The 259,297-nt window shown below is 41.2% G+C and overlaps 3 protein-coding genes across 7 annotated transcripts; 1 reads left to right on the forward strand and 2 right to left on the reverse strand.

Annotated features, from left to right (window-relative positions):
- Positions 1-369: 369 nt before the first annotated feature.
- On the forward strand, positions 370-156,791 carry MAN1A2 (mannosidase alpha class 1A member 2). Of its 2 annotated transcripts, XR_006164933.1 has the most exons (14): positions 370-1,267; positions 28,592-28,847; positions 46,136-46,232; positions 65,766-65,884; positions 68,269-68,349; positions 95,010-95,104; positions 97,713-97,836; positions 98,276-98,369; positions 117,153-117,268; positions 124,019-124,238; positions 133,587-133,759; positions 142,949-143,064; positions 146,926-150,048; positions 156,359-156,791. XR_006164933.1 is itself a non-coding variant. In XM_032995637.2 (13 exons), exons 1-13 carry the CDS (start codon positions 960-962, stop codon positions 147,056-147,058), a joined length of 1,932 nt encoding a protein of 643 aa, XP_032851528.1. In that variant the 5' UTR covers positions 370-959; the 3' UTR covers positions 147,059-151,701. The 2 variants fall into 2 exon arrangements, 1 of the variants encoding a protein (XP_032851528.1); XM_032995637.2 differs by lacking the exon at positions 156,359-156,791 and having other exon boundaries at positions 146,926-151,701.
- Positions 156,792-169,678: 12,887 nt separating this feature from the next.
- Positions 169,679-180,970, reverse strand: LOC104357901 (3 beta-hydroxysteroid dehydrogenase/Delta 5-->4-isomerase-like). 3 transcript variants are annotated; one of them, XM_032995667.2, is made up of 4 exons: positions 180,933-180,970; positions 180,448-180,670; positions 174,618-174,782; positions 169,679-170,700 (listed from the first exon to the last, which is right to left on the reverse strand). In XM_032995667.2, the coding sequence occupies exons 2-4, from the start codon at positions 180,599-180,601 to the stop codon at positions 169,886-169,888; spliced, it is 1,134 nt and encodes a 377-aa protein (XP_032851558.1). In that variant the 5' UTR covers positions 180,602-180,670; positions 180,933-180,970; the 3' UTR covers positions 169,679-169,885. The 3 variants fall into 3 exon arrangements, with proteins under 3 accessions (XP_032851558.1, XP_032851559.1, XP_042644877.1); XM_032995668.2 differs by having other exon boundaries at positions 180,801-180,969; XM_042788943.1 differs by lacking the exon at positions 174,618-174,782 and having other exon boundaries at positions 180,801-180,969.
- An 8,601-nt stretch (positions 180,971-189,571) lies between these two features.
- On the reverse strand, positions 189,572-197,412 carry HAO2 (hydroxyacid oxidase 2). 2 transcript variants are annotated; one of them, XM_009971462.3, is made up of 7 exons: positions 197,282-197,412; positions 196,367-196,518; positions 195,256-195,539; positions 194,670-194,885; positions 192,700-192,858; positions 190,944-191,013; positions 189,572-189,667 (listed from the first exon to the last, which is right to left on the reverse strand). In XM_009971462.3, the coding sequence occupies exons 1-7, from the start codon at positions 197,410-197,412 to the stop codon at positions 189,612-189,614; spliced, it is 1,068 nt and encodes a 355-aa protein (XP_009969764.1). In that variant the 3' UTR covers positions 189,572-189,611. The 2 variants fall into 2 exon arrangements, with proteins under 2 accessions (XP_009969764.1, XP_032851575.1); XM_032995684.2 differs by lacking the exon at positions 194,670-194,885.
- Between the last annotated feature and the right edge of the window lie 61,885 nt (positions 197,413-259,297).

The raw sequence follows: 259,297 nt of genomic DNA on the forward strand, positions 1-259,297 counted from the left end.
AAAAAAAAACCCAAACCAAAACGCCTCGAGTTTTGCTGCCCGACCCGCCACCCTCACAGCCGCCGACCCGGCTGAGAGCGCGGCCAGGAACCGCACCGCGACGGTGCGGCGAGGCGCCGTTTACCCGCCAGGAGCAAGGCCGGGAAAGCCGCCGAACCCCTCGGCTCGGCTCGGCCCGGCCCGGCTCGGCTCGGCCCGGCCCGGCCCGGCCCGGCCCGGCTCGGCCCGGCCCGGCCCTGCCCTCCCGAGCCCCCGGGGGCCGGCGCGGCCAGGCCCCGCCCCCCCGCCCCGCCCCTTCGGCGAGGGGGGCGGGGCTCTCTTGGCAGCCGCTTCCCCGCGACCTCGCTTTCCCCAGTGCGCCTGCGCCGCCTGCCGCCGCGCAGGCGCCGTGGGGGCGGGGAGCGGGTCCGAAGTGGAATTGCGGCGGCCGTTCCTGGCGCCGTTCGCAGCGGGGCGGCGCGGCGGGGATGAGCCTCCGCCCGGCCCGGCCAAGGGGACGCGGGCGGGGAGACGCCGTGCGCCAGGCCGGGCCTCCAGCTGGCCGCCGCCGCCGCCCGCCGCTGCCGGTGGCGTCTCGCAGCCGAACGGCCGCGGCGCTCGGGGAGCGTCGCTGACCAGAGCCGCCCGCTCGGGCCCTGCTGGCCCCGGGGGCGAGGGAGAGGGGCGCGCAGGTAGCGGGGCGGCTGCGTCCCGGCCCGACCCCCCCGGGGGGGCGGGGGCCGTTGGGGCGGCCCGGCCCCCCCCCCCGCCTCGCCTCGCCTCCCCTCCCCTCCCGTTCTCCGCGCGGTGGTTCGGCGGGCGAGGGGGGAACGCGGCCCGGCGCCCGCGGGGAGGATGGTGAAGCCGCCCTCAGCCCCCGCGCCGGGCCGGGAGGCGGCCGAGCCGAGCCGGGCCCGGGCCGCCCTCCGCAGGGGCTGAGGGGATGAGCCGTGCCCCGCCGGGTGGTCGCTAGCGGAAGGATGACCACTCCCGCCCTGCTGCCGCTCTCCGGGCGGAGGCTGCCCCCCCTGAACCTGGGGGCCTCCGCCTTCCCGCACCACAGGGCTACCTTGAGACTCTCCGAAAAATTTATCCTGCTCCTTATTCTTAGTGCCTTCATCACCCTGTGCTTCGGGGCGTTCTTCTTCCTCCCGGACTCCTCGAAGCACAAGCGCTTTGACCTGGGCTTGGAGGATGTGCTCATTCCTCACGTCGACACCAGCAAAGGGGGCAAGAACCTCGGCGGCTTCCTCATCCACGGGCAAGGGCACGACGAGCACCGGCACAGGTAGGTGCCTTCCTCCCCGCTACGGGAGCAAGCGGGTCCCCGTGGGAGCCGGACAGGGCGAAAGGGAGATCCCTTAAAATAGGTCCTTCCCGTACTGCTGTCGCTCTTCTCTCCGACATCCTCAGGTCTTCCCATCGTGTATCAACTTCTGAGCGCTGGCTTGGTGTCCTCCAGCTGCCGTAGCGAGCTGTGGCTCCGGCTTTTGTTTTCCGCTGCGAATTTAGCCTTTTGGCTAGCGAGGGCTGGGAGGGTAAATGTGAGCACTCCTCCAGTGACTGATTGGTTTTCTCACCCTAGCTGATTCCCTGGGTCAGCTGTGGAAAGAAGGGGGTTAAGTTATGGCACTCGTGGAGGTAGTATAAGTGACTGAAAAACTGCTGCATCTTTTCTATAGATTTGATGTGCTCACTCGACAGCTGCTTGTTGCTAAATAGTGTAGCAAAAACTTTGATCTGACAAAGACTTCATGCTGTGACCCAGAGGTTGTCAGCCTACGACGTGCAGGATGCAGAATTAGCGTAGATGGCACAATCGCCTTTTCTGGCCCTTAAAATCACTTGTTATAACGTTATTCCAGGAAATTGGAGGTGTAGGTGGCTAAGTTTCCTTAATTGTGTTTGCCAGTGTAAAGAAATTGGAGACAAAATAGTAATTAAGAGTAACAAGGGTAAATGTCATGCTGTTGGTAGCTTTTTGGAGCCACCTAAAGCTTTGTGCAGTGCAAACCTCTAAATGTTCAAGACTGGGTCGTGTGAAGTTAAGCCTTCAAAATTGAGATTAAAAATTTAAATGAGGGTTGTACTGTATGTTTGCCTTCAACATAATGTAATTACTTAAACCCTACCCTAGTGCCTGCATCATAATGAAGCTGACTGATCTCCCTGTCAAAGATGTGTAAAATGTGATGATGATGTGTGGTAAAATATATGCTCCTCCATACTCAAATTAGTAATATGGAAAAATTTGAAGAAATGTTACTTATGCTGGTAGTGTTCTCTGAGGACAGTTTAAAATATATCCTATTGATATGATACAAGAATTATTTAAAGGCTATTTGTGCTAGATTAAAAAAGAGAGGGCATAATCGCCTCTTTTTATTTATCTGTTATGTATTATAAAGTCTACCTGAATGATATGGTATTTTTACTTAAGGCATCTTTGCTGTTGGATGCATTGGGGCACTTATGATGTGCTTTCTCCTGAACTGAAAGGGCATGGTTGCTTAATATTTAACAAGGGCTTCTTTTGTCTATGATGTTAATTGCTGGTGCGGTTAAATGTTGCACAAAACATAGGTTTAGATGCTTTCTAATATGCCTTTTGAAGTTCTCATCTTCCACTGTGGGTTTGGGTTGTTTTTTTTTTTTTTTTGTGATCTTATTTCTTGGCTTCCCCAGTCACTGCAGTACATGCAGTCAAAATCAGGTTCTAAAATAGAAAACAGATGAAACAGAAAGAAGAGTTCAGAAATTTTCAGAACTCCAGCTGTGACTGTTGTTGTACCATGTGTTGCCCAGTAGATGGGCCACAGAAGAGCATTTGTTGATACTGATAGTTCTGGAGTGATGCTCTTGATTAACCTACACGTGTAAGCGGGTCCTTTTCAGGTTTTCTCTTTAGGTGTAATTACTGAGGCTATAGCTTTAGTAACAAAATTCGTACCATTTTTATCTGTGTAGATAAGCAGTAACTTACAACTGTTGGAGCTAAATGTGTTTTGCTTGTTTGGTATCTGTTCTTAAATGAAGTGGTTATCCTGTCATCAGTTAACTCCCCTATTTTTTTTCCATGAATATGTGTACCTCCCCCTGCCCCCCACCCAAAATTATCTGGCAGGTACAGTTTTTTTATGGCTGCCTTTTGAGTTATTATTTGAGCAAGAATAGTTATTATTCCTATTGTAGCCATGCAAACCATCGGATTCCTCCAAGCATGTCTTAACTACTAAAAAAACCTGCCTGCTTAACCCGCTTGTAAGATATTTGTGTGAATGCCACAATATGCATTGTGAATCAAGGTTATGTGCTTTACTGTTGGAACTTACTACCACATAGTTTTATCAACAGGCTATTTGTTAGTTTGGAGCTTATGTTGTGACTTTTTCATAAAGGAAACCACCTGTTGCCGTTTTCATTGCTGAGTTCCTGCTGCTGTATTGCAGAGACATTGACAAATGATATTTTGAGAAAGTAGATCTTCAGTAGTGAATTCTAGATTACTTGTTATCTCAGTTTGGGATGGAAAACTTTGTTCAGCTTACTATCAAGGAGAAAAGTCAAGCGTCAACTACTCTAAGTGTTTGTTTTTTGGATGGCACTGAGGAGTTACGGTACAAAAGATCGAGAGCAGTTAATGTATTGGTAATACAAAGGAGGAGGTGGAGTGTGGTGATGAATTGACAAGCTGCATTTCCAAGAATTGTGGATCTTAAGAAGAAACTGGATGAAAGATCAAAGGTCATTCATGTGAAGTATACACTTGATCATGAAATGACGAGTGATTTGATTGGGTGACTGAAGGGAAGTGTTTCTTGTGTGAATCTGTCAAATTATAAAAACCACATATCATTATTATGGTGCTGCCTTGGTATATAAGCTGTAATATTTTAATTTGCATTTACCTCTACCCCTTAAATTTTGAACTTCGTAGGTTACTGGAGGATATTAATGTTTCTATCTTCTAGCAGAAGACAGCAGTGATGTAGGTAGAGGGCTGTCATGCAGCCATGCTTTAGTGTTGGATGTACAAACAGTGGTTCTCACTGGATCTTCTCTGTATTCCTCACATTCCTTTCCCATCTCTTTCCCTGGGCCCCCGTGACATTTTTGAGTGTTTTAATTATTATTACTACAGTGGTTACCCCTCAGCGACATTAACTTTACATCTTTCATTAATCTGCTTTTTTACTGCTCCTGTCCTTCTCCTCTTCTCCCCTGCCAGGCAGAAGAAGGGGGGCAAACACCACTCCCTTCCTGATGGCCTTAGGTACTTGTTCAAGAATTACAGTGTCCTTGCCTATCATCCAGAGAAAAACAACTGTATTATAAGATGATGGTTAAAATCTGAAATAAAACTGCAATTTATGTTTTGGGAAATGGATGGGCTGTAGTGCAAGTTAATACTCATTTTTAGCTGTTCATTTCACGGGTAAGCTCTTCATGTGCACTTACAGGATAATGCATGGGGAATGGGTTAGTAATGTTGGAAAGGTGTGCCACAAAATTTTGCCTCTGGGAGGAGGGAGAGTGGAAAAGACTCATCCAGGACCTGTGAAGGTATGTGCATACACTTGCTTTTAAAAAATTGATTTCATTTCCCAAAGATGAAGTTCTCTCCGTTTCAAATAAAATATCACAGAGATTCTGGAGCGAGAGCAGCACAGTTTTGAAGACGCATCTTGCCAAACAAACTTCTGTGTCACTCAAAACTTGTTATATGGTTTTAGATAACTGTCACTTCTCCCAAATCTCTGCGTCTCCTCTGCCACACAAACACTCAGAGGTATTTCTCACTACCCAGTTACTTTTCAGCTATCTTAGGCATTTTATCCTTCAGTACCAGGTCTGAAAGTTAGCTTTGGAACCAAACCAAAACATTCTTATGGTCTCTTGGCATCTAATGTAAATGAGTGAGAATGCAGATTCCCTGTAATCTCCTTGATTTATCAGATTTTTTAGAAATAAGATTATCTGTAACATGAAGTTTGAGCAAACTTGTTTCTTTAATGATGTGTCAGGCAGATGTTCTTTATATTACTTGACAAAAGTAAGATAATTTCTGTGGTAAAAGTACATTAATCTTAAGAGGCTACGAATAATGTAATTTTATGAGCTCAGAGCTGCAAAGCCACTTTGTAACAGCACTTGGGCTACTGTTGTGCCAACAATTCAGTCCTTCAGAATTTGCAGAGCTGTATCTTTAGCTGCTAAATTCCTGCGTATTGCTTAGAGTTGTAGTTTCTCCCTGTGCTTAAAAAAACCTACCAACCCTTGTGTTGTCAGATCAATAGCAGGTGCTGCAAATACAACTGACCACCGCAACTGCCTTGGCCTCTGTATGTGAGTAGGTATAGATCAGTGTTAATCATGCCTTTGACTTTGTTTCTGTGAAGCTAAGGAGTATTGATTTATAAGCTCAGCGGTCTGATATGACCAGTTGTGGGTCAGCAGCTGTATGGCAGCAGTCTAGAAGTGCTCTTCTGTTGCTCAGTATATGGTTGTCTCTATGGCAGTAGCAGCTGCTGTCTCTGCTGTTAAGAGGTGAAAGTAACAAAAACGATTCTGAAGAGCTTTCAGTCTTAATTTCTTCTTTTAAATCATGTATTTTTTTTTAAGAAACATGGCAGTCATAACATGCTTCTTTTGAATACCTTTATCTTCTCTTGTCTGTATGACTGACTTAGCCACAGTAGAAGTGGGCAGAGGAGATAATGTAACCTCTGTTTCTCAGTGGGATCAGTGTCTCCTGTCATCCTCTGCCATGTCATCAAGTGTAAAAGTGCGTAAAACTCTTTGCTTTTCCTTTCCCACCTTTGGTTGAGGCACAGCTTATTAGTGTAATTGAGAGTATTTGCTATGGTGATTCAGAGAACCTTTTTTTTTTTTACCCCTGAAAAATCAGGAGGCACTGTACTGTCTGGGTCCCAACTCCTACTCTGTCCAATCTTCTGTTGCATGAAATTGAGTCTCTCTTTAGAGTAGACTCCACAGTCTCTCTGAAATGTGGGTGCTGAGTTTAAGCTGAGGTGCTTGATCTAGAAGCAAGGGAGTTTTAGGGTGCAACACGCAGGAGGTGCAGGTCCTCATGGTGACACTTACGGAGATGAGGAGGACAGCAGAAGTATGTTCCAAGTCAGGGTTCAGAAACATCTTGTATGTCTAGGGCAGAGAAGTTGTACCTGTCTGGTGTCAGTCTTCAGCTGTTGAAGCTATTGAAAGGGCACTGCCCATCTTTACCTGGAGACTTCTCAGTTGGATTTTTTAGTAGCCATGGGTCATTCTCTGTTCTGGATTCCATTTTGAAAACAGGCTTGAAGTTACGCTGGTACTTGAAGGTTTACGGGAGTTTCTCTTGATTTCTTCCGGAGTCCTCACATTATACCTTAAAATAATTTTTAATTTCTCCTTAAGTTGTATTAGACTGTGAAAGAGGTACCCTCTTGTATTATTTTGAAGGTTCTGATGAAATTAGTCCATTATATTGTAGGCTGAGAAATGCTTTCATCTTTGAATTACAAAACGCGAATTCTAGACCATCTGTCTAGATGTCCTACCTCCTCCCCCCCATCTGCTGAACAGCCTACATCATATGTAGAGTGCTGCTTGCTTCAAGTTATCTTGCTGTACTCCAGTTTGTCAAAGTATTTCCTGTATTATGAAAGACAGGAGTTGAGAGCTGGTGTTCTCCAGTTCTTATCCTTTCCAGTTTAAACAACAAAAAAAAAGTAAGTTTTAACTTGTTGTTTTTTTGTTGTGTGGTTTTTTTTTTTTTTTTTTTTTTTTTTTTTTTGTTTTCCAGCATGTAGACAAAGTGTAGATCATGCAAAAAAAAAAAAAAAAAATCAGGTGTGGGAAAACTGCAGAAAGTCTGCTGCCTGGATTTAGGCCAGCTAGTGGGTGGGACTTTGCGAAGTGCGGTAGCACTTTGGTTCATTTGGGAGTTTTGGAAGATTAAAATCTCAAAAGAACGTTAGCATAAATGTGGGTTGCTTGATGATGGTAGCAGTGTAGGCAATAGTAAGCAGCATGGCTAACTGTGGGCATATTGCAATATAAGAGTTCTCCCATCTTCTGATCCTCTCAATTTCCTGTAGTAAATGCAAACATCTCGATCCTACTCAGCTAGTTCTGAGTTATGGGCTTTTGCTTCCTTACAACATATGTGTGTAAATCTAATTACAAGTTTGGCAGCATCACGTGTTGTATGTGTACACGTTCTCACAACAATTGAACTAAGACTGAATACGAGCAAAGAGGAAAAATTTCGTAATGCCTTTCATCTCTTCCTGTGTCCTTCCCTAAGAAGCCCATAAAGTCCAAATCATGGTCAGCACTTTTATTTCACTGTCCCATACTTTCATTACTGCAGCTCTTAATATTGAGAAAAGTCTGGCCTGATGGGTAGGCAGCTGTTTCTTCAGAGCAGTTATTCAGCTTAACAAAGTGGGAACTTGAAGGCATGTGTTTGGGTATAGCTTGTGGGATTTGTTCTTTTTCTTCCTTTCCAGGTGCAGGCTCGAGTGAGTGCTATCATCTGTCTTAATTCACTAGCTAATTATCACTTTATTACTAAAATTCAGAGTTCTGTTGCAAGTTAATTGTTTGTGGGCAATGTTCAACAGGCCAACAAGGTAGCAAGGCCAAGAAAGGAGAAAAATACTTTTCTCCTGCTGCCCCAAACCTTGAAATAAAAACTGTGAGGGCTCTAAGTGTCTTGTCTGATTGTAACTTTTCTAAAGTACCTGTGTTTACAGTGTAGTTATTTACCTTTTATTTGATCAATATGACTGCTGCCATTTGTCTTCAAATTAAACAAATAGATTTTACTTTATTAGCTTATTGTATTGAGAGTGAATACACTTATACACAGAGGGGGAGTACTGGGAAAAGCTTTGAGAACTGCTAGGTTCTTGTAATACATATTTGCTCATAAAATTTACAGGCTTTTGATTCCTTTTGTCTTTATGTTGTTGTCTGATCTAGTGTCCTGTACTGAGCAAATTATGTACCTTTATCTATTCACTCGTAAGATGTGGAATTTCAGTGTTATTTGTGTTACTTAGGATTTGAAGGTCTCAAAAAATCAGGGAGATCATTTTCCCTGGTGAACTTCCATTCTTTTGGTTTTGAGTACCCAGTCAGGTTCACTGGTGTTTATAAAATAAAGCAAATCAATAAATTGGGAAGATATGTTACAGGTTTTTTATCAACATTCTTCTCTAATCTAGAGACTGCTTTTTAAAGGTACCTTTAGCCTTGTCTCCTAAGCAAAGTTTACATAGCTGTGCTGTATGTTCACCTGTAATGCTTACTGACCCTGTTCTGGTCTCCATTCCCTCTTTCTCCCCTGTAACGTCTATTGGCAGCTCTGACTGCTCAAAATAATGTGACCTGTCAAAATAAGTACATTCTGTATCTCGTGCGTATCTCAGTGCTGGGTGAAAGAGAAAGACCTTAATCAGGGACGGTGCGGAAGGCAGAATCAGAGCCGTGAGCCCAAGTGTCATTTGTGATAACCCGGTCTGCACGAGTGTAACTGCACGAGCCACAGCACGCGTCCTCCGTGCTTCGCGGACTGGCTGGAGGAGGGTGGTTGGAGATCAGAGAGCTGGGGTCTGTGGGACGCCGGTAGCAATGGGGTGCGTTGCTGAGCTGGTGGGAAGCTGGGACAAAGCTAAAGGCTGTTGCGTGTGAAATATGAGGCTGTGTTATTTCTGTTCCTCGCAGGATTTATTCGCCCAAACTTTGAATTGTATTTATGATTCTGTCTTGCTGCCTTCATTTTTTCAAAAATACTCTTACGATGCAAACCCATGAACTGGATTACCTTGCATATGATATTCAGCATTAGTTTCATTAATGTTTTATGTGCTTTCTTACTTGGTAGTCACCTCTTAAACCACCAGTGGATTTTGTAAATGCTTCCCGAATGCCTTGCTCTAGCGCTGCCATTGAGGCTTACAATGGACAGTTAGTTATTTTCTGTTACTCTATTTGAGAGATAAAGTTTGAGGTTTTAATTTGTCTTAACGTTATGTAAACTGATGAGTAAAATTACAGCTTTAAGGGAGTGCATAGGATGAAATTATTTTCTTGCTGTATAAAGATTTAAGAGCTCTTAAATGAGATCACTTTGCGTCTGTTAACACCAGCGTGTAGAAAAGTCAGTTTTCACATCAACCGGGAAGACTTTTGCAAGATGACATTCATCTCAGCTGAGGTTTAGCTCTCCAGGGCAGCAAGGCATTTGAAGTTTGTACGGGCAAGCTGCAGAAGTAGTTTCTTCCTCTCAGTAATTTGTTACCATTTTTCTCCGGGACCTGCTGACATGGTTTAACTGCTGAAGTGTACAGTCAGGCCACTTATGAGCAGGTAGCTGTCAGTGGTAAATCAGACTAATCAGTTTTACTTTTTATTGGATCAACCTGAACGTGCTCACAGAGAGTAAGAAAGGTCTCAGCTGTGGGAGTGGCATATCCCTTAAATTCTTCAGTGGGAAGGGGAAGATCACATCTGCGGTGTTCTTGCTCTGAACATCCTGCTGGATAAGTGCACTTGTGCTCAATACACTGCCTTGTACTTGTGGTTTAGGTTTATTGGCTAGTAAGAGTAGCTTATGTGCTGTTTCCTCAGCAGATTTTGCTGGGTATCTTGCGATCTTTACAAATGTATTGCAATTTGAGTGCTATTTACTGTTTTCCCTATTCAAGTTAGGGGATCTGCTTTTGCTCCAGAGTACTTGCGTACTTTCTGTAATATATTTAAAAAAAATCATGATCCAGAGCTGACTTTCTGCTTGTTTTCATTACTTCTGTGAAATAAAATTTGCTCTGTGCTGTAAAAACAAAACTTGAAAAAACACCCACCGCACTCTGGGCTTGTTTGAGATGTCAAAAGTAGTGGGAGAGATGTTTCTTAGAGAAGGGAGTTATTTTCCTCGATAAGATACAGTATTCTTTTCTTCCACCCCTTCCTTTTTTTCACCCCAAAGAGAGAGGAAAATTTGGTCCTGAAAAATTATAGTGTGAACTAGTTTCACTGAGAATCATGTTTCTGGCGACCTTTTAAATATCTTGTTAATCAGGTTTATCTTGGAAACACTGAAGACTGTTTAATTCTAAACTTAATAATTGCAGATGATACAAGCATGTGTCTGTTTTCCCAGTGCTATAATCACACATCCTTAGTTTCCTAAAGGCATCTGTTCTGCTGTCGTTGGCTTCTATTTGAGTGGAAAGTGTTCTCCAAATTATTAAGTAACACATGTATTGAATTCTGAATTGCAATGCATAGTGTTCTGGAGAAAAAAATACTGCAGAGGGGTAAGTGGGCTCTTCTGCATCCTGGAGTTCTGATGTTATAAAGGATATTCAAGGAGTTCAAATTTCATCTTTTGTGAATAATTCCACTTCCAGAGACAGTGGAATCCACAGCAATTAAAATATTAATGGGTCTGTGAAGCAGCTGTTTTCCAGTAAATAAGAAAAGTCAAAACAAATGATAAAAGTGCTAAAAGTGAAACCAATTTTTAACTTCAGTTTTATCGCTGTATCTTGCACGTTATTTTAACCATTTGTGGTTACTCTGAACTGTTAAAAATAATGTTTTAGGTACTTAAAAACAGTCAAGTTGGAGCCATTAACTGTTGCACTTGTTAAGCTGGTCCAGATCAATGCAGTGAAAAGTTCATAGAGTATGACTGTTATGCCTATTTCTATGTGAAATGAGTTACTAATTCACATCCCAGATGGTGGAAGGGAACTTAACGGCACTGTGGTAACTGTCACCCTGATAACTGAGAATTTTTTTTTAGTTTTATATCATGTCTGGGAACTTTCCCATATTGAGGGACTGATACCTATGGAAGGGATACAAAAGTATCTGTGTATATGATATCTATAAACTGCTCAGTGAAGTAGATAATCAATTGTCACTGCTGTCATTTCAGTACTTGCACGTGAAACTTTAAAACCAATGACTAATGAGGTGACTGATATTCTACTAGAAGTTTTTATAAATAACTTCTCTTATGAACTTGATTCGGCTTATTCTTGTAGTGGTACTGGTGAACAGAACAATTGGGAATCGTTCACAGTTGTATTGGTAACCAAAGGAAGCTCTTTTATAAAACACCAAGAAAAACTCACTTAAAATGAACACAAAACCTCCTCCCATCACCCCATCATTCTTTGTGTTACTTGATGTGAAAACAACAACGCACAAACGTTGATAGAGGAGAACCTGTAGTCTTTCTGGTTGGCTTTATCGAGTCCTGTGTTGGCATTGCAGCATTTGATAGCTGCTTGCTGACCAGAGTAGGCGATGGGAGCACTTCATTGACTCATGAAGTCAGATGCCTAATGGTGACTGTTCTTGTGTATGTTTGTGAGATGACAGAATTTTTGAGGTTGTGTTACTGACACTTGTTGAACCCCAGGTCCTTGGTTTGCTCTGGCTTTTATACATCTGTAGTCTTTTGATGTGTTTATTTTGCTTTCTGTAAATCACTAGAGCACTAATTTTAATCAGATGGATATGCTGTTGCAGTTATGCATAGTCATTTGCTTGACACCCCCTCTCCCCTCTTTAAACATAATTTTCTCAGAATAGCATCTGGCTGTCACACTACAGTGGGACTAGATCATCCAGTCTACTGCCATTACAAAGAAAAATTAGGCTTGACACGTTCATGTCAATTTGGCAAGATGCCTGAATCATTATGTTCAATGAAATATGTGACGTTTCAAGTGGTAATGTAACCTGCAGGAATACTTGCAGGAGAAACTTAAGGTACTGCAAAGAAAATGCCACCTTTACTTGGTCTGGGAGGTTCAGATGCTGACACAAGTCACCTGATCAATCCCCAGCACAAGACTGCAGTTTAGTCCATTAAGGTATACAATATTATTGAAAGTTTTTTGTACTCTAGAATTTGCTGATGGTGATGCCAGGAAAATTCAAAATGCTTTTTGAGTTTAGAAGTGAAAAACCCAAGGAAATATCTATGCAGCTTCCTTTCATACAGTAATAAGTGAACAAACCAACAACCAGTCCGAACTCCAAAGCGGTGTGTGTAATTTTTGAGTAAGTTATAATTGCTGGCTGTTCTTTGGCTCCCTAGCAAGTTTGTTTTGAACCTTCATGGGTCCATACTATGGAATTTTTAGAAAAATATCAAACTGTGTAATACTGTCTAGTGTTCTAGTCACTAGAAAAAATATGTGCGAGCATAAAAAATTAAACTATTCCTTAAATTTTATACTTAGCAGATTCATTTTTCTGACTTATGTTAATAAGAAGAAATTCTGGAACCTGTGCAGATGGTAAGTAGAGTTCTTCCAAGCTGCCTTGAAAAATTGCCTTAAACTGCATCAGCCATAACCTTGCCTCACCAACTTTTGTGTGGGTTCAATAATGCTTAAAATAGAATGCCTTTTGAGATTTAGAAAGCCTTGTATTTACATCAAGCTGTTCAAATGTGGCAGACGATTTTTGGTTTTATATTTTATTTTTAGTTTCTGCTCTACTGCTCCTTTTAATGAAATTGGGTGCTTATTTTTAGCAATTTGACCCTACTGTTTTTAGTTCAGTGCTCAACAGTTGCAATAAAACAGGGCTGTGAAGGTGGCAAGTGCTATCCAATGGTGGTGTATTCTGAAACATCTAAACCAGTGTCACCATCTTCTCTTTGTGGAGATGGGAAAGCTGGGAGGAGAGAGGGAGAGGAGGAGATGGATGGAAGTGTAACTCGGCAGTTCTTCTGTCCCTTTAGGCCATGCTGGTTTTCAGATCCCAGATGGCCTTTGCCCCAACGTTGCTCCCACACAGGTTACGTGTGGTCCTGAAATGTTCTGGTGACTGGTGGCTGATACTGCCTCATCTTTTAACCCATTAAGAATGACTGAACTTTAACCTCTGAGAAGCAAGAGGAAAATAAAAGCCTCCATACAACTTAAGTAATCCTCAAGAAGGGAAGCTACATTAGGCTTTGACAGGCATCTTAAATACCTTGTTATGTGTTCTTTATTTTTTTTCTCCCATCACTTCCTTATGGAATCCAAAATGACAATGACTGAAGGTGACATAATGCTTATAGAGCAGGGAATTAAGTTTCTGTTTCCTGGTCTGGGTGATTGATTTTGCAGCATCTTTAGGGTTCAAAAGAACTTCCCACTAATGCTAGCTTCTGTGCGTGACAGTGGCTACAAGGTTATGATCTTTTGCCACAGCATTAATCTTCACAAATAGGGTCTTTCTCTAAAATTGCCATGGGTAGGTGTTCGGCATCTTCTAGCACACACAGAGGTTCTTCAGGCAGGAGATACACAGCGATTATTTGTTGGCTTGTGCAGGGAGCCTAGCCAGTTCGGCTGTGTATAGAGGGTTAATGTGCTTACCAACTCAGCGAGTCCCTGCTGGCTTGGAAGGTGGAAGGTAGGAGAATACCAACCTCCTTTGATTCTTGTAGTGGGTTGATTCTTGATCTTGCTGAATCAATGTATTCCGATTCAATTTTTTTTTTTCTCTCAGATTTTATGCCTTTTTGAGTCAATATTTTTCTCTTAAATTAGTGTCTCAGCAATTCTACACTTTTTCTTACCTTTTGTGGCTTAGAGCTGTGAGAGTATCCTCTCATAGCATCACAGTTTGGTTTTGGTGGAGCTGAGCCCAAGCTCATGCTGGAATTTGGGTCGTAAGGAGTTGAATCGCCTAGTTTGGTGATCTTGGGACTGCACGCTTGTTTACTCTGGACCGGTGGGTTTGAAACTGTTGGGTCTGAACTTGTCAAAATAAACATGGTTTTGTTGCCTACAGCCAGTGAAGGAAATAGTTGTGGGTTGTTTCCTAGTTCCAGAGTTTCCATTAGTCAAATCAACAATATTATCCTGTTTAAGTCATCTCTTTCTTAATTATGTACTGCTATATTATGGATAATATATTTGTTAGGGAAATAACCTCTTTTTCATGAAAGGGGTGAGGATGTTGCTGTAATCATTTGAGCTACTCAAACAGATCTTAATTTAATCTTAGAGGAATCAAACGTATGACTGCAGTTGTCCATGAACTGCATTTTGTTGCTGGGAATTTAGAAAATTGACTACAGTGGTGGTAGAGAAGGAAGAAATTTGACTTTTTATGCTGGATGTATATGTGATTGTATTAAGCGAATTAACAGGAAAATAACACAGTGTGTACTGTTTATAGAGCTATCTGAAATATCTGAAATTCTATCGATGAGGACAACTCAAAGATCAAATCACTGAGCCATTCTGTATCTCCTGCTCGTCTGTTTTAGATTCATGTTCTGGGTACTTCTGTGTATTTTCTGTCTTGGTCGTCTCAGGAGTATGTGTCCAGCTCCTCTGTTGTTGCATACATCTAAAGCCCATATGTGTAGTCTTTAAAACATGTTAATATTAGTGTTTCACTGATACTGAAAATAGCACCGATAGCTGTTAATTGACATTTCATTGCTTCATTTTAATCTGTTAATTTTATCATAGGTTTATGAAAAACATCCATGATAGTGCTAAATGTATATAATAGATTTACTACTGTACTAGAGTTCTGGATGTATATACTACTGAAGCATTGCTCATTTGCTGTATTTTGTTTCACTTCATGTATCCTGACAATATTTCTATTGCAGATGTATATGAAACAAAGATCTGCTTAGCAGTTTCTGAAGAATGCCAAGTCATCTTTAGCTGACTTAATTGTAATGTGTAAAAGTAGTTTATACATCACAGTTTCCTCTGTCATACTTTTTTTTTGCATTCTATTTCGTTCACCATCATGGTCTTAACATCCTTACCTTGTTTATGGGTCAGTTATTCCTTAGACTATGTGCTGGATTTTAGTAACCTGGTTATTTATCAGTTGGGAAGATAGTGCAATTGGGAAGGTGTCTTTTTCAGAGTGAAGCTTATCACTCATTCTCTGCCATTTGCTCCTATATGAGGAAACTCCACTGAATAATTTATGGTAATGATATCTACATCCTTGAAGATATTGGGAAGCTGTCTGGATATGGTCCGGGGCAACCAGCTCTAGGTGGCCACCTACAGGGTAAACAGGGGGGGTTAGACCAGAAGATCTCCAGAGGTCCCTTTCTACTTCCACCTTTCTGTGATTCTGTGGTGGGGACAGTGTTCTCTTCTGATGTACAAAAACCTGCTTTCCATATTCATAAATGTACTGAGTAGTGTGGGCCTTGTGTTGTTATATTTTTTGGGGTGGGTAGTTACTGATCCAGTGTTGCTTTTCTGGCCTTTTTTCAAAGGAAAAAAAAAAAACCAAAAAAACCCAAAAAACAAACCAACACCCAGTTACATGTCTCTTGAATCAAAATCATGTAGTTTATTACCAAGGTGGATTATTTTAATGTGGAAACTTATTAAAAGCACCTGGAAGGCTAAACAGTTTGCCACACAGTTGTCTTTCATCCTCTGCTTTATTGACAAGATTAAAGAACTTTGGGAGTAATGAGATACAGTTTTGTTATACAGAACAGTGGAGATTAGACCATACGTCATGATTTCCAGGTATTTTGTTGCTCTATCTTTAGTTAGTGTTTTGGCTAGTTTGCCAAGTAGAGAAGTATAAAGCTTTGTTGTTCTTTCTTTCTAACCAGTCCAAGTGGTGCTGTATGGGAGAAAAACTTCTATAGAGTATTTCTATTTTAATTAATCCAATATTACTGTTAAAAGTATATCCACTCTGTAGTGTGTGTCAACTTATATAAAATAATTTTGAATCACAGTATCAGTGTTATAAATATTCGTGTTTTTTTTTCCCCTGAAATAAGTAAGGACCGTGTTTAACAACAGAACATTTTCTGCATCTCCTGTCCTGTCTGTGTTTTTCTCCTGACATATCATGAAATACTACCTTCTGAAAGCTATTGATATTCTGAGACAGAGTTAAAATTAATTTATTTTTTTCTGTTGTTGCCTCATAATTCTTCCAGTTTCTGTGGATCGGGACTACATTTTAAACTGTGGCTACAGAGGGAGGGAAGGGAGTGATGGTGGCTGGTGCGATCCTGCCAGTCCTGCAGTGCAAGGAGCTGATCTCTGTCTTCCTGATAAGTCAGATGCTGCTCCCATGCCACAGCAAGACTAAGTGACTAGCACTGGTGCTGTATTAGCCAAGTGGGTTGTGCATAACTGTTTCTTGGTGAGAGGGGCAAGTCAACAGAAATTGCTGTAGACCTGTGTAAGCTGCACGCCCGTAGTAGTACTGATTCCCCCATAACGAATTGCATATATCAGTCATAGGGTAGATCCCAGGGTTTTCTTCCTCTTCTTCATGTTCTTTGCCTTACAACATTTTAGTGTGTGGCTTATGGCACCATGCATGTTGACTACTATTCTTATTTTAAATGAATTGATACACAGGCATCAATTTGCCATATAGCTATGTAATAACCATTAGAGATGGAGGAAGAAGATAAATCTGAGCAGTACAGGTGATCCTTCCAACAGGATATTTAAAGCACTGTTGAATCTGGGATGTGCAAAGCAACTCTGGCTGTGTGAGTAAAATAGCGTTATGGAAATGTGGTGGCTTGTGTCAACAGAACATCTGTGTGAGGGTAGTCATTTCCTTAGAGCTCTGTAGGACCTGCCAGAGGCTTTCCTGTGCAGAGAAGTCTACTACCATCTGCTTACCTGAAAGTTTGCCATCTCTAAGCCTACATTATACACTATTTGCTACTTTCACTTTGCAGTAGCCTTTCTCTAGGTGTATTTTTGCTGTCATTTTATATTTGAACAATTGAGAATCTTTAGACAAAGACCATACTAATATCATGGCTATTGTTTTAAATAGCTAATTTTCTCCAGCGGTTTTTTTTTTGTGAGAGACTTGGGGGTTACTGCTGGAGATCAGGCTGCTGAGACTTATGGTGTAAAAGGAGGGAGCTACCATACTTACCGTGGTACCCCCTTTTGAACACAGACATCAGGAGGAGGACATTGCTTCAGGTAATAGAATTCTCATTTTTCCCGTATAGGGAGTGGGAAAAGGGAAAGTAGTACCTGATTAGGAACAGGAATCTGGAGTGGGAGGTAGAGCCAGGGCTAGTAGAGGACCTTGGTTGTGGTGAGGAACAGCAATTAATTTATTTCTTTGGAAACTGAAGATGGGAATTGCACACGGAGCAAAATAAAAGAGGTGTGATGCGACTGTGAAATAGCATTGTTTGCTTTCATCCAGTTTTTTTCCTAGGTAGGAAAAGATCAGCGTTGTCTGAGGCATAAGGAGAGGCAGGCATTGGCTGAGTGAGATATCAATGACTAATCAGAGTGGCCTTGGGGAGAGGAGACATTTGAAACAAGCTGGTGCTCGGCAAGGCATAAATAAAATTTAGGATGGTAGGGAGTGACTCTTCCCTGATGGAGGAAGCAGTATCATTGGGATAAACTCAAGGAGAGGAAACCATATGGCCAAGTGAGGGGATAGAGGTGATGGTGGGGAAAGGAGTGACAGTGGTTAATGGTCACGTGAGTTTGTGTGCAGAAAACATGACCCTTATAGCTTGGGCTCTAATTTAACATCCCTGAACATGCAGGTTGGTAACACCTGAAGCTCATGTCATGTTCTGCTGTGTCCCCAGCCATTTAATCTTGCCTGTATCCTTGCCCCAACAGCAGTGCTTGGGCAGCCAGCCAGTTAGAAGACTTGATTTGGCCTGAAATGATCAGGGATTTTTCAGCTGGTTCAGCTCACCACTGGCTGACTGTTGCCTGGTCTTCTGAGTACCAGCATAAAGCAGTAAAGGACAGCAGAGGCCCTGAAATGTAAAGAATCACTTGCACAGAGATGGTGACCAACACAAGGAATACAGTTATAATATCCTTTATCACATAAACCAGTATTCTAGCTGTTACTGTTGATTATGTTATTAATGCTGCAGTCATACACAACCAATCTTTAACCTAATAAAACAGCAACATGTGTGGACATACAGGCATCCTTCGCATGCTAGTTGACTTGTTTACACAGAACCGCTGATTTTTCTGGCCATCAGTGACTCACTGGAGCAACAGCAGGGAAGCTGTGTTACTATTCACTGTTTATCTGACTTGTGAGCAGGAGAGGGGAGCCATGCTGATGGTGTGCAACTCTTACTCATCCAGGGATAGTCTCTTACCAGTCCACACAAGCGGACTTCTCTATCTTGGGCACGCAGTGAAGGCAATGTCATCTCTTCTCCGACTGGAAGTTGGGTCTGCAGATGGGTCCCCTCTGAGTTTGTCAGAAGAACTTCCCAAAGCTGAAGCTGCCACAGCCTGTGCTTGCACTGGTGATCTCTGCTCTAGGTGTTGTGTGGGTTGTCCAGGCAGTTCATTTATCTCCCCATGACTTTATCCAGTAGTCCTCAGTTTCCAGCAGATCCTTGCCTTATTACTGTTGGCTTTGACCGTTTACCTCAGAGCTCTACTGTTAGTTTCATTTCTTGTTATACCATTCACCTTAAAGCTTCAATTTACACATTTGCCTCTGGCAGGCTCTGTTAAGGGAAGGCTATGTGAACTCCTCCATGAGAGAAGATTGCTCCTGCTTCTTTACCCATGTTAGCTTTGGCTTTCAGTTGACCCCATCATCAGCTAATTCAGGGACCTAACCCCATGCAGAAAGCCTCAGAACAGACAAATGCCCGGGAGAGCACTGCCAAGTCCCCAGGCAGTCTGCTGTGTTAAGACCCTCAATCAGTTGACCAGCCACTGACAAGTGCCAGAGCTGGTGCAAAGTTGAGTGAGACCTTTGACTTGGCAGTAGCTAGGTATTAATCAGCTTAAATATAATGTGAAACTGTAGCTGGAGTTTCTTTTTTTTTTTTTTTTTCCTGCTGCAAGCTGATAGGTGTGAAAGTCTGTCAAGGTATTTTTCTCTTCCTCTCTTGGTGACCTACATAGTAACTGATAGCAGTAGGCTGTCATCCTGTCAGCTCAAATGGTGGAGTCCCTTATGGATGTAAAGCTACAGCCCTACCATTTTGAACCACTCTGACGTTAAAATGACTGTAATAATTTTTAGTGATTGCTGCTTCTTAATTTCCATGAAAAACACCCCTCTACACCCAAACACGATTCTATACAGCAAACGTCTTTTGGCACCCTATTTTTCTTTTTTGAGTGTCCCAAGCTCTGTTCTTAAGGTTACTTACTTTCAAAAGTCAGCCAAATACTATTGTTCACAGTTGGTGTTTTAACTTTTTTCTGATTGTTATTTGAAACTAAATAAAACTTTCAAGCCCTGTTCTTAATAAAATCAAGTTAATTATATAAAGTGGATTAATAGAGGTGCTTAACTGTGTTGCTTGAAAAGTTTTCTTTGTCTCTCTTATGGTTTACTTGGTCTTTTTTCAAAACAATGGTAGACCAGGAGTTACCTGCTTTCTACTATTGTTCATGTTTAGTGTTGTGGGGGTTTTTTTGTTGGTTTGTTTTTTTTTTTTTTTTTTTTTTTTTTAAGTGAGGGGATTCTTTTGGCAAATTTTTTTTCAAGTTACGTCCCCACTTGTTCTTTCATTTTAGAATAAGCTTATAATCTATATGTGGAATGTCATCGAAGGATTTTCCTCCCTGGCTTGTGTTGCTGGATTTGCCTCTTTGTTGTTTTTGGTTGGTTGGTTGTTTTTTTTTTGTGTGGTGGGTTGGTTGGGTGGTGGTGGGTTGGTTGGGTGGTGGTGGGTTGGTTGGGTGGTGGTGGGTTGGTTGGGTGGTGGTGGGTTGGTTGGGTGGTGGTGGGTTGGTTGGGTGGTGGTGGGTTGGTTGGGTGGTGGTGGGTTGGTTGGGTGGTGGTGGGTTGGTTGGGTGGTGGTGGGTTGGTTGGGTGGTGGTGGGTTGGTTGGGTGGTGGTGGGTTGGTTGGGTGGTGGTGGGTTGTTTTTCTTCTCCTGGAAACTTAGGTTTTGGCTGTAGTAGTAGACTGGACATAAAATAATACTGAACAGCTTGATGCTGTATAATGGGAATGCTCTGGTTCTGTTTCTTTTTGCGTGAGCATATGCCTTAGTATCTGATCTGTGCCATCAACATCAGTGGGACCGCTTTGTCCTATATGTAAATGTGCTTATTTATAAAGATGCCTCCTTTAATAGGAAGCAGAGATGACGAATTGCTTTTGCAAGAGAACCAAGTTAATCGCTTTCTCAGTATCACAGGATGAGCTATGTATTATTCTGCCTTTACCAAATGATCTTTTATATCAATAAATAATACAGTATGCAAGATGCTTGTCCATACTGTGTTAGACTTGACTGTGGTCTGTAGAGTATAAATATATTGCTGTACCCATATCTAAATTTGTACAGCAGCAGTGTTTCCAGCAACCTAGAGTGGTTTATAGTAGAAAATTCTGTGGTTTCACATCATTAATTGTAGTAGGCTTCTGCAGTTTTGAATGAAAAGTATCCTACTAGCTTTTGGTGCTGTTCAAATGCCTAATCAGAATAAGCTCTCTGTTTCCATATGTTTGTTCTTACTATCTTGCCCATTTCTAACATTTTATCCTACCCAATTCTTGTTCAGTACTGATTTCTTTTTCTGGTTCTTACTCCTATAGTCTACACATGTTTCACTCCTGCGTCTTGTAAAGTTATTCCGTCTTTATTACTTTAAAAAAAGCCCAAACAAACCTGTCTCATTGGGGTACTAGTTGGAAAGGAAGATCTGATGTTCCGGTCAGTGTGGTGTTGGGAGACGGGAAGCTATTCAGAGTCCCTTTACACAGAGTAGGTGGCAACATTGTTCCCTTTGAGGTTTCTTAATAAAACATGAAGAGACCCTAAACTTCATAAACTTTTAGTAAGACTTAGGCTTTTTGGTGTCCTTTTTTAGAAGTAAGATTGATTGCTAAAAAATATATTTTTTTTCCTGTATACTAGTGTTGTAAGTGCTTTGGCAATCAGATTTAAGACCTTGTTCTGCAGAGGCTTAATATTCTGCACAGAAGTAATTAGCTTCAGCTGTTAAATGAAGTTTCTTTAATAGTCAAAAATTCTGAAAATGCCTACTTTTGGATGTTACTGCCTTGAGACAAATGTAATTGTATTCTCTTTACATCGTATAAGCAGAAAGGATATAAATGAGATGTTTGATAGAGCTGTAGTGGTTGAAAAATCTACATTGTTGAACTTCATGCATCTATTGCTTTTCCTAATAAAGTGGTTTTGTACCTGAATGTCATTAAGATGCTAAAAACTGAATGAGCTTGCTTATATGTAGTTGAAAACTTGTGTAAAGCATTGTGTAACTTACATTTTCATTTGCTCCTCACTAGTGAAAGTTGCATTCATTGTGGTTGTAGTCTTAAAAAAAAAGTATCATGTTTCTTCCTGAAATAGTTGATAGGAATTTTCTGAAAATCTGTTTCAGCTGATACTGTAATTACAAAACTAAGAAATTTCATGTAAGCTTAAAATGCTTACGCAGTCTGCAGTGACCTTTCCTAGCGCTGACAAATGCATGCCTGCTAATATGAATGCAACTCTTGGAATCGCTGTAAAAAACATCTGCCTTTCTTCACTGGTAAAAACTTCAGCAGACTGTACCAGCTATGACAGTGCTTTCGGGTCCCAAGAAAGCCATTGACTTGAGTTTGGCACCCTTCTCCTTTTTGAGTTGATGCCTGGGATTACATGGCTGTTGTAGACTGAGGTGAGGAATAAATGCCTTTGCTAATGGTCCCAGCACTTGACAGAATCTCAAGGTAACTTTTCCCAACTCTGTTCATGTTAACATTTGTAACATAGGAAGCAAATAATTCCTGAAGGATGACCCCTTGTCTGCATGTCTTTTGTTTCCCTTCAAAAGTTATACATGTTCTACATTTGATAGTGGAATGCATGCTGCTTTGTTCTTAGCTGGAAGGTATGTTTTGTATTTTTTATTAGCATTGTGAAAGAAAACAAGAGATGTCTTATGTTAATGCACTTTATTAATAAAGTATTTAACTGGGTGTATTATGTTCTGATGATCTGTGAAGATTCTGGCTACGTTCCAAAATCTTATAAAAGATATTTAGCAATACTAAGGAATTATTTGGCTTTCAGTTTTGCAGAGGGCTTGCTCTTCATGCATAAGGGATGTACTTCAACTCTCCAATCCCTTCTACAAATTCTGTGTGCCCATTCAATCCGTGTTTTTGAAATTCTCTCTAAATATATTCCCCAAGGGTTTTGCCTGTCCTCATTCCAGAGCTGCTTCCAAAGGCCCTGCCTAAGTTACAAGACAAAGGAAAACAATTGGGTAGAGACAGACACAGGAGTAGCAAGCAGCAGTGGCCTTTAATGATCAGTATGGGTGTATGTGGATTTAACATAATGGACATCTAGAAGTGACCGTGTTTTCTGTTGTGCCTAGAAAAATATATGAATAATGAATGAAATACGTAATAATGAATTGTTTTTTGCAGAAAAAAAAAAATCAAACAGAAATGCAAGTAAAGTGGACTGTCTTCATAACAGAATTGCTAGAAGAACAGAACAAGATCAAACTCGGAGGGCTTCTAGCTGTATGGTTTGAGAAAAACTGTGTTTAAAATACGTGGAAACTAAGCAGCAAAATTTAGGTGTAGTCAAGTTCAAGCCAATGAGAAGAATGCCCAGACACTGGCAGTGTGGGCAATGGAGAAGTTTCCACTGCTGAACGGAAGATGTGGGAGAAAGATTAAAAGTTAGGTTGCAGTTCATTTGGTTAGAAAGTGACAAAGAAAAGTCAGAGACTGAGGTTTTGGTTTAGACAAGAAAGTAGATCTGAAATGGGATCTGTGAGTTTACTTATTAGAGGTGAGAGTTTTTGAGAGCAATGTTGAAGGAGGCTGAAGGCCTGAATTCTTGGTCTAAGATTTGACTGCAAAAGAGATCAGTTAGGAACATCATTTATTGCGCAGAAGTAGAAGGAAGTTTTGTTTGGAGGAGGTCTACATGGAATTTAAGAAGGGGGTATTTAGAATTAAAAGAGAGGACCTGTATCAGTGAGTTAATGATCTCTTCTCCCTTGCCTAGCTCTTAGAAGTTGAATGATGAAAGTGAGGAGGACAGGTGCAGAGTGGTGGCCATGCCTTTGCAGAAGACCAAGGAAACAAGCTAGCAGAGTCTACGTGGGTACAAATAACAGTAAAGGAAGACAGGAAATAGGAACATGGAAAGGTCAAGGGAAATTGTGACAGCAAGAGGAAGAACTTCTGAAACTGGATGGAGAGGGATAAGAGGACTTGAATAAGGACTCTCTCATATTCCTTGTTTGAGGAGCAGTACTCATGTTGTATGCAATTCTAATCACTTGCCAGAAGTAAATTCTACAGTCATCTTTGTCTAAAAGAAACCACTCCAGGAGTCTGCAGTTTGGGTTAATTTTCTGGGCAGTGAGGATCAGTGCATATGTCCAGTGTCCTTGTGTGTCATGAATGTGTTTTCTCCATATACTAGGAGAACATGATGGGGTTGTAATATGTGTGGATGTTACAATATTGTGTATGCTGCAAGATTGGAGGAAAAAACAACTTTCATAGTTAACATGCAAAATGCTTTTTAGGCACTGACTCTCAAGGATTTTTTTTTTTAATTAGTGCCTATGTTTTTGTTTCACCATGTCTCAAAGTAGCCTTTGGTTGAAGAATAAACTTGATGAAAAAGTTTAGAATCTCCATACAGGGCTTTGTTTCTGAGTGACAGACTTTCACAGATATGCATGTGCTTTAACAGTTCTTGTCTATCCATCTGTTGAAAATCCAAATGATAATGAACTGGTGGTCCTTTTGCTGTAGTGACCCAGTGCTCTGCTTTTTAGTGTGAGAGAACAGTTGCTGGTGGCCATTTTTCTTTTCTTGACTCCATTCTATTCTTTATTTTCTTTTCTGATCTTGAATCTTATGAAGAAATTTGAAAGTTTTTCATTTTTTTGCGATTCAGTTTCTAAAGAGCCTGTTGTGTCACAGACATGTTAAAAGACACTGTCTTGGCAAGTGAAGCTTTAGTAGCTGTTAAGTTCAGAAGGCTCACTACTGTGTGTATAATTAAAGCACATTAAGTTTCAGGTAGTGATTCGGTTATCAAGCGTTATAATTTGTGGTCTTCTCTGAATGACGTTTAGACAGCCCGTGGATGCTTTGAGCGCGTACAGCGTTCCTGCATAAGCAGCTGCAATAGTTAATTGCACTGATTGTTTTAAAAGAAAACTTGCACCTGTTTCTAGTTTCAGATTCTAATTATTAGGTCTATTTCTGGTTCTTGCGGGCAAAAATAGTCTAATCACAGATTCTTTTAATAATATTGCTTGTTTTCAAGTAGCTACTGCTGTAGCTTCATGGTACTTGAGCCTCTGTCTTGAGACTTTAGAATAAGTTTTGGGGTGACTAGAAGGAAGCAGCAGCTTTCCATTAGGTAAGGTTTTTGAAGATTTACTGAAAATACTCTATCCTAAGAGTTTGCTTATGTTGCCTAGAAGCGGGATGGGGTAGGTAGTTGCATAGGGAAACTGTTTAACACATTTTGGTGTATGTGTTTATGCTGGGCTTCTTGCCAATCTTTTATATTTTTAGATTGATCCTTTCTGAGGTCTCTTTAACTGAGTATTTGAATGTAGTGCTATCTACATGCATTAAACTGTTGCTGACTCTTTCTTATGTTGGATGGGGAGCTTGGTGTTTGGGTGTGACGTGGGGGGGATGGGGGTGTCAGCTGCTCACACATTTCCAATCTTCTCATTATCTTTATTCTGTATTTTCACATAGTTCTAGTTGCTTAAGAACTCAGAAGAAACATGCGGTGTTGGTATTTAGGGGTGTGATTTTTCTTTCATTAGGGTCATATACTGGAATATATGTGGTAAAATATGTCTTCAGCTGGAATGTAGAATGACAGTTCTTGTAGCTCATGCTGTCCATCATTGGTAATTGCATTGAGAATATCTGTCTGCAGAAGAAGCCCTTGTACTATCTCCTGTAAACTCCCTCAAATACCTGTTGACCTTTCTCTTCATCTTACTGTTTTCTTGTGTTTGTCTCAGTGTCATTTCCTGGAAGACTTGGAGCTGATGATACAGCTAGCAGTAGAATTTTTAATTTCTGAGTCTCTGTGTATTTTCTTCAAACACTTAAGTATTCTGCTGAGTGACTGAAGGCAAGTAGACTGTCATTTAAACCTCCTTAATGACTCTAATTGGATTACAGTGCTGTAGAAATCAACAGCTTTTGTATGTTTATATAGTGGTTCCTGCAGTGTAAACAGACGTGAGTTCAAAACTTGTTTTCCAATTTATGGTTGTTTCATGCAGTTTGAATCCAGAAATAGATGGAGTTGGTAGAGTGGTGGAGCTTTTATTATTACTGTTGTATGCAGCACCCGGGCCTGAAATTTACAGGAAAGGTAGAAGCAAGATCTTGATGGTGCAAAATCATGAAGGTGCACAAAACACATCACCAGTGACTCGTTTTAGTGAGTCAGACTCACTATAACTATTCAAATATCATAAATTTTCACACAGGGGGATCGTATTTGGGGACAGGCATGTTAACCATGGGTTTTCCCCAAAACGTGTATACTTATGAATAAAGCACACTCATTGTAAAGCATCCTCTTCAAGTTAGGTTAATGTGGATGTACCTTGTATACCTTTTTATTAAGTTCTGGGATACATTCAGGTTTTTCAGTGATGGTTGATCTTCTGGAAACAGAATTTCAGTATCTATTAACAAATTGTTAGTAGATCTAGTCAGGAGGTAAAGGCTGTCACTTGCCTCCAGAAACTGAGTTTTGAAAATGAGAAACCTGCATGAGAAACATACATTATCTCCACACTGAAGTATTTTGATTCTTAAATGTTCAGTAACACGTCCTATTTCTCATTCTCTGTAAGCCATCTCTTTGGCTCCTGTACAGCGAGCTGTCTGTTGGTGAGAACATGACTGTGGGGAATGATGTCTCGTTCTGACGACCTCATTCTCATTCTCTCTAGCTGCATCTTGCACAGAGCCCTTTGCTAGCCTTGGAAAAGCTTTCCAGACTACAGATACATGGTTTCAAATCTTTCAGTTGATAGACATTTTCAGCTGCTTTTGTTGCTGAATTGAGTGCATTGCTGCCACAATAGAACGTGAGTAACTTTTTCAGGAAAGTTATTTTCCCCCATAAATGGGTCATAGTAGAAGTAAAAGTTATCCTAAATGGTATTGTATTTTCTCTCATTAGGATTGTCTTTTGCCACTTTGAAAGTTGTTTCTTTGCTCTGCAGTTGAGGGAAAGGACTGTTCCTGTTCAACAGTGTTAATGAGCTTGGATTTGATAGTCAGTGAGGAGCTCAGACCTTCATTTTTTATGGTTTGTGAGGAATATGGATGTGATATGGATGGTATTGAAAAAAGCAGCTGAAGAACTTAAGTTTGAACACCTCTCAGTGCATCTGTTAAAACATTGCATTGCATTTCTGGTACTAAAATATCGAAAGGTAATAATGCTACTATAATTTTTTTTTTATTGCATACCTAATAGTACTTAAGAAAAAATGTAAGGGTAATGAAAACCACTTTGTGTAACCATTCATTTTGCTGAGAGCATTTATGTTACTGTATCATGATATTCCCTCTGCATGATATGCACATTGGCCTGTAAACTGCGAAGCTGTTTTCTGGATGACATCAAGTGATGTCAGACTTTGTCAAATTGAGAATAAAATGTGTGCCTAAAGTCTCCATTTGAGCTTTTGTGCCCAAGTGGAAGACTGGAGTAAAGACGTGTATAAATTTTAAGTTAAAAATATACTGGATGTTTATGAGATAGCAGTCAGGGCTAGTGCACTAGGCATTTGAACTGTGAATTTCTGGAAGTAAAAGCTTGATTTATTGTACTTTGGTTTACTGACTTAAAATCGGCCCTCCTTAGACAGAGGACTGTAACAGTCATAAGCCTTGCACAAAATGGACCAGTCTGGTGGGGTTGCTCTGATACTATTCTATCATAGCTCTGTGCGAGTTATTATTAGCTCAATTCTTTAACCTCTTTTGTAACGGTGAAGCAGTGCTCTATAATAGATATAACACAATCTTGAGCTGTGAGATTAATAAATCGGTTCTATTATACTTGCAAAGCTCAGTTAGCTTTGTCCATATCCCCAAATATTCCGATACAGCACCCCACTGAGTTACTGAAAATTTGTTTGAATCTCTGGAAGCGTTATTGGTTTATCATAGACTTTGTCAAGTAATTTTAATAACCTTCGTAGGAAAAATAATCCCAATTTAAATATGTAGATATGTTACTATTTTTGTTGTCAGTGCTTGGTTAATCTTGTGTTTATTTTTTTCTGTAAACTTTGGATTGGCTTTTAATTGCAGTTGGACTGGATGACCGCTGTAGCTCCCTTCCAACTGAACTCTTCTAATTCTCACATATCAAATGGTGGCTGCTTCTTTTCACTGGCTTTCCGGTATGCTGGAAAAAACATGTGCTATGGCACAAGTGCTTCAGTTCCTTCTAGAAGCAGTTAGTCCAAGTTTGATATTTCTTACATGGCTTGCTGCTTGCCACCTTTCCTTTTCATTATCCACTGTCTTCTTAATGCTCTTTGAGGAAAAACTATTTTTACCTGGAGGACAAAACAGGAAGGGTGTTTTGTTTTTTTTTTTTAACTGGTTTTTAAGTGTTGTGTGTGTTTGTTTTTTTTTTTTTTTTAATGGGTGCTTGGTTTAAATCCTTACACCTATTTTTGCTTACATTAGTCACTGAACAACTGCTATATTTTAAAGAAACTTGAAATGTTGTGTTATATCGAGAGTCTGATGTGTATTTTTCTAATGCCTTGAAATATTTCAGGACTGAAACTGGCTGGTTTTGTCTGTTAGAATAATCTCTTGTTTAACCCAGCACTCTTCATTTTGTGTGTGAATCTCAAAACTTTTGCTGATCATTAAAGTTCACAATGGAAGATTGTGCTTAGAACTAAGATTATGTTGGTTTTGTTGCCAGTGAGTTTCAAAATCATGCTTTACTAAAAGCTCTTATGTTCCTAAATGGCTTTATAATAAACTTCGCATTTAACTTGTGAGGTTCATGGACCATAATGGTTGGAACAATGAGTTTTGAATTTAAGACAAAACATGCTGTGATCAGGTTTGTAGCTCTTTCAGCTCACACCTCATTGTTAATAAAAGGAGGGGCTGCTTTTTTTTTTTTTTGTAGGGGTTACTGCAGATCTCGACAAGTTGTGTATGATTTTGTGTAGAAGGCGAGGAAGAGCCTTTCTAATTTTTTTTAAGTGAATGATTGCTAGATGTGCTTCTGCACTTATCCTGTAGTTGCTGTACAGGATATAGGGCTTTTCCTCTCTAAATTCTTGTGTAGACGAGCAAAGGTATAATCTAGAAAACCTCTTTGATACGATTTTCTACAGAAATATTGCTGATGTTTGTGCTGTTCTTTCAGGGTTCATGGCAAAAATAGTGTAGAATTGTGCACTAACATAATTAAGTAAACTTGTCTGAATCATTAGAATTACTTAGAATAAACCAACTTGGGATGTGGCTTCTGTTTTGAAGCTGCAGTTTGTTTATAAGCAATGTGTTTTTAGTAATGAGATGCTGACTAGCATTTGTGTCTCTAGAGAAGAAGAGGAACGTCTGAGAAATAAGATCCGAGCAGACCATGAAAAGGCTCTGGAAGAGGCTAAGGAGAAATTGAAGAAATCACGTGATGAGATTCAAGCTGAGATTCAGACAGAAAAGAACAAAGTAGTGCAAGAGTTGAAAAAGAAAGACAGCAAGCCACTGCCCCCCGTTCCTTTACCAAATCTTATAGGGATAAACAGTGGAGAACCAGCAGATGTGGATATCCGAGAGAAGAGGAACAAAATTAAAGAGGTAAAGATGATGATGTGGTCCTTACCCATTCTTGTATCTGCTAGCAGCTGTATATATGGCAATTAGTTGCTGTTATGGTTTATATTAAAAAGAAAAACAGGACAACAAATCCTTTTAATAACCAGTAAGCTAAAAGCGCACAAGTATTAATGAATATCACTGTTATTACATGTGTTTTCCTGGTGTTGGGGTATTAATATTTTACTGGATAAAAACTTAAAAATGATTTTAAGGCTTTCTTCAATTTAGTGTTATGAGTTCAAAGTGAATTTGTCATTAACAGATGGAACAGCAACAAGTGCATCTTTAAATCAGAGCCTGACTTTGTCAGGTTCCATTCAAAGAATAGGATATATTAGTGTGTCACAAGATATTTTTAAATGTTTTAAAAGTAGATTGAAAAGGTATGGATAAAAAACCCCCTGCTGCTAAAACTTGCAAATTACCAAATTATTACAGACTTTTCAAACTAAGTTTTAAATGGGTCTAAAAGGTAGGAATTCATATAAGTTATATTGTCTCATTTATCTGTAAAGCATTTAAACTAGGATGTTGGCTTTGGCTTTTGGCTCTGTGGCAGCTTATGCTGTGGGAATTGCTGATTCTGGTCTTATTTCCACTCCTGGTTGGCCTTCTTTAGCTGTGGCAATGCCTATTTCCTATTATTATTGCCAGGCTTTTTCAGAATATGTACTTCTAACTAGTATGGCAGAAACATTGTACAGCTGCCTTTTTCAAAATTGGGTTAGCAAGCAGGAATGGTTCAGGCCAGAGATGGACAAGCACTGGCTCTGTAATTAAAGAACATCCAGGACCACAGCACTTGGTAGTTACATCAGCTAAAAATCTTGTTTCATAAAACCAAACAAAAATAAGTCATTCACCTGTCCTCCTGATAGGGAGGAGTTGCAGCTGGAGTATGTGCCATGCTGTGGGTAGATCACTCAGGTTGGAATTTTACTTTGAATATTAATGATGACTAGATGAAATCCACTGTTACCAAGTGATGAGTAACTGCTTATGATACATGATTGGTACAACATGGACCTGTATCACTATTTGAATCTCTCAAGTAGCAAATCCTTATCTGGAAAGTGTTCCTGTTCTGTTAGTGACTACTGCAGAAGCACTTTTGATGAGAAGTTGTGTGTGGAATATTGGACCCCCTTGACCCTGCTTGGTTAGGGCTTTTCCCAAAGGACAGCACTGAACCGTGGATTTCAAAAGGCTCTACTGCTTTTCAAAACAGTGTCCTCAAACATTTTCAGTGAGAATATTCAGAGAATCTTGCTTTTCAAAAAGTCTTCTGTAGGGTGAAGAAGAATGGTGAATGGTATGATCATGTAGCTGTCAACACTTAATTTTAACTACAGATTACTGTGTTTAAATACCTTTGAGTTTGCCACTGATGGATTTAATGGGCGGAATTAAATGGAATTGACAGAGTAATGTGAAAGTGCTGAGCACAGCTAACAGTGAAGAACTAGCTGGAAGAAGTAGTCAACTAAAGTTCCTGTAGATCAAGCCTGGAATTGGAGGGAGGGTTGAAAATTAGTTATTTGCATTTCTTATACTGATTGGTTAGAATGTAGACTGAGAGGAGATAAGAGCTGTAGGCTTTCATCAGAATGACAATTTTCTTGGTGACATGAATAAGTAGTAAAGTTTGGACAAGTCATACTGATCTAAACCTGAAGGTATAGCAATTTATGAGTAAGGAATACAGGGTGGTTTGTGAGTAAGGATCACCAGAGTTACTACCTGGTGATCCTTAGCAGCAGTTGCCACAAATCTCATTCTGTAAAAAGCTTACTTTTTTTTTTCTGGTGATCAGTCTATGTGTGAGTCACACTGACAAGCTGGGGTTTTTTTGCATAATCTGTTGACGGTTTCTATTGTGGATTCTGAAGTGTAGCTTTTCATAGCCAAACCAAAGATTTTATGGGACTATAAGGTGGGTAAGTACTTCAGTTAGGGTAATTGTACCTTTTTACTGAGCAGTCTTCAACAGTGTGACCACTGTGCTTGAACAGTCCAGGATCATACTAGAATGACTGAAATTTCTGTCTTTGTGTGAATTGCCTTTGAGTCAGTCTTGTTAGTATTGTAGCTACCAGGTGATCTCTAAAATTTTTAAATTCTTTGATGCAAGGCAGCAGATTATCACTCCTACAGTTGGACGTGTGAAGGCATAGAATACAGGAGTAGAAAGTCTGCTAGTGAGAATGGACAAATGATAATGCTGAAGAACCTGTTGTTGGTACATTGTCATTTTTGTTTGCCCTCTGGGTCTACTTGGATTCTGGCATCTGCTATGTTGCAGTGAATATAACAAGGCTGAGATAAAGCTTATCAGCAGTGTCAGAGGAATAATATTTTGCCTGAAACTTGTTTTTGACAGCATCAGCTGTATCACAGAAGGCTACAATGATTCTAGAGATGCAAAGTGTATTTTGAAATATGCTATGATCATCACTGAGGTCTTCTCTCACTGTTTTTTGTAACCGGTGTAGACTGAAACAAATAGTCTCCATAGATGTGATACTTAGCAAAAAAAAAAAACAAAAACCAACTAGTTCCAGGAGACAAGCTCTCTAATACAGGTCTACACCTAGCATATGTAGCATTTCTGACATGCAAGACGTTATGGTTGCCTGGATTGAGACCACAATATTAGCAGAGGGAAGCTCCACCTCTTTGGAGGCTGTGTATCTGGCTTGAAAATTCCAGGTGGTACCGAGAAGGCATTTGGTTTATGCCTTCGTTTACTTTGAAGTGTCCTCATGCATATTTGAGGAGCTCGACTCTCACAGAACAGCTTTAGACTGTTTAAATTCACAAAATGGATGAATCTATACAGCCTATTTCAGCTAGTATCAAATGGTGAAAAACTATCTAGAATTGGGCTGACTGTTGGAGACAATTTGTAACATGCACATGGGTCTTTACAGTCAGGAGAAAGACTGGAAAGTTTTCAAACTGGGATGTAGTTTCTATATTTTTTGCAGAAAATGTATTATTACTTTTTCTTTCAAAGAACAACTTGGTTAAGTATTTTTTAACAAATCTTTGTATACAAAATGGTTTTGCAGTGCTTAACTATTTTAAAAATATATTGATTTTTAAAAATTGTATATAATAGTAAAAATAATTTGCGTAATGTTCCTAAGAGAGCTTTGTAAAGCACTTGAAAGCTTTGTATGATAGGATTGTTTATTGAGCACAGAGGTAGGCTTTTTAGGGTCATGAAATAAACCGTGAGGAGAATCTGCATCTCTTGGATTTGGTTTTGTGTATCTTTTGGTTCTGATACTTTTGTTTAGTGTTGCATTGTATTCTCAGTTGTAACTAATTCCCAGAATTGTATATTTTGTTTGTATTCTTCTAACGGGCTATTAATTAATTTATTTCAATAAGGACCATTTATGACTTGGTTGATTATTTTAGATATACAGTGACAACTTTAGAAGTAAAGATTGGCCACCTGCTTACTGTGCGTGCTTTGTAGCACTTCTTTAGTATATTAGCTTGCTGTCTGGCTTTTGAAAAATGCTATGGTTTTTAATTAACTCATAATTTAAGAATAAACGTGTCTGAAAATTATTATTGCGGCCACACTTTAGTGAGTTTATTTTCATACAGTAAAGGGTGAAAAAATGGTTTCATAAGAGGGTAGATATAACTTGTATAAGTTTTCAAAAAGATTTAAATATGTGTTGTCTGATTGTGGTTAATGCAAAGAAATTAAGAACAAAACTAATCTTTTGGAAGTCATTGGTCTCTTTTCCAAGTTAAATTAGATATAAACTGCATGAGTGCTTGGAATTTTTGGCACTTAATTTCCATTATTACGTCCTTTAAATGGTGTTCAGAATAATTTTTTTTTTTTTTTTTTGCAGTTCAGGTGTAATTATTACATAGTATTCTTTTTTAAAATTAGCTTTGTTTCCTTGAAGTTAAATTTTACTCAGTCAAATAAGGAAAATTTTAGAATTCTTTTCACGCTACTCAGGGTTTAGGTTTTCTTTCATTTCAGCTTAAGAGTTCACGGTATTGTCTTACTGCCAGAGTTCATTTCAGATACTTGTTAAAATAGCATATTTCACCCCCAAATGGTACTAATCTCTGGCAGGATATCCTATATATACCCTGTTTTAAACATTGAAATGTTTGTTTTGAGTTCTTGGGTTGTTGAAGTCCATAGGTGTTTTCTCTGAGAAGTGTTGTATTTGTGGATATCCAAGTTGTATATACAAGTCAGTATGGCATTACATGCAGTATCAGTTTTACATATGTACTGACTACAGAGCTCTGGGGCCCGTTGTTAGGGACCTGGGGTAGTGCTGTCCTTGATCCTGCCAGGAAGGGGAAGGGGTATGGGGAGAGCCCTGGCAATGCACAGCAGCAGTTGGTTGTGCAGCTGGCGTTGTTTTGGGTTCTACAACCACGGGACCCTGTTTGCAGGGTCTGCCTGGGAGAGGTGGGATCCACCTTGCAAAGGCATCTTTGCCAGCAGGGTGGCTGACCTTGTAAGGAGGGTTTTGAACTAGAGATGGGGAGAGTAACTAGCAACCCTGTGAGGGAGTGACAGGGTGGATGAGCAAAAGGGCCTGCAGGGATGTGATCGAAAGGGATCGCAAAATCAGCAAAACGGGGCTTGAGCAGGGTCACCTCTAGCACTTACATATAAGCAAGGAAGTGCCTGCAAGGCACCATTATGGAGAAATCCCCCCAAACGTTCCTGGGACAGCAGCATGTTAGGGGACCTCTCTGGAGTGCGTGGAAAATCACATGTGCGGTGTGGGGAATAAACATGATGGGTCAGAACTGCGTGCTGTTGCAGGGCTGTGGTCTTGTTGAGAGATGTGGAGATGGATGGAGATGTGGTAGGCTGACTTGCGTGACTAGTGTTGCAGTGGATGGGTACAGACTCTATAAGAAGAATGGGCCAGGAAAATGGGGGGGATGAAGTTGCCTTTTACGTGAGAGAGTAGCTGGAGTGGCTGAAGCTCTGCCTGGGGATGGATGGTGAACTAACCTTATGGGTAAGGATTAAAGAGCAGACTGGTATGGGTGCCATAGTAGTGTGTGTCTGCAACAGGCAGCCTGACCAGGAATAACAAGTGAATGAGGCACTCTGCAGACAGGCTGAAGCAGCGTCACGTTTGCAGGCCACGGTCTTCACGGGTGACTTCAGCCAACTCAATATCTGCTGGAGACGCAGCACAGCAGGGCATAAGCAATTCAAGAGTGTTGATTACAGTTTACTCTTCCAACTGACAGTTTAGCCAATGAAGAAAGGTGCTCTGCTAAACCTCATACTCACAAAGGAGGAGGGGTTTGTTGGGGACATGAAGTTCAAAGGCAGCCTTGTGTAGGGGCTATGAGATAACAGAGTTTAGGATCCTGAGAGGAGGGAGAAGGGCAAAAAGCAAGCTCACAACCCTGAACTTCAGGAGAGCACACTTTGGCCTCTTCAAAGACCTGCTTGGTAGAGTCCCTTGGGATAAGACCCTGGAGGGAAGAGGGGCCCAAGAAATCTGGTTAATATTGAAGGATCACTTCCACTAAGCTCAAGAGTGGTCCATCCCAGTGAGCAGGAAGTCAGGCAAAAATGCCAGGAGCTCTTTCAAAACTCAGACACAGAAAGGAAGCATAAAGAAGGTAGAAACAAGGACAATTACCCTGGGAGGAATACAGAGATCCTGACTGATCTTGCAGAGATGGGGCTGGGAAAGCCAAAGCCCTGCTGCAAGCAAATCTGGCAAAGGATGTCAAAGGCAACAGGGAGGGCTTCTGTAAGTGCACAGGTGACAAAAGGAAGATTAAAGACTATGTGGGCCTGCTGCTGAATGAGGCAAGGGACCTGGTCACAGGGCACATGGAAGAAGTTGAAGATCTTTTTTTCCTCAGTCTGGACTGATAAGACTGAGGGAATACCAGGCCACCGAGAAAGTCTGGATCAAGAAAGATGTACCTGTGGTGGAAGAGGATCAAGTGAAGAAATACTTAAGCTGTACAGATAGAAGTCTGTGGGCTGTAATGGGATATACCCAGGAGTGCTGAGGGAGCTGGCTGATGTAATTGCAAGACCTCTTAATAATCTTGAATGATCGTTGTGATTGGGAGAAGTGCCTAAAGACTGAAAGAAAGCAAAGGAAGAAAGGGTAAGAAGCCTTACCTCTATTGCTGGGAAGGTGCTGGAGCAGCTAATCCTGCAAACTATTCCCAGGCCCATGAACAACAAGGTGATTGTGAGTAGCCAGCTTGAATTGACAAGGGGGAAGTCATGATTGACCTGCTTGAGAAACTTGTATGATGAAATGACTGGCTTAGTAGATGAGATGTGAGCAGTGGCTATTTTGTTCCTAGACTTAGGTAGGGCTTTTGGCACTGTCTCCCATAAAATCTTCACAGAGAAGCTGATGAAGTATGAGCTGAATAAGCAGTGTGGTGGCTTGAAAACTGGCTGAATGGCTGGACTCAGAGGGTGGTGATCAATTACTTGAAGTCTGTTTGGAGGCCAGTGACTACTGGTGTAACCCAGGGATCAATACTGGGGACAATCCTGTCCAACATCTTCCTTAATGATCTGAATGATGGGACAGAACATACCCTCAGCAGGTTTGCTGATGACAAAACTTGGAGGAGTGGCTAATGTGCCAGATCATTGTGCTGCCACCCAGAGGGACCTCAGCAGGCTTGAGAAGTGAATTAACAGGAATGTCATGCAGTTCAGTGACGGCAAGTGCAAAGTCCTTCACCTGGGAAAGAACAACCCTGTGTACCAATATATGCTGGAGGCCAACCATCTGGAAAGCAGCTTTGCAGGAAAGAACCTGGGGCTCCTGATGAACACCAAGTTGAACATGAACCAGCAGTGTGCCCTTGCAGCAAAGGTAGCTAATTGTATCCTGGGCTACATTAAGCAAAGTATTGCCAGCAGGTTGAGGGAGGTGATCCCTCCCCTCTACTCAGCACTGGTGAGGTCCCACCCGGAGTGCTCTGTCCAGTTCTGGGCTCCCCACTATGAGAGATGTAGACATACTGGAGAGAGTCCAACAAAGGGCCACAAAAATGGTTAAGGGACTGAAGCATCTCTCGTATGAGAAGGGGTTGAGAGAGCTGGGACTCTTTGTCCTGGACAGGAGAAGGCTCAGGGGGATCTTTCCGATGTATATAAATACCTGAAGGGAGAGTGCAAAGAGGATGAAGTCAGGCTCTTTTCGGTGGTGCCCAGTGACAGGACAAGAGGCAGTGGACATAAACTGAAACACAAGAAGCTCCATCCAAACACCAGAAACCTTTGTTTACTGGGAGGGTGACCAAGCACTGGAGCTGGTTGCCCAGATAAGTCGTGGAGTCTCCCTACTTGGAGGTGACTGGACATGGACCTGGGCAGCCTGCTCCAAATTACCATGCCTGAGCAGGGAGGTTGGACCAGATGACCTCCAGAGGTCACTTCCCCGACCTCAGCCATTCTGTGATAGGGCTAAGCCTGTCAGCTGGAAGAAAGCTTCTCCAGGATGTTACACAAGTGCATGTAGTAAATTTGAGTGAAATATTATTTATGTTCTAGGTTTCAAAGATAGACTGGAAAAATCTGAGTTCTCTGGAGCTTTTGTTCTACTATTTGTTCTGTATTTGTTGTGGTATGCAGTCATGTACTTAGGCAGTTGCTAATTGTACGTAGACTTTTCTTAATTTGGCTCATAGGAGGTGTGGTGTTCACACAAATAAGAGTTGTGAAGTGACTGAAGCCGCTGGCAGTAGCATGCTTACTGCTTGTGCAGTTTAAAAGCTGTTAGGTTTAATGAGATGGGACAGCAGGGAGATAACTTACTACTTTCTGATAAGCTGTTTTCAACACAGCAAAATTTTGTTTCTCTTCCTGCTTGTCATGGCTTTCTGGTAAAAAGTAGTGGAGAAAGTCATTTAAGCAAAAGTTGTTGTGAAATGGGTATCCAGGGAGCATAGGAGCATAAAGACCACTCGTTCCATCTGACACCTGCAAGATGAGTTGCTGTTAAGTCTGAACGCTTTGCACAAGTGTGGAACAAGGTCCTGGCTGGGAAGCTGGGGATGTTCTGACTTGCATTCTTTTGTCAGCGAGTTTACTGTGGCCTTCAGCAAGACTTTCAGTGTATCCTCTTATAAAATGTGACTTCTGATATGTTGCCCCTTAGACGGGGAGATAGGAAGGTAATTTATTTAATATTAGTGGAGGCGATTTTAGAATCATGCCAAGAGAAGTGATTAAAATGTATTTTCGTAATGGTCTCTGAATGACATTCAAGAGGCTGCTAAAAATGTTGGAAAGTAACAGGCTGTTTTATAAGTAGCAAAACTAATGGTTTCCTATTGATTTTTGACCTACATCCCCTTATACCACCCTCTGCTCTTCATGCACACATTGCTGTGAATGCTCTCTTCCCTATGCCCAGTTTAGAACTATGTGCATGCTAAATGCTGCCCCTCCTGAATGAATAAAGGGTTGGATTATAACTGCCTTCCTCTCAGTTGGGGTACTAATTTGTGTCTGTCTATCTTATATAGTCACAGATACTTTTCCTCTGGCCCTGCCTCCCCCCCCCCCCCCCCAAAAAAAAAAAAAAACAACAACCACAAAACAAAACAAAAAAAAAAAAAACCAAACCACCCCGATACTTGGGACATCTACTGGTTCTTCCAACTCTGTAAAATCAGGTTTGAAATGAGAGAATGGGCTCAAAGGCTACTGCTGATGTAGGTGACAAATGACAGATGAACAGGCAGCAAGACTGCCTAAGCCTTATTCTCTTAAGAAATAAAGTTAAAAATAGTAACTGTCCTTTTTACCTGAATTCTATTTTGTGTGCTTATTGAGAAAAGAGCTGTGCAGAAGAAAGAAATACTTAACCATGTTGAGGTCTTTTCATGCTGCATAACTCCTTTTTTCATGGTTACTATTCATACGACTTCTGCTAATCTCATTTTTGTAATTGCAGTGTTTCTGATCTAGCCAAATAGGCTGCCTTCTGTGACTGCGGGACTTTTTTCAGCATCTAAAATCAATTTAGAACAGTTTCATTGCTGCTGACACTTTACACTCCTTTTGTTTTCTTGAACAAACTGACTTGGACTTCCAGTTGGTTAGGACATCAGTTCTTAGTAATACATGCCTACTGCGTTAAGGGTTTTGCACTGTGTGTGTAGCTCACTGCTCCTGGCTTTGAACCCAATAGAAATGAAGCACAGTAAGTATTATGACCTGTGTTTTTCAGTATTTGACACTCCTTGCAGTGTGTGTGTCTGTGTTAGTATAAAATACACACACACATATATTTTATGTGTGTGTATAAAATATACACACATTTTATATGTGTGTGTGTGTATATAAAAAAGTGTGTGTATCTATACGTATGTATGCACACACATTGTTTGTTAAGTAATTTTGTTTGTGCACTATTTGGATTCTTTATGTTCTGGATTCTCAAATGTAATTTGGTGTGTTGAGCACAGCTAAGTTGCCTTTAAATTATTTTCACTGCCCTATTTTAATGCTTATCTTTTACTGAGTGAGTAAAATCTGTGTAAAGTAAGGATGGAATCTTTTTGATCAAGCCTGTTGGTAAACAGATTTTCAGTGGATATATCAGAATGAAAATTGTGAAATTAGCACGGTGCCCAGAGCAGGCAAGTTGGCAATCAATGGCCCTGCACAAAGTTTTGTCCCAGCATGTTGGGATGACTATATAAAGAACTCATTTTACATTTGTCCATCTTTTAATTTACGCCTATGAGAAGCTCTGTAGCTTGGTATATTTATTTTGCTTGGACAGAAGGATGAAAATAAAGTTCCTAGTGTGGATGGTGCAGTATTTCAGCTGCACATTCTGAATAGGTTGCTTTGGTAACTTAAAATGTACTACTAATGGGGAATGCGAGTTTGTGTTTGAGGATATTTAAAACATTAATCCATTTTTATTCAAGTTGTAGCAGTTAGGATTCTTCAGCACTTGTGCAGTATTGGAAGCATGTTAAAAATTCAAGAAGCTCTTCATTATTAAAGATATCTCTTTTCCCGACTATTGTGAGAAGAACCTGTCTTTCAACAGTGAACTAGCACATTTGCAGTATTGAAAACTCAAATGTAAAATAAAATCAAGGAAACAAGGAAATATTTCACTTCCCTGATATAATCAGCCAATTAAAAATGAGCAAAACCCTAGATACATTACTTATCTTCAGAACTGGGTAAATCAAAAGGCTCCATGATATCTGATTGATCTTGCTGATATTTTAAAATTTATTTTGTATTTTATGTGCCATTTACTCCCATACTATGGAAATATTAGTAGCAAAATCACAAATTATGGCTAGGTGGAAAAGAGCTCTATACTAAATTATTCAAGATCTATTATACAAGTGACAGTGTGTGTTTTTGCAGCTATGGAGACTTCAATTGGAAAGCAAGAGCTGCCTCTTAAATATAGTAAAATTTCTATTACTTGTTAGTTACCTTTCCATAATTTTTGTTGTAGTCCCCTGTCCTGGGTTGAGTGAGTGGTGGAGTTTTTTGGTGGCAGGGGAGGGGGCTATCGGGGTGGCCCCCTGTGATTACTTCTAATATTCCTGGAGTCGAGGATATAGAGGATCTGAAGCCCGTTATACTCCTACTGACCAAGAATCACCCTTCCCAACCACTATCCAGCCCATTCCCTGCTAGCGACCCCGAGATACCAAGATCCCACAATCTCAATCCTGGAGTAAACCCATAGAAAAGATGCTGGTATGTTCTTTACCATAGTTTTCCTGATGATGTTACATCTCAGAATTATTAATATTAATGATGTCGTTGATATACAACGTGAGCTACTTGTAGTTGATGAGTAACTTCTTGTGGTGTGTTTCATTAAGACGCAAACCATCTGCATACAATACTGTACTATCTGAAACTTGCAGTAGTTTACTCTGACTTAGTTTGCTCTGAGATTTGGATTCTTGATTTGCATCGCTGGCATCAATTCTTATTTTCTGCTTTGTTACCAGAGGACTAGAAAGCAGCTAATCAGACACCAATTTCTGAAAGGAATTCTATGGGAGATCAAAGAACTGCAGACCCCTGTGCCTGATGAACGAACTGCAGATGAACAGAAAGTAGAACAGGGAATAGAATTGCTGAGCACACAGATGCGTAAGATTTCCCAGTATATTTTTAATGATGATGTGATGCACAAAGCTATAGAAGATCCCCAAAAGAGTTAACAAGCATGTGAACAAGGGAGATATAGTTATATACATAATTTTTCAAAAAATGTTTGGCAAAGTTCATCACTAACAGCTGTTGAACTAAGCAGTGATGGCAGGGAGGATTGAATCTGTTTGCCTGGAAAAATTGGTTAGAAGGCAGAAAATGGAGACTAAATGGTGCTGTAGGCCACAGAGGGTGTGTGCTGGTGATCCATGCTTTAAATTATACAAATAAATTATTTAGAGTTTGAAAATGGATGAATAGCGATATGATCAACTTTGCTGCCAACATGGAGATTTGGAGTAGAAAACTGAGGCCAGACTGAAGAACTGCAGAAAAATGCTGTGGAACTGAGTGATTGTATTCCCTTTTATTTCTCAGCTAAATGTAAAATGATGCATATTGAGGCTGGTGGGTGAGAAATTCCAACTTCATGCTCAATATGAAAAAGTGTGAGGTGACTTATTACTGCTTGAGAATGAGAGCTTGTATTCATAATAGTTCCTTGGAAATGTGACTGTGGTGCTCAGTAGCAGACAAAAAGCAAACTCTGAGTATTTTGGGAAAGGAGAACAAAACGAGTGAGGATCTTATGGTGGCGTGTAGAGGTAAGGTGTCTCTGCATCTTGCATGCCTCATGCAGTTCTAGTCTCTGAGCTTCAAAGTGGATACACTCGAGCTGGAAGAGGTGCAGGGATAAACTGACGAAGCCGACTAGATTGGTGCCTGAAAAAGCAAGACTGGAAGAAGGGACGTGCTTTCTGCTGGCTGATGTGCAGTCCTGGCTGTTTACAAAGATGATCTGGGAGGTTCTAGTTGTCCAAACACTACAGGCCCAGTCAAGCCTGTGAATACCAGTTTATCTTGAAACCATGAGGACACAAAAAGTCAAAAATACTGATTCATTACCTTGGGAAAAAAGCATTTGTCATTCTTGTGCAAATTTGAGCAGCTGGTTCACTGCTGTAAGCTCTCCAAGTTTAGACTCTTTACTTCAGACTGGTGAGAACCAGAACAGTAGATACATTTTCCCCATAGTTCTGTGAGGCACCTGAGGCTTCAAATATTTCATGCCACCAAAAAAGGACAAGCTTCCCATTTTGTATACATTTGATAAACATTTTAGTTTTGTTTTAGTAATGGATTTGTTACCAGATTCATCAGTAAAAGAAAACCCAGCTTTCTGTCTGTTACGAACATGTTCCAAACAGACTTTTTCAGTGGCAGTGTTCAGAAACGCATGACAGAGGCACAGACTGATGCCTGAAATAATGTCTTTTTAAGGTAGAGATTTATAGCTCCCAGAAGAATAAAATAATCTGTATCAGTTTTCTAAGTTTCTTCAAAAATCTGAGTATCTATACAAGGCAAAGATCATTCTTTAACCTGCAAAAAGTATTCTCTGCAGACAGTAGGAAAGCGGTTGTTAATTTTTAAGCTGCCAATTGAACAGGAATCTTGTCTAGCAAGTCCTTGGTTAATTTTAAAACATAATTTGAAGATGGTTTATATGAATCTCTTGAAATTATACCTTTAACCAGAATATGCTCCTTTGCAAGCAAAACCTATTTGCTATCTGTTATGCATGCTCCTGATGGAATGGTAAGAAGAGGATAGGTTCCTCATTTCTAGGCACAACCAGTAAATACAGAGATTTGCCAGTAAATTTTCTTTTGCTTATTTCTCAGGGCTCTTATTTTCTGTTTGCCCTTTTTTGAGGGGTAGAAAGGGGCTTTTGAACCAGTCTGTGGTATGAATTATTTTCTAACCTGCTTTAGTGATAGAACTCCCTTACAAAAGTCTTTTTTCAATCATTGTAACCTTTTTACTGTTACAATTATGATTTTGTCAAAAGACATCATTGCCACTCTGTCTTTATAAAAACCTGATTTCCCAGTGACTGTGGAGGATCAGATCCCACGGACATGTTCTAAAGTCAGTAAAGGCATCTACATAACAGCGTACCTACAAAAGCAGTTTCGTTTGATATGCCCTGCTTCATGTTATTCTTGGCTCACTTGGCAGCAGAGTCCAAGTTAATCTTTTTGTAGAATTATCAAGCTGTACATGCAACCTCATCTTGCTGGCTGTTGAAGATGTTTATTATGGGATGCACCATATACGAGACTGGTATTCAGTGGACCTATCCAGCAAAATCTGGCATTAATAGTGTCAGTAAAAAGTCCATCACTAAAAGCATTTGTTCTCTGGTGGACAGATTGCAAGATCTTTATATGAAATGCCATCAAGCTCCAGGTACTTACTTTGACTGCTATCAGGTATGGAAACTTCAGCTATGGAAAGCTACATCTTGTCTTTTTCACAACTATTGATCCATTTTGGACCAGCTTGTTATTTTCACTCTACTGAGCTTAAGATGCCTCTTGTCATGGGTTAAGGGTTGGCTGGGGGGAGGTTTTTTGCAAGTATTTTTACCTTCTTTCTGTTATCATTAATGGTGATGTTCCAGTCAGTGTCTGAGACTTCCCTCTTCTTTTAAAGATAAGTTTTTTGAAGAAAAGCCGATCTGTACCTGCAGCTAGTCTTCAGCATTTCCAACTTTTGCTATGCAAATGCTATCTGGCATAACCGTAGAGGTAATCTTGTTTTTCAGATCAGGAGTTCATGTTGCTTGTACTTCCTGAGCCAAAGTGGCATCCTCTGTTAAATTTTTAGCTGGCAGAGGGAGGCATCTATCTTCTCCTGTCTCTCAAAAGCTTCTGTGTGCTCTCAATAGTGTGTGTGTATATATATAACCTATATCTTTATCTATAATACAGATATAGTATATCATACTACCAGTTCTAGCAGTAACACAAATCTCCATGTTGTTATAAGATCTCTTGGCATATCATCCTTACAAAACTTAATATTGTATACAAGAGCTATGGGATTTCTCACTTGCATGTAGTGTGCTGTTATCTGCTAACGTGATATCGTGAAGTCCTACTCACTTTGTGGTAGAGGGGAGTAATGACCTGTATGCCAAAGTAATGTTCAGTGTTCATCTGGAAAAAATCAGTTGACTAGTTTGTGTAATAAAGTCAAGAGATTCTCGGGGAGTTACCGTATTCTTTGTATGCTGTTTGAGAGGCAGAGGGGACAGGACAAGCATGCCTTTGTGTTTACCAAAGTAGCTTGGTCTCCTCAAAATATAACTGCCTATCTCAGAACTTCAGATGATGCAGTCAACTGTGTCTTAGCCTCTTGTGTTCGACAGAGTGTCTGGTCTCAGTAGTGTATTCTTAAGTTACTTGAGTTAATTGACGGATCTGGTAAAATCAACTCCTTTACAGTTTCTGTCTTAATGAAATTTTATCATTGGATAATTTTATCTTATGATCTTTTTGGATATAGAAACATCTTATGTTATGATGTATTTTGTTGTAATTTCTGCAATTTTCTTGTGTTTCCTCAGAGCTAATTAGTCTGTAACCAAATCTATACCTTCCTCCCAGAAGCACAGCAAATTGGGACAGTGAAATATTCCACAATTAACGTTTTTTCATGAGGAAACAAGTTGGTTGCTTTTCTTTTGGACTTTGCTAGTTTTGATCTACACTGGTATTTGCCTACACTTTGAGATTTTTACATAGCTAAAATGCCAGTGGTCATTTGATTCCCCTTCATGAAATATTTTTGATGCACCCAAAGGTCTCAGAAGCCCAATTTCCCTTATGTGGAAGCAAGTTGGCCATGTCATGGTCACTTTGCTGTTTAGATACCCGTTAGTATACTCACCTACTGCTCACTGGTCAGTAATTTTTTTATTTTCATCCTCTAGTGCCTTCTAAAACTATAGGTCTCTGTTTCACACGTAGAGTTTTAGGACTTAAAGGTGGACTGGCAGGCTGTGGGTTAAAGGGGCCTTGACTGACCCCTTCTGACTGGAGAAAGCCTTAAGTAGCCCAGTCTGATCCCATAACTGACCATACTTTGAGAAGGAGATTGAGCTAGAGACATCCTGAGATCCCTTCCTGCCTGAACAATGCTGTGATTCTTGATTCTATGATCTTGAGTTAAAGAACAATTTTATATAAAAATTTGTGGGTTGATTCTGGATAACACTAGTAAGAGATCTCAGAGGAACTTCTATACTGCCTGTGATCAGGCTTTTAATGTGTTTGTCATGCTTTAGTTTTCTTACCTGTCAAGAGAGGATATTTACCTGAGTCATCTTGAGGATCAAAAATAGCTGTTAATTGGTCAATTTGGTAAGTGCTTTGTAAACACTAAGGAATTTGTGAATGCTAACGAAATGTCTTTTCTCTCCCCTTTTAGTATAATATTTGCATGCTCTTTTTCTTACATTACAGGTTCGTGACACTAAAAGAAATGATACAGTATTATTGCCTAATCAGGTCTCAGAATCTTTTAGTGCAAATACCAAAAGCAACATGTGAACTGACTTTGAATGACAAGCAGTAGGAGTGGGAGCTCTGACATCTTGAGATGGACATCAGTGCCTAGGTTGATGTCAGTTTAATGCAGGAGTGCTTCCCAGCTTCTGGGCCTGTGCGTATACCTTTGCTGTGGTTCAAATTTATTGTCTGGGCATGAGTTAACTGAGCCATACGAAATCCGGAGGGAGTTTATGTTCAAAGGGATTACAGCTGTGTAGGTTGGTCAGGGATCTCTTGATGATTGCAGGGAGACAGGGACTTTGTTTTGCACGTTTCAGCAGGCGGGTTAGATGTAGTTTGAAAGATGTGGGATTACTGGATGCTGACTTCCACTAAATCCTCTGAGGTCAGAGAAGAGAGCTGCTCCTGTGTGAGGTAGTGCTGGTAAGGCAACTGTCTATACACACCTCACTTTTTAGCCAGCATCTGCTTGTTTCCTCCTGTTTTCTATGAGTATGGTGACTGACTGCTTAAACTAAGAAAACTACAGTCTTGTAAATTGTAGTGAAAACTTTACTTGTCCTGATACAAACGGTTTTTAAAGGGTTAGTATTGGTCTATGAGTTACATTAGCACGGTTTCTCTTCTTAGAGAACATTTCTCAAGTTTGTGGAGATCATAATTTAAGTCCTATACATTTTCTTGGGGTTTTTGTTTATAGTAACTATTTTAATACCAATTTTAAGATGCAATGTAAAAATATGTGTGATCTTGTGGATACAGCCATATAACTGCTGTTTTAGAACAGGTTTGTTAGCTGTTTCTGTGTCTGGGGTAGTGTCTTTTGGAATCTGATTTGTTCCTGTTACTTGCTTTGATCTATCTAGGTAACTAATATTTGATTGTTTTAAACTGCATTCGCTTTGCAATTTCGTAGCTGCTGAATTTCTGTTACATACCAACAAGCAAGGAATTTGAAAAGTTTTAGCAAATCCATAAAAGCAGTGCTTAGCAGCTGATGTGTACAACTAATACTTGTGGGTCAACAAGACCTTTTGTTTTTTAGATGTAAGCTGGCTTACTAGGTGGTGGAAACATCTATTCAAAATAGTTGAGAATGTTTTGTGGAGCAAATATTAATAATTTCATCATTTTTTGTTTGTTATGCTTTCTAAAGAGCAAAGCTTTTTGTGTTTCTTTTGGTAGAGGCAGTATGACAGTGTATCTTTGTCAAGTAGGTAGTGCTAATAACAAATGTAGTATGCCTTTTGCTAAATTGTTTAGTCATACTTGGAAGCACCCATGTAAATAAATCTTTTATGCTTCAGATATTGGTGTATATTTTTTCTTTTGGTATACGTCTTAGACATTAGACAGTATTTTTCAACAATGCCTTATGCTTAAATGCATTCCTTACCTTTAAATTCTTAAATGTCCATGCATATATTAAAGGAAAAGAAACAAAGTTGACAACCTAATGCAGAGCATTCACAAGGCTCTAGAGCTCAAGTCAAATAGACTTGGAAGTTGTTTCCAAATTTATTCATGCTGTATAATCTGATTTCTGTGACAAATAGAAATGAAATAGTGGCAAAATAATTATCAGTATGCTGGGCTGACTGAAAGATGAAGTCTTAAATAAGGAATAAAATATTGTATTCGTACAAAGTGGATTTATAATGTAATCAAATCCTATTTTTTCCATCTCTTAGATGATGAAGCATGCCTGGGACAATTATAGGCAGTATGGATGGGGACATAATGAGCTCAAACCAATTGCCCGGAAAGGACATTCCACCAACATATTTGGTAGGCTCTATTTTCTGGTTTGGTTTGGTTTTGTTTTGTTTTAATATTTCTGTCCATGCTATCTTCTTTGAAAGTCTACCCAAACTTCCTAGGAACTTCTGTTTTAATATAAATCTTTTGAAGCGTGAATGACAGAAGTATATCAATTACTTGATGGTATTTCAATTAAGTACTTTACTAAACTATATTTTTGTGCGTAATATGTTCTTATTGTTGCAAAAGCTAACTTGTGTCTGTGTGCACTGTTACTTTGTGTACACATATATATATGTATAAAAATAAAAGTTACAATGCTGAGATGATATTTTGTGATGCAGTGAATATATATTTTTTTTTTTTAAAAAACAACCTCATCTTGTCTAGATCTTTGTGCTTAATTCAGTGAGAATGTAATATAAGACAAAATGCACACGCAAGATGCCAAAAAACTGCTAGTAGCAAGGTGAAATGTAAAGCTGCTTTTAAAAAAAGACCTTGGTAAGGCAAAAATGATGTTGTTACTTGATGTGTGACTTGTGGATCCTGAACCCGTGGACTGGAATGAAAGAAAAAAAACAACACTCAAAATACAGAAGTTTGAGAGTGGGGGCAAATTTTGAAGATCAATCGAAGGGATGGAGTGAGAATATTTGAGCAATGTAGTGTGAATGAGTTACAAATGGCATTTATAATAGTATGAAACATGAGGAAGGTAAAGATCAAGAAATTGAATAGCTTTGCTATATTACATGTGATCAGACTAGATGGCTTTTCCTTAAAATATCAGTGATCTGCTGTACTACTCTTTTGGTGTAAACCCACTGGTATAAAATAAGTAGAATGGTGATCGGAAAGTGACAAGTGTTTTATTGGTACTTGAACCAGGAAAGAATCTATTTTTTTGTCCCCAGTTCTGCAGGTCTGATGGTTCAAAAAACCTGGTTGTAACTGTCGAGGACTGAGCCCTGGAGGTTCTCTAGGTTCATCCTCTGATATAGCAAAACACATAACCTCGATGTTAATGATTAAGGTTAAGCCAGGATTGGTCCGGAATGCACAGCACCTAAGATGACTGAGCCCCGAAGTTCATGCATTTATTTTTGAAATGTGTGTAGGAGAGCTGATCTAAGACTGGGTTGAGTTTTCTGAATTCTGTTCAGGGTTTTGTACTGTGTTCATCTACTCTGGTATCTGAAGAAGGTGCAAATGTATCATAACAGCTTTTTACATCAAGAATAAGTGTGAATATACTGTGTATACCTTAAGTGTATTAGTGCTGCTTATAGCAGTTTGCTTGAAATCAAGATTTTGGCTTTTATTGTAAGGCAGTAGGCTAATGGCTTTGTGAGGTTAGTTCCCATTGTACTTGATGTTTGTATTATTTATCTTGCTTTAAATCTTGAATTTGTTTCTTGTAGATGATAGAAATACAGATTAGGATTGTGTAATTGTCTTGTTTTCTGTGCTTAGTGCCTAAACCCAGAATAAATGATTTTGACTTAACTAAAAATGTGATTAGCTTTTTTTTTTTGTGAGAGAAAGTAAACTCCCAGAGGAAACTTACACCAAAAGAAGAGTCAAAGAACTTGTTTCAAAAGTATTGTAATACTTCAATGGATTGTTTGGTTGTTTTTTTTTTTTTTTTTTTTCCTTTGGTCCTTTTCCCCAATCTCCTTCAATTTTTTCTTGAAACCATTCTTACATCTTACCAAATAAACAAGTGATTTGATACGAACAGTTTTTCATCAAATTTAGTTGCCTGATGAACTTAAATCCTAAATGAATGCAGGACATAGAGAAAGGAGGCGAACTTTAACGGGGCACTCTGCTCCTTTCCCCCGTTCCCAGCAATGGAAGGAGAGCCTCCGAGTGACATTTTCTGCAATACTTAAACCAACCCCCAAAACACCCACAAATAAACTCTCTCCCCCCAGACCTGTAGTGCATAGAAGCCTATTTAAATCCATAGGAGAAAAATCTCAGCTGCTGTACTGGCCCTATCTGCAGTAAGGACTGTTCACCTTTACTGCAAAGCAAACCCCTTAGAGCCTGGCATTGATTGCTTTTGGTCATGCACTGGGACCTGGTTTCTTGCACTGCAGGATGGTGTGAAAGCTGGTATTGTTTTACTTCTTTGTATTCCTTTATAAAGAAAATGACAGAGTCAGGGAGAGTTGTCTGAGAGGGGAAGATGAGCAAGTTGGTGTGCTCAGGAGAAAAAAGCATCTGGTCTGGATGAGGAGCTTGAGGAGTAAAATAGAAGAGTCTAAGATGCAGCCAGTACTGAGTGTAGTGCAAGGAGAGAGTGTGAGGCTGAAGGGAAGACCAGGGCAACAGGCTTCTGCTGTGACAGACAGAAGGACAGTTCTTAAGTTCCCAGAGAGTATTGTATAATATTCCTAGATAATTTTACTTGACTACCTTGTACATTGGCACTGCTTTCATTTCTACTAGAAAAATCTCTTCTGAAGCTTCCTGTGATTTATTTGTACATTATCTCTAATTCATGGCTCTCCTTTATATTTTTTCCAGCTGATGAAGTTGGGTCTGACAGTGAAAATCTTTAATATTCACCTGTATGATCATGTAGTCTTTACTGTTGACTTTACACACAATTCTGTTGCTTAATTTGAGAAGTATAAGTTTAGATTAGCCTTGGTTTGTAACCCGGACTCTCTATGAGGTGAGGTATTTTCTTCATATGGTAGGAAAATATTTTTCTAATGTTTGTGTTTGATTTTAATGTGACTGACACAGTATTTTGAATCAATTTTGAATTATAATTTTACTCTAGTCTTTTCTTTTCTTTCCATTCTTCCCCTGCATACTTCTAACATGTCTCCTAATGAGTCTGGAGGACATATTTTATTTTTTTTTCCTTTTCAGAATGCTTATTTGGAATTTTGATATTGCTGTCTGAAAGAAATCGCAAGCTTCTTCCACATTAAAGTTTCTGATGCTCTTATTCCATCTAACTCTAGCAGCCAATTCCCTAAGTGTTTGTCCTTTTAAAATCCAGATGCTATTTTGTGCCATTTAATTTTTAGCCAAATCATGTTATGATTGCTTTGTTCAAGGCTATTTCATATGCAAAACTTTTCTGAAGTACCTAGTCTTCAGTATATACCAAGTCTAAAATAGAATCAGCTACTGTTGATTTGGTGGGTGGTTGATAAGAAGGGGGAGGAAAAATGGTCTTGTAGTGAGAACTGTCTAGGCTGTATCGTTACTGCTAGATTTCATGAGTCTGTTACCCATGATGACACCATTCCCAGAGGTATTTGCCTTTATAGAAACATTACATAATTCTTTTTGAAATCTGACGCTATTTTTAATAAAAAGCTGCTCAGCAAAATCTGATTTTGTTATTCATCTCAAAGATGATTTGACCCAAACTATTTTCTACCATTACTGCAGCCTGTTGTACTTCCATTTCAATTCATACCACATCTGTGAGGCTCAGTAAGGAGATGGTCTTGCTGGTTGACACTGCAACCCTTTGTATGAATCTTGGGGAAATCAGGTTTACTGATAATTCTCAAGTGAGGTAAGTACAACTAAATTTAGAAGGCAAATAAAGCATTAATATTCCCTGTTGGACTCTCCTTTCCCTTCAAAGCAGTGTGTACCTATTTCTATGCCAAGAGGAACATCAGCGTTCCTAATCCCAGCCAGGGTTCAGACTGGGATCACAGGAGAGAAGGTGGCCTGCTCTGCTCTCCTAAATCTCAGTTTTAAGTCATTAAAAAAATATGGAAAGGTGATAAACTTGTTAAAGCAAGGTGCTCTGTGCCTCACTGAAGGGTGCCAGCAAGACCATTCGTGGGCTGCCCCAATTATTAGTTTGACTTTTATAACTCCACCTGCTGGAGTTGCTTTAGGTGACCTTGTTTTGCCAATTGGCGGGGTTAACACAAAGGACACAGACACCAAGCTAAAGAAATGGGCTTATTTTACTTTAGTTTAAAGCAGCAGAAAGAATAAGCAAGGTAACGCACCTAGTCATTACTACATAAAGCTGGCTATAGTGATTAAGAAAGATCCATCACCAGTTGCCCTCCTACTTCACCGTCCCCCCGCCCCGTGCACCAGCTGGGGAGCCCCGTCCCAGCGAAGGGTCGCAGAGCCTGTCCCGGCAGCTGGGAAGTCCCACGCAGGGCGTCCGCTCGTAGGGGAGGTCTGCGTCTGTGCTGTGAGAGGGTCCAGCTTTTATACAGTTTAACAAACAAGTCTAAACAAAACGCACGGGAGATAGCTGGTAGATTGATATGCCTCAGTCAGGCATGTCTGGATCTGGCCAGGATCTGGGCACGTCTGAGGAGTTTCTGTTTTTCTTTACATTTGGGATTTATAGTTACTTCCTATTGTTTACTTATAGTTCCCAGGGATTGTTCCCAGGGGTGCAGCATTTTCATGCTGGTAAGATGCTGGTTGCTTCATTCTGATGATAAGATGCTGATTGCTGGTCGGGGAATTCACTCAGAAGTCAACCTTGGTTTGAGGCCTATTGTTTGGGCCTTTTTTTTTTTTTTGTTTCAGACCTGTAACTAGAAACTCTTGCCAGTCTTTTTGAGATGTCTGACCCAGTGACTGTAAATTGTAAAGGAGAGCCTGCTTAAAAATGTTGCTTATCAAACTGTGTAGTTAATCAGTAGTTAAAATCTTGAATAGTGCCTCTTCGACAGCTGTATAACAGCATGAATAGTATGGTGCTGCTTTGGGAAAATATGACTGGGAATTGGTGGGCTTTTAAAGATATTTAGATGACATGTGAAATAAACCTTTGTAGGTTCTATGTTGGTGAAACAGGGAGGTAACTTGTTCCTATTTTTTGTGAAAGTTGCCCGGTTTTGAGAGGGCTAGTAATCTTAAGATTTGTTATTTATTCCTGCCCTGTAAGGTTAAAGTATAAAAGGCATGGAGAAAGTATGGCAGAGGTATAATTTCTTTTTCCAGTTTAAATTTTTGTTTTCAACTCTGACAGTGGTTGTAGCAGCTAAGCTAAAAATAAAAAAGTTCTTTTTTGTTGGGCTGATTAAATTGCTGGAATAACTTGATGACAGCTACAGGGTGTTATGGCAGAGGTGGGCTTGTACAGGATCTAGGTCGAGTTCTCATTAAAACACAAAGGGTGAAGAGAAGAGGCTGATGGAGAAAAATGCATGTAAGATAATGAGCAAACATGACAAACGCTGAGCTTGCTTCAGAAAGTTTTATGGGTTTAAGCAAAAACCAGAGTAGTTGATGGTATTGTTGGATTCTCTTGTTGTAATGAAATCTGCTTGGATATGCTTTTGAGGATCAGTGTAACCATCTGAAACATGCTGTTTAAAAATGATTTGTCGCTGTGCTTGTTTGACGATCCCTCGGGGAACATCTTATGGAGACACCATTAAAATTACTCAGTCCAGATATGCTTCAGAGTTTTAAACTATATGTATTTGTGGCATCTTTTGCTTCAATATATTTTTAAATAAACAGCGTAGCACAAGCTTTTAGGATGTTTTATTGTGAGTTAAATTGAGCAGTTTGTACTAGTGGGTTTGTATGAGTCTCCAATCTTTTTATTTTTCTAAAACAATGTTTATCTGAGAACCCAAATTGCTTTAAGGAAAACAAAATAAGACCACAGTCCATGAGCAACTCGGAACATTGTCCTCAGCAAAACTAGAAATCTTGGGCGGTCATCTTACCTGATGCTTTCTGAAATGAGAGTTCTGAAATTTGTGGGTGTTCTTTTTTTTTTTTTTGGTAATGTTAACTATCTAAGAATAAAGTGAAGATGTGCAGTTTGTCAGGTAGTAAGTGCATGACAAAGTACTGATACAGACTCTTGCAAAATTGCAAACTTCCCATATTACTAGCAGTGCATTTCTAAACCTTGCATTTGGATGTATGCTGTCTAGAGATAAGCTAGCTGCATATGTGAAGATGACCTGATAATACATGCATACATAAACAGATATATGTCTATATATGTTTTGAAGGGTGTGAAAAGATCTTTCCGAAGTAATAATGATGTGACATTTGCATACAGACATAGCCATTCTCATGCACGAAGAATTAATGAAATTATTAGTTTGTATTTTGTCACACTAGAACTGTCTTGCACATCTGTAGTGCTTTCATGCCTCTCCTGTTCTCTCATCTCACATATGCCGTGCAAGTGACCAATTTAATCTGAGATGTCTGCCAGCTCTGTCTTGGGATATTGTCTTCTGGGAGGAAAAGAAAATTGTCAGCGAAGTCACATTGTGGTTGCATTTGTATTACCTAGTAGAGCCTCAAGGCTGCAATGCAGTGCCATATCTCTTCCCTAACACATGGCCAAATAAAGCTCTTCTCTCTTTTATGAGGGATTTTTGTCTGGCACGTTCAGTGTCATCAGTGTAATAGGCTGCTGCTTCATACCTGTGGAAAAACAACATTTTTAAGGTGAATGCTGGTTAATGAGCAAGATGTGTCTGAGGGAACAACTCAAGGATTTGTTTGGGGCAGTTAGTGAGCTGAATTGTTTTTAACTTGCTAGTGGACTACTTGGTTTCTACCACCTTGTTGAGTGTATCCTGTTGCCTGGCTTGCTGCACAGCCCATCTCAGCCTTTTGCTACCAGTGCTGCTGATAAAACCCCACGACCTGGGAGAAAGTTGCTGAGCCAGCTGCCAACTGCCCACTGCTGCAGTGTGGGAAGCTCTTGCTGCAGATTTCTGTGTTGCTAAGCAATGGAGATCTGACTGCATTTCTCTGCTGTGCTGGAGAACAGAAGCAACGATGCTCCCAAGCCCCGTGGAGAAAATGCATTTGTCATCCTGCAAGCGCACGAGGCTGTTGAGACAAGGAGCTGAGTCAGGCAAAGGAGTCTGTTTTTCCAGAACCTTTGGCAAGTACATTATAGCTTGGGAAAGTAATGAGATTTCTTTGTCCAGTTTGTGGTCTGGAAAACAAGAGGTGGAATATTTCATGTAAGCACTAGAGGAAAATGCTTTAACAGATGTGTTTTAAAATTACCCTGGGAAATATTAATTAGTTTATTAGACATTTTTGTTATCTGTTATCAAAACAGTTATTGGGCTGCCTGAGCTGCTCTGATACTATCATCTGTTGTCATCTGATTAGTTGTCATTTGCTTCTGAAGTTCACATAAATGAGTATTGAGTGTGTTGGGTTTCATGGGCCTTTTGTTTTTCTGTTTTTTTTTTTTTTTTTTTTTTTTTTTTTTAGCTGTCAAATAGCCTGAAAATTTATAAACATTATGGAGATAAACACTTTTACTGGGAAGAAATTAAGTGATATACCCTGAAGTAAAAACTGAGGAATGACCTTTTGAAAATATGGCTAAGAACTTCTGGTGTCTTCTCATTGTAAAATCCTAATGAAGAGACAGACAGGGGAAGCAACTTCTCCTCAACATCCTTTTTCTGTGTGTGTTTTCAGCCTCTGAATCTGTGTGGAAGTGTTGTGGTTTGAGCTCAGAGGGCAATTGAGCACCACGCAGCTGCTCATTCTTCCCTTCCCTCGCAGTGATGAGAAGGGAAAAAATAAGCCAGGCTTTGGATTTGAGATAGGACAGGAAGGGGCAAATCACTCATTATGGTCATGGGCAAAAGACAGACTTGTTAGGGGAAGTAAAAAACAAACAATAAGATTAATACAGGCACTAATAACAATGCTTAACCAGAGTAGGACAGTGAGAAGCATTGCCACATCTTGAGAACACCTTCCCCCACCCCTCCCTTCTTCCCGGGCTCAGCTCTGCTCCCAGTATCTCTACCTCCTCCCCCAGTGGCGCAGGGGCAGGGAATGGGGGGTGCAGTCAGTGCTGCTGCTTCTGCCATCTGTGGTGGGAAGAGCTTCTGGAACTTCTTCCCCCTGCTCCAGCGTGGTCCCCCTCTCACAGCAGACAGTCCTCCACAAACTTTCTCCGATGTGAGTCCCTCCCACGGGCTGCAGCGTTCCCCACACTGCTCCGTCATGGGTCACTAACTCCCTCTGACTGGATTCCCTCCCACGGCTGCAGCCCTTCCCGAGCTGCTCCGGCGTGGGACTCCCCTGCATGCTGCAATCCTCCCAGCACTGAATTACAGCAGCGGGGCTGCCTTTTCCCATGAGACCCCGGCCTTCTTCGGGCACAGCACCTTGATCATCCAGGCAAAAAACACAGGCCACAAATCAATGTCTGCTCCACCGTAGATCTCCATGGGTGGCGGGGGGGGGCCGCCCTGCCATCTCCCCACAGGATACCGGAGGGTCTCTGCTCCGGCACACCTCCCCCCTCCTTTCTTCCTCCGTTCCTCCACTGACCTTGGTGTTCATGCAGCTGCAGCAACTCCTCCTCACAAGTCCCACTGCCCGTCACCACATCCCCTCTTAAATACGTTATCACAGAGGCGCAGCTGACTGGCTCGGCCTTGGTGCAGAGGTGGAGCTGACTTGGAGCTGAGGGAGCTTTGAGAAGCTTCTCACAGGGGGCTGCCCTGATAGCCCCCTCCCCTGCCACCAAAAAACCCCACCACTCACTCCAACCCAGGACAAAGACTGACATTGCTAAAATAAGACTTCCCTTTACAGAATTTCTGACTTTTCTTCAGTTCATCTAATATAAAGCTGTCCTCTGATTGATGCTGCTAATTGGGCGAATAGTGTTTTGTAAACACTATTTTGCTTCGCTGCAATAGATGTCATGTTTATTCAGAATATGATTGTTCTCTAAAACTTGCAAATGTGTGCAGGCAGGATGCAATCTGGCTGTGTTCCCTCTTAACTGCTTTACAGTGCTGGTGCCATAGATAAAGACAACCGTGGTTAGCTAAGAATATTTTTTGAATGTTATTGCTGTTTCATCAAACTGTCACGAGTGTGCCTATGCATATCAGGAAAATTCACTATGAACAGCTGTTGTCTTCTGTTCTTTTTAATCATACAGTATTCCTGCTGAATTCTTCTCACACAGTTTGTATTAGTTCATGTACCAACACATTTAAGTCAGTTGTTCCCAGTGGCTTTTCTTCATATTTCAGAACTGATGATGTTAAATCCTGTGGCATTATTCAGAAGACTGAACATTCTGCCTTTAAATAAAAAAAAAAAAAAAAAAATGCACAGATGCAAAGTGGAATTAGATAAACACACCTAATTTCTGTAACCTGCCTTATTAGAATAGCAAGGTAAACATCTACACCAAATGGTAATGAAGAAATTAAGTCATATTAGAGTTCAGGGCTCAGACTCAAATTGAGGATTTTTATTTTCTCTAATACCATCCTCTCCTGTTTTTATCTTATAAACCAGATGGTTTGATCTGAGGGGGGAAAAAAAATTATTTTTCCCATTGGGAATCTTTGGCCTAATGTTTGTCTTGGTTTGGGAATTATTTAGGCTGTGAGAACGCTATTCCTGAATTTAAACTTGTTTCCTGTTGTTTGGAATTAAGAACAGAGGGTGTAATAAGGAAATTAATTTAAGGCCATAGAATCTATTTTGGACTGTGTTAAAATACTAAGTAAACAGGCGTGACAACTAAATAAGTATTAGCATACTGAGCTCTAAAACTAAATATTGTAAGGATGACTACATGGGCATGCATACAAAGTGGGAGGCAGACACGAGTATGCTTTGCTGTCATCTGAAGCCGGCAGATGCACGAGCAGCTGTAATTCAGAAACAGTTCAGCCATGTGAGTGCAGATCTGTGCTTGTGCCTAATACACTAATATTGTTCACTCAAGTTTTGCACCATTCTGGTGAAGTTTTATGGCTGCAACGCTGAAATCAGCTTCTCTTCAGCTGTCTGAAAGACAATTTAGAATGTGGTTTGGATCAGAATGCGTGGAAGCGGCCTAAGCTTTTATCTATAGATGGAAAAGCCTGTGTGACATGAGGGCTGGTAGAGGTACGTGTTTTGTGATGCTCTTCCTGCTGCCTAGCTGACAAAGTAGTTTAGCTTACAGTTATCTGTAAGAAGTTGTATCTTTATGGTTTTAGAAGATTAGCACTTGGCTTGCTTCGTACATAAGATTTCGGCACGTGGGTCACGCAGTTATGCTCAAGTCCAGATAACATCTTGCTCTGTTATTTACTGTCAGATATGAATCTTGCTTTGATTGCTCCTGGTTTTGACTGACTGCTGCCTGTATTCAGGTTCTGCATGCTTCTGAGCCGTCATTCATAGGTACTCTTCAATCTCCCACTTCCTGATTTCTCAAAATGGAGTTGTTCTAGATCTGTATTTTTGGTTAGCTTCAACTGACTGCTTCGTGTGTGTAGCTGATTTACCAGCACCATTTACCTCTTGCCTGTTATTCTTGCCTACCCTCTTCGTACTCAATTTAATGCCATCTCCTCTCCCTCATTCCTTTCCTACTCTGAAGCTCGTACTAGTCCTTCTCTCCCGACATTGTGGCCTTTCAGTTATCACTACGTCTTAACTTTCCAATAATTCAGATCATAGTTCTGACATTAATCTTAATTATGATCTGCACACAGTTCTTCTCTTATCAGTTTTGTGCTTTAAAACAAAATAACAAAAAAATGTGAAGGGGACAATCGCAAAGAAGCAGAAAATCAAAATGGTCTGATATTAATATGTTAAGCTCTTCTCAAATTTAGTTTTAAGGACATTCAGGCTTTGTACTAGAGGGGACTGCATTCAACTCTTGCTTGTAAGAATTTTGAATTAAGCTGAAGGGCCGTGTAGGATTTGGTTGGAGAGCAAAGTGAAGCAATCAAGTGAAGAGCAGAGAAGAGGAAGGTTAAGTTCTTGGAGAAAGTTTTTTATATTTGGGTCTGAAGGACGTAGCTATTCAAGCAGCAGTTTGTTGATAACATCTATCTGCAGGTCTACTTTTTTATAGATTCAAAGACTAGCTTACACTTCAGTGCTTCAGTCCCATTACTTCTTCATTTATAAAATTAAGGAAAGCATTACAACTGATTATTTAATGTTATTTATATGCTAAAATACTTTACTGTCTGGTATAATAGGACTCATTTTCATGTTGTCTATTATCAGCAATTTAACAGAACTAAGCAATCAACATGCTTAGGTTTTTTTGCTCTGCTTTAATTGGTCTGAAACGTTAAAGGCAGTTGGTTTCTTCATGGATACTTAAAGGTTTATTCACTGCGTTTTATGGCTAAGCTGAAATCATACATTGCAGTTTTGTATGAAATGTATGGTTTCATTGACTGATTTTGAGACGCTTGTTTTCACAGTGGAATTAAACTCTGTTTTTCAGAAGTTTAATTCATTTTCTTAAACATTTCTTGTTCCTTGTGAGTCATTAAGATATTTTACAAGTGGTCTGCTTCCATAGTGGCAGTTTTATTACCAGAGCCTCATTAGAGATACAGAAAACTGGGCTGATAATTGTTTGCTTTTAATTTTCATGTTATATCTTTTTCTGCCATGTCTGTAATTGTCTATCATATTAAGAAATCCTGTAGCTACAGTTTGAGAACTTGAATTATTTTGAATCTTTTTGAGTAGATATCGCTATATTTTTCTTAGATTGGTACAGTCTTGCCCAGTTTGCATTCTTCTGCCATTCTGAAGCTGCACAGGCAGGAATATAAAGAAGAATAATATTTATTTTTTTAAGAACATAATAACTCTGTGTTTAATGTCAGGCTGAGTTTATCAAGGAAGTGTTTTTACTCTGTTGCTAGGGTTTAAAACACCTGCCTATATGAAAATTAACCTTTTAGGTTCAAAGTCTGCCAGGGTATACTTCCTTGAGGAGGCGTTACATCTCTTGTTTCTAGAATCACTGCAGTGGAATAGGGAGGATCTGCTCTGTGCTTGGGCACACCCCAGTTGTTGGGTTGGTCTGGTAGTGGTGCTGGTTGGACTGCTCTGAAGCTTTAGGTCACCTGCCAGAGCAGAAATTTAATTTAGGAATCAAGTTAAATTATCCCTCAGGAGTTTGGTGCTCTTAGATTACTTTTGCAAATGGATCCTCCCCCCACCCCCAACTAAACACGCCAGTAATCCAGGGGTGTTCTGCTTCCAGTAGAAGTTGGAGGTTCTGCTTCCACTAAATGTCGGTCCAGAGTACTGAGAAAAACAAGAACTAGCTGAGTGGCTGAGACCAATACTATTTCTGGCACACAAGATCTGTTTGTATCTCACGGTTCTGTCCCTCAGTATGATCATCCCAATGGCTATGTTGTTTTGAGAGTGAAAAACATTTCCTTACACCTAGATCTTTAGTCTCTACACATAACTGACTATAGATTCTAACTTTCTAATGCTTATGAAGAGAAATTGCCTTTCTAGAATATAAAGCCCCTTATTTCCATAGCAGGGATGTCTTGACACAGAGATGTTTGCTATTTGTGTGCTGTAGAGGCGTTTGTCTTCAATAACAGCCCAAATGCTTTTACTGTATCCAAAGGCTTGTTTTTCCTCAAGCAATCGTGCCAATTCCCTCAGCTTTCTTCAAAACATAGCTGGTGGTGGTATCTGCAGGCTGTCCTTGTAAACAAGAGTAAGAGTCTCTTATTAGATTCCTGTGTGATTTTTGTCACTGATTTAGGATATATCAAAACCACACCTTGATGGTAAGCAAACTGATGAGCATCCTGCTTCTGGATCTTTCATCTGCAATCTTTTCTGCTTAATAATAAAATACTTCATTTTCACTCACTGCATAAGGTGGAGGGGTAAGAATGGTTACATGCACCTATTAGGCCTTCTGTATGTGACTTTTCCTTGGAGGCAGAGTGGCCTCATTGTAATTTTTCCTCTTAGTCTGATTTCCTTGACTTTGTAGCATGCATTTTGGTAATGAGAGATCCATTTGAATAGGCTGTATTTCCGTCAGGTTTGTTCCTCCTCTAACTGGTCTCTGGATAGTTTTTTTTCCCTCTCCTAACCATGCTAAGATCCCTAAATTTTGCCTTAAAGGACAAGAGGATAGTCTTCCTGGATTTAAACTGTGGAAGGTGTAATCTGAAAAGTAATAAAGTAACTCTAAACAGCGAGATAATAATTTAAATAACCATTTAAATAACAAAGCACACAAATGCTGTGTGCTTAAAGACACTAACACACTTGTAACACGAGCACAGACAGACAGAGGGTGGAAGGAGAAGGAAAATTCTGTCCCCAGCAAGGCAGGGGAAAGAAGAGGAAGAGCAAAAGCAAGAAAACCCATGAGTTGAGATAAAGGTGACTTAATAAGTGAAGAAAAGGGGTGAGAGGGGAGGAAGTAATGCAAAGACAATCCCTTGCCACCCTCCCACAAGCAGACTGAAGCCCAGCTGGTCCCTGAGAGATGGCTACCTGCCAGCCTAAACATACCCACACCTCCCCCAGCTTTTTCTGCAGAGTGTGACGTTATACGGTATGTAGTATCCTTTTGGTCAGTTTGGGTCAGCTGTCAAGGCTTTGTCCTGTCCCAGCCTCTTGCCCATCCCTGGCTTATTCACTGTGGTGGGACAGAAGGGAAAAAAGAGAAAGCCTTGATGCTGTGCAAGCGCTGCTCAGCGATAGCACAAACTCTGGTGTGTTATCAACACTGTTTTAGTCACAAATCGAAAACACAGTACTGTACAGGCTGCTGTGAGGTGATTAACCCAATTAGTTATCCCAGCCAGGCCCAGTACACCTGTTCAGCCCTCAGTTTGGGCTAATGAAAGCCCCCATGGAAGTGTTTTTTGGAAGAAGTAATGAGATTTGTGTGTAATGTGTAACAGTTGAAAAGAGGAGTAGGTATGGGTGATGTGTCAAAAAATCAAAGTTTCTGTGAAGCATCTATTTGATGATTACCTTTCAACTCGGAGTACATGACTTCAGTTTGCTGGTGCAGAGTTTTAATTTGTCATCTTGTTCCTTATTTGCATAATGTCTGTGGGTCAAATTTTCATAGTCTTCTCTGATCGTAATTGATTTATGCTAGTTTGTGTATTTTCTCTAGTTCCTCACTGCTCATAGTCTCTTCTGCTTCTACATATTAAATACACTAAGCAACCCTGTAGCTGGTATCAGACTTTCTAAATCGCTATATATATCCGTATGGTGTAATGAAAATGGGCTGTTTATTTTCTTCATACTCCTTTTGTCATGGAACACATGACAACGATCTGTCTCCCTGTACTTTGATAGTCTCTTGCGAGACTTTAAAATGGTATAAATAAACCAGTTCTTTGTCTAGTGTTTCAGCATACTGGAAGAACATTTTTCTTTTAATGGCCCTGCTGCTTACACTTAGTCATATGATTTGCTAGATATTTCAGACTGTAGATTTATGTGCTATCAAGTGAAGGAATTAATAGTCTTATATCAGGAAACTGACATCTACCCAAATATAAATCTGACTTACTCTTTTTGCAGTATTTTGGAATAATACTCTTGCTTAATGAGAGCATGCATGATTTTGTTAATAGTTCAGCTATTTCACTGCTAAATTCCTTCCATTAGCTCATGATGGATGTTCTGTTTTATTTAGAAGAATGAGCATTGCATTCATTAGGCAAACTTCATTAAATTTGGAGCTCAATCAACTAGAACTATAATTATATGGAGAGGAAACTTCCTAATCTGACATTTGTAAAACTAAGCCCTTTTGGAATCCATTATTATCTTACGTAACATGACCAACTGAGCTTTTGTATGGAACAGAGGCAGATCCTGAGAAGAGTGCCTTTAGCTATGAGAAGTGTTATTTTCTATTATAATTTAATTGTTTTATAGCCTTTTTCACCACAATGAGACATCTGCTCTCTCTGTATCTGGCACGATAATAGATCAGACTGGCTGAGGTGGTAGTAAGCGGTGTATACTCCTCTAAAGTATTATCTCATTGTTTAGAGTTACTTTATTACTTTTCAGATTACACCTTCTGCAGTTTAAGTCCAGGAAGACTCTCTTGTCCTTTAAGGCAAAATTTATGGATCTTAGCACGGTTAGGAAAGGAAAAAAAAACCCGTACTCTTACTACAAATGGAAAATTATTTCTCTTTGTGACTTTAGCCTGGTTTGTATCAACACCAAGAGGAGGAAGTATAGCTGCCTATCAGTTGTAGTCCATTTTTCTGATAGCACCATGTGTGATGCTAATGCAGGCCAGTGATCTTTGAATATTTGCTGTGTCTTCCTGCTTTAGATGTCAGCTGATGCCTTACTGGTAGTGCAGTGCATTTTAAGATGGAGGAAGACAGCTATGACAACATCACAGCCTCTTCTGGTTAGGTTTTGAACCTCAGCAGATATGGAAGCATTCAGTGGAAGCTGCTATTTAGTAAAAAATTAAGAATGACATCTTCTCCACATAGTCCTCCAAGAAAGAAGCTGAGAAATTAACTTTAACCCAACCTAGTGTAGCCCACACATGGTTTTAAGTTGCATCTATCTTGCAACACGGAGCAGCCAAAGTGTTACATTAAGTGTATTGTCCTCTGTGTTGCCTTATGTCCAGCTCTGCTCTCTAGTCTTGTAGGTACAAGACTTCTGGGTGTGAACTCTGCATTTTGGACTCTTCCCCCCTCAATGCCCAGGAGGATGGAATTAGCGTGCTTTGTGCTGTCTGATTGAGACTAATTGAAAAAGACTGGGTAGACAATCTGTTACAAAATATTGACTTATCTCTTGACCTTTTGGAAATGTGTTCAGCCAAAAAAGTTTCAAAGACAAAGATTGTTCTGAGTCTTCCTCAAGGAAGTGCTGGTGTGCAGTTAGGATTAGTTATCATATGTTTAAGAAGAAAAAGGAAAAATAACCAAATTTGGTTGAAATAGCCTACCTATGATTAAGAAAGAAGAAAAACTACTATTTTGTTATGGGTTGGGACAGAAATGCTATCCTTAGGAGACCATGGTGAGAAACAGTTGTTCAACTAACTCACATGGAATCTAGAAACTATAAGCATACTGATCTGCGTCTCAGGAACAGGCATCTGTCACTGCTCAGGGAAGAGGCATGTGTCAGCAGAAGGAGCTTTGCTCGGTAATGTGTTGTTGGATGTTTGTGGGCCTAGGAAAGACAGACAGATGAGAGAAAGGGGCAAAAAGGCAGTAGGAGGGAGAGCTTGAACAAATTATTCGAGTGTGGCCCAGGCAAAAGCTTAGAGTATGAACCTATGCCTCTAATTGACTCCTAGGGGCAAAAATTCCTGAGCAAATCTGTTTTTCTTTATCAGGCTGCATATATTTTTGTGGCTGCAAACACTGAAGGATTTTGTGTGAAACGAGTTGTCAGTCAATCCCTATTGCGAACTACTGGTTTAGGTGAGATTTCAGTACATGGGTTTGAAGGTTCACTTTTAACACTGTGAGGATGAAAACAAATTTCTTGTCTGTATTTGGTGAAATCGTATTGTTCAATCACTATGGGACGTGTTAGGAATCCATGGATACTTTTAGTCAGTTCTGGAAAGAGCTCTGTTCCAGCAGTTCTGGCCTTTCCACTTTCAGTCTCTGTCTGAATGCATCTGTAGGGTTTGTGAGATGGGAAAAATAATCATGGGCATTTCCGTGGCCTTTCTTTCATGGTTCTGTGCAAACAGCTCCATGAAAAAGGTTGTTTAAATTTCCATTTTTGAATATATTTTCTGGAGGGCTGGAAAGCAGATACTCGTGTGCCCAATGTACTGCTGTCTGAACATTTGAATGCACTTCTGAGATCTAGAAAACTGTGGATGATTGTAGAGTGGTGTCCTGGGTTTGAGTGAGTGGTGGGGTTTTTTGGTAGCAGGGGAGGGGGCTATAGGGGTGGCCCCCTGTGAGAAGCTTCTCAAAGCTCCGTCAGCTCCACCTCTGCACCAAGGCCGAGCCAGTCAGCTGCGCCTCTGTGATAACGTATTTAAGAGGGGATGTGGTGACGGGCAGTGGGACTTGTGAGGAGGAGTTGCTGCAGCTGCATGAACACCAAGGTCAGTGGAGGAACGGAGGAAGAAAGGAGGGGGGAGGTGTGCCGGAGCAGAGACCCCCCTGTATCCTGTGGGGAGACGGCAGGGCGGCCCCCCCCTGCCACCCATGGAGATCTACAGTGGAGCAGACATTGATTTATGGCCTGTGCTTTTTGCCTGGATGATTAAGGTGCTGTGCCCGAAGAAGGCCGGGGTCTCGTGGGAGGAGGCAGCCCCGCTGCTGTAATTCAGCACTGGGAGGATTGCAGCATGCGGGGGAGTCCCACGCCGGAGCAGCTCGGGAAGGGCTGCAGCCGTGGGAGGGAATCCAGTCGGAGGAAGTTGGTGACCCACGACAGAGCAGTGTGGGGAACGCTGCAGCCCGTGGGAGGGACTCACATCGGAGAAAGTTTGTGGAAGACTGTCTGCTGTGAGAGGGGGACCACGCTGGAGCAGGGGGAAGAAGTTCCAGAAGCTCCCCCCACCACAGATGGCAGAAGCAGCAGCACTGCCTGCACCCCCCATTCCCTGCCCCTGCGCCCCTGGGGGAGGAGGTAGAGATACTGGGAGCAGAGCGGTATTTGCCCCTTCCTGTCCTATCTCGAACGCCAAGCCTGGCTCATTTGCCCATTCTCATTGCTGGAAGAGAAGGGGGAGTGAGTGTCTGTGTGGTGTTTGGCTGCTGACCAGGCTCAAACCACGACAAGTGGTCTGAACTTTTTTTTTTTGTGGGATGGTGGACGGTGACGCAGCAGTCCATCCTCATGCAATGTATTGTCACCCCATGCCAATTGTAGAATATGAGAGCTTACTATTGTCTTTATTAATGTGTTTAAGTTAGAAGGTTTTTATTTTTTGGAACGGTTAAAAAAGGAGCTTTCAGGGTTTCCCAAGGCTATGTGTCTCTATTTGTTCAAGCACCTTGTATATTTGAAAATTTTATCAATGTAGTTTAAATAAAGGAACAGAAATTACTTTGAGTGCTGTAGCAGTGTAACGCTTTCCAACTTTATATCAAAAATACCCTGTCAGCTAATGCTGAAGTTAGTCCTTGTGTCATGGTCTGATTTGCATATTTTTGAAGTGGTAAATGAGATAACTGTCAGATTGTGTTTATGAAAAGGTGTGAAGTTTAGTGCATGTTGTAGCTCTGCTCAGAGCAACCTCTACTTCAGCACAAGCAATGGAATTTGTCGTTTGGCTGAAGGTGTTAAACCTTACAGTACTTGAGTACCACTGTGAATTGCTTTCCTGAGAGCTATAGGTATGCCTGGTGGCCAATTTGTCAAAGGATATGTGTTTTAATTAATCTTGTGAAAGGTAGTGTCCTGATCTGTGCTTGAACTTTAGGCTTCCCATATCTAGTTTAAATTAATTAAAACAGATGTGCAGCTATTTTGGAAGAAATTAGTTGGTGATTACTTTGTCATAGACACTGTTGTGCTTAATTTTTATTATTCAGGGAAAGAAATCCCTGAAAATGGAGTTAAGCTAGCATGTAACTATCAGTTGTTTAGAAGTCTGAAAGAAATACAATGGGGGTGATGACTTAATTCAGTCATTGTTATGGTTGAGGGGGGAAAAAAAAGAACATTAATTTTTTATTTTTACGTATTTAGAATAGAAACAACCAAGTAGGAACTGCAGAGAGCATATCATGGATAAAAAGCACATTAAACAACAAACAAAAACAACAATGAAACCCCCAAACCTTAATTTGTTAGGAGACTACTGTCATTAAATTGCTAATCATATAGTTATTGTACTGTTTTATAGAATACCTGAATGAACAGTGAAATTCAGCTACTATCTTAGTGCATAGAAAGTTTTATAGAATACATGAAAAGAAATAAGCCCAGGGTAAGTTTTGCTTTCCTCTAGAAACAAAGACCTCTGCCTACTAAGGGCAACAGTTTAGGTTGGGATGATTTAAGGAGGTCAAGGCTAAGGTGGTCAGTGGCTCACCACTGCTTCATCCAATCTCCCTTGTACAAACCGATGAGTCATCAATCAACTCTAAATTGCTGCTGTTTCAAGTGAATGGCATTTTAGGGTAAAGCACCATTGATTTTTATTTGGCTTTAAATGTTCCACTTTAAATGATGGCAATTGAGGAATCCATTAGCAGCTCATAGTGTGGGTCCCTGCAGGCAGTGACATCTTGGGGCTCGGGCTTTATCAGTCAAGACAAGCCTGGGCACCCCTGCTCATCAGTCCATGCTTTCCAGGTAGCTTCCATAATTGCAAAACTTTGAACATTTCAGTAGTAAATGTTGGGAAATGCAAGACATTGTTGCAAGTACCAACTGCTTTATCTTGCATATGCTTTTTAAACACTTGTCCTAGAATTCCTAATAGCTTTTTGAAGCTGAATGTCTTTCTGTTCTTTTTTTTTTTTTTTTTTTTTTTTTTTGTGTCAAAGCACAGTTGCTTATGTTCAGGCTAGAAAAGCAGATGAGAAGGGTTTTTTTTCTATTTTTATTTTTTTCTACCTAGAAGCTAAATTGTGCCAGAGGACCAATGGTTTGAAAGAGAAGTGTGGGTTTCTCATTAGCTGCTAATTCCTTGCTCATTTTGATGATTCTTTGTCCCATCATCTTTGTAGCAACTTTGCTTTGCTACTGCTTGGGTTATTTTCTCATGCTTGTGATCTTTAAGAAAAGTAATGAAATAATCACTTGCAATATAAATCCTTCTTTTTTTGTGTGTAGGAAACTCACAAATGGGTGCTACCATAGTAGATGCATTGGATACTCTTTATATCATGGGACTTCATGATGAATTCAGAGAAGGACAAGAGTGGATTGACAAAAATCTTGATTTCAGTGTGGTGAGTAGAGCTTACTCTAATGTTTCTCTCATCTTTTCACAGTGTTCCTCTTGGGGAGAGACAGAAGAGGTCTTTCATGTGGAAATTAAAAACTTTATGATTCAGAGTATCAGATACAAGCTTTAGTGAAGTTCTCTGTGCTTGTAACTTCATTTTGAAAAAAACCCAAACACCCCAACCCTTTCACACTTTAATTATAAGTGAAGATCCATATATTTATATTGTATTTTCAAAGTACAAATTATAACTGGATAATGGAAGAAAGGGAAAGTGAACAGTGAGAACCAACAGGACCTCAGAGGCAGAAAGTGAGGCTTTGCTAGCTGATAGTAATTGGAAATAACAGTGTATGAATTACTTAACAATACAATCTCTTCTGTCTCCTTAAGATGTTTTAACATGAAGAATGCCACTTGAGTTGTCTTAGTTTGCCCACAGGTTCTGAATCGATCACAGGAATCTCCCAGTTGATCGTACAGCATCTGACATCCTTTATCAGAGTTTGGAAGAGTTAAATGGAAGAAATGGCTCTATTTTTATCCTTATTCATTAGTATTCTTATTACTAATTTTGGGACTGTCACAGACTCTATGCCGGAATTTGTATTTCAATCCTTGGACTTGCCCTGTGATTCCAGAAATAGTTTTTCATTCAGTAGTGCACAAAAAGAAATGTAGGTATGCAGTCAGAATTGAGCAGATGCTTACTGTTGGTTTTATAGTGTATCCTACATTTCAGACATTATTTCTTTCAGTGTTTTCCTTTTTTTTTATACATTGACTGTCTGGCAAACATTAAAGAAATTCTACTCTGCTTTTTTCAATTAGTGCCAGATAATTATTCAGTCTAAAACTGAAGACCCTAAATATAGCAGACAGTGTAGACATAATGGTACCATTATGACGGTGAAGGAAATTATTTCCATAACTTTTGTCTCCTGTGAGGCAATTTTAATATAAATTTTCAGAATTAACGTAGCATTTTGGGTGGAAGAAATTTACATGACCCACTGAGGTTCAATTACAGCTTCCTATGTATCAAAAAACATTTCTGAAGGTTAATGAGTTGTCTTAGAAGCACACCAGACATGTGTAATTTCCTTATATGGTTTGAAGTTTATAAATAAATACATACATAAATTTGTTCCTCTTGGATTCTTTTACTGGGAAATAGAAATCATTGATTTCACTCTAGGCTGTACCATTGCTTTTGTGATTCATGACTTTAATAGATATTAAGTGGGATTGTATGCTGCATTGTTGATATTTTGCTTGTATCACCTGTATGTGAATAAAAATAAGTCTTTTACTAAAAATCTGTATTTGGGGGTATTTCAAACTTTAGACTTTTAATGGTCAGTGCTATTTGAGGAAATCTTGAAAGTATTCATACAAACTTTCTGAAGTAATTAATATGTGCAAAATGCCTTTATTTTGGATACAAGCAAAATGCATTATACATACGCAGGTGCCATAGAAATAGTGTGAAAGGAAAGATATACCTATAAATAATTTCAACTGTGTACTAGTTGGTGGATCAGTTTGTACAGTGTACATTGTAGTGGCTTTTCTGGATAAAAGGAAGAGTCTCCCTTATCTCAAAATCTTTTAATAAAACTGCATTTATGTGTCTAATGGGTTTAATGAAGAGAAGTTTATGGGGGAGACAGATGGGGGGTGTATGCAGGCAAAAGAGTGAACAGGGTGCAGAGGGAGGCAGAAAAATGTTAAAACTGTCTAGTTCCTGTTAATTTTTCAGTGAGTTAAATGAGTTGAAAGATACTGGTGAATTTAGCCCAAGGATATTAATGTGGAGGAAGGCAATACAATTATTTTTTTCTCTTGAGTTTCTCGGTGATTTTTCAGTACTTGTCATAACATTGAATACATAAAGGCTATTCCTAGGTACAGACTATGTTAAAATGGAGCTCTGAATTTGAGATTGCACACTGGTAATTCAGGTTAAGAAAGCACGTTACAGGAATTCTCTAATTGTTATTCTACGTTATCCTGTAAACCCGGAAGTTTTGGTGTTATGCTTAAATGGAAGAGAAAAGTTGATGAATTATGGAAATGTACAGTCCTTGACTTCTTTCCCACCATCTCCAAACAACATTCATTGTACTTTGTGGTGATAATATGACTAGGGAGCAGGAGAAAAACTAATTTGATTTTTAAAAATCAGTTGAAACTGTAACTAGAATTATCATTTGGTGTTGTGAAGGTGTGCACAGGAATTTCAGTATGGGTCTAGATACTGAAACAGTAGAAACCCTTGCATGCAGTTTGGTTTAGGGTGTGTACTTGCCTCTGCCTTGACGATTTTTTTTTTTTTCCTTCTTTGATTAGGGAGTTGATTAATTATTTACTGTCCTTCTGTTATAGAATTCTGAAGTGTCTGTTTTTGAGGTCAATATTCGCTTCATTGGTGGTCTTCTAGCAGCATACTACCTTTCAGGACAAGAGGTAAGGAGATTGGAAGGTGTCTGTGAAATTTAATGTATTCTAGCAAATGTTGCGTATGAAGAATTTTCTGAAATCTTGGTTTCCCAGTAGTTTGCAAGCTAATTTTGCAGCAATAAGTTGTCTAAAGTAACCAGATTCTTAGAGTAAGGAATCTTTAAAGCTTGTTTCCATGCAGGTCTTGGCCAATTTGGGACCCTTTGTTAGAGCTTTGAAATGCTTCTTTTATCAAGATGTTTTCAAAAGATAACCACTCAAGTAAACATCAGCCTGAAATGTCAAGTCACTAGATTTTCACGCCAACAATCACTTGTTTTGATATTCTGTAACTCCATGAAGGTAGAAATAATAGTGTTATCACTTTTCCTGCAAGGCTGTAGGTTTGTTTCACAAAAGTGCTACACAGTCTTTTTACCATTTTCTCAGTGATGAGGATGTGTATACCAAAAGACCTGCAGCCATGGACTTCTTTGGTCTGGCAGCAACACTGCTGTGCCCTCTTCACGTATTTTAACAAGGCTGCAGATTAAGTCATAGCTCTTCCTGTGTCTTATCAGCCTCCTGTCTTTTGATCTATTGCTTATGTCTTTCATTTGTTTGTTTTTATCCTTTATTTTTCATGGACCTGCTGTAACCCGCTACCTAAAACATCAGGCTGAGTCATACATCATGACTTAAGTTTTGATACAGTTTCAGGTGTTCATTTGCTAACAGGAAGGCCACATACCTATTAACAAGTTTTCAGGGATTTTAAGCCTGTAGCTCTAAAAATAACCAGGAGAAAGCCCCATATTTGTTGGGCCTCTAGGTTTTTGGCATCATCCCAAGATCTAAATTTTCTTTTGTAGGAGTGTCTTTTCTTTGGAAGAAGAACTTAGTGGCAATGCAAAAATCCAGTGTATACTGTGAAAGCAATGGCTAGTTTATTTTTCCTCAAGTTCTACTTGCTTCACCTTCTCCACTGTCCACACTCTCAAGAGCCCTGTGTGCAGAGGGATCAGCTGCAAACAGTCCTTTCTGATACAGTGATTCACGGGGTCTGTTACTGAAGGCCCAAAGGGAAGGAGGAGCACAAGTGCTGACCTTGTGTTTGTGTCAGTGACTCCCAGATTCCCGGACTTCAGAATCTGTCAGGCTTAGGACTTCCATCAGTTACCTCACAGCTCAGTAAGGATTCTCCCCTTTGGGAGTGATCCTATTCCCCAGTGTTACAAGTCAGCCTTTTAAATTGGTTGCTGTAGCACTTTCTCAGGAAGACAGTCTTTGTAGCAGCTATCACTTGTATTAGAGTAGCTATCACTTGTGAAATTCAAACCCTGTTAGCTTAAACTTTTGTCCTGACAAAAGGAGGCATAAAAATCACTGTATGATCAACCCAAAATATTAACTTGAAGCGGCTTCTGAATTTCATGTAGGTCAGCATTACTAACCTACCAGTTTTCTTTTGAAGGTCCCCAGAACAGAAGCTTTCTTTTGTTGTAAGATATAAGCAAGGAAAAATGCTTGTGTTTTTATTTCCATAGCAAAGAAGTTTCATGGAGAGCAGATGGACCTGCAAGTGCTTTTCAACTTGTGCCAAGGAGCAGCTGAAGTCGAAGCTGCAACTGTTAGTGTAGTAGTCATGGTAGTTCCTACTGTAGTGCAAGTGACCCTCAGCAGCATGTTGAAGGATTCGTCCTTTCCAGAAATCTGTATTTCTGTTGCTTGGAGCTCAGATCACATTAAGTACTATGTGATCACTGAAGCCTTCAAGCATTGAATAGAGCAGTCCCACATCATCTTTTCAGCTAAGAACATTGATCCTGTCTCTGGGTAACTTATTCAGGTTGGAGCATGATCCTTGCAGTCATCTGCTGTGAATATGAGAAACCTCAGAGAAAGAGCAAAGATCATGCATTGGTAGCTGGATTGTTTGTATAGATCAATACCATACCTGTGCACAAGCCCCTTAAAGAGAACTTCTTTTGCCTCAGTATGCAAATAGGTGCAGCCAAACACTGCCAAAACAAATGCTTTACCTGCTTTTGTAAAGTTGACTGTTTCTTTCAGTTGCTTCTAACCTCTTGGTAGAGTCAGAACAAGCTCCTTTGCTTAAAGAATTTTCATCGACACATTTTATTTTCTTTCCTTCTTAGAAAGCTTTTATCCTCTGTCTTTCCTAAATTTTGGCCACTGGGCTGACTTTTATTTTAAAAAATACTTCTGTGGCATCAGTGTCTCCAATGGACTTTAAATACTTCCTGACTTGTGGTAGAAGATTGTTCTTGTCAAGTGTTCATGTGTATTCTTTATTTTCCAAAGGAACTATTCCTAAAAAAAAGTGTTCAGATCGCATTTCTTTCAAAATAGTGTGGCAGATAGGTCTGCTTCTGGTACCTCATTTGCCAAGTTGGATGGGTTCTCTGCAGTTTGTCAGTGTGGATAAGACAAGCAAGGGAACTGGAGGCTTTTTGGTAATTGAGTATAGGAGAGAGACACACCTGGCTCTGAAAACTCCTTTGAGTTGGAAACAGATTGGTTTGCGATATGATTTCCTACCTGGTCTTCTGTTCCCAAGAAGGGAAGGTATTCCTTAGCTCAGGATTGGGACATGGTTAATTTCTTTTTTTACTGCATTCAGACATGTGAGACCGTTCTTAGCCACTGCTAAGACAGGCAAGCCTGATCCCGACTGTTTGGATGTTTTAGCTGGTCAGGTTGTGAACATGCACATGGGCTTATATCTCTAAGGGAGTCTCTATCTCTACTGGTAGGTATTCTTCTCCAAGCCTCTACTTCTGTAAGACTGTTCCTAGATCCTGGTTTAGAATGTTTTCGTACTAATTTCCATACTTTTACATGTCTTGTTTGATGTATTGAAAAAAGGTCCAATACAATGAATAGGTTGGTTGGAATTAATTGGTTTTCCCCTTTCAAAGGTCCACAACAAGAGTTACTGCTGTTTGGTGACAGTTATAAAAGCCATTCTCTTCTAATTTTGACTCCTATCGCTTAGTGCTGTTAAAGATGCTGTAGTGACAACCATAAAAGAGAGTGTCCAAGACTCAGCATCAGCTGTGGCAGTTCAATCATTTCTGATTGGCCACGTTCAGAGAATTTAATAGTCAGCATGGTTTATTTATATGCTTTTGCCCTTTGTATGGAGAGGTTAACTGTGCTTGGTAGGATTTTATCTGATTATAAGTAATAATGGTAGATATTGATCATCGCTTTTATCTACAGCTGGCTATTAATTTATATAAAATTGTCCCATTTAATGCTCTTACTAGAAACGTGTTAGTTTTTAAAAATTAGTTAGCATGTCTAGTGGCATGACTGTGGTCTCCATGCTATATTTCTGCTGTCATGTTACTGATATTACTTTTAGAGGAGCTTCAGCTCCATGTGATCATGGGTTTTAATGATGCTGGTTACAGTTGATGGTAAAATTTTAAACCTTTCACATTAAGATTGTGGGTGTCATTGTCCCTTCTTTCAGTAAGAGTTCCTTCTTATCGCAGTGGATGAAGGAATAATGAAATATATCTCCGTTACAACCGAAAAAAAAAAAAAAAGGAAAAAAGCTGCTGTTTTTAACAGCTGACAACTTGGCTTAAAATTCTGTAAGCTTGACCAGTGTTGAGTCACAGGCCTTTCTTTGTGAAACATGACACTTGTGAGTTTTTTAACAACTCAGCCTTTTACATGTGGGAATTTCTGCTGGGCTTCCTTGAGTGATGAGCATGTAAAGCTGAAGTTTGAGGAGGATGCATTTTCATGTCCCTCTGGCCAAATGTCTTGGTTGTCTTGCATCACTTTACCATTCTGTTGATGCAGAGAGACAAAATTGTTTCTCTAACAGGCAGTTTTCCTGATTTGGGGAAAATCACCATCTGTCTCAATCTTTCCATCTTAGAATGCCTTTTGAATAGAAGAAAATCAAGATATTCCTGTGAAACTTGACACAGTGGAAAATCTGCCCATGTGTTCTGTTCCAAGTTTCTCAAGTTGAAACAACACTGAGGCTTATCTAGTGGCAGGGGTAGTAGGTCTGCAATCTGGGAGGCCCTTGTTTAAATTCTCTGCACAGTAACTTTTCCCTGGCTGATTGTGGACAGGCCATCTGGTGTCTGACTAGGTGTGTATTATCAGATCTAAGAGTGTGCCTGCTTTGAATCAGCTCCTACTTAGGAATGACGTCCCAAGCTGTCCTTGCTTTTGAGATTCTTGAGGGTTTTTCTGAAGCTTTTGAAGCTCTTTTCCAAACTACATGATTGAAATACATAATGAATATATGCTAAAACAGTGGAATAAAGAATCATAGAACAGTTTGGGTTGAAATGGACCTTTAAAGATCATCTAGTCCAACCCCCCTGCTGTGGGTAGGGGACATCTTTCAGTAGATCAGATCACTTAAAGCCCCATCTGACCTGACTTTGAGCACTTCCAGGGATGTGGCATCCACAGTGTCTCTGGACAACCTATGCTAGTGTCTCATTGCACTCATCATAAAAAATTTCTTCCTTCCATCCAGTCTAAACCTACCCTCTTTCAGTTTTAAAACAGTTGCCTCTTCTCCTGTCACTGCAGGCCATGTTAAAAGGTCACACTCCATCTTTCCTATAAGCCCCTTCTGTATATTGCAAGGCCACAATAAGGTCTCCCTGGACCCTTCTCTCCAGGGTGAAAAACCCCAACTCTCTCAGCCTGTCAGCATAGGAGAGGTGTTCCAGCCCTCTGATAAAATGGATACAATTTTTTCATTTTGATCAAAAAGGCATGATCTTGTATTTAAGCCATGTGAACTATAAGTTTTCAACCTTTTGAGTTCACAGGCATCACTATGCTGTTTCTTTTCCATCTGTCAAATGGGGTTAATAGGCCAACTTAACGTACTGGCGGTAAAATATATAAAGACTTCTTATCTAAATTGAGCCAGACTGTTTCTCAGTAATCCCTGCAACGATCCTCTAACTTCTGTGGCAGCTAGGCTTCATTATGCTTGGGGAGTGGGGTTGTGATTTAGAATCACAGAATGGTTTGGGTTGGAAGGGACCTTGAGGGTCTAGTTCCAACCCTCCTCCCATGGGCAGGACCACCTTCCACTAGATCAAGTTGCTCCCAGCCCCATCCAACCTGGCCTTGAACATTTCCAGAGACAGGGCATCCACAAGTTGTCTGAGCAACCTGCTCCAGTGTCTCACCACCCTCACAGGAAAGAATTTATTCCTTCTATCTAATCTACACCTACCCTCTTGCAGTTTAAAACCGTTACCCTGTGTCCTATTTCTACTCTCTCTGATGAAGAGTCCCTCCCCATCTTTCCTACAGGCCTCTGTTAAGTACTGGAAGGCTGCTGTAAGATCTCCTTGGAGGCTTCTCTTCTCTAGGTTGAACTCCCCCAACTCTCTCAGCCTGGCCTCAAAAGGGAGCTGCTCCAGCCCCCTGATCATCTTCGTGGCCTCCTCTGGACATACTTGAGCAGGTCTATGTCCTTCTTTTAGTGGGGGCCCCAGAGCTGGACCCAGCACTGCAGGTGGGGTCTCACAAGAGCAGAGTAGAGGGGGAGAATCACCTCCCTCGACCTGCTGGTCACGCTTCTTTTGATGCAGCCCAGGACTTGGTTGGCTTTCTGGGCTGCGAGCTCTCATTGCTGGCTCATAGTCAGTTTTCTGCCTATTAATACCCCCAAGTCCTCCACAGGGCTGCTCTCAATCCACTCATTGCCCAGCCTGTATTTGTGCTTGGGATGGCTCTGAGTCATGTGCAGAACCTTGCACTTGTCCTTCTTCATGAGGTTTGCCCAGGCCCACCTCTCCAGCCTGGCAAGGCCCCTCTGGACAGCACCGCTTCCCTCTAGCGTGTCGACTGCACCACACAGCTCGGTGTTGTGGGTGAAAATGCCGAGGCTGCACCCAATCCCCCTGTCCATGTCTCCAGCAAAGACGTTTGACATCACTAGTCCTGTTACTGACCCCTGAGGAACGCCACTCTTCACTGCTCTCCACTTGGACATGGGACTGTTGACTGCAGCACTTTGAGTGCAACCATCCAGCCAATTCCTTATGCACCAAGTGGTCCATCCGTTAAATCCACATCTCTCCAATTTAGGTGTCATGTGGGACAGTGTCAGATGCTTTGCACAAGTCCAGGTAGTTGATAATATAACGGAAGTAAGTAGAAATTTAGTGTTCCATATACCTACGGTGGCGTGAACACTGAGTATGGCTGCTTAAGTATGAAAATCAGCCTTACATGAATTAAAAAAACAAAGCAACAACAAAAAAATACAGAAAAACCCACAAACCAACAAAAAACCTCCCAAACAAACCAAATCCAAAACAAAAAGGCAACAAATTTTTTTTTGGTGGGTGCATTAAGAGATTTATTTTCTTTCATGCATCATCCTGGCACAAGTACAGTTTTTGTCTTTAGTTATGAAACCATGTTTTTTATAGTTTTCAATGATGCCTATTAAGTCATTATTTAACATTTTCCCTGGAACAGTAGGTTCCTATAAGTTTATTCCAAGTTAATGCCCTAGACTCACTGTATAAGAATGTTCTGTGTTCTTTATGGTTAATTTTAACTTCTTATCTAACACTAATAAAATATCTTGATCTCTATTGTATGTAATAGCATAAAGATAGAAATGCTTAATGAAAGTCTCATGTATATACAGAGATCAGAACCAGATAAAGCACATGCAATAGCATCCTTTTTTTGTGAAATGTAAATTACATTTTTATTATTAGATAAGAACTGTCTCATCATACAGGCTTTTAAAGTCTCTTTCCAGGGATGTTTCTCTGTTACCTGGTGTCATGCTTTGAGCTCAGAGGGCAGCTGGGCACCACGCAGCTGCTCACACATCTCTTCTCTCCCAGCGATGAGAAGGGACAAATGAGCCAGGCTTGGGATTCGAGATAGGACTGGGTGGGGCAAATCACCCATTATGGTCACTGGCAAAAGGCAGACTCCTTAGGGGAACTAAAAAAAAAGAAAATACATTTATTACAGACACAGACAACATGTAACAGAGTGGGACAGTGAAAAGCATTGCCACATCTTGAGCACACCTTCCCCCCACCCCTCCCTTCTTCCCGGGCTCAGCTCTGCTCCCGATATCTCTACCTCCTCCCCCAGCGGCGCAGGGGCAGGGAATGGGGGGTGCAGTCAGTGCTGCTGCTTCTGCCATCTTTGGGGGGGGGAGCTTCTGGAACTTGTTCCCTCTGCTCCATTGTGGTTCCCCCCCTCACAGGAGACAGTCTTCCACAAGCTTTCTCCGATGTGAGTCCCTCCCACGGGCCGCAGCGTTCCCCACACTGCTCCATCGTGGGTCACCAACTTCCTCCAACTGGAGTCCCTCCCACGGCTGCAGCCCTTCCCGAGCTGCTCCGGCGTGGGACTCCCCTGCATGCTGCAATCCTCCCAGCGCTGAATTACAGCAGCAGGGCTACCTTTTTCCCGCAAGACCCCGGCCTTCTTTGGGCACAGCACCTTGATCATCCAGGAGGAAGCCACAGGCCATAAATCAGTGTCTATTCCACAGTAGATCTTCATGGGTGGCGGGGGGGGGCCACCACAGAATAAAGGGGGGTCTCTGCTCTGGCACACCTTCCCCCTCCTTTCTTCTTCTGTTCCTCCACTGACCTTGGTGTTCGTGCAGCTGCCCCAACTCCTCCTCACAAGTCCCACTGCCTGTCACCACATCCCCTCTTAAATACGTTATCGCAGAGGCGCAGCTGATTGGCTCAGTTTTGGTGCAGAGGTGGAGCTGACGTGGAGCTGGGGGAGCTTCGAGAAGCTTCTCACAGGGGGCCACCCCTATAGCCCCCTGCCCTGCTACCAAAAGCCCCACCACTCACTCAAACCCAGGACACTGGAAGATTATCCATATTGTATAGCTGGTTTCTCCCGATGGATGTGGCTTGGGAATTTTTGATCTCCTATGGCATCTATCCAGTTCTCAGATTTAAGATTTTGTTCAAGATCTGTCATATTTGGTGCTTGCTGTTTCTCTGGGTACACACGAGGTTTTCCTCTTTGTTATGTATGTTGCTATTGGCAAATTCTTCTTCTTTAACACAGATGTTCTAGTTGGTCTTATGATTGGTTATATGTTCTTACACTTCTTTCAGTCACATTTGTGGATTTGGGTCTTTTTGGGCATCCGGGTAGCTGATGCTGATTTCTGAGGGAGGACAGGAGGGCTGCTTCGTGAAATCACTGCCTGTCCAAAACACTCCTTACTCCTGGCACAAAAAAGCAACAACCAGGCAAGCAGTAAGAATGAATGGCACCAAGTAGAAAAGAGCTGGCTCATCTTTTTGCATTAATGCCAAAACAACAATGCTTGCCAACAGAACGCAGCTATAAGATGTGGTAGAAGTTACAATTTGGATTCGTGATGAGTGTACCTGAATGTCAAATCTGTGAGAGTAGGCTACCGTGACACCAGGAATTACAATGTTCCTCAAGGCCTAGGACAGTAAAAGGTCTGTCAAAACCTGATTTAGGGTACCACACTGGAATCTTCAGCAGAAATGGGGTTATCTCATGGTGAGCTGAATCAAACAGTCCAAGAGCTCTAATTTCACTTATGCTGTTACACACAGCGTATATGTGGGGCATCTAACCCCACACCTGGTTAGTGAAGGAGTGGTAAGTACAAGGAAGACATCATACACCAACAATGCCAGCAGAAACAAGCTGCATTTCTTCATATTGGCTATGTGAACTTCTTTGAGCACATAAGGGTAGATGGAGATGCCTCGAGCATCTTGCAGAATCCAGACCTGTTGTTTGTCACTTCTGAACACCATCCAAAAGACAGAAGTGAAGATGCTGAACCCTGCTAGGAGCAGTTCCTTTATTTCCAAGCCCTTCTGAAGATGCTGTAAATGAACTTTCTGCTCTTGAAATGGGAGTTTGTTCAAGGAAGGAGGCAGACGGCTGTAGAGCCCAAGTAGGTACATATATTCATAATATAATCGTGTAGTTGAACACACAGGGTGATCATAGGAGCAATAAAGCATAAACAACATAAAAAACAATGTTCCTATGTTTTTGCAAATAAAGACCCCAGAGTTGATCTGTGTGTTCAAAATCTTCTGGTTTTTTTACAGTTGTATTTGATGATCTGCTGTTGTTTCTCTCTGTGGTTCCTGCTTGGTAGCCTCCAGCAGTGACTATACCCACTGCTAGAATGAACGTGATACTCATATTATGTGCCTAATGTCTGTCCAGCTTCTTGAAGAATATATGGGTAAAGTCCAAATTTTTGAGCGATTCTACAGGAATAGTAATCTGTTCACCACAATCCCAAGCATAGGCCTGTCCACTGTCCCCAGATACTGTGGCATCTCCCCTGAGGGTTAATAATCGTTGAGTACCATTTATTCCGTGCAGCCTGGAGCTTTCAAAGGAGTTGCAGTTGCTCTTTCTCTCCAAGGCAATTCCAGTAATGAGGCCCCTGCCGTCACCGTTGTCCTTATCAAAGAAGGAAGGAAGACAACAAGGCTGAGAAGGTGAATTTCTGGTGGGGCTGGAACCAGCAAGGTTGGCTATCCCTGCTTTTCAGGAAGTGTCCCCAGTAAGAAGGAACTAGGAAGCAGTAATCTCCTCCCATCTCTGAGGTAATTTTGGCGAGTCCAGTTTGCTGAATCAGCTTTTGCAGAAGAAATAAGAGCAGCAGGAGCGGAAGAAGCAGTGCCACTGTCTTTGAGGTATTCCCCATGCTGTGGGACCTCTTCTTACTCCTTCTTTGCTTGAAGAAAATGTCTGTCTTTCCAGAGCGACAAGGCATACCTACTTGTTATATCGCACGTACTAACCGAGCAGAAATGAGTCCCATCCACTGGTTGTTACAGAGTTATCTCTGTCTCCCCAAGTGAGGAAGGAGTCTTCTGTGTGTCAAGTCTGCCTCTTCCCTGTGGCTACAGCCCTACCCTTGTCTGTGACACCATGTGGCTCACCGTAGTGGCCCTCATCTCCAGGGACACGTTCTAGGCCTTGGTGTCACCCAGGTAAACTCCTTCAAATAGCAGCTTCCCTTGTAGTGACTTCTTCCTCCTATGGCTCTGTGAATTGGAAGATGAAACCCTTTGTTATTAGACTTTCACTAGTAAATCTTATTTCTGTTCGTAGTACCTTAATAAACTTTCAGCCTTGGTGAAGCCTTTTGATGTTTCCCCGGTGTGTTCCCAGCATGCTTTATTTTCTGCTATCTTGTGTGTGTATTTGAGGACGTGAGAAAGATCCTGTGTAGGCAGAGCAGGAAGCAAAATCCTCTAATGTTAAGAGAAAGTACCTGGAGTAAGCATATCCAAGTGCTTGCTGGAGCGGCCATATCTCCAGATAGGAGAAGGCAGGATGCAAAATGCAGATCGTTGTCAGGAGGCTGAAGAGATGTAGTTGAGTCAGAGGAACATGATGTTACATGGGATTTCTTTTGTTACACTGCAGACTTTCTTTCAGGCACCTAGATTTTATCCAAATTAAGATGGATCCTTTAAATGTGTGGCTTTTCCCTATCTTTCTGAGCTTTGCCTTTGGGAAGCTTGATTCTTGCAGCTTTAAGTCAGGGCAGTTGAGAATGTATTTAACTGAGATTTTGATTTGAATTATTTTAAACGTGACATCACTATTTGTAGTTAATGATTGATATAACTTGTATTTTTCTGTATAGATGATATTTACATGTTTTCGTAGTATTTCTTCTTTAATGCTTGCTTCAGTGGGTAAGCCTATTTTTTTTTTTGATCCTTGAGAAATCATTGCTTGTTTTGCGATCTGTTTCCTCTGTGTGTTGTTTTTTAATTGCCTCATGGGCTCTAGAATGCATCTTCTATGGCTGTTGTTTTGAGTATGGGCTTCCTCCAAAGCGTGTGTGCTGCCTGCAGTGCAGGCCATAGCCACTCCTGTTTCAGATCCGAGATGGTTGGTAGGTCACAGGGTGCTTCGGAAGTATTGCTGTGTCCTGCAAATGCATGAAATGCAAACCCAGCCAGAGGGGAGATCACAAGGGAAGAGCTAGTCATCACTCATACCTTCTGTGCAGGTGTGTGTGTATCTACCACCTATCTTTATATGCACCCAGGATGAACCTTCTATTCATAATCTTTTTGGTAAAATGATACTGGGTGTGTGTCCCGTGAATGTTCATTCATTAAAGTTTACAGTAGTCTTGTAAGAGTACTGTTATCTTGCTAATTTCAGACATCAATAATTGCATAGTGGCTAGGCTTAAGTATAAAAATACTGGAGATATTCACAGGTTTGGGGGTGTTGCAGTAAACGGAAGTATGACTGTACCTTTTCTCAGCAATTAACACTCCGAGACCTTATGGGTCTCATTTACAGATTTCGAGTCCTTGAAGCTTCTGAAAATTCAGCACATTTTCTGAAGCAAGAGGAAGCAAAAAAATTAACGCCATAGCTAGTGGTGGTGGTCTCTGAAAACTCCGATTTAACTCCCTGACTAGCATCTTAGAGGAAGTCTTTAATAAAACCAAACATTGAGTCTATGGCTTCTGGGTTCCTCCCCACACAAGTTTAGCTGTAGATGTCTGCAGCAGGATTCAGGGATTGTTTCCAGTTCTTGTGCATGTTCTGGTTTATAAAGCAAGTGACTGAGAATTAGAAGAGTATTAAGTGATAGTTACATACTTTGCCTAGAGCTCATTTGTTAGCAGTCCATAAAGAGATTTGTAAGGTGTGCAGGAGTAACCCCATCTTGCCTTTAGAGTAATTAAGCATCTTCTCTGGTATGAACAGCATTTGTCTGTGGAGAGAGTCCACAAGCTACCAGTTGACTGCTTGCTTTTTTTCGTGAAGTGGAGCTCCACAAATCATTAGAACTGGTGTGACTGGTAGTGGCAAATAAAATATTCCTGCTAGCAGTAATGCATGGTATGAGAGAAGCCCGGAGATGGATAGAAGGTCAGTTGTTGCATGGTGTACATGGCTATGCTTGAGAAATGGCATCAAGTAAGGAAAATAAAGTGAATATTCTTCTAATGGCTGCTGTGTGATAGTGGCAGGAGGACACTTACACCATTATGACAAAGTGTTCTTGTCTGCTGCTGATTCATTAAAACAATAAAAAGGATAGCTTTTAGTTATATTTTTGTTGAACAAAGTTATTTATGGTATTTGCAATATATAAAAAAAAAAGATTAATGATTTACTGTGTTTACCTTTGCCAGCCTTAGCTATAAAGCAGTTTCTTTACATGATCATCTTTCTCATCTTTATAAACACTATCAAAATGACATATCTTTCTGGGAAAGATAATAATATAATTTGCATAGATAAATCCAGCCTGAAATCTGTCATTTAAAATAGAGAGCAAGGGCTGCTTAGTACCTGATGCTCTATTAACAGATAATCAAACTAATCTTTCCAGGAAACTGGCATCATCTCTTCTCTTCAGGAAGACACCTTAGTAAAATTGTTATATATGCTAGTGGATATCCCAACAACTGACATAAATATATAAAGTGTAGATTTTTAAGCAAGATAGTGTATTTTGTGAACTGGTTTCACAGAAGTTTTGACCGTACCAGTGAAGGGGCTTATCTACGTTAACTTTTCAAAGGTTTAAAATCTCGGAAGAGATAACAGCTTTGTGTACGTCCTATTCAATAAAGATGAGATTTCAGTTTGTTGCCAGGAGATGAACTGCTTATTCGTAAGCGTTCATGACAGCTCACTGGTCTCCAACAGGACACAGCCTGAAAAAAGCAATAATTTTTTCTTGAGTTTTAAATCATTGTCACATATTGGGCATTTCCACTGCTCACTGCAATCCAGTTTCTGTTTACCAGGCTTGTATTAAACATTTTCTTGACTGACAAATGACACTTAGCCCAATTTATTGCTACATTTTGGTACTGCATGGCACCTGAAGAGAAGAGGAGAGGCAAACTGACTTCACTGCAATTTTGTTTCCTCTACCCTAAGTCTGATTGGAAATAGGTTTGTCTGTGGGTATAACATCCTTTAAACTGGTGGAAGTAAAGGACAAGCTGTTTTATCAATAGAAAATACAATAACTATGCAGTGTTAGCTGCTCTTAAAACTCACTCTTTGGTCATGTTGCTGTAGAGGGCTATAAATGCTGAGAAAGACCAGATCATTTGTAACTACTGTTGTGTCGTATATCTCCTGATGACCACGTCTATTGGGTTTTGGCTCCCTTTCCAGCAGTTTAACAGTCGCACTGATGCTGATGGTCACCACTGACAGCAAGCACAGCATCTTACCTGTTGTTTTTCCAGACATTTGATTATTGGCATTACTGTTGACACAGTAACACGTTAATTTCTAACCACTGAGTTTTCCTATGTTCTTTCCTCATAAGTTAGCATCTGCAGTGAGTGTTTCATGCTTGATCTGATCCAGAGAGGGAGTATGGCATTCTCTTTTGTCAACTGAAAGCACAGTTGTTCCAGCAGGATTGTTTTCCACTTTAAAACAAAACAAATACATGATACTGGACATGATACTGCTTTAAAACCAGTTGTCTTTGGCTTGTTTTGCCTTTTGGAACTTGTTTTCATTCAGTGCTAACTATTACGTTTTCCTCTTATGAATTTGAATATTAAAAACTTTAGACAAGAGCAGTTATGGTGGGAGAAAAATAAATGCCATAAATGCTATAATGACTGCTAAGCAAAACCACTAAAAACTAGAAAAAATGTGAACAAAAATGATGTTTCCTCTAATGATGTGTGCACCTATCCCATGATAAAGATGGTGAACTCTTCTAGTCTGTTAGGAATCAAGAGGATGCTATCTGCAGTAGTATTCTGTTGCCATTTATGAACTGGATAATCAGTAAGCAAATCTTTAAAGAAATGACCAAGAAGCTCTCTAGCCTATTAACATTCATTTTTTTAATTCAAAATATGAAATTACATGTAGGTGCCTAAACCAAAAGAACACTACTATGTCCATGTTTAGAAAAGGTCTTCTAAGGTGACCTAGGTGTCTGTGAGCCAGTTAGTTTGATTTCACTTCTACCCATCCTAGAAATTTGTTTACTGAAAAATAAGAGATCATCAGTATAGTAGTGACTTGACAATAAAAGTATTCTCGTAAGAATTTATAGCTGACTGTAGGTTTGCTTATGTTGAGATGGCAAATAAATAGAAAAATCCAGAGAAATTTAATCAATTGTTCAACTTGGTCTGTATAAATTAAATACGTTTTAATGGTGCCAAAAGTGTAGATGCAGGCTGCAAGTTAAAAGAACAAACAATCCATGTTGGCTAGGCCAGCATGGGAACAGAACAAGGGAGTGTATTTTGAGTAGCTGTGACTTTGAAGAATATGTGGAACTCGCAGAAGGCAAGCAGCTCAGTTTGAACTTTTGATGTGAAATCCTGTGACAAAAGACCTATGAGCATTTGGATTTATAAATAGGAGTTTTGAATATGAGGAGGAATTTGTTTCTGTTTAAGTCATTAATAACGGACGACTGTTGGGATGCTACAAACGTCTTCTTAAAAGGATGTGTAAAAACAGCAGAAGCAGTAAAAAAACCATGGAAAGGTAGTGGACTGATAGTTATGACTCCTGGACACATGGATAGTCAGTGTGTGGTATATGACTCAGGCCGGGTATATCTCTGGAAGAAATGTTTCACTTAAATACCACTTATTGATGTCATTATAAAGGTAGCTTGGTAATTATGCTCATTTTATACAGACGATCAAATTGTTGCTCTGTTGAGCCTTTTTGATTTTGGTTTGCATGGTATAAAAGTAAAATTTTATTGTATATTTCTGGCCCTGAGATTTATAAATTATGCTGCAGGAGTTTAGGGTATTTATCTCACTATTTTTCAAAATAAATGTCTGGTTCTTTAAGTGTCTTGCAGAATTTATGCAACTGTGAAGATTCGGTGCTTACTAATTCATTGCTCATAGCTTTTGTTTGCCAACTAATTTTCTGTCAGAACTTGGTCCTAATATATGTATTAACTGTAGATAAGCTAAATATATCTGTAAATCGGTGAAAATGAGCCAGTTCATCTGTTTAAAAAAAATCCACAAAACACTGTTTGCTCACATTGCATTGCACCGGGTGAATTTTGCATCTGACACTGTGCAAAGGATATGTGTTTGAAGACATAAAAGCTCTATGATTTTTAAATCTTTTTTTTCTAGACTGTCTGTGAATTTTTGCATTGTAATCTGCCACATCATACCAATGGGAGAAGGGAGGCTGTGTGTATAATGAATGCACATAGTGTGAAAGAATATGTAATTTCATCTCTGTTTAGCTTTTTTTTTGTAAAGGCAAATACAGTCTAGAGGGGACTGAGTAATTTCTGGCAAAGTCTGAAGGGGAAATCAAGATTAATTTAAAGTGGAAAGCTTGGCAGCACATTCAAGAGAAACAGGAGACAGGAATAACTTAGAAAGTTGAAATTGATACAATGTAAGCACAGAGCTGAAGGACAAAAAAGATGACATGGCAGAGAAAAATATATGGGAAATTAAGGGGATATTTAAAATGAGTGAAGAAAGCATTGGGAGCAGTTGCTACCAGAAAAAAAGCCAGTGTCAGGAGAGATTAATAACCAGAGAAAGTAGATAATTTTTATTGCACGAAAAGGATTCTCGTAAGGCCTGTGAGTATAGCACAAGCAACGACTTAAGAACCATTTCTCAGGATTCCTATTACAGATTATCCTTCTCAAAAACCACAGAGAGACTGGATTGTAGTTGGGTTGGGACCTTCGGGAACATAATGCAGTCTGTTACTCAACTCTGTAGGTTCCCCAGGATATTCCTCATACTGCTGTTCCTTACAACTACGGTCTTGGCGCTCCCTCCATGGTCCCTTGTTATGTTTTGTATGCTTTAGGCCTCCACTGATTCCCTGTCTTTCCTCCTAATGCCTTTTGTTTCTTCACTTCAGCTCCTATTTGTGCTCTCTTCTTTTACCAGCTGCTCCCTGGCACTTCACCTTGTATGAGGTGGGGGACTGGAAGCCGTATCTTTTACCACTTCTGCTTCCATGCTGGCAAAGCTCCATACTCATCTTTTGTCCCTCAGTGGCTCCTTTTTGATTGCCTGATGGCCATTCAGATTAATTTTTCTCCCTTCTCTTTCTCCATTCCCTTTTCCCACACTCTTTAAATCAACCTTTCTTGCTGCCAGCAACTAGTGGGAGAACATTTAAGCCAGATGCCAGACATTGTGCTCTCACATCTGGTTCCCTGTGCTACAGTAGCTCCCACAGCAAGAAGAAATCATCTGAAAAGAGACTCACTTAAAAGCCCCCTTGCGTCCTTAGAGCATGCTTAGGCATGAATGATTGTGATTGGTATGTTGCGCAAATTCAAGATTGTTGCTTCTAGTCCTGAGACAATTTATTTACAAAGGTAACTAATCTGGCAGGTTAATACCAATTTTGCAGGTAAACTTAGAATGAAGAAGTCAGAGATATGAAGAGAAGAAAGGACAAAGTACAAAAATTGCCTAGGCTGAAAGCAACTTTCTAATAATAATAGGAGAGAAAATTAACTCAAGACCGTCATGGTTTTTGGCTCAGGCAGGATAAGAAACAGCACGTTATATGTTCCTGGAATGATCAGATCAAGGAGGCATTTATATGCCAGATTTTCATCGCATTTATTCTGAATTTTAAGTGATCTGTGATGTTGACTGACTGGTGTAAAGTGCCTCAGTCAGATTTAAAGGCCTTTTAAAAATGGAGAATGTGTAACTTTTCTACTCAGATATGCATGAAACCCATGCCAAGGAAGCTGATACAGCTATTGAAGTGAATGGAAATTATGCCGTGTAATTGAGGTATTATTAGCCAGTGCCAGGTAGTTTAAATGTGATTAACTGGTTGTCCAGTGCATGCCAAATTTTTATGTTTAGATCTTCTAGAGCAAAAATTTGGAATATTTCTAATAAGCTAATATATGCAGAAACTTTCTCATGTGGATTTTTCAAAAATATCAGTAGTGTGAAACCAATGAATATTTCATTAGATCCTAAGATGCTTCAGTCAACAGTAACTACATTCCCTCACATCTGTTGTCCGGGAAAGCAGCTTTGGAAAACTTTAGTAAAAGATAAAGATAGTATCACTTAAGAATTCTGTTTGCAAATCTTTCCCCACTGATGATAGAAGACCACAATAGTATTTATTATATCTAAGCAGCAGCATTAGAACATATAATTGCTAATTCGTAAAATTTAAATAAGGAGAGTTGTAGTCAAACAGATAACTTTTTATCTGCCTTTAACTGATGCAGTTTAAGTATTTTTCTGTGTTTATTTTTCTACTCATTTGTAGACTGTAGCCAAACAATATGATCATAGTCGTTTTAATGCTTTTCAGTACAACTGTTAACTTAGGAACTACTACTAGGATGGTTTTCCTAGGTTGTGTAGTCCATCCAGATCCGTTGATATGATGGGGTAGTTTCTTGCCATCGCTTTTGCTAGTGTTTTACCTGTCCCTACATCCAGTATTCAGAAAAAGCCATGACCTTTATTTTCATCTCAGAACAGTCTAGATCCTCTAGGAAAGAGGAGATCTGGCAACTTAGGTGTATAAATGGACCTGTACAGTCCTGTGGGCTTTACTGTACTTTCTGTTTCCGAAGTAGAATGCAGAGCACAGTTACAGCTTTTTACTTGAAGTGCAAATAATTTTGATACACAGCATTAGAAATTTCTTACAAGCTGAATCTCTGAATCTCCAGACAGAGATACTAAGGGTAGGTGAGCTTGTGTAGCCATGATTTTTAGATCAGAGGCAACTGTTACATGAACTAATTTCATGCATCATCTGAAACTGGACAGCCTTTCTTACCTTCCTAGCGTTCTTCCAAATTGTCAAAGTGTATCTTTTAGGGAGGTATCCAGTGTGATTTTCTCTTTAATAAAGGTTTTGTGGAAGTCTTTTATGTGGTGTTACTGGCTAAAGAAAATGTCAGACTCGCCTGCAGGTTTTGAAAACTGAGGGAGTTTCAGAAAATCTCTTTACAAAGGTATTTTTCTTTTAGTGCAAAAAAATTGGTTTCACTTTAGAAAACTTTAAAGAGAAGATAGGCCTGGATCAGAATGGGTGCAGGAGGTGACAGTCATAAACGTTCATAAATGTTGACTTTCTGAGTTTGCTGAATTGGTGAATTGGTAAAGTTTTTTGTTTGGTTGGTTTTTTGTTTTGTTTGTTTGTTTGGTTGGTTTTTTTTGAAGGAAGAAACATTTCATGAAGCATTTACTGGCTTGTGAAATGAGTAAATCAGCAAGTTATGTAATATTTATGGATGAAGTACTATCTGCTTTATCCTACTGTTCTTGAGAGAGAGACCAGAATTCTCATAGCACGGGAGGACTCTGAAGCAACAGTTGCATGAACAGATGTAACCGGTCCTGGACTTCCATCAGGGTGAATTTAGCAGTGTTTTAAAATTTTGGAGACCATTAGAATTAAGGAATTAAGCCTAGTTTCTCTCTGTCTGTGTAAATCTACATGTAACAGCTTCATGCCTTACAGAAGTATAGTAGCTTAAAAGGCAAAGGTAAAAATGAGTATCACTGGGCACCAAAGCTAATGTACAGGATGAATGGCATCACCCTTAGATCACTCCTACCTTCAAAATGGGCAAGAAGGAGGACCCACGGAACTCCAGGCCAGTCAGCATCACCTCAATCCCTGAAAAGGTGATGGAGCAACTAATCATGGAAAAATATTCCCTGGCCCATGAATGATAAGGTGATTGGGAGTGGCCGTCAAGGATTCACAAAGGGGAAGTCATGCTCAACCAACTATGATAACCTATGATGAAATGACTGGATTGGGACATGAAGAGAGGGCAGTGGATATTATCTACCTAGATGTTGGGAAGGCTTTTGACACTGTGTCCCACAAGATCCTCACAAAGCAGCTGGTAAAATATGGGCTGGATGAGCAGGTAGTGAGGTGGTTTGAAAACTGGCTGGACGGCTGAGTCCAGGAGGTAGTGATCAGTGGTGCAAAATGTAATTGGAGGCCAGTAACAATTGGTGTATCGCAGGTATCAGTACAGGCTCTGATCCTGTTCGTCATCTTCATTAGCGGTCTGGATGATGAGGCAGAGCATACCCTCAGCAGGTTTGCTAATGATACAAAACTGGCAGGAGTGGTTGATACGCCAGGGCATCGTGCTGCCACCAAGAGGGACTTCAGCAGGCCAGAGGAATGGGCTGACAGGAACCTCATGCAATTCAGTGAGGGCAAGTGCAGAGTCCTTCACCTGGGGAGGAACAACCCCATGCACCAATATCTGCTGGAGGACAACCATCTGGAAAGCGGTTTTGCAGGAAGGTGGTGGACACCAGATTGACCATGAGCCAGCAATGTGCCCCTGCTGCAAAGAAAGCAAATGGACTGTGTTAGGAGTGTTGCCGGTGGGTCAAGGGAGGTGATCCTTCTGTCTGACACAGCCCTGGTGTGCCCACACCCGCTCTGTCCAGTTCTGGGCTCCCTAGTACAAGAGACATGGGCGTACTGGAAAGAGTCCAGCAAAGGGTCACAAAGATGGTTAAGGGACTGGAGCATCTCTCATCTGAGGTTGAAAGAGCTGGGCCTGGAGAAGCCTGGAGAAGAGAAGGCTCGGGGGGATCTCATCAATGTGTAAAAATATCTGAAGGGAGGAAGTAAAGAAGGCAGAGCAAATTGACACCATGGCCATTTTAGTTGGCACAATAGTCCAGATTCAAGGTGGTTCCTGGTTTTTTAACTCTGATCTTAGACTGCTGAGATGTGTTTAGATTTTTCATTTCCATTTTTTTTTTTTTTTTTTTTTTTTTTTTTGGTCATAAAGTAATATAAATTCCCAGAGCATCCCTTTGCAGGATAAATCTTCTCTTGTTTAAAGACTTTCAGTCTTTTAGAAATGCTCAGTGTTGTTAATCAGGTACTTTGATAATCATTACAGATCACCAGAGACAGCAAATGTACCTTAGCTATGGCGTTGTCTTTACAGTATCTTCAAATAGTGTTTCCCTGAACATCTGCTATGACTTGAGCTACAATGCTGAAGAGGTGCTGTTGTATTTATGTAATTCTACATTGTTTCACCACTATAGGTGGTGTAGTTTATAGCTGCTTTGCTGAATCTTACATGAACATGGATTTACGTTCTCCAGGACCAATTCTAGATGTGTCATACCTCTTCAGTCATCACTCACAAACATATATTAAATATAGCTGAAGTGCTCTTCCACTCTGAACTCATACCATGGTAGCTGAAATGTTACCAGAATCTTACTGCATTTCCCTCATCTCACAAGATGCCTTTGTAATTAAATCCATGGAATTTATTAGAAGCAAGTATGTAAAGAGGAAGTAATTTCTCCATTTCTTGGTAGCAGGATGACCCACATGTGCCGTGGGGAATGACTTAGGAAGACTGTAAAACCCAGGAATTCTCAATCTTGAAGAGAGAAAGTGTGTTGAAACTTAGACCTATTCATCTGGCATGCAGACATCTTCCTATGTAGTAAGGCTTATAAATAGGCAACAAAACAGCAATACTTATTAAGTTAGTTATCTTGTGTGTGTGTGTGTGTGTGTGTAACAATGCTGCTTGATTTTTCAGCAGCAAATCACACCACAAGCCTCTGTCTCTACTGCTGCAAAGTCCTATCTGACACATTGAACTTTAACTAGGTGGTTAGCCACAAAAGGGCAGCGAATAGTTCACTACTGCAGATTGAACTCAGCGCAGAAATAGAACTATTCTGTATTGGACCAAGGAATACCAAATATTTTCCTCAAGGGTCTGAGTCTAGTACTGCTGTCAGATGCTCTGTTTTTCTTCTGCATTCAGCAATTAGGTAGGTCTGCCTCATCATCTTTGTGCTTAGTGTTCAGAGGAAACGTGCAGGATTTGGTAGTAATACTAGTACTGATGGTGAGTACTAAATTTTTGTGAGCTTGTGCGGTGTATATGTTTTGTCTGATGTTTTTTCAAGGATCAAAAGTTATCAAACCTGCAGGACCATTGATACTCACTAGTTAATAACTGTCAGATTAAGCAGAAGTCTAGCATTTATTACTGTTCAAGAAGAATGACTCAGACTGATCTATGCACATAAACGAAAGAGATTCTTTATTTGTATAAAGCATCTATAATCCCCCTCAGAGTTAGGAACAGAGGCCATTCAAGGCTGTTTGCTATTCATAGTGCTGGAAGGGAACAGCTAACAGCAGTATTAGCATAATATAGTCTTCTAAGAGTTGCAGCCATGCATCTCAGCAGTCACTGGATACATCAATAAGTCTTTTGAAGAACAGTTTTAATCTTTAAGGCCTTTTCTGTTGAATGTTTTGGCCTTATTTGGATTAATAGGCTCAGGAGCAAGCTTTCATACTGTGGGGTGGCTGGCAGGTTCGATACGTTAAGCGTCAATTTAATGGATGAAAATGATTTAGGCTCTCATAGCTTGTCTACTGTACACACTAGTTTGTAGATACTGATTGATGTTTTCATCTTAATGAGGGATCACTTACCGATTTGGGGTTTAGATTTTGCTTTTTCTGCTAATTTTCACTCTCTCCCCTTCTAGCTGTAAACAACTTGATTTGTATTTGATAGAGGGGAAAAATCCTTCCATTGCATTACAGCATTTGCAGAAAGAAGCATTAGCCTACCAAAGGCTGTGTAAATTGATGGATTTAGTGTATTAGATTTTGCTGTGTAAAATGGAAATACTTCTCCAAGTGGCTTCTGAAACTTTTCTGAAAAAAAGAGTCCATATTTTGAGAATGGACGGAACAGGTACTCTCAGATTAATACATGTTTATTTAGAACAGTATTTTTGTGTCTTCAAAATAGGATGTCTTGCTAGAGCTATTATGGGGTCTTTAAGAAGACTGTGATTAGTTACCTCCACATCTTAAGGCCACTCTGTGCTCAATTCTGTAATTAATGCAAGTGCAACTACACGTTTGAAAAAAGATTGAGTTATCCTGCAGGAACAGCACTTTGAGAGCTGTTGTCTTTCTGATTTCTGTGACTCCATCTCTCTTATAGGGTCCTATGCTTTGGAGCTTGTGCTAGTGAAGAAACTCGAGGGTGGGTGGTCTTAATAGTTTATGTGCCAGTTACAAAGATGCTGTCTAGGTCTACAGAATAGGTACAAGGCTCTGAGAGAGACAAAACGCTTTCCTCTTACTGATATGGAATGTGCACAGGCCATTTGATTAATTGGCAGTTGTGGTGGGTTGACCCTTGCTGGAAACCAGGTGCCCACCAAAGCTGTTCTATCACTTACCCTCCTCAGCTGGACAGGGGAGAGGAAAACAAAATTTATAATGAAAGGCTTATGGATTGAGATAGGACAGGGAGTGATCACTCACCAGTTACCATCGCAGGCAAAACAGACTCAACTTAGGGAAGTTAATTTAGTTTATTATCAATCAAATCAGAGTAGGGTAATGAGAAAATAAAACTAAATCTTAAAACACTTTCCCTTCAACCCTTTCTTCTTCCTGGGCTTAACTTTACTCCTGATTTTTTCTAACTCCTTCCCTGCAGCAGCTCAGGGAGATGGGAAATAGGGATTGTGGTCGGTTCATCACATCTCTGCTGCTCCTTCCTCCTCATGAGGAGGACTCCTCACACTGTTCTCCTGCTCCAGCATGGAGTCCCTCCCACAGGAGACAGTTCTGCATTAATTTCTCCCACATGAGTCCTTCCCATGGGCTGCAGTTCTTCATAGAACCGTGGAATAGTTTGCAGGAACACCTTCCATTAGATCAGGTCCAACCTGGCCTTGAACATTTCCAGAGACAGGGCATCCACAAGTTGTCTGAGCAACCTGCTCCAGTGTCTCACCACCCTCACAGGAAAGAATTTCCTCCTTCTGTCTAATCTACATCTACCCTCTTGCAGTTTAAAACCATGTGTCCTATCGCTACTCTCCCTGATGAAGAGTCCCTCCCCATCTTTCCTGCAGGCCTCTGTTAAGTACTGGAAGGCTGCTGTAAGATCTCCTTGGAGGCTTCTCTTCTCTAGGTTGAACTCCCCCAACTCTCTCAGCCTGGCCTCACAAGGAAGGTGCTCCAGCCCCCCGAGCATCTTCGTGGCCTCCTCTGGATCCGCTCAAGCAGGTCCGTGTCCAGTCACATCAGTCTTCGTAGTTGCATGTGTTGTACAATGCATTTTTAAAAGCCATAGCACAGTCGTTCTTCATGATTAATTGTCCTTATCACCAACTTTTCCTAATTAGCTTACTTTCTCTTGCTCTGTTTTGGTGTTATTATGTATTCTCCATGTCCATGGGAAAAAATATTTTGTTTTCCTTATATTAGCCTTTTATATACTGAAAAGTCATTATCTTGACCTCTCTTGAACATCTTTTCTTTGGACTAAATAAGCCCAGTTCTTTTACTGTTTCCGAATGAGGTCTGTTTTCCAAGGCATCCGTTCATTTTTTGTTCGTCTTGCCTATGTGTTTCTTGAAATACATTGCCTGCCAACAGAGAACTGCCAAGGCTGAAATAGGATCTATCAGTTCAACCTGCTTTTAAAAAAAAAAAAAAAAAAAGTAAAAATACTTACTATATGATAAGTAACCGTGTCTGATGCCAGCACATTATTTAAAAGCTAGAGCCTGAGGTATTTACTGTTACTCTTATGGTAAGTCTGAAACTTACCCAAGGAAGTCCCTTCAGTGTGCTCAGCAGCGTGCTCTGGTCACATCTGCAGTCTCCCATAAGAGGCATCTCATCCACCACTGCTTGCTACATTTCTCTGTTTTCCCTACATCTCTCCTAATATCCTCTCCTAGTCACTTTGCCCTGATAGAAACCTGCGCAGCAGTCTCCTCTTCCAATTCTCACTCCGGTTTGCATAGGTAGGCACTGTATCGTGCACTAGGTGTTTCTGTTACCCAGAGCCAGCAGTGAGTAGGACTGAGATGGCAGTAATAGAGAGTAAAGGCATGTCATAAGCTAAGGGTTTCCTTGCATTTTCTTGGATAAGAGGGATAGAGAGAGGTAGAGTTTTACCTTCTAATGCGAAATCAGTTGTATGTAGAGTCCTCAGCACAACAGAGGTGACAGGAGGATGCCTCTAATAACAGCAAGTTTTTGCAGGTACTCCTAACACGGTTGCCTGAACTAGCAGTTACTGCTGCCGTGCTGGTTTGCTCACATGCTGGAATTGCTGGCACAGTGATTGCTTTGCTTTAACTGTCCTTGTCTAGATTCATGCACATTTAGATTAGCTCAACCTTTATTTCATACATGCTTACTAAAAACTGCTTCTAATCCTCTAGCTTGTGTTCTCCAAATATTGTAGTACATTTCAAATTGATTGAAAGCTGGATAGCGGTACATAAATAGCTATTAAGAATACTCTTCTAATGAGGATGTTTCTAGGCTTGTTCTCCCTCTTGAATATTCTTACCCTAATGTTTCAATATCTTTTATTAATGAATAATACAATAATGCATAGTGCCTTCAGAGGGTGCAGGATCCAAAAGATGAACTAAACAAATCCATGCCACAAGTGTCTTTCCAAACTACGTACCATTTACCTGGAAGTCCTCGTTCTGTTCTGGATTAGGTGTTGAAGCTTGTCTGCCCTGACTGCCTTTAGATAGCTGTGCCTGGTCTTGACCCATCTATTACTTAAAAATCCAAAAGCTCAGTGTGCATTTTTGACAGATATTTATAGATGTAAATTGGGTAGTTTATATGTAACTGGGCCAAGATAGAGCTTTTAGTTCTCTTCAGGGTTTCTTTTTCCCCAGTTACAATAGACTCCACATGTATTATACCTCTTATACTATGCCTTTATATTTTGACTTACTCCTTTATTCAAGGTCAGAGTGTTATCTGAATTTTACTGCTAAATTTCTGCATATTTTCTCAAAGACTGTGCCTTGTCAGTATCTTTGTTAAAAAGCATTCAGGCCATATTGCTTCTGTTACTTCACATTTCTAAGTCATATTCTGAGGTATCTTCTTTTTCACTTTAGACGTATCCCACCTTACAATTCATGTAGAGTACCTCTGTAAAAGTTCTTTTTCTTGGCTCGTTGCTTTCAGATGCACCTCCATCTCTCCATACTCCACTGCATCAAATACAATTAGATGTCATCTTTAAAATTCTTTTCTGGTTTATTTCATGTCTCACTAGTCATCTCCTCGAATATTAAGATATTGATCTTTTCCCACCTTCATATGAGAAATGAGGATGTTCTTGACTGCTTATTTTTTACTACTTTTCAACTTACTTCTCCAGTGAGCATCTCTTCTGTTTTCTTCCTGTAGACTTTACAGAAGGGAAAAATCCTTTTTATAAATGCAACAGAGCTGCCTTGTAGTCCTTCTTAAAAGCTCTTTATGTTCTCAATTACAGAGTATTGATCAGGTAGTTGATAATAATAGAATCATAGAATATCTCAAGTTGGAAGGGACCCAAAAGGATCACTGAGTCCAACTCCCTGCTCCTCGCAGGACTGCTTAAAACTAAACCTTATGGCTAAGAGCATCGTCCAGACGCTTCTTGAACTGCAGCATCCTTGGTGCTGTGACCACTTCCCTGGGGAGCCTGTTCCAGTGACCAGCCAAGCTCTCAGTGAAGAACCTATCCCTAGTGTCCAAACTGAACTTCCCCTTGGGGCAGCTTCATTCTATTTCTTCGTGTCCTGTTGCTGGTGACCAGAGAGATGATGTTTCTATAGCACGTCTGTGTTGCATACGTTATTCTGGGGCATGGTAGCTCTTTCTGTTACATGTTCATACAGTGCTTCAAACTGATGAATAATGTTATCCCCAAGATAAGAAGATACTTTGGCAGAAATGTGAATACTGACTGCGTTAATTAAAATGTATGTTACAACTAGCGGGTAAAAACAGTCTGCTATCATGGGGGATATACCAAACACGCCTTCTTTGTAAAAAGTGCTTCCTATAGGCTTAGAAGGAACTTTTTCCCAGTTGCTTGTTTAACTAAAAACATTAGGCTTTGAGTAAGGCTGCTACAGATTTATGTTCCAGAAGTAAGTAGAAGCAACACTAGAAATGAAAGAGATTTTGTCCTGTCAGTAATTTCTATGAGGAATCAGACTTGAGAGGGAAGATTAAGCCTATAATTATTGTTTTTTATGCGTTATCAATGAAGAAAAAAGCTACAGGAAACTGCATATATATATGGTTTTGCATAGACAATTTTCATAAAAGACTAGGAACTCTGTCTGCACTGTGTGTATATATATCTCGTTAGAAAGAGATTGGAAGTTTGTAAAAGTTGAAATACTTGTGTGGGGGTGGGGGAAATACCACATGATTTTTAGCTACAAAATACTAAGTATGATTTCAAGACTGCTTTAGAAAGCATTTGAAATTCCTAATACTGGTGGAGGAAGGTGGGAGGAGAAATGATATTTTTCTTTAATAGGAACCTATGCACTATTGCTGGAGAGCATGGAAGGAAAGAAATGAAAATGACAAGTTTTCTTTTCATGTTCAAATGTTAATGAAATTTATAAAGTGAACAAGTGAAAAATAAATGATAAGTTAATGTATTTTTTACAATGTAAAGCTTTTATAATACAAAGAAGTGGGTGGGGCAAGGAAATTTCAGTCTTTATAGTTCTCGGAGATAAATCAGACTTTGTAACTGTTTGCAATTGATCCTGCTATCTTAGGTTTTCAAGATCAAAGCAGTGCAACTGGCAGGAAAACTTCTTCCAGCCTTCAACACACCTACAGGTATACCATGGGCAATGGTGAATCTGAAAAGGTAATGAATTTTCTTTTGTGGGGAAGCATGTTCCTCCCCATCCCTACAACTTAAAATTAGTAGTGGCATATGTCAGTTTTTCTTAGTAGTGGAACTGTAGAAGAGGCAAACAAATTGGCATTCCTGCCACTTTAGAATACTTTTAATGGAGTTCAGAGCATTCTACCTCATTAACTGCAATAAATTGTGACCATGCTTTTTTTCTCCTGATGCTGCAATAAGAATTCAACATGCCATTGGAACATATCCAGTGTATTATGCCATGTGTTGCCCTACAGCTTAATGATTGGTTCTTTAGTCATTAAAGAACCTATTAAAAAACAAAATTGTTTGCAGGCCGTGGTTGAACTTCCTGGGTTTTATGTGCTGTGTGAGCTGTATGTTACCTTTAGAAGACTCACAATGTTTGAGAAGATGATGGTACTCTGAAGATATTAATTAATGCTACAGTTCAGCTTAGGTATAAAGGCTAATGTGCTGAAGTCCACTATGGTCTGTGGAGATGGAGAGGCTCCTTTAGGTGGCTGTTCAGGTCAGACACTGAACTTAGGTGGTCTGCATTGCCTTGTGTAAGAGAATTGCCTTGCCTAATTTATCTAGTATTACTTGTTCTGTGCTGGGATTTTCCTTAGATTTTGAGAGCATTTTTGATGCAAGGCATCTCTAAAATTTTTATTGTGTTATTAAGCAGTTGCTGAATTAGGATGCATGTCTAGATTGTGTACATTTCAGCAATTCAAGATAGTAACTAGCAGAGTTTTGGAATTCTTTTAAGTTGTTTTCCTTTTAGGAGACATTTGTTGTGTTTTCTTAGACCGTGAAGAGGTTTAGAACTACTCTGAGGGCATTAGCCTTATGTGCCTTTTTGCGACCAGGAAGCAATCCTCTTTGCTGTCACTCCTCGGGTGAAGACCATGGAGCTGTGGTTTGCCCTTCTGTTGGTGCAGGGCCTCACCACCATTGCCTGGTTTTCTCTGCCTTGCCTGTGCAGCCCTTCCCCCCTGAGGCCATTTATTGGGCCTTTGTACAACGGATATTGTTGGGTTAAATTTCCTTACGTGCTTCCTGCATGGCATTATGGTTTAGTCAGTCTTGTGTTCTTTCTGCAATTTCACAGGGCTTGAAATTCCCGCGTGCGCATGTTTTTTATTTTTGCTTTCTTTAACCTAAGCCTGCACCATGATTCCAGTACGTCTGAGGGGCCCAGCTGGCCATACTGGTCAGGCAGTGCAGGCGGATGGTTCACTGGCTCGAGCAACATCGATGGCAAGGTTTAATAAACTGCGAGAAGTAGATGCACGGATAGTTACCGGCAAAGCGCAGCAGCCAGTTGCATAGGTCAGGTATCAGAGCACAGTCAGAAAGGCAGGACCAGGGAGGAGGCTTTGCACTAGGCAGAGGGAAAAGGATTGGAGTGCCAGAAATTCCCTGCATGCCAATATTGTTTATGCATTTACCGTGTCAGTTTCTTGGTAAGGTACAGAACCGGTCAGCATCACAGCAGAAGATAGTGGCTGGCATGCCAGAGGGTAGTGACAGCAGCAGGCATATAGGAGAACACTTAGGAGGCTGACACGCAGTAAAAGACATGACCTGGAAAAAAAAAAAAAAAGAAAAAAAAGAAAAATTTGGAAAATTATTCTCTCTTTTTGTGAGAGCTGTGCCAAAAAAACCTTGAGACAAACTACGATTTTTGTCTCTCCAAACTCTAAACTATGCTTACTCTATTTTAAAAGTGTTGTTCTGTCTCAGGTCAGAGCTATAAATATTGCTTCATAACCAAAATTTTTCCTTTACTTTTTCTCTTTCTGATTTGTAATTCAAAAAATAAGTAAGAAGTCATTCCTTCTTGATTGTAGTCCTACTGACAACTGAAATCTTTTATGAGAGGAAGTAGAAGTAATCTCCAGGAAAACATAGTTAACTTCAGAAAGTAAAAGTCCCGATCTTGAAAGGTGGTGAAAACTCCCAAATGAGTTTAAAACAGAGGTTATTTAGGAGTTATGACTGAGCACGATGGTATTTCTTAGAGTACAAAAGATACAAGGTATATGATACGTTCTGTTGATTCTCTGTGTGATCCTGAGGAACTCAAAATATTCTGCCTATAGTAAGCATACTGATTTGGTATGTAGGTACGGATAGGTCCCACTCCTCCTGGAGTGTCTAATACTGACCTGAAGCACATCCCACGCAAGGAAACAGAGCAGATGTTGGGCAGAGCAAGGAAGTGACTGCTGCCACCTTTGGAAGTATACTCATCTTGTCTGATCATTGCTTTTGATTCTTGTTCCTAGGAACATACAGTGAATAAACAACGATCGAGATTGGGCCCAGTGTTAAGTCATTATATTTCTGTGACATCAAGATATTATATCCTTTAATTGCAGGACTTTCTGTTGATGAGGTTATGGTATCTTTTTTCCCAAAAGACCCAACCAATAACCTAACGGATCAATCAAACCACAACGCCTGTAATCTTAAGTCTAGGTTAATATTTGCTGTTACTTGTTTAATTTGCTGTGGTGGTTGTTACTAGTGCTGTGCACAGTAATTCTGAATTTTTTGTTGTTTTCTACCTTTTTTATGCGTATTTGTTGGAATTCAGTGGTGTGGGTCGAAACTGGGGCTGGGCTTCTGCCGGCAGCAGCATCCTTGCTGAGTTTGGTACTCTGCACATGGAATTTGTCCACCTCAGCTATTTGACAGGGGACCCTGTATACTACAACAAGGTGGGTCTCAAATTCTGGGGTTTTTTTATCATACAAATGTCTTTTATACTGTTTCATCATAAACTGCACTTAAAGGGAAGTACTTTCTCTAGTACTTTCTATATTGAATTATATTTGAATTCTTGGTAAAAGGTACATTTTTCATATTTGTATTTCTGTCACCAAATAGGTGACTCTTTCAAGTAGAAACTTGACAACACAATTTTTCTTATTTGTTTCAGCATACATTTTAAAATAATAATTTTTAAACATGTTTATGTGAGCAGTCTTAAAAACAAAAACATACTAATCTTCAGGAAGTCCTCAAGAACGCTTCTGGGTTCAGATTGAAAAAGTTTACTACTAAAAACAAAAGGAAAAGAAAAAAGATTAGATTTAACTATGTGCAGAGAGAAGATGAACATTGTTAGTGGTGATCCTGATTCTTGATTTAATTTAGGTCATGCACATTCGGAAGTTACTTCAAAAAATGGATCGTCCGAATGGACTTTATCCAAATTATTTGAATCCAAGAACAGGCCGATGGGGTCAGCGTAAGTATTCTTGTTTTATTCATTCCTAATTAAAGCTATACTACTTACTTTGTTGCTGAGTTGGAGATCAGAAAAATTGTTCTGTAGGGTACAAGCATCATTGCTTGAAAACATGCAATGTAGAAGGATTACTTAAATTTGAGATCTCCTGAAGCCAATTTTTGCTTGCTGCTCTCTCTGAAGTCATGCAGCTTGGGTTTTATGGTACTCTCTGAAAGCAGCTTCCTACCAGATCTGATGCCTATCCTTACTTTTATCAGTCAATAAAATCCTCAGTAATAAAGAAATAGGCTGGATGTAGTTCCCTCATTTTGATTTTGTTCCTGGTTTTGTTCTGCAAACTATCTGGTAATTGGATCGTGGTAAGGTAACATAGAAGTAATGCATGTTTGTGGTGATTAAATTTGAGCTCCTTCACCTGGTGTTAGGGACTGACATTTACAAACAACATTCTTCTTCTTAGTGGCACGTGAAATGGCACAGTGAACCTCCTTATAGATCCTGCGGGTATCACCGTGTCTCTCATTTTAAAAACAAACCAAAAAAGGCTTTGGAATGAAAAGAAAAAAATAGGTTTTGTTGCTGGCAATGTAAGTAGAGAGATGAAACACAAAGACACAAACATGATGCCTTTTCTTGAAGTGGTTCTTTCAAAAAAACTCGAGTAGTTTAGTGCTCTCATAGTGGTAAAAGAGAATCCTTTTCTTCAAGGTTTCTGTTCCTGTTTCTTTTATGAATGCAAGCTTATTTAGGAAAAACAAGCAAGATGATCTATTTCTATCCTTCTTGACATCACTGACAGGTTTGGGGGATTTCAGTGGTTGGCTGTAAATATCCAGCAGAACATGCTCTGGCTTCCAAACTGAGAATTTGCTTCTGACTTTGAGTCTGGTATATGAGGGAAATGAATGCAGCTGTCACTGCAGCGGCTGGGAAGAGTTTTCTAATCCCATTCCTAAGGCCAAAATTCTCTCCAAAGCATCTAATATTTGTGAGTGAATAGTGACACCTTCTGAAATGGATACATGGATTAATGAGAGAAATTCTTCAGACAAATTTAGGATTAATGATGCATTCCGAAAAAAGGAAGTGAGGAAATACTAATATTCACCTATTATTTGTTCAAATGACAATTTTACATTGTTGTTCTGCATTTTTTCTAGATTTTTTTTTCTATTTCTAACCAATTACTCCTGCTACTTTTGTCAAAAGTAGTCTAATGTGGCATATCACCAGGATTCTTCAGGGGCTTTTTGTCAGTTGTAATAACAGTGCTCAGAATTATTAGCAGCTTTTATGAAGAAAATAATCCTGGTCACTGAGAATAAACATACAATGAAAATTTTAACTTTGCAGAAGTTTGATGGAGCTCAAACATGCTATTTAAATGAATTTTGAAAGATAATACACTTAGCACTAAAGTTTGGGATTACAGACTGAGACTTAACTTCTTAGGATAAAAAGAAATATAACCTCATAGAGCCTTTATTTTTCTGTGCTGTTCATCATACACATTCGTTTCCTGGAATTTGGTGGTTGGTTGGTTGGGGTTTTTTTTTGAGCAAATAAGCTTACAAATGCAGATAGAGATGTTCTGCTGGTGTTTTTAAGATTTCCCCAAATGCAACAAGCATTTGTAAACATATCTTGAGAAGTTTTATGGGGACAAGATAGCAGGAATTCATAATTCTGTTTTACCTACCACAAATCAGTATGGAACGGTGAGAAACTGTCTGTGTCCCTGACAGATCACTCTTCAGTGAATTTATTTGCAGAGATTTAAGAACTTACAGTAAAGGTACACATGCACCAGAACACTGGACATACAAGCTGGAACAGCTGAGGCTTAGACAGGAATTTTTCTCCTGATTCTCCTGCAGAGATTGTATCCGTATCACAGAATTCAGTGAACTAGGGGTGATGCCTTCACGCACCGTATCTCAGTTCACTAGAGGACTCATGTCAGAGCCCACGACACTGTTCCTGACTCGAATCACATTGTTGGTATTAAGGGCAGGCAAGGCTTTTATGTCCTCCTCAGAAGGTAATTTCAAAGAACATTGTGTTTGGCTTCTTATGTAATTTAGTCCTGGAAAGACTGAGACAATGGAGAGAGTTCCAAGGCAAAACTTTTCTTCTTTCAGCTCCTGGGAAAGCTACCCTTTTCATCTTTGCTGTGACCTTTAGTTTGATGTATCTTATATTGTTCAAAGTACTTTCTCCAGGTAGTTTCTGAGAATTATTTCAGAATTCTTTATTTGCCTAGATACATGTAACTCTTGACTCTGACCTTTCTGTGATTTGTTTTTGGGTTGTTTGTTTTTGTTGTTTTTTTTTTTTTTTTTTTCCTTTTGACATTGTTTTTTCCCTCCTCAGACTTCTTTGGCTCAATTCTAGTTAGATTTTCTGTTAACCTGTACAGTGTTCAAGCTAAGTCATGATGGGTGTGAAATAGGTAAAATAATTCTACATAAATACATACATAAATACGCCGTTGAGGAAATATGGGATTCAGATGTAATATAGCATCATTCCTAGTGGTGGGTTTATTTTCTATTTCCATACCCATCATTCTGGTGGTACATATATTCTAGTGGTGGGTACCTTTATTCAAAGCAATAAAAATGTCAGTAATGTGCACATAGCAGTCAGACTAGTTAATGTTACTACTACCAGGTGATTATCCAGAGAGTATTAAACAAAATATATAAAGGAAGAATTAATTTAGATCACATTTTCTCAGTAGTTAAATTTTATCTTTACCTTTTTTTTTTTTTTTTTTTTTTTTTCAAAAAACCCCCTCTATTATTTGAATAGAAGAAAAAAGTTACACTTCCATGTTGTTTTTCTGTTTAACTTTGTTCTGACAGGCTGATAGGTAAACTTGAATTCTTAAAGACAATTCTTATTGCAAGACAGATTTGTGAAAGAAAATAGAAACCGCAAACATTTTCTGTGGCTTTGGTGTGGCCCCATAGGACTGTAAGCTGTATGTATCTCGACTTGCAACAAGAATTTTGTGGAAAATTCATACCTTCTACCTTGACAACAGTATTTTGATACCTGCTCAGAGATATTTGCAGAAGGAGCCTAGGCACATCCTCATTTTCTGTTTTTAACCAAAAAAACCCAGGAGTGCGTCCACTTTATTTGGCATGCAATCCCAAGAATTAAGTGTTAGTGTGAGCAACTAACGTGTCTTTGAAAAACCCTGGTTTAGCAATCTTTCCTTCCTTTTTTCTCTTTGCTCCAAAGATGCATGCAGTGATTTATGCTGCCATGTAAGTAACTTTTTAGCACATGGCGAAGTCTCACAACATGTTTTTGAATCTCAGATTTTGCAGAATCTAAATGTCATATTGTCTGTCAGAACTTTATATGAACTGGATAGAATTCACAAATATGAAGCTTATATCTCAGCTGCTGGTGTTAGGAAATTAGAGTAATAAAGTTCAGTGCTAGGTCTTCTGGAAGGGGAAGGGGATATTTATTTGTTTACAAAGTCATTAAGCCAGCTGATTTTTACATACTTTCATTTTCTCCTAACTTTAATTCACTCGTACTCACAGGTACCAAGACATGCCCAAGTTGTCTGGACTCAAAGAAAAAAAGGACACTGCTATCCAGTCCTGTTTACGTATCTGGGGTTCTTTAATGATGATGATGAGCTAGTTTTTGGACAGATTTTTCAGGCCTTTTAGAAATCAGTGATTGTTCTGGGGTTTTTCCATGCCTCAGAACATCTCTGTCATTAGCCTCCATAGATTTTAGGCCACGTTGCTGTGTCTTGTATGTTTTTCATTTAAATGTCTGCTTAAAATATATGTGGTCTCTTCCCCTCTTGGGTTAGGGGAAGGGTGTATGTACTGTGCTGCAACCTTGTCACCATCCTTTTGATGTTAGGATGCAGGTCTGATAAGTCATTTCTGCTGTGGTTTGATTTATCAGAGTGCAGGCCTTTTGATCTTGATATAAACATAATGTTCTCCAGTTTCACTGCTAGGGAATGATATTCTGGGGACAGTGCCTGTGATGTACAGACTGTCCTTTTTGCTTAGTTGTTCTGCTGCTTCTGCTGGTGCTTACAAAGACGTGCATTTTCATTCAAACCAGTCAATGTTTCTGTTATCAACACCTAAAAAGGTATAATCAGTAAAGTAACTTACCAGATAATTAGTAATTATGATTTCATCAAGAAGGACGTGACCATGGCTTCCAGGTTCTTAACAAGTTTGAGGGATGAATAGAGTCATATAGTGTGACATAAATCTGATCTATAGCCATGCCTTTGTAACGTTTACATTTTTATGAATACAAACTTCCACGTGTGTTTAATGCATTTTATGTAGCGCTTGAAGAAGGGTTCTGATGACCTTCTGTCGTCTTCTGCCTGCCTCGTGAAGCAGCAGCAGCCAGGGCTGCACAGGGACTACCATTCCATCACATCTTTTCTTTCCATTTGAATGCCATAAAACCCAGTCCTAAAAACTGCTGGGTGAGTGGCTTACTGGTTACTGCTAAATCTCCATCCTTTCCAGTGGAAATGTGTTGTGGTTTGAGCCTGGTCGGCAGCCAACCACCCCGCAGCCGCTCACCCACCCTTCCACCCCCGACACCTGGGAATGAGGGAGGGAATTGGAGGGGTAAAGGGAGACCCGCAGGTTGAAATAAGGACAGTTTAATAATGGGAATAAAATGAGAACAATGGCAGCAATAGAAAATATAAACGGGCAATGCACAATGTAATTGCTCCCCACCCGCTGACCAATCCCCAGCCCGTTCCCGGCCAGCGATCCCGAAATACCAAGATCCCGCAATTGCAATCCTGGAAGTGAAAGAGAGAGCGAGCAAGCCCCTTCCCCACCCCCCCTCCTCTACATAGTGACCATGACGTGCCATGATATGGAATATTTCACTGGCCAGTTTGGGTCTGGTGCTCGGGCCGTGCTCCCTCCCTGCTCCCTGTGCCCTTGCACACGGGCAGCACATGGGGAGTCGGAGAGTCCTTGAAATCTCAGTAGCAGCTGAAAACATCAGTGTGCTATCAGCATTCTTCTTATACCAAACCCAAAGCTAAATCCAAAACACAGCACTATTCTAGTTCCCCAAAAGGAACATTAACTCTACTTCAGCCCAAACCAGGACAAAATGCTTTGTAATACAGCTGTACACGACTGGACCCTTACTGCTGTGTAGCAGGAAAGGAGTTTATTATACCCAGGAGGAGGAAAATGATGTCGTGTAGGCTAAATATTTGTGTTTAAGCTTGTAATGTGCAGGTATTATTACAGCATGAGTGGCACAACAGACAGCTTTTTAATGGGTTCAGTTTAGGATTTGTCAGCTCACTGGGGCTTTTGCTAGAAGGCAGAGCTATAATGCCCACAGGAATGTTGACAGATTCAATTTTTACTTACAGACCAAGGTGATGGTCCAGTAGGAACAAGTGATCTATAGTACTTCTGCCTTGGGTTTTCAGTTTCTGTAAGACTGAAAGGAAAATAGCCAGCAAGAAGCATATTCTAACCTCTCAGATTAACCTACAGTTAACTTTGTTAGCTTTTTGTTTCACTTGCAGAGTTGCTGGTTTGATGTAAGCATCAGAACTTTGATTTTAGATTATTTTTAAAAACAGTAACAGTGCTTTCTAGAGAAGCCTACTAAGCAGACAAAATGACTAGAATTTTGGTTAAAAGCAGGAGATTTCAGAATTATGGAATTTCATTTGTACTGAAGAAAAATTAATTTTTTAAAAAATTGAAGTGTATTGAGAAAATAATAATTTGCATTTGCAAACGGGTTAGGTGAGAATACCAACTAGAACATCAATAACAAAGCAAATGCCAATCTGCATGCTGTTGCCAAGTCAGGGCATGGCGCTTGTGTTTGCACATTTCTGTAAATTGTGCATTTTTCCTTTTTGTTTTTCAATACCGAGAACAAATTATTGCATTTCATCTGGTTCCAACATGTCTTGCAAGTAATAATGTTATTGAAGGGGAACTCAAATTGCTCTGGCTTCACATCTCAATTCCTGTAGTTGGGCTACCTGTGGAGTCACCTGTGTTGGTTACGTAAGAAGGTTTTGTCAGTTTAACTAAAATTGGGTTTTAGACCGTGTGTGGCTTCCATGTGCAAGAAAATAAGCAGAGATACCTAATCTAGGTTAGCCTTCTGTGTTTATTACACCTTAGTGATACGTGAGCACATTAACAAGTTACTGTAAAGTAAGCTAGGATGTGAATTTACAGTGCACGAGCTGAGCATTTAGGATGTGGTAGCAGATACTGAAATTGCCATCGCTGAATGCCGACGCGATGAATGCTCAGACTGCAGTCTCTGCTACAGTGCTTTGTTCGGGTCTCCTTATTGAAAACAAGCCCCTCTAGTTAGATTTGCAAGCGGACTAAGCTGAAAGCCTGATGAGGGCTGACAGAGTACTTTGTTAGCACGTTTACAAGGACTCACCGACAACGTGACATCAGCCCATGTGTGTGTATTTGATGTACTAAATTTAAATGCCGTCTTTCACGTACAAAGCGATGACTGTCCTCAAAAGACAACTAAGAGAATTCACACAGGTATTTAACCTGTCTTGTTACACACACCTTAGTATCCTTTCGGTGATGTTCTCACTTTCTTGCAGTTTCCTGCATCTGTTAGTACACAGTAAGTAGAGACACAACCAAGGTGGCTGAATGGGAGGAGTTTATATCCTCTGTTTCCCAGTTGTTTGTGCTCAAGTCTAGCCTTTGAATTTAAAGACTAGCCTTTAAATAAACCAAAGCAAATGCCTCTGGATGTGTTTCTTCAGGTGGTCTTTCATTTTTAACAATAAATGCTTAAATTAAACCAAACCAAGCACCTTTGATTTTAAAATACTATTTAGAGAAGGCTTCTGTGGATTTAATTTAACTGGATTAGATTTACACTTCCGTTAAAATGGTGCAATTTTCACATGTAGGAAAAGCAGTAAAACCAATTTTAAATTACTTTCATTATATCAGTGCAAATATTCGGTGAGTAGTCCTAAATTTTTAGGCCTGCCTGTAGAGCAGCTCAGCAGCTTGTCCAGCTTGAAGTTTGCAAAGAAATTCCACATGCACACATGCATTTGGGATTAAATTCACCGGGAAAACCAGACATACGTGGGTGTCTCCAATTGCTCTCACAGAAACCTAGGGCCCTGTGTCCTGCTGTGTTTTCTCCAGCTGCTGCTGGGCAGACCTACCAGCCCCTGTGACCTGCAGCCCCTTTCTCCAGTTGCTGGCACTCTGACCTTGCAGCACTCATCCCAGTCCCTCCAGTTACTGGCACCTGGACTTCTCTCGCATCCCAGACTCTCCAGGTGCTCTGTGAGCCATGGCCTCTGCACCAGCTGCTGATGTTTACCCCTTGCAGCACTCACGCAGAGGACAGTGAGTGGGATTACATGCGAAAAATTCAGGATTTGATATGATAGAGCAGACTGTGCTGCTAGGGTGCAGGACTCAGACAGACAAGCATGGTCATCTGCAGCCCGTTTATGTGTGACCAGGCCCTTTTAAGCTGCTTCCTCTCTATTTTTCTTTTGCTCATTCCTACCCAACCCGCCCTGATCCTTCCCTTTCCCTTTCCCTCCTTTTGGCCCTAAATAGCCCACAGTAAGTTTTATCTAAAGCCACGGACCCTTTCTGCTGTTCCATAAATACATTTTGCACAGTTCTGCAAGGTCCTTCAAATACCTCATAATGCTCATGACAATCACATTTCCCCCTTCTCGTCAGTGACAAAGTTCAGGTTGGCTCTCCAGGGCTGTGCCTGAGTAGTTCCTTTAATGTCCCATCAATCAGTAGCAGAAGAGTTCTGGTCTGTGTTATTATCCCTTACCATCTGCTTGTTAATGTCTGTGTGTTTAATTTACCAATTTCCTTGTCTTTGTTATTTCTTCTATACTGAATACTCCTTACCCAGGTAAGTTGATGAAGAAGATGATCTCACATTCTACATATCCCCACTGTGAGAATGTTAATACTGAGAATAATCACTATGTCTGCTGAAAGCTACTGTCCTGGCAGCATGAGCTCTGTCTGATATATAGGAGGAGTTGCTTTCTTGAATGCAAATTTCCAAAGGTGCTGCAGAGATTGATAAAGAAATCGCTATTGAGATTTCTGTTATTGAGACTTCCATTGTTAAAATTAAGCAAGAAACCTTTTCAGTCTTTGCATCTACCTCTGGAAGATTAAAACCCTTGCAGATTGCAAGGTGAAGTGAGTAATACTGAAGAATGAAGTGGTTTTTCAAAAGATTAAAGAAATATTGCAGATAAATATTTCAGATAAAAATGTAATTGTAGCATGAATTAACAGCTTGATAGTCTAGTTATGGGTAGTGAGAAAGATGCTGGTATTGGAAAATTCCCGTCTTTGTCAACGGAAGCTGATAGTGTTCTCCTTTAACTATGAAGGTACTTTGCATTTTCTGCTCTCTGCCCCCTGCACCCCCTTGTTTGTTTATTTATGAGATGCCTTGTTTAGCAGAAGTAGTCTCTTAAATTGTACCTGTTAATATACCTACATATTCTAAACACTCCTAAGAAAACAGCAACACCAAGAGTCACGAAAAATCAAATTGTGAAATGTAATGTGAAGTTCTGGCAAAACATCCAAAACCTAAAAGGAAGTGAAGGGAATTGTGCCAACTAAGCCTGTGTTTTCCAAAAAGTATTTTCCAAAAATCTTCAGATAATTACCTTCAATTTTGACTTGTGGGTAATAGTTTCTAATGCTTTAATTTTGGGGCGCTTTTTTTTTTTTTTTTTTTTTCCCTTTGGCATGCGGAAGATATTTTCTCTCTCTTAAATAGAAATGGTGCAAGATTGAAATAATTAATTTTACCTATTGTGGAAGTACTTGTAGAAGTAGTTTCCAACCTGACTTCATCTTTACACATTTCTTTGATTTAGCAAGTACGTTTCTTTTTTGGCTGGTTGGAACATCAGTTACAGAACTGGAGATATGTGATCTGTGATGATTAGTTTGGAGATTCATGCAAGCAGTTGTTGTGGTGGGTTTTTTTACTTCAAATCTGCTTTCAGTGGAGTACGTTGTGAACAAATAAAAATGCAATATGATTTTTAGACTTCCAGCAGTAGGCATGCATGTACCAGTTGCAGATGAGGAGGTGGGACTCACTCTCTGCTGTTTAATTTTCTTTACAGTCTTGGTGGATGTCCTTAATTTTTCTCTCCGAAATGTTCTGGCTTGTTCTGTATTTAGGAACATGCATGTATTTTGAATAGCAAATAATATATGTAATCTCTACTGGGGAATTCCCCTTGCCCTTTCACTTTGCAACCATGTACAAATGTAATTAACCATGTTCCAAGAAAAGGCGGCATTCAAACTTGTTTATTCATTAGAAGCCAGGAGCAAGTTAATCTGTGGAAACTTTGTTTTAATGAAATAAGGCAGAGCTGTGCGTTACGAGGAGTATGCTTTTATAAGTCTAGAAGGTTAAAACATTTTGCTAGTCTGTTGAGCAATATGCTGGAAAAGATGAACAAACAAAAGCTTTGTTTAGTGTGTTAAAGATTCTAGTGTTATTGGAAGGTTAAACATGTATATGAATTATGCATTTGAAAAGGAGTGTCTATAAATAATTCCTAAAGAAAGGATTTGGGTATGGTGTAACTGGGGTTTGAAAGTGCTTGCATACATGGCTGTGGAAAGAGATGAATGTTTTATTTTGTTGTACCACCAAACTGTACTTTTAGACCATGATCTTGGCAGGGAGCACATCAATATCTAGAATTTGAAATCTGTCCCACAGCAGCTTTAACATTTGTTTTTTTCATTACCAATTCAGTAAATTAATCTGTATTAACATGTCTTGGGGTACTGCCTGATATTCTTGGGAGTTTAAATTGTTGGCTTTGAAGACAGCTAACTTAAAATGATTGAGGTGTAAAAAGGTGTCCTTTGACACATGCTCTGTAAATTTTTAAAGTTTGATCTCCTGTGGAATCTCATAATTTCTTTAATAATTGATTTCTGGTCTGGGATCTTGATATACCTAAACTGTATTTTTGAACCATTCTTGACTTCCTCATTTCTTAACAAAGGGAAGCCTATCAAAGTCCAATTACAAACTTGTTACACCCTCATTACCTTTTTTTTATTTTATTCCTTCTGTATCACTGGTTGGAGGGTGTTTATATTGACGTTGTTCTCTAGACCACTAATAGATTCAGATGACACATGACAGTCCATTTCTTTTCATTCTGTCTTCAGTATGTGAGACTTCATATTCTGAGGTATGTGTGGAGGTGTACCTTCTGGTGCTCACATGAGGAACGTTTCCAGTTTGGTGACATTGAAGGGAGAGGGTCTATAGTTTTGTTCAGTGGATGTTAAATGTATTTTCCTGATGGGTTCTTTTAATCATGACGTTCCACTGGGAGTTGGACTGTCCTGTAGCAGCAAGGTGAAATACCATCTCATCTTGGAGACCTGTGTGAAGCATAGCTGGTCTTTGATTGTAGATCACACTGTAAAGGTCAAAAATGAGAGGGATGGTGATGAATGCATACCATAGGGTATGGTAGCTCAGTCTCAGCCATAGAGCATGGACTGAGTAAGTCTTACAATCAGCACAATTTCCTAGCACCTACAGAGTGACCAAAACTTTATCTAGCGCTGTGTGCAATTTCAGGCATCTATCGTAAGAAGAAAAATAGAGATACATAGACACAAATCTAGGAGAAAGAAACATGCAAAGTAGCCTGGATTTTTATTGCACGTGGTATAATCTCTGAGTACATCAAAGAGTGTCTTTTGTTGCTTATTTGAATCTCTTTTGACTGTCAGCATTAATGTGTCAGATATATATATACACGCACATGTACATATGTAAGTATGGAAACTGCTATGGTCTTGATAAAACTTGAAGGGAGAGGGCGAAGTTGTTGACGGTGCTTTTGCCAGCTAATTTTGAATAGATGAATGTTGGGCTAGATTTCATCTAATAAAGGTTTTCTCTCATCTGTTGTCTTGCTTTTAAGCTGTAGGAGAGTTGGGATCTTATAGGAAGACTAAGGTGAATAAGCTAAAGGTTGTAAAGACTTTAAGAGCTTGTCAATCCCTCTATGTAGAAACTTATTCAAAAGGGACTCTTTGAGTTGTGGGCACATACCTACAGCAGTATTTTTTGTAGATGATGTTACCACACCTTAGCTGTTTATCTTGTCAGGTAAAAAAAAGTCATCAGAGATAAACATGTGCCTGACTTCCCATCAATATGCTGCAAATTCCAGCAGTTTAGTTAAAGCTGTCATCACTGGTGGGATTTACACTGACTCTCAGCTTGGCTGAGAGGCAGGTGTGCTTCACTTGGGTGGCTCTGTTGGTGAGTGTAATAATCTGGAAAAGACAACTTCGAGTGATAAAAGGACACTTTCCAGTAAAACCTCCAATGTACAGTTTTAATGTGTTTCATTTTCACATGGGGACTTGATGTGTTTAGTTGATTGGACTTTAATTCATGAACATGTCTTCTGAGAGATCACCTAAATTATTTTCAGAATTATAAATAGCTGGAGTGTTTCAAAGTTTCAGGGAAGTTTGAATACAAAAAGGATTTTTGTTCCAGCTGTGAATTACTAAGTGTGAAAGGAAAGCCTGTTGTAAGATACCAAAATAGGACACTCATTTGACATTACAGTATCATAAACTACATTCAGTTTGAAGATGCGTTTTGGTTCTAACAGCATGAGTTACCTAAATACATGTCTTAGTTGGATTACTTGTACTTGTTGGTCTGTTTCAAATCATTTCTGTTGTCTTTGCACACACTTAAATTTTGCAAGTTTGAGAGTTTTAATATTTAGTTTGATAATCACTACAGCTCTAGGAAGTCATTTTGCTTAATTTTATTATCCAAGAGACTGGTAGCACTTAAAATAAAGATTACTCAACACTTTCCATTAAGTGATTGTGTTTTTAGTTTCTTGTAGCTGCCAAACTTCAACTCTCTCAACTGGAATATTTTGTCTGCCTCAAGCTGTTTTGTTGGGTTTTTTTAAACAGCCTTGACGAAAATGCTTCAGCCATTTCTAAATGAAGCTACATGTGGAATGTGATTCTACCCAGATTAAAGTTTGGTTTTTTTAAGCATATAGTTAAGAAACTCAAAAACTATCATGTTTCGCACGTGGAATACTGTGGGAATAATTTGTTTCAGGACTGCTTGAGGAGAAAACCGTCCATATTTTCCAAGGCTTTGAAAAATATTCATGTCTACTTTCTCCATATGGAGTATTTGGAGTTCAGCTGCTATGTTCTCGCTGTGATCGCGCACCCCCAGGTTGGGAGGAGCTGAGCTAGGTTTTTCTTGTTGCTTGAATCCGTTGTGTCACCAGACAGTAGAACAGGACACAATGTCTGTTCAGCTATTTCCTCACTTATAAAAGGTTGTCTGTGCAACCTTAACTATGATTTGAATGTAATTCTGTTGTGTGACAACCTGCATGTTTTCAGAAAAATTCTTATGCTGGTAACGTGTTCCTTAGTGATAAATGATTCATAGCTGACTAAAAATTGCACCTCCACCTCCTTTTATCAGGGCTGCCTCTGCTGCAATTAATTTACAAGTGTTTGCACTTTTAAGCTATCCATTATGGTTTATGGCATCCTTAGGTTGAATTTCCACTCTGAATTGCAGCAACTGCAATTTCTAGGGCCTCAGATTTGTGGATTAAAGGATTAGAAAGGGAATTTACACCCATTTAGAGCAGCTGAGGGGCACTAAGCCCAACTACATGAAGTAAAGATTGAACTGAAATTTAATCAGAGCAACTGAAGACAAACAGAAAAACAGTTCTTTAAATGTTTCCTACACAGAGGAACAGGGCAGTGTCAGGCCAGTTGGTACCCAGAACAACCAATGGTGATGGGGTGCGAGGGTTTCTTAATGAAAGTTGGTGTTAGCTTAATTGTTTCACTACTTCCTCCTGGTTACTTATCTTTTCCTCTCTTAAGCTCCTTCCCTGACATATTACAATAGCACTTTGTCAGAGCTACAGTGTTTGTGATCCTTAAGGAAAATCAGCTTCCCTTTTTACTACTTTGTTCTTTTATTGCAAAGTAGCTCCATACTACTACTCTTTCGGTTGAAATGAATCAGTTCATCGTGGTGTTTCCAGTCTGTTGGGTAGTCTGTTGTAGACAAGTTTAAGTTAGTTTTCCTTTGCTTTAGAGTTATAACTAACAATTACAGTTCTAGAGTATTGAGTTTCTTTTGGATATTGCCAAATTTCTAATTCTTTGCTTGCTTGTTTTCTATCTATCTCTACTTAAAAATATTAAATCAGCGTTGTAGTTGCAAATTTGTGGATAAAAAATACCACCAGCACAGTTGATCCTCATCTCCGCCTTGCTTGTGCTTATGTAACGCCAGAACGTTATCTCACCGTACTGCTTTTCAGCATGGCAACCTGTGCATGCTAAACATACTTCTGCTCAGCATTTATTTAATCTTTCTGATTCTGCGTGCAGTAAATGATGTGTAAGCTTTATGGACGCAATGGAAGGATGGGAGGACGTGCGCTGGGGTCAGGAGGGGAGCAGTGGCTCACCACCCATCGTGGGTACCATGAAGCCTCACGCTCACCTGTTGTGACTGCAGCATCAGTACTGGCTTGATGTGCTGCTGTTAAAGCAATGCCTGGCTTCTTTCTTTATTCCTGCTCATCGCCAAGAAATTACAATTGAAATTGAACAATTACGGCGCAAAGCAAGAGAGGGTTTAGCAAATCATGAACTGTTTTTAATTTGCCTCATTAAGCTGCTGTTAACTACTTAAAGCCATCTGCTTAAAAATAATTTACACATCCTAAGTTTGCTCTAGAGAGCAGGTAAACCTTCATTAGAGCAGGTTTTGTTATTAATGTTATCTTTAGAGGGCTTTCAGTTGTTGTGGAAAATATTTTATTGCTCACTGAACCAAACTTTCCCTGTAAACATAAGGAAGCGGCACATGTTTGAAACTTGCAGTCTGCTGCCATAACCATATTCTCAGGAACCACTGCTGTGCATTTAGAAACTGGCTTTCTGTGGAGGAGGTTATTTACAGCCGATAGGTAGATCTGGGCATGAGGGAGGAGAATGAGCTATGTGAATGCCTAGTATCTCTATTATCTACCACCACCCCTAAAACTTAGTCCTGCAGAGGAAGAACAGCCAGATCCATTACAGAGCCTCAGCTGTAACTGAGGAGGGGGAACCCTACAGCCTGTGCCCTGAAGAGCTAGCTGAGGAAAACCAGGTTTGTCTCCCCAGGTTTGTAAAGCAACAGTTTCACTTACAGAGAACAAATCCCTGGAGTGCCACAGACTCTCCCTCCTACCTCAAGCTGAATCCATCGTCATTTCAGTTAGATAGCATGTACTCTCCTTTCTGACCTGCTCTGTGTTTCAGTGGTTTGCCGTGAAATAATTGTCCTGGTTCTTGTCACAGGAGACTGTTTCAGCAGTGAGCTAATGGATTGCTGATATGAATAAGATCATTTGGAGTGAAACTAGCTTTAGAAATACTAGATAATGATGGTGTGAGCATTTAAAAGAACGTCCTCCGCTCAGTCTGTGGGAAAGAGGTGGATGTGATTTTTGAAATATTAGCTGAGACACAGTATTTGACTAAATATAGATCTTCTTTTATCAGCAAATTAAAACCTCATTAAAATTTTGCTATGAAATTGATTGGGGTTTTTTTTGTTTTCAACCACGTGCTGTTTATTAAGAAGAAAAATGGCATTATTTAACAGTATGTAAATCTTTTGAAGTATCTGAGCAAAAATGTTGCTATGAAGTGTAAATATCATTGTCTTTCTATTAAGATTTTATTCTGGCAAGCAGGAAGCCTACAAACACACTTGACTGCACAGGTTTACACACAGTGTACTTTCTAATGTGTGACAAACCAGAAAAAATACAGGGCTTTCTGTAATTGCTTTTGATGGCAATAGTTGAAGGGATTCTTTGCAACTGCAGCTACAATGTATTTTAGTTTAAAATAAGACTTCTCAAGGAATCTTTGACTGGAATCCTTTTATGTTTGCCCAGTCATCTGAGCTGAGCCTACATTTGAAACAATGAGGAATTAAGAAAATATCTTAATTTGTCTTGAGTGGCAGGAATGAATGTTCTAAAAATGTATATATGTCATTGAACAGTAGATGTGGCTTTTGCCATACTTGATATGCCCTCATACTTCTGTTCTCTTTGCTATATTTGTCTTAATCTGGAAAGAATTTTACTGTAGGATTTCACAGCGAAACACTTCTTCACAGTAGAATCCTTTAAATGGCATAGATCTAATTAAATAATTCTTGCAGATCAAACACGTGAAAAAATAAATCCATTTTTAAATTTTCAAAATATTTACAAACATTTTAAACATACCTTCACAGCTGTCTCCTGAAGAGTACCTAGTGCCAGGATGCTGTTGTAAACTCATTTACTCAGATCACAGATTGTTCCTTTTTAGTACTCTGGATTGACAAGCAAGGTTAGGGCTGGTTGAAAAACTTCAAAATGTTTTATGTGCAAAACATTTTTACGAGCAAAACATTTTGAGTTGAGCTGAGTTAAATCTCTGAATCCATCTGAGCTGTAGCACAAATAGCAGGAGGGAGTGATAACCACCATGGACCTGCTGATGATAAGTTTGGGTAGGGAGCTTTGTTTGTAGGAGAGAATCATATGTGATGACACAGATCTGCAGTTTTCACCAGCTATATATTTGCTAAGAAATCTTGAAAAATACTTCTTTAGTATTTCCACTCTAGGTGAGAGCAAGTTGTCAAAGTCCCGCAATCTGTCACAAGTGTTTTCATTTTCAGTCATTTCTAGTTATAGTCCTTACACAGAATGCAACAAATTCTGCTTTAGCAACACCTTCTGACCCTCTCAGAAGACCTGAAGAAGATCTTGCCAGGGTGCAGTTAATGCAGCAGTAGAAGTTGGAAAACTTGCCATGCTTAAACCTCAGTTCCGCGGCTGCGGTGGACTCCTTTTCACTTCCACCCTCTTTCAGCTATTTTTTGCAGATGGGGACAGATCAGGAAAATAAAGACAGCTGTATCTGAATGCAGTCAGCTCCCTTGAAATACTGCTTCCCTTCTGTATGAAAGATACCTGTCTGTGGTGTCTTACCATGTGTGACCACCAAAAATACTTCATCTGTCCCTTTTCCTGCTACTGAGGAGAAGGAACAGAATCAGTTTGCCCTTTCTTGACAGGTCTGCCCTCTGGTCCAACTGTGAAAGGCATCAGCTGGGGAGTGGAGGAGTCCACTGTTTAATGAGAGAGGAGCCCTGAAAACTCCTAGGAGTTGAGAGTTGGGAGTGAGGTACGCAAAATGGGAATAAAGAAGACACTGGTGCTGGGAGCTGCAAGGCCCTCTGAAGCCCTGAGCCTTAGCCATGTTTGCTTCTTACTTGCTGAGTGGGAGGAGGATCTGTGTGTGAGAGGCTTGCGCAGCTCTGTTCTCTGAATCCATGAAGAAGGTGCAAAAAAGGCTGTCGAGGGGATGGCTCAGAGTTCTGTGTGTCCCAATGCTACTGGTTCCTGCACTCCCTGTAGCTTCATCTAAGACAAGAAGCAATGTGGAGGAGGAGAAGAGCTGCTGACAGGAGAGAAACGCAGTTCTCAAATGACTGCCTGAAGAAGTAGATGTGAAATGGGACGTGTTTCTGATAACTGACTTTGGAAACTCACCTGGACCGTGGATTTCTCTGCTTAGGAAGTCTTTTCCACTCATCTTCCTGCTCTTTCCTGCCCCAAGCCCAGGTGGAGCCGCTATGAGATGAACCCTGCTGAGGGTTCGGCAACCCTGTCCTGGTTGGGGACTGAGTGCAGCTGTGAAAGAAATCTGGCAGAAGAGCAGCACTGACTCAAGTGACAGAGCCCAGCTGGGGAGGAGGCAGCAGCTTAACAGAAGTAGTTTTAAACCGTCTCTCTTGTGAAGACAGTCCATGAGTGGTGCTGACATGAGTCGTAACTCTGAAGTCTTGGGATGGTTGATTTTTTTCGGAAAACTGTAGACCCTTAGTTCTTATGTCTACATGTGAATGTAATTGTGTGTTGAAGGAGTAATTTCTAGCCCTTACATTTGTGTAAGAAAGTGACTTGTGACCTGAATGCCCTCTTACAGCTCAGAGCTACAAAGCTTACGAAAACTCATTATCTGTAGTTAAATCACTGAGTAGCTGGGTGTGAAAAGGCTGTCTAGGAGATACTGAGGTAGAAGAGAAGGGCATTAGGTAATTCGCTCCAAATTCACAACCTGAAAACAAATGGGAAAGCTACAGGCTTTCCACTTGTTCCTTCCTTTGTATAGAAATCCATTGGTAAGTAGCAGAGGAGTCAAGAGACAGCTAGAAGAGTTAGGACAGGAGCATCTACCAGCTCTAACCTCCTACTCTCATCTTCAGAGACAAGCAGACATGCTGGGGCAGGATGGTGCTTGGAGGAAAAAGGAACAGAAGGAGAGCTCTAACCTCTCTTTTACACCTTTATCCCAGAAAGACTGTGAATAATACCACTTTTTCGAGGTACTTTGGAAAAGGAAGTATCATGTCTTTTCTTTTTTTCACCTGTTAAAAGCAAACTTGTATGACTGTAACAGCTTAGGGCAGTGAATTTCTGGCATTGTGACAAAGTTGGTCTTTAGCATTTCTTTCTCCTAACTTCAGCAGACTAAGGCTGCTCTGGTGGCAGCATCTGGGGAGCTGCAGTATTGGGAAAGAACAGGTTATGTGCTGTTCTGATTGGAGCCACGTACCAAATCTCATAGAGTATACTGCTTTTTGAATGACGAGTGTACTGAGGGAGCGCTTACCGTGATTGGAACAGGAGCTTTGAGACTGAGTCGGACCATCAGTAGGCTTTTTGTGGGGATGCATAATAGTTCACCCAAAGAGAAACGTAGGTAGTTCTCATGTGGTCTGTCAGCACGAAATAGCGATGACTCTACATGTGAAAGACAACCTCTGCAAGAAAAAAAAAAAAAAAGTGACAAAAAAAAAAAAATAATCTGCATTTTAGGAGGTCCAGTTTATGTGATGGTGGGTTCTAACAGTCAAACAGCCTTACCCTGTGGCACGTGGAGTGGCTCCGCATGGCTGCTCAGGCACGGTGGAACAGAGCAGGGCTTGTGTTGTATACTACAAAGGCAATTGGCCCCCTTTCTGACTGAAATAATTTAAATAAGAACATTAATTTTGAGAAATTCATTAGTTTGTTAAGTAACTACCTTGCTGGAAATAAAAATCTCCTGGAAAGATTGGATTCTGTTGTAGTTCATGGCAGTTCATAGCCAGCCACATGACCTGGTTGTAGCCTGGATACAGAGATCTTACAGGGTTTTATTGTATATACTTTTTACATATATATATATATATATATATATATATAAAAAAAATAAATCCCGCCCAAACCCTAGCAGGAAAACAATTAGGTTCTGTGGAATGAAGTAGAAACAGATGTTAAATTAGTTTTGACGTGAGGGATAGCCTGTGCAGAATGACAAGACGTGAACGCATACAGCAGGTTCCACACCTATGAAGTAAGTTCAGAGGGGACAGGGCATACAGTGCAGCTTTGTCCTGCTAAACAGGCTTTAAAATATTGATAATTCTACAACAGTAGACCTTAAAAACGTAAGTTCATATTTTGAATAAATTTAAGGTGCTATTATATAATAACTTCAACTTTTTTTTTTTTTTCCTTTTTCCCTCCTACAGATCACACATCCGTGGGCGGGCTGGGAGACAGTTTTTATGAATATTTATTGAAAGCCTGGCTTATGTCAGACAAGATGGACACGGAGGCAAGGAAAATGTACGACGATGCAATTGAGGTGATTATAATTAATTGAGTTTTCCAATACAGTGGAATTTTAAAACCGTCTTTAATACTTCAAAACAAACGAACAAACAAACAAACCAACAACACACACCCCCCCTCAAAATACAAAAATCACCACCACCAGCAACAAATAAGCACAAAATCAAAAAAACCCAACAGGACTTGTTTTGTTTGTGTAAGTATTAAGAAATCAAGTGATGAATAATGCTAGCTTTCACTCTGAGTAGTTTAAAAAGCATTATTGTGGAATACATCTGCTGCAGATTATTGTGCTCAAAGTGATCAGCTAGTCCAAATGGTATAAAGCAAAAACCTGAGCTATAGTTTATTAGAGAGAGACCCAACAACCCTAAGATGTGTGCAGAATGACCGAGTCACTTTTCTCCAGTGTTCAGAATCAGTCTAGGAGTTGAAATCCTGAATTGTTTTATTCTTAATTTTCTAAAACATTTAGATGTTTTATTCCATCTTTGTCTTGTAAAATGTAGTTCATACCTGTTCCTTCCTCTATGGTTCTTTTGTGATTTGGCCTTGCTCCCTCTCACAGCCCAGGCAGGGCAGTACTGCAGCATGGTTAAGTGGGATTTGGGGTGGGGGCCTTTATGCTGCCCAGCTCTTACCTTCTGAGTTTCCCCATACAAAGTCATCTTTCCTCAGGTCTGCTTGTGCCCCTATGTGCCAACGTGCCTGGGCTACAGTTAAGACATGTAGAGAGTACCTAATCCAGTTTTAGTCAAGCTAGCTGTGGTACCAACAGCAGCAGTGCCTGTGTAGGCTTGGCCAGGTGCAGATAGCGCTTGGTGCCTAACTTGGCCCATGTTCTGTGCATGCTGTGTTTCTTTCAACAAAATGCCTGTTCTTGGAGTTCTCCAGATTCACATTTTAGAAGCGATACAGTGAAAGTTCTAGTCCAAAATTGCTTTGAAGCTGTAATCTGTCTTACTCCTGACCTGAATGTGATTACATTTGGCTTTCAGCTACTTGAACTTCTTGAACTTTTTCCTTCCCTACATTTTTTTAAAGAGTTATCTGCATCATGTAGCTGGTTACTAACAAAGGTACAGTAGGCATTTTCTCCTGAAGATGAAATGCATTATTTTCTTGAGTCTCACAATATAAAACAGTTTTGTAATTATTTCTTAAGCTGTTTTCTAGGTACTTCTCAGTGTCTTCAGTATGGAGACAAGAATCTAATGATTCTTCTAATATGTCTTCGCCTGATTTCTCCTAAGTGTTCTCCTCTTCATCCAGCCAAGAGCTGTGTTTGCACTCTTAACCTTTGCCTCACACTGTCATGCACTTTCCAGTTGGTTTTACTCTGAAGTTGGTTATAGTCTTTTTGATTTACTGCTTTGCTACTATTGCAATTTACATTCCCGATTCTTCAGTGGGTGACCTTATACTTATCTCTATTAAAACACAACTGTTCAGGCAAAACCTATTTTGTTACCTGTTCTGAATGATTTAGTAGTTGGACTTGGTGATCTTAAAGGACTTTTCCAACCTGAACAATTCTATGATTCTATGACTTTACAGGACTGACTTTTCCTTTATAACTATCTATAGCTCTATCAATTTTTTTCATCTGCAAATTTTTTTTAGCATTTGTTTTTTGCAGATCATTGGTAGAAACGCTGCCTAGCATCGAATAAAAGTATCTTTACAAGAATCTTCATGGGATGAGGATTTTTCACAATCTTTTGTTTACTTTGAGTTGTTCTAGCAAGCCAACGTCTAATCCACTTCATATGTGCCTTGAATTTGTTCAGGACTAATATTTTGTACAATACCAAGGAAAATCCTGAAATTCCTGATATTCCTAATATCAGCATGCTTTTGTCAAAAATTTATTTTTGAAACCACATAATTCATTTTATATGATTGTTAACTTTTTAAAATACTGTTAAAGCATCAGCTGTTTCCCAGTCAGTCCCTTTGAACTTCCTTAGCTTTCCAGAGTTTGTTAAAGTCAGCACGAGTAGTTCAGTACATTAGTTGAGTGCTTTTGATAGCCTAAAATACAGTTTATTGGGTCATGTGGGTTTAAAAATGGTTAACTGTTGATGTTTAACATCTATTCTGGTTACTGTTGAAATATTTTATTCTCATTTACTATATTTTAATCTGTGAGCACTTTAGAGGAAATAAACTTTCTCTTTCACTCTCTCCACTGTAAGCCCAGTCATGCAAACATTTTGTATGGGCAAATCTGTGTCTCTGCATGGAGACACGGTGAAGCAAGTTTTGGACCAGATGGAATCACACTGTGGACAGGAGGGAGAGCGAGCTGAGCAGCACCCGCTTCGTGTGTGATACGACCTGCAGTGCAAGCATCAGATGATTTTCTCTTTGGCTTTCTCTCAGCTAAACCTACCCATGTACATTTGAATTTGCATGAACCATACTGGTTTATGCATTGTGGAACATTCTTCTGATTCAGGGTTTGTGTTTATCCCAGTCCTACTTGACATTGAAAGACACGGGCAAAGAGTCAGTGAGTAGGATTTGTTTCACGTAATTGCAATTTGAATTTTTATTTAAAAACTTAAAACAGTTTTAAGAACCCATTCCTTTACCATTAATTTGTAGTTGCCGATAACATAGGTCTTCCTCCATAGCTGAAACTTCTTACTCTTTGTTTCTTAAAACTTGGAGCAAAAGCTCTTTACGTCATGTATGCAAGCAGAAAGGGAAGGATGTAAAATACATTCTTCCCACTCATAGCACAGAGTTGGAAATGTTCTCAGCACCCACCAGTCTAAAAGAAGGTCTCTGTCCAACCACAGTTGACTCCTTTGGCTTATTACAGGGGTGAGAGCAGAAGATGGACAGCCATACCCTCACTATCAAGTCTGGCAGTAGGCAGTGCTATCCCATTCCTTGGAGGTATTAAGAGGAAGAAAGATGACAGCATCTGTTCTTCAGATGTCATGATTTCCAATCCATGACATATGGAGCCTTACCCAGGTCACCACATACTTCATAACAAAGAGCACGAACAGGTTCTGTATCTGTGACCTCTTCATGCTAGATAACATTAGTGCAGTCTTCCACTGTAAAGGACACTTAATTTCAATGTCCTAGTCTGTAAACTAAAAACTGGGGTAGAAGTTTACTGAAATTGTAAAGCTGTTGAGAACTTTTTGTGGCAATAAATGTTGGGGATGGGCCTCTCAACTTTGCTTTCAACATCATCATGTGGCCCTCCCAGCTAGACTGGTTTAAAGTGTCTTTTCTTCTCACATCAGCTGGAGGATAGGGAAGCTTCCTTCTGATCTGTTGCCTTGAGTAGTCTAATCTGCTAGGCTCACAAATTTGATCCTCGCTCTTTCTTATTGCACAACATTAGATACCTAGAAGAAGGATTCAGCAGTGTGTTTGACTATCACAACACAGCAAGTACTGCTGCAAGACAGCTCAGAAAATGCTGGGTTTTGTAGTCATAAAAATCACATAAAGCGTGAACATCACATAGAGGACATTCTGTTTACACATCCCAGTCTGTTGTTTCAGGCATTTCACTGACTAAAGAAGCTTCTTCCATCAGTTAAACTCTTAATTGATGTGAACTAAGCCTTTTCTTTGGGAGCTTAATTATTCGTGTCCACTCTAGTGCATGTACACTCCTCATGGTCCAGCTGGATGTCTTTGCTTTGCAGTACTTACTGGAGTGGCCCCAGGCATCCAGCTGAGGATACAGATGCCACATCTGTCCCAACCTGCTCAAGCTTGTCCTGTCCACTAGGCAGTGCTCCCAGCACCCCCAATTGTTCCTTATTAATTACTGTGAACATTAATTGTCCTTTTTATACAGTCAGCAAGCAGTGGGTTGTTGAACGATAAAGTATTTTGAGAGGGTTGCATTTATTTTATTCTTGGCGATGCTTCCTTTGTGACTTCTAACATGTAACTTAATAATTAAGTAGCTGACAGAACTTGATTTTCAGATTTCAAAAACTACCCCTTATACAAGACGGTGATGCTCAAGTTCAGAAGATGTGTTCTGAATAGGGGCACACTGAACCTCGATGATGTTCTTCAGTCAAATTCTGAAAGCAAGTCTAGAGTGGAGGAGCGGCTCATGGAGAAGCGTATAAGTTTGGCCTTTGCTGGCTCTCCTGGTGCCAACCACAGCGATTTCGTCCCCCCTGGAAATGCTCCTGCAACCATTTATTCCTCAACAGCTATGAAATTCCAAGAAGATACAATTCAAAACGAATTTCACACAACATTTGGAAGAAAGTGTTTTCCTCCGGGAAACAAGCTTAAACCCTTTTAAACCTTCTTGCTCTTCATGCTAAAAGTGGTTTTTCATAGTAAAACGACTCCTCAACTTTTATGGACCACATGGACAAAAAAATCCAGTAATTATCATAATGTCTGTTTTGTCCCGCTCTAGGATAATTGAGTCAACAGAGCTAATGCAACAGATCTTAGTATCATCTCTACTGGCAGAATTTTCAGCAGATCCAATCTTTTCTGCATGAGTACTTTCAGAAAAAATGAGGCTTGTACAGTTAACCACATCAGGCTCCCTAGCAGCAGAAGCCACAGTGTCACGCCAGTCCTCAATGCCAATTTGCATGATTGTTAGACAGTCACTTTGGCAGCTGTCAGAGACTTAATAGTTTCTGCTCTGTCGGTTATTTCTGTGTTCTTCTCACTGGATTCTGCCATAAGCACCAACTCCACATCTATTAGTGGCATTAGTGAAGAAATAAACCCAACAGGAATGCAGACCAGCACTTCTCTTTCATAACCTTCAGAACACACAAGCTCAATAGAGGACAGTGGAGAAATTTCACCTTCCAAATGATGACTTGGTCCACAGTTCAAGTCAGGAGCAGGGCCCTACTGAGGATAATGCAGCCCTCTCCCTGTGATCCTCTGCACTGCCTTTTAGGTAGTACATTTACCTTGGCCATATGGGAACTGCCAGATTTTCACTGGCTACATGGCTGAGGCATAGATTCACATCACTGTAACCATTCAGGAAAGTAGCTGCAAGCACTGCAGCGTCTCAAGTTAAGAACATGTCCAGAAAACCATACAAAACCACATCCATCTGCAGAAACGCTACTGTTTCAGATTACTGTTTATATTGTCTTCCCCAGTTGAGGCTCCTAATCCTACAAATTCTGCCTCTTCTAACTGTAATTTCAATAACTTTATTATAGAAAAGTTTTTTGTTGAAGAAAACTTTGGAAGGCTGTCAGATGTTATTTCAGTACCTGGATGGAGGACTTCCATGTTATCAAATATTGCTGGGTTCAATACAGCTGCTTTAATGCTCCTGTATCACTTAAGCATCTGCTTAAAAAGAAAAAAAAAAAAAAGTTGAAATGCCATAGAAGATCTTGAGACTTTTTGTTTGTCTATTTTGCTGAAAACAAAAGACAGTCTCACTTTTTATATTTAGAGGGAAAAGCTATTTCACTGTCCACTTTTAAATCTGAATGACAAGTTTCAGGCTGATTAATCTAGGTATTTATTGCTTGGATCTGTATTGTTGTGAACTGCATAGTTTGCACTGTGCAGGTATCAAGGAGACAACTGTGTGCAGCAGGCATGACCTCCACATCCACGATAACCACTTTAGTTATATGCAGGATGATCTGCCTGTATGTTCTCAGTAAAGTTTTAGTGCAAAATACAGTTGTGGACATTTGGGGTGTCATTTGTTGCAGAAAAGCATTGGACAGGTGTATTGATTCACTTCTGTAATAGATCTTGTGGATGTCAAGGAGTGTAGTAAATGCCTTTTTAATGGCACTTAATCCTTCAACTCTACTGAGCCTTGGCGTACTCTGACCAGTCACAAGTCGTGCACTTTGATGGAAGTTGTGAACCCATCAGATGGTTATGTGTGGAAGTACAAAGGAGATTTCTGGAAAGAATATAGGAAGAATGTCTTCATGGTCTTTATTATTATAGGACTCAAAGTCTATATCAAAGAGATTCTAATTGCTAGAAATACTGTCTAATGCTAAAGATAAGAGATACTGCAGTAGATTGGTGGGGGTTGTGAACCTCTCTGGAAGAGGCTTAAGTAAATGTGTTGTTCCGTGTAGTTTGCAAACTTTGACAAATCAAGTCAGCTATTCTCCTTCCTACTACCAGAAGAATACCATTTACAAGTCACAAGCAACAATATTGGTACAACTGCTCAAAGATAAGGTAGCAGTTGCCCCACCTATAAAATATTAATTTTTTTTGTGAACAGCTGCTCTAACCCTCACCCATCCTTTGACTACGTGCAATCAGAAAGCTGATATGGACAAGCAGCTAGAAGGTGGCTGGAGCATTCTTGTCACTTCCTATTAAAGACTGACTGAGAGTACCTGTGCTGCCTTTACATATGGTGCTGGCCAAAAGTTTCCAATGTGGATGTATTTTTTGAGCACGCACAGACTGTACAGCAGAACAAATAGGTACTTCTCAGAGTTAACAGGTAGACAAACATTGTTTGAGCCATAAAATATGTGCTGAATTCTCAGCTAAAAGTGCAATTCTTATTTATGTCATGACTTTCCAATGTTTGATCTCATTATCATTGTTTAGCTGTTAGGATATTTTTTTGTGTGCATTGAAATCATATTCTTATAGCTGCTTAGTGCTCAGAAGTAAATTTAAAAGAAAAAAATTATTTTTGTTTTGAAAACATTATTCTACGAAGGAGAGTTAGTATGTAAAACTTGCATGTGCAAAACAGTGTTTGAAAGTTCTCTTAATCTTCTTGTAGGCCATAGAAAAACATCTCATCAGAAAGTCCAATGGTGGACTGACCTTCATTGGGGAGTGGAAGAACGGGCACCTTGAAAGAAAGATGGGCCATTTGACCTGTTTTGCAGGGGGAATGTTTGCCCTTGGAGCAGATGGTTCCAGAGATGATAAAGCTGGACATTATTTGCAACTTGGAGCTGAAATTGCACACACGTGTCATGAGTCATATGACAGGACAAGTAAGATAAATTGCTAATCTAGTTGTTTTGGTAGTTGAAATACAGAAATTGTTGTAATTATTTTTAAGATTTGTGATGGACCTATGCCTTGTCTAACATGCACTGTTTTTATACCAGTATAATTTTTTTAACATCCATGTATTTACTTCTGATCTGCATCATGGTGAGTAAATGTAAGACCAGACTCTATATGGTTCCTTCTTGCACGTTTATCCCTATTTTTGGATCAGATGGCTGAGGTAGGTTATATGGGTGCAGGGAGGAAGGAGTGTGTGTGAACTCTTGTCCTCCCAGGTATATAAGGCAGTTTCTAATTTCATATATACTGTTCTTACAGTTATGTAGAGTGAAAAATTCGTAACTACACCTCTTGCTGGTTTTAGTAGCAGTATATTCTGGGTAAGTACAATTAAACTAGAGAGGATGAAGATTAGTATGCAAACTGTGTAGTGGGGAGACGATATCAGCCTACGCTGCTGGGCTGGAAGTTTCTCAAGTTGTCTTTTGGACCAGGTTTATTTACATCTTTAATAGTGACCTTGATGCATACAGTTGAAGTGTGCTGATTTACACTTACAGTGGCCGAAATGTCGTAAGACACGATTAAAACACAAGGGTCTCATAATAATAAAATGGAAGATCTTGAGGACTGGGCTGTCAGAAATAAGAAGTTCACCAAGAAAAACCCGGGAGCTCTTTCTCTAAACTGGGAGTTGAAAAATGCCAGTGCAGCCTTAGTCTGTATCAGGTGAAGAATTTTAGAGAATATCAACACTGCCTTAGGAGACAGGTATAATTTGTCACCCAGAATACTCTGTACAAATCTGAATTTCAAGCAGAACAAATGCAGAGAAGGACCAATGGAATGATTAGAGCAACAAAGCTTTTATCTTACAGTGGGAAAATAGGTTGGCCTGCTCAAACTAGAAAAATAATGCCGAAGAAGGGAATAAATCTGTTGTCATCTCAAGGGGTAAACACTGAGAAGAAATAGAGTTATTTTAAGTTATAAACAACATAGTTGTACCAAGAGCGAGATTTGTAAGCTCGCAGTGAATATATGTAGGTTGGAAATTGAAAATAGCTTTGTGTAGCCATCATAGAAGTGAGCTTCTGAAATAACTTCCAGGTACAAGTAACGGCAACTGAATCTTGGACAGTTTTAAGATGAGAATGCATGTATCTATTCACAGGATTACATAGTATCATTGTATAATTGCCTGTCATTTTAAAAAATTCGGTCACATAAGTGATACTTTTACCTGGGTAGCAACAGCATTAAAAAAAAAAAGGAAAAAATATGAGGATGCTTAAGGGAAAAGGTAGGACATAGTAGCTATTGTTGCATTCTGAAAAAAAAATGCATTTAAATGTTTAATTCCTTAAAATTAAGCAATGCTAAATTTATAGTTGTTTGTGCAGTCCTATTTTTATTCCTTCAGATGTTGATTCTGTACCCTAAATAAGTCAAAAGATGGGGGAATAAAAGTTTTGGTTACATATTTAATGACTATAAGAACACGCACATGGAAGAAACAAACTGAAAGTTGTACAGAGAGCTAGAAATTTGCAATGCCCTAGTTTTCTTTTGTTTGGTCATGCAATCTCAGGAATGTGGATTTTTTTATTTGCCTTTTTTTTTTTTTTTTTTTTTTTTTTCCAGCCTGGACTGATTTTTCAAAGAAAATAAAGAACTGCTACATGCAAAATGTCAACTTCATTATGCTTTAACAGCAGAATTTGAGACATAATTGTACACTTTAATGACAGAATTAGCTGCTTGCAGGAAAAAACTCCCTTTCAGAAGGCAGACAGTCCTCCTGGTTCAGCTGATAGGTGTATATCTCAGTCAGTAAAGAGGAGAGCCTGATCTCTTTCTCCTGTAGACTTGGGAGAACTCTTGCCCCATTTGGTGTCCCCAGAGGAGACAGCAAGGTGCTGAGGATAGAGGGCTCTTTTCTTCAGATAAACCAACCAGAGCTATCCTTTACTGTGTCTTCCCATGGTTGCTTATAACAAACTGCACTATATGCCTGGTTTTATAACATTTTAGTAGAAAAATACTACTTTATGAAGCAACCTAAATTTCCATAAGGGCTGATCATGAGAGGAAAAAAAAAATGTCATTTCAAGGCCCAGTCTCAGAAAAATCAGAACAAAATTTCACAGAGTAAAAGCAGGGCATTATATTGCCAGCTGTCAGCTACCTGTTGCACATATTGTAGATATGAAAGCCTGTTTAAAAAAAAAAAAAAAAGATATTTCAGAAAGCTTCAGGCAAATTAAATTCTATATTTTCTACTGTCTTTACAATAAGGTTGTTGTATAAATAATGGAATACCATCTCCTGAAATTCTGGTTTGAAATCATGCTTTCCATGTCTTGCATAAATAAATAAACATGGTGACATGACACATTATTTAGGGTCCGGGACTTCCGGGTTTTCAGATAAATTCCGTTGGAGTAACTTTGATCTGGACAGGTTTTACCTGTGTGATAATAAGTAAAATACTCTTGTCTTGCAGTGACAGTCAACATGCCTTTTTAGCATTGAGGTGATTTTCTGCCATGACATTTGTGGCTGGAGGTTCTTGATGTATTAGGATTTTTTAAAGGCAATATCCTCTCAGGTCACTTTCCTCTCCGATATATTACCCTATGCCTTCAGACAAACTCGATCACCCTCTATAAAGCTGAGTATTTGTGGTGACTTCAGCCTTCTTTAACAAAACAAGGCTTTACTTCTTTTGTCAAGTTAATACAGCCCTTTCACTTGTTCTTGTCTGTTTGCCTCTTTTCTTCATTGACTTGCCTTTGGGACTGAAGTTAATCACAGCTGATGTGAGAAGTCACGTGCTGAGTTATGATTGTCCAGACTCTCATAACTTCTAAGATGGTCTCTGTGGTCCCTTGGCTGCATTTGCTTCTGTTGATGGCTTCTGAAACCCTTGAGGTCTTAGGCCATTACGAATCCTTCTTCACTTTCTCATCTACTCCTCGATGTTGAGCAGCCTGTTGCCGTCCAGTTGGTGCTCTCAGCAGTAGACCTTCATGGTGTTTAGGAGCCATTCCCGCAGCAGGCTGTTACACCCTCTTCTGCCAGCTGACAGGTGGAGGAGCAGATTGCGTTCAGGAATGCCATACAAGCCTAGCTGGGTTACTGTGCTCCCAAACATATTCTAACCCATTCCCTAACTCGAATACTTCTTTTAGGTCCCCCAGACACATGATGAAAACATGTGTTTTGCCAGTAATCATTTGGGCAGGATGGAGGACCACCCTGCAGATATAAAAACATCCTGCTTTTTCACCTCTTTACTAGTGGAAGAAATATCCTCTGCTGTCCATCCTTTCTTTCCAATTTGGCAACAGCAATCTCTTTGCCATATAACCAGTAAAAGTTGCCATGTGGTCACAGATTTGCACGGTAATGTCACAGACTGACTTACGTGCCTTAGCCTTGTAATGAGCACTTCCCACTGACATTCTGGGTATCCCCTAGTCCCCTGGAATGTGTTATCAGCGGTCCATTGCAGGTTTTTCAGATGCTCACAGTGCATCACTGGGGCTTGCTGAAGCTTTTAGATACATTTAACTTGATTGAAAGCGTGGCACAAGTTAAAGCACACCATCACCTTTTGGATTGATTGTTGCTGGCATGACACCATGCCACACCTCCCAGCATATAAGAGAGACCACCCTCAGATATGTGAAGCTACCTTAGAGAGCCCACAGCCTGTTGCACCTACGTGTCTTGCTGGGTCAAGCACAGGTACTCGATCTCAGCTCACATGACTCAGTTCCTTCCTCATTACCTAACACGATTATCATTGCTGCTGCTCTAGTCAGGATTAATCAATGCTAAGATGAAGAATCTTTTCAGAGAGGCAGATGTGGAGGGAGGATGAGACCCCGTTTTAGGACTTACGAGGACTGCATGTGTTCATAAATAAGCTCAGTGTAGATGCTGGGGGAGGAGATCATCCCAGCTCTACAGAGAGAAGGGCTTTGTCTCTTGAATTCAAGGATACCTCATTCTACATCTCAGTCAAAACAGGTAACAGGAAGCATGTCTTGTGGTAGAAACAGACCCGTTCCAGTTCAGAAGTCAGTTGCTTGACTTCTGTAGAGATCTGAGGTTTTTTCATAAGGTACCTGGCCATCACAAGAACCCAACTTGGATGAAATTACCTGCTTTTGTTACCCAAGTGACTGAATAATTAAAAGCATGTTAATGATTCCCTCCTGGTTAGTTTGGGGCGTTTTAGCTTTGGACAGTGAAACTGAGTTGACACCCTGCTGTTCTTTGGGAGCGAGTCTTCCAGGCTTACCCCCTGAGAAAATTTTGCTATCCTATACACATTTTTTCTTACATCAGGCACAAGTCTCACTGTCCAAATGTAAAGTGGTCTGTCTACATGTGACAGCCTTCTCATTTCTGGCTTGTTACAAATTTTGCCTTAATCCTTGTGGATGTTGCTGTTTCGTTTGTGTTTCCTTTCCCACCAGACTGCATTCTGTCAGCACTTGAGTTGCCCTTTTCATCTCTCACGATGCTGTCTGCTCCATGGTGCTGATCAGTACAGAGGAGTTGGAAAGTCCTTGCAACCATTCCTGGTGCATTTCCATGTGCATTATGTCCCAGTGACAACTGGCATCACTGCCGTGTAATCAGTGAGAGGTTTATTCAGGGTCACAGTCTCTCTGATAATCTGATTCACCTGTCGATGTTCTCCAGGAATATCCAAGAGAAGACCTCACACTCCTGAGCTGTAGGCTAGAGAAGTGACTGGGGATATCCTGAGAAGCTTAGGCCCTTGCCATGGCTCTGTGAAAATCTCTGCAGGTTCTGCTTAAGCTGAGTATCAGTCTAGATCTAGGATGCCTTTCTAATTCACCAGCTGGAGGAAGCTGATGGTCTTTGGAAGGTGAAGGCAAAGGGTACAGGGGTAATTCTGATCTGCCTCTGAGCAAGGGATTTGTGTTTCCAGGATCCATTGAACTTGCCAGCATGAAAATGTCCTCTCTTCAGGAACTTGTGAATGCATGTGGCACCTCTTGGAAACACCATGGACTTGAGAAGGCTTGCGGATGGTCAAAGTCAGAAAACTTGACTGTAACTAGAATTGTCTTGTGATGTGTAATTAGCACATGTGTCTGCCTCCTCCCTACTCTGTTTTTTTTTCTGTACCATACCCTATTGATAGGTTATTGCTGCAGTCATCCTAAATCTCCCATCCTATGACAGAATTCAGTAATTTTCTGTAGCCCAGTGTGCTTCCGATTTGGAGAGAAGATCGAGAGAACAAAAGGTAGAAGGCATGCTCTGATCTGTATGCCCATGTACCGGCACAGCACAAGGAATCGCAGAGCTGTCAGGGGGCACTGGTAAGCCTAAAACAATATCGCTTCACATGCTTCTGATGCAAGGTTTCTCAACATTTAAGCACGTGTGTGGACTGCACATCTTGAGGTATTCCAGTTACTGGGCATTAGTTCTTTGTTTTACATGCTTAACATACACTGCTGAGAAACGTGGCAAATGCATAAAATAACTGGTAATGCAAAATCCATAAATGGTAAAAAAAAAAAAAAAAAAGTCCAATGAAATGGAAAGAATAAAAAGACCACTAACAAATCAGTCTGAATAATTAGCTTTCATAGGTATTGCAGAGGTTAGATTAATAAGCAAAATTATCTATATAGATGGCAGCATGAGCAGATTTATAGCACACAAAACTTTTAGTAAAATATACCATCCCTTATACATAAGAATTTTCGCAACCGTTAGCTGGTAGTATGAAAAGTATTGACTGACTACAGACAGATTATTTTAGGATGAAGTTTTTGGTACATCTTCAAAGTTTCTTGACAAGAACTGTCACCAGAATCTGGATACACCTTTAGCTGGTTTTATACACGTGACATTAATTCCAATGCAGAATAAGCCAGAGGACTAAGATTTCTCAGCAGCTAAACAGGCAAAGATGAAGAAACAAGAATAATTACTTGCTTTCATTAGAAGTATGAAATAACAATGTATATTGATGGAATGGTTCAGAGAGTCTCAAGCAAAAGTACCTTAGAGGTTCTCATCCTCAAATTTTTTATGGGTTAAAGCCTAGAAAGCATTATTATAATTACGAATCCTTTTTTATTTCAGAAAATGCATTGCTAGATTGACTGTAATCTTAAAGGAACACCCAAAAAATTAAGCAATGTTTTCAAAATAATTTCTAAAATTAGATGTATGAATACTTATCTGGAAGTCTGAGGATTTGCTCTTATTTTCAGCAGTGCTAAGTATAGCTCTCACAGAAGTTAGCTATCAGTCAGTTGAAATATCTTTTAAAAAGGTACTGGTTTAGCTTTGCAATTTTGTGTGATGATGTGAAATTGTTTCTCATCTGGTCTCCCTGCCTAGACTATAGCCTATCAGCCCCATTAATACTAAAAAATATGGATTAAAGTGCGACCACTATAGCATTGTGAAATGGCCTTGGATGGTTATTTGCTCAGAGGAAGGCTCCCCTGAAATGTGCTGTGTTCATAGTAGCTTCTTCAGTCAGCTTCTTTACTTTAGTAGAAGTGCTGTGATTCATTTTACATCCTTGGTTTGGGATAAAAATTCTGTGAGATTGTCACAATACGCAGGGGTCATCCATCCTTGGGTGGTATAATTTCTTGGTGTGCCCAATAATGTTAGAAGTAGATATGAGTAAATAAGTGAAGAGTTAATGTACCAGCAAGCTACAAAGCAAGAGAAGTTGTCACGGTTTCTGTAGGAGATGCCTCACCAGAACTGTCTGAAACCCAGCTGCTTTGGTGGAGTACTGATATGGTTTACCTGGTTTCCAAAACGCTTTTTCAAAAGTTCTCTACTAAAGCTCCTTAAGGTTACTAAACAGTTACTGCGTTAACTGCAAGTACCTGCATAGAGAAAAGAAATGGTTGTAGTATAGCAAATAGGGTAGAGGGAAATAGCTCTTGCAGACGAATGGTAGTTAACCAGTGGTGCTTTGATATCTATTTATACACATACCTGTATAGATGTGTATAAATGTATAGTGTATTTACAGTTTATATTTTAATATATGCATATATTTTTATCTATAGATAGATAAAATATATATCTATATATAAGAATATAAAATACCTATTTTTGTATCTATACATACATCTATACACATACCTAAATGATCAGGAAAAGGGCAGTAACAGTAAGGTAAGTATGCTGATAATAACAAAAAAAAAAAGCTATTTGAGATAACATGGATGAAAGCAAGCTGAAAAGTTATATCTTATGAGGTTGAGTAATTTCATAACAAATCACTAAATTAAATTTAGCATAGTTGAATATAAAGTGCACCTATGAAAAGTTTACTCCTAACCTCACATACAAAGTGATGAGCTCTTAACTGATCGTTATGACTCAGGAAATTGCTCTTGAGGTTATGAAAATATCAGCTCAGTAGCAGTCAGGAAAAACTAAGTGAGAAAGGGCAAAAGAGAAGATGTCATTATGTCACTGTATTAATCTTGTCCACACTTTCAGTGCTGTGTTCAGGCTGGTCCTCTCATTTCAGAAAGGATATAGTAGAATTGGAAGAGTCGCAGATGAACAGCCAACTTGAATAATACTCTTCAGTGTGGAAAAGGGACATTGTAGGTAGGATACAACAGATTTGTAAAATCACCAGGGCACTGGAGAGGGTATATAGCAATCCGTTGTTCGCTCTCTTCTCCAAGACAAGGTGTAGAGACTACTGAATGAGTCTAGTAGGAGCCAAGCTGAAAACAGAAAAGAACAAAAAAAAATGATTCTACACCAAAGAAGTGTTAGAGATGTGGAACTCCTTAGCAGAGGTTGTTTTGGATGCCTAAGGCTTACACAGGTTTAAGGAAACACCACGTAAAGTACTTGGGAAATAAATCTATTGAGTTTCTGACCCCTTAAAATATATGTCTAGTTTGTGAGAAGCCTTGAGCTCAAAATAATTGGAGACTGGTAGAGGAGCTGCCAAAAGGTATCTCATATACTTGGCCTGTTCTTCCTCTTCCCCATTCCTCTCTGATTTTGGCCGTTGTTGCAGACATGATACTGGACCAGACAGAACTTCCATCTGGTCCAGTATGGCCATTCTTACCTTCTTAATTTTGGATAGGTAGAACTCTGTATCTAATCTCATTGATTTTGCAGTAAAATTTGTAAATTTTTTTACTGCAACTGGTAAAATTGACCCATTTTGATAGAAGTATCATAAGCATTTCTAGATGGAGTTTTCCTTACCACACGTGTGGCTGAAGCAGAATGTGGTGCTTTTTTCTGTTGGCATCTAGAGCTGTACTCCTTTAAAATAAAAAGATTAAGGAACTTTTTTTAGAGATTTTCTGATGAGGTACACACTGGGAGGTGCTCATACTTCTCGTTGTAATATTCTAAGGTTCCCCTTTCAAACTCATAAGACCATGGTTAATTTGAGCCTCTAGCCCATAGGAATTACATGCTGAATTGCTTTGATAATTTTTAGAGCTCAAGTGCAACTTCAAAGTTCAGCGCCTTAAAAATTCTCTGCCCAAGTAAAGGTTAGTGTCAGCTGTAGATAAGAGTGCATTATTTATGTCAAATTTGAGGAATAATGCGTGACTGTATAATAAATATATATATATGTAGTTGCATCTTCATATTATAGACAGCTTTTCTACAGATGCCTCCTTCCTATATGAATAGTCTTCCGGATGCTGGCACAGGGCCATTTCAGCTTCCTTTAAGGGCTCAAATAGTGAATCTGTTAGTTCAGAGATTTATTTTCAGGTGTGGCTAAGTTGTAAACCCTTTATTTTGAGGATCACATTATGAAGCACATCAGTCACAGTGGCCTGAGAGCACTTCCCTAAACCAAGAGAGTTTGGATGAAGATGCAGGTTATATTGAGATGGTTTTGTTCTAAGATCTTTGCCCAGTGTGCTGGGTGAGATCAAAGCACATCAAAACCTCTGTTAACCCTTATCTTTCGTTTCTTTTGCTTGTAAAGAACTGATGTTAGTCACTTCAGTTTTATCCTATAATTGAACATGTTATTGTGTTTACATTCTTAGCAGCTCGTTAGTTTTCAAGAGGATTACTGTACTCCTGTCAAGATAGGTAGTTATCTCACAGGAACTGGATAAATTATTCATAAGAAAAATTATAGACCTCAGCGATAGGAAATATTTATGAGACTGCTTAAAGACAAGCTAGTTTCTGTTTTCCTCACATGCTTGGGATATAACAGTCTCCTATCCACCCTTTCTGCAAACACTGGTAAGGAATGCATTTTTTTATCTCTCTTTTTTTTGTCTTTGCAGCATTAAAGCTGGGTCCAGAAGCATTCAAATTTGATGGTGGCGTAGAGGCGGTAGCAGTGCGGCAGAATGAGAAGTATTACATCCTAAGACCAGAGGTGATTGAGACCTACTGGTATATGTGGAGATTCACCCACGATCCCAAGTACAGGCAGTGGGGCTGGGAGGCAGCGCAGGTAAATATTAATTATCTGTCAGTAATTTAATTCTATGTATTTTCCTTCTGTAGCCACTTTAATCTCGTGGTACTGAAACACTTCAAATGGTAATTGATTTTCATGAGTTCCTGTAAACTAGGGTACATATGGGGGTGCGCGCAGTTATTTCTGTTTTGGAACTGCTGAATCAGATGCACAGATGAGATGTGTTCAGCATTATACAGCCGATGAGTTTTAGGCATGGAAATAGAATCGCCTGGTCATGACTCCTACTGTTATCAGTAGTCCACAGCCACTGAGAGAGGTAATTTATCTTTGGAAGTGAAAGTGTATTATAAATAACTTTGTTAGGCATGTGTTTGCACTCAGTTTAGATGAAAAGACAAAGGTATTCTTACAGTTTCTTCTTGGTCAGCTATTAAAACCACAAGTGGTAGGACAACTGTTCTCAGATGGTTTGTAGATTAGATAGCATGTACATATATATATGTGAGTTGGTATCATGGCTTTTTCTTTTCTTAGTTGTCTGATTGGAAGAAAAAAAAAATGGCCAGTTGATTTGATTTACTTAATTATAACAAAATTGCAGCATCACAAGAAGTAGATCATAAAAGAAAGTCAGTAAGTAATGGCACATAAGGTAGAACTTAAAAATTGTTGCTACGTTATTTTAGAGATTGTTGGGTTTGTTTGTAAAGCTGCTTTCCTGGGTTTAAATTTAGTTGTTGAACATTTTAACCAGATTGCCGAGTGTGAAAAACCTTCTGAGTCTTTCTCATTGGAAATGCTTGTACTGGTCCACAGAAGCCCAGCTGCATTGTAAGACTCTTCACATAGATCTGTGCTCATGGCCTTCCTTCATTCATCCTTTGTACATAGATGGATAACTCCTTTAACTGACAGTCATAGATTATGGGCTGTATGAATAACTAGAATTAATTTTCACATGACAGTATAATATTCTAGTTGTAAAAAATATTTGTAATCCCCGGAGTACTTTGCCTTTTAAATGCTTCCTATGACTGAATTTGTGAGCCTTTTTCGGGCTCATGTTTCGCACTGCTTCCACCTGCTGGTCTGTACTGGGCTCATGCAAAACTAATTTGCTGGCCAAGCAGTTTTCTGGTTGTCTTCAAGATCTGTGGATTACTACAGCTCCTTCACTTCCCTGCTACAGCTCCAGCAGTCTTTGGAAACACAGCTCAAAGCCAGTTTCAGAGATGAGAATAAACATTAAAGATAACAAGACATAAATGAAATATTTTAGCTACAGCCAAAGGAGATGAGGGAAGAGCAAAGGAAGCGATGAACCAAGTCTGGAGAAACTTTATTCTGCAGGTGGAAACCAGTTTCACTCCAGAGGCAAGAGACCCAGAAAAAGTACTCGAAGGAAGAGATCTGTTGAGAAGCCTGTATCCATCAGGTGGAATACAGCTATGGCAGGTTCAGAATATTTAGCTGAGCTCATCCGTCTTTCCTTCAGTACAGTTACAATCACGTAGAAGAGTCCAAGTATTTTAGGACTGTGTTTTAGTCTTGGTTAGTTTTTTTGCCTTGTAGACTGATTTGTTATAACCAACATTATGTTATTCTGGAGAGAGGTTCCACATCTGTCACATTTGTATTCCAGAATGCATTTGCTGCTCTCTCCAAAACACCAAATATTGAGTCATATCATTCCTCCTGCCCAAAATATGCATGTGTCCTGAGTCTGAGTGAGTGGTGGGGTTTTGGGTAGCAGGGCAAGGGGCTACAGTGGTGGCCCCCTGTGAGAAGCTTCTCAAAGCTCCCACGGCTCCAAGTCAGCTCCACCTCTGCACTAACATCGAGCCAGTCAGCTGCGCCTCTGCGATAATGTATTTAAGAAGGGACGTGGTGACGGGCAGTGGGACTGGTGAGGAGGAGTTGGGGCAGCTGCATGAACACCAAGGTCAGTGGGGGAACGGAGGAAGAAAGGAGGGGGGAGGTGTGCCGGAGCAGAGACCCCCCTGTATCCTGTGGGGAGACGGCAGGGCGGCCCCCCCTGCCACCCATGAAGGTTTATGGAGGAGCAGACACTGATTTATGGCCTGTGAGGGGCCTCACATACCAACTAAAGTGTCTATGCTTAAAGGAGGCCAGGATCCTGTGGGAAGAAGCAGCCCCCGCTGCTGTAATTCAGCGCTGGGAGGATTGCAGCATGCGGGGGTGTCCCACACCAGAGCAGCTCGGGAAGGGCTGCAGCCGTGGGAGGGAATCCAGTTGGAGGAAGTTAGTGACCCATGACGGAGCAGTGTGGGGAACGCTGCAGCCCGTGGGAGGGACTCACATCGGAGAAAGTTTGTGGAGGACTGTCTGCTGTGAGAGGGGGACCACGATGGAGCAGGGGGAAGAAGTTCCAGAAGCTCCCCCCACTGAAGATGGAAGCAGCGGCAGCACTGCCTGCACCCCCCATTCCCTGCCCCTGCGCCACTGGGGGAGGAGGTAGAGATATCGGAAGCAGAGCTGAGCCCGGGAAGAAGGGAGGGGTGGGGGGAAGGTGTTCTCAGGATGTGGCAATGCTTCTCACTGTCCTACTCTGTCTGTTAAGTGGTGTTGTTGTTAGTGTCTGTATTAAATTTGTGGTTTGTTTTTTATTTCCCTGAACAAGTCTGCCTTTTGCTCATGACCATAATGGGTGATTTATCCTGTTTTATCTCAAATCCCAAACCTGGCTTATTTTCTCCTTCTTAGTGCTGGGGGAAGGGGAAAGTGAACAGCTACGTGGTGCTCCGTTGCCCTCTGAGCTCAAACCACGACAGCATGTTTCTAATAGAACAAAGGAACAGATTTAGGAACCTACTCCTTGACAGTGTGTGTACTACAGATGCCTGCTGAGCTAACACCAGCTCCTGTCAGAAGCTATGGCTGGATGTTCCAAGCTGAGATGAGGTCCTTTGTACTAGGTTAAAGAATTTATAGATGTATGTTTTTTCAGGCCAGGATCTGTCTCTTAAGCACACTGCAAAGCATGTCTTTGCGTTTCATTTTGTTCAGTTTTCTCTGTTCACCTTCATATCTTGGTCCCCATTAATCAAACCAAACCCTCACTCTTCCACTGCCTCCAATTTTCCCTGCGTGCAGGGTAGGATCCTTCTGTCAACCTGCATCAAAGTTGTGCAAATCAAGCAGCCAATGTGCTTAACTGCCTCTGACCTTACAGAGTGCCTTTTTTTTTGCTTGCTTCTTCAATAAGAAGTTTCTTTATCCAACATAACCATAAAATCTTTTTTGAACTCTTTGTAAATGGTTTTGCATGCCCCTCCTTCCCACAATTACAGATTTTTTTGCCTCACCATCATACTAACACAGAAGCTTGAGAAGCTTTTTGTTCCCCAGGGTTTTCAGTTCCCTGCACATAGATAATAAGTTCTTGTGTTTATTCCTCACACCTACTCGCTGTTTTTCCTTCTTCCCTACTACACACAGCTCTGGTTGTGTTTATTCCTCCATTTATAAATAGAGAAGAATCTGGTGTGACACACAGAGCAGTTGGCTTGCTGCTGTTATACAACAGTGGCTGTATTCACTTTCTTTTGCCTTTCAACCACTGAAGCATATTTTGAAATCTGTATTACAGACTTCTCATGGTGACTGATAGTTTCTTCATCAGAAGTCCAGTAGTTCTTTTCAACTTCTGAGGAAACTGAATTTTGTTTCTGAGTTATAAATGTTCTTCTTTTTCTACACTGAATCCGGCGTAACCTGGTGTTTGATGACTGAGTTCTTGGTGGGCTTCCTTGTTTGCTGCTTTGAATGGATGAATACATCACCAATATGTTAAAGGTCTGCTTCTGTCATTTTAAGAACTCTTCAGAGATGATCCAGGATACATTAGAGAATCACCTGCCTTTTAAGTATACTGTATTACTTAGGTTTCTTTACCACTCCCAGCCCAGATCTCCTTCTGCCTTTTATCAATGGGAATTGGTACAGAAGGCTGGATTATGTGTGTATGCATATATTTGTTCTGTAGTTTCTTTATCTGTTTTGCCATTGGCATCCTTTTTTTGCCTTTATTATCTAGATTTTTTGATAAAACTAGGGCATTTTAGTGCACATGTGCTTTGACCATGACCTGTTTTGTCAAGCCTCTCCAAATCTAGTGTCTGTGGGGAAAACCCAGGAAGCTGAATCTTACATTACCTCAGTGATCACAGATCCCTATGACAGGGTCTCTATCTCTTTCCTAATAAAAAAAAAAAAAATTACTAATTCTCCCTAATATTATACTTAACACTAGAGATAACATCCATCTCAATTGTATTGAGCCAGCTAGATTGGATGATGGTATGCTGGGGGGCTTGCTCAAGTATTACAGAAATAGGCATGCAAGATATTCAGGGTGAATACAGAAAATTACTAACATCCTTTTTAGGCTAATTATTTTAAAGCAATAAGAGCCACCACTTCACAATAGGCATGTAAAGCCAATTACTAATCTAAGCTCTGTGGATAAAGAGTTCAACTATTAGTTGAAGACTTGCATATCTGACTAAGTAGGATTGCCTCGCGGAGGCTGCAGAGTTCGTTCAGAGTTTCTACTTACAGTGAAAACAATATGCAAGACCTCAAGTTTGTGCTAACTTCAGGCAAATTGAGGAGACAATAAGATGCAGTGGAAAGACCTATAGCGCTCTCCTTGATGAAGCAAAGTAGACAGAAAAGAGACAGACATAGGTTGGAGGTGAAAGAAACATGGGTTCCTGGGTTGGAAGCTGTGAGTATCACAGCTGGTGAAGAAACTGGCACAGTTTCTGTGAGCGTGTTGTTGGCATAGTCAAGAAGAGTCACACATGCAACCACAAAAACACCCTCAGTGGAACTGAGGGAGCTGGGGTCCGATCTAGAGGCATCTCTGATTTTATTTCCAAGGAACTTCGATCAACTCTGATCTCCTCATATGTCACAGGCATCATTTTTGAGTCGAGACACATGTATTTGGCAAGAGTACACTGTTGCATATTCTCCTGGTCTACTCCTGATTTGAATAAAGGGAACTGGAAAATCCACTTCTGGTAGTTTGTTCCATTACTTAATTACTCGTGCTGTTAAAAATACATGCTTTATTTCCCATTTGAATTTGCCTAATTTCAGCTGTCAATCACTGGATTTTCATATGACTTTCTATACCATATTAAAATGTCTTTTATTCCCAAAGACTTTTGTAGATTGTAATAAGCTCACCACTGAGTCTACTTAAGATGCTAAACAAATTGTATTGTCTCTTGCTGTAAAGCATTTTCTCCAAATGTCTGCACCCACCTCAGTTCATCATCCTTTTTTTAAAAATGAATTGTAGAATTGCCTGTTCCAGTTTTGACTTTACCCACGGCCCTCTGCAAAAGTAAAATTATATCCCTGCTACTGCTTACTGTCCTTGTGTGTGCATCTGCCACACTATCCTAGCAGGAACTCATACTGAATTGTCACGTGGCCACTGAATTCTTTGAAGTGTCTTTACTTTCTAGGCTAACCTGGTTCTGCAGTTACACAGCCTTTATGTCTAGATTTAGGATTACGTGCCTAGTTACATGAAATCCATTTTGTTTGGGCCCTGGTTACCGCCAGATTACATGGTTTGCTATTATTTACCTATGTCATTTTTGCCAGCAGCGGTGTTGTGGTGACTGATAAAACTCCAGACGGCTCCTTGTGGATCTCTGTGAGAAGCAGCTCTATTTGGTGATGATTTTACATTGCTAGTTTGCTCTTACAGCTCTGTCAGTTAGTTTTAAATTAAGATAGTTACACTGATATGGTATAATGCTGCTTTGTCTTATCATAACATCTTATAGTACCATGCCAAGTGCTTCAGAAACTTTTAAGTTTATTACAGCTCTATAGTTACCTTTATTTGTCAATTTGTGGACCTCAAAGAATGAAATCAAGCTTGTGAGCAAGACAGTTTTCTATAAAACCATGCTGATTGGTGTCAATTAGCCTCTTATTCTTCTGTATTTTTCACCTGTATTTTCATAATTCTTTGGCAATAACATCAGGTATGCCATCCTAAAATTGCTGAGCCTTCCAGTACCTCATAATAGTAGCATTACCGTGATATCCTTCCAGTCATCTAGGACTTCCCTGTATTCTAGGGTGCAATAAATTTAGCATCATTTTACCAAGGAGACTGGTCTTCAGCTATTGAGTGGAAGAGTAGCCAGGTGGCAAACCAGGTGGCTCCACACCAAGTACTCTGAGATCTGGATGAAGGCAGAACATTGCAGATTTGAAGGGCCTTTTAAGCAGCTTGTCTACAGCACCCAACCTTTCAGCCAATGTTTTGAAGTTCTGTACCCCTCAGTCAAGGACAATTTGTTTACCCATATTTGGATGAATAGCTGTATAGCAGTCTTTTAGAGGAATTTTTCCTCTACAGTTCATTACTACCTGCAGTATCTAGATCTCTGAACAGGTAGGATAAATCCTCTGCCTATCCTGAACTCCAGTCTAGCCAGAGTCTGTCTCCCCAGTGAGAAAATTCTGAAGATACAAGACTACTTGGTAATTGTAAGGAAAAAAAAAAAAAAAATCAATATAAATCACACATTTTCTTTCTTCAGGCTTCTACGCCTCCTAGTTTCACCAAGTGTTTCACTTAGTTATCCAAGCATGATACCTCTACAGCACAGAGCAGGATCTCAGTGCTATTTATTGTCTGCAGTTTCCAGAATAAATGAATCGAAGGAGACACTGTCCTAACAGTGGTACTCTTTTTTCCCTCCTTTTCATTTTACTACAATCACTAGCAAGTTTCTTCTGCCCTAGCTGTGCCACACAGCATCAGGGTTGCTGAATTGTTGACCAGAGGAACACCTGCAAGGTCAGACCCTGCATGCTAGAAGTTCTGGCCAGGTTGTAACCGTTGGAGCTTTCCCCCCATACCTTGTCATACTCCAGAGCAGAGACAAGGTCCTGTTCTGCAGTGTTACAGAAAAGGGGATAGTGGCAAGAGGAGGCGCTTCATTTCCTGCCTAGAAAGCAAAAGTGCTTTGGCTCTTGTTTATTCAAATAACGCCCCTCTAGCAGCTGTAGGACTTGCGGGGAGGAATGTGCACGTGGTTCCCTAAGCAGCGTGTGCATTATTTCTTCAGAAGTTGACCAAGCACTTAATCTTTTTCTTTTTCTTCTTTTTTTTTTTTTTTTTTTTTTTGGTTTGGCTGTCGTGATAACTGGTATCACCTGTGGTGTGCAAGAGCATGCAGGCAGAGATTGTCGTGCACCTGAAGCTGTTGGGCTAGATGTGTCACACACACCTTTCTTTCCGGATTATGGAGAAAACTTGGTCAACCCAAATCCCAACGTGTGACTAGCCTCAGTGTAGCCGTAGCCTGCACCTGTAACCACATCTGAAAATAATTCATCCAGATGCTCTCTCCTTTTAGGGTTAAGCCCCCAAAAAAGGGGAGCATTTCGATCCACACTTGGAGAAAGCTCCACCTGAGATAAGGAATTACAATGAGAATTAGATTTTGCCAAGAAAGGCTGTACCTTTCTTGGCATAAGCTCAGGCTCCAGAGCCATGCTGTTCCAGTAATTATCCTTTTGCCAGTCTCACCTCTTGCTTCTTTAAAAATCTTGATCTTCAGAAATTTGAAAAAACTTTGCACAGTGTGGATGATTCTTTGGTCCCTGAAGAACTTCACATTTTCAGAGGCTAAGAGCGTATACTAGGAGGAAGTTAGCTGTAGTACCTGATGTGCTGTGACTTACTGTCCTAGGTACCTTGCTCATTTGTCTTTTCACTTTTACTCCTGAGTTCAGTGATGGCATCTGCCAGCATTCTTCATGCACGTGTCCAATGGAAAATTCTCCTTTGTTTCCCAGTATTTCTAGTATGCAAAGGCTGTAGTAAGGACCTTGAAGAGTTAACGTTGATTGATTTTGTTTTCTCTGCTTAAAAAGGGATATTATTCAAAACTTATTTGCTGCGCTGCCTTGACTCCCCTCCGCTTCTGTTGAGTACAACTGGCAGAAATCAGAATTAACGAAAATCTGGGCCTAAAACATCATGCAGAGAGAATCTTCATGCAGGCTAACAGTCTGAATCATAGATTACTGAACTACAGGTAGCTACATTCAGTAGTTGGTAATGACAGACATCCTGAGCCAAACGTTTTCCTTCATCACTGTGCCTTTTCTGTCCCTGTGTGAATCTATTAAAAGAGTTGGTGTCTGCTGAGGAAGCACTGCCAGAGCAGCGGGGAAGCATAAATAACCCATGAATCATTTCAAAGTCATTTCTTTGGGGCCAGTTTTAATGGCTGATATCCTTGTGTGCTCTGAGGTCGTGCATGTGAGTGGAATAATGAAAGCATAGGCGAGAGGTGCTCTGAGCTACTAATATGTTCTTTCCAGTCTCCTCCTCTTCCATTGTGCTTTTTGCAGTACTGTGTTGGAGCTGACTAGCTGGGTGATTTGGGAATCATGGATCCATTGGCCCCTTTCTGTGTGGAATGTTTATGGATTTAAACTTCATGCTTTAAAGATAATGAGCTCTTCTGCAGTCCAGCACACAAGCTGACTTGAGTTTCAACTATATTAAGGGGAAACAGAGAAGAGCACATGTAGGAGATGGAACTGTGGGGAGAAAGCAGCAGCTAGAAGTGTTTGCAAGATGAACTCAGCAATCCCTACAGAGGAGTATAGTACTTATTCCCATTTTCAGTAAGTGCCTATGACTAGCCACTAGTCACAGAGTTCCTGTAACACTTCAGACTCTTCCAGCTGCGGAATCCAGAGATGTTTGTCATCTTCATACGCACCTCATAGCACATGTTGCATTGATTGCCTGATGGATGTTCTACTCCGTGTTACCTATGAGGAGCCATACCAGCTCAGCAAAAGTCAGTTGAGTCCATGTCCTGTCATCAATGTCAATTCACAGTAACTACCCAAGAAAGAAAGTGTTCTTCCCCAGAATACTCTCTTAGCATTTAGCAGTTTGCCAGATGTGGTGTCATTAGTAGTCCTGGAGGGATTTTATTTTTGTATGTGTCCCTTTTTAATTTTTTTGGTCAGCATAAACTGTTAACATTCACAGCATCCTCTGACAAGGAGACTCACAACAGAATGATACAGCACAGAAAGAGTGACCTCCCTTGTTGATCAAGCCTGCTCCTTTAATGTTTCAAAATTTTGCTCTACAGTTAAATTCTCCTTTTTTTTTCTCCTTCCTCTTTGCAGGCAATTGACAAGTATTGCCGAGTCAGTGGTGGCTTTTCCGGTGTCAAGGATGTCTATTCCTCATCTCCTACATATGATGATGTACAGCAGAGCTTTTTTCTTGCTGAAACTTTGAAGTAAGTTCTCCTCACTCTTGCATCTTCCTGTAAAAGCTAGCACCTAAATTCTAGAAGAATGCAGTAGCTCATCAAATAATCTCTTGTCTTGTCAAGGTGGCTTATGGTTTGGGCTTTGTTTTTTTCCCAGCTTTAGGGTCCCAGATCAATGCGTTTTACCAGCAGAAGATACAAGCGGAATTTCCCATACAATAAGCTTATTCTGAGAGAGCTTTATTTTTTAAGACTTACGTTTGATTTCTGGCATCACAGCAGAGGAGAGGTTACCTCCTTTTAAGAAATTCCCTTTACAAAAAAATTTTTTTTTTTTTTTTAGATACATTGACTTGACATGTCTTATACAAGAATGTGCCATGGTCTGATATTGTAGAACCTGTTTCTCCTGTGTGTGTCACTGGAAGGGAGTAAATGCATGGAACAAAAGTCCTTTGTGCCCTTGGATGATTTTTCTGTATTTATCCCACAAAATACTTTTCTAGAATGCTTTTTGGTGTAAGCAAGAATATCAGGCATATTTTATAATCTCTTACATGCTTAAATATTTTCAGTTCAGTCAAATCAGTAAGACACCTGTAATCCACCCTACAGAAGCTAATGCACTATGCATATTTGGTTCGAGATAAAATGTTCAAAGTCTTTGGTCTTCCACCATGTTTCTTTTTAATTAATAAAAGTGCTATACAGGAATATGCCCTAACCTCTAATTTACAGAGATGATACATACAATAAGAAAAGCTAGTATCAAAGTAGGAATATCTTGCGGGGATTTTAAGACGTCCAGTTTTAAAACTGAGCTAGTATGTCATGGCTGCTCATCTCCATCACTGACACAGACTAGTTATCAAGAGCACTTGTGTCTTACGGTTCTGATTGCTGTGGAGTTTTGCCTGTGAAGCAATGTCTTCTAATGTGTGACAATTTTCTTGATATTCAAGTTACATCAGCAAATTTGGTAATACAGTTCCGGCATTGAAATCTACCAAGATTCCTGTATTGGTCACCTCACTGAAATCCTGGAAGAAAAGAGTCCAAGTTGGCTATATTCCATACCCTGGTTTTTCTTTTTTTCCTCCTGCATAACAGTTTGGAGAATTTTTTAGGTAGTTAAATCCATAGACAAGCCACTGTTGGCAGTGTGAATGAGGCCAGAGTCGCTATTGGGAGACGTAGTTGTTGCCTCTGCTTGCATATCCGTACCGCTTTCTGCCAGTGTGTGACGGGAGGGATGGTACCGATGTTGTTGCACAAATCTGTCAGCAATAAGACTCATTAAGGTACCCTTTCTGTCTTTACAACCCAGTGATACAATTAAAAAAAACAGTTGTAACCATTTAACAGTCTAGCATGGCATGCAGGCTTTGCAGAATAAACAGGGTTTCTATGCAGAAGCAGAGTTTACGGTATCGGCAATATAAAATTTTCAGGTTTTAGCTGTAGCTGATGTTTTGATTTTGGGTATCGTGAGCTCAAAATGTAGTGGGGAGAAAGGAGGTCCTGAAAGTGACAGTACTGGTACCTACTTCAGACACCACAACATGTTTTGCAGGCAAGAAGGGGCTCCAAATTCATCACACTTAAGGGGAGAGTCTGGCTATTCTGTCCTGCTGGCTTCTTACCAAATTCCTCTCCATAATCACAATTCTTTGTTTCCCCATGTTATCATTATAAAAAGAAAGTCAGCCACTGATGCCTCCTCTGTTGCCATCATTAATTTTATTTCACTTACTCCTTCAAGTTCATTTTCTGGAGACTAAAAGCTACAGTCCCAAAGAGAGAGGCGGCAGTTTCAAACAGGTGCAGTCAGAGAAGCAATACCTCCCCAGGAGCTGATCTTATATGATTGATCTGCCTATCAATGCCAAATCAGAGAATGAAAGCTGCTCCTAAGGGACTTCTGTGGTGACGAGAATGACCTCTGAAGTATTGCCAGAATCCTGTCTGCATCCGAAATAATCACAAGGAGATCTGAAAATTCACTGATGCATCCCTCAGTAACTGGATGTACTATGGGGCAAGCATTGCGAAAGAAGGCGGTTCTAGGAAGGAACTCGGAGATTTTTATTGGGTTTTGGTTTGGATCATTTTATCGCTTGTGGGACAAAATGTAGTTTTATTGGAGACCTGGTTATTAGGTGTTTGATGTCAATGTGATTGGCATAGGCAAACCAGAAACTGGTATCACCTTGAGGTAAAATAGAGAACATAAGGTTAGAATAGCTCAAATGGTTGTGAAAATAAAGACAGAAGCATTGGGTGTGATGCTATGAGGAAAGTTAAGATGTCCCTAAGAAGAGGGGCATAAAATGTGTGTTATGGAATGCCTGCTTCCATGATCTTTCCTGCTATTGATGATAGCTTCTGCATGTTCATTCCCTTCCAATTCAAAAATGGATACCTCTCCCAAACATGCGTTGTTGCTGCTCGGATACTTTGGCTCATCAAAGATGCTTGGCAAATTATGAGTTGGAGCAGTATGAGTGGCAAGAAGGTAGCGAGATGTAGAAATAGGTTGCTTAAGTTACTCAAAGGAAGAGCATGAATCAAATGAGGAAGGTGGATTTGAGTAAGATAAAGCATTGCTGTTCCAGCGAAGAAGGGTTTGGAGAGCTGCAGAGGGAGAAAGCAAGGTAGGAGTAAGGAGGAAAGGAAAGGCATGACGTTTTAAAGATGAATGAAAAATGTTGAGAAAGAGACTAGATATGCAGGGCAAAAGCGAATCATCTCAGCAATAAGTTTTTATCTGTAAACAGTTAATTGGTGAGGAAGGGAAGAAAAAGTAGAGCTCCACTGTGCTGTGGATACAGCTGGCAAATAAAGGCAGTGGGAGAACGATCAGCCAGTGGCACAGGACTGTAGACAGTAGACACTACCAGTGTCTGACTGAGAGCGTGCAAAGTAACAGCAGGCTCAGCAGAGTGAAGGCAGAACAAGGTGTATGCACGTCCTGGATGTGTCAGAGCCCACCAGTGGGAACGGCACTCCTCCCTCGCCACATGCGGCAAGACCTGTCCTTTTCTGGATGGACGAGCTGTAGCAGGAGCTGAGAGATCCTGTGCGCCCACGATCTTACGCTTGCACTTGCACAGTCAGGTTTTCTGGAACTAGGGAAATGCCTTCTGAATTTTACCAGTTGAGTTTGGAAGCCTTGGCAAAGATCCCTACCACCAATATCTCCTACAAAGCATAACACAGCCACATTCAGAAGTGTGTTAAGAAAAAGGAACCAAGAAATACTCTTCTTCCGTGTGTGTCCAGAAACCTTAATTTTGTTACATGCTTCATTTGCTATGCATTGCTTCATAATGTACAGCATTTATGAATCCCCTCTGCGGAATATCTTGGCCCATTTCCTCCCACCAGAAGCTGAACCAGCTTCCAGCACAGTGATGACAAGTCAGATATCTGGCATGGCTTAGAGGCTTCCCTTGTGCTTCCGCGAAAACTTGGATTTTGATTAAAGAGGATTAGTAATTCCCAAGTGGGTTTAGTCCATTAAGAAGATTTTTTGGCCAACTTCTTCTCTGCTCCCTTGTCCCCCAAATCCCTGTGCTTGTTGTCTTGATGTTTGTTTCACATTGCAAGTGTTTCAAAGGAGTCTTAAAAAATAGAAGTTACTTGGAAAGATTAGAATGTTGTCTTTTCATTAACAGCTTTTCATTGAAGAGGTTGATCATGATAAAAATGACCCTTCAGATCATTACAACAGGGAAGGTTGTGTGGGTGCTATAAAAGATTGAAAGCAAGTTCCTTGTTTGTAGCTTTAGCTGCTGACTGGCGGGACATGAAGCTGCTGTGTTGCCCCTGCCTGTCTACTGCTCTGCTTTAATACCTGCTGTTTTTCCTCTCTGTCTTGCTATCTAGGTATTTGTATCTACTTTTCTCCAATGATGACCTTCTACCATTAGACAACTGGGTTTTTAACACAGAAGCTCATCCTCTGCCTGTTTTACATTTAGCCAACACCACACTGTCAGGAAATCCTGCATATCAATAAAAACAGCTCTGTGAAGAGGAAGAGAGACTGTTTTCAGCTCTGTTTTGTTTACATGGACCACTTGAGACTTTAAGCAGGAGAGGAGACAGACACTTGATAAAACTAGACCTCTTGAGTCAAGCAAGTACCGGCGTGAGAAATAAAGCTCTTCAACATATAGATAAGTTAAAAGTTCGGTTTTATACATGACCAAAACATGTTAGTATGGTGTTTGCAGGACGGAGACTTCATGCGCTTTGAACCCTAGCAAGACATGGAATCTACTGCTTAATACAAATGTAGCAGCTTAAGGAAGAAGAGGCTTCCCCATCTAGGGAGAGGAACTTGCTGCTGCTGCTGTTCGCTGTTGCAAGGAACAACACACCAGTCACCTCTTCCAATCGGGTGGGTTCCAAATACCTAGATTTTATTTGGGGGTTTGTTTTTGTTTGATGATGGCATGAACAAAGCAACAACATCACTGCACCAGCAGCATCAGGATTTGAATTTTTTTTCTGTACCTGTCTGAATTTTCTAAGGAGCATCTGTTTGTCCAGACTGGCAGCCATTCTCAGGGCCTCAAAGCTAAACTCTAAACTATAAAAACTGTTGCCTTCTCATTTTCCCTTTCCAGAATAATGCTGAAAGATGTGTGTTGTATGCTTACATCAAAAAAAAAAACAAAACAAAACAAAACAAAACAAAACCCACAAAAACCAAAACCCAAACAATTAGCAAGCATTTGGTTTGTAGTTCACTGTCAGCAGCGTGGGCTTAGTTCATCTGGCAAGCTGCGGTCACAGTCTGGAGCGTATCACAGAGGTAGGTAGGAGCCTAAGTTTCCCTTCCTCACAAATCTTGGAAAAATAGATGGAAAAAAACACTGTCTTATTAGTCCTGGTTCTTTTTAGCTAAAGAAACAGAGCTGACAACATGAGAAAAACAGTCTCTCGTGATTTATATAGGAGGATACAGTATATGGCACTTAAAAATGCTGCCATTGAGATAAGCAGCAGGAGTTTGTTGCTTTATATTTTTCCACACAATCTGGATTTTTCCTGAAAGTTAAATTTCATTCGTTGAATACTATTCACAGAACCTTCTTTGGAGGTATGGGTATGACAGAAGCCCCAAACTGCCTTTGATTTAGTTTACAAAGCGCCTTTTCTTCTGGATGCTCCAGTACAAAGCCAACATGATCTCTGGAAACAACATCTCTCACATATGAGTAGAACAAGAAACTGAAGAGTCTCCTCTTCCATTAGTTTATGAGAAATGTGATGCTGCTACCTGCGTAGTTTTTTCCAAGTACTCCTAGGCTGGGCTGGACAGAATCACTTAAATTGAGTCTGCTTCAGTCTTCGCTTCCTTGCTAAAAGAAGTTTCATCTTTTTGGGTATATCTCAATCTCTTTTTTTTTTTTACTGCTGTTCCGGAATCCTTACAGCTCAAATTATTCTTTTTATTCCCCCTCATAGCTCTCAAATCCTTTTGCCATGGTGACTGGCCCATATGCTAAAAAAGAGCTGTGAGATGCTGCTTTCCCTCCTAATTAGTGCACGGGTTGAGCCTGTAAAAAATCTTGATTGTGTTTTCATACCGAAGTGAGTGGAAGAACTCTTCAGTGAGCTACAGCAGTGCAGCATCAGATCTAAAGGGAGTGAGCGCTATCTGTTCACCTCAAAAAAATTTTTATATGAAGTTTTATATATAAAAGCTTTTCTCTTTATCATATTATCTCTGACTGTACATTATAGTAGAATTTCCCCCCTAAAATTTTCCTTCACTTGTCTTTGACACTTAGACATAGAAATCACATGATCTAAGAAAAAATGCTATCAGATGCTTTTTTCCAGACAGTTACTTCAGTTTGAGGAGGAAACTCCAATCTCAGTGTTTTACCTTAATACCAGTTACTTAGTTACTGCAGTTTGCAGCAGTATCTTAAAAATAATTTGAGAACTGATAAAGTAATTATTATAGTAAATAATACTGATTCAAGTAATTGTTTATTTAAAATTAGAAGTAGCTTAATAAATGGATTATTCTTACTGGTCCCACATTGATTTCTAATTAGTATTCGGTGAGTTATTGAAGAGCTAGTAATTTTCCATTTTTCAAACTTCAGATATGTTGTGTTTTCAAATCAAGTTTTTCCCATCCTATGAAAATTGTTATTAGTTTAAAACTGCACTCGGTTGCCTTGTTCTCCTAAATTGGTCTGGGTACAGAGGAGAAAGAGGAAAAGCAGACTCTTCTGTTTTATTAAACTAAACTAAACTAAAATAAAATAAAATGCGAAAAAAAGAAAAGCACTTTCATACACCCATCCCTGTACATCACCTGATAAATGCAGATGTAGAATGGCTGCCAGTCTGTTCAGAGAAAGGACAAGGACAGAATTCTAGAGTCCCAGAAACAGCAAACTCTTATCACTGCTGCTCTTCCGTCCCCCCCTTGTGAATTAAAGAGCGACCCTTCAAATTAATTCCTCCGCGAATCCCAATGGGTTAACTCACTGCCACAAGAATGCTTGAATTGAGGACCTAAGCCATTTCATGTTGTGGGATGGTATTTTTCTCAAAGCAGATGTACAGTACTGCTATTTTTTCTTTGTGTAGACAAGCAGCAGGTACCAAATAAAGGACACTTGTTTCTCGTTTCCCAGTTGCCCCAACGGCTGTCAGTTTCTACTCTATCACTCTTTAAAAGACAAACTATCCTTTTCCTCCAGAAGCTACCGATGTGCATAGTCTATCAAAAATCATGTATTTTAAGAACTAATTGCTGTGTCATTCATGAATCTCTCCATCCTGAGATTTCCTAGAGCAAGCTGAGTTTGGAGGTAATGGGTTTTGAGCGAGGTGCGTGCATAATAACCAAGCACCGCAGATACTGAAACTTCTGACTGAAGTGATGTGCCCTCGTTCCGAGTACTTCACAGAGAAGTAGGTTCTGATCTGCAGAATGGCGTTATGTGCAACCCAAAGTTCAGACTGTTCTCTCTCTGGGTACGTAAGGTACAGTAGAATATTGCCATTTTCATTCTGTTGCTGCTGTCTTACTTTCATGAAGATAGAGTGTAAATTTAAGCACAAAATGACTTTTTTAGTCCTAGTTGTTTCTGAGTCTTGCACTGTATTCTCTAACAAAACAATCCTCCTTTTCTTTAGGTAGATGTGCCATTTTAGCAACTTCTGCAATACCCACTCCTGTAAAGAACAGAAAGTCATGTACATTTTTGGCACACTGGATTTGGGCAAGAGCCTGGAAATCCCAGAATTGTCTATTTCCTGTTTGCGTGCAGTCAAAACAAGGCTGTTCAGTTATTTTCCTAATCCAAGATTCAAACTTGCCTGTTGGTCAGGATCTGCTAGCAGTAAATTTTTTTCTAACGCTTACAGCTTGATTTTTCAAAGCAGCCAGATTTCTGCAGCTTCCATTGACCACCCTGGAGCTGTGTGTGTCCTGCAGTCAAGAAGTCAACTTCTTATCTTTGTCCTCTAAAGACAAAACCCTTGAATGATATTCTGGATGTTCATTTTGCTGCACCATCTAATCCTTTTAACTGAATTTTTAAGAAAAGTATGGAAAATAGTAAGTATGCTGGAGTAAAGGGGAAAAGCAGGGAGTTCCCTGTGCCAGTCACACCTTTGAGGCTCCTTTAGCTCCCTACTCCAAATTTGTGGATCACTGTCTTCTAACTCCCAATCACTGATGTATTCCCACTCAGTATTTTAGAAGATTTGAATGCTGAGTATCTGGATTCTGAAAAGTAAAAATAATTACACACTCTCTCTAACACCATCCTTTAAGGTTAAAGGTCTACCCTGTGCTGATTTACAGCTAAGCAACGCCCTATTGCGCAGTCTTTTATAATCCCCTTTTGTCCCTGAGGAAATGATATTACAGAGCTTAGGTATCTGACTCTCCCTAGTTTGGAGAAATGGTTAATAGCATTAACATTGAAAGGATCAACCGTGTAACCTGGCATCCACAGAGAATGGTGAGGCAGTTTGCATCTCAGGGCTGTAGTAACAGGCTTTTAGCAAATTGAGCCTGTTATGTCCATTAATAAATCTAGTCCGTGTTTTTAAGGGGACAAATAAGAAACAGCCTTCTTGTTACCAGAGAATAATGAAAGCAAGCTCTTGATCCACACTGTAGTTTAGAGATCTTCATCCTGATATGACATCCCTCTTTCTCTCCTTGAATTTTGATAAACAGTCTTCTGACTCAAGAGTTTGAGTTTCTATACAAAGAGGAAACGCAAGCTCTTTTGCAAGTTACGTGCATACAACTGTAGCAGAGATGATAAGCACTAGCTGCTTTGGCTGGCAGCTCCTTCTAACAAAGTGCTCTGTAATTGCCCAGAAAAGTTAGGAACCACTGAAGTGGAAGGAGACAGCCTGACTTGTTATGGTGAATTGTTGCCTTTAATCCTAATCGCTTGGTGGAAGTTGGATTTGCATTCTGCCTTTATTCTTGCTTTCTCTAAAACGGACAGATTATTTTTCCTCCAAAATAATAAAAGGGCAAAAGTCTATCTTCTGATGTGGAAACCTTCTGCCTCTGACCTGGAATCCTGCATATGTACTTTTTACAGATTAAAAATAATATTGTATATTAAAAAGATTGAATAAAGAATGTCTTTAAGTGAAAAAGGTGCATTTTGTGTCCTTTGCCTCCAGTAGCAACCTCCTATAGCATTGGCCTGTGAAGCTGGTCCTGTTTCATTGTCTTGGTGGTGTTGCAGCTGTTCTTTCCCCTGCAGCTCTACTAGGGACTTTGCCAACTTAAACATGTATCAAGACCCCCTATTGCAGAATGAAACCCCTGAACCCCTTGCTTGCTTTTAACAGGTCACTGTAGCGCTCAAATTGTTCTCAATATGTAGCTAAATGTATAACAGCTTGAGGCTGTTTCTGTGTGCCATTGTGAAAGCCACCAAATCTCACAAAATTGTGAGTTTTCTACCCTTTTGAAACATTTGTGTGAAAGTGGCTAAAACATTCAAAGATTCTTAGTGATGGGAGTAAAGGGGGAAGGCGAATGAGCAGTGCTACTAAATAAACTTAATTTTCATAAGACAACATGTTAAAACCCCAGTTTTTCTTGATACTAAATAGCCAATGAATTGGACAGTTAATTCCGTGTATTCATTCCTCTACCCTCTGTGAAAAGCAAGAAGTTTTTAACTGTTTAAATGTTGTTCACAGAGAAATTGGTATGAGGAAATTGCTTAGAGTGAGCCTGTTTTCCCCCTGCACCTTTAAGTTCACTGGAACTGCTGCTATAGCTTTCTGTTTTGCAGTACAGCAAGTGAATAACTAGATTTGCTTTCTGATTCCCATTAACTGTAGATAATCCCTGCTGTCTGACATCACCCCTATTGCTCATACGTGGTATCTTGTTTTCAGGGCATGTCAGGACTGCCATCCTGCGTGTCCTCTTTCAGTGCTTTATATCCAATGCCCAACCTTCCCAGGGGGCTTCTGCCTCAGGATGCAACAACTTCCTTCAGTATCACTTTGTAAGAGAAAATAGCTTCCAAAGTGCCACATTTCAGTGCAACGCGTGACGCCAGGCACACGCCCGCTGTCCTGGTATGCCGACCATCTTGAGATCCAGTTGTGCATCCAGCCATTGCTCTCTAGTTTTCCACACAAGCACTGCAGGTTCACGATGCACCCAGCTTCCCACTGCAGTGCCACCACCAAAGCAGTGTCTTCTGCATCCGTTGATCCTCCTGTGGTGTGCTCAGCCCTTAAGCCACCCCCCCTGAAATTCACTTCTTGCATCGAAGTCTGTTTTCTATGTCTATCCATGTCACACTGTCTCAGCCACCGATCTCTGAGGCACAAAACCTTGCCTCCTGCTCTAGGACTATCAAGCTCACTTATCCTTGTGTATAACATTTTGGCCAACACCGAAGGCTTCATTACTGTCCTCACTGCTTTTCAAACAGGATCCTGTCCTTTGTGGTTGCACTGTGTTGTTTCTGCCTCTTTAACAGCGAAGCATCTCACCTCTCTGCTTCTGCCTCTTCGGAAACACACTGTCTTTGCACCTCCTCTATCCTCATAGCAAATATCCTCTTATTTCTCCTTTGGCACTCTGCCTGGGTGTAAACCCCACCCCCTTTCCCTTGTAGACTCTCTGATTGTGTGTGCTCCTTCCTGGAGACCATGCGCCTTTCCTATGCATATTCATTAGCTGTATTTAAAAATCCTTAAATTAATCCTTAATGGGTTATTTTTAGCCTTCATCTTGTAGCTCTGGGAGCTGGCTTCCCTCAGCACAAAGCCATAGGCTTTCTATGCGCTTTGGAAAGAAAACATTACTGTAGTTGTGCAGGTTCACGTGTGGGATGTGTGACGGTTGGTGGTGGTGTGCTGGTTTTCTTAATGTGAAGAGCAAGTCTTTTTCACAACCATATTTCAGGCTGAGCAAATTCCCGTGTGAAAGGGTTTGAGAAGAGCAGTCACTCATGTAGCCAAGCTACTGGCAAGTAAAAACTCGGGAGGATTTGGGAAGGGAGAAAAAAGCATTGTGTATCCACATGTACCAACAGTTTCACTGTTTTCTTTCTTACATGTACAACTAGTTACAGGCAACAAGTACGATGTCTGTCTGTTACCATATAAACCAGAAAGGATGAGCTGCTGCATGACTGAGAAGATGGCATCATGTGTTGGCATGGGATCACATAGAAGTCCCACGTGAGCTGTGTTACTGGTACAGCTACTAAAAGGAAGAATGTCCCTAAGTCCTTTCTCCCACACACTGGTGGGTGCTGCATATGCCTGCATACCCAACTCTTACCAAGCCATGCTGGAGCTTCAGCAAAGACATCAGTGGAGGAAGCCCCAAAGAATACGAGTGGATGGCAGCAGTCTGCTACATCACCTGCAACAGAGGCCTGTGTGTGAGTTCCAGGAGGTGGGGTGAAGGAAGATTCCCTGTGTGGACAGATAGACCCATCCCTGACTGGTGTGTGGGCCGTGCCCACCATTCCTGTGAATCCCTACAGAGCTTCTGGCTTGCCTTGAACCATCTGTGAGTCCACAGAACAAATTTTGAAGAAAAGAGTCACTGAAGATATGGCATTACTTGGGATACCAAAGACAAAAGTTTTCAGGGTAACCAGGTGCTACTTTTTGTGCGATAGATCATTCTCCAGATGAAGGATGTATGGTACATCTCATGTAACCGAACTTCAGGAATGTATGTAATACTGCACCTTCATTAATTTGTCTTGAAAAAATAAAGTTGAACATAAGAGCTGCACAGTGGATAAGGAACTGGACAGAAGAGAAGCAACAACGTATAAAATGGAGAAGGAGGCTTCTAGGTGTTCTAGTGAATGTCACTAAATCCTGGTACTAGGACAGGTCTGCAATGGCAAGGAGAATTTGCAGCAGAAGAAAGTGAGGAAGAATTGTCAATAAAGAGAATGAAGGATCAGATAATCCTGAGGCCTGCAACAGCAGAAGACAGAAATTGAAAAGGTCCAAAGGCAAACTTGTTCCTCTAGGGCCTAAAAGCAAAACCTTTCACTATATACTGGGATGTTGTCAGTCTGAAATCATTAACACTGAGAAAGACCTGAATATATAGTCAGCCATAATGACACAGATCACCAATGCAAGGTGAAAATGAGCAAGTGAAAATAAGAGAATGGCTGTGCTGGGTCAAAACTAATGTCTGTCTAACCTAGCATTTTGGCTCAATGCTGACCAAGAGCAGATTCCCACAGAAGAGTAGAAAAAAAAAGTATTTATCGATACTTCACTAATGTTCCCTGAAACGGTCTGCAGCTTCCTAAACCATAGGTGGTATCTTTGTATTTAATAGCCCTTGACATATGGGGGAGAGGTAGAACATTCTTAGGAATTAGTCCAGTCACTTAGTGAATCAATAGAAACTGTTAGTGTGCAGGAGAAGCTCTGCCAAAGAGCCTCATGGTGTTGGCAAAGCATGCGTGCATTGAAAAAGTATTTCTGAGGAAACTAAAAAAAGCATCAGTGTTGTACAAAGCAAACTGAACACACCTGGGATCCCATGTATGGTTCAGGTCACCTGTATTTAGAAGGGCTTGTCTCAGCAGAACAGATATAAGACAAAAGTGTGTAGGCTTACAAGGAATGGGGAGTTCGTGATAGAAGAGGTTAGAAGAGTTAACTACCAAATTAAGTGGTTGATCATCCCGGGAGATAAAAAAGCTGTTTTTCCTGGAGGACAAACCTGGCAAAACCCCCACACAAACTGATACCTGCAATATCTAAATAATTTCTGACAACAAGGTCCTAGTAGTAGAAAACATGTTGATCTGCTGAAGAAAATAATATTTTGTGCTTGCCTGCAATTTCTGGTACCTGAATCAATAATATAGGAGGTCCCTTGCTGTCCTACATTCCAGAGCTCCTATGAGAGCTCTATACCTAGGCCTGAGTTTACAAAAGCCTTTTCCTTTGTGCCATTATTTGTTCCTAGTGCAGGACAATTGTAAAATGCCATTGGATCAAAAAAAAAAAAAAAAAAAAAAGCCTTTCTTACCTACGTGGTTGAAAGTAATTGGTTCACGTTTGCTATGCTGGTTGAGTGATGATGAACAGAAAAATCACCAAATTCCTTGCTATTAACTTTTCTAGCATGGTTATCTGATTAGCTTTCACCACTGGATTTGCTGAGGCTGAATCAGAAAGAGATTGCAGTGTGTTGGAACACAGTGCTATCAACATAGGACACCTGTCTGTTTTATCAAAAGACTTGTTATTGAACAGGAAATAAGGAACAAGAAATACAATATTAAAATAGAAGAGCATTACAGTCCACAAATAAAGTCCTTTGTGCAATGATTCTTACACAGCAAAGTAAGTGAAGGTCATCAGTACCCTCGGAGAGGTTATCTCTGAAGATACTGCCTTTTGCATGCACCTATATTCTGTTTTGCCCATATTTGTATATGCTCATCTTGTCCTTTATTTGGGTACATATCCCATTATTACTTGAGGTGCTTTATGCCTGTGGGTTATTTCTCTACTAATTAATGTTTACATCAAGGGGTTTCTCTGACAGTTCTCTGGCATTTTTTGCCAGTGTACTCTTAGACCTGCAGTTATACATAGTTATGCATTTTGTACACTTTAGCCAGGCAAATAATTTCAAAGAATTCATGCATTATTGCTGTCATTGTGCTCCAATCTTAGAACCAGTGTTACTCGAGCAGCCATTTACATAAAACTAATACTATAGCGTGCTAAAACCTTATGCCAAGCTCCTGTAAACTCAGACACTCTATTCCTGCTTGTGTCATAGCAAAGAAGTCTGCCTCCCAAATGCTGAACATCCTTTGCCTGCTTGCATGTGTAACACCTGATGCAGCTGACTTGCCAGGATGTGCAAAGTTCTCCGCTGCGGGAGCCAGGGAGGCTCAGCAGACGCAGCCAAGCACCGAGGACACAGCAGGCTTCCCTGAGCAGACCAGAAAATCACCACAAAGGATGGTGGCGAGTTTGTGGCACAGGACCTGAGTTGTGACCATCAGGAGCCTTCTTCCTGGAGGGGAGCAAACACGGCTGATCGGGAGGGTCTGGTAACCTCTGTGGACGCCGTGGGATTTCAACTGGCTCCTCTTGAGAAAAGACTAGTTCAGTTTCTAGCTGCTTTACAACCCCAACTTTTCAACAACTCCAAGTCAGTCTGCAAGAATTACGAGACTGCTCCTAAATAATAAATTTGAGGATCTTTTTCCATGTCTTCAGTTTTGTTTTGTTTTGTTTTGTTTTTTAATCTTGAGCCTTTGGGTCACTCACAGTTTAATATTTCCAAGCTCTTCCCTTACCATTTCTTTCAGAATGGTGAAAAACACCCTTAAAAATAAAAGAAAACTTGGCATATCTCCCAATCTGGCAGAGGTTTCAGCATCAAGAGTGGGCACTGCTGCATTAAGCTCACCCTGATCACTGCTACAAATGCTAAAGTAAAGGCAACTTGCTTTTTGAAAGCAAATTTCTTTAAACTTAAATCTGAGACAGACCTGGATCTTCATTCTCCAGAGATACCAGGCAATTTCTCCTGTTGACTGCTCTGGTTCAAACACAATTGGCAAAATTCTGTTTTTAGTGAGATGGCTCGCAGTAACCAAGTACAAAACACAACACTGAATAATGTGATGTCCAGGTAAAATGTTCTGTAATATAAATGTGAGCCCCTCATTTAATTTGGGGTTCTTGCACTCATCTTTATACAGGCAGGTTTATTTTTCCACTCCAAAGTAAATAATGAACAGGATTCATACACTCGGCCTTAACTCTTATCACTTGTAGTTCTTCCACCACTTGCTGCAGGAGTGGTAGAGGGAGAAGGGAAGGAGGAAACTTGAAGGCTTTTTAATCCCGTGCTACATAGCTGCTTGTACAGAGAGGCTCATGCAGACTTCCAGTGTACTAACCAATTTGTCCTTGGACAGGAACAGAAAGCTAGACAGTGGCACTCTGGGTTTGGGAGATTCTTCCAGACACTCTCTGGGCTGTGCTGTGGTGGTTCTGTTGTCACAGCTAAACATGGCATCACTCCCACTTGAGTAATCTTTAGAGGATGAATCAGAGACCTCTTCTTGAAATAGCTGCCTCAAGCCATTCCCCTACAGCTACATTGTGAAACTGAATTGTAAAAGGAATTACAAAGCATCCGAGAATGTTAGCAGGAGAGAAGGTGAGGTGAATGCTTGCATGAATGCTGGATATGATGTATCAGTTAATTGTTTGGCTCCGTTTGTCTGAATCTACTGTACCCAGAAGCAGGCAGCCTACACCAGCAACCTTGCACTGTGTTATTTGTGATAGAAAGACAGGCTTTGTAAACACAGAAACTCAGCAGTCAGAATATTAAATTGGGCTTCTCAGAGTAAGTGAGGGGAAACTATCGCTAAAGATACCATCTTGTGGTAGTAAGAGGCACAGACCAACCGAGCCAGCAGATTTAAATTGTGTGAAGCAAGCGTCAGTCCTATTGAATCGCTGATCATAAACTCCTTCCTTTCCAAGCAAAGGATGCCACCAAGAAGTAAGTACCAGGCTCAGATCTCATTCTGCCCAGTGTGTCCTGGCCCAGGAGCTGCAGGGAGGGGACGCACAAAAAAAAAAAAAAAAAATCACTGCACTCACCCCACCCACCTGTCGGTCCGTGATGTTCCTTGTCCAAAACACCTTCCACTGTGAAAAGGTGACAAGATCAAAATGTGGGTGTGGTCCTTGCAGTGGGATGTCACCCAGGTCTGCCCAGTGGCCACTTTCCACCTGCCTTTCCACTACAGCAGGAGGCTTTGCCCTTGGCACCTCTGCTGCCGGCAGCCTGGGCCCTGGCACCCGGCATGGCTTTCGGAGCCCAGGGCGTCTGCCCGCTCCCTGCTGCTCCCACAGCCGAAATCCCAGCACAGACACGCATAGGACAGGTGGGTGGAGGAGATCCCACCCGGGGTCCGTGTTCTGCAGGGGGACCCGGTCAATTTGCAGTCTATCACAGTGCTTGTTACAAGAGGTGATCAAGCTCCTGATGTGAAATTTTCTTACTTCCCTCATGCACAGCAACGCCATGAACAGGGAGTTCAAGTAAATGAGGCCATCATAAAAGTAACTACTTTCTCTCTCTAAATATATAATTAGTAAATTTAAGAGGGCTGAAGAAAAGTCCCTAGAAGCAAGAAAACTTGAACGCTGCAAAAGAGCCACTGCAACCACTGCTTACAGGCAAAACCTACCGTGCCATGTTCAGCGTCAAACAGTTTTCATGCCTTGATTATTTCTTGTGACTGGCCAGAAAGGCCACATTGCTCTAGCAATACCTGTGCTCCAGAGTTTATTTCAAGAGCCTCATAAACAACAGACATCAATTGCAAGATGGTCCAAAAGAAGCCTGCCATGATAGTGAACTGTCTTGAACATAGCAGTGTGTATGCACTGTTCCTTATGTAATCAGCATTTCAAGTGTGTAGAAGGTCCAAATGCACGTAAAAAAACAGTGTGCTTTTTGTCTAGATTAATTTTAAAAGTTTACATACCTAAAGTTGCATATGGGGTTATCATGAGAATGTGTATCTAGCTCCACCGCACTGAAAAATTTGAGATTCAAGAACATTTGAAAAAGAAAATAGCAAGTAATGAGAAACTGAAGATGCTCCATTCGTGTAATTTTTTACAAAAAATATGAAGGGATAAGGTGATTACAGACTATAGCAGAACCTTTACCAGGAGGAACTTCAGAGTTCTCAAAAGCTTTTTATTCTTATAGAGAAAGCATAACAACAAATCAAAAGCCAGAAACTGAACCTTGACAAATCCAGACTGAAAAATAAGGTAGAAATTTTTAACAGTGAAAAGGCTTAACTACCAAGCAAAGTGATACATTCTTCTTCTCTCGACACCTGTGGATGAGGTCTGGATGCTTTTCTGTGTTACACGTTTCAGTCAGGCCCAAGTTATTAGGTTCGGTGGACATAAGGGGGTGAAAGTCCACACACTGCATTACTCAGGCAGTAAGAATAGATTGTGCAGTTGTCCCTTTTAGCCCTGACAACTATTGCAATAATTTTTAAAACGCTTGGATGAGTTTCTGAAGAGTATCACTTGGTAATTAATCTGAGGAAAAAGTGCTACAGCATCACTTTGAAAGAAAGGTCTTCAAACCAGGCTGAACCTTACCAAAGGAAAAAGTCCTTGAGAAGGGATACGAGTGAGACACTGGGTTTTGACTGTAATAGCTGGTTAAGAAGCTATGCAAACTGTCCTGTGTACTGACACCTTAAAACTCCTTAATTGTGTTGTCTTTTACAAAAACTGAGACATGCCTATGAAGACTCACAAAGGCAGATGTATTACAGCTATTCTGTATTAGATGGTAAAGACTCTTGGTTAGAGAGAACTTGATGAAGAAATGCCTCTCTACACCTAGATTTGGAAGCTCTATGTGTACCTGCACCATGATGTGCTTGAAGCTGATGCAGTTATAGAGTGAGACTGTGTACAGATATTCTGGACTTTGAAGGCCATCGAGCACTGCTTTCTTACCAGCATACCACGTTCTGATACCAGTAGCAATGACTACTAGTCTGCACCAAGCAGCACCAACAGGAAGCAATGGAAACATAATGGTCCACCTGGAAAAGAGGTTGGCTCTTCTAGTCAGCACCAGCAGATGTACAAATTAATGACTGAACGGGCTGCTGAACAAATATTTTGGAAGCTTTGCTAATCTGTGCACCTTTGAACTGTCCTGGCATTCACAGAATCATAGAATGGTTTGGGTTGGAAAGGACATTAAAGATCATCCAGTGCCATCCCCCCGCCCCGGGCAGGGCCCCCTTCCCCCAGCCCAGGGGGCTCCCAGCCCCGTCCAACCTGGCCTTGAACCCTTCCAGGGAGGGGGCAGCCACAGCTGCTCTGGGCACCCTGGGCCAGCGCCTCACCCCCCACACAGGGAAGAATTTCTTCCTTATAGCTAATATAAATCTACCCTCTTGCAGTTTAAAACTCTTACCCCTCATCCGATCCTTACACTTCCTGATAAAGAGTCCCTCCCCAGCTTTCCTGTAGCCCCCTTTAAGTACTGGCAGGACACTATAAAGTCTCCCCAGAGCCTTCTCTTCTCTGGGCTGAACAATCCCAACTCTCTCAGCCTGCCCTCATAAGTGGTAAAAAGGTTTTGGCAGTAAAAATGATATCAAACAAATCCCTCAAAATGCAGAAGAAAGTGATCTGAAGTGTTTATAATATCTGCAAAATCTTCAGGAATAAAATTATATTACTAATATAAAATGTAAAAATTGCTTTGCCCTAATGCATTTTGCTTTCTTTTAGCTTTCTAGGCTGTTTTTCCACATCTTAAAGCAGCAACAAAGTCAATATCTCTTTGCCTCAGTTGTCTTCTGCAATGCATATTAAGTATTTTGATAGAAGATACAATATAGTGTAGGTGCTATCGCAGCACAGTACTTAACTTTCAGCCCTCATTCTCTACAGACCTCTTTCCCACCCATTCCTACAACATAGCACTTGTGAGAGGAGAGATGCATCCACAGTGCCAGGTGTCCTTGGAGAAACCAAGTTTGTAGACATACTTTTGGTGCCAAAAGAGTTCTCTGCATTTTTTTATATGGGAGATGAACCTGTCAAGAAGACAAGCCTAACCCTACAAGCTCCCTAGTTCAAAGCAGTCTGTTAACTGAGCACATCACTGTCAGGAACTTCTGGCTATTTGACAACAAACCCCTACCTGCCTAATCAACACTGACAAAATTGAGTGGCACCTATTATAACACCAAGACGGAGATTTAATATATCTTCTTTATTTTTGGTTACTGTTCTTTTCCCTTTCTTAGACTGGTCCTCAACTAAATATTCAGTGCTTGCTGCTAGCACTGGAGAGGCACATTCTATTTAAGAAATGTGAGAAGTTTAGTTATGTGAACAAGGAATTTCTCGAAATGACAAACATCGGTATGAGAAACAAATCCATGGCTTGGCCACACATGAATTACAGTTACCCAGTGTATTTTGAACTTAGATGGAGAGCTTTAAAGAGGAAGAAGAGCATTACATGGGACTACAGGGGTCATGACGAGAACTCGTGAAATGAGGATGTCTTTTGGAATGCATCCTACTGTACTCCCACTTTCCAAATTAGCTTTACAATGGCTATAATCTATTATATCTAGATGTGTGACAGATTTTTCAGGTTAAGAGACCATTGTTACCCTAGTTTCCTACACAGCAGAGGCTATACATAATGTTTCGCTTTGTGATTCTGCACCAAGCCTATGAATTGAGCCAAAGCTTTTTTTTTTTTTTTAATGCAGTTTTGATTGTAATTGAGAAAGTTAACATTTATCTTGTAATTTTTACAATTTAGTCTGTATTAATTCATTTAATGTCATAGTGTAAAATGACAACTTGTAAATCAAACTTCGCCCAGTAATATATCAAAACTTTTATCATTATTTGCAATCTGCAATGCACTCAAAATAACAATGGCATGCTTGTCTGACAATATGGATTCTTCATAAAAGTACGCTCACTGGCATTTACTATCCACCTGTCCTCCACTGACTATCCTGTATCAACAATACCAATGCCAGGCATGTATTTCCAATATTGAGACAGTAGCCACTTTTGCTTCTGTTCCTCTGGAGCTTCTTCAGTGTTCCTAAATTTATTAAAAATGTACAAGTTCCATTTAGCAAGCAAAAATCTGTTCCTCTTTGATGACAAAATATTTAACAGCAAAAGCTGGTCTTTAAACTTAGCTTTTGTATCTGCAGGAAGCAGAAGTAATTAATTTGCTTGCATCACTGACATATCTTTGCTACTTCCCCCTTTTCTGCATGCTTGAAGGGTAAATAAACACCTTTCCAGCAAAGCAGCCTTAACTTTTTTTCTCCTTTTCTGGTGTGCATACATAAGTAAAATTCATCTTACTGTGATCCTTTTGACAGCAGAGTTTCACTGATAACCAATAGTTTGCTTTTCTGATTGCTATCAAACTAATTAAACTAGGTGAATGGCACTGCCCAGCTAACTTAAAAAATAATAAAACTCTTACTGATTGACAACGTTTTCTAGCCACTTTGCTAACCTGCAAAGCATAGGAACATATAAACAAGATACCGTGAAGTAGACTAAAGTATAAACTTGCAGCAAATCAACTGCTTTGCAGTAGGCTGTAAGCGTGTCTGTTCTCCCTCTTGGTATCCCTTGAAATATCTTAATTGGTTTGTGTTGTGCTATCAGGTAAGAACACGCACAGGCTCACTCAGTGACTGCTGAGCAGCAGAGTAATGTTCAGGTGTCCATCCCGTTGGGCTTTCAGTACTTTTTATTGCAGACATTCCACTGTTTTGGGCAGATACCTGAAGCAAGAGGCAACACAGATGCAAGGCTCGAGGGTGCTCCGTGAGGATGGCTGCCTCGCTCCGTCTCTCCTCCTCGGCTTCTGCTGGCCATCCCTGCACCATGGCACCAAGAAACCCGACAAAATAATTAGAAGCGTAAAAAATCCCCACTGAAAAAAAAAAAAACAAAACAAAACCAAAACAACCACCAAAACAAACAAACAAAACATAGGCCTTAGTTTTTTCCCTCCTTTTCTGCTGTCAGGCAGGTTTCACACCTGCAGGCACACCGGGGAGTGGGGTACAGCTCCACAGGGGAGGGGGCTGCGAGAAGCTCGCTGCAGGGGGCCCCTTCTGCAAATTTAAGGGTGTTCGCCGCGGTTTGGGTTTCACCCTCACCCCGAGGTCTGTATTCACGACGGACAAAGAGGCGCTGCGCGACAGGGCGAAGCGGGCGGCTGCTGGCGGCTCGGGCTCCCTCAGACCCTCGACCTGGCAGCCCTCCCCTCGGGCTAGCTGCCCCGCCGCCGGGGCGAGGGCGCCCACGGGCCCGCCGCGGGAGCCGCCCACGGGCCCGCCGCGGGAGCCGCCCACGGGCCCGCCGCGGGAGCCGCCCACGGGCCCGCCGCGGGAGCCGCCCACGGGCCCGCCGCGGGAGCCGCCCACGGGCCCGCCGCGGGAGCCGCCCACGGGCCCGCCGCGGGAGCCGCCCACGGGCCCGCCGCGGGAGCCGCCCACGGGCCCGCCGCGGGAGCCGCCCACGGGCCCGCCGCGGGAGCCGCCCACGGGCCCGCCGCGGGAGCCGCCCACGGGCCCGCCGCGGGAGCCGCCCACGGGCCCGCCGCGGGAGCCGCCCACGGGCCCGCAGGCCTCCGCGGAGGCCGCGCCCCGCGCAGGACGGGGCCGGGCGGCGGCGGCGGGAAGCGCTGAGGGGCAGAAGGGCGGGCAGCTCCTGAGGGGAGAGGCGGGCCGGGCGGAGCCCCCTCCCGCCCTGCCCGTGAGCGCGGGACTTGCTCCCAAACGCCTTCCCCGCCGTGTGGGCGCTGGGTGAGGGGGGAGCCGAGGAGGCCGGGGCCCCTTGGGTCGTTCTCCCACCCCTCCGCCGTGGGGCGGGTCTTTCCCCGCTCGGGTGCTGGGACAAAGGGTCCCCCTCTCTGCCCTCCATCCCCCGGGGCCTCGGCCCCTGGCAAACACGCGGACTGTGGCTGCCGTGGAGGGGCAGCTCAAATTTACCGGGCGGTGGGATGAGGGATGGGGTAGGGATTGTGCTAAAAGTCGATGACCTGGGATAGCCTGTAGGGTGAAGAGCATCCTCCTGACGGAGTGACGGTCCGGGTCGTGATTACTGCTGTTCTGCAGTCTCGTTCAGGGTGAGTTCTCGGGTGGCGTCCAGATGGAAGAAGAGAAGGAGCCGTGCGTGGCCATTTTCAAGGAGATAGCAGGAGGAGGTCTCCCCACCAACGCCTCTGAAGGTGAAGAATACACCAAATTAATTCAGTACCTCTAATGTAAAGACAGTAAAGTCACTTCAGCGCTGAGTTTACAGCCAAGTCCAGATCATCATCAGTCGTCAGGGATTAAGGATAGAAACAATCCTTCAACCTGGGTGAAGAAGAGGTGTTGTCCTCTGAGTCCAACCTTAAACTAGGGTTTAGTAAAGGCTCATAGCCTCTAGGTCCTTTTCATTATCTTGCTTTCTTGCTGAGCATTCATGTTGGCTTCTCTTTCATTAAGATGATGAGGCCAATAGTGGGAATGAAGGTGACAGTCCCCTGGCAGATGATCCTGAGAACATGAAACAATATGAGACATTACCAGGGACATTTGAAGATAATGCTTTCCAGAGATGTAGCAAGGCAGAGGCCTATGAGAGCCAGCACATGTCAGAAGTGCACCAGAGGGACCTCCCTGGGGAGAGAAAGGATGATGGCACTCATCTAGAAAAGGTCCTTGAGGGCCTCTATATCATCCTTCTCCACCCAGAAGATGCTATAGGATACAATCACTCTGGGTACAGTGAGTGTGAGGAAATTGTCAGTTAGACATCAGATTTTCAGCAGCATGAGGCTTCCCAGACAGAGAAAACCCACAAATATCCCAAATGTAACAAGGGTTTCAGGTGGTGCTCTGATTTATTTAAACACCACAGAACCCACACAGGTGAGAAGCCCTTCACATGCAGTGAGTGTGGGGAAAACTTCAGGGTGAGCTCCCAGCTTATCTCCCACAAAAGAATACACATGGGAGAAAGGTCCTACCCTTTTCTCGAATGTAGGAAGAGCTTCAGCCAAAACTCTCACCTTAGAAATCACCAGAGAGCCCACACTAGTGAGAAGCCCTTTGAATGCTTGCAGTGTGGAAAAGGCTTCAGAGGTTTCTCAACGCTTGCCCAGCACCAGCGAACCCACACGGGTGAGAAGCCCTATGTGTGTTCCCACTGTGGGAAGTGCTTCAAGCAGAGCGCTCGCGCCAACAGACACCAGCAACAGGAGAAAAACCCTTTATGTGTGCTGAGTGTGGGAAGTGCATCCAAAACAAGACACACCTCAAGCAGCACTGTAAACTTCACCTGAAATAGACAGCAGAACAGCATTTCCTTTGGGTCTATGAGCATTAGTGCCTTGCCTTTAAAAAAAAAAAAAAAAAAGTCAATTATAAATTCTGTGGTGTGATTGAAAGAAGGAAGAAACCACTAAGGGGAGGAGAGGGTCTCTGTCATAGTACAAGTAGGTTGCTGATGAGGTGGGAGGGGGTGGCAGGCTAGGGACAGAATGGGAATAAGCTTCCCATGAGCACGAAGAGCTTGTCATGGGGATTGAAGGGAGGGATGTGGTAGCAAGAAATAAGGAGAAAGTTCAGCAAAAGAGGAGTTTGATGCTTAGAAATATGATTGCTGGGAACACACCCTTGGCAAGATGAGAAGATGCCACTGTCTTACTGAGGAGGCAAAAATGACAAAGTAGGCTCTGGCAATGGGAGCCCACATTCGGGAAATGAGTCATCTACTGAACTATGGAAGAAAAATTGTCCTTTATTCTCTCTGGCAGTATCTGTAGGTATTTTAGGAGCTCTGTTAAACCTGTGCAAAGATGTCCCAGTTTTCTGGTACGTGTTGTAATATGCCAGCTCTTTGATGCATTAAATAGCAACTCTGCTTCTGTTGTTCTCCCCCTTCCTTTCCCTCTCTATTTCTGTGTGCCTGGATTGCCCTTTCTACTCCTACTCCAGTGACAGGGCAGCCATGTCTGCACCCGTCATTTTAGTCTCACTGCACGTTAGGATGAAATATCCCTAACCTAGAAAAATAATGGGTGTTACTGTGTTAAACACATTCTTTTTGTGTTTTTTTTTCTTTTTTTTTTTTTTTTTTTTCCTAAGCAGGGTTTGATAACTGCCTTCAGCAGTATTTTGTCTTATGCATCCTGAGGGCCTTATTCAACCCTGGAGGCAACCGAGAGAACCACTGTATATGTAAGTATGTGGAGCTGATCTGGAGCTTTACTAGCAGCACTCAGAGGGATGTGAATTTTACATACTTGGGAGTCTTTTGGGGGCTTATGGCCAGCTCAAAGCCTTCTTCCTAGGAGCAGAGTGAAAGTGGGCAAATGAAAGGGACTGGGGTATGAATGGTGATGACTAGAGGGCCACAAACTGCAAACGGAGGGGCCCAGAAGGGAATGGAAATGGAAACAGAAATGGAGGGAGCTGGAGGGGAACAGATTATGTACAGAAGGGAATGGAAAGGAATCGTCTGGTGAGAAAAAAGCCAACAATGCAGGAGACTGGACAGGAAAAGGACGTGAATGGTGAGGCTCACGGGGGGAAGGCATGAACAGAGGGGCTGCAGCTAAACAGATATTTACCAGAGAAGTCTAGACAGAATGAGAACATGAAGGGAGGGGAAAAGCACAAGCGGAGGGAGTAGGAGAGGAAAAGAGCTCCCATCAGAGGCATTTGACAGGGATTAGAATGGGAATAGTGTGGAGTGGATGGAAACAGAAGACAAATCATCTTTTAGTGATGGGAGGGGAAAACAGCATGAGATTGGAGGGAGGAAATGCATGAGAGGAGTGGAGAGGAACAGGGTGTGCGTAGAGGGGTATAAATGGAAATAAGAGTGTGCGTGCAGGGAAGGAAAGAGGAACAGTGTCCATAGAAGGGAATTGAGGGGAAGAAAACATGGAGAAATTAATTATAATGTCCCAGCTTCAGGAAGTGGTGAGGCCTGAAAGGGCCTAAAGCAGCAGCACCCAAGGTGGCTGTCCCCTTCCCTCTTTCCCAAAGCCTCTCCCGAAAGGCACTCTGACAGAGAGAGGGACTGTTCCTTCAAGATGTTTGGTAATGTCACCGGGGCAGAAAAGGTGAATCATCACACATCTGAACAAGGGTGAGGGGGGATCAAGGAGTCTCCTCACAAGCAGACGGGAACCCAAGCCCATATCCCATGTACTGGGGTAGCACCACATCAGGCTGTGGCTTGACAGCAATGTCAAATGGTATTGCAGGCTAGAGAGGAGTTGCAGAAGTACTTCAGCTCCCTCAAGAGCTCAAAGCTTTTTTTAGAGACTCTCCTTTCACAAAGTTCCCTCTTCCCCAAGAAGCTGGGCCCCTCTGCCTACAAATCCAAAGAAGTTCCCAAACCATGAGGATGCCAGTAAGCCCGTTCCTCTCTCCCTACAAATTTCTAATGCCTGCAATACTATAAACCTCTGCGGAACCTGTCTTCACAGAGCCCTTCACAATCAATCCTGTGTTGTCATTTGTCTTGGTTTCAGATTGGTCCTGAGATTAGGTCCTGTAAGGGTCTGGTTCCCTAAGCTGTCCCATGCTCCTCTCTTTCCCTACTATTGCTTGATCCTGGATAGTGAGTCATTGTCTCTGAGACATACAAAAGCTGTCAGCAGGCCAAGATTAAAGGCATTGGGTCCCCAAGCTGTTTTGTTCCTCATCTGTAGCTCCACAAAATGTTCCACATTTTGTAGCTTCTTCTGCCTTGGAGGCAGGCCCAGGCCCACAACCTTTCCTGTGCATCATGTCTCTAAGCAGAAGACAAGAGGTCTCAAGTGTCCTGGCCTGTTTTGCAGATCCTCATACCTAACCTTCCACGCAGGTTCACTAACTGCAAACCCTCAGTTCTCCACAGCCAGGCAAATGTGTCCTGGGTTGAGTGAGTGGTGGAGTTTTTTGGTGGCAGGGGAGGGGGGGGAAGGTGTTCTCAAGATGTGGCAATGCTTCTCACTGTCCTACTCTGTTATGTGTTGTTAGTGTCTGTAATAAATGTATGTTCTTTTTTTTCTTCCCCTAACGAGTCTGCCTTTTGCTCGTGATCATAAAAGGGGGATTTTCCCCCATCCCAGTCCTATCTTGAACCCCAAGCCTGGCTCTCTGTCCCTTCTCATTGCCGGAGGGGAAGGGAGAGAGAGGTGCTGCATGGTGGTTGGCTGTCATTCAGGCCTAAACCACGACAAAATGGCATTCCTGAGCTTTTGAGGTCTCAACCATTCCCTGCTCTGCCTGCCCTCTAGACATCTGGCTTTTTCTCTCTCTGTTGGCCAGCCTGTGCCCCAGGCCATAAGGTAACTGGGGTAACAAAGCTTTTGGGGGTGGAGATCACACTGAGACACCCCTCTCCCTGTCTGCTGCCTCCCTCCTGTCCACTGATCAAAGAGGGGAAATCCTGGACACCTGCGTTCCTGAAGCCCCAGGAGGGAAGTAGGGTATAGGGGTAGAGCAGGGGTACAAGAGCCTGGAGGTTTGAGTTCTGGTGGTGTGAGAGCAGAGGGGGAAAAGGGGCTCAGAGAGAAAACGGGGGGCTTGGACACCTGCGTGCCCAGGATATGCATCTGGGCCTTGCGGTTACAGCAATACTCACTCTTCTATGTTTCTGGTTTCCCTCCATCCCCGAGCAGGTTTTTGGACATTGGGTTGCCTGGGATGGTATTGCCGCAAGGGGCAAGGCCCATCCTTCTCTACTTGTGAGATGGTGAAAGGTGCATGAACCGAGAGGACTGGCAGGGAACAGAGCATAGCCAGAGGGAAGGGGTGTGGAAAAGAGCACTGATGGAGAGGTTCTAAAGGGGGACACAGTGAGGACAGAGCGGGACATATGGGGCAAGTGTGCAAACATGAGTGCTAGAAATGCAGTGGAGCACGCACAGAGCGAACTGACGGGGGGTCAGAGTGCAGAGAAGCAGGATGGGAGGGGACCAGAGCTCAACAGGAGCTGAAGCTCAGGCTGGAGATGAAGAGAGCATGTACGGAGAGGTCTGGAGATGCAATTACGGATGAGGAAGCCTTTACCTGACCAAATCTCCCCTTTCTCTCCCACATACTGTCCTAACTAAAATTATGTTGCACTTATGTTGTACTTTTAGCCTCACGATGCTTACAGTGCCCAGATTTGCTCTTAAGTTTGTCAGGTGAATGGCACCTGAAACTGGACAACACTCTTGAAAAAGCGAGCAAGATCTGTAACATATTTTGCCGTCAGGTAGCTTCTACCTGCTGCATGTTTGGTAAGGCTGGCAAGAGCTGAGCAGGGTACAGCTGAGTAGTATGTGTTTGTAAAGTGTAATCATAGTTCTAGGACAAACTGTGCTTTACCAAACCCTTAAAGGTAATGTGGAGTGAAAAGAAGGGCTGACGTGTTCACACCATGGATTGTGTAGAGTCTTACTAAAGTAATGACTTTGAGCCACACAAGATGTAGAAGTGGATGTGGACTATACAATAAAGTTACCCTGACCAGCCTGTACTCAACAAACGAATGAACATTTCACTTTTATTTATTCATGGGGGGATGGGGGGTGAGGAGGGAGGGGGGTGGGGAGGAGGATGAAGGGGGTGTTACACAAAGTCTTCATTTAAATGCTTTGTAGTTTGCTGCTGCTGCTCTTCACCCAGCTCTCCTCTGGCTCAAGGCCTTACTTGTTTAGCCAGGTCTCAGCTCCTCTTAAGACTTAGGCACCCTTGTTTTTTAAGTACTCCCTTCTCTGTGGGACCATGGAGGCAATCCACTGGCCAGTGCACCGCTTGGCCTCTTCCCATGTGTAGCGGGGCGCGTAGCCAAAATCCTTCTGTGCTTTTCTATAAGAGAAGGTGAATGGGGTGTTCAGTAGAGTGACCAGTTGGCGGTTGGTGGAGGGGATGTATCTGATAAAGGGCCGGAGCAAGAAGCTCACGATCTCCAGCAGCAGCGAGAAGTAATACAACATTGTCAGAGGCATGGGGAGCCGGGGCTCGATTCCAAACCCCAGGTCCCTGGTCAGCTCGTAATTTAGATCTGCATAGCTCATGTGAGGAGTGTCATCAGAGATGTAGTAGAACTGCCCCCTGACGTGCTTGGCTTTCTGTGGGACTCGCAGGGCTTTGGCTGCCTGCACGTGTGCCCAGGCAATGTTCCCCACGTACACAGGGTTCACCAAAGCCTCCTTCCTGGAGAAGCGCAGGTAGATGTTTTTGTTCAACAGACACTTATCCAGATGACCTTGAAGAAATGGGCATCCTTCTCCAAAAATGTACATGGATCTCAGGGCACAAGTCATTAGCATGCCACCATCCTTTAGCACCTGGCCATCTGCTTTCAGCACAGAATCTTCTGCCAGTCTCTTACTTTGGGCATAAGGAGATTTAGATATACTCTCATAAGATGTATCTTCATCACCATTGAAAATTGGGTCACCTTTGCAGTTTGGGCCTGTCACTTCTATGGTGCTGGTATATATGAAGTGCTGGACGTTACAGCGGACACATACCTCCAGCAGGAGCTGAGTACCTTCAAAAGAGAAACATGCAAGTCAATCTAGAGCACCCCAAGCAGGAAAAAGTGGGCTTTTTAGATCAGAAACAGCATCTCTGGGCTGAGCTTGTCCAGATCTCCCCTCTCTGCAGCTGGAAGAATCCTGTCCTGAACTGGGAAGATGTTCAATGAACCTGCTCTGAATCTGTATTCAAGTGGTATCGGTGTGCCTGCTGGAGTTAAACAAGGATGAACACTTGGTTTTAATTGCATGTTGTGGGGGTTTTTATGCCAGTGGTCAAATTTTGCTCTTGCTTAGGTTAGCATGGATACTGACCACAGATTGAGGGGCTTGTGCCTGTTGCTTGGATTGACTTGGCTTAATGCAGAGAGCCTCCAGAAGCTTCCCCTCTCATTAGGTACCATCCGTCCTGTATGCTGAAGCCTCTATTTTCCAGGCTTGAGAATGTTCCTGGGTGGTTTGCTAAGCAGGGACAGAATTAACGTGGGCCCTGAAGGTTTGTTCCAAAAATCAGCTTCACCTAGTAGAAGTCTATCCACTGTTCAACTGGCTTCAGAGGAGGGCTTGAAAAGAAAGATCTTATGTCAGAACAATGCACGGTAACATGTAGTCAAAGATTATAGAGGAAAGTGCAGTGAGCAAAGTGATGCTTGTGTATGTACGTCTCCTTATTTGGCTTATTTTGGATTTTACTTGCAGTAATACAGGATTTCTTATTTTTAAAGTCCTATCACAGTACTTTCATCGAGGGGAACAGAGTTAAACTGGCAAGTTCAAGGTCTTTCAGATAGCCAGGAGGGTTAAGCTAGGAAAGCATATTCAAGGGGGAAATAGCTACTTTAGTAAGTTGTGTTGTTTTAATTGTAACTAGACTCTTTTTCTTCTGAGCTTTAAGGTAAAAATTGACTTTGTTTTGATTTGTTGTACATGGTGTGATGAGAGACATTGTGTGTGAAAGGGCCAGTGACTTTGGAACAGAAGATACAGCTCAAAGACATTTGAAAACGTCTTTGGCAAAGTAATGTTAAATGAAAATGGTGGATATTATATCAGAAGAGGGTGGCCTAAACTCTAGGGAATAAAAATCAACCACTAGCAGTGAGGCGCATAAATGATCTAACAAGTCTGCTCAGTGTGATACAACAACTAAAGGCAGCACAGTGCAGAGCAGGTTAGTGTTGCCAAAGAGAATATAATGAATAGAAGAGGTTCAGAGGATCAAGAAATATTGGCAGCAAAATATCGACCCATTAATGAGTGCAAAATGTGAAGAATTATTGAACTGACTATTGCTAGGGCACAAAAATTCCTTTTTTTAAGCCTGAACAAGAAAAAGAAAAGTTGAAACAAATGGAAAATAAATCCTGATGAGCCTTTAAGAAACACTAAAGAAGTGCAAAGGAAAAAAAGTTTACACAGCCAGGAATAAATTCATGTGAAAAATGAGTCCATGCAAGTCACTATGTTTACATGATACACAAGCCAGGGTCATTTGGAAAATTAATTAATTAATAAAAAGCATTATTTTGAAAATTAATAGCTTAATTCCTGCCATCAATAGAAAGTGAGGAAAAGAAATAAAGTGCAGAAGGACTAGATAAAATCAAATGAGATAAGTTTTTAAAAAAGCAAACATAAAATTATCTTGGCAGTTGGTATCTGTTCAAGATCAATTTCACCCAAATAAAATGTGTTTTATTTGCAAATCAGAGTTGTATGTAAAAAATGAAAAGGTTCTTACAGTAATGGGAATTTGAGCATCTTTCACATAGCATGTGCTAAAGTAAATCTTCCATGGAGCGGGTCTCCAAGTTTCGCTTGCACACAAAGCCCTTCTAGCTGAGGATCTGATACACAGAGGGCACTTTTATTTGGATTATATTTAATTATTTTCATAATTCTCTTCCTCCTAAAAATTTGCTTCACTTCCTAAAAAGATATTTTTGCCCTGAGGCATTGTATGGCATGTGAGACGGAGGAAAGCCCTGCATCATGGCAAGTTTTACTGGTTTCCTTCTGTTCTAATTTGTGAACATCTACATCGGATTCCTCGACACATTTGTATTATAAAAGTTCTGTTTTCTAGGAGAAAACAAAACTTTAATCCTGCAAGTCTATGAAGCACGTAGCAGTGTCTTGGCTGGTCAGAAAGCCAGAAGATCATCAGAATGGAAATGGAGGGAAATAGGGAAGAGGACAGCAGTACTTAGTGACTGACGTTAGGAGGAGGACTTGTGTGTGCTTTCCTTCTACCAAATGTTGTCAGCTAGCCCTCACTGGCCCTGTGGGCTTTTTTCACCCACAGGCCAACTGTTGGGGAGGATCTGAAAGACTTACGAAAACCTAGACACTTTGTGCCTAAGTCTAAACCTGCCAAAAGGAACAATGGGACAGACTTAAACTCTCTAGCTCTGACTCCAGCTCAGAGCTAGAGAGCTTTCTGCTTTTGGGACATTTTAACATTTGTTTGGTTTTTTGGTTTCTTGTTTGTTTGTTTTTTTTTCCCCATGGATTTAAGCAACACATCCTGCTGTGAAAAACAAGATTGTAGCAGTAGTGTGGTCATAAAGAGAGCTTTACAAATCCTCTTTCTGAATGACCACCCCTGTATATTTATTTTTCATACTTCCCAATGTAGAGATTTACAGGAGCTTGCCTTTCTGCTCTTTCCTCTTGGCAGGGACCTAAGAAGCTGCCTGCTAGGCTCTAATTTGTGGTCACTGACAATCTGTGCCTTTGAGCAGAAATGAAAGGGTCTGGAAGCTGCATGTACAGGCAATGAGCCAGGCTAAAACAACCGAAATGCCATCCCGCTGTTTTTAAGGTGCAAGAGACAACATGACTCCAAAGAACACTCGCTTGCTCAGAGAGCTGGTGAGTAGCCAACATTTGTAAAAGTGGTGCCTGTAGAAGTGTGTTCCTTTTTTTATTGTGGAGCCCTGTACCTGTGGCTGAGAGGAGCGAAGAACCAGGAAAACTATTCACATAAATAAGAACATCTTCCCCAAATCTTCCCCAAGGAGCTGAAGCGACAAAGCCAGGGAGGTCAGTGTGCATGCAGATAAGGCAGTACCAGTTCTCCGAAAGGCATAGAGGATTTGGGGATCACAGGGAGGGGGGTGAAGTTGCTCTTTTGGGAAACATACTTAAATTTACTGACAGCTAGCGCCACACAGGCCATTCCTAAACCGAAAACTTCCCCCTTCATCTGGTCTTTTCATGAAGAACAAGGACTCCTTAGTACAAAGGGAGATCACATCACTGAGTGAGGAGTCACCGAAACCCCTCCCTCCCACAGCCTTGAGTTTGTTTGGAGATATTTTAATTATAAACTCAAGGTGGGAGAGCACCTGCTCCTCTGAAGTGCATTCATGCACACACAGACATAATGGAAAATGGGAGGAAAAGGAGCAGAGGAGGAAGAAAAAGAATAGGAAGCAGAGCACCATAGGGTCTGGGACATTAGCAATGCAGGTTTGCAAAAGCCTGCAGTGCTTGTAAAAATTTAAAAATGTACACAGGCAGGGATGCTCTATGGGGAGGGAGAGCAAGAACCAATTTCTCAGGAGCACACTGGGATTTCAGAGGTGAATTGCTTCCAGAAAATTCCACTGAGCATGGGATTATGGCTGTCCCCACCGAAGACAGAGCCTGTGCAGATCTCCGGATGGGCGTGTGTGAGTTCGGACAAGAGCGAATAATCCTGCAGTGCCCTGCAGTGGAAGACCAGTGCACACTGGGTGTGGGAGGGCCAGAGCTGCACAGGGCTGCACGTAGGTATGCTTTGCACTCACGTGTGTGGCTGTGCAAGGTGCAGAACAGCCCAGGTAATCTGGCTCAAAAAAAAACAGGTCAGGTGCTCCCTTTCCTGAGCAGATGGTGATCAGGACATAGCAGACGTGGGCTTGAGAAAGGTGCCTCACCAGCTCACCTGTTACATTGACTTCCCAGAGCAGCTGCTTCTCCACCAGGCCCAGGGTGTCAATGATGGAAGCTGTGTGGAGGACGAGGGAGACCCCCTGACAGGCACGGTGCAGGAAGGACACATCTCGGATGTCCCCTTCCAGGATTTTCACCTCAGTCTTACCCTGGAACTCTGCAAGGGCAGCAGAAAACAAAGCAAAGTACCTTACAGGCATCGTAAGAAGGGCACTGAAATGAATAGGGATGAAAAGCTGTGTGGATGCTGACACTGCTCCTGGAAGGTGCTGACTGCCCAGGCACAGGAGCGATATTTTAAGGCTGGCAAAACAGAAAGCATTTTCCAATGGCTATATTGTCAAGTGCTAATTACAGTTCTATACAAGTCTATGTTGCATTACCTACCGTATTTTTGGAGCCAATATTCAACATAGTTTTCTTCCTTTCTCTTCTTTTCTTTTTTTTTTTTTTTTTTTTTTTGTTAAAGAGAAATCATTCCCACTGCTAGCAGGGGTGTGAAGTTTGCTTCAGCTGTGACTATTTTAAAGTTCAAAGGGGGAGTAGCTTTAACTATGCATGTTCTGGTGACTGGCTATTTATATAAGTGTTAACTGAAGTACACTAACCAGCCAGGCACTGCACGCTCCTGTCTTCAAGGTGGTGAATAAACTCCTTCCACCCACGGCATGTGTGCACAGAGCTGTGTTCACACCTATTTTCTGCCCCTTGACCTTGCCCATATTGCATCTCTTCTAACAAATTACTTACAGCCCAGACACATCTTTTTTATATACCTCAGCCAGGACTTACTGTGCCTCTTCTAACTCCAGCTGTGGCTCCATTTCAGCACGTATGCTGTAAGGTCATTTTTAGCACGCACATCTTTCTGGTCCAAATCTGAACTCTCAGAGCAGCTTTCCTGAGCTACCTAAGCCCTGACTTGCTTTAACTCTGGCTTTTTAAGCCCTCTGCCTTCACAGCAGCTAATGTGTGTGACTGGTGGAGCTCTAGGTCTCAGAGCCATCCTTCCTCTAAGTTTTGCTGAGCAGAAGCATCCTTTATACAGCCCAGAGCTGCACTAACAAAATAGAGCCAGCACAGCATGATCTCCTGGAGGAGTTTATAGTCCGAGGCGATGCTGCTCTCTTGTGAAGTCTGCTGGCCTGGCTGCAGTTGTGCTAGGGGACAGGAGAGGACTTTCTCAGCACGCCCCACAGCTTTTAAGGAGGTGGTATCATGACAGCAAGCCCTCTCATGAGCCTGTGCGGTGGCTGTGCTAGCGGGCCCCCCCAGGCACAGCTACTGGGAAGGGGTCTGCAGCATGGGCAGAGCCTCTGCTTCCTCCCAGCACGTCAAATTCCCATTTTGGAGAAGACAACAACCTGCTTAATTTATACAGCTTTTAGCCTCAGCCATGACTGAAATCTCGTGTATCCTAGTGCTTTGTCACCAGCCCCAAAAAAGGCAGTATTTCATCCCATGTCTTTAACAGAGAAAGCCTGAGATAGATGCTGGGGGTCTGGAACTGAGTGGGAGTGTCTTTTAAAATTATTCTATCGCATTATCTCTGTAGCATGCTAGAATGTAATCCTGTATTCATTTAATAATTCTTCTGATGCAACAGGCTCAAAAGTCTTTTTTTTTTTATCACAGTCAGTTGGTCTGAGATGTGAAATTTGTGAAACATTTACAAAACTGTTACTAAATCTAGAGTTACTGCCGTCCTAGCACAGTCACTGCCATACTCTCTCTTATGCTCTTTTATTTTACAGGGTGCATTCATTTCCTAGGGCTCCATTTCCAGAAGGTTTACACTGACCTCTACTTGTACGGATGCAGAAGTATTAGACTATGGGGCTAGGCTTTTTGTTAAGCACCTGGCAGTTTGACTTGCTCCAATAAACAGTCTTTGTACAGCCCTTAGGTTGATTTTCTCCATGAGTAAGGTTTTGCAGGGCTGCAATAATACAAAGGATTGAAATACACTATTCTCACAATGTAAATTCTGACATGTGGCCCCGTCGGAGTGATCACTATCCCTAGGCCAGAGTTAGGAAAATGGATGTTTTTACACATGCAAATCAAAGCTTTCAGGAAAAATACAAAAGAAACCTGTCCCTTTTAAAGCTTATCACAGGGATAGTTGGTATCAGTCCCAGAAAGCTGCTGTCTAGTGCTTTGTGCCTTGTTTGGGCTTGCAATTTGTTATGTCTGTGATAGGAGGCAGGAAAGCTGCACCTCCGTTCCACTTTAGTCAGCAGAAGTTGCTGTGCTAAGGACAATATGGGCCTTGTTCACTTTACCAGCATCAGATAGATGTCAGGAATCAGAGATTGATCTTGTTTTGTTCTGGAGGAAAAGGAAAACTACAGCTGAGCTTGGAAGCAGAGAGAGAAAAGAAATGTCTGACAGACAGTGGTTTCAGTGTGAGATGGACTTGAAACTGAGAAACTTGATTTCCATCTGCACAAAACATTGCCCAGGCATCATAAAAGCATGTGTGTCAGTGGAAGGGAGAGGAAAAGAATAAATTCAACTCAGTTCTCCGTTTTTGCATACAGTGATTATGAGAAAGTACCTTCCCACTGGGAAAGCTTCTACTTCATCAATGATTTCTGTGTCCTCTGCAATGCTCCCTTCTTGCTAAGTGGTAGTTTTTGCTTAGAAATGCAATGATTACTCAATAAAATTCAGTGTCCTGTTGTGAGAAGTGTCTTGACTCAGCAATCCAGTCAGACTATTTGCCCTAAACTGTCTTTCTCTTTTCTATGTGTTGTTTAAAGTTCAAGCGCACAGCAATATCGGTGGGACTTAGCTTGAATATCTTCGTGCTCTTTTATAGAGGTCCTTACAGCTGTGGGGTGGGTGGTGGGGAAAGGCACTCCTCGTGAGAGATCTCCACTTTCCTGGTTAACTGCATGGTTCATTAAAATGGTCTACTTTGTGTATTCATAGGAAAAAATTTAAAATTGAATCTTGTTTTCATTTGTAAAGGGTAAAGCAATTTTTTGGCTTCTTTGGCCCAGGGAAGCTGAAATGTTTATTCTGTTCCCATTTCAGCTACTGGGATGTTTGGTTGCTACTCTGCCTTTCTGTTTTGAATGCAGTGATAAAGGCAAATGGATGCCTGCAACACTGAGCAAAAACCCAGGAGGAAGATTCCCAGAGCAGGAATTTTCCCTGCCAAAACTCCTGGAGGGAAAAAAGAAAAAAAAAAAAAAATTCCTTCTCCCTCTACTTTCTTTCTACTTCGGAGCAGTACTGGGTTAGCAGTGCAAAAACACTCAATGCTCAAACATCACACAATCCATAAATGTCTCTGTAAAATGACATGAAATGAGGGTTCAGGGGGAGAGAGAGGAGACATACAGAGGGATGAGAGGAGTGGGAGTCAGTGCTTTGAAACACTGAGAAATCCTCTTGAGAACAGCCTAGGAGTTCCCAGCTTTTCCAGAAGTGCCAGTGCAACAGTGAACAAAAATTGAATTGCCTAAGTGGAGGCATAGGAAAGACAGAAATATAAATTTGAAGTGGAGAGGGGGAGGTAGGAAACCCAAGGCACCAAATCACCATGTTCAACTGGACATTCATTCTCAACCACACAGTGTAACTGGGCAGCCTCTAGCTCACAGCACTTGGCATTGACTGGATCACCCTGGACTCCCTCAGGCTGTGCAAGGCTGCAAATGCCACTGTTTTATGCAGACCGAGTGTGAGATGGTCAAGGTCTCAGCCCAAAAGTTGTTTGGACAAAACGAGAGTGTCTCTGAGTGTCTTCTGGCACAAAGAGCGGTAACTTGCACATACTCCTGTGTCTTACTCTGCAAAGACATGGCAAGTAAAAGGTGCTCCAAGAGCTTGGTGAGAAAGAAAACCATTCAGCTCTGCTCCTGACTATTCAAGCAATCCAAACGACATATGCTAGCAAGTAAAAGTCCCTGCAGTAAAAATAATGCAGGTCAGAAGATTCCAGCCCCACAGTTTTTGCAGCAGCCCTGCATTTGCAATAGGAGTCACTGTGATAGAGAAGGGATTGAAATGCAATGTCAGGAAAATAATTCAGGTAGTCCAGAGCATAGGCACTTGAAGAGGTGTAGCTATAGAGGCTGATACAGACAAGGGGACTGCCAGTCAACGTGCAGGGCCTCAAGGCAATTCAAACACATCTGAAATGCCAGCCTGTTGTTCCTACTACCTGTCTGTGGTGGAAAAAAACTCTGATAACTTCCTCCCGTGCTCATCAGATAGGCAGCAGGAAAGTTGCAAGAATAGGAGAGGGAGTGTGTGGGCAGTGGAGGAAGGAGGGAGGATAAGGAAAGAGGGTATAGAGCTTTCCTATTAACAATAATTAAAAAACAAACAAACAAACAAACAAACAAACAAACAAACAAACAACAACAACAACAACAAACAAACAAACAAACAAACAAACAAACAAACAAACAAACAAAAAACTAAAAACCAAAGAACAACAAAAGCTTTGCTGCAGCCCAGCCAAGGCTGTGCTCACACAGTTGTTCCCACTCCTCGGGAAGCTCCATTATCCCCACAAAGCTCTCCTGGCCTGGAACAGTGCAGATGCTTCTGTTGCTGCCCTGCTTCGTCAGTGCTAAACCACACATGCTCCTGCTGCTGCATCTGCTTCAGCCTCTACTGCAGCCGCAGGTTTTGTCACTGTGGGAACTGCCTGGAAATCAGAGCAGGAAGGGCCCCTGCAAAGCTCAAGGGCATCTAGCAAATCCTCGGTGAAACGCTGAATGAGATTTAATGAGGAGGAATTGTGAGTTGCATAAAACCCTCCCAAAGGCCTGTGCAGTTTGCACCGGGTTTGTGATGCACTGTTACTATTATTTAATGAGACTTAAATGCTTTATAGAAAGATTGTGGCTCTTTAGAAAATTGTATGGAGATATTCCATAAGGGTTCCTGTATAGTTGCCTGTATAGAGGAATAATAGTCTTGAGGTTAAAAAGTGAAAAAGGAAAGCATCGTCAAGTAAATGTGATGTAGGGACTTCAGAACTTGATTGAATTTAGGTTCATATGTACCTTTTTATAGATGTGCTCATGACCTCAGGAAATGGGACATTTAAAATATGATACTCTGAGCTGCTTTCCCCACCACAGACCATTTCTGACACTGGGCATATCAGTCATTTGTGCTGTCTCCAGTCCATTCAAGAAGCCAGAGTCCTGACTTGCCCTCTGCAAATGGGTCCTGTCCCTTCTGTGCATGGCACAAAATGGTTCTAGTCTCCAGACAACTGTGATAGTATTAATAATAACAACAAATTTTTAAGAAACCTCATCACAACTCCCAGCCAGAAGACCACGATTAACCAAACTAATCACAGGCTGAAGAAAACCATTCGCGTTTGCATCCACAACTTTGCCGCTGCTTTCTAGTGTAGCACATCAGAGCCCAGGACAGTATGCTCTGGGTTACACTGACCCCCACCCCCCGTATAACAATACTTGTGTTTTCCTTTCCCCACCATCCCCCTCGCAGGAAGAAGTGCGAGATTTTTGCACTGGTTTTGCTCTGTGTGTTTTGATGTAATAGAAGTCAGGTTGAAGGCAGCCTGTTTACTGGATGAACAGTATATAGGTCTCTCTTCCAATCTAGAAAAGCCTTGGGGTCAGGCAAAGAAAACTCTTGCTTTTATATTTTAAGTCTGATTTCTGTGCTGGAGGGAGAGGAAATGATAAAGCAATACTTCCTTGAAATAAAACCTCTATCTGTAAAGCTGGTTTGGATGAGAGGCAAAGACGTCCCAGCTATCCACATGAGACATCAGCACATATACCCACAACGTATAGTCCTCACAAAATGGTACTTACTTCCAAATTTCCTGAGTGCTTCACTGCTAAAGGCTTTGTCCAGCAGCCGGATCTCAGCCAGTGCCTCCTCTTCTTCCAACAGCAAGTGGACAATCCTCTGGCCAAGAAATCCTCCTGCTCCTGTCACCAGACAGCTTACCCCAGCCAGGGACATTGCTCTGGGCTGCTCCTCGGTGGTGAACTGGCTGTCTCTTGAAATTAGACCAGCCTGTTCACGTCCTGCCTGAGGAAATGAACACATGACATCAACCTCTGGAGCCTTTAAAAATCAAAGAGTGTTACTAGAAGGAGAGACTACTGGAAAACAAACTCTAACTCCTACATTAGACAGCAATTTTTAAAGCATGTCTTACTTCTGCTAGCTATTCCTATTCAGAAGTAGCCTATGAATTTTTCCATGCAAAGAAAAAAACTACAAACTATTACAAACTAAAGAAATTAACAAATCTGAAAATGCTCAAAATCAACTTCAATGCCAAACAAACCCCATAAAAGTCTGCCTCAAATCTTGGTTCCACCTCTCTAGCACTCAGAAGACTCTGGGGGAGATTTGCCTGTATTTATATACTGCAGAGCGCCGCCTTTTTTGCTTCCCCTCCCTCTCGCATGTCTCCTTTGCTGCAAACAAATGTGGTGGTTCCACCCCTCCCCTCTCAAAGCAAAAGGCTCTGGATGTGGCAAGGTCTAAGCCTAGATGTGCTCCTCTGTGCCTGAATCCCTGGAGGGTAAACCCTCATGCTGATAATTCTCTGTAACTGCATTTGCTTCTGTAATACACTATTATGAAGGTAGAGAGCATTAAAATTGTCAATAGCAGAAGTAGCTGTTTATAATGGTTTGAGCAGTGGACTCTACTGCTGTAGTTATTTTGGTTACTGGGCTCCCCCATTATAACATGGGTTTCTCACTCTCTTTGTGCAAGATCAGAAACTAACCTCTGAGATTTTTTTTCTGTTCAGTATACTCGAGGCATTCGAAGTGATGAAATGGTCTAAGGTACCATTAAAATTAAACTAAAGCTGCAGGAGAAAAAGATTCATCTCTGAAATGCCTGGTGTGAGAGTACCTAGTTAAAGTAAGGCTGTGGCTGGCTGTTTGAGCCCTTGCAGTGAAGTGTGTCATTACTTTTTACATCTCCAAAGCACAGGGAAAATGTCCAGGTGTTTCTCCCCAGGGTTTCACTCCAGTTCTAGCAAAACTCTTTTCTAGTGTGAGACTGGGGCAGGGCTTAGGCGTTAGCCTGAAACTCCTAATACCTGAACTGCCTTCCTGGGTCTTTGTGTACTGTCAGGACACGGTGTATTTTCTCTCTCTCTCGCACAGGGGTAGGCAGACATCCCTACTGAAGCAAAATGATAAATAAGTAACTGCCGTAAGCGAGAAGGAACTTACACAGAAGCCCAGCAACACACCTAACTAGGCCGAAATCACTGGAAAGGGGATTGCTGATTTCAGGCACAGCTGGAGTGGATCTCTAAAAAATGTATTACTTGCATTGGTGCGGCTAACTCCTAAACTCCCTTTTTTATTCTGTCATTAATATTGTTCATCCATTAAAAAGAGCCCTGGAGAAAAGCTATAGAAGGAGCACCCCCACATTGTTACTTTTTTAGAGGAAAACTGGGACTGCAAGTGACAGGAGGAAAGCAAAGCCATTTCTGTTGGAGGAGAAAAGTTTCTAGCTGACACAGATGACAAAGTTTTGGCAACTGTTTCAATCACAGCGTCCTTGAAAATCCTTCCCTTACCCCAACAAAGCTTAAAAAAAATTGTTATCAGTGCTTCTTTCCTTGGCTTCTCTCAGGCAGGACCTTGACATTGTATGTTCTTATCAGAAGCTGCTGCAAATTAATTTTGTGCTGTGAGTGCATTTTGCAAGGGAAAATAACTGACCAGAGCCTGCTGCTGCAACCAGCGTTCTCTGAAACCATGCTTCCTTTTTACTGTTAGTAAAGAAATTAAATGCCTTAAAGAGGCATTATAAAAACAGACAATACAACGTAGCCTCTTAGGTTAGAAAACATTCCTACACCAAGCCTGCCTATTTAGCAGGGGTAGTGCTTTATATGAGAATAGGTGTGATGCACAGGGGACTGTAGGGAGATTTATCACTGCTATGCTTTTGTCCACTTAGGTACTACTGAGCCAAATGCTTGGCTTACTTTGAGGCAGTTTTATACATCGCTGCATAGCAGCCTTCAGTTGAACTCCTGCTTGTGGGTGTCAGAGATCAGACAGCAGCAGTTTGCTCAGTTCAAGCGCTGACCTGCTGCTGCTTCCTGCGGCCTCACCGAGAGGCAACATTTTCACCTTCTGTTTCTTCTTGAAGTTGCTGTGTAAGGTTGCTGGGTGGCATGACAGCTCCTCTGTGCTGCAAACAAGACGGGCTCTGGCATTCTTGGAAGGGCACGGAGGCAAATGCTGGAATGGGCTGTACATCCCATAACGGTGTCAGTGAGCAATGAGGCTAGACCCTACCAGACCCCTGATGACCAGAAACAACTTGAAGAAATTCAGAGCTATTGCACGGGTCTGGGATTTGCCGTGTAAAATATAATTCAGCGACATCTAAAAATGTTAACAGCTCTGCATTCTGTGTCAAGGTGTAGTCATTTTTTAATTATGTTGTTTTCTTCTCCTTGACGTAAAACGAGGCCTTCAGTCTGATATTTTGCTGTAGAATGGGCTGCAAGTCTAAAAGTATCATTTTAGAAAATCAAAGCTCGTAAATTTTGGCTTGTGTTGGAGAATTGCTATACATGGGCCGAGTGGATAGCTCGGTATATATGCAATCCGCTATGTCCCATCACAGCCATGTCCCTAATCTGCCGGTGAAGGAAAATTGTTGATCTTCCAGCTTTATTGGTGCTTACTGTAGCAAAGATACTTTGGGGCAATGGCTGGCTGGTGTTAGGAGAATGCATTTTCTTAGCCTTGTCACAAGGAGAAAAAGAGATTGGGGAGTGGAGATAAGAAGACAGTAAGAGAGACATAGTGAAGGAAAGATTTCCAGCAGCACTGAGAACAAACTGTATCATGGTACTGGAATGTAATAACATTGCAGAGCACGGAAATTTCAGGTAGGATAAAATCTACTTTTAAAAAAGGAGATGCTGTTTAACTGTGCAATCAGGGAAAAGAAGCTATCTAGGAGTAGGAAGAAAAGAACAGATCCTTTTGTCCAGAAAATAAGTCTGATTTAGAAAAGGCGTTTCAGACTAATGAGAACTGAAGCAGAGAAAAGCAAAGGCATGCTCATCATTCAACTGGACCTTCTGTTCTCTAAACATAGTTGTGACCAAAAAGCCACAAAAGTCCATATGCTTCTCAAGTAAAAAAAATAATACGTTTATTACCATCATACGCCTGTAAGCTCAAAACGCCTAGATGCTGGCAGCTCTTGGAAACAGAGTGTACGTTGAGATGTAGGTTCAAGCCAAGCTTCTGCCCTTCAGGGTGGGAGACACTGTTCCCTCCCGGAAATAATTTTCTCTCTCTTCTGGTTACACATTGACAAAAGGCAACAAGACTTAAATAATTAACTTTTGGACAGCTGTGCTGGATCAAACTCGAAATAAACACAACTTCTCATAGTGGGGAACGGTTTTAAGACAGTTTAACTGGAGTATGAAGATAACCACCTTAAGAGGCCTCAATATTTCTGTGTATTCAAACCTGACAAAGAAAATATCTCCTATTTCAGTAATACCAAAGTTCTTCTGGTGGAAGGGAGAAAGTGATTGTAAACTTTTCTTACATGATCTTCAGGATCAGAAAGATTTACCTGTAGTAGTCTTTGCTATAATAGACAATACATGAGTTGGGCAATTAACAAGTAACAAACATTTAGTCTTGTTTTCCCTTTAGCTTTGGATGGAACTGTGTTTCCTCAGCTGAAATTGATGAGTGAATTATATATTTAAAGGCCATAGAAATTTGCACCATATGCCAAAGGAAAATGTTTATATTTGGATCCATTTTGTAGATAAACTACCCTTGTAAATAGACTGATTCCTTGTCCCTGCTACATCCTCCAGGGATACTGGAAGGCAGCAGGGTTTGATTCGTCCTTAACCAAGATATTTATAATCTCTTTGAGCATAATTTTTTTTTGGAAGATTTGACCTTGCTTGAATTTGCATCAGAGATGTTCACAACAATCAAATACAAAAAGCAGGACACAGTGTAAACATATGGGCATGAGACTTCGGTATGCATTGACACAGGTTTAATCAAGATCCTAGGAAACTTCCAAAGTCTTAGAAAAGTTGTAGGGTGGGCTTGTTCAGTAGACTCCCAATAGCCTGGCTGAACCCTGTGAGATCTTTTAAGCTCACTCGCCAAATATCTTTCTTTTTCTCTCAGAAAATGCTTTCTGCAGCCTCTACACAGAGATACAGGTGCTGCCTCTGCACTCTGTGATAGTTGATCATGGCAACACAACCGCATTCCAGGGTACAGATCTGATGTGTGGCTCTTATTTTATGATTCTGTCATGTCCCCCAACAACTTAGATTGAAAGAAGCCTCTGTAGGTCTCTGACTCAACCTCTTCTCAAAGCAGTGTCAGATCAGACAAGGTTGCTCAGGCCCTTGCCCAGTCGAGCTCTGAGTATCTCTAAGGATGGAGGTTTTACAAACCCTCTTCTTAAGTGTCTGATCACCCTGATGGTGAATATTTTCCACTCATTTCTAAGTGGAATTTTTTTCATTGCAACTTGTGCCCACTGCTTTTCACCCTTTAGCTGCACAAGTCCAAGAAGCTGGGATGCATCTTCTCTGTTCCCTCCAACTGAGGAGTAAAAGAGTGATGTGATCCCCCCTCCCTCTACCTTCAGCCTTCTCAGGGCTGAGCCCACCCAGTTGTCTCAGTCTCTTCTTGTACATCCTTGATGTCCATCAAAGTGTGCAATGTGGTATAATTCCTGAGTCTTATCTGCAGGGCTGTCAGTCTGCTGGCAAGGTTTATTATTACTGGAACAGAGAGGAAGGCCTCCATGCGAAGGCCTCTCTGCAGACACTGTTATCTCTGCGAGAAATTCAAGTCTAAACAGTGTGAGCTCATGGGGCTAGCTTCTCTCTTCTGCCTCCTTAAGGGCAGAAGGTCACTTCTTGATAGTGTGGCTCCTCCTGGGCATGCCAGGGAAGTGGGCGCCAGGGCACCTGCCTGTTGCAAAGCAGGCTGTGACAGGGGATCTGCACCGCTGTGAGCTGGCTCTTTGCCCCAGATGTGGGACTTTTCCCTTGAAACCTCAGCTGAAGAGTGGCTTAATCATTTGCCCCCAGGATGCACGTGCCCTGTTCTGCAGTGGTTCCCCTTTGGTACTGATCCTTGGGGCGTGATACTCACACAAACCTGACAGGCAGAATCTTCCCTTCCCCTTACTCCCGGGGGCATGCAGAACTATCCAAGTGTACAGGCATTGCCTCAGTTTTGGAACGCATGCTTATCCGAAAGGGAAAAAGGGGCTAGGAGGATATTCTATATCATAGTATAGTTTGAAAAATCACATAGAAAAAATGTATGGCTGTAAAGGGCCAACAGCAAGAGACAGGACTGAAAAACAAGATATTCCAGCTCTGTAACGCTGCTCATTCCAAATGCCTGCAGGCCTGGACCCCTACTGACCTTCATTTCACTTGCAAGTCTCCCATGCCTCTTCAAATCCGGCTCCAGATGTGCTCCATTAGACATCCAGATCACAAGAGCTGCAAATCAGTGGCCTCTTCAAACATTTCTGGTTTAAGATATTTATGCTATCTTATAGATACCTATAGAACAGCTTGATCAAAGGCTGCTATTTGTCTGGCTACCTTTATTAATGTTCACATGTCCTTCAGTTCCACCTGCCCTCCTGTCCTCCATCTCCCAATTCAGTGCCATGGGAAAAATAGAGAAGGTGATCACAGACTAAATCATTGTGCTTATTTTCATAACGTGGCATTGCCTTTCTTTCAAAACAGATTTTGATCTCATGGTACTCAACGATGGTGTAAATGAAGCCACCACAAGTCAGCTCAGCAGAGCAGACAATTTCTGTTACAACTGTTCCAGCTCCAGCAGACATTTCTGAGTTTCTTGAGATGGCTTCTCTCCTTGAAAGATATACTTCATGATTGTAACAATGACATGCTTTCCACCACCTTGCTTTGTTGGCTTTTAATGAAAGCTGACACTCTGGAGCCTGAAATGAGAGGGTTTTCTGCCTCAGCAGAGCAGCCTTGAGCACTACTTCTGCTCCAACGAGCACGGGCTGCTGTGAGGAGTGGCATGAGCAGACCAGCCATGCCATGCATGGAGCCTTGACAGAGTCTGACTGCAAGTAAAAGGTATCTAAGTGAAATTCGGGTGAGAAATTGATGATTTTTGAGTACCTGGATTTCTCCAAACAAAAGGGACTTCTTTCAGTGAATGGGAGTGTAGAACAAGGAGCAAAGGCCTTGATGGTCATCTACCAGGGAGACAGAGGAGCTCATTTTCATGGAAACAGAGCTTAAATGCAGTTCTCCCAGCCTGTCATCATCTACTTTCCCATTTCACAGCATTGACTCCAGAAGACAGCAGCTGCTCACTCTCACACTTTACATACCCATGTCTAGGTCTTCTAGATCATCCAGAAACAGATCTAAAAAAAAAAAAAAAAAATCCAAATGCTCAGAGGGAAGTCACCAAGATGCATCAGATGAAGCATGCTGGAAATCCTACTGCTTTTCAGAGCTTAGCCAGATGTCTCAGGACTGCCAGCAGGCCCCTTCAGCCACTGCCATTTGCATAAGCCAGAAGCCACTCTTCTAGCAATTTTAGGACCTAATGAGCCTCATTTGGTTGTTCTAAGTTATGTGCAAAAGGGGGCAGTGCTGCTGCCTCCCCTTTCCCTTGTACACCAGGAGCCAGTGGGCAGGGTGCTCAGCAGGAATTGGGGGAGCACACGTGCCTTCTCCTCTGCAGAAAAAGCAGCATCTCTTCTCTGCCAAGAGAGAGCCTTGACTGAAGAAGCTCATAGGCAGTTTCATGGCAGGAGAGCTGACACTTCCTTACTGAAACTTGGCCACACAACACTCCAAAACAGGGTTAGGTAACCGTGCAGCCCCGTGCACCAGCGACTCCTGTGGCATTTTCCTCCAAGGAATTACTGGGTGAAGGAATGACCTTGCACCCCCACCTTCACCCTCACTCACACACAGGACAACCTCAATCCCTCGCCTGCCATGCATCACTCTTCCCTTCCTGCGGCCCCTTGTTCTCAGTGGTTTTGCTGAACCGTGCCAGAGCTCCAAGGGGAGCAGAGAGAGGTCCCGCTTGCTGGCGCCTGGTGCCCAGGGCGGTACAGCTTGCAGGGCACCAGCGCCCGAGGTTGCCTTCTGTCAACAAAGGGGAGCCTTGTGTGCATGGCAAGACTGGGAGGCGCACTGAGCAGAGGAGATGCCCAGCAAGTTGGTACTTCTTTGGCACAAAGCGACATGTGGCATCCCACTGCTGCCCGGCAGCTGTCAGCTATCTTGTGGTGCTGTAAAGTGCTCTGCACCGGTGGGTCTAGCCTTGAAAAATATTTATAAGAAAACAAGGTCAGGTGTCTTCCCAGATATTTTTAAGATCACATTGTGTTTTTGAAGATGAGGCACATTAGCTGTTTTCATGTATGTACAGTCCTAGCCTCATTTAAATGACCTGATTAAGCCCAAGTAATTAAATAAATTAAATGACAGAGATTCCGATTATTTCCAGTTACACTGGCCCAATTCCCCACTTGTTTACACAACACATTTATAACAAAGGCAAATGTGCACACATGGGTTTTAACCAGTTTAAATAGATGAATTCTGTTTACGCCTTTACTTGGACAGCTTTATATAAAGATTAAATTAAAGTATTGTTAAACTCCTCCTAGGGAGAATAGTTCAGAGTAAATACTCGTACTGCAGGCTATTGACACAGGCAAACCCCAAGGGACATGAGCTCCAAATAATACACCACCAACCAATTTCTGCACTGGCTGTGGTGTCCGATCTGCCCCCGCTCTGCCTCAGCTCCGCTCCCCAGCAGCTCCCTCAGGTCCGGGCAGCAGCAAGCTCCCTTGCTCCACTCTCTGGGCAGCAAGGAGGCACCTCTGGCATTCCCACCAGAGGTCCATGACACGAGGAGGCTCGTATTAGTCAGGGAAATACCGAAATAACAGCCTAGATGGGGACTGAAATTTTTCTGAAGAAAAAATAATGAAGAAGCAGAGCTGGTGGGGGACAGAAAGATGAGTCAAAGAGGTGGAATGGGGAAGAAAGAGGAAGACCAGGTGGTGTAGCTGAAGATTTTGCTCTGAGGAGTGTTACAGAAAAGGAAACATCCAGAGGGAAGGTGAAGGGAAAGGGAAAGTGAAAGGGAAAGTGAAAGGGAAAGGGAAGGGGAAAGGGAAGGGAAAAGGGAAAGGGAAAGGGAAAGGGAAAGGGAAAGGGAAAGGGAAAGGGAAAGGGAAAGGGAAAGGGAAAGGGAAAGGGAAAGGGAAAGGGAAAGGGAAAGGGAAAGGGAAAGGGAAAGGGAAAGGGGGGGAGGGGAGGGGAGGGGAGGGGAGGGGAGGGGAGGGGAGGGGAGGGGAGGGAAGGGGAGGGGAGGGGAGGGGAGGGGAGGGGAGGGGAGGGGAGGGGAGGGGAGGGGAGGGGAGGGAAGGGGAGGGGAGGGAAAGGGAGGAAGGGAGGGAGGAAGGGAGGGAGGAAGGGAGGGTAGCTGGGATGGCTGTTAGCTGATGCATCTCATTTCTGTACCTGCTGTAAATACCTCCAGGAAAGGCCAAGCTATGGAAGATATCAGCCACAGCTTGGCAGGACAACCAAGTGGAAGAAGCAAGGGACATAGTTTTCCATGTCTGGCTGCCCGATGTAACAGAGCTTGGGAGTAAGGCCCAACACAGGCAATGCCACAGAATAGCCAGTTTAAAGTAAATGTATTTAAGCAAGTAACAATTACCCAAAGTGTTAAAGAACTCATTGGTCTCAATAAAAGCAGAGAACAGTCTTTGCTGACATGGAGCCCTTCCTAATCTACTCAGAAGTTTTCTGAAAGCCTTATCAGATAATTATTGCACATTTAACATTTGCACCTCCTTTTTCTCTCTTCATTCTGGTTGGGAGCTCAGCATGAGATGCCTCTCTTCAGTGGGCGTTGCAGGAGGCTGTTCATAGCTTTGAACACTGAACTAAATGTCGGCCAATCTCTGAGACGCTGGCACAGCCTGAAATAAATAGAGAAATTAAATATATTGGTGAGAGAGGAAGGTCTGTGGATGAAACTTGGAAGGCCCCTTCTCTGAATCATGGTCTAGTCTTGTATGAGCCATGTGGGGATAGGTTGGTACTCCAACAGCTCACTCGCAGGAGCCCTACTTCTCACGTGCATCTTCAGCCTGGAGGTTAGGCACTGGGCTTCCCGCACAAAAAGTTAGAAGATGAGAAAAAAAAGGGATCCTTATAACAAGCTGAGCAGGGGGGATTTCAGATCCAGCCAGAAATGAAAGGTAGGTAGAAAAGACACAGTGATTGCCATGTGTCAGGTGACCAGAGGTGGAGATTTTGTAGTGCCTTTTCATTTGGTCAAATCCGCGTGGAATTCCACAGCCCTGGAAAAAAGGTCCCAACCTGCTGCTCTTGCCAAGTTCTGTTCCCTTTTGCATGTAAAGAAGTGTCAGAGCCTCCTGGGATAAAACCTTGTAGGAATCTTTACTAGTTGAAAACCCCAAAGCCCCAGCCTACTAAGAAATGCCCAATGGGAGTTCAGTCTCCCAGTCAGCATTGCTATCCACTTGAGTTCATGGTCACTAGCGTATGAAAATCTTTAAAACGTGACTTGAAGTGGGAGAAAACCCTCTCTGCTCATGACTGAATACTTTTTCACTGAACTTGCATGTCATACCTGTTCATGTGAGAAACTGGAGTTTGCACTGGGCTCTGCAAATTTGCTGTTCAGTGAGGGGATCAAACATGACAGCTACAGGTAGGAGCAGAAGTGAGAAACGCAGAATGAGGAGCAACAGTAAAAGCTTGGAGAAGACATAGATGCCTTTAACGTATGTGGGATGCAGAGATTGGAATCTGGACCAAAAGAGTGTATTATCTAGTACCCAGAGAAAAATTCTGCAGCCATTCTTTCTGAACTTTTCATGCAGCAAAAAAAAAATTGGTTGCATTTTACCCTGGTAAACATTAAATTAAATACTGAAAAATATATGCAGTCCCCAGAACAGAAATTCCAAGTTTTGCTCAGCTCTACTTCGTAGTTTTGCATCTCTTTCATTGGGGTGGAAGCAACTTCCTCCTTGCAAGCTACGTTGCTATGACACCTGAAATGCCAAGTGGCTTCACAGGAAGCAAAGAATCACCTTAAATATAGTAACTAGAACCAGCACAGCTCACTTGGATTCCCTTTTTGTGACCCATCCATCAGGCCCCTGATTTTAGATGGCTTACAAAACCTCTGTATCACCAACTACAAACAACCTGCAAAATGCTTACCAGCTAAGGCCATCGACAAGCGAAACTCATCCTGCAAAATCCTCAAAACTTCTTGAAGACCTTCTTCACCCTGCTCCAATAAAGAAAGCTGTCAGGGTAAAAGGAGCACTGGCACAGAGCAATGCTGCAGGATGCTTGCACTGTGAGAGCTGGGACAATCCCTTAAGTCCCTGCCAATTCCAGTCTCTCATACAGATGGATGATTAAAATTATATGATGGATGTGCTCAGTTCGTCACAGATTAATTTAGATGCTTTTCCTTTTGTGTTACATCTGAACAGGGAAAGAAAACAGAGCTGTTTTTCACTTCTGACATTTTCTAGCTGTTTTTTCTTCTTAGCTTTCAGTTAATGTCCATCAATGGGCTGCTTGTAAAATATCAAGCCTTACAAAGCTGACAGTATTTTATGAAGTAATGAGAGTTTTATATATGGAGCAGCTTTAGAGCTTTAGTTTACTCAGATACAAGACTGAATCTTTAAAAATAGTACACTGTGCATTTTTCTCCGAGCGAGGGACACCAAAAAGTTCAAAATCCAATAAAATGTACATATGATTCTGATCTTACTGTAAAATATTGGACGATTTTTTCTTTTTTTCTCTTAATTTTTGTTTTTATTTCTTGCAATGAAGAATGCTTTGGGTGCAGACAATGTCATTGCTTGTTTGTGCCCTTCCTCTCTTGTATTCTAGGTCAACACCACTGAGATATCTCTCTAGGAATTCTCTATGGAATATAATATGAAAGCACAGTTGAAATAAAAAAATCCCATCTCCTTTCTGTTTGCATGTTTGCATTGTGAAAAAAAAAAAAAATGCAGGCAACTCAGATCAACAGCCTTTTCATGTGAGGTCCTTTTTCTCTGTTTACTGTCAACAGAAACAGAGTTTCTCCCAAGATACAAGTGATTTCCAGGTTTCTCCCAAGATTCAAGTGATTTCTTGCTTGAAGCCTAGCTGCTGGAATCCACAGCAATCACACCACTGGACAGGAGTCACATTTAAAAGATAGGAAATACTTCTAGACCATAAAAGTAACTATTTTTTCTTCTAGAGAAAGCTTGAAAACTCCAATCCGGAGGCTAAAAGTCAAAAATTTAGCAAAGCAAACAACTGGTGTAATTGCATTTTAATTTTAATTATATTATGTTCACCTTCTGCATCAGAGGCCTAATTCATGACTCCAGATCATAGAAATATGCTAGTAGTTAAGAAGCAGAAATGCTGGAGCTGAGCTAGTAGTGGCACGGTCAGGTACCTACAGGACATGGTTGTGCTCAGCCTTGTTCGAAATGTTTCAGACATCAGTGGGATCAAGCTCTATATGTATTTCTGAAGAATTAATAACACTGCTATGAAACTGCTGTATCAAGACCATATATAGCTTCCAAGCAAGCTGACAGCAAAAAAAAAATTGTCAGACTCATCCTTGTGGCAAATAAGCCCACCTCAGATTTTCAAAAGCACCAAAATACCTACAGTATTTTAGCACCAAACTGCAACACTAAGAAATCGGGTCCCACAAAACAATGTTATCCTCAGCTTCAAAATCATAAAACAGTGGTATTTTTAACTCACAGAAAATGCCTGTGTTTGATTCAATTTAGGATGTTTCCACTTAAAATTCAGCAAAGCAGCAAAAAAAAAAGGTAAGGTTCTTCACTGGTGAAAACTGTCTCTATGACTTTTAAATAACAACAACAGAGGGTTGGAGAGTATGAGAAGTAGACACACAAACTCAAAGCTCCTTACTCACCTTGTAAGCCAGACCCCATAGAGCCGGTCTTCCAATAAAGACACACTTTGCTCCCAGTGCCAGTGCTTTTAATATGTCACTTCCTTTTCGTATTCCACCATCTAAATAAACTTCGACTCTGCCTTGTACTGCCTCCACAACCTCAACCAGAGCATCAATCTGCAAAGAAGCAGCCACTCTCACCTTGAGGTCAGCTTTTGATTCCAAGAGAAAGAGAAGATATTCCAAAAAGACATGCAGGGATGCAATACTTCAGTCGCATACCTTCTCAAAATAAATGAGACAATGCATCACGAATAGCCCGGCGCCAAAAGCTGCAGAATAAAGTGCAGCTCCCTGTTCTGTCTGCCAGATAGTTAACTCCATTTTCCAGTGCTTTGCCAATACTGTTACTCTTTGCTAGCACTTCCGATAAGTGAAAAAGTTACATTTTCACTTGCTTTCTAAAAGATCTTTGAAGCACATTTCAGTGGAAATAATTGCCGTTAATATCTTACTTTCATTTGAGACAGTGATGAATGATACAAATGTTTGTAAAAAAGGCTGATGTCAAACTTCTCCCTGCTGCTGTCCAAATTGCCTGAACTTATATTTCAGCCTAACCCTGGTGACCACCTGTCCAAAGCATCCTCAAAACCCCTAAAGCATCTACAAAGGATTTCATCTGCTATGTAGTACAGTCAAGGTATCATTTCCTCCAGGCTATCTCCTGATTCCGTAAGGTCTTTTCTGTAGAGCACATCATGCTGCCAGGCTGGTAGTGCAGGGCGCTACCGGGCGGAGGTGCTGGCACTGGTCCCAGAGGCAGTATAACCATTGGTGGGACATTGCACTACACCTAATTAACTCTCCTTCACAGCAAACCCAAAGGTCTCTTTCTACAGTGTCCTTAGTTTTTGCCTTTTCATCTTTTTTTTTAAGTAGAGCAGCTATAACTAAGATTACTAAGTGGATTTTTCCAATTGGTCATGATTTTTTTTCAGAATTTCAGACTGAAAACTTTCAGGCTGAAATTTTCCAGGACTAGCTCAACAAGAGCAGGGACAATAGCTTCTGCTGCCAGGCTTGGTACCAGAGGAGCAGCAGAGCTGGACTGGGTATATACTGGTTTGTCTGTGTATGTAAAGAAACTCTTACGATAGAAAAGCAGTGTAATGTGGATGCCATTTCCACTGTTATGACCTGAGCGTTTAGATTAATTTTTTTTTTATATTCTTTGTTGTCAGCCTTGACATAGAATAGAATTCCTTGATACTTATTTTTATTGTACAGAGGAAAACAGAGAAAAAGAAAGTCCGTAAGATATTATGCAATGCCAAACTATAAAATAAGAACAATTGGAAAAACTGTCAGAAACCAAATCAAACCGGTGAAATACACGTGCATCCAAACAACCCACCATTTCTTTGTACAGAGTAAAAAGTGGGGGAATTTTTCCCTGGAAAAGTTATACTTTTTCTTGCTCATGAAAGTCAATAAATTCCCATTTAGAGTTGAGTCTGTAAATACGCAAGCAGACCTCTCGCTAAATCTAGAGACATTGTTTGTGCATGTTTTGGCAGATCTGAGCAACAAGAAGACATTATGCTCTCATTTGTACGTTTTTGGTTCCAGAGCTTCATTTTATTGTTGCTGCAGTGCACAAAGAGTGCATGTGCACTGCACCAGCTAATGAAGACATAGGCAGAAACTTTTACTAACTTAGGCCAGTAGTTTATATGCAGCTGTGTGTCTTCAGTACTGCCTACAGAACCCTCCCAAGAAGCTGAGCAAATACTTCAAGGGGTATTCCATGCCAAGGCATGCATCTTACCAGTTCAAAGCTGAAGCACATCTGCACACATCCACGGCCACACAATGAACACACAAGTCCACCAGAAGCATATATACAAAGATGAGCATAGAGATACCCAGTTTAGCTCAAATGTGCATACAATAAACACTCATGGGACATCCATTTTCTCACTTACAGTGGCCGGTCCTCCATCCAGTTGCCTTCCACCATGATTGGACACAATAATTCCCTGAACTCCATGTCTCACTGCCAGCTCTGCATCTTCTTTTGTCAAGATGCCTTTGATGATGATGGGCAGGTGGGTCAGGCTCCGTAGCCAGTAGATATCGTTCCAGGTGACCGAAGGATCCAAGCTGTTGGGTGGCAGTCCGTACTCAGAACGGTCATCTCCCTATAGCCAGAGGGCAGAAGGAAACCTCATCTGATCTCATCTGAACAATACAGAGGCCCCTTGACATCTTTCCCTGACCTAGAACAAATTAAACTTGTTAACAGACATGTTCATCAGCTTCAGAAAGCACGTGTCTCTGGAAGAGAATAATTACAGTGGGGATGGAGATCAGTGTGTCTAAGGCAGCCGGACTGGGATTTTGAAGCCAGAACCCAGGCTAGCAGGAGGTCAAGCCAGGATGCTGCAGAATCAGAAGGGGAGAAGATACGCCCTGTGTGCAGCAGATGCCAAAGCAGCAGTTACCCAGTGCTTTTGTCTCCTGTGGTACATGCCAGCGCAGCGGATGAAAGGACAGGCTCATTTTACAAACCTCAAAGGCTTCTTCCAAATTCTTCAGTTTCATGTGGGGAGGAAGGCGGAAACCATTGCGGACATCGTCGCGTCTTTTGCCTGTGTAGGGCAGATCCGCGGTGAGGACGAGGCCCTGGAAACCCAAGGCCTCCGCCCGTTGGACTAGCTGCTGGGAAACCGCCCGGTTGCGGTGGATGTAGAGCTGGAACCAGCGGAGGCTGCCGGGGGCAGCAGCAGAGATCTCCTCCAGCGTGCAGGTGGAGTATGTGCTTGTAATGTAACAGATGTTCATCACCTTGGCCGCTTTGGGAGGTGTTGGAAAAGAATCAGAATGAGTCATTTGAACAGTCTTGCCAGACATCAGGTACAAAATTATGTACTGTTTGCAGAGATCACCTGAACTCCTGTTTTACTTATATCGTACCAAACACAGTGCTCTAACAATTGCAAATATGTGTTTGGGTTAAAAATGGCTATATTTACCATGGACTCTTGTAGGATCACTGTTAAGAAAACAGGAAAGGGAGAAGTAATTTACCAAGTAGTGCTTTCATTCTGCAACTATTAGTTTAAAAAACATGAACTTTATGACTGTGTCTTTACTGGAATGCACTGTCAAATGCACTCAGTGTACAGAGAAACACACACAGGAAAAAAGATATTTCCAAGGGTCAGCTCTCCAAGCCCACCTCAAGATTTTCAAAGAGGGGTTATGTTTTTTCTCCAAGGGAGACACTGTTCTTACCAGTAACAATGAATTTACAGGCTGAGTCCCAACCACCCATTTATGTCCTATCTAGAGCCCACAGCACTGAGGACCTGTGTGGTCCTTGGTGTACACCAGAAACATGTCCACAGCTTCTGTCTTAAGTTTGTAGCAGCCTCCACAGAGCTGATCTCATAATAGTGGTAGCTGGAGAAGTAGAGCAATGTCTATACGGCTTCCCACACACTCTGTGTCATCAGACCCCAGTGGGTCATCCACAAAAAGGGATGTCAGAAAGTGGGGAAGGAGTTTGCAACTTCAAGCCTGAATATTTTTCTCAGTCACACTTCAAGTAATCCTAACAGCTTCTTGAGGATTTCCTACAAGCCCCTTTTTGCTACACAGCAACAAAGCAGAAGAGTACCTCTGGCTGTACTTTTCTCTCCATCAGGCCATGCTAGCTGGTGGAAGCCAGTAGGGGCGATTCCTACAGGAAAGCTGATTTCAGTCCCCAGAAGCTTAGTTCTAATGTCCATCATGGATACATCACACAGCATACGTGGCCGGAAACGAATTCTGTAAGGCAAAAAAAATCCCTTCAGGATGGTAGCTCTTCAGTGGCTTTTCTGAGGTTTCATGGAAACCAGATCTCAATTTACCTATTGCAATTCAGGAATCTGAGCCAATAAAGAAAGTCGCATATAACAAAGACTCTTTGTTCTTTCTGGTTGCTTTTAGAGGTCAATATAGCCAGCAGTTCAGCCAGTTCCACTTTTCATTAATTCCATACTCCTGCTTACTGTCCATAGTACATCATTTCAGCATTTCTCACCTCAACTCACCAGCTCATGTTCTCCCACTGTGCATCCCACAGATGCCTTCTACTTGCAGCTCAGTCCTAGGCCGCTGCCTTCCACTCCACCATTTGTATGTCTGTCCACACTGAACGTTGTGCCTGCCCTCAATTTCTGCAGCGTGTTCCCCAAATCCCATTCTACTTATACATAGGCTTCCTGCTGTTCACCAAATTCTCCCCATTGCCTCTCATTCTATTACAGCCACACATCCCCTTTCCCGTCATACCATACCATATCATACTCTACCCTACCCTACCATTTGCCTGTACTCTCAGTATCCCTTATGCCTCATACAGTCTGTGTCATATTCAGGCTAGCATCAGAGTGTACAGCATATGCCACTCAGGTAAATGCATTTCGCTCGGGGACCACCTTGAAAGGGCAGGGTGTTAGGCATCTTTACTTGTGAAGTCCAAACTCTTGCACAAAAACACAGTTTAAAATCTTCCAGTACAACACCCCTCATTTCCTCCTCACATTACCTTTTATATGCCAGGATATTTTCATCTCGGGTGCTACAGTCATCTGCTCCAGCTGCAAAAAAATCCCAAGCAATCTTGGGTAAATACTTTTTGGCATAAGCTTCAAAGTCTGAAAGACACACCATAGCCATTGCTGAGAGGCTCTGGGAACCCTGAAGAAAAGAATAACATGGAGTGGAAATTAGATCCCTGAACTGTCATTCTCTATTCCAGGGGCTCTGCTGTCACTTAACGCAAACCTTGGATCTATTTGTATTGTAGAAAAGTTGCTGAGAGGTTGTCTCAGTCTATCTTGCCATTCAGCTTCTCCCCTAGTATGAGGAAAACTTTCAGATGCAGCCATAAGAGTAGGAAGAAGCTTACATCTCTGTGCCTCTATTCTGTCTTAAACAGAAGCCTGAAGAGGACATTTTAGGTCCTCTGTTATTTTAAGACACAGCAATTGTGTAATTCTGTCATAAAATCTATCCTAAAACTAGCTGGGTTATTTGTTCCACTAACTTCCCTCAAAGGTTGTCCCAAAATAACATTTGCTGGAATGCAGTGACTAAATTCAAGCTCATGGAATCTGGAAACAAGTAAAGACGGAGTCTACATCTAACCTGCTCCAGTATGAACACATTGTAAAACTATGTCCAGACTGAGTGCAAGTCACTGTCAAGGCCAGCACTGCAGAAAACCAAAGTATTTTCTACAGATCTTCATTTCTCTTTTGTAAGAAGTATCTTCTGGGTGTTTGCATTACATACTGGAGCACTGATACATATTAAAAGGGAGCATACAAAATTTGAACAAATTATGAGAAAACACTGACAAAAAGCAAATTCCACAGTATGAAACATGATTCCAAGAACTACTTTCAATCTTTCAGGGAACAGAAGTGACGTTGTGTGACCCAGATGTCTAATCAAACCAACATAAATGCTGCCTAGCAAATGCCTGAACGTATATGCTGTTGAGCCAGCCAGGACTAAACGCTTTGCAAATTAATGTTTCAGCAAACCATGCCCATGTGAGAGGAAACATGTACAAAACACAGACAAAATCAATTTGCTAAATTGTTTGTTGTAATTACTTCCACAGCTCTGATTAAAATAGGCATTTTGCAAGGTATATGAAAACATGAAGTTTTAAAACAGCTGTGGTTTGGTTCTAATTTTTCTAAAATTGTACAGGAAGACATAAATATCCTAGTTTTCAGGATTAGCCTCCCACAGCATATTATCAGGGGTTGAAAGATTCACCAAAACCAGTCCTGTGTGTCCAATGTTGTACAATTTCAGCGCAGAAAAACACATAGGTTAGGTACACAGATCCAACCTGTCATACTGCAGACATGGATATGTCTCACTGACTGCGGGCCCCGTGTATACACTTGAAAATTAGGTTTCATAATTCTCTGCTAAGATAGAGACCAAGATGAGGGACTCATTGGAAAATGAAGAAGAAATGTGACTGATTTCTTCAGTATTGTTTTGTCTCCTCTGACAAAAGGCATTAGGTAGCAGGTGGGAAAAATATCCCAAGACTTGTCTGTATGCCCTCAAGGCATCAAGCACTGCTGGTAGCACAAGTCTTCGTATATCATACATTGTGATATACTGTAAAGCACATGTCATGACTTCTGCTTTTCCAACTGTTAGAAAGGTCAAAGCCAGCAAGCACAAAAAGATAAACTAAGTTCTCTCATGGCAGAACAAATGGGAATTTCAAACAACCCAGGCCCACTGTCTCCTGATTCAGACCTCAGTTCAGACTTACTTTGGGTTTCGGGGGAGACGCAGGAGGCGAGATCCTCTCCTTCGAGTTTACCTGCAAAGATGATGTAGAGGAGGTCTTTTTACTGAGTAGCCACTGTTTTTTCTGGAGTCAATAAACAACCACCAGAGATTAAAGCTCAATCCTGCAGCAAACTTTGTACTGTTTGTATAACAGTAACTTTTTTCTGCTATCAGAGGATAAAAAGGTCTTTCCAAAAACATACATCACCTTGTCAGCAACACGATTGCTTGGGACACAGCACTGGGGCTGTGCTCTTCGGCAGTGGCTGAAGACTGTGCATTCATTTAGCGAAGCAACAGTATTTCAGGAGTTTTGACTGAATCCCTAAACTGTTGCTGACTTGTTGTTGAATGTGCTATAAATCCAACCAAAACGATGATCCACAGACAGTGTGAGCTGTTACAGCCCACAGCTACAGTGCCTTGAATCTTCACCTCGATGTGTGGAAGAGACTTTTTTTGCTTCCGAAAGTATATGAACAAATAAAGTACCCTTTGTCTTCTGCCATTTTCAGAAGGTTATGAGCACTCTCGTGATCCAGCTGCTCTCACACTGGGCTTGCAGATTCCCTCCTTTGGATCCTGTGCTTGGAGCTGGTGGGACTTCTCTGTGCTTCCCTCCATCTCCACTTCTAAGCATTACAAACCAGGACTGAAGTGCCAACAGATTTATGACATTAACGTAAATTTGCAAGATATGAAAAGTAAACACAGTTTTATTTGCCTTTTGGGTTTTTTAGCCATTAGGGCTTATATTTCAGTTTTTCCATGCAAACATGAGAGCTTGAAACTTTGATTTTTACTAACTGAAAGTTGAGATATTTTTCTCATAAACATAAGATACCAGGTGCAGAGGGTGAGGCAGAAGCTTGTGAAAACATTCCCAAAGCTTTGCCAGTATTGTGCTCTCACATCCCAGCTGGGGCAGCGACTGAGCCAAAGGCCTGGGAAAGAGCTGGAACCTGAACAGAGCTGCAGCCTCGGGACCTGTATTGAAGATGTTGGTTTGATCCAGGACTGCAGATCTCACATTCCAGACAGTAGAAATCCTAGGTCACTGACACCATCTTTGCAGCTGTAGTGAACATCTACTCTTCTGTTAAATGTATTCATGACACCCTGCCCAAACTCTACCAGGCACGATCATCTATACTATTGTCTTTTGAAGCTTTTTAAACGCAGCCTTCAGAGCTCATAATCCACCGACAGCTCTGTGAAGCTAGCTTCTGGCATCCAGCTGTGGATGATACAGGTGTCACAAATGAGACAAGGTGTCCACACTTATCCAGGGTGCCAGTGAGCTCCTTGGTTTGCTTTCCTGCCCAGGTCGAGCCATCATCCATCAGACAGCCTTCAGGTCACTTCTAAAGAGATGAGCAAAGTGCCATCTTTACCATCTACACACAACGGAGTGCGTCCCTGGGAAGGGAAGGAAAACCATACACTCATTCTCTGTCCACTAGATGTCAGCTTTGGGTCATATATATCAATCTATGTTGGTAATAACGGGGAAAAAAATCAGTACTTGATGGCCTGCCATGCACTATGGCCTTAAAACTGATACGATCACATCACAAGAGTGCCTGCGAATATGTTTGGAAATCTTCATTCCCTGTGTTCTATTCTTAACATTTTCTGGTGCACAGCATAGCAATAAGTGTAGCTACATCTGGTCTGGCCTGATCTTCGTTACAACCTACAAGTTATCTGCAGAGTCCTCTGTCATATTTCTCATTATGCTGATCTCAGTACTTGCCTACTTTAGGGATGTACATTGTAGCCAACTCGCCAAACCGTAAAGATTATGGTTCCATGGTTGTCATAATTTTACATGAATTTAAAAATAGTCACAGACTGTATTTTGGATCAGGAAAAGGGAAAAATCTCTACTTTTGTGCTGTGGCTTTCAAGAGACTGTACTTTACATCTAGAGAGATTCTTTTCCTTCAGCAATGGACTCAGTTCAAAGTATCAATGACTTCTTGTCCCATAAGTAGCGTTTTCTCTGATACTGGTAATACTTCTGATTTAGCTGCAAAGCTCTAAAGTTCTAAGGGAATCAAAATTTGCCACAGAGATAATACCTTTTATTAAAGCCCCTGCTACATACTTGAAAAAAGCGGACAAGTTTTAAAGTTCTGGAGCCCTTTCATTGGAATACAATAAAAGACTTAAAAAGACTCTCTAAAAGCTTTGCCAGAAGTCTTTCTGCCTTCTTGTGAGGAGTGAAAAAAAAAAATAATATAGGAAATACTCACAGATTTGGTCCAGCCTTGCAGGTAGAGTGTCAAGCAGCCAACAGCTAAAGTTTGATTTTTGCACAAACCTGCACAGCTGGGGTTTTGCAGTTGCTTACTTTTCAATACTAACATAGTGAAAGGCTTGTGAGTCCAAACACAAAGATCCCGTGTAAATCTGTGCTCCAGTTCCTATTACAATCACAATGCTCGTTACTCCAGTTGGTTATATTTGTTTGCTTTTCACAGATGGCAAATCACCATGGGTCAAGCTGACATCTACCTCACTGATGCAGTTGTGGGTTCAGTCTAGGACTTTACAACACTTTGGTGAAGAATTTGGTGGACTCTAAACAATGTAAGTAACTCAGATCACATAACAGTTAGCATACAGTCACCACTGTTTTTCCTTATCAGATGTCTTTCTTAGACATATGCCCCGTGTTTGGAAGGAAAAGATTTTTTCCTTGCATGTCAGTCATGCAGGAAAGTTTTCCCAAAATTAAATATTTAAATAGCCATCCCTCTATTATAGGTGGAGATGGCAACGAATCCTATATTTAACATTGCTTAACACTTTTGATTATAAGATACAGTTTTCAGTTGCTTTTAATTTTGTCATATTTTAATCATTCTAGGCTGAAATTTTCCATCCTTGGTCTCTGTGTTGGGCTGAATTTTTTTGGGAACATTTCACTGAAAGCCAGTCAGCAACTTCCAAGAATGAGGTTAGTGAAAAATATGGTGGTTGGCCCATGCTGAAAATGTCTTACAGTGGTTTTATTGCAGTTCAGTGCTTCATGCAGGGGCTTGAAATTAGCGGGGGCTGATCCCTGGGGGCATCAGCCTGTACTTGCTAGCCATATGAAAATCCAGCCAATTCTGACCTAGCTGTAAATCACTGTTCTCTGCTTGCACATGCTCAGCAGATCTTGTCTGAAATCCAGATGTTATCTTTACTGAAGACTTGCCTAGTGCAGAGCATGCCTCTGCCCATGGCCAAAGGAACTCAGAAAGCCCCAAAATAAAAGCAGAGGGCTGAGAGCTGGCCGCCCCCCACTCTACCACCCCCCATGCCACCTGTGCTTGGATTCAGCCTTAAACAGCACTGGAGGGGAGAAGGAAGAGAAAAGTAATGGTTCAAAAGAGGAGATGCGGGACAGCATCTAGGGACAGGCAGGGTAGGATGTTCAGAAGTAACAAGGTCAGAGACAGAGCAGATGGGAGTAAAACAGGACAGGGCCGTGCCAGGATGTCAGGACTTCAGGGAGGATAGAATAATCAAGAGAAAGGGACAAAATTTGGGGAAGAGGCAGAAGGGGACAGCCTGTGGCAAAAAGAGTTGTAAGTGACTACCAAATATCTGTCTGTTCTTTCTGTAACTACCTCTGTCTCCAAAACCCAGAAGAGAGCTTGATTCATTCTCAGCATTACTCTGTGGAATGGCAAATAGCTACAGAGCCCTTTGGGAAAACATGTCTCATCTATCCTCAGTGTTACATTCTCAAAAAGGAAAAGTGTTTCCCACTAGCTCATGCAGCAGAGCTCTGTACTGCGTGTCTGGAAGTCCAACCATATAAAGTCTCACATCTCCCATGTGCTGTCACATGTCATTTCTGAGCCTTTCTCCTGGCTTAGCTGATGTGACAGTATGTCACCCAGCTACAAGTCTTCCCATAAGGTAGCTGCATCTCACTTCAACAACTGCTTCAGCATCAGAGAAAGGGTCTGAAGCAGATCAGGTTTAACTGTCATGCATCAGAGAGGACCAAGCAAAGATCTACTAAACCGGTGGCAACAGGGCACAGGGAAATCACAGGATGTGAAAGCAGATTGTGTCTGGAAAGAAACACTGAGGCTGGTAATCCACAGCCAGTTAATTGTTTAGTGACGCGGTGTCAGCACAGCGTCTCTGTTTCCAGCCTCTGAGCACTCAGAGCTGTTCTTGAGATTACCACCACATTGGTCTTAACCTCCGTGCTCTGCACCCTCGACTGTAAAACAGAGATGACTTTATTACTATGTGCAGCACTAGCTCAGGACTGTTCTTTTTTTGGCTGGGCTCCACGAGAGCTAGTGGACTTAGATTGCCTGAAATAAGGCAATCCAAATTCATGGACATGTTGGGAAAACCATGCCTCATGGGGGCCTATCCCAGTTGCCACACACTGCCACTATGGCCCTGTGTGTGGAATCTCTTCTTTTTCCCCTGGAGAGTTCAGGTTAGAAAAACAATGATCCTTTCCCTTGCAAATTGCAAGGACCACCTCTGTCCTCTCACAAGGGGAACAGAATCAAGCACAGTGGACTTTCCAAATCGCAGGCTGGATTTCCAACTTGATTCCAAACCAAGCCCTGACAGGACTTTTCAGCTGACAGCTTCTTTGACATAGGGGAGTCTACCTGTCTCTCCACATCTGTCTTAGCCTCCCTGGTCGTGACATCTTGTAGGTGGAGCACCATGTATCCTGCTCTCCACCAGTCTGAATCTTCCTACATCTTTCAATTCTCTCAGGAACCTGAATTTTTGTGGTATCCTTTCTTTCAACTCATTCTTATCCTTTTTCTTCATTCCATACCCTTTCTCCCTAGGGAAAAAAAAAAAAAAAAAAAAAAAAAAAAGCAGGAGAAACTGGGAGCATGCCTCTGGGTCCTACTGTGTAAGTCTGTTCCCTTGCATCTCTTCAAGTGAGGAAGGTCTACAGTGCTTTCTGACACCGAAGAGAAGTGATGCAGTCTTTTCACCCTCTTCATAAAGATACTGGAGCCACAGACTCTGAAATGTCCCTTCGCCAGCAATGCTGGAATTAAACCAAAAGGGCATTTGTGTGGGAGGAAAGATCACATCAGGTTTTGATGTAAGAGTCTCACTTACCATTGTGTGAGGAGTCATGGGCTGCAGGTAGCAGGGAGGCAGTGCACGAGCAGCGTCACAGATTGAGCACACAACCATAAAAAAAGAGATTTTGGAGAGCAGTTCCAGAGTCATTTAATTATTACTGGGAAATGCTGAAGGAGGGAAAACAATGTCTGTCTATTCTCAGTATGAAAAGATACAACACTGCCCCTCTCAGACACATATCTAAGACTACTGTCAAGCTAATAACTGCACAAATAAGTACAACCTGCCGTATGTATGCAAAATAGGGGTAATGGTGTGAACTGACCAAGAAAAGAGTTAGGGAAGAAGGGCTGCAGATGCTGTGTTTCCCAGAACAGCCTTTGGTCCTCACTAGCTGCTCCCAAAGCTGCCTTCAGTGACGCTGAGCTCACACGAGGTGGAGCAGCAGAGGAGCTCAGGCATGACTCAGCTTTGAGTCTTGCATTTGATTTCCGCGGGCAGCTGTCCCTCTTAAAGCCAGGGAGTCAGAGGCAGCTGGATATGACATTAATCAGAATACACCCTTATGTAGAGTTGGCTACAGATTATTTTGTCCATAACCTTATCTGGCCCAATAGGCTAGCTAAGCTTGTGTGGATGTCCAGCTTTTCTCTTCCTTCTTGTTTTTTAAAGTCCCATGGCACTGGCGGTGGATGAAGTAGCTCACTCAAATCCACAGAACGCAACAAAAACAGAAACAAGAGGTACCCAGGAGCAGCACCCGCCTGAGACAATGAGCACTCTGGTCTGAATGTCCCACTTCCATTTTATAAATTGGGCGAAGTCCTGGCAACTTTCATCTGTAGTGGGACTGATGCTGCTCTCTGACCACCATTTGAGACTCAGTGAGGACTAAGTCTTTATCTGACGTTGCATAACTGCCATAGACAAATACAAAAGTAGAGCTGAGAGGAGATCAGAGAGGCCATCTACTCCACTCCTCTTTCTGACATCAGAATTAGCTATACCTGTGCCCTTCTCTACTCATGGAGATTCCACATCTTCCAAAGACCAGTTTCATTGATTTACTGCACTCAACACCAGGAAAATTTACAGGTGTTTCACCTGGATCTCCCTTCCCATAATTTAACCTATTATCCACCCATAGTGGACACAGAAAAATATTCACTCCCATTTGCTTTATGTCTGTATTTAAAATATTTAAAGATCATTTCTGGATCACCCTCTCTATTGTCTCTCTCATAAACCAAGCTATGCAAATTCCTTCAGCCTTTCCCCATGAGCCATGACTTCTGGTCACTCCCAATTCTCTCCTCTGACTCTCCAGCTGTTCCACATCCTCCCTTAATTAAAGCACCAGAAACTGAACATGATCCTCCAGCTGAGTTCTCTCCTGCCCTTATCTGGAACAAAGCAGAAAGAATATGCCAATACTCCTGTTTATTCAGCTGTGATGTTAGAAGAGTACTTTTGTGTTCATTACTCAGCAGTATGTTCTTTACTCATTTCTTCAGATGTGCCATTTCATCCTCAGATAAAGAAAGGAGCCAAACTCTTTTGTTCATCTCTTCCAGACAAAGTAGTCTAACCTCTTTTCCAACTAGGACAAGAGTCAGGCTAAGGATAATAGAAGTCTCAAACCCCAGAGATCAATCACCTACCAAAGAACTCTCTTTTTTTTTTTGCTAAAAATGTTGAGAGGAAATAGATGTCATAAAAAGACTCCATCCCACATACACAACAGATACACCCTAATATATCCCGGATGTCTTCTCAGAGAAGCAGAGACAGAGAAAACCTGATATGATATTTGATATAAAGAAGGACTTTGAACAACAGTGTTAGGAATATTTTCTATTGTGAAAGATCCACCTCAGCCTCGAGATTTCGTGGTGATGGAAGGGCAGAAAATAAAGGAGATTTTAAGGACTCTCAGTCTGAATAAGAATGTGGACTGAAAACCACAGCCGAAGGGCTCCTTTTAGCTTTGAGACTGAATTAGTGTTTAAGCTGAGCCTAAGACTCTGGAGTCCCAGAACTGATGCCTTCATGAAAGTAAAATTATACTAGTGCCTTGGAAGTTGGCTTGTCTATTATTGTTAATGTCTAGACTCCAAGTACAGCTTCAGTCCTATCATGAAAGCAGAGGATCTGCTCTCATGAGGCCCCAGCATGGTATCAGGGGGCTGCCCCAGTCCCAACAACACCAAGGTTGACCCACTTCAGAGGCAGTCACTGGCTGACACTAAATCCAAGAACAGGGAAGCAGCTGAGTTGAGGCAGCATGACCCTCTTTGCACATTGATCTGTGGCAGCTTTCTACTGAGAGGTTTCTCTGTCTTGCAGCAGCACTGCATGCAGTTTTCAGCTTGGAACACATGGCAGCCTCCAGATTCCTCTCTGCAATGCTGCTCTATAGCTCATGCACAGCTGATGATTGATAGCTAAATGCAGAAGATGTTCTTTTCCTAATAAAACTGTATCCTGGGTTTCCCAGACTATTTTTTTCCAGTTTGTCAAGGTCATCTAACATAATTTCAAGCACTCCCAGTTCAATGTAATACAGAAATATAATAAATATATTCTCTATTCTGTTATCCATTTGATTAATTTAAAAATTAGCAATAGAGAGCTCAATTAACATATACTTCCCGGCTAACAGTGAACTGTCAATGACTACTCTCTGAACATACTTTTCAAACAATATTGCACTCACCTGTTAATACTTGCACATATACAGTATTTCCTTAGCTTGCTTCTGAGAAGCTTGTATGAGACAATGTTCAAAGACGTAGTAAAGTTAAAATACATCTTTTTGCTGTTCTTCCCTATCCACAAGTCCTGTCACAGAAGCATATTAGATTGGTTTGCTATGATTTGTTCTTGATAAATTCATACTGGTTGCCACTCACATTGCAGTTAACTTCTGGAGGCTCAGTGATTGCTTCCCCTGCCTTCTCAGTATTGAAAAAAAAAATAGTAAGAGGCAACAAATTTATCTCTGTACTCCATGATTCCTCAAAGATAACAGCTAATAGTTCTGGCATTGTTTCAGACAGTCCTCCCACTATCCTAGTTGGAATTTCATCAAGTCCAGCTGATCTGAAAAGATCCAACATATCTAACTCTCTTCCATTATATTGCTTGGTCTTGCAGCAAATTGAAAACATTCTCAGACATTCTTAGCAAAATGAAGACCCTAGACAGTCATTTCGAAATGAAAATATTCCCTAACAGGCTGGAAAACCCAGTTAGCTGGGGAAAGCCGACAGGTGTGGAAAAGCCTAGACTTGACATGAGTACCCTTATGAGGAAAAAAATGGGAAAGTTCTGAATCCCGAAGGAAAGCACAATTCAGAATATGCAAGAAATACAGCAGGGAAAGGGAAACAAACATATTGGGCTTTATACAAGGTGCCAATAAAAGAACCAAAGTAGTGGTACACTCACTTCTACACAATGTTTGAAATCTAAAAAATGAGATGAGGAACCGGAATGTCTGATCCAAAATGCAGACACTGATATAGCAGATGTATTGGAAATCTGGTGAAAGAAAGACAGTCAGTGGGGACACTAAACCCAGGATATAAAGTACACAGTAAAGATAAACTGTGCCAGAGGCAGAGCAGTGCTCCACCTTATTGAAAGCTCAGTGTCAAATCAGATTTATAAGCTCACCAACTCAACAAGTAACAAGTCTGTACAGGTTGAAATTCCAGGCCTAAATAGGAAAAATACAGTTATGACAGATAAAGTTACTCACCCAGGAGAGCAAAATGCCTTGAATTTGATAAGCTAAAAGAGATCAGAGAGGCAGGAAAAACAGCAGTAATGAGAGATGTCAATTGCCCTCCTGTAGATTGACAAATGTCATGCCAGGACATGAAACAGAGATGACGTTTTTGGGCTCTGTCAGCAATTATTCCATGGAGCAGCTGGTTAGAGAGCCCATAGGAGCAAAGGCAGTCCTCGGCTTTGTGGCTTTAGCCCTTCCAGTGGAAGCTCCACTCTGCGGCAGTGACCACAGAGGACTCGGCTTCCCCAGCTCTACAGGGGCACTGCAGGCCAAATATGCCACTGCCATTGTCCTCAGCTTCAAGAAAAGCTATGCAGAAACAAGGAAGCTTGTTAAAAAGAAACTAGAAAGGTCAGAAAAGAGAAATCCTAACAAGCAGCATGGAAACTTCTGAAGAACACCAGACTGGAAGCATAACACTGCTGCGTATGACCTATTGAGAAAGGCTGGAGAATGGATTAAAGGAGGCCAGCACACATAAACAGCCAAGTAAGCAAGTTTATTAGCAGTAAGAAGACATTTTTCAAAAAGATGCCTATTGTATCCAAAGCAATAAAATGAAATGAATAGTGTAGTCAGGCAGATTAAAAGCAAAATCCAAATTAAGAAGGCTAAAAAGAGTTTGAGAAGAACTAGCTAAAGAAATCAAAACTAGTACTTCATCAAAAAATTCAGGAGCAAAAAACCTGCTAGGGACTCTGCATGGCCAGATAATGATAAGGCAAAACTGAGAGATAATTAAGCCATTCTGCATTGCTGTTCACTGGGAAGAAACAGGGGAAGTTTTCATACAGGGGAAGTTTTCATACAGGGGAAAATGCAGAGGTAGTGTCTGAAATCAAAGTAATTGTGGATGAGATTATGTTTCAAATGGACAAAGTGAAAACTAACAAATTGCTGGTGCCAGATGGTACCTAGCAAAAATCAAGGATGGAAACACTAAATTACGAATCACAGTGTGCAACCTCCCACTTGAAACATCCTTGGGACCTGAAGACTGGAAGGTGGCATATATGAAGCCAATCTTTAAAACAGGTCTGGGGGGGGCATCCAGGGAAACACAGGTCTTATGCTTCATACTGGTTTTTAAGCCTAGAAAGGTGAGCAGCACAGCTCCAGAACACCAGAGTGCGCATGTGTGATAAGGAAAATTCTGCTTTTGGCAAATCATTTGCATTCAGTAGAGATTCCATCGATACATGAAGAAATAGGATACACTTCAAAAGAGTCAAAATTGCCTGTGTAAAGAGAAGTCCTGTCTGACAGGCTTCCTTGGATGTCTCTGAAAGGATCAGCAGCAGACAGGTGAAGGTGGCCCTGTAGACAGAATCTGCCTTGAAAAGTCCCTCGCCAAAGGCTGCTAAATACACTAAGCAGCTAAAGTATAAGAAGGAAAATTCTGAAAAAGAATTAATTGAAATAAAGGAAATAGAGAGCAGGGATAAACATTTTCAGAACCGACAGATGTCACCAGAGAAGTTGCACAGCGGTCTGTGCTGGGGCCTATGTTCAACTTACTCATAAATGACCTGAAGCAGCGTGTGTGCTGTCAGGTGACAACATTAGCTGGTTGTACACAGATATTCAAGTTAATGAGGATGAAGTCAGACTGTGAAGGACAGTGGAGGGATTTTGGATGACTGAGTAATGAACAAATAAATTCACAGGTGAAATTCAATGCAGGTAAGTACAAAGCAATGCATACGAAGGAAAGTTGGCATTTCTTACATGAACTGATGATATCTTACTGACTATTGCCACTAAGGGATGAAACTTGAGGGTATAATTCCATGAGGATATTAGCTTAGTGTTCAGGAGCAAGTAAAAAGCAAATCAGAAGTTAAAAGTTACTAGGAAAACAACAGAAAACAAAACAGTGAATAACATCACGCCCATGTATAAGCCCATGGCTAGCCCCAAACCTGAATTGGTTGTGCAATTCTGTTGTTCCCATCTCAAAAAAGATATACTGGAACTAGAAAACATTCAAAGAACAGCTACAAGGATGATCAAAAGCATGGGATGACTTCTGTAGGAGGAATGACTCAGCAGAGTGGAACTGTTCTGCCTAAAAAAGAAATGGAGTATGAGATAGTTCTGCACAAACCTGAATGAAAAGGTGATGATGCATTACAATAGACTGTCTCTTCCAACTCAAGAACTAGGGACAAGAAAATGAAGCTATCAGAAACCAGGTTAAAAACCAGGAAAAGAAAGCGAGTTTTCGCACAAGTAATAAAACTGCAGAGTACTTTGACTTAGGATGATATGGATATGAAAAACATGGATTCAAGGAGAAACTAGAAAAATGTTTGGAAGTGCACTGCATGAAAGGATACTAGAGAAAAATCATCAGGATCAGGAAACTTCTGGAGCTAAATTTGTTTGGCAGTTAGGAGAGTGTTGTTAATGCCTCACCTGTTCTTACCCTTCTAAAGGCATCTGCTATGGTCAATACTGGAGAGAAGCTACCAGGCCACAAACGATCCTTGCTCAAAACCAGGAGACCAGTTTTCATGTACTTACCTCTGTCTTACATAGAATCATAGAATCATTTAAGTTGGAAAAGACCTTTGATATCATTGTGTCCAACCATTAACCTAGCACTGCCAAGTTCACCACTAAACCATGTCCCTAAGCACCACACCTACACATCTTTCAAATATATCCAGGGATAGTGACTCAATCACTTCCCTGGACAGCTTATTCCAATGATTGACAACCCTATCAGTGTCAAAACTTTTCCTAAACCTCCTCTGGGAAAACTCAAGGCTATTTCCTCTTGTCCTATCGCTTGTTATTTGGGAGAAGAGACTGACACCCACCTCGCTACAACCTCCTTTCAGGTAGTTGTAAGGGAGTGGTAAGGTCTTCCCCTCAGCCTCCTTTTCTCCAGTTCCCTCAGCTGCTCCTCATAAGATTTGTTCTCCAGACCCTTCACCAGCTTCGTTGCCCTTCTCTGGACACGCTCCAGCACCTCCATGTCTTTCTTGCAGTGAGGGGCCCAAAACTGAACACAGTGTTTGAGGTGCAGCCTCACCAGTGCCGCGTACAGGGGGATGATCACTTCCCTAGTCCTGCTGGCCACACTATTGCTGATACCAGCCAGGGTGCTACTGGCCTTCTTGGCCACTTGGGCACACTGCTGGCTCATACTCAGCTGGCTGTTAACCAACACCCCCAGGTCCTTTTCAGTCACTCTTCCTGGCAGCTTTCCAGTCACTCTTCCCCAAGCCTGTAGCATTGTATGGGGTTGTTGTGACCCAAGTGCAGGACCCAGCACTTGGCCTCGTTAAACCTCATACAGTTGGTCTCAGCCCACTGATCCAGCCTGTCCAGTTCCCTCTGTAGAGCCTTCCTACCCTCCAGCAGGTCAACGCTCCCGCCCAACTTAGTGTCATCTGCAAATTTACTGAGGGTGCACTCGATCCCCTCATCCAGGTCATTGATGAAGACATTAAACAGAACTGGCCCCAGTACTGAAGCCCTGGGGAACACCACCTGTGACCAGCTGCCAACTGGATTTAACTCCATTTACAACTCTCCTGGGCCTAGCCATCCAGCCATTTTTTTCACCCAGTGAAGAGTACACCTGTCCAAGCCTGAGAAGCCAGTTTCTCCAGGAGAATGCTGTGGGAAACATTTTCAAAGGCTGTCAATAGCCCTTTGAGTGGTCAGTCTAGGATGTGCCCCATAGCTACCTTCAGGCCAGGAACGACAAACAATATAAGGGTCATCTACCTTATCTATGCGCTATCAAAGGTCCCTTTGCATTCAGCCTCTTCAATGTGCATTCATAGTCTAACTACACAGTAGAAGGTACGGAGCTCTCTTCTCTCTAAATAGACTTTCAAACTCCTCTATTCTGCATTTTTAAATAAATGGAAAGATGAACATTCTTTATAAGCATGAGATGCAAAAACAGTTACTGGTTCACATCTAGTTCCTTAAATAATGACAAATGTTGTAATGTTTTATAGCTGTCTATGCTCAACCACACTTCTTTATTTAGCCTGCATTAGGAACAGTTCTGCTGTTCAGCCTGCATTTCTCATTCATTTTCATCCAATCATGCCAAGGTGTCACCAGTACAGTTCCAATCCTAAGCTCCATTCTACTTTAGCATCCACCTCCTTCTTGATCCAAATCTTTCTCTTTTCTTCATATTTATGCATAGTGTTTATGCCAAAAAAATGGCTGTCAAATATGCATACTTTCATACTATCCCACATTCTTAAATTATCCTGAAGGAACGGAAGTAATGCCTTGGGTTTAGTTTGTTCAGTTGAACTGATTTGCTCCATTGAAGCATGGCATGAATTGCTCCATTTGGACAACTCTCCTACTAGATTATTTAAGAACTCTTTATAATGTAGTATCTACTACAGTGAGAAATTTGAACGACTGCAGGATTTCCAGTGTGGTTTTGATTTTTTTTTATATGCACCATTTATTTCCCATCATTTTATTTTAGGGAAAATGAAAGCTTGGGAAAAAAAAAATAAGCAATCAGTCTTCCTTAATTGAGGGATATCATTCCCTCTGGTGAATTTGTGGAGAGGAGGAACATAATAAATTTCTTTTCATTTCCTCACTGGGAATATTAAATGCAATGCAGCTAATTTGTCTGTGAATTAAATTTCCAGCTTTTTAAAAGCTTTTTAGTGCTGCTCTTATCTTTTATTTTACTTTAGCAGGGGAAGATGCAGTATTATGCTAGCTGAGGTATAGTGTAGGGAAAAAGCTTTATATTCTGCTTGCTTTGTCTGGTATAGAATTTCTGTAGGAGAAAGAAGTATATGCAGAAAATAATGAATGTAGTTATTCTAAGAATCAATTTCTTATCAGTCTTCTCAGTCTATGGGAGAAAATAATTCTCCTTTACACAGCCAAACTTCTGGTGAAGTTGTCTGACAGAAATTCTTATTTTTCAAATATAGCATTCTTCTTACGTTTACACAGATTTCATACATGTCATTTCTGCTGGCTCCTATCAGCCAGAAGGATCTACCACAGTAGCTTTCAAACCAGCCTCTCTCAAAGCATTTCCATGCAGGTCTGGAGCCTCGGCAAGGTTTGTGTGAGGGGGCTGTTTGGGGCAGGTGTCAGTGGCTGTGAAAGGGATGCTCAGGTTGGTCTGAAGGACACCAGGACTCCTTTGCTGTGCCTGGATTCCCTCCAGCACCTCCAGCCCTGTCCCCTCCAGAAGCAAGGGCAGTACTATCCTGCAATCAAGCAGCTGTTCTGATGGAAGGGATTATTTCTTTAGAGCAGAAGGCTTACAGAGTAAACATGTTTTAACCTAGCAGACCAACATATCTGCCTGCAGATAGAACCCGTTGATAGTCCTGTACATTTACCTTCTCTCCTTTCCTCTGCTCTGAGGGCTTCCAATGTCTTTTCCATCTGTGTCGCTTTTGAAACCTGAAATCTGGCTGTTGCCCTGTTAGTTTGGAGGTTGGTTGGAAACATTGCTTACTTGTTGGCTACTGCATTGCTCTCCTGCTTACTTTCCCTCCATCAAGGCCAATTCTTTCCCCAGTGAAAGCATTATAATCTCAAGTATAGTAAATCATCTCACTAATAATGTCACCATAAAATTATTATATCTCATTATTCTTAATTAATTTGCAGTGCTTCCATGTTTTTCCCCAAGCTCCATGCTGAAAAGAAGAGGATATACAGCCTTTCTCAGAGCAGAATTAAGGTTTCACTCCAAGAAAGACCCCAGGGTAAATTTTAGTTAAAACCAAGATCCGGTTTTGTCCCTGATGTCCCATGTTTGGGCTATATTTTACATTTGTCAGAGTGGACATTCAAGATGTTTATACCGAGTTTAACAACTCCTTGACCATTACCAAACAACAAAAAAAAGACTGAATATGTTTGTTAAATTTATATGTGAATTGATCATGTAAAGTATTTAATCCCTATTTACTATAAATGCTCACTAAAAACTGTCTTGATATGGAATTTGGTATTTCTGTAAGCAGCCCTTGTATGATATGTAGTTCCACTTTTCCATTACACCTGTATCTGCCTGTTAAACAGCTAATAAAATAAACCATGCATATAAATATGTATTTATTTATTATATTTCATGTTTGTAGTTCTACTTGAGCTATGGTTCTCCTTTATAAGCTTTCTTAAATGGCTGAGGAAAGCAAGGACATTAAGACTAGGAAAGCCTGTGAAGCATAGGTTTGTATTTCCATACTCTCCTCAGGCACCAGAAGGCTAGCTGACCTTTCTCAGGATGTTCTTTCACTTGGGACTTTTATTTTTATCAAGGGACAATGTCCTGCAGGATGTACTATTAATGTCATCCAAAGAACGGTGTAGGACACTTGACATATGCAATTGACATATATTGGCAAGTAGTTGCCTGCTATGTCAAAATTTTAATTTTCTCTCCTTATCTCTAGAAATTTTTACATATATCCTCCTGGCTGGCCTGTCCTAGACCCAGCATACCCTAAATTCTAGCCAGCCTACAAGATGGAAACTGATGTAGTACTGGTGGACGGTCTGCTGTTAAAGCAGAGGGAGCACAGATCTGTCCTTGTCCTTCTGAGCTCTTGTTCACTGTTCAGGTCTCTCACAAGACACCAGCTGAGGGTGACCTGGGGTCTCTCATCAGATACCAGCTGTGGGTGAAGTGGGGCAAAGGATGTTGCTGTTTCCTGGCAAGATGCATTCAACAAGCAGGGGTGGGAAGCTGCATCTCCACAATTAACCTCTTTGCCTGTGGAGTCCATCAGATGTTTTCTCTGCTCTCTACCTGCTCTTCTTAAAGTGTCCACCTTCAAGGTCCAGTCCTTAGGGCTGTGACCTCTGCAGCCTGAGTCCACCATTCCAGAAATAATCATGAGAACTACAGGGCAGAGTCACATGAACAAGGTATCATCCTCAACTGAAAACAGCTCCTAAAGCCTTGTGAAAAACTAGGATGAAAATGACTTTTTGCATCTGGAGGAAATGGAGAAAAAATGAAGGGTAAGACCAGTCAGTAGTGCTCTGTTTTGGAGGAACGTCTTGAAATGGAAGTTTGAATGCATCTGGTAAAGTGGAAAACCTGGGTGACAGCTTTGGATCCAGGTCTGATAAACATTTGCATGTGTTTGAGTCAAATGTATTGCATATATTTGATTCTGTCAGGCTTAGACCAGAGGAAGAAGCAAAAAAAAAAAAAAAAATGGAGCTTGTGTCTATTCTCTGGGTTGTTCAGCACACTTGAAGTAGTTGTCTCATCTTTTTATGAAGAACATACATGTATTTGAATTCCCTTTCTCCACCTATCCTCTCCTCAAAGAGGCAGGGTCTGGGTTTATCATTTCCTGCTACAAGCAGGCCTATGACATAGGAACAAGGTCTTAAAAATTTTGTTCAGAAAATAAAATAAAAATTCTTTAAGCAATCTACCCTCCACTCATTGCAAGCAATCCATATGCCCCGAGATACAAAGACAGCCTCTTCCATTTTCTCATTCACACAGAGGAGGTGCACAACAGCATAACATTCAAATACAGTGAACACAGGAATAAAAGACATGCTGGCAACAGTGGACAGGTAGAGCCCCAAATCTCTTTTGTGAAAACACACATGAACAATACCATGGTTACAGCAGAGCAGTTAATACCATCTTAATACAGCACAAGCCTACTCCCAGAGTCTGTTACTCCCTTAGGCTTAGATCCCTTCCATTTACACAGCTTGACAGTATGAGGACAACTGATTCTGGGAGAATATGGACTCAGTATGTCAGCCCAGCAAAAGAAGATGAATAAGTATCATACAGATGGTGTGCGCTTAGAGGAAAGGACAGGATGGAGACACTTTCCTCATAGCTGGCCCAAAATTTAATCATCTGTGCACCTGGCTTCAGACAAAGTCAGAGCAGAGATGTGGTTTTAGTTAGTGATGTAAGCTGCATCACAAAGGCAGAACGTCTATTAGTTAATGGCTTGTATCAGTTTTCATGCCTTTTAAGGCCATAAATATTTTAAATATCAAGACCATTTTCTTTCATGTGTGTATCTATTTCTCTTAAGTGCATTCCACTGCTGTCTATCCCTTTCTCCTCTGCTCTGAAAAATGTTAGACATGATTTTGTCTGATGGCCACCTCCAAGCTCTCAGTCATGGAAGGTGTTCCTGGCTCACCACAGGTCATGTCAGATTAATCCATAATTATTTAATGATTTCTATAACCTTTGAGAGAGAACTTCACATTAGAAGACTGGGCACTCAGTCTCACAACGATGTTGGAAAATATGACTCAAAACAGGGATCAAGCACTGCTCTAGGCGATATGGATTAATTCAAAAAAGATAGTGTGAAGCTATGACAGTTAATACTCCACCTCCCTATAGGTGTCTGGGACTGATACAGAAGTACAAAGGCAGGCCTGTCTGACATGGTCAGAGCAGCTTCAGAGAGCCTCCAAAATGCAGGGTGGAGTTTGATATCCATGTCCTTTTGATATAGAAAGTTACTGTTTGATTCGCCAGATGTGCTCACCCCCACTCCACTCACCCATCATCTCATTTCCTCTCCATCAGTGATTGTGGTATTTGGAGTGTGTTTCTGCATAGGAGGGCTTTCTTATTTGGTTCTGTGCAGGTTTTATTAGTAAGGCATACTGTTACTTTGCCCTTATGATGGGAAATACACTGACCTCTCCTCTGTCTTGCTCAACTTTGTTCTTTTTCCACTCCCCAGTCAGCTGGCATGACAAGGATAAATGAATTTGCCTCTACTTCTATGTATTTATTTCACTTCAGAGAAAGTGTCCACTCTTTGCATTCATTAGACATCAATATTAGTTAGTGATGTCTTTTTCTGGTGTCACATACAATAGAAAACTCCAAGTGAGGAGGCTGACAGCACAGGTAAATCATTCAGTGGTGGAGAGAAACAGTGTCTGTGAATATACCCTTTGAGAGAATAATCCACAGAGTAGACAAGTTCCAGGGATATGTCTGAATCCCCTGAATTTGGAATGGATAATTCTGGCTCCTCCAACTTAAGTTTTTGTTTTAATAATGCCAGATGTTTATGAAACTAGCAGACTTCATGGTTCCAGAAGTAACAATAAGATGTAAATAGTGGCTAAATCCTGGCTGGAGGATGTTGGCATCAGTCAGATGGTGGAGGAACTGAACAATTTTAGGGAGAGCAGAGTGGTATCTCCAGTATTTTTATTCTATGTGTGGCATACAAAGATGAATAACCCCATTTTAACATCTGGCATCATCCGGTGGCAACAGAACATGACAGAAACTCAAGAGTTTTCACCATATGAAGCTTATCTGTCTTTAACACATTTTTTTTGAATGCATACTTTATAAGTTTTGTCATTTTCTGGGAGTAAAAGCCTCCCTGCAGAATTGGTCATATATTCTCATTCATCTGTGTATGTGATGTGGGTTGTCTGGGTCTCTGATGGTTAAGTGATCAGATTATCTGTTTAGGCATTTCAGCATTGAGACTCTTCTGCATTATGATCACTATCAGCTTGAAAAATCTCCACTTTTATCAAGGTTAATGAATAGGTAAGTTTGTAATTACTTGTCTGCTACTGAGGCTTATGTGTCCAAAACTAGATTAACTCCATAACTTTCATAGTCACATGTTTAGAGGTGCTTAGCTAAACTGACTTCTTTAGATATATTAATTGTTGCTTTCAGGTTGTCCTTTAAGAACGATCTGCTAGACCTCAAGCAGCTGGGGCCCAGATTGGAAAGAAGATGCCTACAGTAACTGAATATGCCATTTAACACTGCAAGCTTCACAGAAGGTGTTAAAGGGAGCTGGCATGCAAGCTATGCAAGGGACATAGGGATTTAATCACACACCGTGCAATTTCAGACAACCCAATTGGAAAGAAAGAATGAAGTGAAATTTGTGCTATTATCTAGGAATGGTCCAAACCACTTTGAAGTCAATGGAAAGATTTTCACTGACTTCCAGAGCTCTGGATCAGGTTGTGGATAGTCTTATAAAGAATGACAGGGAACTTTCATCTTTAAGAATTCCCTTCAAGGGACATTGCATTAAATGGCCTCTACTAGCTGTCAGGGTCAGGGTATCTTTAGATAATGAAATGGAAAATGTTTGGATCTTCATGGCAACTTCAGCTGTTGTCCACTAAGCAATTCAAATCTAGACACCTACACTGAAATGTATGCATCTATATTTAACATCTATATAACTGAGGTCATACATGCAGAGAAGACGAGCTCTTGGCACTTGCTATTGAAGTTCATGACAACTGTGGGTGATTATCAGATGTAAAAAACTGGTCTCTTGCTGACATACCTAAACAGCAGATTAATCAGAGGGATGCATCCAGGAAGAGACCCCATATTTAACAATGGATACCCATGTTTGTTCGCAAACACACCTTTGTTCTTGTGCAAATGCATGCAATCAAAGAGGAACAATTCTGCAAATGTCCTTAGGGACTCCATACTAAAGGGCATCATAGCTGCAGTCGAACCAGCCAGCTGTTTGGAATTTGAATAAATGGTATTTCCCCAACATTTTAACATTTCTCACATAGAGTTTACTTAATCATTTATATACACATATATATACTTAGATGTGTCAGCCTTACCAGCTCAGTCATAAGTTTTGTTCCTTTCCACTGAATTCTTCCAATTTGTCAATAACTGATGCAGCTGTAACCAAACACAATGGGCAGACGCTCAGCTGGTGTTAATTGGCACAGCTCCACTGACTTCAAAGTCCCTGAAACTTTCAGGTGTGGTCACACCAGGCATGTAGAGAGGGGGTTTATCATCATGTTCTCTGATGTGGTGCCTTTGTGTGTGCATCCCAAACTGCATTACTGACACATTGCAAACTCATGTCTAATTTACTGTCCGCTCTCAAATTTAGGCCTCTTTCAGCCTACCTATTTCCACAGCCCCCTTGGTGAATAATGTGCCTTAGATAATTTTCCCCATATGTATTAGTTTATATTTTTTCCCAACCAGGATTTCATTTTGTCACCCAGTGAACTACTTTCTGATTCTTTGGCTTCTCCAGTTTTGTTCTATTCACATTATACTGAGGCAGCACCCCTCTGCCTGCAGACACAAGGAAGTTGAGGCTTACCTTTTTTTCCATTTATGAAAAAGCTAGAAAGCATAAACATTATTACTCAGCGTGTAACGTGTTCAGCAAACTTCTGGAGAACTATTGACTGTAAGCTGGTTTGCAGGCAGTTTTCAGCTTGCCTGTTATTGACAAATGATTTTCAACTGTGCTATTAAAACCAAAGGCCCAAGTCTAGAGTTACATGATTGACACAGCCCTAAAAATAAGACAGGGCAAAGCAGCTTAGCACTGTGGTACCTTAGCAGCAAAGCATTCTCAACACTTCCCAACCTGACTGCCAGGCCAGTGCCTCCTAAAAGCTAAAGCTGCTCGAAGGCTGGCCTGATTCATCTCAGTGACCTCAGGTATGGAAGCCAGGCACAGTGGGGACAGGAGGAAAGCAAAGGTGACATGCCTGCATCAAAGACCTGGACAAGGGATAAAATAGGAGGCAGTGTGGCTGACTTGCTGCAGTGCAGGACAGGAAGGGGGGTGCTCAGGGAGCCATGTAAGGACCATTTGGAGCTGGCTCTGTGTCAAAGATCTCACGTTGGACCTGCTCCACCTACTGGTCTCCTCATTTGTCTCACACACAATTAAAATCTATTTTAAAAACTTCTGTCTGACAAAGTCTATTTCATCTTCATGCTTCCATGACATAGATCCTGCTGCTTACTTATCCCTTGGTAGGTGAGATCTGATGCACAGGATCAGGGCTCAAAGACAGCACTGGATTTAGGCAGTCAAATGATACACACACTGTGGGATCATGGGGAAGTAACTGCAGCAGAAGGCAAGAGCTGAAGCACATAAAGTTTGCCAGGAGCTCTTCATAGGGTGGCACAGGTCATAAGGGGGGGCACCCCAAACTGCAAAGCATGGCCACAGCTTCTCTTCCAGTCTGAACCCATATTAGTGGTGTGTCTGGATCACAAAACTGCAGAAGTTGTGGTACTGCACCACAGATGATTGTCATACAGGACTCATGAGTAGATACTTTTAAACAGAATACAAATTAGACATATGAAACTCTTTGTTTTTAATAACATTATAATTGCTTTCGTCAGGTTTTCCACTATTGTCTCTGCTGTTATCAGTCATGCATACAGCATAAAAGCTACATTTGCAAATGGAATGGGAACTTGCCTGCCAAAAAATCATAGCCTACATCTACCCTAGTATATACTCTGAATATTAAACATCAGCCAGGCCCAGGTAGTAGAACTGATGCTCTGTCATCTCCCTGTTAAATCACTGCAACTGACCCTTGATGCAACCTTGGTGTAGAAAACTGTAGTGCAAGATAAGATAAAGGGACCTTCTTTCCAAAGAAGGGGCTGCACAGTGTACAGGAAGGTTGTAATCTTCCCACATAGGGGGGAAGCATTGCAAGGGAATAACATGGAAGAGAGGGGCAAGATGGAGGTTCCTACGTACAGCAGAAGGGGCATAAAAGTTGGCAAAGCATGGAGGAGCAAACTGGGAAGGTCCAGCAGACGAGATTGAGACAGGGCAGAACTCTGTGGCACCTTTATATTGCATAAGGGACCAGATAGCAAGTTGTGGCCAAAATGTGCTTGAAAGTTCAATGCTCCTTGGCTCTTGCTTTCATACCCATCATAGAGCTAGGCCCTGGGTCAATCTGTCTTGCAATCAAATCCCCTTGTACTAATGCATAGTACATTGCCCTTTACTGGACTGTACTTCCCGGTGAGCACATCTGAAATATCCAGAAGTCACTAATTCACAGTAACAGGATCCATATTTCCCTATAGTCTCGTTCAGTTTATGCTACTGTCTTGATATGTGGTTTCTTCTAAAGTGAGAGTGACTGCTTTCACAATTTTAACTCTAATTCATGATCAAGAATCTCTTTGTTGAATGTTTAGTTGAACGGTCTTTTTAAAATATCGCAAGCAGCTATCTCCTCTTCCCATCTCCCACCCCTAGAAGTGCAGGATCCTCCCAAAGGCTTTTGGGTGCCCAAATATCCAATCGAATAATTTTTCATGCCATTTTTTCCTTTTGTGTCATCTTACCAGATGCTTGTGGTTGTTTCTGCTTTTATTGTACCCAGAGGCACATGGCTGTTCTCCTTGGCAGGACCGTAATTCACCATGAGCTGAGCTGTGACCTGCCAGTGCTGTGGGCAACGTGGGCTGGGTTGGCAGCTGCCTGCGTCCCACCGTGCCCCATGCCTGCAGGAGAGCGAGGGGATGGCTCCAGGACAGCTTTGCAGCCCTGCCAGGGCAGCCAAGACAGCCTGCTGGCCAATCAAATCACACATGACTTCTGACTGGTCAATCAGTACACTCACAACTTCTGGCCAGCCAATCAGAATACACATGGCCTCTGACTGGCCAATTCAGAACACAAATAGCTTTCAGCTAGCCAATCGGAAAGTGTGTCCCGGATGGCCATGTCCTATTGGTCGGTGGCTCACCAAAGTGGCGCTCAGCCCCCACATTTTGCCCCAGGGACAGGGCAGGGCAGGAAAACTCCCCCAAATTTTAATTCGATATAACTGAAATGTTTTCTTTTGGTCCTTTCAAGATGAAATATTTCATTTCATTAATGCAAACTCACTGCTGTGCATTTTATTAAAGGATAAAGTTTATTATTGTATTTTAATTAAAATATTGTATTAGAACAGTCTAATGATAGAAATTTCCATGTGAACTAATAAAAACATTATGGCAAGTTATATCAATGAAACTACTGAGGTCACACTTTTATGTAGTGGAAACATAATAAAATCAGCCTAGGAAATAATTTTAGCTAGCTCAAATCACATAAGTATGCAGTAAATACAAAAATTATGCTAAAAAATTCTATACAAAGTGTAGAAAACCAGGGAATAGTAGATTATGTAAATACATTTCTGACCATTGCGGTAGGTAGGAAAGGTAGCATTCACATGCAAAAAAGAAAAAAAGGTCTTCTCCTATAATTAAAGGGTGTATGAAACACAAACAGAAGGCTGTAGATGAATAATCTCAGCTGTGCTATTTTATGTTCTGTGCCTGGATCCTTGACGGCAAGGTTCTCTGCTTCCCCTCCTCTTCTGCCTTTTATGGGCAGTTCTCAGTCTTCTCTCCTCACCTGTTCTATCTCTTTTTCCTATACAGCACTCTGTTAAACCACTCCCCACCCATCACCTCCTAATTTTCTGTTGCCTACTTCTCTTCCTGATCACTGATTTCCATTTCTCTGTCCCAGCCCATGATTCCCATTCAGGCTATTCATGCCCTGCATCCTCTTCTGACCCTTCCCAGTAACCCACCTTACTACGGCCCACTTTCTTCTCTCCCCTCCTCTATTCTGCCAGTAATTCCTACTCCCTCTCTAGGACACTTGTATTGTGAAGCTGCCTGAGCACTGCAGTCTGCCTTTGCACTCACAGTTAGCTCTGTGAGCCCACCGAAAAAGGCCACTGTCTTTCATATCTGGCTGCAACTTGAGCTATGCCCATCCATCTCTTCTCCCCTCTTTTCCTCACCCTTATCTTTTGTTTCCTGCAGTCATCTTTAGTGACAGGTACTCTGCAAGTACACTTTCTTTTGCTCTTCTTCTCTATTCAGTACTTGTTACCTTTCTTCATGTAATCAGTTTGGTGCTGTTAATGATCTGCCAAGCCCTTTTTCTCTTTCACACACCTGTATGAGACTATCTACATGAGACAACCAGGCTGCATGAGAAACTGTCAAGATTCAATATAAATATGAAGTCCAGTTTCCTCTAGGTCCAGGGCAAGACCGTAAGAAAGGGTAGACAAGAAGGGCCAAATGGCCTCATTTCATACATAAACCTCAGCACAAGCCACATAGCACTCCTAAAACCTAATTCCTGACATGAGACCTGTAGCGCAAAACTACATGTATCCCAAGGAAATAACTGGTGATATAGAAAACATGACAGCAAGGAAACTTTGATGGAAATATTTTGTGCAGATCTGGCTTCAAGTTTTTTCTTTTTTAAAAAAAAAAAAAAAGTTATTGGCACACTAGACCTGGCAGAGATCTAAATTCAAGCATGTCCTTACACCTTGGTTTCTTTGTCAGGCTTTGAGGACAGCTAGCACTCAGCCTGAGCTTAGGCTGTGTACAGATTGCCACTTAACTTTACAGCCACGGTGTCTGAATCCTTGCAGGATGAACTTCAGAGCCTCTGCCCCAGGTATGTTCCATTTGCCTAACAGCAGCACCAGAAGGTAGACAGGAAGCTACAGCAAATGCCAAAAGCTCAGCAGGTAGTCATGGGATGCAAGGCTTCAAACACCAGCACCTCGTGGGCTCCTTCCCTTCACCACACCAGAAACCATGCCAGAACTCCTCAAACAGATGCCTATCAAGCAAGTAGTTTTAGTGACTATTTCAACATTTAGGAAGCCCTAGATGTGGGGGCACCTAGGGGATGCATGGCACAACGGGGCAGATGTAGCAATTGTGCTGACCAATCTGACATGGAGAAAAATTCCTTTATGACCCTAAATCTGGAGAGTGGTTTAACTTGGAGTGTGTAAGCAAGTCATTCCATGCCTGGAACCTAAGAGATCCATCAGTAACCTCAGGACAGCTAGGGATATAGGATCTAGGGAATACATGCATTTCTTCTATGCAGGCTTTGAGCCTGAGTATGGAAGTTAGCAACATTTTGGCTGAATCTGTAAAATTCCACCATGTGGATTCACAATATGGCTTTATTGAAGATGGATGGGTGAGATACCTATGGTGGCAGGAATCTACCCTTTAAATGAATAAATAAAATTCACCTGTATAGACTGCCACTTCCGTATCTCAACTGCAAAACTAGTTGCATCACCCTACAACTGTTCACTGCTGTTTTAAGCAAGGACACAAAAATATCCTGTGAAAAGAAATGTAAAACATCACAGGATAAACAATGTGTAGTTCAGAGTAACTTACATCTCTGCATTCCCAGATCTCAGTGTGCTAGATATCCTGCAACTGCAATACCATAGGCAAAAACCCAATTGTTTTAATTGATTCTTACTGGCAGAATCCCCATCTGCAGATTGAAATTCCTGCATAAATGGTAAAACAGATTTCTTGGCAAAAGACAGAGAGATTGATTTAGCAATTGGGAGCTAAGAAAGAGGGGAAGAAACTTCCTCTTGAGGGAAGAAAACTGGGAAATGAATCTAAAACTACATTAGAAAACTGTTCTCCACAGGTACCAAAACAAAAATCGGTCAGATGTACCACCTGCCTCCTTCCTGTCCATCTCCTGTGTTAAGGACTGAGGCAGGTATGCTCACTGCAATTAGACTTAAGCAAACAAAACAAATTGGAGAGGTCATGAGTGTGCTACCCAAGTGTAAAGAACAGGCCTTTTGCATCAGCATTTAGTGGGCCAGCATGCAAGAATGATGGATGGAGACTCTGGGGGAAGGGAGATAAGGAAGTGTCCTCGCTGTTGAAGCCCCCGTTGAGTTTGATTGGAATATGTGAGCAGGAGACTTGCAAGGAATATGGAGCTGATAATCAAAAACATGACAGGGAAACAGATGTTGCCTGCTTTGGAGACTCTCCTTGCACATTCAACACAATGGAAAGGGCTCAGAGAATAAAACAGAGACGATCCCAGCAAGAAATATAGCGTGCTGACACTTTTATGACCTGAGATGCTTACAAAATACAGAAATGGCGTTTTGTTTGCTTTCCATGCGCAGCTTGATATCACATGCTCAGCTCTCTCTGCTGCCACTCGGAGTCAGGAAGGACGATATATTTTCCTTTCCAGATAAACCTAGTGATTCTAGTCAGGTGCAGAAAGCAAATAAATTACATAAGAAGACTTTCTGTATCTATTAATCAAGAGGCTTGTCATTTTCCAGGCCTTGATCCACATGAAAGAAAGTGAGGAGGGGGAGGGGGACCTAGGAATAAAGGAGGATGTGGAAGGGAGCAGAAAGAAGATTCTTGCTGGAGCTGCTTGAGAGGTTTCTCATAGCACGAAGGACCACAGCTTAGACAAACACACTGAAAAACAACTCCCTACCGTCTCCTTTTGGAGCTTTTCTGTGCAAGCCAAGGGGACACAGTCCAAAAGGAGGAATGCACAAACCAGAAATATTCCATTATGCTTTTGGGGCAGTTATTCTCACATCTCCTTCTTATTTTGAATGTTGCAAGGAAAATACCCTGCTGCTGAAAAAAGGAGCCACAGTCAACACCTTGTCTTCAAGTATATCCCAACAGGCTATGTCATGTACTTGGAGGTTCCTTTCCAGCACATGGCTAGGTATTTGTGGAATACAGCAAATGAGTCACGAAGCAACAGGGTTGGCTACTTACACAGATAAAGGAGGAGATAACTTTCAGTGCAGACTGCAATAATTCTACTATAAAGTAGAAAGATATGATGGACTCAGTAGTTTGCCTGGGAAACTGGCTGTTTCACTCTCTGCAACTGACTTCACATGTAGCATTAAAACAAGACTCAGAATAATTTTTTTAAGGCTGTCATATTTACTTTCTTCCTTAAATTGCTGTGAATGTAAATCAATGAATATTTATGGCATTTTTGAGATCTTCCAAGGAAACAAACTAGAAAAGCATAAAATTACTGTATGGAAGGACTGAATTATTGCTGCAGCCCAAACATGAATCAGAATAATATCCCATATGGAAAACTGTCAGGAAAGTTCTTGAACCAGGAATCTGGTTCATGGCCAAAGAGTAAATCTGGTTCTCTCTGAATCAACTGTCTGAGAAAATCTGTCTACACTGCTAGATAGGCATGTAGCAACAATATGGGCAAAGCAGTTTTCTCTCTGAGGCTTCTTACTAAGGCTAACCTTGGCTTAAGGAAGCTGGTTTCTCTAGGTTCCCTTTACTGTCTGTGACAAGAGAATGGCATTTCCCAGAGGAACCTTGAAGGACTGGAGCTTAGGCTCTTCCACATTGCTTCCTGGATATGCCTATACAACCATGTGCCTTACATCTTTCTAATTTCTGCACAGAAATAGGCAACAAAACAGTTAATGCCCACAGTTAAAGTATTATTGTGATTGGAGTGATGGTTCCAGTTTCTGGTGTCCACACTCATGAGATGATGGTAGAAATTGGAAGTGGTTCAGAAAATAATTTAATGACTAATATGAGGCTGGGAAAATCTGCTGTATAATGAGGAAGGCAGACAGACAAAACTAGCTTATCCACTAGACACTTGAGAAGGGATTTGAACCTTACCTACAAACACCTATGTGGGGAAGAGATATCTGATAAGAAAGATCTCTTTAGTTTATCAACAAAACATTATGAGAGTTCCAAATTTGTATTAGAAAACATTTTTAATTAAACACTGAAATCTTCAACTGAGAGACAAGAAGAATTTTCCATTACAAAAATGCTTTACATCAAAACTGAAAAGATTTGCAAAGGATATGTTATAACTCAACCACAGGCTACTAAAGTCACTGAAAAAAATTCTAGACTCTTTTGTTTTATGACTTTGATCTTAATTTCTCTAGAGACCTACAGTTTTTTTTGCAACTCTTCTAATAACCTCTTAGCTTGTTGGAAGTCTCTGTACTAGGCCATGTTATCAACATATTCAAGATCAACTGAAGATGATTCTGTAGGTTTTATTCCTACTTTAAAATCTCTTGTCAGATAGTCAGCCTGAACACTGAAAATACTGGCTAACAAACACTTCTTTGGCATGTTCCTGTTGGAAGAGAGTCCAGCAGACAGCCATCAAGTCTTTCATAATGAATGGCAATGCAGTAAAGTTTCTTAACTGCTTACCTTAACTCCTCAGACAGGGGATTAATTTTTAGATTTACGTTGTGACTTGCTGAATTACGTGTTCTGCATGACCTGATAGTTATAACGGAATACCAAGAACAAAACTCTCCTCATATGGGTTTCTTGTAGAGATATTTTGTTTGTTTACTTGCAATTAAGAAGTGATGCACTCACTTTCATTACATTTCTTCTTCTGGAGGAATGCAGTTACTTAGTTAATAAACCTCTCCTTTAATATTTTCCTCTGCCTTAGGAAGGCCTTCCTGAAGTACTCACTTTAATATAATGTCCAAGTATTTGCAACATTAAAGTATATCTTCCCAATTCCTTTTTTTGTTTATCAAGAGGGGAACAGGTGAACAGTTAATTCCTCTGTGGATCTGGATGTTAATAACCTTCAAAAAGAGCAGAGAGGGCAACTACGGCAGTGTTTGAAGACAGCCAGCACCTGAGTGTCTCTCAGGGCTGCTTCACGCCCCAAGCCATCTCTGCGTGAGGCTGGTGACAGCAGTAGCACTCTGGCTTGCAGAGTGCAATCAGGCTATGTGGTCTGCATGACCCAGACTCAGCCAAACTGTACAACAGTGACCCACCTTACCTCCAAATCATTGGACATGCTCTTGAGATATCTGCAGCATGCAGCATTCCCATTCTTCAATCAGGTAATTACTTGTAGGTCTTGAAGTCCCAAGTGTTTTTCAAGATGACAAGTAATATATCCACTGTGGAACTCTATCAAGCCCTCAGTCTATAGATGCATTTTTTCAGTAATCCCAGCTCCTCACTCAACATTGCTTCTATTTTCTATATAGCTCCCTATTACTCTAAATGTTTTTAAATCAACTAACAGGTGCTGGGATGGGAAGATGCATGATTTGCAGCATAAAAAATTCAATTTGTAAAAATGTGTGAAGAATTTAGGTATGAGGTATGTGACAGGGTAGCATCAGAATGCGAATATGTCAGTACGGTGAGCATCAGCTTTCAGGGCTGACCACGCAAACTGGGGATTCCTTCTGATTTAGTCTGTGCTGTGCCATCACTGTTTGTTGTGGTTTGAGACCAGAGGGCAACTGAGCACCATGCAGCTGTTCACTCACCCCTTCCCTCCCAATGCTGGGAAGGAGAAAATGAAGCAAAAGGCTCGTGAATCAAGATAAGGACAGGGAGGGCTGTCTCACTCATTGCAGTCACAGGCAAAAGGCAGACTTGTTAAGGGAAGAAAAAGAACACCACTTTAATCCAAACAATAACAAAAACAACATTTAGCAGACAAGGTGGAACAGCGAGAAGCACCACCACATCCCAAAAAACACCTCCCCCACCCTCCCTTCTTCCCTGGGTTCAGCTCTGCTCCCAATCTTTCTACTTCTTCCCCTTCAGTGGCCCAGGGGGCAGGGGATGGGGGTTACAGTTAGTCCACCACTCCTTACTCCTCAGGAGAGGAGGGAATGATGCACATTCTTCCCCTGCTCTACATGACTCCCCTCTCATGGGAGACAGTCCTCCATGAACTTTCTCCCGCATGAGTCTTCCGCACGGGCTGCAGGCATTCCCGAGCTGCTCTGGTGTGGGTCACCCCCATGTGTTGCAGTTCTCCCAGTGCCAAAATACAACAGCAGAGGATCCTTCTTCCCTCAGAGTCCTGTCCTTCTTTAAGCGCAGCCATCTGTACTGGTGTGGACTCCTCCACAGGCTTCTGGTTGTCATCTACTCCACCTCAGACCTCCATGGGCAGCAGCAGGACAGCCTGCCCTCTCACCATGGGACATGGGGATTTTTGCTCCAGCACAACTCCCCCATTTCCTCCTCCTGACTTCCACTGACCTTGGTGTTTGCACAGGCTTCCTCCTCCCAACTTCTCCTCACAAGTCCCAAACCCCTCTCAGGTTCACCACAGAGGCACAGCCATCATCGCTAATTGGCTCATCCTTGACCAGAGGTGGGTCTGACTTGGAGCCAGGGGAGCTTTCAAGAATCTTCTCACAGGGGACCACTGCTCTAGCCCCTCCCTGCTACCAGAAGCCCCACCATGCAAACCCATCACACTGTTGATAATCAGTGGTTTGCAACAGAAGATGGTATTGAGGGTGGTTTCACACAGTCAACTTCTGTTCCTGTTTTAGCTTCTGGTTGTCCATAATGAGACCAGGACATATCTGTAGTGCATGAGTGATGGTCTGGGAGATGCCCATTCAGCTGTGTATTTACAATGGGTGGAAATTCTGCTGCAAAATGAGGCCCAGATGGAAAGTCTGTGAGAACCTATGGATAACTGTCAGGCATCAGGGCTGTGGGTGCTGCACCCTGCTGAGCCCACACATCTCCTTCAGCTCCTAAACTGGTGCAAACACCTGACAGAAGGAGGTTATGTCACAGAATATAAATTTAAATTCTCCACATTGCAGGGATGTCCACCACACTGGACACAGTTGTTTATACCATGTTTGCTTTAATTTTATTTGTTTTATACAGTAGGTACCCTATGCTGCCTAGGCATACCTCACCAAAAAAAAAAAAAAAAAACCCTAGCAAGATTTTTCTCTGTATTTTACCCCCACTCTCACTCCTTCTTTCACTCCAGTGTTCAAAACCACAGCACGTTTATTCATTCTGCATGTACTGTGTGGTCCCAACAAATGAGGTTAACTTGGTTTCCTGTCGTCCTTTTCACTTGTAGGTTTTACTAGAATGTAAAGACAAACAAATTATCCAAAACATTTCTCTCCACACTAGTCTTAATACTCACCCTTTCCATATGCTTGAAGGCTTGATTAAAAGTCTTCAAGTACCAGAAAACACACCATGTCTCTAAGTAAGTTGCTTTGGTAGTTAACTAACACCACAGCTGTGCACATGCTTCATATCCAGTCTCAATTCAACCAGATTTAGCTTTCAGACACTGGGCCTCTTGTGCCAGAGCTGTAACCTATCATACAATGTATACCTGAAGGTACCTGCCCTATTCATTTTTAAAATCTAAATGGTATTGTTGTGGCTCAACTTTTAAACTAATCTGTTGGAAGATTTAGCACCTCAACTATATATCTGGAGGTTGATGCCTTAGTAAAAGAGACCAAGGCTAACACAATGTTTTATAGAAGACTCATTTTTCTAGAGGAAAATTTCATATATTTGAAATGTGATTGGGCTAGCCCACCTCTGGCTGTCAGAGGTGTCTGATCCAAAGAGTACTAGCAGTCAATATTTTTGCTGATTCTGAAATTGTCTTGGCTAACATATGTGGACCCAGCACTAACAAGTCTTGAAATTCCTTTTTTTTTTTTCTATTTTTTTGGTACCTAATATATGTGACATCTTCTTCAGTGTGATTTCAGGGGAGTGTGATCAGCCTTTTGCAGCAGTAGACTTATCAGTTCACATTAGCCATAAACCAATGAAGTTCAGAAGAGCATCAGGTTCCCATGCAAAGGATGAGACTTATGCAGCCAGCAGACAGAATTTATACACCTCCACCCTCCACATCTAATGTGCATTCCCAGATCAACATTTTTCTCCTCTTAAGGAAACTAGCCATATCTGTACCCAGGTCCTCCGCTGGACAACTGCCTGGGCTAGGAGCAACTCTTTTTGAGACTTTGTTCTGATTGTGGAACATGATCTAACTACATTTCTAAAGTGCTTAATTGCTGTTTGTTTATGGATTATGAAAACAAGTTCTGTCTGGTGTTTAGGATACCATTTACAAAGACACTCCAACCTTTTAGAATGACATTGCATCTTGATAGAAAGACTTCAATCGATGTACTGTCCACCATGGAACTGTAGAAAGTTAGGTTTAGAAAGGAAACTCAAGGATTCCTATCACACATCACATGAAATTCGGTGACATGGTCTTGTTTAGAGTGAGAAAACATCATCCTGGTTAGATTAAACCTTAAAAGTATGCTCATGGGGAAAAGTTTTCCATCAAAAGACAGATAAAAGCAAAAGGAAATCCAGAGACTGGAAACTGAAGAAGGATAATTTCAGAGTATAAATAAGATATACATTCTTGTCCATGAAAATAGCTAGTGAAGGCACTTACCCAAGCAACTGTTCATCAGCTGAGACTTTCAAATAAATAACTGAATGTATTTCTAAAAATTTATTTCTAAAAGCTAATTTAGAGATAAAGCAGATGATACCATTCTATTGCTGGAACCACCAAGTGCAATTGGTTGGCCTATCTTATGGAAAAGTCTATACTACAGGTATCATTGTGGTTGCTCTGGGCTTTAAGATCTCTGGAAACATCATCAATGCCTTGTGTTTACAGGGATTTAGTCTTGGGTTTAATTATTCTCTTTTTAATAGCCTAACTGTCCATTTTTAGCCACATTCAGTTTCTTTAAGTCTAAAAGTCTCTGTTTTTTTGTGTTGAGCAGCTTCCTTCCTTCTGCATAGAGGGCATCAGCAATGGAAAACGCTGCTCTTTTTTAAAAGTACTGATCCAGACAAAGAGCAAAATATGGTTCTATTTAGCCCCCTGAGATGATGACATTTTTCTCTCACATTGCTTTCTCGGTAAGTGATGTTTCAACATCCTCCTTTGACAGAAGAGGGAAAACAAACTTTTAGAGAACCTGTCTCTCACCAGTCGACAGATCCCCACTGAAAACTGGGTTGGAAAGCTCACTGTGGCTTCCTTGAGCTACAGAACGACTGGTGGATGTGGGAGTGCTGAGTGACTGGGGGTGTGTGTTGTGTGTTCAGAAAATATACAACATAATTGTGAATATGGAGGTGAGGGTGGTGTCTTTATTAATGTCTGAATGGGTTAGACATTAAAAAAACTACGAGTCACTATTAGGGAGAGAGTACCTGCAGTACCAGTGAGATCAAAGTGTGGGCACTGTAAATGACAATCAAGAATTACTTCCTAGCAAGACCTATAATTTTTAGACTAATGTGGACTCTTGAGCTTTGCTGGCAAGCTCAGGAGAGGCCCTACATCCCAACAGTTCAGCATCTTATTCCCTGTGTTGTGCTGTCTTACATCTATTGCCAGTGTTCAAGACCATGTGAAACACGTGTAAAATGTGATCAGTCATATTTGTCAGCATTTGACATGTTTGGCTTCACACCCCAGCTGCAAAGTAGCAATGGGACTCCATTGGTTCTCTGTAGTCTAAGAAGCTTTCACAAAAATAAAACCATTCTTCTTTCTCCCCATCCACTTCATCCTAGTAATTCCTCCACCTAACGATTCAAATAGTAAGTATGTCAGAGAAACAGCTTTTCTAACTGGGTGAGAAATGTGATATGCAAGTTTTGTTCTGTTTCTGTCAAAGTCTACAGCTTATCTAAACAGTTTGCAATTACCCCAACTAACACCTCTAGGAAGCCAGAGCTAAGGTTGCATATGTTGCCTGTAGTTTGGGAACTTGATAAAAATATAGATAATGTTACTTAAATAAAATGAATCTGAATTGTAAGAAATGGGAGGTGAGATTACAGATAAAAGTGTGCTGGAAAGGACAGACATGCAGAACTAGCAGGGAATGTAGAGTTCTCTAGAGTATGCCTTTGAATATTGTGTATCTACACAGGAGATCACAGCACCTGTTAAATTTAATACATATTAAATCTTGTCATATCTTATATATCTGGGCAAATGTAGCATACCTTCATATTTTGCTGGCAGCTTACAACTCCCAGATTTCAGTTTATGTTACAGAAAATATGTAGTCAATTCCCAATGAAAAGCTGATTTAAAGGGCACCACTGGGGATTGTAAGGAGATTAAATTGTTTTAATATTTTCAGTACATAGAAAGGGGAATTTAAATGGGAACCTTGGAATCTTTGTTCCTTATGTGAAACATAAAGGTCAAGATTTTGCCATAGATACAAGAGCTGGAAGATAGTTTCTGGTTGCATAGGTGTCCATACTTCCTGGGTGGGTGCTTAAGACCTCTTTAAATCACACATGATGCACGTTGATGGCTCATCTTGTCAGTGAACAGAGGGACTGCAAAATTATGTGGGCTTTTTCATTATTATAAATGGTAGATGTGCAACAAGATGAAAGCAGACTAAAGGTTGTTCAGAACTTGAACTTTCCGGGATTTTAGATTTTTAAGTTTCCTCGCTAAATTTCCCATTAAATGTACTTATTTTAAACTCTAGTCTTTCATCATCACTTTTCATTCTTCAGATATGAATAACAATTTTTTAAATTTTAATTTAATGTAGATTGTTGGAGTGCTGGTTTTTCTGTGGAAGAAATGTCAGCTCTTTCTATAGTAAAATTAACCTGGTGCAAAAGGCCAGCACAAGACCTAATTTAAATACCAGGATGGGACATGAAATCTGTGTTGGCTGCTGTAGTCATATGCTGCCCTTACAGTCACACTGTTCTCCTAGCACTGCACCACATTGCCCATCATTGCCAACTTGTCCATCACAAAAAATTCATGCAAGCCTTGCTTCTATCTTAAACACTCACAAAGCTCTAGCCATATATAGCAGACTATTTCCATGCTATTCATGAGTTTCCACAGTTTTCGTATGAGAGAGAAGAAGGAAAAACGGAGCAAGAATATAGGGAGTTTCCTCTCCACTCTACTCATTCACAAGATAAAACAATTCACATTTTATTACTATTTTATGCTTTGTTTTCTAGCATACTGTGTACCCTCTCAAAGCACCATTTCCTCTACTTCTGATAGGAACTGATCATGCAAAGAATAAGACACACTCATAGCTTACTGCTTGGGCAGGAAGAGAGCACCCGTGACTTGAGAAGCTCAACTATAGCTGACGAAGTCTCTCGTATCTTTGAATTGATAGCATTACCATGGAGAAAAATTGGATATACACAGCTCCCGTTACCTCCTCAGTGTTTATCACCACTTGGGTAAATTCCACCACATCCACTGAGAATTCAACATATGCTGTGTCCGAGAAGAAAAGCTATAAAAAAATTTAAATATGTCACAGCTGGCAGGGGTGGGCTTCGTCAGGATCATAAAAATCAGCAAGCAAAGTTCTTATGGCATCCACAGGGTTTTTTCAGCCTACATAATCAACTTTTACCAAATTAGTCATAGACACCAATCATTGATGAGATCATCAGATACAAAAAAATTGTAAAATAGAGCTGCAAAAGATATTGCCGTAAATAGTTAACATATTGGCCCAGAAAAATATCATTTGGGGTTAATCAAAACTATTCATAAATTCATACTGAATTTCCCAAATCTACAGAGATTTTTTGGGGGAAGACAGGAAAAAAAAAATTGACATTTTCTTGATAAGCATTTTGATTTTTCCACAAAATATTTCGTTTTGAAATACTACCTACAGGTAGTATTCTTAAGAATAAAAAATAATTCACAAAATTGAAATTAGTTCTCTACTTTGTATTGAAGAAAAAAAGTCATCTTGAAATAATCAGTTATTTTTCCGGGAGAAAAAAAAACACTCTGTATTAGCTAAAAAAAAAAGAAAATATTTCTTTCAGTATTATCTACTCAGAATTCAAGATGAAAAAACACTTAGTGATAAAGCGCTAATATGACGCATTCAACAACAAGCATTCAGCAACCATAAAAAAGGTTGACATTAAACACGCATGGACTTGGCTTAATTTGGTCAGCTCTCTCCCTGGCCCCTAACCCTCTGTTTCTGCAATTGAGAAGTAACGGGTAATTACACAGGAGGTTGTCCTTCAGTACACATTGCAACTCCCTCAGGCAGGGAAGGGAGAAAGACAACCAACCGAAAAGGACTTCCTCTTCTACTGATTTTACTCTCTGGGCCCCTAGAAGAACCTGAAAACCTAGAGTCTGTGGAGAAAACCCATGGTCTTAACAAATCTGGAATTTTCCAGCCTAGGTTGCTTTTGAGCCATGACAAGCCAAAAAAAAAAAAAAAAAAATCTGTTTAAAAGAATGCATCATTTTCTATATGAATCCAAAAATGCCTCATCCAATTTGTCTCAAATTTTCCAGAAAACTTCTGCTCTGACATGAGATCATATATATACATGAAATGTAAGACAGACTGGTTTGTAGTTTTGGCAAAGCTGGGAAGGAAGACAAATTGGATTGTATTTTTAAAAAGAGAATTAGGGTCTCATCTTTGAATTATCACCTTTTTAGGCAAGTACACTTGTGACACTTTAATCATTAGAAATCATTAAAAAGGCAGTAAATATGTTACTGGGAACTACTTTGCACTGGCAAAGAGATCATAAAGCATGTAGGAGGAGGATGATACATAAGGAAAACAGGGATGTGTGGGGAGACCACAGAGGATAAAGAGGAAGAAGTTACACAAAATTGTGAAGATGCTGTGTTTAAGGAAGAACTGGCAAGGAGCTCAGGGGACTGTGTGGTGTAGTAATATTTTAAGGACCATAGGGGACTGTAAAGTACAGAAGAGAAAGAACAAAGAGATGTTGAGAGACTGGAGAGGTGAAGACCCTCCTGAGGAAAGAGAAAGAAAAAAAGTAATTTTCTCAGAGACAATGGAATAACTAGAGTCATCTCAGATCAGAGAGAAGGGAAAGCCAGTTTATGACACTGTTGGTATAATATATATATCACCTGAGTGGGCTTGGGACACCCATCTTCCCAGCATTGGTACTGCAGGAGAGCTCCAGTACACCACCACCCCCCCCTTGCTGCCAGCTCCTTCTGCACTGCAGGGAAACTACCATTGCTCCCCCAGAGTGCACCCATGCAGGCACTGTAAAGGGTCAACACAAAAGTCAACACAAAAATTTAATAAGTAAACTATGTTTTCAAAATACCTTTGAAGCGGCTTACACTGTTTGAAACATGCATAAGGATACCCGGTCTATACAAAATGGGGTAAGATCATCCAGTTATGCTTTCAGCACACTGAAGGTCACCATCTTAAAGAAATTAAACACGTCAAAATAAAATATATAATGATAAACTACAGCACCCAGTAATAATCTGCAACAAAATAATTCTGAGCTAAACCCCCCCACCACAACTCCTGTCTTAAACTCCTTTGAATGCCTTGGGATGATGGCTTTTATTACTTTTTGTCATGATTCCATTTTTCCTTTGCAAAGAAGAAATTCTCTGTTACTCTTGGAAAGACACAGGAGGGAACCTGAGGTGTCATGCAGCTCGCTGCCAGAAACACATATGAAGGCAGCCTACTTGGCAGGAGGAAAATGACTGGCCCTGCCTGTCAGCCGCATATGTTTCCTGGTCTTTATTCTCCCTAGCATTACCACATGTCACAAAGTACGTTACAAAGCATTAACAGGAATCACAGGCTTCCCACCCAAACAAAACCAAAAAACAGCGCTGCAACTAAGAATCCGTAACAAATTATGAAGCCTGAAGATGGATCATGGACACAATTCATTAAGACTAGATTTTTGCACTTTTTTTAGGGGCAAGGGGGAGCAGGGAGGAGATTTTGTTTATTTTTTCCCTAATCGCTCTGCCTTTTGAGGGGAGAGCCAGGACTACGGGCACTTAGGTGATGTCATCTGCTAGACAGCAGCCATATGGAGAACATGAATTGAAAGTTTTCTACCCAGGTCCTGGCAAACCTGTGACAGATGCCGTATGACTGCTTGGAGCAGTCCATTGAGACACAACAGGCACAATCCCTATCCTTTAAAATGTGCAAAGGGACCACTGGCACAACCCCTGTGATTGATCTGTGGGCAGATGTTTTATCCCAGGAGCTCTCTTTTAGCCCTTGTTTCCTCCAAGGGCTGGTGTCCAGGGAAGGACGATGTTGGCTGAAAGGAAGCAGAACGCAGGACCATAATGAACCTCCCAAGTCACCAAAGCAGGCAATCACATCATGTAATCCTTTAAAAATATTTACCAGCTCTGTCTTGAAGTTTGTTCAGCTTCCAGTTTCCATTATTCCTACTCATGCTTTTCCTCACTCTCCAAATTCACAGCACACGTTTGCTCAGAGCCATTTGTTCTCATGCCAGGATGGTCACTCCATTTATATTGCTCTTCTGTACCCCAGCTGCCTGGCTCTGGATTATGCATAGAGAACATTAGTATCTTCTTCTTGGTCTTCTCACAGCTGAGTTCAAAAAGACAAATTGTCTTGGTCTCCATACATAAGACAGACTTTCTATATTCAACTGCTCCAGAGGCATCGCAATTTTACTTCCAGTTTAGCCTTTGCCAGGCATGAACTATGTTCTCAATGAATTCTTATATCATGATATTAAAAGTCAACCTCTGCTAGAAGTGCCTCGATATACTGTAGGATGACATTTGTTTTCTCCAGTCATATCACACTGGCAACTCACAGCCAACTTGTAATCAAGTAAAACTCAGTTCTTACATTGTTCTGAACAGTCTTGCTCTCCCCTTTCTATGCACCAATATCCACAGGCATCTGCTTTTTTCCTGTGTGAATCACAACCTTTCCTGTACTGATGATGTCCTCAGCTCTGTGCCATCAGCAAAAGGTGTCGTTGCTTTCTTGTGATTTGTATATTACTGAAAACATTGGATGAGATTCATCCCACCTCCATATGCATCATCCATAACGCTCCTTTCCTGAAAAGTTTGTCCTGGGAATCACTAGATTTTGGGTGCATCATGGAAAGATGTTGTCTAGCCAGAGAACCCAGCCCCCAAGAGAGAACAGGAACTTGAACTACAGAGCCTGTAACACGATACACAAGCTTATTTCAATAATTAAATGCAATTTAAAAAAATCAGAAGAAAACATAATTCAGGGATGTTGAAACGTTGTGCTTTAGATGAAGATGTCCAAAAAGTTTACCTTTCTATGTAAAGCCTTTCAGAACTTACACTCTGAAGGAAGGTGAATGCTCAAAGCATTTTATATGCTAATGTTATAAGTTTTTATTTTTATAAAAACATATTACCTAAATATTTATTTCCATTCATTACTAAAATTCAAAATTAAGGTCACTTTTGGAACGGCCATATGAGATTTAGAGATTCAATTGTAGGAGAAATCATAGAATCACAGAATGGTTTGGGTTGGAAGGGACCTTAAAGGTCATCGAGTCCCACTCCCCCCGCCCCGGGCAGGGCCCCCTTCCCCCAGCCCAGGGTGCTCCCAGCCCCGTCCAACCTGGCCTTGAACCCTTCCAGGGAGGAGGCACCCACAGCTGCTCTGGGCACCCTGTGCCAGTGTCTCATCACCCTCAAAGTAAAGAATGTCTTCCTTGTATCCAATCTAAATCTACCCTCTTTCAGTTTAAAAATGTTACCCCTCTCACTACCACTACACTCCCTGATAAATAGTCCCTCCCCACCTTTCCTGTAGGCCCACTTTAAGTACTGGAAGGCCACTATAAGGTCTCCCTGGAGCCTTCTCTTCTCCAGGCTGAACAGACCTGACTGTCTCAGTCTATCCTCCTAGGAGAGGTGCTCCAGACCCTCTGATCATCTCTGTAGTCTCTGGACCTGCTTGAGAAAGTCCACGCCCTTCTTTTAGTGGGGGCCCCAGAGCTGGACCCAGCACTGCAGGTGGGGTCTCACAAGAGCAGAGTAGAGGGGGAGAATCCCCTCCCTCAACCTGCTGGTCACGCTTCTTTTGATGCAGCCCAGGACTTGGTTGGCTTTCTGGGCTGCGAGCTCTCATTGCTGGCTCATAGTCAGTTTTCTGCCTATTAATACCCCCAAGTCCTCCTCCTCAGGGCTGCTCTCAATCCTCTCATTGCCCAGCCTGTATTTGTGCTTGGGATGGCTCTGAGTCATGTGCAGAACCTTGCACTTGTCCTTCTTCATGAGGTTTGCCCAGGCCCACCTCTCCAGCCTGGCAAGGCCCCTCTGGACAGCACCGCTTCCCTCTAGCGTGTCGACTGCACCACACAGCTCGGTGTTGTGGGTGAAAATGCCGAGGCTGCACCCAATCCCCCTGTCCATGTCTCCAGCAAAGACGTTTGACATCACTAGTCCTGTTACTGACCCCTGAGGAACGCCACTCTTCACTGCTCTCCACTTGGACATTGAGCCATTGACAGCAACTTTTCCAGTGTGATCATCCAGCCAATGTTAATATTTTTCTTCACTGAATAATACAGGTGACAGCATAGCTATCATTTCATAAGCAAAAACAATGGGAAAATGTAGGCTAGGTTGCAAGGTCACTAATCGAGCAAAACACTCCCTATCAATAATATGGATTTTGTAATAAGGAATAATATGTGTTGGGATTATGACCCTATTCTCTGTCACAGTAGCTGAACTTTTAACTTGCTGGAGCAAACTGAGAAAAGACCAAATGTCTGTACCTGTAGCACCCCTTTTCCCTACTCTAGTATGCCAAACTCATGAAATTAAGCTGGTTGTTCTCACATCTGCCTGTGTTCTCAGTGTGGCACTCCCCACTATTGTTAATCTGGTTACCTCACTCTGGGTGGGAATCAGCAATGACTTCTCCTTGAATTTAAAATAATACAATTAAAACAATTACATGAAACCATAGACAGGGAAGAAAAATTCCATTAATGTATTTTCCGACTTTAAAAAATTTCAGGGTTTTTAATCAAACCTTTCCAAACTGACTTTGCAGAATAATCATGCTATGCAAAATACATCAAATCAGTCTCTGCAAAATAAAAGCAAAATGTCTTTCAAATGGGCAGGTTGGCTTTCTTTATTTTAATTTCCCATGTTTTAATTTTTCTTTAGGAGGCTATGTCAAAGTGAAAATGCTGTATAAATTACAGACATGATATATGACGCAGAACAATATTTATAACATGCCTTTAAAGTTATGTAATGCTGAGAACAGAAATGCAATTAAAGTAGAGAGGAGAGGAAGTTCTGCACTCTGCAGAGCGTGCTGTCTCATCTTTTAAACGATGCAACATGACGGAAACCAATAAATGTTTCTGCAGAGGTGACTGGTTTCTCGTATGATGTATTGATACGGGAGGGGTTAATCTCAAAGATGCATTTTTTCAAAATCAATTTTTCAAATTCATTCGGGGAAAACAATGACATTTTCATTTTCTTTGTAAGAAAAATATGTGCTATCTTCCCCATATGTTCTCAGAAGAGTGCAGGCAAAAGAGGGCATTTGGAAGTTATTTTCTAGTTTGTACTAAATTATTTCACGTGTTTCAAAAATAAAAAGCCATGTTTATATGCATGGATATATTTTAGAGAGGGACAGATAGCTTCTCAGAAATAGGAACCCAAGGTGACAGTGGCATCAGAGACTTTTTCAGGATGCCAGCTGCACTAGAGAGGTCTCTTGTTTTCCATTGACAAAGTACGGGTAATTAATTTCCTTATTTCATTTTCACAAGAGATATTATTTTTATTTATTTGTTTTTCATATAGCAACTTAAATATTTCTCTCTCACTAAATCCCATCTGCCACATTCTGCTCCATGACATTGTTTGTGACTAATAAGTACCAGAAATGTGCCAAGTATTCAGCTGTGTAAAATGCCCATAGGATATCAGGTATCAGAATCATTAGTCCTTTGCAAAATATATCAAATATAACTCCAGTGCCATGTCCCAAAAGTTCCTCACCACTAAGCTGCCCATAGGGTATCTGTGCCTTCTAGTGCTCCAGAGGGAAAATTGATCAGAAGAGCTGACACCATGCAGCCACATAACCAGTACTGCACAGCAATACCAGCAGCATTAATGACATTTCTATTGAGAAATGTTAGCTTGCTTCTATGAAGAGTTACTGTTTGGGCACCTCATGCTGCTGCGCCTCTCTAGGATGGTGTCCTAGATAACTTCTTAATGCTCTGCCACAGTGCTGCACCAGGAAAGGACTGATGGTGAGACAGATGTTGTGCGAGACAGGAATCTGGCAACTAGGGAGAAAAGACACATCAAGTAAACCATGTAAATAGCTACCTTTACACTGCAAATCTTAATTTCTGGGGACATGTTCATTTTTTTACTGAAAGAATCCAAATTCCCTGGGAAAATGTCCAAATCAAATAAAATTCAACACTTTTTAATGAGCTCTAGCATATAAACAAAACGAGAGGGTGAAAAAAGAAAAAAATAAAATACATCCAACTACAGTAATGTGGAAGTGTTTTATGCTCATTATTATCTCATTTGCTTGATTTTATTTTGGGGGCTTCATCTGTTTGGGGAATATGAGTTTTGCCTTTCCCTATATTAGAAGAGCAGGGTGTATATGAAGGGAAATGCAGATCAAAGCCTGAAGACACATGAAGGAGAGATGGCACAGAAATGGAGCAGAGGAAAGGAACAGGGTAAGGAAGGTGGAAGAAAAGTTGAGAAGGCTGCTAGTTATTAATTCCAAAATAATATCCAGCAACTACACTCTGAGGGTCACAGCCTGAAGACATCATCAAAGATGATTTGGGGATCACAGTCAAACTTGGCTGTCTTTCCTCCTGCTCCTTTTATCTTCCAGGACACAATAGCAGCAGGTGAGGGTGTTGCATCAGGCTTGGAGTCCTGGCCTAGATCATTCCCACACATTGGTTTTACATGGCAAAATATAACATAAATTTTATACTGGTATGTCTCAGTGTATATAATGCACAAATGCACTTTCCAGAGGAAGGGCTTCATGGATCATCCTCTTCTATATTAGATAAGGAGGAGCTCATAGAAAGATAATTAAGATCTTGTATATTCAGGCCTATTTAACAGGAGGGAGATTACTGTTGATCACAAATTCAGTGTTGAGAGATCAGCTCCTCATACATTTTAAAATTTGATCCTTCTGTCAAGACACTCAGATCTGGCAGTCCTCTCTCCTCAAACCCAACCATGGGTGCTCAGTCAAAGCTGTTCACCATGCTCAGGCATCACCAATGGCTACACTTGTATTTCTCCCTCACAGAATTAGAAAAAGTGGACAGACTGAGACTTTTGGAATAGCAGCTTTAGAAATGTGAAAATTTCCAAAAGAGAAACTCGACAGGAGAAAGCTAAATTAAGCATTTTACCATGTCAGACAAGCCTCACATAAGATCCTCTTCAAAATTATATAAGTGCATCAAAATGGGCAATTAAATGCATTAGGTTAATTGTGATGAAAATGTTCTTGCTGTAGTTATTTGTCATTATAACTTGATTTTGAACAGGATCTCCTGAATTCTGACCTATTTATTTCCCACTCCAGCAAAGACTATGCCACACTTTGAACTGGGACCAGTCTAGATTCTTAAGGGTATAATTAGTTATTTAAGGAGCAAATGTAGAAAACAAAGGTGGTGTTCTGACTGAAGCAGGCTTCAGGGACCCCAGGATTATCAAAGTGAGGACTGAGCCATGTAGATATCCAATTATACCCCCTTACTGGGCAGAGGGGTGACGGAATAACATTCTGTGCTCTTCCAGGAGTCTGGATACAAACCAGTGCCAAGAAACCATAGGTACAGAAAGACAAGTCAGAATTTACAGATCTGAACTTACCCCACCATGTTGCAGAGGGTTTGAGTAGCCATGGAGCAGCAGACACATCCGGTGACTTGGAGTATGAAGTCAGGTTTACTGATGTCTTAGCCCTGCCTCATTAAGTCTGTTTTGGGAAAGAAAAGTGTGTGCATAGTATTTTTAATATTTCCTTTTTAAAAGCCTAGAACTGAGAAAATAAAAGAAAAACAAATACACATTTTTGAACATCTGACAAGAGCTGACAAATCCTGGCCCCAAAGTCCTCAGAAATGGCATTCTATAATTTTGGGTTTAGGTTTTAAGAAGAATATGTGAATAATTTAAATACAAGATTATTTTGAGGAATCTTCCATTTTCAGTAAAAACTGTCTTTTTTTTTAATTTGCAAAGTAAAGTTTGGATGGCAATTTTTTAACTAGCTCTACTTGCAATCAGATACTTGTCATAGCTCTAAGACAGCCCACATGGGCTTGTTTTGCTAGGACTCTAGTAAAAGATAAGCTCTTCTTTGACTTTACAGGTATCAAAGGAAGCCCACTTCTTATGTTAGACTGCTGTTTTCCTCCTTTTGCTCTTCAGGACAAGTGAAGAGCTCTGAAAAATGAGCTGAACTAGAGGCATGCACTCTTGCAAAATAGACACAACACATGCGTGCTGTAGTTTCAGATTGGTAGGCCATTTTATCTGGTAATGCCTCTCAGAAAACATCACGAGTGAGAAATAACTTTTATTGAACACTCCATTTTCTGCATTGCTCTGCTCCTGCTAAAAGAAATATGGATAGTTGCATAAAAAAATGCTTTGGTCTTCATTTTGTTCTTTTAAGATGCATGTGTCCTGCTGTATAGTTCTCACTGGGATTAACAGTTTTCTTCAGTGCAATCAGTAGCGATGTGATAATTTTAGACTAAAGTCCTGACACTCAGGAAAAGATCAAAAAACTAAGAGGCTATTTTCTACCAAGTACTCTGAGAAGTGTTAAAACTTGGAGCCAGAGGGAGAGCATATAGGTCAACCAGTGAGCTGCAGTTCTACCATCCTGCCAAATTTACATTTGTTAGACTTATAACAGGGACAGGCCAAACAGACTGGGAGACCCTTGTGCCAGGTCCAGATGCAGAGGAGAAAAACAGACTCTGCCTGGCAGGGCTTAGGCTACAAATGCCACTGATATCCTTGACATCAGATTAACAGAATTGTCTGTATCCACAGAAGAAGGTTGGGGATTTTTTCCCCTACATGAGCTAGGTTGCCTGAGTTCAGCAAGCTATTTGAACGTAGCATTATGGCAGTCACCAGAGTAGTCCATTTCATCCTAATGGACTGCCCACATGCTACACACCACACATTTAAGTATACTCCAAATTGAAGCCTAGAACATCACATTTCTGTGCTCTCATTTGATCTCTGCTCCAGAATAGTGTGCCTGTGCAGTGAAGACGCTTCTCTGTAACAGGGCTGTCTCTGACTAACACATATGAAAAGTTAAATAAAACATCATAACAGGAATTTTTCAGGCTGTGAAAAGAGACGGGCGGGATTCATGGTTCCACACACAGTACCTCAAGTGCCACTTCCTGCTCTACAGGAAGAACATTAATGGAAATCAAAAGCAAGACGGTACATGTGTTTAAAATGTAACTTCACTACAAAACTCATACAAAACTCTTCTCAAGTCTTACATCAGGGGAGAATGAAACAATAACAGAATCTCATTCCTTTTCTACAGCAGGCTTTCCTGTACTTAATATTGTCCTTCAGGTTATTTTCAAACACTCAGTTCATTTAGAGCTGGTTCCTAGATGACCCCCCAACTCCCAGCTGTGCAGGCTGGAGTTCTCTGTCTACAGGGCAGGTGCAGCACCAGAAGATGTAGCATGAGAGTTTCTCCAGATATTCACAAAGCACATCCATGGAAAAAGGACATTGTTCACACAACATGCAATTGCGCAGTAGAACTCATTGCTCCAGGAAATTGGCACAGCCCAAAACCTAAAAGCAAGAAGAAAGGACTGGATATTTATGTGGCTCTCAAGAACATCCACAGATGTAACAGGCAACAATAGCAAGCATTTTTTACTTGAGGGCTTATGTCACTTCCTAACTACTGGAGATCTGAATGGCACTGGACAACAAGGTCAAATTAGCCTCTTCTCACCCATTGTACCACAGGATCCTCAAGTCTTCCTCTGAAGTCTTTGTTCTAGATCATGTGAGGTCTGGACACTGGATTGGATGGACAACATTTCAACAAAGCCATCCGTTCTCACTTATCTATACTGCAGAAGAAGGAAGAGGGGAGTTCAGTTGCCCAATCTTCACCCCTTTCCACTCAACATTATCCTTTGATAACAGCTGTCATGTACTTTATTGCCTTTCATCCACAAAGCTCAAAGTACTCTCTGTGGAGGTTATGTCCTGTTACCACCAGCCTAGAAAGGGATGTCAAAGTGCCTTTTGCTAAGTGTCACACATCAGCTGAGCATAAGAATCAAGAATAAAATCCCAATGTGCTTCTAGATCTCCATAACTTTGCAGCCATGCTGGTATTTTCTAGTTGAGTTGCATGTGTCATGACTCTGCCCGCTGTAGGCTGGCATCCAGCCTGCTGCTCTCTTCTAATCAGAATCTGGCTTCTCACATTGGGATTGTGGTGGGCTCTGCTTTGAAATGAGATGCCTGAAAATGGTTGACACCTGTAGTCTTCTGGCTCTCGGGAAAATTTGTTAACCTTCAAGAAAAGTCTTGGAGAGGAGGGACTTTCAAGTTTTACAAGATGGTGAAGTTCACTTTGGTTCCTTTAAAAAGCATTAGCAAAGGTCAGATTAACAAGTCAACACTGAAATTAGATACAACCAAGACTCCCAAAATTGATGCAGAAAAGAAAAGAGGTGGGTGGGGACTGGGTGTGGGGGAGAAAGGCCCACAACACAACATTGGCTCTGATCCTTTCCCCCTTGTTGGGCCTGGGGCACACTTGATAAGGTGAAGGGAAATTGTAAAATTAGACCTGGCAACCTACACAGAGAGGCCCAGTGCAAGGCCCTTGGCCTGAGGCAAGCTGAGAAAGTTGAGGAATTGTGGGGGAAAGGGGACTTGGCAGGCTAACTTCCTGTGGCTGCATCCAGGGCTAATTAGTTTTCAGTGTTCTGTGTGTGTTTGAATGGAAACGAGCCAGCACTGAGAGGCACGGGGTGAGGAAATCAAAAACACATGCACTGAGAAGGAAGAAGAGGGAAAAAAAAAAAAAAAAGGAAAAAAAAAAAAAAAAGGAAAAAAAAAAAAAAACTGTCCTTTTTAGCTACATTTTCTTTTTCAGGAGGGGATCTCATCATTTTGTTCCATGAGCACTAAATCACCCCGGCTCCCCTGTCTATCACATCTCACATCTGCTTCAGAACTCATTAAACATCAAAAGGCCTGCCCTATCAGTTCTGCTTAGTTAGAAGTCTGAGTTACTAGAGTCCTAACCAGGGAAGATTTTGTATGTTTTTAATAATAGCTTAAGGAACTTCTTAGCACCCCATAAATTACTTAATGCAACAAACTCTTCCTGTGGACCAGCAAATGTTTTACAGAGGAGTTGAATGCTGCCTTAACATGCTTGTGGTCAGTCCAGAGTTACATAGCAACCTGCTTAAATGAACCTTTAATCCACATTTCAGTTTAGGAATTGTTTTCTCATATATCCTCTCCTGCCACTAGCCCACTCCCATTTTTATTGCCGCTCTAATTTTATATAACTACATTATAACTTGTATTTCCGTAGTATTTTGATCCTCAAGAATGCCAAGGCAATTATTAAAACAGTGATCATAACACTATGCTGACTTCTGCCGTACCATTTCCCCTACTTCAAATACACATGGTACAGTGCCCTCCACTACTGTGTATGCCAGACAAACAGTTCATGAAAATAATTTATATACAGGAAACACAATGAACACAGTAAAGGCTCCAGTGGGCGTTTGTTATTAAGAGTACCACAAGAGCTCTTTAAAAATAACTAAGCCTAGACTGAGTGCAATTTCTGAGTGCTTGTTATTCAGACAAAGGCAAATCAATTTTCATCAGGACACTTGCAAACTTTTGTCTTTGGTGAATAAGTTTTTTCTGCCTAATTTGAAGTTTCTGTCTGCAGCTGTTTTATCACCACGGCACTTCTGTCCCTCTTTACAGAGCCAGAAAGCACCGGTTTTGCACTTTTCCTCACACTCAGGAATTACTAAATAATTTTTGCTCACACTTTTTAAAAAATCTGACCAGTGGTCAGACTTGAAAATGTGAGTCCCATTGGTGAACGTTTCAGATGGTGACAAGCGAATCAAGGAGAGGTTTTGAAGTGAAAAAAAAAAAAAAAAATCTTCAGCTCCAGCCTTATCAATCATCCCCACTCAACTGATACCAATAAGCTTTGTCATTTAGTTGCAACTGTTCCTTCTTCCATACAAGGTCAGGAGCATATCTACACTTCAGACAGGCTGAGGTTCAGCAGCATCCTTGGCTCCTCCTGGTAGAGCCCTAAAACCCAGTATCTCTTCCCTCTCAGTTCTGGGGGTAAGATATCAACATCTGAAAAAAAAAAAAAAAAAAGGAGAAAAAGTTAGAAGAAGAACCATTAAAGAATGGTGGTCAATAACAGCAAAACCAACAGTTGTATGTAAATGTTTATTTTAATTTTCAGTTAGAAGGAGTGACATTCTAGGCCAAAAGGGATATAAGAACCCCTCCTCCAAAAAATTATAGATCAACAAAATGTGGTTTTTCTCAAAATGTAAGCATAAATAAAAGGAAATGAAAAATAAATAACATGACCCTCTCAAGCCATGTTGAACTAAACTCATCACGGAGCATGAGCAGAGCTGTGTGTTAGCACATTCATTATAAGGCCCTATGCCTCCACTGGCTATCTAACTTTCACCTTGGTGCAGATGAAACAACTTCGGACATCGGAAGTGCTATTATACTAGGAGTCAAGGAAAAATGAAGTCAATGGGAAGTTACTAGCCCTTTTCTAGGATTTTTATTGCTTGTGAAAGAGTTGTGGATGCTGCTTACCAAGGGAGACTTCCCTTCCCAAACACAGCATGTCTGGTTCCTTGCAATCTAGTGGAGGACAGTCCTGCAGAACAGCAAGGACTCCTACACCTGTGGTAGGTGCAGGACAGCCTCTTAAGGGAGCACATGTTCACTTCTTCACACAGAGGGTTCCCAATGCTGTCTGACCAGATCAGATTTAAGGGACAAGTATAAAGTTTATTCCAACACGATGCATCATTAGAGAAAAAGGTACTCTGTTCAGGAACAAGTATGAGGAAAATAAGTCCAATAGGGGATAGCTAGTCATTTAGCTCCATTTCAGGTGCTGTGTGGTGGTCCCTTCAATGACACTGCTGATAGGACAATTTCACAGCTGTCAGAGCTGCCAGCTAAATTCCTAGGTGATCCATGGCCTCTGTTCATTGCTGCTCTAAAGAGGGGCCTTTATCTGGGATAAGCTACCCATAAGAAAACTCCAAATCACCAGAGGTCCTGTTCAGTGTATCTGTGCCTCTGGGGACTGTCTGTAACCCTTCATCTTGACAAGTAATGTATTTAAGACATCAGCTTATAAGAGTACATCAGTGAAATGCAATCAGTCACAGTATTAGTCTCTCTTATACTATATGCTTAAGAAATGAAGCACCAAGCTAGTTAATAAACAAACTCCCTCGTACAAAGCAAGGCTGACACCCCCTAAAAGCATGATGTTGGGGATTAAATTCAGTCCTTGAAAGTTCACATACATTTAAGCACAGAGATGTTCAATGACATATGACTCCAAAACTGTTTACTACACAAATGCCTAAATGATAGAGAGGAATCCAGCTTGTTACTAGCTCTAAATAAAAACTAAGCACATCAGAAAATGATGACAACCTGAAGGTAATTATGTTTAGACTGAAAAATGACTCAGCCACAGTTCTCTGTGTTTGGGAACACACATCAGACCATAAATATTCCAGAATCACTGGACGTCTATGAATAACACTAAAATGAAAAATACCTAGAAGATATCGTTGCATGGGTAAGTCCTTCAAACAGGTAGGCCATGTACTCCACGTTTGAAGACAACTATGCTCAGCCTCTAGCTAATATTCTCTGATAAGGCATTCAACAGCTGTAGTCTTCCTCCTGTAACTGTTATTTTCCTCTGTATTCAAGATTCGTATCCTGCACCAGTTTAAAATAAGCACCCCTATGGAGGAAATGACAGGTTCTGAGTGAAAGAAGCTCTAGGGAGTGTGTGTGCTTTCCCACTCTTTGATTTCCCCCTTCATGTGGAGCTCACACTGCCTTGGGATGATATTTACTCTTAACTTAAAGTCAAAGAACATACTTGCTTTCTGTTTTTCATTAAATACAGAGGGTTTCACAAAAGAGGCCATTTTTCATCAAAAAATTGTTTTCAAGTGAAAAATATCTACCAGCTCTACTCCTGACTCTAAACAATTCCTGGCCTAGAAGCACATTACTGTGACTTTACAGTTCATAGACTGTGACTCAAGAAATGAGAAAAATGTTTCCAAGAAGTTACCATGAATATTTAAAAAAAAAAAAAAAAAAAAAAGTATTTATATCACAGCTAACAGTCCAGCTGGTAGCCTGCATGCCATGTGAGACAGCCACAGCATTCACTAGCATCAATCTTGCTCCTTTTTTTGATGATGAACTCTACATTTGCTTTCATTCAGTCTCCTGCTTCCTCCTTTATTTTATATCATTTTAAAATAATTGTCAGCAGCGTGATGTAAGCTGTAGTGTTTTTGTCCTTTTTCTGTCTTCCTCATCTTCCTACACTTAAAGATGTCCTAGAATAAGGACAACTGCCTAAGTTGAAGGAGGAAATTGAACAGAAGGTACTTGAGAGATGTCAGAGTCATAAACTGAAGGTGTTTGATGCACTGTAGCTAATGCACCAAACGGGACATGAGGGCTTGCTCTACGTTAATTCTTTAAGGGGTGAAGGATGTCTTACTTGGGTTCTAAAAACTTTCATAAGACGTTCTTCATATGTGCTCAAATTCTTTGCGGCTTCATCAAAGAAATATCTAACCTCTGTTCAAGCAGGCAATTTTCTTTTTTTTTTTTTTTTCCTTTCTTTCTTTTCACCAGAGACTTCCTGTGTATCTTTTTTTCTAAAATGACATAAATCCCTCCCTCATCCAACCAGTGCATACAGCATATTTGGAGGCAGCTTATATAAACAAAATAAAATGGAGTTTATTAGCAGGTATTAGATTGACTGATCTGAGCCCTACATAGTGGTGTAGCCTTGCACCTATGGAAACCAACAGCAAAAATTCCCCTTTAGCTTCTTTACAAAAGCACTGCCAATTATAGAGTTCACAAACCATGACTCAAATGTAATAAAATTGATACACTCACTTAAAAGGCATGAAGTATACTTAAAAATAGTAAATTGTAATGTTTTTAATGTCTTTCCATATTCTCAGCCTTCACATTTGTCCCTCTTAAGATACAAATATACCCTTTTTATAGACAAAGGATGAGATACATAATCCCTTCTGTAAAACCAAAATATTATCTATTGCAAGACCCACAGGTAAATAGTATTAATTAGCAGCAATAAGTGAGGTGAAAAGGCACAGTGGAAGTTCAGACTGGTTTTAGAAAAACACCATGCTCCTCTTTTCCAAGTTCTGAGACAGAATATAAGGTAACAAAAATAAAAAGACATCTGCACTCAGAAGACTTGATAATGCATTCCATGTTGGCAGGATGCTGTGAGCTAGCTACTACATGCCAGTAATTCAGCCAAAGAAGGCATCATTGCCCAGGAAGAGAGGCGAGCTGAAGTCATTAGGGATATGCTAACAATACAACCACCAAGTTATAACTGTGTATCATGATTTCTCTAGAGAGCTAAGCAGAAAATAAAACCACTGACTCCTCTGATGGAGTATATCCAAGGAATGCAGAAGCAATGCTGTTTGACATCTCTAGAGTGAGTCCTCCCAGTAAGCAAGACACTGGATGTAGAAAGCAGGTGTGATTGTTTTAGCATCTCTGCAACATCCGTCCAGCTAAATATCTAAGCATTGGTAGTGCATACATCACCACGATGCATAAAAGTCCCAGAGTTATTATCCTGACAACATAAAGCCACAGGCCAGCACCTGAAGGAAATTTTAATTTTATTTATTCTCCTCATTTTCCATTCTCCTCCTCCTCGAATTGTTGCTGTTTTAAGCTCCAGTGAAGACAAGAGTTTCTACATTTTATTCACAGAATGCTGAGGTCCCATCTCCACTGGAAAGCAAGCCAGTGGCTGGGAAAATTTCATCTCCTGCTCTCATGACATTGCTTTCAAGTCTGACAGATTCATAATACTTCCTGTAAAATAATATAGAAACTATACACATATGATTTGATCCCTGAAATCATATCATTTCACCTTTGATTATCAATTAATTTATTTCTTCATCTATGTATTATTGCTCTTGAAAACTGTTTGGCAGCATATACTGCCACTCAACTGGAAAGATTGACAGTTTTAGCAAAGATCTGAAAGGTAAGGAAGGTCCTTGTCTGCACATACTCTGAGGTTTGGTTTTCTGCGGAACAAACCTATTATAAATAAATCTCCTGCAAATCAGTAGCACTTGGGTTTGGCCAGATCAAGGTCCTCTGCAGCATGATTTTTTTCCTTAGTAGTGGCTCTTACTCAGATATGTTCACTTCAGCTTTGCAGACTAAGGAGGGTTTGACTCCTGAAGTCTGATCTTGACTATTAGTGGTTCTTTCCCTGAATGTGTTAATTAAACCTCTGCCTTTCTCCCACAGAACAAGTACACTGTGTTTTCATTTTACTGTCTAGAAAATGAGACCAATAATGCAAGAAATAAAAAATAACATGAAAAGTTACCCATTATTTGAAATCATCTATATTCCTGGACAGTCATCCTTCCAAGGGCTAGACTATCTGAGATCTAGTTCAATAATTCATGCTCCCTGAACGGTTTGCCCTTTTTCTTTCCTTTCCCTTTGAAAAACAGATTTTAAAGAATCTAGGTTAAGCATTAACTCATTCTTCTTCTTTTGATGCCTTTCTTCTTCACTCACTTTGAATCTCAGGTAACTCTTGCTTTGACGTTCTCTATCCCAACATTTTCATTTAGTTGCATTTCAAACCTCCCGTCTCAGAACAGCCACTCGTTACATATGCTGCCTGCTTCTTGTTCTCTGTAAATGTTTTTTTCATAAAGGAATGCTAGCTCTTTGTGCTGTAATTACAATGGGTCTGCAAGAGAAGACTCTGGGGAAAGGCACACTCTGTGAGGATGTCTTCATGGTGACTTCTTAGGAGGGCTATGGGAAGGACACAGCTCTCCCAGGAAGGAAAAATGGTTCCTCTCCTAGAGCACATGAACCCTTAGGGATATACTGGAGGCAAGGCCATCTGTGGAAAAGCTCTGGATTTCCCTGCCCCCACACATTTAGCACTGGAATGACAGTGTAAAAGTGAAGACACTGATGGGAAGAACTAGTTTTTTGTCAGCCTCACTATGTCCATTCAGAAAGGGACAATATGAACGCACATGGATGCCCTTCCTCTTCCACCGAGGATCCCAATTTTTTAGTGCTTGTTCTCTCACCCACTAGAATTAAAATTGCAGTGCCCCAATTCTACTTTACTGTGGTTTTATTCCAATAAATTCCAGTGGAAGTCAAATGGAGCCAACCTGAGTAAAAAATAAGTAAACAATGAACATGGGATTGAGGGTTTGGTCCTACATTTCCTAATATTCTTTTATTCTCTCTATTTTTTTCTTAACTTTTTTGTTTTCTTTCTTTTACTTCTTCATTATACTAGTGAACTCAGTAAGTCGCTCCATGTCCTCTGTCAGCAGAACCTCCTGTGTCCTGGTGCCAAACTACTCTTTGCCTCTCTCATCCTCTCCAGCCCTTTCAGATGGCAAAGTGGATACTGGACAGTGTCTTCACTGACTAGACTCCCTTCCCTCTGAAGAATAAAGTTATTTTTCCCATTCAGTTTAGGAAGCTATTCTGTCCTTCTTTCACTAAAGGGAATTTCTGACAGTTATCAGCATACATAAAGCTTACACACCTTCCTAAACTTGGCATTTCGTGGCATTTGCTGGTTTGAGAAAATTTTGTTCTTACACTCTTCTGCCTTGGTGTTTAGTAGCAAATGAACATTTACATTTGTTTGCTCCCTTTTCTTGTGTCCTCACTTAAAAAAATGGATCAGTACACTTTTGATTGCCGAGTTGCAGCCAGCTAAAACTGTATCTTTACCTCTTCTGTTCTGTGTAGCTTGTACACCTCATGCTGTCCTTCCAGTTTTAAGTATCACTTCATTATATTTCAGGGTTTGTTTACTGCACTGTAATATACATCCATTAGCACTGCATTATCCTCAGAACTACTTATCTGATTCACAAGCTCCCTGTACATTAATACATTCAGATGTTCCTATTTTCAATGTTTAAAATGACTCAATTTTTCAGCTTTTGTTTATCTTCTGTTAGGAGAACCCACCAGAGTTTTTGTGCTAAGCAAAAACTTGTGCTTCTTATCAGGTTTAGACATACACTGGAGGAGCAAACTCATCCATCATGAATCATTTACACCTGTACATGTCACCAACTCATGATCATTCACGGTGCTTTGGTAACACATGTACATAATGCCAAAATGAGATCATCTCTTACATGTTGTTTCCACACACGTGAAGTCCCTACATGTGAAAAAAGAAATGCAACTATTAGATACAATTGTAATTTTCCAAAATTGAACAGAGAAAATTAACACTAGCCTGACAGTCAGACCCAAATCTTCTCTTCGAATCATTGCTGACAGGAATATTTTGCTGAAATCCCCAAAGTCAATGCTCAGCTATACAAATAAATACTGTAGCAGATCCTGACAGGAAGACGTTCAGCCCAATCTTTTCCAGATGGCAGTGATGGATGGCTGTGTGCTTCTATTTATTTGGTTTCCCAGGCAATGGTGTCCTGCTTTCACTGGTCATCACTTGAAGTGCTTTGGCTTACAGACCGGCACAACAGCCGTGTACACTGCCAGACAGGTATTCTGATGGGCTTACTCATTGCTTGGATATCATGACTGCAAAAAGAAGCTAAACTTTACCACTTTGCTGGGATTGTATTTTCTAAAAACTGCATGTCTTAAATTTGTGACAAACTCTTGGCACGGGACTCAAGGAGCTCCCAGGTAAAGCAGAGACGAATCATACATAACTTGATGATTGCTGAGATATGCCAGTTCTGAAAACAATACAGTGACCTAAAAAGGAGAGAAAGAGAGAGAGAGAGGAAAGACATCCAAATCCCAAACCACATTGACTAAAAATGTGGCTGTGACTATTGTTCTGTTCTGTAAAACACATGGTACTTTACATAGGGCTATAAAACAAACGGCCATAGATCAGGGACTTACGTTATAGAATAATGTGTGGGGAAGAGTGGAGCTGGGATACAAAGGCTCCTGAATCCAGACCATTCATTTTGCCTGGCCATGCTTGAATAGTGAACCAAAGTTATTAGCAACAAACACATGTTTGGTGGCCTAGGTAAAATGATCCATTGCATCCAGATGATGTTCATTTTTCAGGCATCCATACCAGGGAATAAAATGAGAAGAGAACTGCTCGCTGCAGGGATATGAGTTGCACAGTGCTAGTACATTGTAAGCAATTTGGGGAAGAGGCTGTATTTTCATGTGTTCATGTAACATCAAGTATAACAGGACCATATTGGTGACTGGGGCTTTTGACGCTACTGCTAACATAGCAATGGATAAATGCAAATTCTTGATACAAGAACTTCCTGGTGAATTCAGATGGCAGCTGAAACATGGAGACGCACGGGTTTGAATGCATAATGGGAACAGACACAAAGAAATGCATGTCCTTCCCATGGTCTCAAGTCACAATCTTACTTGCAGAATCATTTTCAGGAAGGCACTATAGTCAATACAGTGTAATCATGATAAAGACTTCTTCTAAATGAAAGCACACACATTAACATCGGTAAGTGGACAGATTAGGGGAAGGTTTCTTTAAAAAAAGCTTTATCTGGAATCCAAAGACATCAGGAAGTGAATGAAATTGGTTGAGGCTGTGGGGATGTGGTCATGCTTCTCTGTGTAGATGAACAGATGGGCAGCAGAATTCGGCATGTGCTGGTTTGGACAGCTGGGATTCAGGGAAGCCATAGGAAGGGAATGATAAGAGTACGAGAAAATGAAGGCAGACTGAGGATTTCAGCAAAGGCAGAGTTGTAACACCAGTGTGCTCAGGCACAAGTCTTGCAAAAAGCAGCCCCTACCTCCTAGATTGGAGACTAATGTTAACTGCTGGGCTGAACCATACTATTCAACAAACAGAAAAATTAAGCTATAAAAACACTAGCACCCATTGCAATGACAGAACATCTGAAGTCAGAAATAAAGTAGTGTGCCTGTTTTTTATGCTGCCCACATTAATTACGCTCTCCTATGGATGCACACTATGGTTCTACATTTAGTTACATTATATGACACTTTTTCTTCAAAAGTTTCACCTTCACATTGAAAAATTAGAACCACATAAATAGCACACTAGTGTCATGTGTATGGCTCACCAACAGGATAAGAGATTTTTTCAACCAAGACAGCTCTCTGTTGTGTTATCAAATACCTGACAGCAATATTGGATTGTCAACTTCTTTAATCCTACATATAGAGATTAAGCCCTTTCACAGTATTATTCACAGGTAATTGAATCAAAACAGAATTAGTGAGTCTTAGTTTTTGACCCAAAGCTTGCAAAGGAATGATTTGGAAGGAAAATTTTCCTTTCAATTTGTCCCTTTTAACCCATCCTATTATGTGTCACTGTTCTGCTTCTTTCTCACCTTGGTCTTGCTCTCCTTGTCCAGCTGTTCACAGCTGCCTGCCTTAGAAAAATTACCTTAGCCCCACACCACAACAGAGCAAAATCTAACCTCAGCCTTTCAGCTAGCCCTTTCTGATTCCCTCTCTCATCCTTCTGCCATCACGTGCCAAGCCACAGTCTCCTGCTCAGGTATACCCAGTCCCTGCCAGAGCTCCAGCCTGCCAGCAATGGCCAAACTGCCTAAGGAGATGCCATAGCTAAGGAAAGCAAGGAATTCTAAACAGATTGTGGCAGTAATTTATTTTATACATACACTTGGCAATAAATTCATTGCTCACACACAATATGCTGCTGAGTTCCAGATCATTATTTTCCTAGCCACTCAGCACCAACACAACAGCTGCAGTTGGCCTGAAAAAATTGAATGAGGTGAAGACACAAGCAGCAGCGGCAGCAAGATCTCAGTTATTTGCCAAACGTGACATTTTTATACAAGAACAAAACTGAAATAAGCATAGGCAAGCTTCTTTGTTTATGATGAGAATTTGAAAAATGATCCTAGTGACTTTAATTCACACTTCCTGTAGATTCTGAGTAGAAAACTATCTCAGCTTTCAGGATCGTGCTCAAAGCCCACCACAAAGGACAATAAGAAATCCCATATGCCAAAGAAGCAGATGAGCAGGTAGGCACATAGATTTTATGGCTAAAGGAGAAAATTGGGAGATTATCTTGACTTCCAGTGCAACACAAGGCACAGAAATCCTGTCTAAACCCCAAAAACTTCTTACTGAGCTGGAGGACATCTCAGAGGCAAACAGCCAGCCATAATGTAAATTTACTCAGTTACTTCAAAAAAAGAAGAATACGCTGCATTTGCTGATGATTTTTTCCCAGTAACTCTTGGCCTCATCATAAGTGTCTGATCTTGATTTTCAGTGTGAATTTGTCTATCTTGCAATGTATAAATTTGCAGTCTCTTGGTCATTTCTGCCTTTGTCTGAGCTGCTTGATCAAAATCTGTGTAGTTACCTACAGACCACCATTGAGCTTTCATTTAACTTCCACTTCAGTTGCTCTCTCATTATGAAGACTCCCTTTGCAGTCATATTTGTAATTGTTTCTAAACCCTCGTCATTTTTTTCATCACCTTTTTGAAGTGTAGACAGCAGAACTGGGCACACATCTAGTGCCAGATACGTATCACCAGCACTGTTTACAGAGGAAATATGATCTCCTTATTCAGTGTTGACTGTTTATATACCCAGTGATTATCCAGCCATCACTCACTAGGCTCACTCAGCCATAGCACCACACCAAAAGGTCATATTCAGTCATTCACCACAAGCTGGACTTTCCTTTCTGAGTTACTGCTTCCCAACCGATAGACTTCATCACACTGGGTCTACCTATTTTCTTTGTCCTACTAGTATATGGCATTCCACTAATACCAAACAGGTGAAAAAAAATACTTTATTCCACCTTTGCCAGTCTCCTGCAGAACTTAGTAAGAGCACTTTGACAACTCAACCCTACCACATGGCACAAACTGTGGAATTTAATAGATCTAGCCAGTTCCTTTTCAGACCATGTATTTGTGTTTCCTGCTATCTAAGGAATATCTTTTGTGTGACAGCTCAACAAGAATTCTGTAGGCTGCACCATTTAAATCCTGAGAGGGAGGGAGATTGGATATGAACCTAAAAGGAAGAAACCTAACAGGTAAGGAGGACTCCAGGAGAGATCCCAATATGAGTTTTTCCTAGATACAGAATCCTACTTGAGTGCTCAGCTACATGCAGAGAAAAATAAATTGATCACATTCCACTCAGTCATGCTATTCATTGACTAAGGTTCTGTTTGTCATGGAAATTATGCTTATTCACCTGACTTTTGGCAAACTACAGATACAACACTTTTCACCACCTAATGATTTCCACTTCTATTGACAACTCCATCTGAGGACTGTGATATTTCATTCAAAGAGCTCACCACAAAGGACATGCTCTGTCAAAACAGAGGCAAAAGCATAAAGAAGCATAAAGAAACTGCCCTTCAAATACCCTATTTAACCTTAGTGTAAGGTGATGTAATTCTTCTGAAGACATTGTGTTACTAGCTGATGTTAAAGCCAGCATCGGGTTTAACTGTCCATTCTCAGCATACTTGAACAGGCTTGTAGGCACAGGTTGAAAATATATTGGGATTCTATGATTTATGTTCTGTTATTTCTGCCAATACATTGTAGGAAAACAATTTTATTTCATTCAACTAGAGACATTTTAAGGGGAAAATATACAGAAAAAAAAGCCAAATCTCTAGAGATTGAAATCAGCAGTTCCAGGAATGGAGACTCAAGATCTCTCTACTTCAGAATTTATTGGATCAGAGAGGAAGGGCTCAAATTTGCACAAGTTTTGTGCAAAGGGACATAAACTTGGGGAACTCTATGCTGCTGACACTCTCAGCAGGGGCTGAAGGCTGCTTCTGGCTGAAGTCCACACTGATTTACAATGTTCAGCATCCTATCGAGACAGCAACATGTGTTATTCCTATTATCTTGCATTCTTTCCTTCCACTCAGTTGTGGATTATTGACTCCAATACTTTATAGTCCAGTGCTAGGAGAGATGGCAGTCACTAAGAGTTGTGGTGTTGGTTTTGGCTAGGATAGAGTTAATTTTTTCTGTAGTAGCTGGTATGGGGCTATGTTTTGGATTTGTACTGGAAACAGTTTGATAATACAGGGATGTTTTAGTTATTGCTGAGCAGTGCTTACACAGAGTCAAGGCCTTTTCTGCTTCTCACCCCACCCTACTAGCGAGGAGACTGGGGGTGCACAAGAAGTTGAGAGGGGACACAGGTGGGACAGATGACCCCAAGTGACCCAAGGGATATCCCATACCATATGATGTCATGTTCTGCACATAAAGCTGGGGAAAGAAGGAAGGGAGGGAAGCTTTTGGTTTACTTATTAAACTGTCTTTATTTCAACACAGAAATTTTACTTTTTCTTCTGATTCTTTCTTCCATCCCAGTGGTGGGGAGGAGAGTAAGCGAGTGGCTGTGTGGTACTTAGTTGCTGGTTGGAGTTAAACCATGACAAGTTGTAATTATATTAATCTAACAAAAGGGAGGGGAGGGGAGATCATATGCTTGACTCCATTTCAGACAGCCTAAGAAAAACCTCGATGAATGTACACTGCCCATGTTCCCTGGAAATGGGTTGAATCTTGCAGGTAAAGCTCATCTGTAAGCTCCTGCAAGCTCCAGAGCTCACATTTGCTCTAGAAAGTGATAAATTTAGATAGAAAAATCTATTACCTGGTAGATTTTTTTTTTCTCACATGAGCTAGTTCAAGCAGAATTCAAGCACATAGGAAAGATACTTGCAGAGCGTTTTGTACAGAGAAAAATTTCTTCTGAACAATGAGCCAAATTTCTAACTATTCCTACTATATTATCAGTTTAATAGCTGTCAGGGCCCTGACTGCACTAATAGGCCTTAGTTGCCCTGTCCAGACCTACCACTGGACCTCTCCCACACACCCTGTCCATGAGCTCCCTGCAAGTTCAGCCCTAGGCTAACTTCAGCCCTTGCTTGAACTTTGTTGTAGGACTCCTGGTCTCCAAAGCAGCCACAGCCTTGCCTGTGCCTGACCTTAAACCCCCTTGTTTTGGACATTAACCATGGACCTGTCTTCTCACTACAGATCTTCCCCATGATCACTGGACTCTGTCAGACCCTGATTTCCCGCACCAGACCAACCTTGACTTGTGGATTGACTTCCTGGATTGACCTTGTTCTTGTTTCATCATTACAAGCTTGCCTGATGATCTGGACTGTTGGTTGAAACTAGCCCTTGTTTGCTCTCCTCACCTCATTTGGGTATGGTGGAACTAGACCTTGCCTGGTAAAGCTGTTGCCCTGACAGGCATGTTGTTGTCCTTGGCTCCCAGGTCCCCATCCTTTAGGGAGCAGCTGGCCCTCACTGCTCCCTGGAAATATTCAGCTACTAAGAAGAGAACTCCTTAAAGATGTGCTTCTCAAATTTTAGGTAAATAGATCCAATTGCCCCTACTCATACTGTTGAAAGACTCTTCATCACAATGGCACATATTTACTACATCTCCCACCTTGACCTTCATCAGGAACTCAAAGACTAAGCTATGGGAAATGCCAGCGTAGCTCTTTGTCAGGACA

This window comes from Tyto alba, unplaced genomic scaffold (assembly GCF_018691265.1).
Source record: "Tyto alba isolate M040663 unplaced genomic scaffold, T.alba_DEE_v4.0 Super-Scaffold_14, whole genome shotgun sequence".
NCBI lineage: Eukaryota > Metazoa > Chordata > Aves > Strigiformes > Tytonidae > Tyto > Tyto alba.

Excerpts from the sequence above, each read along its gene's own strand:
- LOC104357901 (XM_032995667.2), bottom strand. The coding sequence starts at position 180,601 with ATGTCCCTGGCTGGGGTAAGCTGTCTGGTGACAGGAGCAGGAGGATTT. Across the intron at positions 174,783-180,447 it reads AGCACTCAGGAAATTTGGAA|AGTTCCAGGGTAAGACTGAG; the intron begins GTAAGTACCATT and ends CTGCCCTTGCAG. Across the intron at positions 170,701-174,617 it reads CTGGGAAGTCAATGTAACAG|GTACTCAGCTCCTGCTGGAG; the intron begins GTGAGCTGGTGA and ends TCTCTTTTGAAG.
- HAO2 (XM_009971462.3), bottom strand. The coding sequence starts at position 197,412 with ATGGCTATGGTGTGTCTTTCAGACTTTGAAGCTTATGCCAAAAAGTAT. Across the intron at positions 194,886-195,255 it reads ATTTGGAAGAAGCCTTTGAG|GGAGATGACCGTTCTGAGTA; the intron begins GTTTGTAAAATG and ends CTCTGGCTATAG. Across the intron at positions 189,668-190,943 it reads CTTGTCGATGGCCTTAGCTG|GCTGTGCCAGCGTCTCAGAG; the intron begins GTAAGCATTTTG and ends TATTTATTTCAG.
- MAN1A2 (XM_032995637.2), top strand. The coding sequence starts at position 960 with ATGACCACTCCCGCCCTGCTGCCGCTCTCCGGGCGGAGGCTGCCCCCC. Across the intron at positions 28,848-46,135 it reads AGAGGAACAAAATTAAAGAG|ATGATGAAGCATGCCTGGGA; the intron begins GTAAAGATGATG and ends TCCATCTCTTAG. Across the intron at positions 124,239-133,586 it reads TGAGTCATATGACAGGACAA|CATTAAAGCTGGGTCCAGAA; the intron begins GTAAGATAAATT and ends TTGTCTTTGCAG.